Here is a 252,676-nt window from a genome sequence, read left to right as displayed (position 1 = left end):
AATAACAAAGCAAACATCTCCAAACCATGTAACAAATTGAAGATTTGTGCTTTAGAAAGTGTGAAATAGGTGGACAGAAATTTGTACGAATGTGACCATGATGTGGTTTAGGAAAGACAAGTGAAGAGTCAGTTCTGAAGTGTTCATGAATGTTAAAACTGTTTACCCTTCTACAGCTATTCTGCTGTAACAATGTGCTGCAGAGATGACAGCTCTGAAATTCTAGCAGCCCAAAGCTTTGCATGAAGATATGATGGAGAAGAGATGGGGAAAATAGTTGGAACCTGGGGAAATCTCTTTTTCATTCCTTTATATTTCCAAAACAACAGCAAAAACAAAATCCACCAACACTACAAAATAATAGAGATATGGGACAGATACCGTTCTGCAACTGTTCACTTAGGGAAGCTGAAATTCTTTCAATGACCTAATGTCATCGATCAACTTTTCTACTGTTGTTAGTTTCTCTATAGTTGCAATATCCCCTAATTTAAAAAAATTTGGCATCAACTATTTACAGGCTTGCTCTCAAGTACAAACAAAGCATGCAAGTACTGTATAGTATCACATCTGTAATACAAGACCTGGATTGTCATTTTTCTGTTCATTTGGGTTTCTGTTGATATTCCTCTCCGAAACATGAAAAGCTGCCTTGTGCCCAATAGAGTCCAGTAAGATAGCATGGAGTGGGATCGCCCTGCCCTCCTGGCTTCGCAATGCCATGTGCATTACCAAGAGGGACCTCTGGTGAACTTGCCCCTTGCCCTCTCAGTAACCCTGTCTATGCTGCCCTGCTAGCTACTGCTGCTTAGACCTTAGTCTATAGTTCAATGTTGTCTTCAGTGGCTGGCAGGGCGTTCCAGGATTTCATGCCAGTTCTCTCGCAGCCCTACCTGCAAATGCCAGGGAATAACCTTTTGCACTGAGCCACGATTATACAAGTTTAAGAAATTTCAGACTACCTAACCAACATTTCTCAAGTGGCTTCCTTCTCTCTACTGTCCCTCATCTGTGGACACGCTGTTAGGCACAGTGTGGATGGACGCGGGTGGTGCTGTGGTCTAAACCACTGAGCCTCTTGGGTTTGCTGATCGGAAGGTTGGCGGTTCGAATCCCCACAACGGAGTGAGCGCCCGTTGCTCTGTTCCAGCTCCTGCCAACCTAGCAGTTCAAAAGCATGCCAGTGCAAGTAGATAAGTAGGTACCACTGCGGCAGGAAGTTAAACAGTGTTTCCAGGTGCTCTGGTTTCTGTCACAGTGTCCTGTTGTGCCAGAAGTGGTTTAGTCATGCTGGCCACATGACCCGGAAAGCTGTCTGTGGACAAACGCCAGCTCCCTCAGCCTGAAGCAAGAAGAATACTGCAACCCCATAGTCGCCTTTGACCGGACTTAACCATCCAGGAGTCCTTTACCTTTTACCTTTGGTCACAGTGTGCAGGTTGTTATTTTTCATTTCAGTTCCAAACCACTTTATATTTTTAAGGGGTGGGGTCTCAAAGTGGCTTGCAACAACATTAAAACATCAAGTAAAACATTACTGAAGAAAGTCAAGTAGATATTCAAGGCAACATAATTAACAGGAAACTAAAAATATTACCACAGAGATTTCAAAATGAAACATTACTAATGGAAGTCAAATATAAAATGATCATTTTATTCTATGGGGGAAGTAGTCTAGGCATTTGATATATTGCAGGTTAGGAGCAATCTCCTAGATACTGGAAGGTGAGGTATGGAGGATCAGTGGCGTAGCGTGGGTTGTCAGCACCCAGGGCAAGGCAAGTAATTTGCGCCCCCCCCCCTGCACTGTCCCTCCCCCAGATAGTCCCTCGCTCTCTCTCCGCACCGCACCGCACGCCTGGCACCCTCCCCTCCACAGTGGGCGGTGACCCGGCGGCTCGGATCGGATTCGCACAGCCAGCACTGCAGTGAGAGAGAGTGAGTGAGCCAGGTAGGGGCAGAGAGCTGCGAGTGCGAGCGCCCGGTGTGGCCGCCCCCCCTGCACCCCCCACGGTACGCCACTGTGGAGGATCAAGTGGCGTCGCAAGGGGGGCGGAGGTGGCAGTGCGCCCCAGGTGCCATGTCTGGGTGGGTGACAAGAAGGCACCCCATGGGGTGCTCGCCCTGCCGCCCCCAGGCACGGCGGTGCAAGCTGCCATCGCACCGCCACAGCCGCATGTGGAGTATCCTCCACAGCTGCAGCTGCGAGCAGAGGATCCCACTCGGGCAGCACCGGCGGCAAACCACTACATACAATGCATACACAGTGTCTCACGCATGCACTGTATGTAGCGATGCCGCATATGTGCCCTACATAGGTATGCCACGCATGCATCGTACGTAGCAGCGCAACGCATTCGCAGCCAGCGGTTTGCCCCGCCCCAGGTGTCGGTTAGCCTTCGTTCGCCCTGGAAGGACCTCCAATTATTTATTATGGAAGATCTGTACATTTAGGAGAGAATACATTGTGTTGGTTATTTTTTCTACCTCGGAAACACCAGTAGGGGGGAAAAAGATTAAAATGTGAGTGATAGAGTTTTTCCTTGAGTGATGCAATGGAAGAATAGCAGATTCTATGTAGCAGATTCTGGCAGGAAGAGAGTAGGGGGAGTGCTCCCTGCTTTGAGCAAAACATTTGCATTAGAAGAAAGTGGTATTTTTTTGTCAAATGCAGGTGGAGCGGAATTGCATATTCTTTATGCTGTGTCTTTAGAGAACATCTGTTGTCAGTTTGGTTCCAATTCATAGCAAAGCATGTTTGCATTTTATTCCTAGGAGAAAACAAACTGCAGTATATGGTAAATCCAATTTACTACAGCTTGAACAGCTCCAAAGTAGAGGAAATCGCTAAACTAGATGTGATGTGTGTAGGATAAGGTAGCCAGGCATCATCATGAGAACTTCCAAGCAGTTCCCACAGAATAGGAGACCAAAGCCCATCATTAGCACCACAGGAAATTGCATGGGTATTACTACCAGTTCTCACACATAGATATCTCATGAGCTACTCACTTGAAACAAGCCTGAAGGGTATTCCAGACATGCCATCCTAGCTTTCTACTGGCAGCTTCACCATTTCTACAGAAAGGTAATTTATGATCCAATAGAGTAGAAGCAATCAAGCTGGTGTTGGCTAGGTTAGATCTAGGAAAATAGGGACATCCTAAGGAGAATCAGGACATTCCAGGGTCAAAGCGGAAACCAGGGCGGCTTCTGTAAATACGGGACTGTCGCTGGAAAATAGGGACACTTGGAGGGTCTGCTGAGGTTTGATTGGCTTTCGCTTCTTCTTCTTTGGTGATCACACGTAGCCGAGTAAGATTGTCTTCCATGAGCACAGTCTTAACAGTGAATGGCTGTGGAGGCCAATTCTGGATCCACACAGCCTTCCACAGTGTGGACATTGGTTTCCAGGCAGGAGTTGATCATGGTGAGGGTTTGCCAAATGTGCCTTCCTCTTAGCACGTTTCTCCCTTGCGTCCTGAGTTTGAGCATCTTCAAAGCCCATGACACCTTTGGTAAAGGCTGTTCTCCAACTGTACCACTCGCAAGCCAGTGTTTCCCAATTGTCAGTGTTTATACTACTTTTTTTTAGATTTGCCTTGAGAGAGTCTTTAAACCTCTTTTGTTGACCACCAGCATTACGCTTTCCATTTTTAAGTTCAAAATAGAGTAGTTGCTTTGGAAGTCGGTAATCAGGCATCCGCACAACATGACCAGTCCAACCAAGTTGATGTTGAAGAATCATTGCTTTGACACAGGTGATCTTTGCTTCTTCCAGTACACTGGCCTTAGTTCGCCTGTCTTCCCAAGTGATGTGTAACAATTTTTGGGGACACCATTGATGGAATCTTCTGAGGAGTTGTAGATGGCGTTTAGAAGTTTATAAGTATATGCTAAGAACTAAGCTTTCAGCATGGCAGGCTCTGCCTACAAAACTCCCTGGTTGTAGAGGTTTGTCCGGAATCATCCCTGCCTTGCAGATGTCTTTTGCAAACTATACTCTTTAGTTTTTATTTTAACCAACAAGTATTTACTTATTTTTAAAAATGTTTTTCATTATGTTGTATAGATATACACAGGCTGCATTTTATATGCTGTAAGCTGCCTTGAAATAGTTTGTGAAAATGTGGATTATAAAATATTCAAATAAATAAACACTCGTCCTTTCTCTATCCAGTACTCAGGTACCGCTCTGAATCCTCCTAAAGCTGATGTGTGGATAGTGGAGGTTGCCGATCGATCCCATTTTCTGAAACCTCTGAACAGTCTCCTCTAGTCTCCCCCTCTCCTTCTCTTCTCCTTGTATGGGCTATTAATAGGGAGGTTGGCATTGCTGATGAAACAGATGGCAAGACCTAGATTCAGACACACAAACATAGCCTGGCACTTACTGGAAAAGGAGAACTGTTTTTATATTACAGACAATGGCTAGTTGCATCATATTTGAGAACAGTTGCCTACGCTGGTGAAAGAGAGGCAACTATTGGGCAGGGGATGCCAATGAAATGGCTAAATAGCAGAATCATAGAATTGTAGAGTTGGAAGGGATCCCAAGGGTCATCTAGTCCAACCCCCTGCAATGCAAGAATCTCAGCTAATAAACACACAAGACGTAACTGGCTGTACTTTTGAATAAATAAGGTATACTATTCATTGTATCAAATCATAGATTTCAAAAGAAGTCTCATAAAGTTCAATGAAAAAAGCAGAAGACCCAGTGGATCAGTTCATTCTCTAGTCAATTCATGCATAAGGTCCATACATGTTTAAGTGTCTATTCCACCTGTCTGTTCATAAAGTCCAATAATCAATACGAAGGGTTTTTACAGTTCCACAGAATCCTTTCCCAGAGTCTAAGACAAGGATTTCTGGAATGTTAGCCTTGTTTTGCCATCCTAGGCTTCATCAGTAGAACAGGCTCTAGGTAATGCAAATAAATACAATATCGTAATCGCACACATTTTTACAGCAAAATTAATATAAAAAACCATAAACAACTGTACATACCATATACAGGATAGTGGATCTTATAGCATAATAGTGGTTACAGTAAGCAGCAACTGTTACAAAGCAGGATTATATGGACAAGGACAATATTGGTTTGAGTAAAAGGTGTTGGCAATCCACAGATACAAAATTTCTTTCTTAAAGAATCTCAGCTAAAGCATCCATGACAGATGGCCACCCAACCTCTGCTTGAAAACCTCCAATGGAGGAGAGGCCACCATCCTCCAAGAAAGTGTGTTCCACTCTTGAACAGCTCTTACCACCAGAAAGTTATTCTCGATATTTCTAACTAAATTCCTTGTAACTTGAAGCCTTACCTTTGTAAAGCAGGCTACATTCTACAGGCTACATTCTAAGCCCACAAATATTAGTAAAATCCGAAACTTGCATAAATTTGTTTGTAGGTAGTAGTGGCTCCTAACTCCCAGCCGCACTTTCTGGTTGGTTGGGTGGGAAGAAGAACACACTCTGGTTTAGTAAGGCCATCCTCAGTATAGCTTGAACAGGCTTGCTATTGAGGTTTCCATTTTAATGGTGCAATATCTAGCCTGTCTTTTTTTTAAAAAAAAAGTCATCCTGCTAATACACCTAGGCAAACACCTGCCACTCAGACTGTTTTTTCTGGCCTTTAGCAAAGAGAATGAAAACAGTTCCCAGCACTTCCTAAAATCAGGATGGGTTTTCAGCCGCAAAATCCTGCCACCTTTAGCATTTGCATATTTGTACTACCCAAGCATAGTGGCTGTGAGTGAGTGCAGCTAAACAGACCGTTCCAAAATAAACATGAATTGACCACATGAGCGTTTCCTGAAGTTACTACATTCTCGGAAACTTCGCCCAGTCCAAAAAGGAACAGCAGCCAGATGCTGGCTAGCGTTCCATTTTGAAATCATGTTACCTCTGTTTTAAAATAGCAATATTCTTTGCCAGCTCATTCCTGGGCGCTCACCTTAGCATTCAAAACTCTGAGCAACCTAGACCCTAAATATCCAAAAGATGGCGCCTGAAGACCCTTTCAGGTGTGAAGATCAGCTGAAGGAGCCATCCAGGTAGTTCCACCACCCTCAAAAGTTTTGGGAATAGAAGACCAGGAGAGGGCATTCCCTGCAACAATGCCCAAGTTGTGGCATTCCTTCCCCAAAGAGGTACACCTGGCACCTTCCTTGAATAGTTTCTAACGAATGCTGAAGATTCACTTCTCATGTTCTCCAAGTGTCCCTATTCTCCAGGGACACCCAAAGCCATCCCAGCTTCTGATTTGATCCCGGAATGTCCCTGTTTCCCCTGCCAGTGCTGCTTCTGCTGAGCTCCAGGAGGATGAGCCAGCGCCTATCCTGAGCGGCGGCAGCAATAGTGATGGGAAGGAAATATCCTGTTGCCTCTCTGTGGCCTCTCCATGGCCACCACTACAGCCTACTCCCTTAGGCAGCTTGTAGTGGCTGCTGGAGGGCAGGCAAGAAGGAGGAGGAGGAGGAGAACTGCTGCCATGTCAGCTCTGAGGTGGAGGCAGGGGGCAGGGCCACCCTGGGAGGGAAGAAAGAGGGAGTGGAGCAGAGTGCAAGGAGCCTTTATTTATTTTTAAAAATGCTTTGTGTGTCTGCGTCTAATCTTGTCCCTTTCTAAAATGTATTTATTGGTGCACGTTTTCCTTTTCGTAAATCTATCGAAGAATAAAAAGAAATAGGGATTAAGGGTTTTTCTCAGGACTGTGCTGTGTCTCATTGGGTTTCTGGTGGCGGCACGTGCCCTTCTTCTGACAGGAAATGCTCTGCAGGGTGGGGGGACAAAATGGAGGGGAGGTCAAGGAGGGTCACTTGGAGAGGAGTGAGAAATGTCCCTATTTTCAGCTGAGGAATGTTGGAGGGTATGATCTCTTTACCCTGACCTTTGATAGTGTGTGTGTGTCCCATTTTTATTTTATTTTTTTGAAAACTTGCTTTAATACTGGAGTTTTAAATTGCTGTAAGCCCCAGGCACCTTGTGAAGGGAGGGTAAAAATAACCACCATTATTATTATTATTATTATTATTATTATTATTATTATTATTATTATTATTATACCTCGGGTTACAGACTCTGCTAACCCAGAAACAGTACCTCGGGTTAAGAACTTTGCTTCAGGATGAGAACAGAAATCGTGCTCTGGCGGCAGCAGGAGGCCCCATTAGCTAAAGTGGCATTTACAGTGGTACCTCAGGTTACATATGCTTCAGGTTACATACGCTTCAGGTTACAGGCTCCGCTAACCCAGAAATCATGCTTCAGGTTAAGAACTTTGCTTCAGGATGAGAACAGAAATTGCGCGGCGGCAGTGGGAGGCCCCATTAGCTAAAGTGGTACCTCAGGTTAAGAACAGTTTCAGGTTAAGAACGGACCTCTGGAACGAATTCAGTTCTTAACCCGAGGTACCACTGTATTATTATTGTTATTATTATTATTATTCAGATTCTGTTTGTATGAAAGAGAATGCAAGGGTGAAGGAACTGTCAGTGGCGTAGCGTGGGGGGTGCAGGAGGGGCCGGCCGCACCAGGCGCAACATCTGGGGGGGCGCTCGCACTCGCAGCTCTCTGCCCCTACCTGGCTCACTCACTCTCTCTCACTGAAGTGCTGGCTGTGCAAATCCGATCCGAGCCGCCGGGTCGCCGCCCACTGTGGAGGGGAGGGTGCCAGGCGTGCGGTGCGATGTGGAGAGAGAGCGAGGGACTATCTGGGGGAGGGACAGTGCAGCGGGGGGGGGGGCGCAAATTACTTGCCTTGCCCCGGCTGCTGACAACCCACGCTACGCCACTGGGAACTGTGTCTCTCCAAGTGTTGCTGAACTACCACACCCATCATCCCTAGCTGTTGACCATGCACGCCTTAGCAGACGGGCCCTGGAGTCCCTCAGAACATCTGCAGGGTCACAGCTTCCTCATCCCTCAGCTAGATAAGAGATAGCTCAGTGTTTATTGTGTCTACAGCGTTTAGCAATAAAAGAACTTGGTACGAAGAGGAAATTATGTCTGGAGCACCTTTGGCTTGCGGTCTTTCGTCAGGATGTGGGGAAAGGCACCGTACCATTAACTGAAAGTGGCTCCGCAGCACAAATGCCTTCCTGCCCCTATTTTATGGCATCCTAGTTTGGTTGCAGACCAGTAAAAATGCTCATCACTCACTGCTCCATGCACCAAAGGTTTATGAACCATTTGTTTTACATGACTCTCTATAAATTCTTTCCCTCTACAGTAATACTTATTTTCCTGCCAACAACATGATATATCAAGGCTTCCCCCCCCCCACTCCCCACTTCTCCTTTGCTTCAAAAAAGAGAACCTGAGGCCATATAGAAAGACTTTGTGTTACAAAATCAGTTCAAACCTAAAAAGCAAATTAAACAAATGTTTATTACGGTTGAGATATTTGGTGAATGCCGTGGTGTGTGTGTGTTGGGTTTTTTTTAATGAATTGTCAGTAATTCATAGCAAAATCAAAACAGATGCTTTGTTGGCTAATAAACAGTAGCAGCTGTGGCTGCAGGGAAGAGATGTGGGGAATCCACTTCCTTTTTTTCCTCGGCTGCTTCTCCTTCTTTCCTTGCCTTCCCTCCTCCGTTATGTCCTGTGTTGTCCCTGGACTGATATATATCATCAGAGACATTCGTGGGCCTTCGCTGGGAAGGACTGAGTGTGTGTTGCGTGAAACTTTCTTTCAGCTCTCTCCTCACAGAAGGAAGGAGACGCAAGGCGTCTGCAAGGACCCAACATCGTGTGGCACTGGTGTGTCTACCAGTGCCACACAATCAGGACATTTATTTTTATTTTTCAAAAGTTAAGTACCAGGCACAGAAAGGCCAAAGTCACTGGCCCCACAGTACACAGGAAGATTTAAGCCTTCCAGCCAAGGCCTCACTAAAATACCTCCCATTCTCACCATGTGCCAATTAGCATTGGGAAAGCCGTCCCATTGGAATTCACTATTTTCCTAATGCTAATTGAGGCACGAGATGGTTTTTAACTGAGATCGCAGCTGGGGAGAGAAGGCTTAGCCCCCTACCCCGCTGCCAGCATTTAATCTTTGCTAATCACATCATTTGTAATTTGTGTAGTTAAGTTCTTCTACATAACCTTGGAGTAAATTACGGTTCAGCACTCCAGCATTGTGTTCTTTTAAATATGTTAAATTAAAACCCTTCCATGCCAAAACGTATAATCCAGTTGTTGTGTTGATTGTGTTGAATCTCAGTACAGTCATACCTCGGGTTACAGATGCTTCAGGTTGCGTTTTTTCGGGTTACGGACACGCCAGAACCCAGAAGTATGGGTTTTGGAGGTCACGCATGCGCAGAAGCACTAAATCGCCTTTCTGCATGTGCACAAGCACCGAATCACAACCCGCATGTGCGCAGACGAGCATCCACTGTACAGTTGTACCTTAGATCCTGAACGCCTTGCGAGTCTAACATTTTGGCTCCCAAACACTGCAAATTCAGAAGTGAGTGTTCTGGTTTGCGAACGTTCTTTGGAACCCGAACGTCCGACAGGGCTTCCGTGGCTTCCGATTGGCTGCAGGAGCTTCCTGCAGCCAATCAGAAGCTGCACCTTGGTTTCTGAACGTTTTGGAAGTCCAATGGATTCCATTCGACTTCCAAAGTACCACTGTATTTTGGTGAAAACCCAGAGCAAATTTGCCCTGAAATGCGGGGCAAATTGCCTTGCTTATGTATAGCTCCCTCTAATTGCTACCACAGGTGGTGAGTGCCAACAAAATGGAGCAGAAATAGAGTCACCAATACTATGTACACACCATATCTTTATGGCCCTCCCAAGAACCCTGGGATGTAATTTGTTAGGGGTGTTGGGAATTGTAGTTCTCTGGGGAGTCAATTACAGCTCTCAGGGTTATTTGAGGTGTGGATGTGCTTTAAAGGTATGGGGCAGTATTCAACTTGGCCATCTGTTCAAAGATTACTGGTGCAACAAGATTTTATATTATTATTATTATTATTATTATTATTATTATTATTATTTATTTATACCCCATCTGGCTGGGTTTCCCCAGCCACTCTGGGTAGCTTCCAACAAAATATTAAAATACAATAGTCCATCAAACATTAAAAGCTTCCCTAAACAGGGCTGCCTTCAGATGTCTTCTAAAAGTCTGGTAGTTGTTGTTCTCTTTGACATCTGGTGGGAGAGCATTCCACAGGGTGGCACAACTACCGAGAAAGCCCTCTGCCTGGTGCCCTATAATTTGGCTTCTTGCAGCGAGGGAACTGCTAGAAGGCCCTTGGCGCTGGACCTCAGTGTCCAGGCTGAACGATGGGGGTGGAGACGCTCCCTCAGGTCTACTGGGCCGAGGCCATTTAGAGCTTTAAAGGTCAGCACCAACACTTTGAATTGTGCCCAGAAACGTACTAGGAGCCAATGCAGGTCTTTCATGACCAGCGTTGTATGGTCTCTGTGGCCGCTCCCAGTCACCAGTCTGGCTGCTGCATTCTGGATTAGTTGTAGTTTCCGGGCCACCTTCAAAGGTAGCCCCATTTCCAAGCATGCCTTGTCACCCTTCCCACATCTGCTCCAGAGGATTGTGGGAACCCCTAAGACAGATTTAGGGGATGCAACAGGGCGACGGGGGGGGGGGATTCCATTGCTGGGTACAATGGGCATAGCCAGGGGAGCAGCTGCTCCCCCCCCCCAAAAAAAAAAAATCAAGTAAGTAAATACAAATATTTAACTAAAAGTAGAATTAATCAGAGTATTTGAAATTGAAATACTTGCTGAGATCATTCAGACGATGCTGTGAAAAGTTTTCAGCAAATCCAAGAAAACTTGTTTTAGTTTAGATTTTTTAAAATACGAAGTAAAGTGTGTTCTTTATAATTTTGCAAAACATAATCATTAAACACACGGAAGATACTCCCTGATTTTTTTTACTATTATTATTTAACTTTCTAGTTTTCAAATGACTGAAGATTTTGAGATTTTACAGAGCACATGGGGTCCAAAAAAGAATGTGAGAAGGGGAGTACATTGGTGGTCCGAAGAAAGGGGAAAGGGAGATTATAAAACATAAACGAAACCGATTAGTACTGATTTTTGTAAGCTGCTCTAGAGCCTTTTTAGCTAAAGGGTAGGGTATAAATGCCTGCCATTTGAACAACAGCCTCCCACTCCTAATTCGTATATTAATAGCAAACGGGAGGAACTGAAAAAGGAGTTGAGATATGGTGGCGCGGGGAGAGGAAAAAGTAAGAAGGGGAATTCCAGGCAAAAGGAGAGTAATGTCTCAAGTCTGTCTGAGCAGTCTTCATGGCGAGACGCAGCATCAAGTCCCATCTTCATAAGAAATTACTATTGTGTAACTGCGTATCACTGTTTACCTGGGTACAGTCATAGGTAAAGGTAAAGGGACCCCTGACCATTAGGTCCAGTCGTGACTGACTCTGGGGTTGCTGCGCTCATCTCACTTTATTGACCGAGGGAGTCGGCGTACCGCTTCCAGGTCATGTGGCCAGCATGACTGAGCCGCTTCTGGGGAACCAGAGCAGCACATGGAAACGCTGTTTACCTTCCCGCTGTAGATAAACCTATTTATCTACTTGTACTTTGATGTGCTTTCGAACTGCTAGGTTGGCAGGAGCAGGGACCGAGCAATAGGAGCTCACCCCGTCGCGGGGATTCGAACTGCTGACCTTCTGATCGGCAAGTCCTAGGCTCTGTGGTTTAACCCACAGCGCCACCCGCGTCCCTTTTGGGTGCAGTCATAGTAAAGCTAATATTGTCAGGAAATCCTTAGCTAATGTTGTATCACAGAAGGTCCTTGTTAAATGTCCAAATGTTAAAAACAAAATATTGCTGGAAATATAAAATTATGCAGTTTGTTATTGTTGTTTGTTTCTCGCCATCTGGGGTATTCCTAAAAGCACCCACCTCTTTTGGGTGGTTAGGGGATATCAGATCTTCCACCGAAATATTTCCTTCTCTCTTGCATCATGTCTGAGAGTATGTTCCTTGGTGGGGAACTAGATGAATTTTAAAAGAAATGTACAAGGTGGTAGGATAGGAGATTCATGAGACCTTTGGAAGTTTAATTCATAATCAGGAAGTAAATCAAAAATTTCATGCAATTAAGAAGACAACAAAAGTTGTGGGGTACCCATATTCTCAGCTCTCTGATAGCCCAACCATTTGTATATTATTTTGGCAAAAGTGTTTCTCCAAGTCTGAGGGTTTTTCATGCAGAACCATGTTATCAACTTGCAGGACTCATTAAGCATTTGTGTTGGAATCACCAAATGCATTCGCTTTTATTTTTTTTGTTTTAAATCTTCTGACACTGGGTTGTATTAAATGTAAGTACTCCTCTGAGTTATACCCATTGAAATGAATTCCTCCTCTTCTTCGGTGATCACTCATAGCCAAAATAAGATTGTCTTCCACAAACACAGTTTTAACAGTGAGTCCGTAAGTGACTGTGGAGGCCAATTCTGGATCCACACGTCCTTCCACAGTGGGGACATAGACTTCCAGGTGGGAGTTGATCACAGTGAGGGTTTGCCAAACGTGCCTTCCTCTTAGCATGTTTCTCCCTTTCATCCTGAGTTTGAGCATCTTCAAAGTCCATGATACCTTTGCTAAAGGCTGTTCTCCAATTGGAGCGCTCACAGGCCAGTGTTTCCCAGTTGTCAGTGTTTATACTATTTTTTTTTTTTAGATTTGCCTTGAGAGAGTCTTTAAACCGTTTTTGTTGACCACCAGCATTACGCTTTCCATTTTTATGTTGCTTTGGAAGACGGTAATCAGGCATCTGAACAAAATGACCAGTACAACGATGTTGAAGACTAGTGATGACTCACTTAGAACCCTTAATTTCAGTCAGTCTGTTCTGAGTAATTTTTAGTTCAATGCAACCCACTGCTTTTAATAAAGGTAAAGGTAAAGGTACCCCTGCCCGTACGGGCCAGTCTTGACAGACTCTAGGGTTGTGCGCCCATCTCACTCAAAGAGGCCAAGGGCCAGCGCTGTCCAAAGACACTTCCGGGTCACGTGGCCAGCGTGACATCGCTGCTCTGGCGAGCCAGAGCCGCACACGGAAACGCCGTTTACCTTCCCGCTAGTAAGCGGTCCCTATTTATCTACTTGCACCCGGGGGTGCTTTCGAACTGCTAGGTTGGCAGGCGCTGGGACCGAACAGCGGGAGCGCACCCCGCCGCGGGGATTCGAACCGCCGACCTTTCGATCGGCAAGCCCTAGGCACTGAGGCTTTAACCCACAGCGCCACCCGCGTCACTGCTTTTAATAGTGGAAGTATAATTCTCCTCAGCTGCATCTGAGGTAGCGGACAGATCACACTGCAGGTTGCTTGGCCGTGGTGTGGAGGAGGCCTCAGGCCCTTGAGGAGCTGCAGAATTACAGCTCATTAGCACAATTAATGAGGGAGCTTAAGCTGGAAATGGCAACCCTCTGCTTTCCAATGGGGTCAACCAGATTCCTGAGAGGTTCTTTTTACCCTTAGGCACTCTGAAGCACAGCTTGAAATGTGGAAGCTCAGCAAAACATGCTTGGTCCCTCAGCTGTCTTACCACAGAAATCAGCCAATTAGGACTTTAAAGTTTATCTTAAGTACAGCCATATGAAACTGCCTGATGGGAGCCATTGCTCTCTGGCCCATCTCTAGCAAAGATTTTGTTGGTATTTCCACATCCAAGGCCTTATTTGCGGTATAGAATACGTCCTCCAGGGAGATCAGACCAGCTCTTTGTGTTTAGATGGCTGTTGAAACTCATTTTTAAATATTCCAGAAGGTGTTCAGTTCTTGAATTAAAGGTTTCCCCCTGCTTTCACTGGTTTCAATGCTGCAATGTTTTCATATTTGAAAACAAGCCTTGTTTAGAAGCACCTTGCTATGCCTTACAATGTACAATGTTTCTTGTATGTTTGTAGCTGATTTTTATGTGTAATGTTTAATTTAGTAGTACATCTTTTATTTAAGATGTTTTAACCTATGATGTAAACCACATAAATATGTGTTTAAATATATAAGTGGTAAAATCATTAATAAAGTCAAACTGTGTGGGCGTTTTTAACTGTCTATTATTATTATTATTATTATTATTATTATTATTATTATTATTATTATTGAAAATGCTTCTAGAATGGGACCATGACATACAGGAAGGGTTTTCCAATAAAAGACACTTGCAGGAAAATTAGAAGCTGTGGGGAAGGGTGACTTTTGGTAGGAGACAATGTGGCCAGCACTAAGCATGATTTTAGAATAATGTGCTTAGTATAATGTGGAGTTTGAGCCTGAATGTGATTCAAATGCTAATTCTGAGAAAAGAGGAGGAATTCAATGTAGCACTAAGCAGATAATTTGGGCTCCGTGATCACTGCAGATGGTGACAGCAGTCACAAAGTTAAAAGACACCTGCTTCTTGGGAGAAAAGTGATGAAAAACCTAGACAGCATCTTAAAAAGCAGAGACATCACCTTGCCAACAAAGGTCCGTATAATTAAAGCTATGGCTTTCCCAGTAGTGATGTATGGCTGTGAGAGCTGGTCCATAAAGAAGGCTGATCACCGAAGAATTGATGCTTTTGAATTATGGTGCTGGAGGAGACTCTTGAGAGTCCCATGGACTGCAAGAAGATCAAACCTAGCCATTCTGAAGGAAATCAGCCCTGAGTGCTCACTGGAAGGACAGATCCTGAAGCTGAGACTCCAATACTTTGGCCACCTCGTGAGAAGAGAAGACTCCCTGGAAAAGACCCTGATGTTGGGAAAGATTGAAGGCACAAGGAGAAGGGGATGACAGAGGACAAGATGGTTGGACAGTGTTCTTGAAGCTACCAGCATGAGTTTGACCAAATTGCGGGAGGCAGTGGAAGACAGGAGTGCCTGGCGTGCTCTGGTCCATGGGGTCATGAAGAGTCGGACACAACTAAACAACTAAACAACAAAAATGGAACATTCTGCCCTCTTCTGCCTCAGCACAGTGTTCTGGGGAGTCTTCCAATCCCCCTGTACCGATTTGGGGTTGTGCGGGGGGGGGGAGTTCTTTGCACATCTATAGATGCCTCTGCTGGTGGGTTTCAGTAGCTGAATCCCACCCATAATGATAATGTTTAATATTATACCCTGCCCATCTGACTGGGTTGCCCCAGCCACTCTGGGCGCCTTCCAAAATATATAAAAACATAATAAAATATTAAACATTAAAAAAAACCCTTCCCTATACAGGGCTGCCTTCAGATGGCTCGGCGGGAGGGTCAGATAACTCCATACCCTCCAACATTTCTCTGATGAAAATAGGGACATCCTAAGGGACATTCTTCAGAAACATTTGGAAGAGTAATATCTTCTCTCCAACTTCCTCAGGATCTTGGCTGGACTCAAAGAAAGAGTGCAAGTGAAATATTTAATTGTACACATTTTACTGAACAACTGAGCTCTGACAAAGACATGACTTCACCCTCTAACCCGCCGGCATTACAGGTCCAGAGAATCCTGCTGGGTTTGGTGCATTTTGCTCATAGTTCTCATGAGATTCCTTTAATGATTAGGGAAGGTAACTTTAAAAAAAAATATTTAAAAATCTCCATGCAGAATCAAGCATATGGTATATTTATTGGCAAACGCACAGCCCCTCAGGAGAAAGCTCTGTCGTAACAAATGATGAATTATGTGGCTTCATAAGCACACATGTCATCAAATGCACCATTGACCTTTTTACATTTTCAGGGGGGATTTTCTGCTTTGTGCAGTTTCTCTGGCTTGGAAGTGAAGCAGTTTAACAATGTGTCCCGGAGGAAACAGGTAATCAATAATTTCAGTTTTTGTTTCTGTAAAAGGTAAATGAGGCCTTTATATTTCTCAAGCAAGTAAGCAAGCAAGCAAGCCGGTGTTTAGTGAAGCTTTAATAAGAGGCTAATAAAGCCGCAAATACTTCCTCACTACCGCGAGAGGGGGAATAAGAGTCACTCAAACAGATGGTACGGTGCCAAGGAAGAAATTGTTTGTAATTAAAATGTGTGCTTGTCTTGCAAGTATCAAACATTCTGGAAAATGTCAGACTCCCCTGAGCAAATCCCTTGTGACTTGTAATAAAAGACATGCCCGCGACTTGTCTCCAGGAGGTTTGTATCTAGTTTAATAAGCCACTGGGAGGCGATGGGAACCCATATTGAGAGTTCCCTGCAGATTTAAGAGGGTTTCTCAGTGAATCATACGGTCTGACTGGGCTTTCGCTGCAGCGTGGAAGATAATAGTTCATTTTGTGTTGCGCCTAACAAAACATCCAAGTTATAGCACAGATAGCGAAAAGTTATCACAAGGACTGCCTCTCTCCAAATGAACCTAACTGGACCCCGAGATCATCCTCTGAGGCGCTTCTTCATGTGTCTCCTCCACAAGAGGTCCAGAGGTTGGCAACATGAGAATGGGCCTTTTCTACAGTGGCTCCCCATTTGTGGAATGCTCTCCCCAGGGAGGCCCACCTAGTGCCTTCATTATACACCTTTAGGCGCCAGGCCAAAAACTCTTCAACCAGGTCTTCTAGCTGATTGATATCCTGGCGCTGTGGTCTAAGCCATTGAGCCTCTTGGGCTTGCCTATCAGAAAGTTTGAATCCCCACAATGGGGTGAGCTCCCGTTGCTCTGTCCCAGCTCCTGCCAACCTAACAGTTCAAAAGCATGCCAGCGCAAGTAGATAAATAGGTACCGTTGCAGCAGGAAGGTAAACAGCATTTCCATGCGCTCTGGTTCCGTCACGGTGTTCCATTGTGCCAGAAGCGGTTTAGTCATGCTGGGCACATGACCCAGAAAGCTGTCTGTGGACAAACGCCTGCTCCCTCAGCTTGAAAAAGAGATGAGCGCCACGACCCAATAGTTGCCTTTGACTAGACTTAACTGTCCAGGGGTCCATTACCTTTCACCTTATCCAATGCCCTTTTAAATGTGCTGGGGGAGGGCTATTGGTTTGCTTTTCTTATTATTTTTATTAGGTATGTTGTGATTTTTATATTGTAATTTTATGTTGTGAACTGCCCTGAGATCTACAGATGAATGGCAGAATAATAATAATAATAATAATAATAATAATAATAATAATAATGTAGCTCGTTCCTTTGAAATGACGTACTGTCCCCTAGTCTGGATGATCAGGGTGCAACATATCAGCTACAGAGCAAAACTAATATGTAGCTCTGCATTGGCAAGAAAGGGCTACCCGTAACCCTCTCCCTGATCTGCCTCCATCCCATAGAAGCAGCCTTCCAGGGCCAATGCATGGATATGGGCCACTCCATTAGCACAGATGCCAACATCTCACTGCCCACCATAGGTGCCAACTCCCTAGGGCCTTGGGTGCCCGAGCACCCACAAAATTCCCAATGAAGTGGCCGGGCACCCACAAATTTCGGTGCCAGGGCCATGCATGCTGCATGGCAACCACAGCCCTGAGCACCCATGGTTGCAGGACCAAGCTGGCTCTCCTGCTGCCCACTTCTCTAAAGTGCTGCTGCATCAAAGGTCCCATTGGGCCATTAGCCGGATTCCAGACTGCTAGCATCCCTTGCTCGGCATAGTTCATAGCTTCTCTGAGTTCTTCAAGTTCTTCTGAGTTCTTCATTGTTTTGCAATGACAAACCTAGACAGCATTTTAAAAAGTAGAGACATCACCTTGCCAACAAAGGTCCGTATAGTAAAAGCATGGTTTTCCCAGTAGTGATGTATGGAAGTGAGAGCATAGAATCATAGAATCATAGAATCATAGAGTTGGAAGAGACCACAAGGGTCATCGAGTCCAACCCCCTGCCAAGCAGGAAACACCATCAGAGCACTCCTGACATATGGTTGTCAAGCCTCTGCTTAAAGACCTCCAAAGAAGAAGACTCCACCACACTCCTTGGCAGCAAATTCCACTGTCGAACAGCTCTTACTGTCAGGAAGTTCTTCCTAATGTTTAGGTGGAATCTTCTTTCTTGTAGTTTGTATCCATTGCTCCGTGTCCGCTTCTCTGGAGCAGCAGAAAACAACCTTTCTCCCTCCTCTATGTGACATCCTTTTATATATTTGAACATGGCTATCATATCACCCCTTAACCTCCTCTTCTCCAGGCTAAACATGCCCAGCTCCCTTAGCCGATCCTCATAAGGCATTGTTTCCAGGCCTTTGACCATTTTGGTTGCCCTCCTCTGTACACGTTCTAGTTTGTCAGTGTCCTTCTTGAACTGTGGTGCCCAGAACTGGACACAGTACTCCAGGTGAGGTCTGACCAGAGCAGAATACAGTGGCACTATAACTTCCCTTGATCTAGATGCTATACTCCTATTGATGCAGCCCAGAATTGCATTGGCTTTTTTAGCTGCCGCGTCACACTGTTGGCTCATGAGCTGGACCATAAAGAAGGCTGATCGCCGAAGAATTGACGCTTTTGAATTATGGTGCTGGAGGAGACTCTTGAGAGTCCCATGGACTGCAAGAAGATCAGACCTATCCATTCTGAAGGAAATCAGCCCTGAGTGCTCACTGGAAGGACAGATCGTGAAGCTGAGGCTCCAATACTTTGGCCACCTCATGAGAAGAGAAGACTCAGTGGAAAAGACCCTGATGCTGGGAAAGATGGAGGGCACAAGGAGAAGGGGACGACAGAGGATGAGATGGTTAGACAGTGTTCTCGAAGCTACAAACATGAGTTTGACCAAACTGCGGGAGGCAGTGGAAGACAGGAGTGCCTGGCGTGCTCTGGTCCATGGGGTCACGAAGAGTCGGACACAACTAAACGACTAAACAACAACAGCATCCCTTATTTATAAAGGACCGGTCAACACATACAGTGCCTTGTAAAACAAATAGCAAGGGTTTGCATCGTAAGTGAGGATAGGCACGGTTGATCTTCTCCCATAATATGCACATGAATAATGTAATGTGTCATCTAGCATCTAGTAACCAGCAAAATGTTATAATAGACAGGGTGTGTGGCTCTAGTGATTCCAGTCACTGAAGCTCAGGCTGGCTCTTATTTGCTTCTGTTTTCCAGACTATGATTTTAGACTACGATGGAAAATTGGCCACTGCTTCTGTATACAGATAGACAGGTGTCAGATAGACAGATGTTAATAACACCCTGATGGGGTGAGGAAGCATTCCGATTGCTCTTTGCATTAGCAAACACTGGAAGAGAACAGGCTCAGTCTTTTCATGAAACAGGCTAAATATGATTAAACGGCGAGACCAATTCCATCCAATCCATTTAATTTAATCAGAAGGTGGGAATTGCACTAAGCTAAATATCAGGGCAGCAATGACCCTTAAACTGCAATGCTACAGTGGAGAATCTCAGAAAAACTGCCAGATCCAGATCCGGAGAGGATTTCTATAAGAAGATAAAATTTCTTCTGTGAGGGGATGCAGCTTTCCTCATCACAATGTTATAGTGACACCAGAAGATGCATGTGGTGGGATTTTGCTTTTTTGGTATTTTTTACAGATATAAGAAAGAGACTCGCGGCCACTTGAACAAATACGGAATTCAATATGGCACAAGCTTTTGTGGGTTAGTGTAGTTATGGGCAACCCTGTGGCAGTTCTTCTTGATTCTGTAGCTCTCTCAGGCTCTGGATCAGCTCTCCCTAAATATCAACACTACCATAGTCCTCCATACAGCCTGGGCTTAACCCCCAATTTCTCCAGGTAGGGTTGAGAGAAAGATCCTGTCTGGAAGCCTGGAGAGCAGCTATGAGTCAGTAGGGATGATGCTGAGCATATGTGTAATGACTCATAAAGGTGGGCTGAGGTCTATCTGTCTCAGTATTGTCACCACTGGTTGGCAACTACCTTCCAGGGTCTTCCCACAATTTTTCAAAAGTGGGGGAATTAAGGGCATTGTGCATGTTCGTACATGCATGTTGCCGAGTGCATTTATCTGGACTTTCAGTGCCATATGCTGGAACTGGTGAGAAAAAGCTGCTCTTCCCCGCCCCAGCTTTGTCTTTAGAGACTCCAGCAAATCTCTCCATCCCCTTTTACTCAAAACCTGCAGCCATGGATCACCGTTCTTGAACAGGCAGCTCGACAGCTCCTAGCAATAGGGATTAAACAGGGGCAGCCCTATCATTGAGCAGTGTAAGGTGACCGCCTCAGACAGCAGACACTGGGGAGTAAGAGAGAAGTTCCAAGATGTGAGAGGAACATGGGGCTCTGCCTTGTACTGAAGCAGATGAATGGTCCATCTGGCTTCATATTTTCTATTCTACGCTATCAGCAGCTTTCCAGATTTCAGATAGAACTCTCTCTCAGCCCTACTGGGAAATGTCAGGGATTGAATCTGGGACCTTCTGGAGATGTTCTGCTGTTGAGCTATGGAGCTGTGTATGTCATGTCCTCTACCCTGTACCCCCAAATCTAGCCTGCTTCCCTTAAGTATGACAGAGGACACTGCTCCATCACCAGCAATTGCCAGTGCAATTTGTACTCCACCCTTCCTCCTGAAATAAGGCAAGGATAGTCAATACGGTGCTCTCCAGATGTTTTGGACTGCAACTCCCATCAGCCCCAGCCACCATTGTCATTGGCCATGGATCATGGGAGTTGTGGTACATAACATCTGGAAGGCAACATGTCGGCTATCCCTGCCTTAAGGGGTTACAACTGTGTTAGAAGGCGTTGTTTATCACAACGGCAACCCATGTCAAGCCTCCTAGCAGGAGATACCATACTTGAAGGAAGGGGGGAAGCACTTCCATATAAATAGCTGGTTTCCCCTTTCAGAATTGGTGTTATGCGCTCTCCCAAGCACTCACAAACTCATTTGTATATAAAGTCCCTATATATGATGACAAAGAAACAGAGACTGGCTTGCTTAGAGTGCCTTCCTCTGTCTGTCTCTCCCCTTTGCATCTTGGAGTACAGAACTGGCTTCACGCTGTACAATGACAGCGGGGTATATCCACTCTGACCAAACCATCTCACAATCTAGAAAGAAAATCTTATTAATAATACCAATGCCTGGGTGAGGTTGAGAGCCGGCAAGCTGTGTCTGAAAGGCAATCCCTTAATTTCTATTTCTTTCCATTTCCCCCGAGGATGTGATAAATGATTCCACTTGTTTACATCTAAGTTAACTAAAATCAGACCTGTTTTGAGTACTCTCCATTTGGAAGGAGATCTTTTCAGGACTGCAGCTGAGCTTTGAGGCAGTCCACTTGCTTGATGGAGAACACCGAACAAATTACAACTCTGCTCCACAAATGGCATTGTTTCCCCATCTTTCTTCAGAAGCAATCAACGTGTTGGCTCTAATACGTGTTATTTAACACCTGGCTACCTTAGGGACTAGTTTCTTGGTCTCCAACCTCTGACTACAATCAGCTAATTAGCTGGAGCGTTGCAATATGTAATGCCAGAGCAATGAGCAACTCAAAGATTAGCTTAATAACAAGAGAAGACTGTCACATCCTGTTTTCACGGCAAAGGAAATTCAAGAATAATAGTTCTGACTGGAATTTGGCCATTAGATTACTTGGGAACAGTGTAGAAAAAAAGACAAATGTTTCTATACACCAAGTCATTTTATGTTGCTTCATGACATCCAGAATCTGGCAACTCTTGCGGCACAATACATTGCAAGTACTGTGGTAAAAATTGATTTGGAAATAAGAGGCATTCACAAAAATCATTTAGTATGGATTAGTTACTTCTTCCAACAAGCTGAGCCCTTTGTTGTTCTCTTAAGTGGACGCTCTGTTTAGTGCTAAAGAACAATAAAAGGAGGGCTCCATAATTACAATAGTCATGGATTGCTTAATCTAGAATAAAAGGTATTATAATAAATCAGTAGAATACTCCCAGACACAGACATTGCAGAAGATGGATGCTAGCCATGGAAGAATTTCTGGGGATAAAACTGGGAGGAGAAGAAACAAATTACACCACCTTGAGCTCCCTGGAGAGAAGGTGGGGATATAAATGTGATACTGAATGAATGAATATAAAATAACATACCTTCCAACATTTATCTGATGAAAATAGGGACATCTTATTCAATAGTAGTAGTAACAGTAGTAGTAGTAGTAGTTATTATTATTATTATTATTATTATTATTATTATTATTATTAGCCCACTCATCTGACTGGGTAGCCCCAGCCACTCTGGGCGGCTACCAACACGTATAAAAACATGATAAAACATTAAGCATTTTAAAACTTTCCTAAACAGGGCTGACTTCATGTGTCTTCTAAAGGTTGTATAGTTACTTATCTCCTTGGCTTGGGGGCAGGGGGTTCACATAACTCCATAACTTCCAACATTTCTCTGATGAAAATAGGGATGTCCTAAGAATCAGAAACCGGGAGACCTTCTGTAAATCCAGGACTGTTCTTTGAAAATAGGGACACCTGGAGGGTCTGAAATGAGGCATGTTTAAATCGGTTACATTTTGTTATCTATACATAGTGTGGAGGCAAAAGATCAGGAAAAGTGCATCTCTCGCTGTTAAGTTGTGGGTGAACATATCAGACGACACAGCGATTCTTCAAACAGCTCTTCTTTATTCAGAGGCCAGACAGAACTGAACTGAAGGGCTCAGTCAGCCTGCCTATATAGAGCTCCAGTACAACAGTTACTGTAGCAACTTTCTAAAACTATCCAATCACTGAACGTCACTTTCGATCCTTCATTTGCATACAAACTATCCAATCACTGAACGTCACTTTCGTTCCTTCATTTGCATAACTATCTACAGTATTCCCCCTGCTGGCCCAGGGTGAGAACTTCAGTACATAACACTCGCCATGCATTTGAAGCACATCCAATTCACATTTAAATTGTATGACTTTCCTCAAAGAATGATGGGAACTGTAGTTTTCCCCTCACAGAAGAGGGAAGTACAGACCACAGCAGCCATTATTATAATAGTACTGAAATCTTAGCATCCAGGATATCCATCCTATAACATTGTTGAAATGAAGCTTTGGAGACCAAAGCTTCAAAATGGCCGAACATGGGTTCTCAGTGGTCTTTCGTAAAGCGTCCAGCACAACTGCAACTGCAACCCTTTTAAAATAAAACCCACAGCAGAGCTTACTGAGGAGAATGGGAAGTCTGCATTGTACAAATCATCCACACAGTCCCTTCCCACATGAAGCAAAGCACGCCCCATTGACTCATGCAGACAGTTTTGAAAACCAGAATAATGTGAGTGGATAAAAAAGGCTTACAGCTCAGTCTGCCAAGAGCAATTTCTGGACCCTGAGGAGATTTGTAAGCCCCAGACTCTGTTCTCTTCCCTCTATGCAGTCATGACTAATATTTCTAATTGTTAGGAACTGCCAAGGACTGGTTGCCAAAGAGAATATATAATTTATACAGAAAACCTGTTCATATTTATATGCTGGCAAAAATAATGCTCATTGTCCAAAACGGAGGGCTCAGAATGCCAAAAAAGGAAAGCGTTTGGCAAATAAGGGTTTCTGCATTTGATATAACATCAGCATTTCCCATAAATTACAAATAATCATCTTGAATTACTACTGGGATAATTACTAATTTGTACTCATTAAGCAAGAGGGGGCATACAATTCTCTTGACACAAATCCCATTGAAATGGATGGGAATATGCAATCCCTATGGGCATCTGTGCCCCCTTACAATATTTGGGGTGCTTTTCTCCTCCTCCTTCAGCCTTCAAAGCACTAAGGTTATGTTCTGAAGCATGCATATAAAGCAATATACACATGATCTGTCTTCCAATACACATCGGCAAGGAGACTCACAAAGGACCCTTTCTCTCGCTCTCTCTTTCCTTTTCCTGTCAGCACTCAAGTCAGATAAACTAAGGGCTCATCCACACTTTCCCCCGGGAAAACCGGCTCTTTACTGCATACGTCCACCAGGTTTTCTGCAGATGGAAGTTTGCTCCAATTCCATGGTAAAGAGCAGGTTTTCCCAGGGCAAATGGAAAACCGCTCAGAGCTGTGCTTAAGACAAGCGAAGGGTGGACAAGCCCACAGGTGGTGGTGGTAGTTAATTAATTAATTAATTAATTAATTACCCACCCCTCAACTCTAAGCTACCAGAGTGGGTTACAACAATTAAAACACCATGTTCAAAACAGTTTTAAACAACTTACAGTCACAGAAACAGGGTGCTCCTTGAAATATACATCTCAGTTGTCAAAAGCCATAATGGGAGGCCTGCATACACCTCAGACCAGGTGTTGCACAATCTGAAATCCCTACCCTGGCTTCCTGTCTGCTCCCTGATCCTGAACAAGCTTATTTTCCTTACCACCCAAACCCTTGCTGCTCTTTTCTCTCTGATCTTACCCCTGCATTTTTCATTTATTCTGCTGTAGCACCTTTCACTGTATAAAGGTCTTCTGCTGCCTTGAAACAACTCTATCCTTTCCCTCTTGTTGCCACTTAGGCATGGAGCTGCTTCCCAGAATATCTGTGTCTCCTGCTTGCTTTAAATCTCTCCTCAAAGCCCACAATTTCCATGACGCCATTGCAACCTTCATGGCCTACTGCAGGGACAGGGAATCTGTAGCCCTCCAGATGTTGTTGGACTTCAACTACGGAGACCACAGGTTCCCTAACCCTGCTCTAGCATTAGTAAATCTAAACACACAGAATTGCAACAAAAAGATATCCTTCCGTTCTCTATCTGTACCTCTATTTCACACCCTTTCTTCTTTTGGCTCTCTTTAGTCTGTTTTCTATACTGAAGGGCACTTGGGGGCAGATGGCATTCTTTGTAAATTGCCATATACGCTGTTGGTGGTGGTGGTGGTGCTGCTGCTGCTGTTGATAACTGGTCTGAAGGTTCATGGGGCCACCACTAAGCAGGTCATTCCTGGATGAGTAACTGCTTGGGAGCCACATCTACACTACCTTCAGCAGCGCAGTCTTTAGCATATGCACCGCCAGGATGCAAAGATCCGCCCAGCACCCCCAAATTTAGTTTAGCCCCCAAATGAACTTTTATTATGATGTAAGAGTTAATTTCGCGTGCATGGCACCGTTGTGAATGACAAGTGCCGCTGGCGCGGTGTGTCTTTGGTAAATGAGCACACAAAGTCAAAAGTCCTTTTAGTGAAACAGTAGGTATACATTTCGGTAATACCTAGGTATATATGTATTTTGTTTTTCTAGCTTGATCAAAATTGTTTATTATTTCATAACAGGTAGGTAGTTAAGAGCTGAGGCGGCTTCAGCGGTGGGTGCCTGGCGCCCCCCAGAATTTGGCACCCAGGTGCCCCACACCCCTTGCACCCCCAGGTAAAGACAGCCCTGACCTTGAGTTTCCTAATGGAAGAAAGAAGGGTTATAAAAATACGAAAACTAATAACAGTAATTAGTGCTTTTCTTCTAGAAAAAAGGTGCCGGTACTCACCCTTGAAGTTGTTACAGTAAGTTTTAGCCACACTTTTAACCACTGCTTTTCTTCTAGGGGGGGAAAGGTGTCAGTACTGCGTACCCTTGATTACCCACAGAAAAAAAAGCACCGGTAGTAATTTAAATTGCCGTACCTCTCCAAATCCACAAATGCAGGTGACAAATTCCATTTTCTCTCTCTGAACCTGCACATATTAAAGTTTTTATTATTATTATTATTAATTTTACTGAGTACAAATTAGAAAAAAATACAAATATACAAAAAAGGAAAGTACATGTAACCAAGAGAAAATTAGAAAACATTTTACCTCTTCGCATATTTACAATGATTTACACCTCTACAAAACAATATTCACAATAAAGAAAAGAAATGAAAGGTAAAATATAAAAGAAAAGAACAAGAAGATAAAGAAAAGGAAGAAATAAGACACAAGATTATTCTAAACACAACCAGATTTTAGTAGCCGAGCCCTGGTTTTGTAAGTAATCATTTAAACACTCCCATTGCTTCATGACCATAGTTTTAGGTTTTCTCCTTATTAAATCTGTCAATTTTGCTAGCTCCAGGTACTCGCAAAATTTCCCCAGCCAGTCTCTTTTTGTTGGAATGCTATCCTTTTTCCAATAGATAGCAATCAAAACTCTTGCCGCTGTTGTCGCGTATAAGAATATGTTAGTTTTATCCTTTGGGATATCTTTATCAAGAATTCCTAGTAGATATGCCTCTGCCTTTTTATTGTGTGGTGCCCTTATCAATTTTTTTATCATGTCCCAAGAGGTTTTGATCTGCACATATTAAAGTTATGCAATCTAGAATCAGGAGCCTAAAAGGATTCCTAATGCAATTCAAATTGGGTTTACTCCTTTGCAGCCTATGATAATGAACTTCTTGGTTCTCTGATGGAGCTATCATGCACAGTCCTCTTTGCAAACAACACCGAGGCTACAGTCTATGTACTTTCTGATTCTCTACAAATGCATAGAAATGCACAGATTGTTCTGTTGCTGGTCAATGGCAGTTTTGCACTTGTTCCTTCATAACTCTGCTCTTTCCCATTTCTGTATCAATTTGCTATTTAAACAACAACAACTGCCTGAAAATTCACATTGGTTTTGTATACATTTCTTCACAAAACAGACACATTTTAATATACATTTTTGTTCAATCAAGACAAAGTTTGGGGAGAGATTTAATTCAGTCTGCATTTAGAAGTGACAGTGACCTGACCCAATTTCTATTTCCTAAAATAACATGCCAGGCAGAAGGCCTTCTCGGTAGTGGCGCCCGCCCTATGGAATGCCCTCCCATCAGATGCCAAGGAAATAAACAACTATCTGACTTTTAGAAGACATCTGAAGGCAGTCGTGTTTAAGGAAGTTTTTAATGTCTGATGTTTTATTGCATTTTTAATATTTTGTTGGAAGCTGCCCAGAGTGGCTGGGGAAACCCAGCCAGATGGGCAGGGTATAAATAAATCTATTATTATTATCATTACATCCAGATTGGAAGGCAAATTTGGTCTTGATTCTATTTCAGCCCCCTGTTGCATATTCCCTTTTTGCATACAGAACACTACCCCTCTCAGGCACTGAAGTGTCATACCATCCAGACTGTAGCCTAGCTGGAAGTCAACGATCTTCTTCTTCTTTGGCTATCATTTGTAGCTGAGTAAGATTGTCTTCCATGAAAGGTCAACAGTAATGGGACCAACAGAGAAGTTCCATTGTTCTGGGGAGGAAATCCCTTGCAGCAAGACTACAACTAATTCTTTTTGATCCGGGCAGCATAGCATTTTCCTTTAATCAGATCTTGTAGGACTAGCTCACAAAGGCTAAAATGCAGTGTTCATTGGCCTAAATGAACAAGTCTTAAGAAATTAAGTTAATCTGAGCTTTTGTTTACTTATCCATTCAATCACACAGTTCAAGTTTCAAATGAGGGACTCTCTGGCCATCCAAAATGCCTTGGCTTTTTTGCACAATGAAAAACCCTTGTATGAACTTACCCTAGAAAAAGCAGTAGAGGGAGCTGTTGTCATGCACTCAGAAAAGGTTTTGTCTTCTTTTAATTCCCCATCTGAAACGAAATTCGCAAATGCCTCTCTCTTTTTTTGCAATGATAAACTATTCTTAGAAATCCTTTAGGTTCAACACTTGGAATCATCATAATCATCATCACTGCGACAATTTAGATTTCTATTTTTCTATGGCATTAGACATTTCCAGTTGAGAATTACTGTTCTGTATGAGAAATAATCTATAAAAGTCAAACTTGCATATTATTATTACTAATAATAATAATAATGATAATGATAAAACAGAGAACAGAGGAAGAAACATAAACTGTACTATTCAGCTGATTTAAAATATTTCAGCTAGCACAGTTGACCATCATTCATGCCATCATTCACTGGAGGGAAATGTTAACCCATTAAAAAAAATGTAACCCATTAAAAAAAGTGAACCCATTAGAAAATTAATATTCTAAATTGTTTTAGCAAGCTAGTTTTGAAAAAAACACCTTACCCCAAAGACATGAAACGCTACAGTTAGGTTTGTAATAGTAAACATTTGAAGCGGTGATGGGGGTAATCTATGGTCCTCCAGAAATTTTTGGAGACCCATTAGAGGCCAGCAGGGGTGCCAACTTGTCCCCGTGACCGTGGGTGACCATTTTGAGGATAATGTCCATTCTAGCAGGCCATTAGCAGGGATTCCGGACAGGCCATGTGGCAAGAGAGGAAAAAGGCAGAAGGTGGGGAGCTCAGGAGAAAGAGTTCTGGAGCTATGCCACCTGGTATCCGCTGCTGGAAGGAACAGAGGTGGGGTTTCGTTGGGAGGGGAGAGTTAAAAATCTTTCTCCTGGATAGGATTCCCCCTCTTCCAGTTATGAAGGTAGGATAGTATTCAGCTAAACTTTTCTCAGAGTAGATTTATTGAAATTCATATGCCTTAGTCATGGTCATTCATTTCAACATGTTAGCTCTGAGTAAAGTCTAGTTGAACATCAGGCAGGGGAAACTCCTGAGCCAGATCACTGGTCCATCTAACTCAGTATGGGCTACACTGATGGGCAACAACCCTCCAGAATTTCAGACGGGGTTCTCTTCCAGCCCTACCAGGAGAAGCTGGGGACTGAACATGAGATCTTTAACGTGCAAAGCAGTTGCATTGTCACTGAAGAAGAAGAGTTTGGGTTTGATACCCCGCTTTATCACTACCCTAAGGAGTCTCAAAGCAGCCAACAATCTCCTTTGCCTTCCTCCCCCACAACAAACAGTCTGTGGGGTGAGTGAGGCTGAGAGACTTCAGAGACGTGTGACAAGCCCAAGGCCACCCAGCAGCTGCATGTGGAGGAGCGGAGACGCGAACCCGGTTCACCAGATTACGAGACTACCGCTCTTAACCACTACACCACACTGACTCTCAATTGAGGTACGACCCTTCTTAGTCGTTTCAGAACAAATTGTTAGGAGATGTACTGGCCTGTTGTATACTTGAGAGTAACCCCATCAAACATAGTGGAACGTACTTTTGAGTAGGATTTTACTCTGAGGTAGTCGTGATGAAAACTGAAACGAGGCAGTCTTTATTCTGGATTAATTATTCCAGAACTTTATTTTCCCTCACTGGCTCTGCCCATCATCAGTCCTGGCTCTGCTCACTTCTGGTATAGGATCACAGACATATGATCCGCTATGGAATGCAGGCCTTGACAGAAGAAAGGTTGTTAATGTTAGGATATTTCCGTTCCACCTTAAAAGGAAGCAGGATGTTTGTGTCACAGCCTGCGTATTTCCTGTTTCACAGGATGTTTCTGTTGTGTCTTTGTTTTCGTCTCTCTCGGTGCCGGAACACTGAAGCAGGCAGTCATGTTTTTCTTTGTTCTGATCAACGCAGAAATAAACTTGTAAATAATGCTCTCCTGAGTGCATATTTTGCTGTGCATTATCTGCTGATAGAGCGTGCATCAGTTCTGGAATGTGGCAAGCTATTTCTGGAGCTCGTGTCGCTAATTGCTGATACTGCGTGTCTAGGGGAGATCAATGGACGTCCGGAGACGACGTGGAGTCATAATGGACTTTGTCTCCCCGGCAGTATCCCAACAGTTAACCCCTGTTTAAAAGAGCACTGTAATGAGCATTGTGTTCTCAGCAGCCAGGCCCTGAGTGCTGTGAGGATTTTCAGGGACCAGACCCTGGTCATGCTTGCCTTGGGGGAATTAGGTGCAGGCCAGCAGGCGTGGTCAGACGAGGTTGTGCCCCTGGAGGCAAGCTCAGGAGGACTATATAAGGCCTATGTTTCAGCCTTTGGCTTTGCAACAGCAATGTGGTTTCATCCTGTTCCTGCTTTGCTTGCTGTGTTCCAGTTATCCTGTATCCTGGCCTCCACTGGACTGCGGACCCACCAGTTGAACTGCTACCAATACAACTGCCTGTACCCCAGTCCCAGTGTGTCATTTCTGGACTCTTGCCAGTGAGGTAGAATCAACAGGCCTAGCATTTTATATTTGTGAAAGAGTCAAAAGTTAAAAAGAAGCCACTGGTGCGCTGGCATTCCTAGTCAATATAAACCAAAGTCTTCTTTCTAATCCTTTAGTAATCCTTACTTCTCTGTTCTTCAGAAACAAAGATACAAGCACAGGCCCAATGCAGATGTTCCAATTAAGCAGAGTTCTGTCATATCCAAGAGCAAACCTATTCAAAGCACCAGTAATGGTCAAAATATGTTTTGGTTTTCATCTTTCCTTTTCAGTTGTTAAGCAACCGGCCCAAAATATACATCCTTCTACATTGCACAAAGTTCTTCTTTCCCATTTGAAGTTAATTAACGGGTGTTTTGAGATTGCAAAGCTGGTTGACTTTCTCCAGTTTAAATATTTTTATTTTATATTTTGTATCAAACTCCTCAAAGCAGCGGGAATTTCTGGATAGCCCTTCACAGGGTGAGTTTCCTTGGAAAGGAGACGGGAGCAAGGGAGACTTCTTGTGCTTTTGTAATAATCTGCTTATTTACAAATGTACAGAATGAGCAGGTATTTGGGAGACATACGAACCGAGAACACCCGAGTAGGCCGTGTTAGATAACAACAGCACTTCCAAAGCAACAGCAGGGATCCTGACACCCACAAACTCTTTCTCAGCCAGGAATCTTTTACACCTTTCAAGCCTAAACACAAACTGGCCCCACACTGAGACTTGGCAAAATAACCGTCCTGTACTATATAGAGTGGAAGCTGCCCATCCAAATTGCCAGAATGATCTGCTTCACCATTGGATTGAAAGTGGACAATTTTAATAAAATTGTGGGTAGCATTTACTATCTGAACATGCTTCACCTTAGCCTGCGCTGCATCATTCAAAGTTTAGGATACCAAGGCATATTTGAATAGCTGTATTAGAAGGATCAAGGGATGCGGGTGGCGCTGTGGGTTAAACCACAGAGCCTAGGACTTGCCGATCAGAAGGTCAGCGGTTCAAATCCCCGTGACGGGGTGAGCTCCTGTTGCTCGGTCCCTGCTCCTGCCAACCTAGCAGTTCGAAAGCACATCAAAGTGCAAGTAGATAAATAGGTAGCGCTCCGGCGGGAAGGTAAACGGCGTTTACGTGCGCTGCTCTGGTTCACCAAGAAGCAGCTTGGTCATGCTGGCCACATAACCCGGAAGCTGTCTGTGGACCAATAAAGCGAGATGAGCGCCACAACCCCAGAGTCGGTCACGACTGGACCTAATGGTCAGGGGTCCCTTTACCTTTACCTTTATTAGAAGGATCAAGCAAGGAAGTATCTGTGAAGTTATTATTGCTATATTTGTCAGAAACCCAGGCTACTGTGAGTTACAGGACATTTATCTGTGGACCTAAGGTAGAGAAAAGTTAAATGTCTGTTGTTTTCTTAAACTGCTTAAACCTGGGCTAAATAGCAAAAAGCATGTTTAATATAACTAATTTCCAGATGAATGTGGTGCCAAGCACGAATACATTAACAAGGTAAGGCTGTAAGGTCTATAGGTAAGATAATGTATTGCTTTCATTAAAAAGCAATCTGCATGGACCATATCCACTAACAATGGACAGTCTGCAGCTGTCACCTTTATCAGGGGAACAAGAGCAAGCCACTACATTTTAATCACTGGAGTTTGTCAGGAACGAAAAACAGCCAGCTTCCCACAAATCAACAGACATGTATCCTGATAAGGAGAGTGAATTGGAAGAGGACAGCTGAACCCTATGCAGTACACCACCTATTCTGGTGTGATCAAAGCGCAGTAATTGTAGACGATAAATCTATTCAAATAGGCCCCAGGACAAAACCACGTATCTTTCAGAAGATGCTTACAAGAGGCATCTGTCGTGCTGTAATAACCTTGTCTGAAATTTTGGAGTTTCCCAACAGTTTCTTAAAAACACAAGGGAGAAAGGAGGAGGTAGCTGCTGGGGTCAAAGTTCCCTCCTGTCTTCCTGATATTCTTGCCTTGCCTCAGCTTATCAGGATTCTAAGAAGCCCAAGCAGACCTAGAAGATGGAGACATAGTGAGCTCAGTCCGCATCGTACTTACCATTGCATTTTCCTTTGCCATTTCGTTCCTAACAGGTCTGAAATTAATGGGCTCGTGCATTTGATTTTTCGCCTGCCGCATCACAAGTTGAGATCTGTGCGTGCAGCCAAGAATGCTAAATGAAATGACCTTTAAAATATAAAATACTTCACATGAAAACAGCAGCAACATTCAATTGTTTTAAGTCTGGCTGGTGAAGCAAAAAACGTTTGTGGTGCTTCTGGAAGATAAGACACATTTCTCTGGAAAGGAAGCTCCGTAGCTGTGGCAAGACACTGAGCGTATTTGCATGACACACACGTATTCGAGATCACTGTACTGATCACTGATCAGTGTCCTCTGCTTGCATTACAACATCTCTGGCACCTTCTATGAGAGCCAGTGTGGTGTAGTGGTTAAGAGCGGTAGACTCGTAATCTGGTGAACCAGGTTCGCTTCCCCACTCCTCCACATGCAGCTGCTGGGTGACCTTGGGCTAGTCACACTTTGAAGTCTCTCAGCCCCACTCACCTCACAGAGTGTTTGTTGTGGGGGAGAAAGGGAAAGGAGAATGTTAGCCGCTTTGAGACTCCTTCAGGTAGTGATAAAGCGGGATATCAAATCCAAACTCTTCTTCTTCTTCTATGGGCATCTACTTCTCCATGGGAACAGGTAGGTCCCCTGGTCATCATCCATTTCCTAAGCAGGAGCTATGGGGGGGGGGGGGAATGTAGGAAGACATGGGTAGGGAGAATGTAGGTCACTTTTAGGAGCCCCAGCACACAACACTCAGGTGCCCACTACCCTGGTTCCCTGCCCCATTCCAGAGGGCCACTTTTCAGGGAGTCTATGCCAGTGCAACACACAACCTCCTGGAACATGATCAGGGTGGGCACCATTCATCCAGTATGATGGCCTTGTCCAGTGCCTCCTCAAAGGGCATAACTTTGTGGAACAACCAAGGATGCCAACAAGATTTCCTGGGCATGGTATATGGACTGGGCCATTACCAAAAGGTGGCAGAATTCCCAGTAGATCTGTCAGTGGATCTCGCCCGGCCCACAATCTATTGGCAAGAACTGCTGTTTATGTACACATAAAACCTAGCCTACCTCCCAGGGCTGTTGAAAATATTAAAGGGGCGGAGAGGATAACATATACAACTTTATGCTCCTGGGTAGAAGTGCAAGGTACAAATATATTCATTTTTAAAATGAAAGCTAAGAGTCTAGGGCTCCTGCTAGCCTCAGGTACCCCCCAAATCCTACCACTTCTACCTATCTGTCGGCCACCCCAGGAATTATTATAGATGGGTTTCCCCAGCTATTCTGTGCAGCTTCCAACAAATTTGAACATTAAGCACAGTAAAACATCAAATACTAAAACCCCCTACACAGGGCTCCCTATACAACTCCCACACATGCTTGTGGGTGGGTGATCACTCATCCCCATATCTGAGCCCCCTTCCACCCTCCTGGTGTAAGACTTTCACCAGTTTGCTTGTTTGGGCCCTGATCGGGGAAGGGAGAGGCCAGACCCTGGTGATATTCCATTCTCATAAGCCCCCTTGGAAAAGGTAGATGGGCATGGCATATTTATGGGGGAAGGAAGCAATGGGTCACAATGTGAAAAATTGCCCCATGAACACTTAAGGGACACTCCACAGCAATCAAACACATGCTCTGCTCCATCTAATGTGGGAAAAATATTTCAGTTGCCAGTCATCAGACAGATTTGAACAGTCTAAACTCTACAGATGGTTATGTCAAATGTATCAGTCTCACTGTTTACATATTTTCATAGCCTGCCAGAAGAAAATCTTTAAGAAAATAGTTCATTAGTATTCATATTTGCTTTTGAGCTGAACAAATGCTGTGGGAATAAGTAACATAATCATTCTGCTGCATAAATGGAAGAACATGAGCATAAGAGAGCGTAAACCAATTTAACATTATTGTCACCAGGCAGCCATAGGTAGATAACATCTGGGACAGATGATGTTTACATTGATGCTTCCAAAATTGATTAATCAAATAAAAATCATTTTAAAGGTTAGTGAAATAAAAATTTTCACAGCAGCTTAATTTGCTACTAGAATAAGCATGCGACAAAGCATGACTGTGGACAAATTGGGATCTCTCCTGTGTAATTATCTGGGAGCCGCTTTTAGCATCGCAGGAAACTAGGGTTGCCATATTTCAAGTAAAAACCAGGACACCATGAAAGTTGTTGAGCTTTTTTTTTTTACAAAAAACCCAAAAATTTTCAATTGACTTGCCTAAGATCCAGGACAAAGCATTGCCTTTCGGAAACTCCCCCTGGACGTATGAAATCCCGGTAATGTCCAGGAAAATGACTGCCCTAAGCAAACATTCTGATATTATTCAGATGTGGAGGAGGTTGCTACAATATGCCGTATTTTTTGCCCCAAAGGACGCACCGGCCCATAGGACGCACCATGTTTTGGGGGGGGGGGGAAATAAAGAGGGAAAAATTACTTCCCCCCCAGGCACTTGTGGGGCCGGGAGCGGGGAGAAGCGCTCTTCTCCCCATCGCTTGCCTTCAGATCAGATCCAGGGACAGGGGGGAGACGCGCTGCGCCTCCCCACTGTCCCCGGAGCTTGCGGGGCTGGCGGCGGGGTCTCCCCGCCGTCAGCCTCCAAACCACTTCGGGAGACAGCGGGATGGCGGCGTTCCACCTCTCTCTGTCCCCCGACCTTGTGGGGCTGGTGCTGGGGCTCTCCAGGCTTCAGCGAAAGCCTGCATTCACCCCATAGGACGCACACACATTTCCCCTTCATTTTTGGAGGGGGAAAAGTGCGTCCTATAGGGCGAAAAATACAGTATAACAGAAGATAGACTGGTAGATCTCTGGGTGAACTGCAGTAGATCAGCCAGAGTTTGTGACTCCTGATTGCTTAACAATAGCAAACAAGAAAATGACTTCCCCACCCCAGGTAAATTAGCTGAAATAAGGAATGCAAATCAGGAATGGACTTTTGCATGGTACTGAAGTGTGCTCAGAGGTACCATGTGACGTTTGCACCTGGCTCTGGCTGGCAGATACTGGGTTCCAGTAAAAGATACAAATCGAGTACACAAAGTAGTTCACACAAGCCTGATGTTTCCCCACCATCCAGTACCCCAACTTCCCAAACTACTGAGAAACCCCCAAAGTGCATACAGTGGTACCTTGGGTTACAGACGCTTCAGGTTACAGATGCTTCAAGTTACAGACTCCGCTAACCGAGAAATAGTACCTCGGGGTTAAGAACTTTGCTTCAGGATGAGAACAGAAATCACGTGGCGGCAGCAGGAGGCCGCATTAGCTAAAGTGGTACCTCAGGTTAAGAACAGTTTCAGGTTAAAAACGGACCTCCAGAACAAATTAAGTTCTTAATCTGAGATACCACTGTAGTACAGTTCTGGTCCCCTGCTCATACTGGCCTTCCCCAAACTGGTACAATCCTTTTTTGAGAAAGAAGACACCTCTCATGGAGCCTAAGCCTTCTGCTCTGTGGTCTCCATAACTACTCAGTTGACATCAAAATAGGTCTTCAGACTCCTTATGAACAGAACATGATAAGACACCCAAGAAGACATCAGTAGGTGGCAGATAACATGTCTCTGTGAAGGGAGTGTCTCCTAATCTTGGCAGCCTTCTTTGAAATTCCCCAGAACCCAGGAGAGGGCAGCTATTCCTGTAGCCCCCACCCAAGAACACTATATCACAATAAACACAGGCGAAGTGTCTAACAAAAAGCCCTACCTTTTATCCAGATGAGATCCAGTGAGATCCCAACCCTAGCTCCAAACAGAAGACATGCTACAACCAGGCACTTTGGAAAGCTCATCATCCCACAGTGGAAAGAGATTGCCCACTCAAGAAAGGGCCTCTTCATCTTCACAGGCACACCATTCCTTTTTTTTAAATAAATATTTTTTATTATATTTTCCATAAAAAAAACATTTTTACAAAATTATACATCCATTTTTAACTTAAACCCTTTTTTCCAGAACTCCCCTCAGCTTGTCTGATAATTTTCCGTTTATTTTTTATCCTCGTCTCACATTTCCCAATATTATATTGCACTCAAATACTCTTAATCATATCATAATTTTTAAACAATATTTCTAACAGTAATTTCACAGAGCTTCTTGAAAGCCAACGAACGTTATTTGCTCATCACAGAAATTTTTGATATACTCTGTAAACTTCTTCCAGTCCTCGGAGAATCTCTGGTCACCTTGGTTCCTAATTCTCCCCGTCAATCTGTCGCTTTCTGCGTATTCCATCAGTTTCATCCTCCATTCTTCTTTCGTGGGCATCTCTTCCTGTTTCCATTTCTGTGCCAGCAAAATTCTGGCTGCTGTTACTGCATACAAAACTAATTTCACATCTTTTTTACTAATTTCATTATCCAGTATTCCCAACAAGAGAGCTTCTGGTTTTTTAACAAAAGTATATTTCAGCATTTTCTTTAACTCATTATAGATCATCTCCCAGAAGCTTTTTACCTTCTTACATTCCCACCACATATGGTAAAATGTTCCTTCTGTCTCCTTACACTTCCAACATTTATTACACACTTTATGCATTTTACCCAGTTTTACTGGTGTTATATACCATCTATATAACATCTTCATAACATTTTCCTTAATCGTTGTACAAGCTGTAAACTTTAACCCATCCTTCCATAATTTAGTCCATTTCTCATATTCAATATTATATCCGAAATCTCTAGCCACAGGAACACCATTCCTGGCTACCTCCAGGCAGCAGAACAGCACAAGAGGCAAGATAGAGAAAAACGCCCCATTTAAAGTCCTCATTAAAGGATATTTATTCATTTTTAAAATTGGTATACCACCATAGGTCTCAGGGTGGTTCACAACGTAAAATTACAATATAAAAAAAACACAAAATGCACAATTTAAGACAAAGACAACCCAATAATCCCCTCTTCCACAATATGTTGAAAAGGGCATTAGATGTCTATCAGCCAAAGGCCTGGTTATCAAGCAACGTTTTCGCTTGGCACCTACAGGTGTGTAATGAAGGAGCCAGGCAAGGCTCTCCGGGGAGAGCATTGCATAAGCAGAGAGCCACTGCAGAAAAGGCCCATTCTCATATTGCCACCCTCCAGATGTCTCCAGATGTAGTGTTGACTTCATCGGCCTTGCAGGTGGTTTAGACTACAGCTCCCATCAGCCAGCACAACAACTTTCACACAACGAAAGCTGTTTCAAGGCTTTTCTGAGCTCAAATGCAGCATGGTGTGGGGTTGAGTTTTCATTGTGATTGTCTGTGGCATTGGAAAGGTTAGCCCTCAACAATTGCTTCATATTTTTTTTATAATATTTTTATTAAGATTTTCTCATAGAAGAAAAAAAAGAGAAAAATACAAAAATAAAAACAATTCAATTTTCATATTTCTTACATTTGCTTATTTCCCGGACTTCCCCACACCTCCCTCTCTGTATTCCAATTCCATTGTTTAGTCAGCAAATCCCTTCCCTCTTATCTTTATCTTAGTATATTATACCTTTAGTTTTTCATCTTTTAACCATCCATTTTTTCATATTTCTTCACCACATCATTGCTAACCACCCTTTAACCTCAATCCAACGTCATTCTAACATTCATTAATTTTATAGTGTTTTTGTAAATAGTCTTTGAATTTCTTCCAATCTTCCTCCAACAGCTCTTCTCCCTGGTCTCGGATTCTGCCAGTCATTTCCGCCAATTCCATGTAGTCCATCACCTTCATCTGCCATGCCCTCAACGATTGCTTCAATGTGTTACCAACTAAAATCACCTCTATAACTGAATTTCAAAGACCACGACGTGATTGGGAGCAATGCCATTAGTATCATGTGCAGTTATATATATATATTTATATATATTAATACTGCTGTAACTGTTTTATTGATTTTCATATGGTTAAGTTACTGTGTTTATGCTTTGGGTGTGAATTTTTGTAAGCCTCCTTGATAACCAATTTTGGCGAAAGGCAGGATATATACTTCCTGAATAAACAGATATTCTTGAGACCACAGAATAAATGCCATCATCAGGAGTGCAAATGGATTTTGTCTTGGAACAGTACTCAAAATTAAAACAATTTAATATTGGCACGCAATGAACACTCTTACAACTGATTATTTCTTTTCCTGAGCTCTTTCTGTTGCACACCACTAATTTTAATTGTTAATTTTTTGTAGGTTTTTAAATGAACTAGAGGGCAAATAGCTTTCTTTTGTGCAGGAAGGATGCTTGCTGCAGTAGAAAATCAAATGTTAGGACTAACTGATTATTATGTATTGCAGAATCTATATATTTATATCTTCTGTGTTTAAACAGCTATTTTAAGAATATTACAGTATCCTGAATCGGAAAGTACTGAAGGGACATGGAACTTATCCACTTGGCTATCATTCTCCCTTGGAATAAAAATTCATGTAATCCATCTTCCAGAAAACTACTTAAACAAAATCACCAATACTTTGTCAGCGCAGCTAAGAAAGCCCATGCCGTTGTTTGGTTTGTCTCTGTTTTCCAGGAAAGGATCTGAGTATTTCATGTTGATTGCTTGATTGGCTGCAGTGGGACTCTTTAAAAATACTTTAAAAAATCTGGAATCCAGTAGAAATCAAACATAAGCTGCTATCAATCATGCGCTTGGGGTATTTGGTGAGGTTTTTACTCAGGAAGATGTCGTTAAAAGTTGCAGAAATTAATTGGTGCCATTGAACATAATGGCCTTTCCTGACACAGTTCTTCAAATGTAAAGAAAAATTATGGATAAGGCAAATTCCTCATGGGATTTTTATGGATGTCTGCTTTGTTCTGTTATTGTTTATTGTAAATGTTATTACTGTGATCTATTGTCCTATCATGCTTTGTCTATACCGGTGATGCCATTTTGCTCCTTCTAACAACGGAGGGTTTCCGTCACTGGCCAAAATAGCATTTATTTTTAATTTCCTTGTCTCTTATATATATTCCTGGAACAATCTCCAGGCATGAATGCCATGTGTTTAAAATTTCATACCTGAAGACATTTTGCTTTGAAGGAGTGAATTTTATCTCACACATTTCCAAACAATTCGGAACACTAAGCCCTGCTGCAATGGTACAAACTTGAGGTAATTTTAGTGGGGCTTCTACACCAAACCCTACACAAGTCCCAATGAAAGGGGTGGAGGGGGCACACTATCAGCTCAAAGGATTACAACCGTTGTATATTTATCAAGTTTATTTTTTAACTTGGTTATTCTGTGCACTCAGCATGCAGCCCACTAAAACTGCAACCCTATAAAGCCTGCCTGTGAGTACGTTGGAACTTACTTCTGAGTAGACATCTATAAGATTGCACTGTTAGGCTGGAACCTCTATTTCGTTACCTGGAAGGCAGTCTAACTGAATTCACAGGGGTTTATTTCTGAGCAGACAAGTGTAGAATTGTGCTGTTAGGCTGCAGTCCTAAACACACATGCTCAAAAGCAATCCCATTCATATTAGTGAGACTTCCTTCTAAGCCAAAATGCCTAGGTATGTAGTAAAGGTAAAGGGACCCCTGACCATTAGGTCCAGTCGTGACCGACTGTGGGGTTGCGGCGCTCATCTCGCTTTATTGGCCAAGGGAGCCGGCGTACAGCTTCCAGGTCATGTGGCCAGCATTACTAAGCCGCTTCTGGCGAACCAGAGCAGCGCACGGAAACGCCGTTTACCTTCCCACTGGAGCGGTACCTGTTTATCTACTTGCACTTTGACGCGCTTTCGAACTGCTAGGTGGGCAGGAGCAGGGACCGAGCAAGGGGAGCTCACCCCGTCACGGGGATTCTAACCGCCAACCTTCTGATCGGCAAGTCCTAGGCTCTGTGGTTTAACCCACAGTATTTGATCACAAATGCATGTAACAAAGCCCCAGGTGAACTTGTTGCCATTTCTATTTTCAGAAAAATAGTTATAGGAAAGGATACAGAAGCAACAAAGAGAAGGTGCTTAAACTTTTCCCTAGCCTCCATTTCTCTACTTCAAAAATGGTGGCTCTAGCCATTAGCAGGGGCAAGTTTGCCCCACCCCCTTTCACCTGTAAGAGACTTGGATTGGAATCTCCAAAAGGAAGGCAAGGTCACCTGGGAGGAGGTGACAAGTCACGAGGGAGATAACTGCAGGATTAACATATGCGCTTCCTCAATAAATATATATGTGCAATGTGTCAGAGGGGAAGCCACTGGGCGAAATGATTTGGTGGGCTGGGAAAAGGTTAAGCATATCCTTCCCTTCCTGCTTCTCTACCCTAAATCCTGTTTTTTTCCCCTCTTGGAAGTTACTTTTCTTTAAAAATGGAGCAACAGTCCCAGGCTATGTTTTTTGTGCACAAGGTTTAATGAACCCCTTTCTCCCAGGTAAGTAAACATAGAATTGCAGCATCCATGCATCTGTCTCTCCAGCATGGTATATTGCTAAAGAGATGGTTTGTGTAAGTGAGTATTTTCTACTGCACAGCCATTCTCGTTACTTATTATTATGATTTCTTACCTGCCAATTGCCATAAGGTCCCAGGGCAGGAATACAGTACCAATATCAGTCAAAACAAATACTAATAAACTGCATAATGTATACAAATTAAATTACACTTTGAATTAAGCTTTCGGAAATCCATGAATCTTTTTTTCTTCTTTAAATGACAAATGTTCCAAATCACAACAGAAGCAATATACCCTTCTTCAGCCATTATGATGCATAAGAAAATTCTGCCACAATTAGCTTGCCACAGTGTCGAATTAACTTGCCACACCCTTAAAGTTAAAATAAAACTAAAATTAAAGAAAAAAATTGTATAGAAAATGCTGAAGAAAAAGCAAACGGGGGGGGGTGGGTTAATTAAAAAAAGAGCTAGGTATCATCAGATGATCTTTATACAATTCATATATACCAGGGAAATTTCAATAGAATGTAAGAAAAAAGATTTCATTCATTCATTCAACAAGATATAAGACTGGGTAGAATCTTCAATATGTATAAAACAATGTTCTATAATCAGGCTCAGCCTTTTGATAAACTTGTTAGATGCTTCCCGCATCTTTATCTCTTTTGTAGTATGTAAATTGAGTTAAGAAAGCTTTTTCCCAGCTTGTTGTATACCACTAAATCCAGTGATTTAGATGACTTCCAGTTAGTAGCAATGACAAGCCTAGCTGCTGTTAATAAAGCTGATATTAGTTCCAGCTTTTCTTCGTTAATGATTTTGGAAATCTAAGCATCTTTAATCAAAGAAATGTTTTATAATGTGTTTGCTACAATGTGTGGGTGTTACAACTGCGGCAATAATGGAATTACAGAAATTAGGTTTTCTTCTCAAGGATGGTTTGGCTTGAAATTTTTATTAATACAGCCCTGCTAGCCTGGTAATCCTTTTACACTCCTTTGCATCCTCCTTTCTGGGTCATGAGAAATCCATTTAGAGGCTTTGGGGAGCAGAAGTCTTGCTTTGAAAAATGGCAGTGAATTAAACTTTAAAGCATACTTTTCTTCATTAAGCCTCTTCTGGCCAGGATCTGTGCAGTTTATTGAGGTTTTACATTAAACTGCTCAAGATGTTTTCTGTGAGAAGCAATAGGCCGGGGATAGTGTTCTCTTAACAGTGTAAGTAAAAAAAGAAAGGAAAGGAAAATCTATTAGCATAATACAATAACTCTGAGGCTATGTACACATTACTAGCTTGAAACTCAGCTGGGTCTTTCTTCTTCTGAATTTGGATCAGAGCTGTTTTGTGGGCAGATGCACTGAAAAACAGCATTTCACAGGAAATGGCAAGACGGATACAGGAAAGGATATGGATTGTAGCTAATGTTGCATCCACAGTGGTACCTCAGGTTACATACGCTTCAGGTTACATACGCTTCAGGTTACAGACTCCGCTAAACCAGAAATAGTACCTCGGGTTAAGAACTTTGCTTCAGGATGAGAACAGAAATTGTGCTCCGGCGGCACGGCGGCAGCAGCAGGCACCATTAGCTAAAGTGGTGCTTCAGGTTAAGAACAGTTTCCGGTTAAGAACGGACCTCCGGAACGAATTAAGTACTTAACCCGAGGTACCACTGTACATTCCTTCCCAAACCAACATTAGGAGCACACTGGATGCAGAGTGAACAGAAGTGTGTACACAGCCTAAGTCAAGAGTTTGGATGTCTTTTTTTGTTTGGGTTTGTTTTGGGCCTCATGGTTGCCTCATTGTTTCATACAGATGTGGAGGGGGGAAGAATCAAGGCATTTAAACATCTATTTTGTTGTTGTTGTTACAATTTGTGTACTGCCCTGTATCCATAGATCTCAGGGCGGTTCACAACATAAAACTACAATAAAAATAAAATTAAGAACAAAGACAACCCAATAATCCCCCATCTATCTACACTTAATGAGATAAAGCAATGCAATTTAATGCATACTGGTTTTGTTTTAATTTGTTCCCTCTGCCATAAGATGTCTGGTGGATTCAAAGCTGCAGGTTTTCAGTTTCAGTTCGCTAGCATCCAACTGTCTTCACCTGTCTTCAAATTTCTGCGGCTGGCTAATTTGGTTTTATTATTTACATGGAGTTTCCTTGGCAAAAATTGTACAGGTTTCAGATGACTGGAAATAAACACAAAGTTTAGTAGGCTTTTGTGATGTCATGGTCTTTAATGATAGATATTTCACTTCATACTATCCACATGCTTTATAATGAGATATTTTAAAAAATGGCCAGATGTACTCTTTCCCTCCAAACCTGCACCATATTGTAAGAGTTACCATTCACATAGCCTGATCTTGTCCATGTCAGAAGTATGTCCATGGGAGCATAGAAATCTGCCTCATACTGGGTCCATCGAATGGCCAGTGGCCACCAGAGAGAGACTGCTTCGACCCTCCTTGCCCCCCACAGCAGGAAGAGGAGGGAAATGAACCCACCACTGGAGCCACAGCAAGGTCGGGTCCGCGCTTCGCCTCTGTGTGTTCTGGACATGGGGGAAGGGGGCTCAGCCCCTACCCCACAAATAAGGAGGGGGCCAAAAGGGCTCGAAACTGTGGAACTGGTCCCCTGCCTGCATGTATTTCTCCTAGGACTCAGCTACACAGCCGCATGTAACACTGTCGGTCTAATGGAAATATGTGAAAGGTAACCGATATGCTTTTGTGCCTAATTGAACCATTATGATTGTAACCAACGCCTAATCTCGGTGGGGAGGGGTGTTATGTACTGAAATTCTCACCCTGGGCCAGCAGGGGGGATACTGTAGATAGTTTTCACTCAGGTCCACATATGCAAATAAGGGATTGAAAGTGACATTCAGTGATTGGATAGTTACAGAAAGTGGTTACTGTTGCGTTGTAGTGGAGCTCTATATAAGCAGGCTGGCTGAACCCTTCAGTTTAGTTCTGTTCTGGCCTGTGAATAAAAAAGAGCTGTTTGAAGAATTGCTGTGTCGTCTGATACGTCCCACCCACAACTTAACAGAGCGTTAGTCAGGCCCCCATGACTGGCAAAGAACATCCCAAGTGCTGCCATTTTCAGTTTGCAGTGAACCCAGAAAGAGTGCCTTGCTCAAAGCACATCAGAATTGTGGAGCTACATGTTCTAGGCTTAAGCTCTGGCACTGATTATAAGTCATCAGAATGAACCGTGGTGAGTTTTGCATTCAACTTCTAAGACTTCTGAAATCAATGGGGACCATCAGCAGCAATGCAGTTTGTTAAGGGTGCTGAGAATGCATAGCTCTCTAAGGGACAAACTACAGTTCCCATGATTGTGTGAGGGACATCGCATGCTTTAAATGTGTGTTGCGTGTCCTTCAAATGTATGCTGTGGATATGACCCTGGTTCCTTTCCACGTTCTGCTGCTGTCTTTAATTTGTATCATTTTAATCATGTGCAGGATGACCGAAGGAGCATGGTTGCATTCTGAAACCTTTCGAAAAGGTCAGCCACAAAGTCATTCCTTCTGAGAGGTCTTGCGGCCATTGGTTCCTTTTGATGTTTGAGCCATCATGCAGACCTGATAAGTAGATGAATGACCATGATAGATGTGCATAATGAGCAAGTGATAAGAATTCCGGCACCTGGCGTGAGTTATGTGCCTGTCGTTCAGGAGTGGGGATGCTCACACTTTTATCTCCCCTCTCTAATTTCTTAATTACAAAGAAAGCATATTTCCTGCTCTCTGCATATGCATTTGGCAAAGAGCTCCTCTAATTGTCATCCAAGAACTAAACCTATGTTACAATCTTAAAATGACAGTAAGACACTCTTAAGTGTGTGCTTCTTTTTCAAGAAAACGGAAGCAGCCACTGGCTGAAAAAGGTTCATGGAAGGCGAAGGGCAGGAGGAATATAGTACAGTCGTAACTCAAATGCCTTGGCTCCCAAACAAGGTATCTCAAATGCCTTGGCTCCCAAACAAATTGGCTCCTGAATGATCAAAACCCAGAAGTGAGTGTTCCGGTTTTCAAACGATTTTCAGAAGGTGAATGTCTGGCATGGCTTCCATGGCTTACAATTGGCTGCAGGACGCTGGATCTGGATTTTGAATTTGTCTTTTGTTGTATGTTTACGCTTTTAAAAATAAAATAAAAAAATTATACAATATAATATAATATAATATAATATATTATTGTAACCCATTTTATTTGGGACTCCAAACTCTTCTTCTTCTTCTCCCCATTGACGCAGGTGGTGCTGTGGTCTAAACCACAGAGCCTAGGGCTTGCCGATCGGAAGGTTGCGGTTCGAATCCCCGCGACGGGGTGAGCTCTTGTTGCTCGGTCCCAGCTCCTGCCAACCTAGCAGTTCAAAAGCACGTCAAAGTTCAAGTAGAGAAATAGGTACCACTCTGGCGGGAAGGCAAACGGCGTTTCTGTGTGCTGCTCTGGTTTCGCCAGAAGCGGCTTAGTCATGCTGGCCATATGACCCGGAAAAACTGTCTGCGACCCAACGTCGGCTCCCTTGGCCAGTAAAGCTAGATGAGCGCTGCAACCCCAGAGTCATTCATGACTGGACTTAACTGTCAGGGGTCCTTTAATCTCCACTGAATTCAATAGAACTTATTTGCAATTACACATAGGGTTGAATCCAGTGCTGCTGTTTTGCTATTCTGCTCACACAGCAGACTTCTACTTTTGTAGTGGAACCTGACTTTTCCTCTCCTCCCCCCTGCAGCCCTCAGACCCACACCTTCTGGATGAGATTTTGAGGGTGCTAGGGAAGGAGCAGTCCCGTTGTGTGAGTGAACTTCTGCACATGTAGCCCATGAATACAACCCCTGTTTAGGATTCACTGTTAATCTATAGTATTTAGCTGTTCTTAACCAGAATGAATACGGTGCTCTCATTTTGCAAGTGATATAACGTGGCATGCTACTCTCCTGGAATATCAAATTGTTGTATCATTACAGCAAGAAAATTTAGTGCAAAATTCACTTTTTTAAAAAAAAAAGTGTCCCGCAATAGAGGGCAAAACGTTTTGTATCTTTTCCCCTCCCTTCATTTAGATTTTCTCGGTCCTTTTCAAGCTACGATTTGTTTACTAGAGGCATTACAATTTAGTGAGACAAATTAGGCTAAACTTTTTATCTCTGGTGGTTTGCACATGCACTGATTGAACTAGTATTTCTTCTAAAGATTGCCTAGGAAGATAAATGAACAGGAGGAGCAATTAGAGTAAGGAAAAACTAAAGATTGGCTGACATGATTTAAGTTTACTGCAAAGGCAGTTTGTCATTTTGTCTCTATAATCTCTATCAGAATTGACTAAAACCGTAAACATAAATCATTATACTAATTTATTTCTCCACACTATGGACTGGGAGACAAAGATTTCATTTTTTCCCCCTTCCCTAAAGGCATTGGAGATTAAAGCATTCACTTTGAATTTTTTTTTAATACATAAAAACACAAAACGCAATGAGCCATTGATTGGTATTTCAGCCCCCTCAGATAAGACTTTTGCTAGTAAGCCTACAAATATTCCCCGTTCTCTTTCTCATTTAGATGTTGTATACAAAAGATAGAATGCATAAATTTCATTCATTTTTTTAAAAAAGAAATGACAGTGTGTGGTGCTATCACAATAACTAAATTAAGATCCCATAGGTTAGTTCTTCATGCAGAACCATTTAGCAAAGAATCCCTCATAAGGAAAACCTCTGGGACTGGGGAGATGTTATGCTGAAAAACCCAGTGGAATGCGTAAGAACATTTCAAGCATAAGTATCCAAATAGACCCTCGGAAGCATTGGTGTTTTGTGCACAAGCTATAGGAACTGGACAACATTAGTAAAAAAAGCATCTGCAGAATCTGCAGTTGGGAAATGATTACAAAAAACCCAAAACTCTCTTTTGCAATTAAAACATTCCTGGCATTTACTCCCTCCTGATCTGTGTTCAATGCATACAGTAGTTCAGCTCCATTATAGGTGATCATTCTTATATTTACTGAGGTATGTTGGGGGATGAAATAAATGCTGCAATTTGTGATTTTCCATGAAGCTTAGCAGAGCATTCAGTGAAGGGCAAATTAAAATGTGTGCTTCATTCCCAGGGCTTCCTCTTAGGTAAGTGGGTATAGGATTACAGTACAACACTGCAATCCAACCTACACTTTGTGCAAGCCTGGAGGGGAGCTTGGGTTGGATGGAGATATGTCACTGCCAACTTTTGCCTATGGAGTGAATCTGCTGGCATGGAGCTCCCTATTCTGCCCATAAAACCTCCAGGTGGAAGACATTCTGGGGGACACGGAAGTCCTCAGTTAGCTCAGAATTTACTGCATTAGAAGCCAACCCCGCTGCCTTCACATGATGGGATAGGGCCGAATCTGGGCCTGACGACCACTGTGGTAGCTCTAGGCTGGGACAGCATGTCGTTGTCCCCATCTTCTGCCCCAGCTAACATAAATGGCAGGACTGCAGATACCATACCCCTCCAATATTTGTGTGGGCAGGTGGAGTCCCCCCAACCCCAGACGACCCCTGGGTGGCATAATGACTCAAGACAACGTGCTATGGAATTAAAATTGGCCACTTCCCAAGTCAGCGCTGCCTTCAGTTGTCTTCTAACGGTTGTATAGTTGCTTATCCCCTTGGCTCGGGGGTTGCATAACTCCCTACCCTACAATGTTTCTCCACTGAAAATAGGGACGTTCTACCATACCCTCCAACATTTCTCTGATGAAAATAGGGGCGTCCTAAGGAAAAGTGGGACATTCCGGGATCAAATCAGAAACTGGGACGGCTTCTGTAAATACAGGACTGTCCCTGGAAAACAGGGACACTTGGAAGGTCTGAGATACAGCAATGGTCCCACCACTCCACAAAGACCTAGCTAGGATTTGAACTACACGCTACACAAAGTAACAAATGCAGCGGGACTTTTTTACCCTTGGGCAGAGTAACAATTCAAAGATTCCCTGTTTTAGTATAGGAAGAAACTTATAGCCCTCCGGTTCCATGATCATAGATTTAGAAGGCTCTTATGGACCAGAAAACCATCCAGCCTGACCCCTTCTCTTAATATTACCTTTCACTTAGTAGCATCCTCTCTTGACTAACTTACTGATCACAGTCGACACAAGCAAGGCTGGACTGAGAAGAAGGAGCGCTACTCAATTTACTTTGGCTGAATTTGCACATAATGCCAACCTGTGGTTTTATTAACTTGTGGATAATAAACTACAGTTTAGCAAACCGGGAACATGCATCTTTCGCCATTGTCTCCTCCATTCACATGCCAGCTTCTGTGCACCAATCCTGGTAAACTTATACTGCAGTTTCCTGTTGTATATGAAAACATGGGACTGTGGTTTAATGGTGGTTCATTTACCAGAACTTTAAGATATAGTCTGAATGTGATTTAAGATTCTGGTCAATAAACTGATTTAACAAGCCAGCTATGGGTTTGCTAGACAGTAATACTATATCTGAACTACCTAATAATTATGAGTTAGCCTTTGTCCATATTTGCAAATATTCTTTTATAGACAGTTTGCTTTACAGGTATATGGCCTGTTTATTTAGCCAACAGCATTCCATGCTTTACATTGTATTGAGAGTTTAGAGCTACTATTTTTGAGGCAGAATGTCTCTGCAAATGCTTAAATCCCAAATAAACAGTAAATCTCTCAGCTCTGGGAGCCTTATACCCATTTGTTGTATCTACAGTCTGTGTCTAAGCATTTGAATCAATTTACTCTTTGATTGGACTTTGCCAGCAGCACAGAAGGATCATTGCTGGTGGATTGTGATTTTTACCAATTAGGACGCTGCCATAAGTTTGATTTTCCCCTCTTCATATTTCCATCATATTGACATATTGTGTTTTGACTGTCCTGTGACATTTTTATGCTGTTATATTTTGTATCGGTGTGCTACATAGAATAAAAGGTATTGGATTTAATGGTCTTGTTACATAGTCATTTTTCTGGTTTTCCAGTTGAGGTGATTCTTTAATGTCACAGCTATTTGTCTATCTCATAACATTGTTGAACAAGTAAAAATAAATAAATGGTTCTACTTTAGGACCAGTCTATACTTAAGACAAAATGAAGTTTAACTGGATCTCAGACATTTCCTGGGATTAAGCAGCTGGTTGAAATGAAGAAGTTACACTCCCAGATTAAAGAAGGACAGCAAAGAACTAGGATCAAATGCAAGTTACTTGCTTCACTTCAGCCTAATTCCCAACTCTGACACCTTATTTCTGCACATTGCTATTGTTTTTTAAAAATTCATTTTTTATGAAGATTTTCTTGTGTTACGAAATGAACAAATAAACAAGGATCTCCAATTTCTTTTTTAAAAATATTTTTATTTTCCAATATATTTCTTTAAATAACAACACTTTTACATTCAATTATACACCAAATGCACCTTGTTTGACTTCCTCCCCCTCGCCCTGGCTTCCAAATTCAATCATTCAACATCTTGCATATCATTATTTTTCCTCTGTAATTTTCAAATCTTAATTATAAATACGTTGCCCATATTGAACACATCATAAATGTTACAACAACCCTGCTAATGAAGGATCTCCACTTTCAGTTCATAGCGTCCTTTTCAGTTTGTGAAATGTCCCGGACAACTTGCAGTTGGAGGGAAAGAAAGGGGAAAGAAAGAGGGGCAGGTGGGGGGTATTGCATAGTGTTAGTGTGAGCCAGTGTGGTGGAGTGGTTAAGAGCAGTAGACTTGTAATCTGGTGAACCGGGTTCGCTTCCCCGCTCCTCCACATGCAGCTGCTGGGTGACCTTGGGCTAGTCACACTTCTCTGAAGTCTCTCAGCCCCACTCACCTCACAGAGTGTTTGTTGTGGGGGAGGAAGGGAAAGGAGAATGTTAGCCGATTTGAGACTCCTTCGGATAGTGATAAAGCGGGATATCAAATCCAAACTCTTCTTCTTCTTCTTCTTAGTTTGGGGGTGGGTTCTTTATATATTTATCTTTATTAGCATTGCAAGGGATTAGAGGTTCCAGAGCTTGGTTGGTTGTGCTCAGTTGGTTGCAGTGTGTGTGTGTGTGTGTGTGTGTGTGCCAAAGTTCAATCCTTTTGGATATCAAGCTGGAACGTGTGCAAAGGAGGGCAACCAAGACGATCAGGGGTCTAGAAACCGAGCCTTATAAGGATTGGTTGAGGGAGCTGGGTATGTTTAGCCTAGAAAAGAGGAGACTGAGAGGAGATATGGTAGCTGTCTTCAAATATCTCAAAGGCTGTTACATGGAAGATGGTTTATAGATGAATCCAGGTTGGCCTTCCTCTTGCCATGATGTTCTCCCTGGGAGATGCAGCTTCTTCTTGGTCTTTGCCCTCTGGTAAGAATGTCCGCCTATTAAACATAGAAAGTTTCTCATTGCTTCTAACTGATCTGAAGCAATTGATTTTGAAGCACACATGTTGTGATTCTAGTAGAGCGAGCTAGTTTTCTCCTGCTCTGGAGGGCAGGACTTCGAACCAATGGCTTCATGTTACAAAGAAGGAGATTCCGACTAAACATCAAGAAAAACCTTCTAACAGTAAGAGCTGTTCGACAGAGGAACGGTCTCCCTCGGGAGGTTGTGGGCTCTCCTTTCTTGGAGGTTTTTAAGCAGAGGTTGGATGGCCATCTGTCATGGTTGCTTTAGCTGAGATTCCTGCTTTGCAGGAGGTTGGACTAGATTGCCCTTGAGGTTCCTTCCAGCCCTATGATTCTATTATTCTATGACATGCATCTCTTGCTCCATAGCACCTGAATCTGGAGTGACTGTACAATCTACGGTCAAGGCTACATTGACATATCAAAGCCCTGCACAACTTGGGCCTGCCAGAGTCCATATATTCCAGCCCAATTGCTGTAATCCCATGTTACATGAGGCCTGAGCAGCCCCCACTAAAAGTTGGGCATTTATTGTTGCTGGTCACATGACGTAGAGCATTCTTCCAGCAGAGCAGAGAGGTATCCTCGCTGCTAATTTTCAGGCATCTGTTATAGACTTTTTTTATTCCAACAGACCTATTCAGCTACTTAAACATTTTTAGATGCGCCAGTCATTTTTATGATTATTCTGTACTGCTTTAATGATGTTTTATGCTTTCTGTGTTTGTGGAGCATATGGTATACCACCCTGGCATTTGGTAGGAAGAGCAGTCTATAAATCTTTATAAAAAATAAATAGAGGAAGCCCTGTAATATGCATTTGTATTAGCCCATCCCATTTGGAGTGCATTCTGTCATCAAAAATAAATGACCACTTGTGCCTTTTCCTAAATAATAAAAGACCATCATTTATTCCATGGCTTGTGCTATTTCCTAAATCAGAGAAGACAGTCATTATCCTCATGCAAATTAAATTCGTCTGTTTTATATTGCTGGAGTGTTTTTCTGGTGTGTTTGCTTACGCATTCCACTCATGTATTCTGCTTTATTTCACCTTGTTCTGTTGTGATGTTTTTAACTTGACATGTGTTCCCCCCCCCCCCCGGCTTTCGCTTTATGTTAAATGCATGCCTCCATAGTCTTTATTTCTTTCTCTTTTTTTTCATTTACTCGCTAATGCCTACTGCAGAAATATTTTGTACCTGCAGTTCCTCACTCGAATTGGAAGAACAATTAATAGAAGAATGTGGGAATGAGAAAGCACTGATGCCCATAAGTGCTAATGACTTCTCGGAGTATTTGAAATAGTCCTAAGGTCAAGATAAGCATTAGCAGAGTAATGGACTGAGATTAGCTCCATTTCTGGCTCAGTCCCAGTGCAGAAATTGCTGTGTTAGACTTAAAGGACTCCAGTGTTTGTTCTATAGAGGGCTAAAGAAGGGCAATCTATGTTGAAGGGGGGGGGGGAATCCCTGCTCATTTATAGGATCAAAGTAGGTGGAGAAAGGGTTGGAAGAGCGCCAAGAGTTCTGGTTTTCTCTGCGAGCAGAAAAGTACGCTGAAATTCAGAGGAAGGAAATGAGCTTCGCTTTTGAATAAGCATGCTTGTTTCGGGACTCTAGGGGGCAGTAGCCCACAACAGGACAAAGGGCCCAAAAGGTTTTATGAAAAATGATCTACTGCTTCTTTCCACTGGTGTTTTAAGATGCATGTGCACACATTAAGAGGGACTTTGGAATCCCAGCACATCAATGTGGCAGATGGGTAAGAAGTGTGTTCTTCAAATGATTTAAATAGAGTGTGGGTTTGTACAAAGAAGATCAGATGTAGGCCAAAGTGAAATCACGAATGCAGCTGGATTGGTTTAGTTATTGAAGGTAATTATTAATTGTTAAAGTTATTTTCCAATTGAAAGGAGAGGTAATGCAGTCAAGAATTAAAGGTCTTAAAGCCCAGGAAAGGAGGGGAAGGATTGAAGGGGGGGGCAGATCAAGTAAATAAAATGTTTTAAGAACAAGGAAGAATAGAGTGAACAGAAAACAGGTGAAGAAAAAAAGGAAGGGGGGAGAAATTTGATGCAGGTCACTTTTTAATGGAACCCTACTTAATTTGCAATTTCTGAGAAACCATCAGCCAAGACACAGGTTTCTTGTGAAATTCACACTTCTCTGAATTTTGCAATGCAGTTCCTTCCAATCAATAAATCTATACAAAAATGTTTATATTAGGTGAAAGTGTGCATGAAAATTTATTGGTTAGTGAAAATAACTTACAAAAATGTATTGGATAACATTCTTTGCATATATATATATATATATATATATATATATATATATATATATATTCTGACAAATTTTCAGGGATTCTTCTTACAAAATTGTAAACTGATTCAGAAATGTGGTGAACTGAATCTTTTTTTTGGAGGGGGATGGGGAATAGAAACTGAAAGTAGCCAAAATCGAAAGATCTGGCCATCTCTCATAATGGTTGAACTATGTGAGATGGTGAAATTGTACTTCACTGAACTTTTTGTCATTGCATCCAGTTATGTATATCACTTGTACTGCCGAACCATGAAGTGTAAACAGAGTTCTTGTAAACTCTTGTTATCATATTGTTGATCAGATGAGTCTTTTCATCAATGTGATAAGAGTTGTAAATATTGCACTATGTGAACCACCCTGAGCTCCATGGGTAAAGGGTGGCATACAAATTCACATGATGATGATGATGATGATGAAATTAATATTCACCTGTAGACTTTCCCTCCTGTCCCACCAACCGCCACCACTTGGAATTCAGTAGTTATTTATTCAATCCCCAGCATATCCAGGTAGGGCTGGAGCAAAACACTCCTACCTGCAACCCTGGAGAGCCATTGTCCATCAGTATAGACAGTGGTGAGCAAGATGAGCCAATGATCTGACTCCACATAAGGAATCTTCCTATGATCGGTCTTTTATTTGGCCTCAACAAAGAGGAGAAAAGCACCCATCAGAAAACACTCTGGCTGCCACATTGTGCACCAGTTTGCTGCTCAAGGGCAGCCACACAGAGAGTGCACCGCAGTAGTCTATATGATAAGGCATGGCTCATAGTGGTCAGGTCTGCCTTCTCCAGGAAGTGGTATGGCAGGTAGAATAGTCCAAGCTGGGCAAAAGCATTCCTGGCCACACTTGGCCCTCCAGGACCAATGCTGGGTCCAAAAGCAGTGCCAGGCTATTAGTCTGGTTCCTCTCCAGAACAGGCTATACTCTCAATCCGGTTTAGTTTGTCTGATGACCATCCCACTGTTTGTCTTGTCTGAATCAAGCACCAGCTCATTAGGCTGCATCTGGTCTTTCATTCCACCCAGGCAAAAGTTCAGGACTTCCACAATTTTATTTAGCATATGCAATGCATGGGCCGATGGCACTGATAACAGAGTTTAGGCTAAATCTCGATGCAAATATCCACGCGCAAACACACAAACAAACACTGCTCCAGCCCAGTGCCATTAAAATCATGTGCTCCAAAGACAGCACAAGCCTGCAGTAATTCACATTTGTTTTTTATTTATCCGCTTTCTGCCTGAAGGCTTCTGTAGGACCCAATGATGTATAACTATGAGCTGCATGAGTATATTTTATTCAGATCCATCGTTCAACAAGAGGAGAAAAGGCGTGACAGACCAAAAAAATGTAGCGCTGTTAACAAGAGCTTCTTCTAACTTTCAAAACACGCCATGGCAGGCATCCCTTCACTTTCTGGGCAAATAGCACATGGTACCGTGAGACATTAGGTTTTTAAAAGTGAAGTTAAACTGATAAATTAGACCTCATTTATTGAACAGCAGTTACAGCCAATTGCCCAGGGAGTCGTTTGACACCTCTGAAGACCCTGCTAACTTAATTGGTGATAGTTTGGGGGCTGAAGGAAGCATTTAAGCCCATAGCAGCAGGACACCGTGCAGCATGAAAATGGAGAAGACAAGCATTTGCGCTGACAAGGGGAGTCATATATAGATTTTTGTGTCCATTGTTTTCGCTTATTTGTGTGTGTGCTTTACTCAGTCAATCAAATATAATTGACACCACTGGGTTCTGTTGTTTTGTGGATGACAGGAGCTAATGCAAGGCGAAAAAGCTGGAACTAAACTTCCCCCTGAAAGGCTGCGGAAAGGTTTTTCCGCCGGGCCTGTGACATTTTTTGCTCAATTGTATTAATTGATGTAGTGACAAGGCAGTTGGAAAGATGATGGATACTGATCACTACACCCTTTTTTTTTAATATAAAAAATATAAGGCTGGGGGATGATAGCTCAGGATTAACATAAACTCTGGTTATGTGCAAGTACGGGAAATGTATTCAGGGAGAACTGAGGCCAAGGAAGAATGAAGACATACTTTTGAAACACATATCTAAGGAAGTAAGGCCCACAGAGTTGCATAGAGCTTTTACTCCCCTGTAAGTGACCGCAGGATTGCAATGTAAAACAGCACTCCCAAACACACGGGAGTCCCGCTGAATTCAAAGGTTGGAATCAGAGCTTGCTCATGCTCAGAGGAGCATCCCTTGTCACGGACTGCGCTGAGGAGGGCTGCACTGAGGAAGAATGGTGGGAGCCACCCCCACCCCCTGATCCTGAATCTTCCCAGGAGCGGGAGGACAGTATAGATTTGGAACAGTGGTTTGCAGAGGGGCATAGTTCAGAAGGCAGAAGCTGGGAAATACTGGGTGGGGAACAGCTGTGCAAGCCTTTGGGGGGCAGAGACGCAAGAGGGCATCGGAAGAGGGAGGGAAGGAAAGAGGGACAGAGGGCAATGTTGCCCATGGCACCCCTAACCATCATTCAAGGTGCCCCAGGGTGCTACAGCACACTGGTTGAAAGCCACTGCTCTACAGGATCCAGCTTATGAATAGTAACTCATGAATAAACAGGTTTAAGACTGTACTACACACTACTGAAGGTAGACTCTAGAAAATGTATTAGTGGTGATCTTGACCTCTGATCTTCCTCTTTCAACTCTTCCACTAACATTATCCACCCATTGCTTCCCTGGCATATTTCAATGAACGCTTAGTTGGTGGCTGAATTATATCCAACGAGATATCTCTGCCTCATTTATAGAAGACTGAAGGACCATAAAACTTGGAGGGCCTTCTATTGGGGCACTGGATGAGGGTGAGCAAATGAGGAAGGGGTATAGAGAGTGCAAGCACAACTCTGGTCAGGAAGAAGAAGAGCTTATGGTAGTCCCAAGTGTCCTAATATGAAGGATGGACTGAATTAAGTGAGGTCTTGCTACTTTGGGGGCTATCCTGTGAATCAGCCTTCAGGTGAATCAGGCAATTTTGGTCACTCACAGACTTCTACTGAACTGATGATGTCAAGCAAAAAAGATAGTAAAAGACATCCCTTGGACTTGTTCAAAGGAAGGAAGGAAATTGGTGTCCTGTGATAAAAGAATTCCCAGAACAATCGTGCAATGCAAGGATGAAGAAGCTTGGCCTTCCAGATGTTGCTGCATTTCCTGTTTTGTTTTCATTTTGTGTGTTCACAAGAGCATTTCCAAATCGCTTTTGGGTCCTTAAAAAGGGCTCCAGAACGTTTTACAATGCTCAGAACCAGGTGGGTAGCCTGTGACCCTTCCAGATGTTCCCAGACTGCCAGTCACATCATCCCTCATAACTGCCAATGTTGACTTGGACTGATGGGAGCTGGAGTCCAAGAACATCTGGAAGGCCAGAGGGCCTCCATCCCTATTCTAATGTGTTAACTTAGCAAGAATAGCAGAGAAAAATATGGCACATATGTGCCCCACAGTTGTGGAACTCTGTGCCTCTGGGGACCCTGCAGGACTCATCCATTCTCATCCATTGTGATGTGTATGAGAACTTTGAAGATCAAGCATTCCTTTTTAACCAGGCCTCTGGTTGATTTGATAGACATCCTATGCCCTTTTAAACTGTAGTGGGGGTATTGGGGGGTATTGGGTTGTTACTTTTATTTTGATTATATATTCTGTGGTTTTACATTTTGATTTTGTTCTGTGAACTGCCCTGAGACCTCCGGGTATAGTGCGGTATATAAATTCAATAAATAATAACAATCTCTTTCCTGTAGCTTTTAGTGGGTAGTGAGTGCATAGTGAGGATTTTACGCTGTGGGTCCTTGGATTTGAAAAGCTGCCCTGCTCTTTTATTCATTAGATTAATTTACAGAATGTGTTGCTTTTTCTTATTTTATATATTGCAATGTTTGTAAAGCAATGGATGCCTCTCTGTGAACAATATTTCTCAAAAAGCAGGGTATAAATTAATAAATACTAATAAATTTTAAAACATTAGTTAAGTTGTGCTGTTACATTTTTAATGGTCGTTTCCATGATATTGGCAAGTGATTAACTGCCCATTCATGGCGATCCTTCATCTCACCTGACTACAGCTACATTGAACCAAATTTTATGATCCCTTAACCAGTGAAACCACTAAAAATGAGGTAAAATAATATTACCATCCTTACAAACATTACAGGTTCTGATCCCTTGAAAATCGGAAGAGCCCTCCCCTTTTCCTTACATTTCATTTTCTAACTAAACATTAACTTCGTTTTAGAATGAACATTTGTTATGATTTCTTTTATATCGGTAATGGAGAATGTAATGTGGGGGAAAATGTGTTTTAATGGCTGGTTAGGTTTATATTAAGAATTAGATTGGTACCTCTGATATCTTATGGAGCTTTTATTATATTAGTCAAGTTATCCCAGAGTGTATATTCAAAAGTAGTAACTTGAAAATATCCCACAAGGGTATTAATACAAATAATCTGGTGTCACACTCGCCCCATACGTGGAATGTGTTATCTCATTTGTGATTGATTATCTACTATTAACACAATACTGTCTGCAGACTTAGCTCCACTGGAACCCTCTGAGAGTAATTCACAAACTTGATACTTGCCTAACAAAATCTTATTAGGTACAATGCTGGAGTCCTAATCATGAGTCATCTTATGCTATAATAAACGCAAAGCCTGTAAAACACTTTGTACTGTGTAAAGTATTATAAAAACAAGAACAACCTAGAAGTAGCTTACAATACCTTATACTGAATCCATCTTCATCGTCCAGTTACAGGCAAAAGACTTTCCCAGTAGCTGCACTCACCTTCTGTAACGCCCTCTCTCTGGATGTCAAAGAAATAAACAATTACAATATGACTTTTTTATAGACATGTGACAGGAGCCCTGTTTTGGCAAGCATTTGACGTTTTGTTGTTCTCCCTTATATTTTGTTGGAAGCTTCCCAGAGCTGCCCAGGTTGTAAACTTCCCTAACCACCCCACAGCTGGGCTGCTTCTTTTTGTCACTGTTGCAAAAATTCATCTGTTCGAGGGGGGTAGTAAAATATGCTTTGAGGGGCAGGCTGGTGGGCTAGCCTCCCCTAGCTTACTGCATTCAACACTTTAGAGCATTCTATGGGAGGAAATTGCTTTAATTTTTATCTTGCTTGCCTCCCTTCAACACGTTCAAGGCAGATAACAAGGCTTCTGGCAATGATTGGTCCAGCTGCCCTAGAATTAAGCATGTGAAAATATTCGTTGGAGGAGATAGCGTGTGAGTGCAGGGTTCTTTCATGTCGTCAGAGGAAAATGGCATCCCATTACATCTTAGCTGCCTCTACAAAGAACCCAAAGGACCTGTCTCACTCGGCAGGGATCCCAGACTTGGGGGAAGCACTTTGTTGGAAGCATTCATCTCTTGACAGGCCAGGTGAGGGTAACCAGTAGCAACCTGCAGGCAACGTTGGGCCCATCAAAAGTTGGCGAAGCTTTTTCTACCGTTCTCTTTGCATGTGTCTAGTAGAAAAGCTTTGTTGGGAAGTTCCTACTGGTTTTATATTAGAGATCTTGAAGCTAGCACAACCTTCCTCAGTCCAGATATTTTAGACCAGGGATCAGCAACCTTTTTCAGCCATGGGCCGGTCCACCGTCCCTCAGACCATGTGGTGGGCCAGACTATATTTTGGGAAAAAATATGAACAAATTCCTATGCCCCACAAATAACCCAGAGATGCATTTTAAATAAAAGCACACATTCTACTCATGTAAAAACACACTGATTCCTTGACCGTCCGCGGGTCGGATTTAGAAGGTGATTGGGCTACATCCGGCCCATGGGCCTTAGGTTGCCTACCCCTGTTTTAGATCATTCCCCACCAGCATCACCAATGTTCAGTGACGATGGGAGTTGTAGCCCAAAATATCTCTAGGCTACCAGGCTGGGGAAGCTCAGCTAGCCTAAAGTCCTCTAATACAGGCATAGGTAAACTCGGCCCTCCAGACTACAACTCCCATCATCCCTAGCTAACAGGACCAGTGGTCAGGGATGATGGGAACTGTAGTCTCAGAACATCTGGAGGGCTGAATTTGCCTATGCCTGCTCTAATATAACATCAGTAGGAACTCACCCAACAAAGCCTTTCTACTAGACACATAGTTTTTTAAGGGTGCCGATCACATTACTATCTTAGAGGGCAGTGAAGTTGTTTCCTCCCCATTGTGTTTCACAGCTCTCCCTCCCAGCTGTTCACATCAGCACGGCTTCCATTATTTGTGTGTACACTCAGAGCCATTGACAGGGAGGAATGTCTTTGCCAAGGTGCTCATGTTGGCTGAAGACAAACTAGGAATGGCTCCAAGACTCTGATTGTTGTGAAGCTGGTTTGAGAAACGAAGCATAATAAAGTACCGGGTGCATATGCATTTTGGATTGTGTCGTGCAAATTTGGATTAGAGACCAGCCCAGGAAAAATGTGGCGAATGCACAATAAATGGGAATGTGAACACAGCTCAAGGAAGGGAAATGTATCTGTTTTCCTTCAAATACTCATATTTGTGCACATGATGACACCATTTCCTTCTGCACACAGACGATCTTTGTATAGAAGAAATATCATAAGAGCCTTCATTCCCATACATCCCCATTGGTGAATGAAAAGGAGCACAACTTGCAGAACAATGCACCCTTTGAGGTCATTTAATGCACAGCTCAGCTGGCTTCATAAATATTACGGGCACGCCCGTGTTCACGTGATCCCCTGCAACAGCTCTTGACACTTTGCCTTCTCAGATCAAGCTTGATTGTGATTACATGTTTGTGTGAGACTGACAGCACACTCCCAGGTTCTCTTGGGGCCAGTGGTTTTACTTTGCATAGTAATAGACGGACAAAACGAACTCTGAACACAGTCCGATGCTGTGGTTATCTAGACTTAGGAAGGGATATAGCCATACAATTGCTACTTTAACCACTCTATTGAACTGAAGTGGGTGTTTTGTGGCTAGGTTTTGGTCACTGTCCGAAGGGACTCAAATAAACAACCTTAGCCAAGGGATTGGGAGTGGGGGTGCGGGAAGCCCTGCAGATGAGAAGCTTGTCCGGGCCTCTAGTGGATTCGTTCTTACACCAGAGCATCATTTATGTCTATGTTCTTCCATCTACCTTGTTTGCAGTAAATAGCTGCCCATTATGTCAGGTCAGGCAAGCAACTGTGGCGTCACAGCTCAGCAACCGTGATCAGCTTGCCAAGCATGGAGGTGAGGGCCTCTGGGGAGCAGCCGTGTGTCAAGCTCTTGTCTGTCAAGGTTCTAAGCGACAGTTTATCTTGAGGGTTTAAAACATCCCTTGCAAACCTTTCCCTCCTCCCCTCTCCTTGTTGACAATCCACTTGAAACAAGACAGATGTTGGGCCAGTTTTCTTTACGGTTGCTCTAATTCCACAAGGTGCAATACACAAAATACAATTCTGCCCTTCTTTAAAGGTTGAAATCAAGTCGGAGACAACTCTGTCTCTCTCTCTCCCCCCACACCACCTCACCCCAAACTCTGATGCTGTCAATTTACTATCCTTATGTACAAGTCTTAAAGGAAAGCCTGACTGGGATGGTTTTTTTTAGCGAAGTGATAATGAAATAAGGCTTGCCTCCAATTGTGTGCTGCTTTTGTACCGTCTGATAATTCACAACCCACTTTTGCTCATCCGAGACTGATAGGAAGGGGCAGAATATATTGCACAGAGGGCTATGTCTTTTCTCTTAGAAATTTTACATCACCTTCCATTGACTCTCACAAAGCAATCTACGCCACAGTCCTTTTAAAAAAAAGAATCGTGATTGAACTAATGTCTTTCATGTACAGTCATACCTTGGTTGCCGAAGGCCTTTGAACTCATACATTTAGGCTCCTGGACAATTGAAAACCGGAATTGAGTGTTCCAGTTTTCAAATGATTTTCAGAAGCTGAATGTCCGGCGCAGCTTCCACAGCTTCCGATTGACTGCAGGATGCTCCTGCAGCACTTAGGAAGCTGCAACTTGGTTTCCGAACAGTTCCGGAAGTCGAACGGACTCCCAGAATGCATTCTGTTCAAGAACCAAGGTACAACTGTATTTGCTATGGCACATCTGATGTCAGACGGTGAGAGGAGGCCCAATGGGGCCCGTTGCACGCTCTGAAAGGCCTGCCAGGGGCCCAGTGGGGCCCTCCCAGCTGTGGAATATTGAGGGGGCCTGGTCCCCTCAGTGAAAAATTGGGGGGGCTTGGCCTCCACAGCCCTGCATAGGCGGTGCACCTGTTGATCATTGTAAGATTACTTTCAGTTACAGTTGTACTTCGGTTAACAAACACCTCGGGTTACAAACACCTCGTGTTACAGACTTTGGGTTAAGTAGTACCTCGGGTTAAGAACTTTACCTCAGGATGAGAACAGAAACCGTGCGGTGGCAGCGGGAGGCCCCATTAGCTAAAGTGGTACCTCAGGTTAAGAACAGAATGGACCTCTGGAACGAATTAAGTACGTAACCAGAGGTGCAACCGTACTTCAAGTCTGGTGTTGCAGCAAGTGTGCAGAGACTTATTGAAGTTTAGGGCCTGGAACAAGTGGTAGGTGGGACCAAAGATAAAAGTGAGGGGAGCACTCCTCTTTCTTATCCCCCCCCCCCCGCACACACTCACACACATCCACCCAGACACAGGCGCACCGTTTGCACACATCAATTCATTCTGCTATCCTGCAGCCCACAAATTTTAGAATTCACAGGTTTGCGGCACAAAGATGATTACCTTTGGTACTTTGCCGCCGATGTCCTAGTTGTTACATGCTAGTCTGTGTACTTATTAGCCCTTCCTTTAGGATTCCAAGCCCTTATCCATTTTGGAGACAGAGTTATAGCAAGGGAGCACTTCAGTCCATAAAAAACAGCAGTAAGAAAGAAAAAGGAAATTTATCACAATGAAATCCTTTCATTACCTTTCGAAGGTACCATAAAAGATGGATGCGGATATATGACAGAACCGGCTCATAGCCATTTAAAGAAATTTCCATCCAGTAATTAGGAAATGCCATTATATCTAAACCGATTGACTAAAAATAATCATATATTTTTTTTAAAAATCATTCTTTGCTCTGGTAAAATGCGTTGACCTAATGGATATTCCTCAAAGGTAAGTCAAAGTGTTATGTGATGTTCTTTTATTGATTGTTGATTCTAGGTTTGCCTCTGGGAACAAGAACAGCAAAGAAATGTTCTGAAAGGAAAAAAAGAGTGACCTTTTCCGCAGAGGCATTTTAAACCTGTGTGATGCTCATGTAACCAACCAAGAATATAATAAAGAGAAAAAAGATAGTGTAACTGTAAGTAAACCAGGGAGAGATGGGTATTTGTGAAGTAATTTTTTATAGGAAGAATGTAGAAATTGTATGCTACTTGGTAGCAATAATGAAGAAACAGTTTCCTCATGCAAAGCAATAGTCTTTCATTTTCAGTTAACTTTATGCACATTTTCATTTTTTTTACAGCCACTGGTAGCAGGTGCATTAATCTGTGGAAAATGTCTTGTAATGGCAGGAACATAAAAACATTATCCACTCTTTAATGGTGGTGATCAGACTTATCCCCAACTCCCCTTTGTTTTGCTTCGAAGTATAAATTTCAATCAAAAATTATTATGGCTTTCCCACTAATGTGCTTTGCACAAAACTCTATCTCCTCATTCCCTGAAACAAAGAGATATTTATACCCTACTTTTCTTCTGTCATGCCCAAGGCACTGTACGTGTGGTGCCCAAATTGTCTAATTGACTTCTAGTCTACAAGCACTTTTATAATGTGCTGGGAATATGTTCTGTTCTATTTTCCAACAGGTTTCTAAATTATCTTTTATATCATTTCAAATATATTTATTGCCCTGAAATTGGAAATGTTGAATAAAACACCTTAAAAAGGCATCTTGGTTAATAAAAGGAGAAAGGGGAAAGAAAAGGTATCAATTTTATGCAATAATAGTAATTATTCCATAATTTTAGGAAGTGTACAAATGAAACATGTGGACCTAGCTCACCTAGCTGCTTCTTGTAAATTTATTTGCTCCTTTCCCTAAGCCATCACATATTGAGCAGGCAGGATTTATTTGTAACTTTAAAGAGACTCAAACAACACATCTTTAATATGGTATATTAAAACCACCCTTATATTCTATAGAGAATGCCCTTATATTGCAAAGAGAATGCAGTGCATGCAGCTGACATTTTCTTAAACGTTGCAGCCTTACATAGACATTAATAATTATTATTCTTATTTAAATTTTAATAATAATCATCGTATGTAACATGGCAAAATTTAAGAACATGTCAATCACGTGCACTGCATTCTCTTTGGAACGGACCTGCAATTAAATCCTAGGACTTGACATAACCGCAAGAGCGTAAGCAGATGCAACCAAGACAAAGGCGCAAATAAATGACCAAAGCAAGTTCTTGCTCATCTTTTAATTGTGGCCTCTAGCTTGTTCATCACTAAGGCCAGGGTTGAGAAAACCATGGTCTTTCCAGAGGTTGTTGGCCTACAACTGCCAAGATCATTGACCTTGCTTGGCAGAGCTGAAATCCAACAATATATTTATGGCCATACCTTTCTTAGGCTAACAGGGCTGTCATATTATACTGCTATAGCAGCTGCTGCCCTTCCCTTTTATTTCAGTGGTAGTTGTGCCCTCCAGCTTGAAAAGCCTGTTGTTTAAACTAGATGTACAATATGTTTCTGATTCTCTAAGAACGACCCTACTGTTATAACAGGTAGAGCTCAGCTCTATAACAAAAACAGCGGGACTGGTAAGGACAATGAAACATGCACTCTACCTCTTGAAAGATAAGCACAGTTTAGTGCTGCTTATGGCTTAAAAAAAGAAAGGAAAGGAAAGAGCCATGTAAGTAATGTTTGTGTCCATCTCCTGCCTGATAACATCTCTGCTATGTGGGCTTCTGATTGAACAAGATCAGAGCATTTTTCAGAGTCACATTTTACTTTGCCTTACAACAAAATGCTGATAAAATCGAGTCTGGTTAGATTACAAGAGATCACAATTTTTAAAAGTCGAGGTACATATTAATACAATAAATCTAGTACCTGCAATATCAAATAACAGGCTGGATAAAATCTTATTCCCTTTTTATTTGGTTGCAAAAATTGCAGGACAATTTTCAGAAGTTTGTTCATCTCTATTGTTGTAGATACAGCTACTGAACGTGTGTGGAATTAAATTAACAGAAAAGAAATGTTCCTTTCTAGAAACATTTCTGTCATGATGGAGGGTCTTAAATGCAATATGAGTCACTTTGACTTACGATGAACCTGAAATTGTCCTGAAATTTTCAGGTAGCTCAAGTGGATATATACATTTAGGAACAAATGATATCTTTGGGGCACAAAAAATATCTTTGGCTCATAGCTAAAATTAAGTGCTTACACATGGGGGGAATCACTTTTTGTATACAGGTACAGATCTAATATATATTTGATGGTGATCTGTTTGTACCACATCACTTTCAAAGCAATGTGCTTTTAGATGAAAATCAAAGTGCCTTTTCTATTGAAAGTGATATACTCATCACATATAACTTGGGCCAGTTCTGGGGTGGACAGAGAACATGCACCTAGAAGACTAAATCCTCCACCTGCCCTGAGTTGACAATCAACTTTTTATTTTGTTCTGTGTATATTGCAATGTTCTTTTGTTGCTATGGCTGATGCAAATAAAGATTCCTTCATTCATTTCCTGCTCCAACTGAAAATATTGTCTGCTGTCACCATCTTGTCTAGCAGGCCTGTGGAACATGCAAGCAAGTGGTTCTAAGAGGAAGCCAAGCCCAGGAACTCAGGGTAATTTTACACAGGCACATCAGAAGGTACTTTATACAATTTCATCCTCTTTGTTGTTGTTGTTTAGTCGTTTAGTCGTGTCCGACTCTTTGTGACCCCATGGACCAGAGCACGCCAGGCATCCTCTTTAACGTGCTTAATATATTCTGCTATTTTCTTACACTTCAAATCCCCTCTGTGGTCTTCACATATGGGAAATAACTTATAAAATACAGTGGTGCCTCGCAAGACGAAATTAATTCGTTCCGCAAGTTTTTTCGTTGTGCGAGTTTTTTCGTCTTGCGAAGCACCACTGCATTTAAACACTAACAACGGCGGGGGGGGGGAAGCAGGACAGCTGCCGCAGCCGGTACCTCAGACTCACCCGCGCGTTGTGGCCACCGCGCGACACGACTGCTGAAGGGCGGCGGGGGTCAGGAGCGCGACTCTGGCTGCAACGCTGGCTGCTGGCGGCAATGGCTCTCTGAGGGGAGCACGCGAGGGGGGTGGGCAGCGGCGCAAGGCAGCTGGAAGGTCGGAGGGAGCCGGAGGAGCCGTCAGCCGGAAGGTGAGAGGGAGCCGGAGGAGCGGGGAAGCGAGCGTGCGTGCGTGCAGTGACCGTCGCCATGACACTAGAGGCAGGGCCGTTTCGTCTAGCGAAGCAAGCCCTTAGGAAAATCCGTCTTGCGAAGCACCTCAGAAAACGAAAAACCCTTTCGTCTAGTGAGTTTTTGGTCTTCCGAGGCATTCGTCTTGCGGGGTACCACTGTAGTCTAGAAAGGGTTTCCAGGCTTCTTTAAAGAATTCTAAATTTGTGCCTTTTATCAGCGCCGTCAGTTTTGCCACCTCTGCAAATAAGTTCTACTGTGAAGAGTACATAGCATAACTTGTACTAAAAAGATGTGGTTATCAGCTGGTTCATATGCTGCAAAATCCTTAGTGGAGCAGCCCTGTGGACGCACAAAGGAAACGACATATGAACTGGCATTGCATCAGAGGTGGTGATAACCACTTTCTTAATTTAGGTATTACCCACCACACAGTGGTGGCTGGTGCCCATTGAAACAGGCAGAGTGGAAGGCAGATAGAGCAACGGGAATTGGAGCCAGAGCCAACGATGGGCAGAGCCAACTAATTTCAGTTTCGTCCCCATCCTCCTCCCTGCTGAGTTCTGCATCAGTGAGACTAAGGAGGAGGAAACTGACACCCAGGTGCAGCCCCTTTGTTGTTGTTCTTTAGTCGTTTGGTCGTGTCCGACTCTTCGTGACCCCACGGACCAGAGCACGCCAGGCACTCCTGTCTTCCACTGCCTCCCGCAGTTTGGTAAAACTCATGCTGGTAGCTTCAAGAACACTGTCCAACCATCTCGTCCTCTGTCATCCCCTTCTCCTTGTGCCCTCCATCTTTCTCAACATCAGGGTCTTTTCCAAGGAGTCTTCTCTTCTCATGAGGTGGCCAAAGTATTGCAGTTTCAGCTTCAGGATTTGTCCTTCCAGTGAGCACTCAGGGCTGATTTCCTTCAGAATGGATAGGTCTGATCTTCTTGCAGTCCATGGGACTCTCAAGAGTCTCCTCCAGCACCATAATTCAAAAGCATCAATTCTTCAGCAATCAGCCTTCTTTATGGTCCAGCTCTCACTTCCATACATCACTACTGGGAAAACCATAGCTTTAACTATACGGATCTTTGTCGGCAAGGTGATGTCTCTGCTTTTTAAGATGCTGTCTAGGTTTCTCCCAAGAAACAGACGCCATGACAAGGCAGTGATCCATGAAGGAGGTGCACCCCCTAGGGTGGTTGTAATAGGCAAGAAGGGCAAGCTGACTCAGAGCAGAAAAAGTTTGGTGGGGCAGTGCGCCATCTGTCCTAATCCACTATTAACTCCACTGCCACCCAAAATGCATCAAGCTGGTGTAGTACAGGCCCCTTTGATAGGAAACAGGCTGGCATTGGATACAGAAGACCCAATGCTCATACTGCTGTGCCCCCAGAATGCCTCTTTTTCTGACTTTACAGTCGCCAACATTGGCAGGATTCTGGTCAGTTGTAGCCTGACAGAAGCTCACACCTTGGGTGGTGGTGTAATGATCTCAGGCAGGCAAGCAAGCCTCAGTAAGAATTAATGACTCTCTAGCAGTTTTATGGTATGTTTATTTACAGATTACATCCAGCACACAGTTTCCAGCCTGCCGCTCTTGAAAACGAGTTGGTCAGTCTGAGTCTCCATCCCAGTCACAGCAGGAAGGACACCAAAGCCCCGCCTTTCCCCTCTTGCCCTTCTGTTGTATTCTGAGCACTCCGAGAATGGGGGCTAGGAGGGTGGAAATTATCCCCATTCTCAAAGGAAGAACTCTCTGGTGGTTGCCTAGCAACCCTCTCACTGTTGTCTATCTCTCCCCCTTCTTGTAAGCTGTCTGTTCTAGCTAAGTCAGGGAACTCTTTGTGAAGGAGGGTCAAGCCCAATTCCTCCTGCTCTGTCTGCGATCTTTCGTCTCCAGAGCCAGACTTTGTCTGTCTCTCTCTGTCTATCTTCTGAGTCCGACTCTTCCCCTGTGGTCGATTCAGCCACATCCCTGACAGGTGGAGCCCTCTCTGTTGGTGGATAGAAACTTCTGCCAAATCCTAACCTCCAGCAGAGGCATGGGTCAGGGGTTAGAATTGTTCTGTCCAATGGTTTTAAAACAAGATTGGACAAATTCATGGCTATATGAAATCTCCACTGAATACCAGCCACTGAAGAGCAATGGCATGATGGCCTCCTTGTGGACTTGTCTGAGGCACCACTGTTGGATGCTGGACTTGGTAGAACGTTGACCTTATCCAGCAAGACTCTCCTTATGTTCACATGACTGTGATGCCAACATCACAGCTGCCCCTCTCATGCAGAGCACCACCAAGAAGCCAAGAAGCAGCGCCTGTCACCAGCTCATATGCTTGCACCATTATCTTCATGGCTGCATCCAGGGGACCGATATTTTTAGACCATATAGAATCATAGAATCATAGAGTTGGAAGAGACCACAAGGGCCATCGAGTCCAACCCCCTGCCAAGCAGGAAACACCATCAGAGCACTCCTGACATATGGTTGTCAAGCCTCTGCTTAAAGATCTCCAAAGAAGGAGACTCCACCACACTCCTTGGCAGCAAATTCCACTGTCGAACAGCTCTTACTGTCAGGAAGTTCTTCCTAATGTTTAGGTGGAATCTTCTTTCTTGTAGTTTGGATCCATTGCTCCGTGTCCGCTTCTCTGGAGCAGCAGAAAACAACCTTTCTCCCTCCTCTATGTGACATCCTTTTATATATTTGAACATGGCTATCATATCACCCCTTAACCTCCTCTTCTCCAGGCTAAACATGCCCAGCTCCCTTAGCCGTTCCTCATAAGGCATCATTTCTAGGCCTTTGAGCCAGCCGTGTGTGCAGCCCGTTTGCAATATGAGAATCTCTTCAGGACTCTGTGAAATTTAGGAGATAGGTAGGAATGAATGCAGTGAATGATGCAAATAGTTGTGTATCTCTAAAGATCACATGAGCGGAAAATCCCATTCGCACATATTCTGCAAATAACTACTGAAGAAATAACTCCTGCCCCATAACATATAATGAGAAGTAACTATTGTATATATTGTAGTTTGTGACTGTTCTCGAGGTACGCTTAATGCAAACCAAGCTGTGTTCATTTACTTTGCAAATGTTCCTGTTGAGGTTCATATTTTAAAATTACATTTTATTACAGATATTAACAACGATACCACAAAGAATAAACATTCTGCTATTGCATCCTGATTGCCAAGAGAAAGAAAGTAGAGCAATTTCATTCCTCCTGAGCCGGTGTATACTGATTGATTCAAATAAAGGGGCCTTTGGGGAAAACAAGAACATTCTCAAGTAATTACACAGTTTTGCATATTTTGTTAATTTGTGAAATTCAGGATACTCCCTACTGGCTTATATTGTTTTGACAAACCAAATATTATGCTGATGAGCAAACTGTTGCAGAAGACAAAGTAAACATACCTATTAAAAACGTCTGGTGTTACAAATATAAAGATATGTTATCTGGAAATTGTAGAGCTAAACGATTCAAAATTTACTAATAACCTAGATTCCAGTGTAATAGCACTGCACTTGTCAAGTCCGGATGTTAAAGTATTTCTGTTCTCGAGTAGCTTAAATCCCATCCATGCCTATATTTCTGTACTTCATTTGTATGTAAAATTCAGTGGGATTTGATATGCAAAGCCCAGTTCCCTTTCTTGACTCAAATGCTGCCTATTATTGGTACAGAACAAAGTCAATGGAAAGTTAACTAGCTACATAAGGAATCCATGACTCCCCTGAAGATGAAAGTGACAAGCACAGTGTAAATCTATTTCCTGTTCATAATAGCAATCATTCACTTCACTTCCTATAACATATACAATTAATAACACAAAGCCCTTAGAAAATCAGGCTTAGAGTGGGGGAAATTCAGAACTAATGCAAACGTTCTAATGGTCATTTCAAAACTTCCCATAGCCAACGAGAGTCGCTATCTGTTGTCATCAGAACATGGCAGCTGTTTATTAAGGCCTCATTCTGTGATCCTAGCTAGTGTGCATGAAAATCTAGAATAGTTTCTGGATTTGGGCACGCAGGGAAATAACCAGCACCATTACTTTTCCTGGTGAGTCGTAAGATTAAATTGAACTTTATGTTTTAATATGTAAAGCAGTGCTGCTGGCAGGGCCTGATGGGAGTTGTAGTTCAAAACATCTAGAGGACACCGGGTGGGTGAGGGCTGATGTAAAGACGTAAAGATCACACCCTTGAATTTCTACTGAAAGCAACGGGACTTATTTTGTACCTCTTCATGTTAATCCTTCATTCATCCCACACATTACAGTGCATTCAGTGCATTTCCCTGTTACATTGCTAACAGCAAAAAGTCCATGTGTGTGTTTTTAAATAGTGGATTTAGCATGCCAGGGCTACTGTGATTTACTTTGATCTACTTTCACTTCCAGCATGTGCTGGAAATTCTGCTTGTAAAATATGGACAATCTTTTCGAATCATGATAGGGGTCTCTAATTTCCAAGATTCTCCGCATATCGCTAGAGAAGGCAGATGCACCCCCATCCCCATGTTTAAATGTAGATAAATAGCCAACCTAAAAGTTAATGTGATGTTAGCATTTCTGAAGTACAGTGGTACCTCGGGTTACATACGCTTCAGGTTACAGACTCCGCTAACCCAGAAATAGTACCTCGTGTTAAGAACTTTGCTTCAGGATGAGAACAGAAATCATGCTCCAGCGGCGTGGCAGCAGCAGGAGGCCCCATTAGCTAAAATGTTGCTTCAGGTTAAGAACGGACCTCCGGAACGAATTAAGTATCAGGTACCACTGTATCTTGAAATGATTTCGAAAAGCAGAGGCTGGAAAGCAGAGGCAAACTCTTGTCCTCATGCATTTTCTTCCTCTAATGCGAATGCTCGTACTTCTCCATAAGCTACCTGACTTCTGTATAATGCACCTAATTAATGATATTGACAACGGTGAATTTTGAAACCAAAATGAATGATTAGCAAGCCTTCCCTGGTTTGTCTCTCAGAAAGATAGAACTTTCTCCAGGTCCGAAGGAAAACGATAACTCTTGCCGTGTCGCTCTTTTCGGGAATGTAATTCATGATCTGCTTGGAAAGATTAACACACCGCATGGATGAAACAGCTTTTTCTTTTTGTCTTGATTCCTGATCTGAGGCTGTTTTAAGTTAACTATCAATGCAGTTAATAAGTACAGTGGCAGCCGCTGAGCAGAGGACGTGAGCAGCCTAGCAGTCAGAGGAGGATGCTTTGACAGAAAATGGACAGGTACAGATCATGTTTTGCAAAGCATTCTATATGGAGCCTCTGCCATGGCATGGACTCGGTGGCCATCAGTCTCTGTAATAGGTTGCATCCAACTAAGTTACCTTCAGAATAGACCCATTTAAATTAATGGACCTAACTTAGTCATGTCCATTAATTTCACTGAGTCTGCTCCAAGTATGGCTAACATTAGTGCAACCCATCACCTGCAACTTCACATTGTCTGTTCATTACATTGGTAATGCCAGGATTGGCAGAGTAGATATAATTAATCAGCATGAATGAATAAGGTGGTCCTTGCTGAATTATATGTTTTAGCCCCATTCTCAGCAATCTCATTACAGTCAACTCGCGATGGGGCATTAGGGTAGTGCTACTGCATTCCTGCTCGGGTCTCCATGTGTTTGCCTTACTCTGTATCTGTGTAGACAAGGTGTCAGCAAGGCTTACTCACTGCCACGGAGTCCCCTCTGTGGGCTGGATTGCGGGCACGCGTGACTGCGTGCGCCCGCGATTTCCGGCGTAGGCGTCTGTGCAGAAACGTTTTCTGGCATCTGCGTCTGTGCAGACACATTTTCCGGCCCCACGGAAGCAAGTCCCTGCACCGCGCTGTGCTGGTTTAAGGCAGTGCATGGGGACTAGCCAAGCGGGCGGCTCAGTTTGGGGGCAGTAAAACGACCCCCGTGGGCCAGTTGTGGCCCATGGGCCTTAGGCTGCTGACCCGTGGTGTAGACACTGTGCATGTGAAACGCCTCCCCCTATGACAGGGACTGGCAGGGCTCCGAAGAGTGTGTGGAGGAAGCAGGGGACCAGGGGAGTGACCCAGAAGAGGGGGCCAGTGATTTATGGGGTGTCACACCACCCCCGAGGCAGGAGCCAGGGAGGTAGGTAACAAAAAAAAAGGTAAAGGACCCCTGGACAGTTAAGTCCAGTCAAAGTCGACTATGGGGTTGCAGCACTCATCTCGCTTCAGGCCGAGAGAGCAGACAGCTTTCACAGACAGCTTTCTGGGTCATGTGGCCAGCAGGACTAAGCCCGCTTCTGGCGCAACGGGACACTGTGATGGAAGCCAGAGTGCATGGAAATGCCATTTACCTTCCTATTTGTCTACTCGCACTGGTATGCTTTCGAACTGCTAAGTTGGCAGGAGTTGGGACAGAGCCAAGGGAGCTCACCCCATCTCATGGATTTGAACTGCCGACCTTCCGATCGGCAAGCCCAAGAGGCTCAGTGGTTTAGACCAAAGCACCACTCGCTGCACGACAGGAGGGAGAGTCAGGGCAGTCCAAGGCGGAGGAAGGCGGGCAGAATATGGTGGAAGGTGAAGGGACGGGTCAGGTAAGGGACAGGTCAGTGGATTCCATACCTTCCTCCAGACTACTGTCTCCTAGAACCAGGAAGGGCTATGGAAGCTGCTGTGTTTCTCTTGCCATAATGTGTTAATTATCAGACATGTGCCTTCCTTATCTGGGATGGGCCACAACACCCTGCTTTTTATGAGTAAAGATCATACTTTTGATCTTTGACGTGTAGAGGTTACAGCAAACATTCGGAAATCAGAGCAGGATGGGCACAGAATGGGCAAATGTGGTCCTGTTCTTCACTTACTGTACCCAGTTGGTATGTTCACATGTAATAATCTCACTGCATCTCTGCTCCTTTGGGACTGGAATGGGGTTTTGGGCAAAAGCATATGGGAATGTTCAAAAGAGGACTGGCATCGAACATACATAGTGCTGGCAACACCAACATGCATAACACTGCTGCTTAATCATGTCTCAGTTACTGCCAGCAAACCACAATAAGCCATGGTTTGTGGTTGACTTATGAACGTTGATTTGTTTCAGCTATGACCTGGTGCTTTGGGCTAACCTAGCATCCTTCCCTAACCATGGTTTGTTTGGCCACATTCACCCCAGATCCGTGTTAAGCTACAAAGGTGCACGGTAAGAACAGCTGCACAGATCCAGCTCAATACATTTTGCTGCCTTGGTCAATGGGCAAGATGGCGCCCTCCCTTAAGGCACACACAGAAGCCAAATGGATTGGTGGTTGAATCTTGCTCCAGTACTGGTGAAAGCATTGTCTCTTCCACTGCCTTTGAAGGTAGCGGGCTAGGGTAGCGGGGTACAGAGTAGGTCACATGGCACTTGTAGCTCTGGCCATTCCTCACAACATCAGCAATTGCTGCCTGAGGCAGCTGCCTCCCTCTGCCTCATCATAAGGCTGGTCCTGTAGCTGGAAAACAAGCAAAGCTTTCTCAAAATAAGGTACAAGCTGTGCATTATATGCACATAATGCGGGCCAGTACACTGTCTTTGAAAATGTTAGGAATACGGAAAGCAAGAACTGTGTCTTGCAAAGAGTGGCCTTAGGCAGATTGGAACTAGCAATGGTCCCTAGGAACCAGCCTGCTCTGTCAGTGTCCCGGGTCTCACAATATTCTCTCTTTCAAAGCTTCAGTCCTGTGAACTGTCAGCGAGAGGATTCTGAGCTCAATGCACCGTCGCTTCTGTGTTCTTATTAATCTCAGCGCAGTAATGAAAAACATCCGAGGCTCATTCTCATTCATGGTGGGCAGCTGTACAACAATTTGTTTCACAACCAAAAGTTGACAGAACAAATCCAAAACAACTCTGTGTACATGTTTACATGAGAGGCTATTGGCATCGACAGAGCATTTGAAGGTGTGCTGGAAGTCCCTTATGCTTTTTGTAACATTTTCAAATTCATTGCTGTCTTCAGGATGACAGGAAATTCAGGTCTGCCTCCCTCCTGGGAGATCTTTATTCACAGACAAGTCAAAAACCCTTGACAAAAGGCAACCAAGGGAACTTGTTGACCTTTTAGCTGCCTGTCTAACATCAGTGCAAGTATTGCTCTCTGATAAAATGAGAAATTCAATTTAAGGGGAAATTTAGCAGGCATTTGAGTAGGCTCTCATATTATTTTGCTTCTCTGCCTGTCTTTCAAAACAGAAAATAAATGTAAATAAATAGGACTATGTGTCATCCATTCTCAGCCCTGGAGAGCAAAACAAGCAGAGCTACACTGAGTGGTAATTCCTTTGCTACAACTTCACACACCTATTTATCTTCTATTCCATCCCACTCCTGGCTACCATTTTGTTTAAAGAAGTTGCACGTTCTTTTCTCACCAACATTACTTCTTTAATTTGTGTTAATGGCTTACAGCGGATTACAAAAACCACAAATTTAACCTGCAGAACACATTGTGGTGAAGGTATGTTTATTGCAGACTACAGTGGTGCCCCGCAAGACGAATGCCTCGCAAGATGAAAAACCCGCAAGACGAATGGGTTTTCCGTTTGCAGAGGTGCTTCGCAAGACGAATTTCCCTATGGGGTTGCTTCGCAAGACGAAAATTGACGAAAAATTTTGATTTTTTTTTTTTCCACTCCAAAACCCCTTTTTCTGAAGCGCTAAGCTGCTAAAAGCATTTTAGCAGCAAAACTGCTAATCCCTTAAGCCTTAAAAAGCCGTTTTTAGCCCTTAAATTGTCAATAGCGCTAATCTGACAATGGGCTTGCTTCGCAAGACGAAAAAACCGCAAGACGAAAAGACTCGCGGAACGGATTCTTTTCGTCTTGCGAGGCACCACTGTATTTTCTCATGCATTCATAGTGAGTTACACACCTTGAATGCATTCTAGCCCATTTGTTTTCAGGCTCTCTAGCTTGAGAGAACCTTTTCCAAATCATCTGTCAAAGAAGTCCTGCATGACTGCAAATAAGAAACCTATGCATTGCAGAAGTTTCTAGAGAATGTTCAAGCTGGGTGTTGTTCTCCTCACAAACTGGGAGTCACATGTAGGTCACATACAGGACAGGCCCAAAATATTTTGCTGCCTGAGGCAGAGAGAAATGTCACCATCTCATGCCCTCTCGAGATGCATAATATAGAAGGCCACCCTTTTTATAGGCCACTCTTTTTAAGTCTGAGAAAGAAAATCCCACAAATGCCTCTCTCCCTGCATGTAATGAAACTACAAATGAATAAATACAAATTTGCTTATCTTTCATGACACCCCAAATCAGCTGCCTCACTGTGCCCAGCTGACTACATCCAACACTTCCCTCATTAGGGGTAGGCAAGTTATCAGAGAAACTTGTCCGCCACTACTTTTCATTTCACTGAAGAAACCCATGATCAATTTCCATGAAATCCCAGTGTTCACCAGGCCAACGTCTGAAACCCACATTGGATTGTCACCACCATCATTTCCAGCTGGGTTAGAGATATCAGAGAAGTTCATTCCAGTCCCGTTTTTGCTAAGAACCCCCATTTGCCTCATTGAAGCAGTCCTTGGAACAAACCATCAATCTGCCATTTAGCCTGCAGAGCTACAAAACTTTTCAAGGGCTGGTTCATTCATTGTATTTACAAAGTATCCTGAGCACCCCATAACTAAGGAAGGCACATGGCTGATAGTAATTCTATTATTATTATTATTATTATTATTATTATTATTTATTAATTTTCCATCGTTATTATCCACTTTACTTCTTTGGCTCTTCAGAGCCTGTTGACTTCCTTCCCTCCCACCTCTTGGCTTTTAAAAGTAACCTTTATATTACAGTATTTTATATATTTTCCAATTCTACTATAACTTATTACAAAATACCTCAAAATGTAATAAATGTAGAAAAGTAAAAAATTTCTCATTACAAGTCTTCAGATAACCCTGCTAGTGTTGTTAATTGCTTACAATGGCCTTTCAAATATTGGATAAATTTACTCCAGTCTTTCTGGAATACTTGATCGTGCTGGTTTCAGATTTTTCTCGTCGGCTTCGCCAGTTCCGCAAAGTCCATCATCTTCATCTGCCACTTTTCTTTCGTTGGTACTTCTTGTTGTTTCCATTTTGGGGCTAAAAGGATTATTGCCACTGTTGTTGCATACATGAACAATCTTTTATCTTTTTTTGGAATCTCTTTGCCTACTATACCCAGTAAAAAGGCTTCTGGGTTTTGTTTTTTTTAATAAAAGTATTTTAAAACATTTTCTTTAACTCATTATATGTCATTTCCTGGGAAGCCTTTATCTCTTTACAATGCCCCCTGCCTCAGCTTATGTGCCCTCATCTGATGGGGTACTTCTGGTTCTAAGAGAAAGTAGAGCAGGGATTTGACTGGTCTGTCCCTTGCCAGAACAGCCTTTTCTTCTGCATCCGACACATCCTGTGCCCTCACTTCAGCCTCTGGCTGCTCTAACTCATCCTCTTACCCCATCCCTTGCTCTTGCCTCATGGGTGGCACCAAACCCCATAAATTGCTGGTCAGTCCCCAGCCTCCATGCCTCAGACACACACTCATCAGAGTCCTGTCAGTCCCTGGCACAAAGTGAACTGAAGGTTCGTTTTCTCTGCTTGCTTTCTTTATTTTTTTGTTTTAACAGTATCTCTACCATGCAGGGTATAAACACTTTTAAAATGGCTCGAGACCACACACTGCGTTCTGTTTGGTTTTATGGACAAATGGCCATTGAATGTACAACAAAATGGCTGCCTCTTACAATATCATAATCTTCACAAAACATGCATCTGTGTGAGGTGATCAATTTACAGTGTAATGGTGCAGTAAATGCCTATAGATGGTGCTCATAAATGCCTATAGGGTGAACACACAATATTGCCAAGTTTAAATTCTAGCGTCTTACGCCAAATGACATCAGTTACTTACAATCTCCTCCTTCGCTCTCCTTGTGAAGGGTTTGGCTTATCTGCTTATGATAGCTTCCCTGGCAAACTTGAAAGAAATCTATCTATTTGGATTAAAAGGGAAAGTTCCTGAGGTAAATGTAAATGATTGCTGCTATCAGTGTTATATTTATTGATTTCTCTGGAACTTATAACGAAGAGAGACAGCTCTCGTCAAAACAGGTGCATCTTATGATATTTCTCTGGCTTTGGAATGATTCATTGGGTGAATGAGATACCAAAAGGAAAATCAACACAAATAATTCTACATGGAAGAGAAAAATAGCAAATAGGGTGGGGCGCAGAAAGATACCCTGGGCTGAAGCCTTATCAGCAAGTAAATTCCTTTCACTGCCTTGTACAAAGGTAAGTTTTGTTGGGGGGGTTCCCCACTCATTGACATCATACTGAAACATGAGGGAGGGGGTAAAAATAATGATTTAGCTTTTTCTTCCCAACTGCATTGTAGTATCTTTATTTCAGAAACCCAAAGAGATTGGCAATGGGATATAATGTGATTATAAATATTCTCAGTGCCGTTCTCTGTTAGAATATTCTGCCAACTAGAGCCATCAATAAATACAAATTTGCTTATCTTTCATGACACCCCAAATCAGCTGCCTCACTGTGCCCAGCTGACTACATCCAACACTTCCCTCATTAGGGGTAGGCAAGTTATCAGAGAAACTTGTCCGCCATTACTTTTCATTTCACTGAAGAAACCCATGATCAATTTCCATGAAATCCCAGTGTTCACCAGCCCAACGTCTGAAACCCACATTGGATTGTCACCACCATCATTTCCAGCTGGGTTAGAGATATCAGAGAAGTTCATTCCAGTCCCGTTTTTGCTAAGAACCCTGATTTGCCTCATTGAAGTAGTCCTTGGAACAAACCATCAATCTGCCATTTAGCCTGGAGCAGATCAGTGGCAATCATTCTATTCTATAAATCCTACACTGTTTAGCAGTGAAATCTATATAAGTGCTTCAACTGATAGTGGGGGGGGGGTGGAATTCTGTGCACAAACCACATGGAACTAATGCACTTTGCATTACTATATAGTTGCCTTAAATTCTGTGAAAGAAAAATCAAAATTATACAGCCAAGATCTAATATTTGTTATAGGAGTATTAGGCAAATAATAATAATAATCTTAATTTATGCAGTCATGGTTGTCGATATTTCATTATTGGAAGGAGTACGTTGGTGGAGTATAGTTTATCGTTTCCTTTAGCTGCCATACACACAAAATCAAACTCCATTCATGTTCTCCATTTTATGCTTTAAGCTACAGCTTTATAATCTATAATCTACTACAGTAGGCAATCATTCTGAAAGGTGAGACATAGCTTAATCCTCCCTACAGCTCATCCTTTCACTCTTTATACGGTTCAGTAATTTTAGATGTTACAGCTAATGTCCAAAATCTGGTGAATATTGACCATCTTCCCAGCTGAATTTCACAAGGACCCGAGAGCTCAGCAATACACTAGTGAATGTTGACAGTCATCCAAATGGGATTGTCAGCATTCATTGGTGTAAGACACCCCAACCAAGAAATGTATGTATTTGGACATCCTTGAAATTCATCTGTTTTTATTGTGAATGCAGGTTTATAGGTTAGTAGTAAGCCACATGTTTTGCATGGGGGAAACTATCTCCCTGCCCCCATATCACCCCAAAATCTCGTTAGCTCCTGCCAGTCAGTGTAGCCTAGGGCTCAGCAATATATCAATGTATTGTCCAAAACCAGTTTGAAGTCTATATCGTGATATTGGTTTCATAGTTTTTGACCTGGCAATGTATCGCGAATCATGTTAGGGCTGGGAGATATATTGTCCCAAACTGGCTTCAAGTCCATATCATTATATTGGTTTCATCATTTCTGACCTGGCAATATATTGTGAATCATAAAATGTGTGTGCGCTATGCAAAAATCACAATGTGGGAAAAACCATGAAGCCAGTCAATGCCTCTACATAATTCCATCCTTATTTTAGACACTGTGATATATCAGTATATTGTGATGTTTAGCTGGTGATATATTGCGATGTTGAAAACCAGATATTGCCCAGCCCTAGTGTAGACCAGGGATCTTTTTCCTCCAATTGAGGATCACATTCCAGACCATGTGTTGAGAACAGCATGCTGGGTGCTGAGCAAGCTGGCTCCGGCAGCAGCAGATGCCGCCTTTTCTTTCTCTGATTTCCTTTATGTCACCCCCTTTTCATTATGTCTCTTTCTGACACCTCCTTCTCTCTCCCTACCCAGCAGGGACAGATTGTATGGATCTCTGGGAAGAGCAATGACTTCCAGAACACCTTTGAGATTCTTCAGTCGCTCACCCCAGTGTCTGCAACACTGGGCTAGATGTACCAATGGCCTGGTTAGGTATAAGGCAGATTCCAGTGTTCTTAAATATGCGCACATTCCACTTGAAATATTTAATTAACTGTGACTTCAATGTACTAAATATGTGGCTTGGAGGAAGATTGCTTGGTTTTAGTGAACTGCAGAGAGCTGTGTCTAGGAATACACACACACACACATTGCAACACACAAACATTCTTTTGCTCTTTCTCCTTTACATGAAAACCTCTCTCTTTGAGATGAAATCATTGGAAAGTTCCCTGAGCTGAAGTGAGCATCCTCAGGAGACCATGCAAGAGACCTAGACTTGCAGCGCGCTATTGATCAGAGAGATGAACAAGCTCCAGTAACAAATCCTACGGAAAGCTCACCACTTTTTCTGAAGACCTTTTCAAACCCCACTCTAATCACTGGGTAGAAAGCAGTAAATTAAAGCAGCAGGTTCAAGCTTTGGAAAGCTTTAACAGGCAGGGTGCAGCAGGAAAACACACAGGAGGTTGAGTTATTGTATTTTGTAACCTTCCACGTTTCCCTGCAAGCCATAAATTATGGAGGTGAACGTAAATAAGAATTAAATATCAGAAGTGTCTTTCTTCTTCTGTCCTTTTGATTATACCACTATTTTATTTATGGCTCCCATAAGAAAACCAAACTTCCATTATGTGCTATTTCTTCTGTAAATTGTTAAAAGAATCACAAAAATGAAATACTTCACAGCAGGTTTTTCCTCTATTGCTGTTTTGCCCGCAATACTGCTTCTCCCTCCCCTTTTTGGAAGCTTGTAATTTTTCCCCTCTGATGATAGAGAGGACAATATCTTATTATAGTTTACCTTGCTGTCAAAAAGCATGCTGCTGTCCTCTTAAAAATCAAAAGTCAAAGCTGCAATCTCTAGGCTGAGGCATTTGACTACGACTGGAACATAACAAAATGTTCTTGTTCCTCCAGGAACTCAAAGAAACAGTTTCAGAGCCTCAGTACATAGAACATTACCTTTTTTAAGAGGTTTTTTTTGGGAAGGGTAACACTGGCTGCTGTTGGTTGACCAGAGGAAGAACAATAAAGTCTACCATCATACGTATAATGCTTACACGCCTGAATTTATTCTGATGAAATTGCTATAAGGATCCATCCAGATTTCAGTCATTTTGGAAAAGGAAACAAGGATTCTGGCTTCCCATTCTGATTTTACTGCGAAGTGGAAAGCCTCAATGAAGGCTGGCAAGGGATTTGATCGGCTGCCTGGGGAGGCTGAATAGGCAGCGGCAGTGGCGGGAAAGCAGCCTGAGCAGGAGGGTGAGTTTTGTTTCCTAGAACCAGGCGTCACCATCACAGATGGAAGATGACCCACCCTCCCCAACAGAGCGTGTGTTTGCAATCTTGATATTCTCACAAGGGGAGAGAATCTCTTGAGTAAACACGGTGATGCATTGTCTTTAAAAACACAGCCAGAGGGTGGGAGAACTTGTTGGGACATGTTCGTGACTTCAGTGGCGTAGCGTGGGTTGTCAGCACCCGGGGCAAGGCAAGTAATTTGCGCCCCCCCCCCTGTCCCTCCCCCAGATAGTCCCTCGCTCTCTCTCCGCACCGCACTGCACTGTACACCTGGCACCCTCCCCTCCACAGTGGGCGGCGACCCGGCGGCTCGGATCAGATTCGCACAGCCAGCACTGCAGTGAGAGAGAGAGAGTGAGTGAGCCAGGTAGGGGCAGAGAGCTGCAAGTGCGAGCGTGCCCCCCCCCCCCGATGTTGCGCCCAGTGCGGCTGGGCCCCCCTGTACCCCCCACACTACGCCACAGCGTGACTTCTGTCCAGTTCTGAACCTCATGCCCTGCTCCTGAATCATGACCCCCCGAGCACTGTGTTTGCTGCTGAGCCTGTACTATTACTTGTCTGAATGAAGATCTTTCTTGCTTCCAAGCAAGAACCTCTATCTGTGTGTGTTGGGTGGAAGACTATACAGTCATACCTTGGTTGTTGAACACCTTGCAACTCGAACGTTTTGGCTCCCAAATGCTGCAAACCTGGAAGTCAGTGTTCCAGTTTACAAACGTTCTTTGAAACTCGAATGTCCGACACTGCTTCTGCGGCTTCCGATTGAGTGCAGGAAGCTTCCGCAGCCAATCAGAAGCCGTGTCTTGGTTTTCAAACATTTTCAGAAGACGAACGGACTTCCGGAACAGATTCTGTTCAAGAACCAAGGTACAGCTGTAATTGATGGGTACTGCCGCACTAAAGGATCGCTTTCTTACAAGTTCAGAAAGAACATTAAGCAGCACTTGTAAATGATTATTTATTTCACTTGTGAATTGCTTCCTATGAAGCATCTCAAAGATAATATAGTACCAAAAAATTAAGCACAATTCTCAACAATCTCTCTTTCCTCTTCTGATATTATCAGATAACTGTGTCTGCCCTTGAAGCATATAGACTGTGCCTTTCTACTTTTTGCAGTTGTTCCGGGCTTCTCTTTCTAATTACCAGATCCCTGCCTCCACCTGATTCCCAACACAGTGGCTAGGATCGTTGACCCTCATCCACCCCAGTTTTTAAGAACCATCAGTGCTAAGCCACATCCTGTAACTTGCAGATAACTTTTACAGACATCAACAGCTATCATGCGGTATGGGGGGGGGGTTATATTTCTGCCCATTAAAAAATGCCAAGGAGAAGACCATTTCTGACATAAGCACATTTTGTTTTTTAAAAATTCAGTTTTTATTGATGCTCCTTTTATTGGGGGGGGGGGAATCTGCAAAGCCTTTCAGCATTTGTTGAAATTTTGTAATAAGCTGTCGTTAGTTGCTTTTCTGCTGGAAAGTGATTTGTACTTTCATTATTACAAAATTTCAATAAACGCTGATATACTTTGCAGATTTTTTTTAAAAAAAGCATCCATGAAAACTGTGTGTATTTTTTTTAACAAAATGTGCTTATGTCAGAAATGCTCTTTTCATTGGCTTTTTTATTGGGCAGAAATATATCAGGTTTCCCCCCATTGTACTGCATGATAGCTGTTGATGTGTGTGGAAGTTATCTGCTTTTGTTATTAAATCTGTATGTGCAATATATTTGGGGGCAGCCGGTCAGAATGGAAAGGGGAAAGCAAAATTTCTGTTCCCTGGTCAAAAATTTCAAATAATATTATCTCCTGGCATCTAAGTCAAGCGTGGCAAGTCAACATACTTTTTTTCCAAGAGTGAACTGCGATCAGAAATTGAGTGTTAAGTCATGCCCGTGTTTTCATTTTTGCCATCACTTTGAGTTTGGTATTAAATATTACTTGTTCAGATGTCACATATTGATACAGAGTATATATGTCAGCATTTGGGCAGGAACTAATTGGATTCATATCTCTGATATGTTTTCAAATTGCTGGGTCACATCTGGGTCTCCTGCTATAAATTCTTCACCACTGGTCTAAGTAAAAGGAATGTGACAGATTTAAAACCTGGAATAAGTTATTAACTGCAAGAATGCATAAAACAGCATACTGTTGAAAACGGAGAAGTCTGTGTTGCCTCATTTTTAATTATAGGAAGAATTTCGTTGAGGATATTAGTGCTTGGATCAAGCGATGGTGGATTGAAAGCCAAGTAAAGAATGGTGAATTATATGAACTCACAACATTTTGTTTTGGGTTATACTTTTACCATTTAAGCACAACACTAAGGTGGAAGGTACTCGCACAATGTTCAAAGGAGAATAAAAATCAGGAACAATCTACTTAAATATTCCATTAGGCAAAGGGAAGAAATATCTATTGGAGGTTTAAACATTCCAGAAACATTTGAACTTCACATGAGCACTGGTATCCACAACAGAATGAAATCACGCTTAAATCCCATTTAATTCTGGGTTTTCCTGCGTTCTGTATAGATTTTGCATTGTCTGTATTCATAGCCTTGCTTTCTTTTCTGGTGAAATTTATGGGGGTGCTTCTCATCTATAAAGCACTCAATGTCTCAGGTGCCAGAGGTGCAATTTAAGGATGCCCTCCCTGCAATTTGAATCACGTACGATTGTTCTTCAGGGGAACCTCAATTTCTGGCCAGTTCATTATTTGTATGCACTGAACAACTATTGTTTAAAAATGCTTCAAGCTGAAATCCAAAGTGCACACTTATCAGGGAAGAGGTCCACTTGTCCAAAAACTGAAAGTGATTTTTAAAAAAAGTATTTTAAAAATATTTTAAACAATTCCAATACAGATGCAGACTGGGAAAGATTTCAACTTAAAAGTCTTGTTGAATGAAAATGATGTACCCTTGGTATTTAACCCCTAGTAGGTTACCAAAAATGTATAAGACGGGTACAAATATCTGTTGGAAATGTAAAGAAAAAGAAGGCACCTTTTATCATATGTGGTGGACATGTAAGGTAATAAAAGCATTCTGGGAAATGATACATAATGAACTGGGAGAAAAGGTTTAAAATAACTTTTACAAAAAAAACAGAGGCTTTTCTATTAGGAATTGTAGTTGCTGATATTCCAAGGGAGCAGAAAAGACTTTTTATGTATGCGACGACAGCTGTACAGGTGTCGTTAGCCCAGAGATGGAAAGAAGACAAAGTCCCTACCAGAGAAGAACGGCAAATTAAGTTGATGGACCATGCCGAAATGGCAAAATGGACCGGAAAGATCAAGAACTAGGAAGGCCAAAACTTTAATAAGGAATGGGGGAAATTTATAATTTAGCTTGAAGACCACTGTAAGCAGTTGAAAACGTTAGCAGGATTGCAATAACACTTGTAATGTAATGAGAACTATGGATACAATGGAGTTATAAAAACTTGAATTAATAAAAAAAAGATGCAGTAGAAAAGGTTTAACAACAGAACCCTCAGAGGGGAAGGTGGGAAGTCCAGAGATTCATGGGAATCTTATAACTTTGGATGTATTGTGGTATGATTATAAATTCAAATATGCAAAACCAAATAATTTTTAAAAATAAAATTAAAAGACTTGTTGAAAGAGGAAGGTCTTCAGCCAGCGCTGAACTATATAATGCCATCTATACAAGAAGCTAATTTGGCTGCAGCTTAGAGCAGAGCATATGTTGTTGTGGTGGTGGTGGTGGTGGTTGTGATCCTATGGCACCATTTCGTAGTTAAGCACTATCTAAATCCAATGTCGCTAACCACATTCATGAGCCACGGCACAAGATCAGTTGGTGTGATCATATCAGTTGGCATGAACATATCCATAAAATGCAGGTGATTAAGGCTTCTCGTTCCCCCCTTTTAAAATAATAAAAACAAATCACTTTTGGGCTGAGAGCTTTTAACTTTGGGGATTTCTACTTGACTGTGGTGATTAGCTATTTTTATAGCTGATAAACGTGTGGTGCTTTTCAGCAGTGATGTTCTCTCTGACACTTAGCAGAAACAACTGTTAAGCCAAAGATAAAAAGGTCAGGACAAGAGCACAATAATTATATTTCCAATGAAAACAGTTATTTGCAGTTATAGACCCAAAGCAGCCCAATTTTGTGGGCTAACAGATCTCAACTTCTTTTTTTAAAAAAAGAAGTTGAGATCTGTTAGCCCACAAAATGCATATTATTAATAAACAGGTAAGTGTTCCTATTAGAGAAGTTTTAGAGCAGCTTTGAAATGTACCCAAAATGATGATACAGAATGTGTGAGTAAGGCATATGTTCCCTTGCTTTGCTTCTCGCAAGGAAAGGCAAACAATTTCAAACAAAAATTCTTATTTTTGCCCTACAATGGAAGAATGCATAGATGTCACCTGACTTCCTGCTTCACATGAAACCAGAAGAGGTACATTTAATGGTGAAATTCTCTGTCACCATTAAATGGAAACACACCAGAGTTGCCCCAAATAATTAAGACCCAGCTTCCTCAAAAAAGATCGATGTTAGGCTATAAAAGGGTTGGTTAAACACTTAATGTTGTCTAGACTACCATCTTTGGTTTGCGTTTGGGAGGTTGACTTTGAAAGGTTGTGTTTTTCAAAACTGTAGGGAATAAAGTATTACTAGCAAACAAAAAGCAGAGTAGAAAATGTGCACTAAGCTCACTAGCTATGAATGGAAAGCCTAAATTTTAATCTTTAAAATAGCATAGCTTTGAGGCAGATTGGGTTTCTTTTCATATCCGTTTGATGTATTGGAGGTGATTTTCATGATGTCATTCTGAAAGCTAAATAAACTGTGCAGAAAGTTAACAAGCTGTGGTGGCAAGCAGTCTGTGTGGGATTATAGGCGAGCTAATTTGATCAATTACTTTTCTTACCAGAAGTCTGTGGATGAGACAGAAGCCAGGGTATCCACTTTGGCAGATGAAGAATCAGCAGAGTCAACACATACCAAGAAGGTAATGAACGGTCTTTCAAACTTCATTTTTCACCCAGGGAGGAGAAAACAAGTCATCCGAGTTATGGTTGCTCAGAACAGCCGGAAAGATAACTATAAATAAATAAATAGACGAGTGCTAATCGTTTAAAAACCAAGAGAAATCATCACGTTTATCTCCATTCTCCTCTCTTCATACTGTTTTGAAATTTCATTATGGTGTCAGACTCGCTCAAAATTTAAAAATCCTAAACGACTTCTTCCTTTGTAATTTAAACAGAGAAAATGCCATTTTAATTGCCACCAATGCCTCCTCTACAGCAGCCTCTTGGCCAGGCATCCCCAAACTTGGCCCTCCAGGTGTTTTTGGGACTACAATTCCCATCATCCCTGACCACTGGTCCTGTTAGCTAGGGATGATGGGAGTTGTAGTCCCAAAACATCTGGAGGGCCGAGTTTGGGGATGCCTGCTCTTGGCAAATAAGAGGCATTGCTGGTCTCCCCCACCACACCCTTGTTTCCTATGTAGATCACAAATCCCTTCTTCCCTGGCCAGGGGTGTCACCATTTTATAGTTCGACTCCAGGACCAAAATGTCCTGATCCCAGAGACTGACATTCAGAGGCAAGCTGCCTCTGATCCTGAGAGTAGCATACAGTACAGTCATCCTGACTCATGGCCATTCCTTTGAATTTGGGCTAGTTAGGATGCTCTCTAAAAGGTAAAGGTAAAGCGACCCCTGACCATTAGATCCAGTCATCGTCAACTCTGGGGTTGTGGCGCTCATCTCGCTTTATTGGCCGAGGGAGCTGGCGACAGCTTCCGGGTCATGTAGCCAGCATGATTAAGCTGCTTCTGGCGAACCAGAGCAGTACACGGAAACACCGTTTATCTTCCCGCTGGAGCGGTACCTATTTATCTACTTGCACTTTGACGTGTTTTCGAACTGCTAGGTTGGCAGGAGCAGGGACCGAGCAACAGGAGCTCACCCAGTCGCGGGGATTCGAACCACCAACCTTCCGATCGGCAAGTCCTAGGCTCTGTGGTTTAACCCACAGCGTCACCTGCGTCCTTCTAGGATGCTTTCTAGGCTGGGTCAAATAGTGGGATAGGGTGAATTTTGGTACCTGGATCTAGCAAAATGTTAGCTTGGCCTGGCCCAAAGTCCTTTCAGGGCTGGCATATGATATGTCATAGAATCACAGAGTTGGAAGGAACCCTGAGCATCATCTAGTTCAACCTCCTGGAATGCAGGAATAATGCAGCTGTCCCTTATAGGGATTGAACCTGCAACCTTGGCATCATCATCACCACACTCTAACCAATTGACCTATCAACATACGTTCAAAGCAGAGAGATTCTTAAATGAGCCAACCATTCTAACATTCAAAGTTCGGGCCAGTCTCGTACCCAAATTCTTTAGCCAGAGATTTGGCGGGCAGTTCTTGAATTAAGATCACGCCCAGGTGGTGTCCTAGAAGAATTTTAACTTCGACAAATGCAGGCCTCAGTTGCATCATGCAGGTTTCATAGGGTTTTGCCCCTGGTTGCCATCATATCGTGCCATTTCTGAAGGGAGTTTTGTTCTGTACGGCAAATCCTTCAGTTCAGCAACCACATTGATTGGTGTTGCAAAGGTTTTAATCTGCATTTGAGAAATAAAGGTGGTCTTGTTAGACACCCTATTATTCTTCCTTTCTTCGTTCACATCACCTGCTGTTGCTTTGGCAAGGCGAAATGTAACTCAAATAAGTGGCTTTTCATCCCTTCAGCCTTCAGCGAGAAGGCTGCCACACGGCGTTCCTCACCATAGGTGGCCATCAGGTATGCAGCAGAGCTTATTAAGATACTGCTGAGTTTATCCCCTGTTGTCAGAACAAGGAACAGCTCAGCATCAGAATCAGCCCCTCAGTAATGAGCCATTTCTGGGTTGTCACAGACTTTGAAGCATTGAATTCTAACTTGAAGCTTTTCACCACAGGCAGGCAGGCAGAAGCTTTCTGCCAGGACTCTCATATCACCCATCGTGTGGATTCTTTCATAAAGGGTTTTAATTGTATTAGCACCATCTACCTGCATGGAAAAGGGGTGATAATGGTGTCAGCTTCTCCTTGACAGGGAAGAGAAAATTCAATAAATACAGATACCATTTTCAGAATTCACCAGATGGTGCTACTGTGGATAGCCTTTTTGGTGAGGAGGGGGTTTCCTCCTGAATTTAATAACTGAAGAAATGCTAATAGTCAGCTGTAGCTGAGGATGAGGCTTATTATTATTATTTAAAAGGATAAGTATCAGAGTGGTGAAGTTCCTACTATTGCATGCTGTGCCGTGCCCTTAGTAGAATCCCACTAAGTGGAATCTCCTCAAACAATTGTCACGGAATTGGATCATTCTTCCCTGCGCCTTCCATGTGAGGGCTCCAGGAGTGTGCAGGACTTGCACTTTAAGGTATACTTAGACTCACATTTGTGTCAATTAACGCCTACTTGAGTAGCGTAGGGATAGCCGTCATGTGACCCTAGTGACTAAAATAGTATTAGTGCTGCAATCCTGAGCTGCTTTCCAAGGAAGTAATTCAGTTAACGCAAGTATTTCTGGCTGTGCAGAAGAATGTCCCCTCGCTCTCCTCTCCCCACACTGCCTCTCCCCTCAATTCTTTTCTAGATTTTCTCTCAACCCTCTGGAACAGTGGGGTGGGCACATGGGGAGAGTAGAGGAAGTTCTGTTGCACAAACGGAAATCCTTGGACTGATGTAACCTGGGGCACACACTCTGTGGGGCTGGCCACCCCCCAAATATGTGGGAACAGAGCTAAGCCCCCTCAGTCTTGAGGGCCTGGGCTTCCCTGCGGTGGCCAAGGGTGTTGTCGGGCCTACCTATGATGGTTAGTCTACATATAGAGTTAGTCTACCTTTAGAGGTGTCTACCTATGATGGTGGCAGGCCTGCTCCTGATGTGCGTGACATCATGCATTTTGCATTTGTGAAGTCACGCTCACACGATGAGATGAGACAAGCCTCCACAATATGGCAGAATCTAGCCATATAACTAGCCCTGGTCTGAAGAGTTCTATTGCTTGGATTTGCTTCACTTAAACTCACTTTGTGATGGCCTGGGATTCCGATTCGGAGGATGAAACAGAGGAATCCCGGCCTGCACAGGAGTCCCCGCCTCCAGGGCCGGCTGAACTGGGGCAAGGCCTAGATGCTGAAGAGCCTGCACCTGTGGCAGTGCATCAGGAGCTGGCCCCAGGTGAAGCCCTTCTGGCCCCAGAGAGGCTTGACGACTCAGTGGCCACAGGTGAGCCTCCTCCAGGGCCCAGTAACCCTTCGGCCTCTCCTGATCTGCAGAGGTTTAGAGCAGAGAGGCGAAGGGAACTGGTTGCCCCCAGGAGGAGTGCTCGCCTTAAGGCCAGAGGAGGCGGGGCTCCTGGGGGCCGGGACCGCCCCTGGCCTTAGAAGAGGATAAAAGCCCAGTCAGCCCGGCCCCAGGTTGCGGGAGCAACGTCGTTGTTGGCTTCGGACCTTCCTGCGTTCCTGTTCCCTGCTCGGCCTCCTGTTCCTGACTATCCGGTACTCCTGTTCCCTGCTCGGCCTCCTGTCCCCGACCATCCGGTGTTCCTGTTCCCTGCACAGCCTCCTGTTCCAGCGTTCCTGTTCACCGCCCGGCACTCTGCCTCGGACCTTGCCCCTCTTCGTGTGGACTCTGCTACACCCAAGGTACCTTACCCCCGGGACCAGCATAGTTTGCTCCCGCCACCTCCCGCACTCCCCCTTCGTAGGGGTGCGTTCGGGAAGAGCCAGAGGCCATGGCTGAACAGGCGGCTGCACTGGTGGCTTTGGCCCAGGAGAACCAGGCCTTGTCTCACACCGTGCAGCAGCTCAGTGACGCGGTTGAGGCACTTCAGCAACGCTTGGAAGCCCTACCGGCTCCTGGGGCCGACGCCCCGGCTCCGGGCAAGTACCCAGTGGCTTTGCCTGAGAAATTTGATGGAGCCCCGGCCAGCTTTCCCATGTTCCTGGCCCAGGCCAAACTGTATATTCAGGGGCGAGCCCGGAACTTTCCTGACGACCGTACCAAGGTGCACTTTTTGATTAGCTTGTTAAAGGACCAGGCGGCCAAGTGGGCGTTGCCGCTACTCAGGCAAGACTCCCCCTTGCTGGCAGACTATACGGGGTTTTGCAATCGTTTGGAGGCCGCGTTCGGCAACCCCCAGAAAGAGAGTCAAGCCAACCGGGCGATTCGGCATTTGAAACAGGGCAAGTCCACGGTGGCCACATATACCACGGAGTTTCGGCTGTTGGCACAGGACTTGACCTGGAATGACTCGGCACTGCGGGACCAGTATCTCGAAGGGCTTTCGGACGAGGTACTGGACCAGTTGGCCACAATGGAACGCCCCACCACGCTGGACACTCTCATTCAACGGAGTCTACAAATAGACGACCGGTTGGAGGATCGTCGTCAGGCCCGGGGTCGCCGACACTTCCAGTTCACGGCACCAGCTTTTTCCGGCAGCCCCACGGTCACAACTGATTTAACGGAGGAGCCTATGCAGCTCGGGGCAGTGCGGCCACGCCTTTCCCCCGCAGAGAAGGCGCGGCGTCGGGATGGAAATCTCTGTCTTTACTGTGGCGGAAGTGGACACTTCGCTCGGTCCTGCCCTGAGAAACGCCAGCCGCAGGGAAACCGCCAACCCCAGTAGCTGATGGCCCTAGCTACCGGGGGTCCCAAACCGTACAGAATGGGCCCGCACCAATGGACTTGCAACATCTTATGGTTTCGGTACGTTTATACCCTCCAGGTGGGCCCTGGATCCTCACCCATGCTTTGGTAGATTCAGGGGCAACCCGCTCCTATATGGACGCTGCTTTTGCCGCCCATCATCAGGTGCCACTTCGGAACAAGCCAGTACCGGTCCAGGTGGAAGCGATTGACGGACGACTTCTGCGGTCAGGTGCCGTTACTCAGGAGACCCAGCCTCTGGTCCTGTGTCTCCAGCAGCACCGGGAGTTGCGAACTTTGGACATTGCCTCTATGCCCCGCTTCCCCCTGGTGCTCGGGATGGACTGGCTGGAAGCCCACAACGTTCAGATTGACTGGGTCAAACGGACCGTGCACTTCCCAGTCCCAGGTTCCCATGCTCAATCCGGAACGCTGGCGTCCGCGCCCTCAGAGGAGGCAGCACCCACGCTCCCAGCCGTGTACCAGGACTACCAGGACGTGTTCGAGGAACGGGGGGCAGACCAGCTGCCGCCGCATCGGCCTTTTGACTGCGGCATAGACCTCCAACCCGGAGCGCCTTTACCAGTGAGTCGCTTATATTCCCTAACAGAGCCAGAGCGCGAGGCTTTGCAGGACTTCTTGCGCAAGAACCTGGAGCGTGGGTTCATTAGGCCTTCCACCTCGCCCACCGCGGCACCGGTGCTTTTTGTTAAGAAGAAATGTGGGGAACTCCGCCCTTGCCATGATTACCGAGCCCTGAACAAAATTACCGTCCCAGACCGGTACCCCTTGCCCCTTATCTCGGAGCTGCTGGAGCGGGTGCAAGGGGCACAGGTGTTCACCAAGCTGGACCTCCGGGGGGCCTACAACTTGATTCGGATCCGAGCCGGGGATGAGTGGAAGACAGCGTTTGGGACCCGGTACGGGCAGTTCGAATATTTGGTTATGCCTTTCGGTTTGTGCAACGCGCCTGCTGTGTTTCAACGCTACATCAACCACGTGTTTCAGGACTTGTTAGACAAGTACGTGGTGGTGTATTTGGATGACATACTGATTTACTCCCGTGACCCGGCCCGCCATGAGGGACATGTCCGGACCGTGCTGCAGCGCTTGCGTGAGCACCGTTTGTACGCAAAGCTCAGCAAGGGCGAGTTCCATCAGCGGACTGTGGACTTCCTTGGTCACCGGCTCTCTCCAGATGGGGTGCAAATGGACCCGGGGAAGGTGACAGCGGTTCAAGAATGGGCGGCACCCCGGAACCGCAAGGACCTACAGCGTTTCCTGGGGTTCGCCAATTACTACCGGACCTTCATCGCTGATTATGCTCATCGCACCACCCCGTTGACCCGGCTACTGCGCCCAAAGACGCCGTTTTCCTGGGACAAGGAGGCAGAGGAGGCGTTTCAGGGGTTGAAGGCCTGTTTCCAGAGGGCACCAATCTTACAACATCCTGACCCCTCTCGACCCTTTGTGGTGGAGACCGACGCTTCCAGTACGGCTCTCGGTGCCGTCTTGTCTCAACAGATTGGTCCTGAAGCGCCACTCTTACCCTGTGCCTTCTATTCCCGCCAGCTCCTACCAGCGGAGCGTAACTATACTGTGTGGGAGCGGGAACTACTGGCCATCAAGGTAGCCTTTGAGGTCTGGCGCCACCATCTTGAGGGGGCACGACATCCGGTGGAGGTGAGAACCGACCACCGGAACCTGGAGTACCTCCAGACCACCCGCAAGCTGAACCAAAGACAGATCCGGTGGGCGTTGTTCTTTTCCCGGTTCCAGTTCCGGATCCGCTACATCCCTAGCTCTCAGAATCAGAAGGCGGATGCCCTGTCCCGGAAACCTGAAGACAACGCAGACACGGTACAGCAAGCAGAACCCACCACGATCCTACCTCCGGCTGCATTCCTGGCCACCCAGGAGGCGCAGCCACTGCAGGTTCGGGTGCGGGAACAGCAGCGGGTCGACGCTTGGGCCCAGGAACGACTCCGGGAGCTGGCTGAAGGGTCCAGCCCACAGTATCCGGGGCTGGTCCTGCATCAGGGCCTTCTGCTGCACCACGGTCGTCTGTACATCCCGCCAGGGCCACTACGGCTGGAGGTTCTCCGGATGGCCCATGATGCCCCAGCAGCGGGGCACTTTGGACGGTATCGGACCACCCATCTGGTCAGTCGAGAGTTTTGGTGGCCCCGCCTGAAGGCTGACGTGGCTCGCTACGTTGCTGGTTGTGATGTCTGCCGGCGCGCTAAGGGACCTACCGGGCGACCCCCCGGCCTACTTCAGCCATTGCCAGTTCCACCGCACCCTTGGCACACGGTTTCGTTGGACTTTGTAGTGGACTTACCCTCGTCTCGTGGCTGTACCTGCCTTCTGGTTTTCTCCGACCATTTCACCAAGATGGTGCACTGCGCTCCCTGTCCATCTGTACCCACAGCCAAGGAAACTGCTCAGCTGTACCTTCAGCATGTCTTCCGCCTGCATGGCCTACCTGAGCGCGTGGTGTCCGACCGGGGCGTTCAGTTCACATCCCGGTTCTGGCAAGCACTACACCAGACCCTCGGGACGGAGGTCTGCCTCTCGTCAGCCTATCACCCACAGACCGATGGCCAGACGGAACGGGCGAACGCGGTGCTGGAGCAGTACCTCCGGTGTTACTGCAGCTACCAGCAGGATGACTGGGTCGACCACCTGGCATTGGCGGAGTTCGCCTACAATAACGCGGTGAATGCGTCCACCCAGCAGACCCCGTTCCAGGCCAGTTATGGTTATCATCCACGGCTGTTTCCAGAGGTGCTGCCGACATCCGCAGTCCCGGCGGTGACGGAGTGGCTTCAAGAGCTCCAGTCCCAGCAACAGCTTTTGGTGGAGCAACTGCACCAGGCCAAGGAAGCGTACAAGGCCCAGGCCGACCGCCACCGCCAGGTGGGGCCGGAACTTCGCGTCGGTGACCTGGTTTGGCTCTCCACTCGCCACCTCCACCCCTCTCGACCTTCGCGGAAGTTGGACGCCCGCTTCACCGGCCCGTTCCCTATCGTAGACCAAGTCTCTCCTGTGGCATTTCGTCTCCGGTTACCCGCAACCCTGAAGGTTCACCCGGTCTTCCACAGGTCCCTTTTGAGTCCGGTGGCCCCACCCGACGAGTTCCACCCGAACCGTCCCCGACCGCAGCCAGTGTTGGTTCGGGGAGAGCCTGAGTACGAGGTGGAACGCATCCTGGACTCCCGATACCGCAGGGGAAAGCTGCAGTATCTCATTGACTGGAAGGGGTACGGACCGGAGGACCGTTCCTGGGAACCTGCGGCCAACGTCCACGCACCTGCCTGCCTCCGAGAGTTCCATGCGACGTACCCCGGCAAGCCGGGTCCGGACCCTCGGTTGAGGGGGGGGCCTGGGAGGGGGGATGGTGTGATGGCCTGGGATTCCGATTCGGAGGATGAAACAGAGGAATCCCGGCCTGCACAGGAGTCCCCGCCTCCAGGGCCGGCTGAACTGGGGCAAGGCCTAGATGCTGAAGAGCCTGCACCTGTGGCAGTGCATCAGGAGCTGGCCCCAGGTGAAGCCCTTCTGGCCCCAGAGAGGCTTGACGACTCAGTGGCCACAGGTGAGCCTCCTCCAGGGCCCAGTAACCCTTCGGCCTCTCCTGATCTGCAGAGGTTTAGAGCAGAGAGGCGAAGGGAACTGGTTGCCCCCAGGAGGAGTGCTCGCCTTAAGGCCAGAGGAGGCGGGGCTCCTGGGGGCCGGGACCGCCCCTGGCCTTAGAAGAGGATAAAAGCCCAGTCAGCCCGGCCCCAGGTTGCGGGAGCAACGTCGTTGTTGGCTTCGGACCTTCCTGCGTTCCTGTTCCCTGCTCGGCCTCCTGTTCCTGACTATCCGGTACTCCTGTTCCCTGCTCGGCCTCCTGTCCCCGACCATCCGGTGTTCCTGTTCCCTGCACAGCCTCCTGTTCCAGCGTTCCTGTTCACCGCCCGGCACTCTGCCTCGGACCTTGCCCCTCTTCGTGTGGACTCTGCTACACCCAAGGTACCTTACCCCCGGGACCAGCACACACTTGCTCAGTGAATCAATCAGCCATTACCTAAGAGCGGCACTAGTTAGGTTCTAGTTCAACCACAGTCCTATACTCACTTCCCAGGAATAAGCCCCCTGGTCCCTTCCACCTCTACAACTGATTCTATGATTCTTTGAACTTAGTGAGGTTTATAGCCACACCAAACACTTAAAGAACGATTATACCACTTTAACAACTGTGGTTTATTAACTACAGTTCCCGGGATTCTTTGGGGGAAGTTATGCCTGTTAAAGAGGCATAAGAGTGCTTTAAATGTATTGTGTGGGTCTGATTTAAGTAGATATGTATAAGATGTCACCACTAATATCAAAATTAAGACCAGACAGTGACTGCCTCCTTATAACCAGCAATGAGATAAGCACATGGATTTATTATGTGGATGCCAGCAAGCATCTCGATGACCCTTGTGGTCTCTTCCAACTCTATGATTCTATCTAGAAATAAACTTAAATAAACACCTGTGGATATCCTCCCCATCTTCCCTCAGTGTAAGGAACCCCTCTTTCTTTTATGTTGCATTGCTACAAAATTTGGGGTGTTGTTATTTGTTCAGGGTAGTCCAGCAGTAAGCCAGGATAAGTCCTTTCTCGTGAGAGAAGTTCAGTAACAGGTGAGAAAATATAACATTGGTCTTCCATTTGTTCCAGCCATAAAAGAAAATTTTAGAAGTCATGATACGGTTTCTAAGGAGGCAAGAGGTAACTGAAAAGGGTAACTTTGGATAATAATGAGGAGTTCCACTGAGTTCCACTCCCATCTCCAGCTGCCTCCTCACCTCTCCAAAGCATCTATAGAAAGGGCATTGTGGGGAGAAACTGGGATAAACCATCTCCTCTGCTTCTAGTGGAACATCATGGAACTTCCCATGAACAAATAAGGAACCAACCCACGGTCATCACCCCGTTGTAAAATCAGAAGCAAATAAAGGATGTGAATAGATTGTTGGTGCCCAATATCCATTTATTTTATTTTATATTCTTTGTTGAAAAATAAAAGGTACAAAATTACAAGTGCACAGAGTAAGATAACAAGAAATAGTACCCATGTAGGACAACAACAACAAAAGATATTGTGTACGTCACAAAAAAGGGGTTGTTATTGTAGTTAACCAGACCTTAACCTAATATGGTATTTTAAAAATTGAATTTGAAATATCATTAAATATGTCCATGACAAGTCTATGTAGTCTCCCATGTTTTCAGTGGAACGTGGGATCTCATGCAAGCCCTCTTGAAGAAAATGGAGGTTGCCCAGGAGCAATGCTTGCCAGTCGGCATTCAGCGTTCTCGTGCCTGCTTTTTCTGTCCAGAAAAGATGGCAACATGAGGTCCTCGTGCAAATTAAATGGTGCAACTAGCTGCTGACAGCAGCCACGAAATTAAGAGACGCCTGCTTCTTGGGAGGAAAGCAATGACAAACCTAGACAGCATTTTAAAAAGTAGAGACATCACCTTGCCAACAAAGGTCCGTATAGTAAAAGCTATGGTTTTCCCAGTAGTGATGTATGGAAGTGAGAGCTGGACCATAAAGAAGGCTGATCGCCAAAGAATTGACGCTTTTGAATTATGGTGCTGGAGGAGACTCTTGAGAGTCCCATGGACTGCAAGAAGATCAAACGCATCCGTTCTTAAGGAAATCAGCCCTGAGTGCTCACTGGAAGGACAGATCGTGAAGCTGAGGCTCCAATACTTTGGCCACCTCATGAGAAGAGAAGACTCACTGGAAAAGACCCTGATGCTGGGAAAGATGGAGGGCACAAGGAGAAGGGGACGACAGAGGACGAGATGGTTAGACAGTGTTCTCGAAGCTACAAACATGAGTCTGACCAAACTGCGGGTGGCAATGGAAGACAGGAGTGCCTGGCGTGCTCTGGTCCATGGGGTCACGAAGAGTCGGACACGACTGAACAACTAAACAACAACAACAGCTGCTGGTACCTCTCATGTAATTACTGTGCTGTGACAAGATACATTCCAGACATGGCTACTTTCAACCAGGCTTATTCTGTTCCCAGTGCATAGAAAACGAGAGAATGCCTTACCTGGCTCAAAGCCATTGCACTCATGTTCAGAAGAGAAAGGGATGTGTGGGCAGGGGAAGAAACCCTGCTTGCCAACACCAACTCCCGAATTTCTAACTGCTTTACTATAATCACATCATTTATTGCATATGAAGGCAGACCGAAAGAGACAGGAGGCAACGACCTGGCAATTTATTTCACTCTGCCGTGACTCCAGGTACTTTAGGTCAGAAAGCTCAAGTTCTTATCTGCTTTCAGACTAGCATAGACTTATTTCTATGGATTTTATAAAGACTAATTAGGGGGAATTCCTAAAACTGAATAAGAGGTCTATGTACTGCATAAGGGATTGTAATGGTACCATTTAGAGGCTGTAGTCTGAATCTGGAGTGGACCCCAGAAAGATTTATTTATCTGTTTCATTATCTTCTTCTTTGTCAATCACTTGTAGCCAAGTAAGACTGTTTTCCATAAACACGGTCTTAACAGTGAGTCCATAAGTGACTGTGGAGGCCAATTCTGGATCCACACTTCCTTCCACAGTGGGGACATAAGATTCTGGGTGGGAGTTATCATGGTACGGGTTTGCCAAGCGTGCCTTCCTCTCAGTACGTTTCTCCCTTTCGTCTTGAGTTTGAGTGTCTTCAAAGCCCATGACACCTTTGGTAAAGGCTGTTCTCCAATTGGAGCGCTCGCAGGCTAGTGTTTCCCAGTTGTCAGTGTTTATACTACTTTTTTTTAGATTTTAGTCATGGTGTTGGCACTCCTATAAACTAACCTCTCATAAAAATATTCCCTATTGGAATTTGTTGAAAGCCCACAATAATGTGTGAAAAGATTCCTGCTTACTTCTGTCTGATGTAAAATACATTCTGGTGGCCACTGTCGGCCAGATCTTGAAGCAGAAAATGTCTCTTGGAGGTTGTCCAGCGTTTCCCTATTTCAGCTTTCCCCAACCTGGTGCCCCTGGGATGTAACTCCCATCAGCCCAAGTCAGCTCTGCTGGCGTGAACTTCTGGGATCTGTAATCTGAAACATCTGGGATGTGCCAAGTTGCTGGTGCCTGCTCTTCTTGTTCTTTAAAGGTCGTTGAGAGATGCAACCAGAAATATTTAGCCACAATACGATGAAATATTTTGACTTTTTCAATTCCCAAAGGGTGAGGTGTTAAATCCTGCAAGTTCCTGAGCATCATTAAAAACAAAAATAAAAAAGGAGTTGTAACGATGCAGTTGTCCTCCCTCAGATAGGCAAGCTGAAAAATAACTCCATCCCCACTAATTGCTAACATGTAATCAAATACGTGAAGGGTGCTGTTGAGAGCATGGAAGGGAGTAAAGCGAAGCGGCTGCTTCTAATAATCCCTCCTAGCTTTGTCTGTAAGATGTAGATGAACACTCCTAAGGAGCCTTGCTGATTAAGAATGATGAAGGTCCATCTGCTTTAGGGCATAACCAGATAGGAAATATAAGCACAGGAGAACACAGATATGCAAGTGACACATACTCCCATCCACCCCTGCACAATATTTGTGCAGATCCTTTCCACGAAAAAGGTCCCCGACCCATTTTCCCTTGAATGTTGGGGTGCATGGTCATTGTCAAACTACTGAATACTACAACACTGAGACTCAGGGGGGAGCTGACAGCCAATGCACTGGGCTGGGTGTAAGTACAGTGGTACCTCAGGCTAAGAACTTAATTCTTTCTTATCCTGAAACTGTTCTTAACCTGAGGTACCACTTTAGCTAATGGGGCCTTCCGCTGCCGCCGTGCGATTTCTGTTCTCATCCTGAAGCAAAGTTCTTAACCTGAGGTACTATTTCTAGGTTAACAGAGTCTGTGATAAATTTGCACTGGTGAATTTTCATGATGACTTTAAAAAAAAACAGTGAACTGATGTGAAAATGTGGGGAAGTGAATTTAAGATTGAAATAATGATGTTATGGGTTTTTTTCTGGGGTTTTTATATTTGAATTTTAAAAGGAGAGTGAAATGGAGGGATATTTATTCTACACAGAGAATGTGCTACCATGTCTACTGAGTGACATCCATAATTATGAGTTCGCCGTAAGAGCACTCTTACACATATGGTCCATTCCCCTAGGCTGTGTACACATTTTTTATGCTATAATCAATGAAGACTGAATATTTGCTTTTCCCTATGTAGTCTACACACAATCTAGATCAGGGGTCTGCAAGCTTTTTCAGCAGGGAAAAATGTCCACTGTCCCTCAGACCTTGTGGGGGGGCGGACTATATGTTTTTTTGGGGGGGGAGAACGAATTCCTATGCCCCACAAATAACCCAAAGATGCATTTTAAACAAAAGCACACATTCTACTCATGTAAAAACACCAGGCAGGCCCCACTAATAACCCAGAGATGCATTTTAAATTAAAGGGCACATACTACTCATCTAAAAACACTCTGATTCCCGGACCGTCCGTGGGCTGGATTTAGAAGGCGATTGGGCCAGATCCGGCCCCTGGGCCTTAGTTTGCCTACCCATCATCCATCCAGATCTACCACATTTTTTTGGCCCTGAAAAGTGCTTCTTGAAAAACTGGTTTCCTTCCAAAAAAAGAAAAGCTCATTACAGACTGATTACATTTGAAAGCAGATTAAAACAGATGCAGGAAGTCCTGGTAAAGAGGGTGTGTATTCTAATGGCATTGTGGGTGTGCATTTACCAAGATCCCAATTACCACTTCCTTCTTCATTCATGTGTGCAGGGATATGTGTGCAGGGAGGAAAATGGGTAGATAATTTAATCACAGGGAGGGGTTTCCAAATAGTATCAAGTAGCCACACCCATCTTTTTAGGTGGCAGGATCTAGAATAAATCTAATTTGAAAGCAGCATGTTGTGGGTGAACATGAATGATTCCAGGTTGAGGAAAAACTACATTTTTTTGCTCCATTGGGTTAGTGTGTACACAGCCCTAAACAGAACTTAGAGGAAAACCTGCTCTGTTTTTAGCAGAAAATAGATTTAATTGGCTACTACTACTGGAAACTGGCTTGTGTACTGATTGAAAGACACTTGAGTGGAAACGACACACAAATTTAAAAAATGTGCCGAAAGTGCTTTTTTTAAAAAAAAATTGAAAAAATGCCTTGAATTTTCCATAAGGCTCACCATTGCCATCTAGTGTCACATTGTAGAGAGTGGTACCTCGGGTTAAGTACTTAATTTGTTCCAGAGGTCCGTACTTAACCTGAAACTGTTCTTAACCTGAAGCACCACTTTAGCTAATGGGGCCTCCCGCTGCTGCTGCGCAGCCGGAGCACGATTTCTGTTCTCATCCTGAAGCAAAGTTCTTAACCTGAAGCAATATTTCTGGGTTAGCAGAGTCTGTAACCTGAAGCGTATGTAACCTGAAGCGTATGTAACCCAAGGTACCACTGTATTGCACTTAAAAAGGTAAAGGTCCAGTCACGGATGACTCTGGGGTTGCACGCTCATCTCGCTTTATTGGCCAAGGGAGCCGGCGTACAGCTTCTAGGTCATGTGGCCAGCATGACTAAGCTGCTTCTGACGAACCAGAGCAGCACACGGAAATGCCGTTTATCTTCCCACCGGAGTGGACCTATTTATCTACTTGCACTTTGACATGCTTTCGAACTGCTAGGTTGGCAGGAGCTGGAACCGAGCAACGGGAGTTCACCCCGTCGCAGGGATTCGAACTGCCGACCTAGGCTCTGTGGTTTAGACCACAGCGCCACCCACGTCCTTAGCACTTAAAACACACTAAAAACGTTTTATTTGCAGCTGTATAGCTAAGACTATGTATCACTCTAGAAGCCACCTCCCCTCCACACAACCTTTTTGGAAGAAAGTGGCTGTTAAAGTGTGAAACAAGGTGTACAATTCCTAAAAGCGCAAAGCAGACATTTTAGCAGGGAGGAAACATGCGGGGTTCTTGGGGAAGAAAATACTGAAGAAGGAAGCCTGACTGAATGATGGTATGAGAGGAGTGGAAAGGGAAAGGAGAGTATTGGAATAACAGGCTGGAACAAAGGAAGCAGAGGTGTCTGAAATGGCTCTTTTTGTTATCGTTATCTAAAGTCAAATAAACCTATTACATTCAAAGCATCCGACAGAACAGGGACCAAACTTACAACTGCAGGGAGTTTACAAAGTTGAAGCAAATATTTTATTCGCATTAACAAAAGCTGCTGTGAAAGCTTGACATGGATATTATTGCTATTAGAATACAGCAAATGTTGATAAAATTTGGATTTTAGAGCTCTTTTATAGAGTTGATGCCAACAGTCTCAGGTTGCGCAATAAATCTTCTTTCCTGTTTTTCACATTGGTTATTCTGGTTCTTTTGTTATGTAAAGAAAAAAATTGGATCAATAAATACAATTTTTTTTTAAAAATAACATTTTTGGCTGCACTTGCTTATTGATATTTTGATGTTATTCCAAGATAGAAATTGATCCTACTAGCAGAAGATTCCTGTAGCTGGAACATCTAGATGAAGTACCAGCCCACAGGGCATTGTGCTACCCAAAACAAAGCACAATTTGTACCTCCTCTCATGCATCCAGGACTTTATGAAAATGTATTTTATTTTTCTTTGGGTTTTTCCCTTACTTGCTTTAAAGACTTTTTTCACCATTTGGACATTGATCCATCGCTTCCCCGCCTACGATGATATCTGAAGTGAGCCACTTCACCTGCTTCCTGAAAGGGCTAGCCTTGACTTGGAAGGCACTTGTTTACATTTTTTAAAAAAACTAATGTATTGGGTTAGAGCAGCATCCAATTAGTAATGTGGTAACAAATTTTAGAGGTACTGGAAAGAGACCAGTTTTGAAGGTATGGTAATGGAAAGAGAATTCCTCCTGCGTATTTCTCTTCTTCAATCCATGAGTGGAACCATATTTTTGTGAAGGGCTAATTCAAAGGGAAGTGGGATGCGGGTGGCGCTGTGGGTAAAACCTCAGCGCCTAGGACTTGCCGATCGCATGGTCGGCGGTTCGAATCCCCGCGGTGGGGTGCGCTCCCGTCGTTCGGTCCCAGCGCCTGCCAACCTAGCAGTTCAAAAGCACCTCCGGGTGCAAGTAGATAAATAGGAACCGCTTACCAGCGGGAAGGTAAACGGCGTTCCGTGTGCTGCGCTGGCTCGCCAGATGCAGCTTGTCACGCTGGCCACGTGACCCGGAAGTGTCTCCGGACAGCGCTGGCTCCCGGCCTATAGAGTGAGATGAGCGCACAACCCTAGAGTCTGGCAAGACTGGCCCGTACGGGCAGGGGTACCTTTACCTTTAATTCAAAGGAAAACCAAATTGGGGACAACAGAAATTGGTGGGTAGTGCTGGAGCGATAGATGGAACCAGTGCTTTTTTTTTTCTTAAAAAAAAAATGTTTAGGAATACTCTCATTTTGAGTCAAGAAAAATCACCATTTAATAGTTCAAATCAGGGAAAATAAATACAGTAAATGGACAAAAGTACAAAAAACATGCATTAATCATACAGTGGTACCTTGGGCTAAGAACTTAATTCGTTCTGGAGGGCCGTTCTTAACCTGAAACTGTTCTTAACCTGAGGTACCACTTTAGCTAATGGGGCATCCCGCTGCCGCTGTGCCACCGGACGATTTCTGTTCTCATCCTGAAGCAAAGTTCTTAACCCGAGGTACTATTTCTGGGTTAGTGGAGTCTGTAACCTGAAGCGTCTGTAACCCGAGGTACCACTGTATTGAAATACTGCCCCTCAATGAGGCCAAACTTTCATCAGTAAAACACCACACATCCACATTCCACACTGCTTCACACATTAAACGCTCGCTTCCATCTGAGACTCAGGAAACACCGGGGAAAGGAAATGAGGCCATCATTGGTGGTAGCAACTGAATTGACGATTCATCATGCTATTCAATGGAACTGATTATTCACCGTGCTAGAGAAGAAATTAAAATTGTTCGTTTCTTCTCCTGTTAGATTCACAAAATGTTTAGGGGTATGTGTACCCCTGGGTACCCCCAGAAAAAACCACTGGATGGAACCACCTCTTTTCTCACTCATCTACCTGTGCAACCCCTTCTTTTCCCACCTGCTTTCCTCCCTCCTCCCCTCACCTCTCAAAGCTGGTGCCTGGGTGGCATGGAAACATTTGCTCTTAGCCAAGTTTTTTAAGATGGGAGGATTATCTCCAATTGTTACCACTCTTCCCTCTTCAGGCACGAAGTCCTAATTCTGGTTGGGTGACTTCTTGCAAATAAACCTTCCCTGACGGGGCAGTGGAACGAAGATGCTGCCATCTTCTCCCCCTGAAACTTCCAAAACCGCCACACAGCCCCCTTTTTGTGAGCAAGTCCAGATTTCCTTTCATTGTATCACAATGCAGCAAAAAACTTGGCTGTTTGATTTCCGGCTGATGCAAGTTGTTAAAGGAGCAGATCCTGTTCCATTAAAAAACAGTCAAGGACACACATATATTCCAATTTCAGCCTGAGCCAAGCTGCAGTGGTTTCAAGATATAAAAAAGACATAGCAATACTATGAGATACACTATCCCTCACTTTCAGATGAGATACACTATCCCTCACTGACATCTTTCCGCAGGGCCTGTAAGACAGAGCTGTTCCACCAGACCTTTGGTCAGGGTGCAGCCTGACTCCCTCCTCTGGCAATCTGAACAGAATCTTGCTTAATGGTTGCCATCAATTTGATTTTAATTAATTTTTATAATGAAAGGTTTTTAGAATGTTGGATTATTTTGATTGTTGTTCTCCGCCCTGAGCCCAGCTTCGGCTGGGGAGGGCGGGGTATAAATAAAATTTATTATTATTATTATTATTCTGAGGTTTTACCCCCTAAATATTTTCCACGAAAAGGATTGGCCTTAGTGGCTAATAAATGACATTTTTATTAATTGGACTGAAGCACACATGGTGCTAGTGAATAACCCTGCCTTCTGCCAATCAGTGGAGGCCAATGTTTTCTAAACTTGGATCTCCAGCTGTTTTTGAACTACAGTACCCATCATCATCATTATTTATTGAATTAGTAGTACAGTTATCCCAAGTATTACTATTATTGTTATTGTTGTTGTTATGGTTGTTTATATACTACCTTATAACTGCAGGTCTCAGGGTGGTTCACAGAATAAAGTCAGAATATAAAACCATAAAATACGTAATCAAAATAAAAACAACAGAATAACCCCCCCCCAAAAAAAAAATCCACCACAGTTTAAAAGGGCATAGGAGGTCAATCAAATGAACCAAAGGCCTGGATAAAAAGGAACGTTTTTGCCTGGTGCCTAAAAGTGTATAATGAAGGCGCCAGGCAAACTTTCCTGGGGAGAGCATTCCACAGATGAGGAGCCACTGCAGAGAAGGCCCCGTTCTCATGTTGCCACATTCAGACCTATTGAGGAGGAGGCACACGAAGGAGGGTCTCAGAAGATGATCTAAGGGTCCGGGTAGGTTCATATAACAAAAGGGGGGACGGACGCTATGTAAAAATCGCTTAGAACATTTATTTGCTCTATCGCGCCATCTGGTGCTGCATGTTTATAACAAATTCAAAACGTTGTTTTTTGACTAACATAGCTGAGCCCAGAGTCTTATCTGCCTTCGCATCCTAGCAGGAAGCATAACCTCAGAATCGGTTTCCTTTCTGGTCCTGCCTCACTGCTCCCAATTTTTCCTGGACTTCTAATCACAGTCAAGGGAAGAGGTCATGGCTCAGGGTTTTGTGGGCAATGGTCCGAATACTGCAGACAGGAGAGTGGTGCCCTTGGATTAGAAGCCGATCAAATTGCAGATAAACAGGTCCAGGGATGTTTGTGCTGGGCACCTTTAAAGCTGCTTTGAGGGTGGGAAGAACTAAAAGGGGTTTGGGTTTTTTACTGTCTGGATTACCAACTGGACTGCCCTTCCTGTCTTCACAGTAAATGGCTTTGCCATCCCTTCAGTTGAAAGAAATGAGCTATATAGAATCTGCTGTGAAATGTTAAAATGCAAGAAACTGTGACGGCACAAATTTTGAGACCACCGCAGAACTTTTAAATCTTTACCTAGACAGACCATTTTTACGATCTGCAGTAATTTAATTCAGCATTTTAACAAGCAAGAAAGTAGCGAAAACAAATGTGTGATTCATTGACGTACTGTCAAAAAAAAAAATCTTCTAACAACTCACCCCTCTCTCATAAAGCATGTGCTATAATTGATTAAGAAATTACTATAGCCCTTTGCACTTCCACTGGGACCAGTCTGAGGCCTGGTATACTTCCCAGAAATGAGCAAGATCGGAAAGATGAGATTTTAGAAAGAAAAGAAACACTTCGCCAGACCAGAAAGTGTCACACGTGTCCTGCACTAAAGTTTGTTAATTAGCACCCTGCTGTCTATCAGAATCCTGTGCATTGTTTAGCCTTGGCCCTCAATAGCAGTTTCTGAAAATATAGAACTCTCCTGTTTTGTCAGAATGGTGTTGCAGGAAACATGGGTGAAATCTTTGGTTCTTTCTTGTGGGAGATTTTGGGGAGACCTGGGAATTTGCTTGGGTTCTGTTCAAAAGCCAGGGTGAACTCCTCGCAAGAGCTAGGAAGCTGAGAAACATGGACTGGGGTAGTGTATTGGAACGAGAAGTACAATATCATTAGCGCTGCATTGATGATTTTATTGTATCTTTGTGTTTTTAGTTTGCTGTACACTGCTTGGGTTGGGATGCAGGTGGCGCTGTGGGTAAAACCTCAGCGCTTAGGACTTGCCGATCGTCAGGTCGGCGGTTCGAATCCCCGCGGCGGGGTGCGCTCCCGTCGTTCGGTCCCAGCACCTGCCAACCTAGCAGTTCGAAAGCACTCCCGGGTGCAAGTAGATAAATAGGGACTGCTTTATAGCGGGAAGGTAAACAGTGTTTCTGTGTGCTGCGCTGGCTCGCCAGATGCAGCTTGTCACGCTGGCCACGTGACCCGGAAGTGTCTTCAGACAGCGCTGGCCCCCGGCCTCTTAAGTGAGATGGGCGCACAACCCCAGAGTCGGACACGACTGGCCCGTACGGGCAGGGGTACCTTTACCTTTACACTGCTTGGAGATATTTTATATACAAAGCAGTACAGTGGTACCTCGGGTTAAGTACTTAGTTCGTTCCGGAGGTCCGTACTTAACCTGAAACTGTTCCTAACCTGAAGCACCACTTTAGCTAATGGGGCCTCCTGCTGCCGCTGCGCAGCTGGAGCACGATTTCTGTTCTCATCCTGAAGCAAAGTTCTTAACCTGAAGCACTATTTCTGGGTTAGCGGAGTGTGTAACATGAAGCGTATGTAACCTGAAGTGTATGTAACCTGAGGTACCACTGTATGGGTATGGTCATAAATAAATAAAAATATGCACTTAACCTCGTTAGATGGCCATGGTTTTCCTGCTATATATATATATAATAAAATTAAATTAACAAAAGTCTCTCCACAGCTTCCTGCTGGCAACACTTCCCAGTGAATAATGACGATTACCTCCTGAAAATTTCAGAGATGTTCATCTCCCTCTATCCATAAAGCAGCAGAAAATCACACACAGCCTTTTTTTTTTTTTTTTTTTTTTTTTTGCAAAGGAAAAATATTTCAGGGAAATGGAGTATTTGTCACAGAACCTCCCAACTCCTGTTATAACAGTTCACAATGGTTCTCATTGCCTTTCAGAGAGACATTGGAGGGAGGGAGTGACAACACATAACTATGTGTAAGACTTATCACATTGCCATCCCAAACAGACTTATCCCCACTCCTATTATTTATTATTTCATAATAAGCATACACCATTGTAATTTTAAAAAGAAATTAAGAACCTCAACGCGGTTTACAAAGAGATTGAAGCAATAAAAATAACAATAACAGCAACTATTTGAAACATTCAAAAAAATCAGCAATAAAGTAAAAACAGATCAACACGTACATCAACGTTTTACTTATCTGGAAAGACTTGACAAAACAAAAATGTTTTTAGAAGGCATTAAAAAAAGGCGACTGCCTGATGTCAATAGGAAGGAAGCTCCGATGTGTAGGTGCTGCCACTCTGATTTCTTACAAATGGAAAGCAGGCATGATGTGGACCCTGTAATAGTGCCGGTTCTGCAGATCAAAGTGGTTGAGTGGGCACATACGGGATGAAGCAATTTCTCAGGCAAACTGGTCCCAACTTGTCAAGGGCTTTATATTACCATGGGTTGAACTAAATGACCCTTTGGGACCCTTTACAAGGTAAAAGTAAAAGACCCCTGGTTGGTTAAGTCCAGTCAAAGGTGACTATGGGGTTGTGGCGCTCATCTCGCTTTCAGGCCGAGGGAGCCGGCATTTGTCCACAGACAGCTTTCCAGGTCATGTGGCCAGCATGACTAAACTGCTTCTGGCACACAATGTGACGCAAGCAGGAGCACGGGAAATGCCATTTACCTTCCCGCTGCAGAAGTACCTATTTATCTACTTGCACTGGTGTGCTTTCAAACTGGGACAGAGCAACGGGAGCTCACCTGTAGTCTATATACTACTGGTAACAGCTTCAATACGGCCCAGTAGCAAATTGAAAATCATTGCATCTCTATGCACAGGGGTTACGTGCTGACAAGTCTCGTCCCTGCACTAAATACAGCTTCCCAATTGAGTGAAAGGGAAGCCCCCATAGAGTGTGTGGCAATAATCTTTAAGCAATTCTAGGGGTTTACACTGTTCTGAAATAAGAGAGGCCGGGTGGAACAGAGGCAGGCTTCCTCAAACTTGTTTTAACCTACAACTCCCATGATCCCTAGCTAGCAGGACCAGTGGTCAGGGATGATGGGAATTGTGGTCTCAAAACATCTGGAGGGCCGAGGTTGAGGAAGCCTGGAATAAGGTCCCTGCACAAGTGTTAAGATACACTTAATTGATTAGAATTTCAGCAGCTTCTACACAGCAGAAAGCAAAGGAAGGGGGCTTCCTTCCTGGGATGAGTAATCAACAGGATGCCATCGAGCCCCGGTCTCTTCTTCCCTTTCCTCATTGCTTGCAAAAAAGGTGGGGGAAAGCAGGAGAAAGGGATGCTTCCATCAGCTCCCCCCTCTCCTCTCCCTCCCCCTCCCCCTCTCCTTTCCCTTCTCCTCTCTCTCCTCTCTTCCCCTCCCTCCCCCCTCTCCCCCTCCTTCCCCCCTCTCCCTCTCCCCCTCCTCCTCTCCCTCCCTCCCTTCCCCTCCCCTCCCCCCTCTCCTTTCCCTTTCCCTTCTCCTCACCCTCCTCTCTTCCCCTCCCTCCCTCTCCCCCTCCCGTCCTCCCTTCTCCTCTCCCTCCCTCCCCCTCTCTGCCTCTCTCCCCGCCCACCACCCCTGACTCCGCCCACGGGGGAGGAGAGACGGACTGAAGGACCGCCTGGTTTCTTTGCCGTCACGTGACGCCGGGCGGGGTGACTGAGGGAAGGGAGGCCAGAATAAAGGGGCGGGGAAGGCCGTCACGTGACCGTCGGCAGCTGCCGGAAATCTCGCGCCTCTGCTCGCACGGGGCGGCGGGGACAGGGGGGTGGGCAAAGATGGCGGCGGAAAGGGAGCCCCCTCCTCTCGGGGACGGCCGGCAGACGGAGTTCGAGGAGCTGGAGGACGGCGAGGACCTCTTCACCAGCACCGTCTCCACCCTGGAGGTAAGGCGCGCCCTTCGGAGGGAGCTGGCGGCCGGGGAGGCATTGCCGTTGCTGCCCAGCCCCTCTGCGCCTTCCTCGCCCTCCCGCTCCGTCCCCTCAGCACAGGGGCAGCGGCCCCAAAGGCCACCTTGACCCGGCTCCCTGGCCAGCGAGGCGCTTCCGCCCACCTGCCTCCCCGGCGCCAGGATGCTTCCTTCCACCTGCGCTTGACGTTGCGCGGGCCGCTTCCCTTCCCCATCTGGCCCTGCGTTTCTGCCCCTCCAGAGTCACCCGCGCCTTCCTCTTTCCCTGCCCAGTGAAGTCTTGTCACGTCAGCTCTGAAGGCTGCGTTTCCACCCCTGCATTTTCTGCTCTACAAGGCAAGCTCCTGGACCGGGTTTTTCCCAAAACTTGGGTTTCCAACTGCTTTTTGGGCTGCGACTCCCATCATTCCTCAGCTTTGCAAGACGCCCAGGGGTCAGGGATGGTGGGAATAATAGTCCCCCAAACAAACCCAAGTTTTGGAAACCCTTCTAGACTGAAACCACTCTTCCCCCCAAGACTTTAAATATGGCCGTAACTCTTCCTCCCAGAAGCTTTCGTTTCACTGGTTTCAGTAGTGTTGTTGGGTGGTATATATAGGCAGGGCTTTTTTCCACCAGCCAGAACTCCAACTTCTGGCACCTCTCAGGTGGGCGCCATTGCCATTCTAAGAGAATGAGGGAGGTGTTCGAGGTGAGTTCTAGCACCTCTTTTTCTAGAAAAATAACACTGTGAATGGACCTTGCAAAGTCTGAATGCCTGAGGCTGCAATCCTGCCCACACTTAACTGGGGTTCCACTGACTTCAATGGCGCTTACCTCTGAGTAGACATTTATAAGACTATACTGAAAGACCATGTTGGTGAGCTAGTAGATGGTGAGTACCATATATGCTTATAAGCATGTAGCCTTATTTTATTTAACTTGCATCCTGCCTCTTTTACTCTTGTCTCCTGTATAAATATGTGTAGCACACGACCTCTGTCTTCAAAGCACCTTTATTTTGATAACTAGCCAATGAAGTCTGTAGCTAATACTCCTCAGGAGTTGAAACCTCTGAATAGGTACAGTTTAGCTTGTTAATGTTTGTAAAGCAACGTGCTTCCTTTGATTTGTCAGCAGTAAGGGATTTCTCTTTCCAGTCCTGGCCTTGTTTCCACTGTGCACTTGGTGAAAAACATACAGGGAACAATCTCACAAAATGAAGCGTTGCTGTTTTGTTGGACAATGCTTCCTGTCCCTGAACTTTAAACTAAGAAGGCCAGGGAAAGTAAGTTTGTTTCCAGCTTATTGCGCTGTGTCAGTGATATACAGTACCGTGAGGTTTTTTTTAAAATAGAGAGGCTGCTTTTGGAGTAGTATGAAAGAAATAGTTTATCAAAACGAATTTATTATTTGTGAACCGTTTTCATCTGTGCCTCAGTTAGCGCTTCTCACAGCAGTTAAAAAGAGTACTCTGTAGTATAAAACCCAACCATAAACTACAGCAGTTCAGGCACTGGTAACTTCAATATTGGATTACTCTGGTGAACTCTCAGTGGAACTTCTCTTGCTCTTGACCTGGAAATGGCAGATAGAGTTGCTGCAGCATGGCTGCTGACACGAGTAAGTCCCTTTCAACATATAACACCTTCAGAGATCTGCACCGGTTTCCAATTTGTTACCAGGCCAAGTTTCATTAGTATGGGTATACAAAGCTTGGGACTAGTTTACTTGCTGGATCACTTTACCCCACATGTGCCCACTTGACCCCTTTTATCTGCAGAACTGGCACTGTTACAGGTGTCACATAATACTCATTCTGCAGTTGTAAAAAATTGATATTTTAGTATGGCGGCACCTTGCCTGTACTGTTTTGCTTAAAACATTTTTCTTTAGGCAAGCCTATCCAGACATGCAGAACGCGGGTGGCGCTGTGGGTTAAACCACAGAACCTAGGGCTTGCCGATCAGAAGGTTGGCGGTTCGAATCCCCGTGACGGGGTGAGCTCCCGTTGTTCGGTCCCTGCTCCTGCCAACCTAGAAGTTTGAAAGCATGTCAAAGTGCAAGTAGATAAATAGGTACTGCTCCGGTGGGAAGGTAAACGGCGTTTCCGTGTGCTGCTCTGGTTCGCCAGAAGCAGCTTAGTCCTGCTGGCCACATGACCTGGAAGCTGTACGCCGGCTCCCTCGGCCAGTAAAACGAGATGAGCGCCACAACCCCAGAGTCGGCCACGACTGGACCTAACGGTCAGGGGTCCCTTTACCTTTACGTATCCAGACATGCAGTTGTGTTTTAATCTTTTTCTGTTGATTTGAATGATTTTTAAAAAGGTTTTGAATTGTTCTTATTGCTAATTTTAATATTTCTTGTAAACCGCTTGGAAATTTTACTAAAACTAAGTGGCATATACATTTTGTGAAATAAACACTGAAATATGAAAGGCAGTGAAACCAGAAACCATTTTGATAGTTGTCTAGAAGAGGAAATGTGCATATTTCCACATGTGCGGAAGTTCTTCCTTTGGAACCTACTCTCTTGTTCTAGATTAATCTTGGTAGCTACGGTAGCTTTTTATTGGAGCAACACTACAAACTGAGAGTGAAACAACAGCAGGAATTGAGGCTAATGTTGATCTCTGCAATGGAATAAAATCAATGCACTCCTGGTGCTGATAAAAGGCTCTGACTTGGAGGGCATTAAGATGAAAGTACTATTAATATGTGGTCGATTTCATATCTGGCAGTCTTGATTTTGGAACTAACTTGTGCCCTGATGCTTATTGCTGGGAGAGGTGAGGTGGTTGTTGCTAAGATATGTAGCTGAGAGGGGCCCAGGTCACCTCTACAGTTACTGCCACCATCTCACATACTAGGCCTTGAGATTCTGCTGTGCCAAAGACTAAATAGCACTGTGTAGTGTAGACTTGGTCAGACAGATGCTTCCTTAAGATTACTGAAATAATGGAAATAAAAAAAATTGAATGATAAATGACAGCTTCTCTGTTGCTTTGTATAAAAAGTTGGCACTTTGTTATGTGAGACTAGATCCCTGACAATGTTTCTGTGAGGAATTCATCAGGAGTAGCTATGCTCTGCATGTTTACATGTTTGTGTGCACAAAGGCATGGATTGTGAAGTTGCATGGAGTTCTGTCTTTCCCGTCTACAGAGCCACCTTACGATTTCTTTCAAAGTAACTTACTGCTACTGACCAATTTCTTCATGAACAGTTTACAGACACAACACTGCCTACTCCAGTGACTAAGCACTGTGCAAACATTTTCTACAAAAAAAAAAAACCCTCTCAGGAACAGTTCATTCATCATGCTGGTGGTGTGATTTTTCTTCCTGGGAGGCTGAATTGTGTGGGCACCAAGATTCACACTTAACTACTTCTATGAAGTGCCTTTTACATGACTTGGGTCAACAGTAGCTACTCCAGAGAAATGGCACAGTGATGTGTTGCTTGCGTTACTTGTTTACAGTTGTCTTAAGTCCTGTGGTAGTCTTTTAATGAAAATATCTAATTGTGAATCTGGTACCCACATGGCTTGCCTTCCTGAATAAATTATACACTTCTACTTAACTCATCTTTTGTCTTGCACACTTAACTTACTAACTGCTCCACATGTGTGTTGCCTCTTCTGGGTGCTCTAGGGCCTGCTATTTAAGAGTTAGCAGTGAAACATTTTTGGTTCTTGTGCAGCTTACCTGGAGGTGAATGATGGGGACTCTCTTTAGCTTCGCAAGTGTGCAAAATGTCCTACACGTTAGCTAGAAGAACGTGCTGCTTCCTGCTTCACCCCATGCATTCTGTCTTGTTCATTCTGTGCTGGCCTCTTGAAATCTGATGTACGCTCTCGTGGTCCCTTCCAACTCTGTGATTCTATTGAGTACATGTAGCATCTCTCAACATGGCCAGAAATATTCCATCTCAGTGCTAGAACTTGGGGTAACCCAATAAAACTGATGGACAGATTGGAATACTACTTCAGGCAATGCATACTGATAGGGTTTGTTTCCACAATAGATTATTATGATCGCTGGTTTTAATAGCTTGAAAATGGGATTAGTCATTGATAGGCAAATTCATTGCAGATGGGTCTATTGGATGGGTGTAGCCAAGGGGGGCAGGGGGGGCAGCTCCGCCTCCTAACTAAATAACAGTCAATACAAATCTGAGGTTCTGGTCCCCCTAACAAAAGCCTCCCCCCCCCAACAAAAATCCTGGCTACACACATTGTCTATTGCCACCAACCTGTCTGACTAGCCTGTTCCTCCTTAGTCTCTAGCAACAGCCAACCACTCCAAATGCGAATGAATAAGGAGAAGTCCATCCACTTCTCTGTTTTGACCTGTTTCTGCTCCATATTAATTTGTTAGCAGTTTTGAAAAATTGGACTATAAATGATAGATATATGGAACCTCTGCTTTCAGGTGTATCATGACAAGTTTTGGGAGAATGGGTCAGATGTAACATGTCAGGTGTTGTGCACTGCTTTTGTAGGTACGGTCATACCTCGGGTTACAGACGTTTCAGGTTGCGTTTTTTTGGGTTGCAGACTGCTGAAACCCGGAAGTACCAGAACGGTTTACTTCTGGGTTTCAGCAGTCGTGCATGAGCCGAATCGCAACCCGTGCGTGCGCAGACGTGCTGCTGTGGGTTGCGGATGCTGCGGGTTGCGAATGTGCATCCCGCACGGATCACGTTTGCAACCTGAGCGTCCACTGTATCAGCTTGCCACTGTTGGAAATAGGATGCTGAACTTAATGGACCCTGGGTCTTGATCCATTTGAGACAACTTAGAATGTTAGACTACAAAGTAGTAGTAGTAGTAGTGGCATCTGTAAATGAGTTATTAGTCATACAGTAGGGTCCTCACATTTGTAAAGTGGTTTGAAAGCTTGAAGGGTCACTTTGAACCTTGCTTTGGAATATTTTGAAGCTTGCAAGCTTTTTGTAATTAGCAGTAGCTTAATAGATGGACGGGGCGTGGGTGGCGCTGTGGGTAAAAGCTTCAGCACCTAGGGCTTGCCGATCAAAAGGTCGGCGGTTCGAATCCCCGCGGCGGGGTGCGCTTCCGCTGTTCGGTCCTAGCGCCTGCCAACCTAGCAGGTCGAAAGCACTCTCGGGTGCAAGTAAGATAAATAGGGACCGCTTACTGGTGGGAAGGTAAACGGCGTTTTCGTGTGCGGCTCCGTGTGCCAGAGCAGCGATGTCACGCTGGCCACATGACCCGGAAGTGTCTTCGGACAGCGCTGGCCCTTGGCCTCTTTGAGTGAGATGGGCGCACAACCCTAGAGTCTGTCAAGACTGGCCCGTACGGGCAGGGGTACCTTTACCTTTACCTTTAATAGATGGACAGTTTGCAGCCAGATATGTGCTGATAGGTTGTACTCTTTCGATGATGCTTTCTCCAAATAAGTCTTCATATAATTACAGCCTTGAAAGACTTTATGTTGGGAAGTGCTAGTTCTAAAGTTGGGGTATTTTGCCCCTTGGGTATTGGGCCCAAGGAGGAGCTTTCAGAAAACATAGTCATTTTAGAAATATTAGTAAACTTAAGTTATATTCAGAACAGTGAGTAAATATTTATGTTCCAATCGTATTTAACATGCGTTATCGTGAAGAGGAAACTGTTGTTAAGATAGCCCCTGAAAGGTTAATGTTTCCTTAGTACATTGTTATCCTGTAACTGCTAGGAAATAGAAATTGCTGACATGGTTGCTTCTACATGCTGTTTTTTTCATGTTATGTGCTTGCAAATGATGGCATTTGCTGTGATTGTTTCATAAGTACTGATGCTGTTCTTCTCAACTGTTTGCTCCTTTCAACAGTCGAGCCCTTCATCTCCAGAGCCAGCCAGTCTTCCTGCAGAAGACATCAGTACAAATTCTAATGGCCCAAAGCCTGCAGAAATCATACTAGATGATGACAGGGAAGACCTTTTTGCTGGTAATGTTCTCCCTCACATTTTTTTTTAATTTAAAAAGGATATTTCAGATAGCTTTTAATGAAAAACATAATTTGGGAAGTCATTACAATGTACAGTTTCTAGAGAACTGGGAGTTGGAGCTTTGTCATAGGAAGAGAAAGTAATTGAATTACATTTTTAGAACTGCTTTGAATCAAAGACTCAGGCTTGTGAACAGCTGCATACTTGCCTTCGAGCAAAAGAAGGGATTGAAACACTTGCAATCAGTTTGATCTCAATATATATTCTAACATGATGAACATCAGCTAACAAGCAGATAACATTCAGGAGAGAGTTGTATAGCCTTGAAGGGTAGCAGTAGACTTTGGCGGGCTTGGTTCATACACAACAACAAATCATGGGCCTTTGCTACAAGATTGAGCCTACTTGAGCCTCAGGCTTGTTTGCTTTAAGGAGTCCTTTATGTGTACAAAGTGGATGTTGAAAGCATTTGCTTACCTCTTTGAACTACCCACTGTTTCGTCCAAACCTTGGGAACCACAGTTGGATCTTGGTTTATTAGTTCAGACACACTTTCAGAAGTGAAAATTGAAGCTTCTGATATCTTGTCATTACTGAGGAAGTGGTGAGAGGATGTGCATGAGCATAGTTCTCCTCATGCAAACTGTCCTTCGAAATGGCAAACCATGGTTTATTGTGTCTAGCTCATAGTTTTACTCTATAAATATTTCAGTTTGAAATGTCCTGTGCTGGCCTACCTGAAACTGTAGGTTAATTAAACTGAGTCAGTCAGTTAAATGAGCTTTACTTGTACATAGTCAATAATACAAATTATGTTTTATGGGATGATCACGTGCTTTAGACACGCCTTTCACACCACTTAAAGCTTGAATACATTGAGAGAGCAAGCAGACCTGCTTCTTCAACAGCTGTGTTGCTAGTTTTCATTTTTCTCTGTGCTAAACTAATAGAGGGAGAAAATGCAGCCAAATGCCCAAGAGCATTGCCCTATGAGTGCTCCAGCAACAGCTATAGCCAAGAACAAATGCTCTGCTATGTGCCTGCCTCTCTAGATTTACTTCTGCCTTAAAGTCTGGAGCCCTTAAAGCAAAGATGCAGCCCATCATAATAGACGTGCTTGGCCAATGACAAATACATATTGAGTAATTTCCTCTTCAGTTGCTTGCTGGGGGAGTTTGTCATTCATCTTGGTCAAGGCAAAACACAAGAATGCACACTCCTTAATACGTGTGTGTATTAGCTAAACTTTGTTTCTAGAACAAACTTAAGTAAAACTTTAAAAGCTCAGGTACTCAGATGCATGAAAAAGTTATGTTTGTTTTGAATAACTTTTGTTTTAAGGATTTGAAGTAGTTTCTTGCTATGCCTCCTTACTTGATCGTTATGCTTTTCTGCATAACTCTCTGTCATTTTTGTGTTAGAAAGCTTTTGGGTAAGTGGTTATTTGACTGAATTGCCAGTAATCCAGCTTGGTAGAACTAGTCTTTCAGATACTCTATAACACGAGAAAACTGTTGTTATTCCTAAATGAGTTAAAATTCAGAATTACTTTTTAATTGGGAAGAAGTTTGTGGCCTTTTCCCACAATCCCCATGAAACATAATGTTCAGTACTTAGCTTAACAGCTGGAAGAGGGTGCATGGTACGTAAAAGTACTTGGTACGTTTGCCCGCTACAGTTTGATAGTGCATCACATTAAGAAGTGAACTAACCCTTGCTTTGATGGCTGTTATCTCCTTGATGTTAGTGGTATCCAGAGTACAGGTTGTAACTGGCCAGAATTAGCACTAGTGGAAAACTTGTAACTTTCTTTTAACTAATGGGAACATTTAATAGAGTTCCTAATCAAGCATTTGCCTGAATATGTGTTTTCTAAAAGGAGGGAGGGGGCAGAGCTGTGCAGCCACTGCAGTCAGGCTAGGATTGGTGTTATATTCTCAAACCATCTTGCCCCGGTGAGCAACCCAACCACTTCACCAGTTGACATTTCCAGACCATCTTCAGAGACAGCCCCACACATAATGCATTGCAGTAATCTGCCCTAGAGATTTCAGAGCATAGACAACAGAAGTTAGGTCACACCTGTCCAGATAGGAATGCAGCCTGGCCACCAGCCGAAGCTGATGGAAGGCACTCTGTGCCACTGAGACCACCTGAGCCCAAGCAACAGCAGTCAATCCAGAAGCCCCCGCTTGGTCTTATCCTGGTTGAGCTTTGGTTTGTTGGCTGTCATCCAGTCCGTTACTTAGGCAACACAACGGTCCAGCACATCCGCTGCCTCACCTGCAGATGTAAAGGAGAAGTGGAGCTGCGTGTCATCAACGTACTCCAAAACTACTTAGAATTCCTCTTCAACATCCAAAGGCCTAAAGCAGAGCCGGCAGGTGTAGGGGCATTCCTGTGCGCTACTTCTATCCCAAACACATTCAGGCAAATTCCTAAAGGGACTTCAACACTACTACAACCCTGACGTTCTCTGGAAAATATATATTTTGCCTAATACTACATTGAGATCAGGTGTTACACAACATAGCATAAATGAGAGAGATGGTGCAATCAATAAATAAAGGGGATTGTGAATCTCTTGCTGACGACAAGAGTCTCGAAACTCTCTGGGGTTTGTGCTCCTGATATAGATGAACTTTTCTCATTCTTTTTTTATCTAGAAGCCACGGAGGAAGTTTCTCTGGACAGCCCGGAAAGAGAACCGATACTTTCATCCGATTCTACTCCAGCTGTTACACCTGTTACACCAACCACACTAATAACACCCAGAATGGAGTCAAAAATAGTGGTGGCTCCTGTCGACTTCGACAGATCCAGGGAAGAGGTATTGAATAACCTGGTGAAACACTTCTATTAAACTGATTAACATTCTGTGTCCTTTAAAACGTGGGGTGGGGGAAGGGGGTTATTGCTTTGATTTTGTTCCTGTTTTATATTGTATTTTCAGTTTTTATTATGTATTTTTATGTTGCAAACCACCCTGAGATCTTTGGGTGAAGGGCAGTACACACCTTTATATATCCTATGTGTTTATTATATAAAATATAATTTGTAACTGGCTTAACTGATATTGGTAACTACTGTTACAAGTAGAAATAGTTCGTGCCAATTAAGGCAGCTCCAGCAGCTGTCAAAATGATTCTTGCATTTAACAAGCCTTGTGCTCATGCGCTCTATTCTTACACCATTCCTTCTCTCTGCCTTCACATTGTGTGCACTGCAGTTACGTTAACTGAAACTCGGTTTCTTCTGAAGACCATCCGCTAACTATGGTCTGCCAATGAGACAAAGGATGGTGGCTTATTAAATCATGTGCATCCAAACCCAGGCCTCAAGGGAAAATGAACAGCCACATCAGGGTCACAGGACAAGTCTGGGACGGAGAAGCATTTATACGTTGGAAAGGATTGCATTGCTGTGTAGTTCAATCAGAATAATTCAGTCCAAATTGTTTGCAATCTTAGGAATATTTGTTTGCTTGAGCAATGAAAGCAGACACCCCTTAAACTCTCACAATAGTGCTTCAGTATAGCATGGGTTGCTGCAATGTTTATATGAAAGTCAAAGTCACCTCAACTCCCCGCTGAAGTGTTTTTTGAACTGAGTGACCTAATTACAACAGTTGCTTAGGTTCATATGAGCAATAACTGTGTTGAGCAATTATAACTGTTCAGATGAATCTTCCAAATCTGCTGATTTCTTCCTTTTTGCTTCTTTTTTTGTTGGAATATGTGGCAATACGCTTAATTTCATTCTATAGTATTGACTGTTCCAATAACTTTCTTACAGCAAACTAACTAGCTATGGCTACAGTAACTAGCTAGCATTGGGTTATTGGCTCAACCATAAATTTGAAAATTAGCATTTAGGCTTCCAGAGTTTGTGACTAGACAGTAGTTTGAACAATACCGTGTTTTTCTTTCTTTCTAGATTGAAGAAGAAGCTAATGGTGACTTGTTTGATATTGAAATCAATGTGTCAGATCCAGAGAAAGTTGGTGAGTGAAAACAGTACATTGCAGAAAAACCGAATCAACTTTTTCTGGGTCCTCTTTTTATATAGCCCATCATAGAATAAATGTTCATCGCATAAAGAGTGAAATGCTGAAAGAGATACTGAAGGGCTGATTTGTGTGTTTGTTTTACAGGCGATGGTATGAATGCATATATGGCATACAGAGTAACAACAAAGGTAACTTGTTGTAAAGGCAACAGTACAGAATTTTGGCTGTCATGGAATATATAAATGCTGAATGTTTTCACCTCTTCTGTGTTTTTAGACCTCTCTGTCCATGTTTCACAAAAACGAATTCGCTGTTAAAAGAAGATTCAGTGACTTTCTTGGCTTACATGCCAAATTAACATCCAAATATCTGCATGTTGGGTATATTGTGCCTCCAGCTCCAGAAAAAAGTATTGTAGGTAAGTACAGGGGTGGTTATTTTGCGGACGGCACAGGGAATGTGTTGCTTATACTTGAATGAGTTGGGGGGGGGGTATATACCGATCTTGTGTCTGATAGTTGAATTAGATTTTGAGCTTGCAGAAAACCTACCCATTTTTTTGTGCACAGGAAGTGTTCTACAAACAGCCCCTGCCATTTAAACTTGATGAATAAAATAAATCAAGGGCATTGTTCCATCTAATAGTGAACTTAGTGCTTCTGAGTCAACAGCAGTGGTTTGCAAACAGAATCGTAGAATTGAAAAGGACCACAAGGGTCATCGACTCCAAACCCCTGCAATGCAGGAATCTTTTGCCCAACGTCAGGCTTGAACCTGTGACCCTGAGATTGAGTCTCATGCACTACTGAGCCAAGGCTTTTTCAGCTGCGGCTCCAACCTGGTGGAACGCTCTGTCACAAGAGACTAGGGCCCTGCAAGACTTGACATCTTTCCGCAGGGCCTGCAAGACAGAGCTGTTCCACCAGGCCTTTGGTCAGGGTGCAGCCTGACTCCCTCCTTTGGCAATCTTTACAAAACTTTAGTTGTGGTTGCCATCAATTTTCAATTTGATCTTAATTAATTTTTTATAATGTTTTATAATGTTGCACTATTTTAGTGTTGTTAGCCGCCCTGAGCCCGGCTTTGGCTGGGGAGGGTGGGATATAAATAAAATTTATTACTATTATTATTATTATTATTATTATTAGCTCTGAACAAGGCCACTAAGAAGCAAAAGATAGATACTAGGAGTACTCGGGGGAATCTCAAGATTGTGTTTGTATCCGGTATAAATTGGTGTGCATCCTTTTGGCTACATTTCTAAATTTCTTGAAGATGTCCTTCCAGTCCCTAAGAGGTCTTCTTAAGCACCTCTTGTTGTCAGCGTAGTCTTTTCTTTATGTAGGAATCTAATTTGGTGTTTTTATTTATTTATTTAGTATATTATGTTCTCTCTTTTTTTGTATGTTTCTGTTGTGAACCACTCTGTAATCTTTGGGTGAAGGGGGTGGTATACAAATTTAATAAATAATAAAGTAATAAGGAATTTGAAAGCATTAACCCTTCCCAACACAGCCCAATGACTGAGCATGTTCACTCTTCACCAAGAGTTACTGGTGTCAGTTGGAAAAGAACGATGGAGGGGAGAGTAGATTGGCTTGTTTGAGCCTCTTAACAGCTTAAGGTATCCAAGAGGAGAGGAAAGGCTAGAACTCTTAACAGGAGTGCTCCTGCTAAAGTGTTAGATCTATCACAGCATTTTGTTTCAGGACCTCCTCCTTGTCTACAATAGAGAAGCACCTTTTAGAAAAGCACCCCTCCATTTTTTTTAATGCAATCAAGATTAATCTGGAAGGTGATTTGAAGAAGAACTGCCCGAGTGAAGTCTATATGCCACATTCTTTAGGAAATGTAAAACCGCATATATTTGCTAATGCAGGGTGGCATCCAATACTTGCTGTCTGTCAGCCGAATGGACTTGGGAAAACTGAAGGTTTTAACATGAGATAGATAAATGGTAAACCATGGATTGTGTTTTAGTGATGTGATGGCTAACTCACAGCAGCTTTTAAAATGTTTTTGTTTTGTTTTTTTGAAACTTTTAATGGTTTCATTTACCTTTTGTGACTGAGAAATAAGTTATGAGGTTCAGTTAATGAGCTACATCAAAGTGTAAAATCTTTTGTCTTTCTTCAAAGGCATGACTAAGGTAAAAGTAGGCAAGGAAGATTCGTCTTCTACAGAATTCGTAGAAAAAAGAAGAGCGGCGCTAGAAAGGTACTTTATACTTTCAGCTAATAAACAAATACATCCTAAAGTGGGATCCTTGTCCTGTGTTGCCTTAAGCTTAGGTGTTTCAAGTCTCCATAGACCCAATTGTATCAAATACATTAGGTGTAACAGAAGCTACAAAAGTTTATTTTTCATACAACAGTTTATGAAACTGTACTGTTTGTGTAACAAATAGGGGCAAAATTAAGTGGGAATCTATGGGTATGTAATATGTAAATTTTAAGAGACACATGCTAAAATTAAAGCTTCCAAATGCTGCTGTGAACATTTAGAAATGTGATATTCTTCAGGTGATAGACACTGTAGCCAGAAAAATTTAGATTTAGATTTAATTGGATAGACTTCAAGTTCACTAACTACTTTTCACAGGAGTGCTCCAAGTGTAGGCCATGGGTACATAACTTTTTTAAAAGCCTGGTACATCATTCCCTCATGCTAGTAGACCATTTTTTCACTGCAGTGAATGAAAAATTGCAATGTGTAAACATTTTCTTGTGTATCAATTGTTTAATGGTGGCTTCTTGCCTTCCAAGGCTTACCTAGCATTCTGGGACTGTCCTTTTTATGTATGGGGAGTTCACTAATGTAACTGTTTTACTCCTAAGGAAGACGTGTCCATTCAGCTTTTCAGTCGTTTCAAGTCTAATCCTCCATAGCAGGCAATTCTGTTGGGATTCTCAATTAAAAGTTACTGTTTAATGTTACTGTGATGATGCATCTTATGGAATTTTGGAGTCCATAAAATCATAAAGTTTGGCATTTTCCTGCAAAGGAAGAAGCGGTTTAGCACTCTTCTGTATCTGAAGAAATCTCACATACCTGGTCCTGTTGTAAAGGTAAAGGGATCCCCTGACCATTAGGTCCAGTCGTGGCCGACTCTGGGGTTGCGGCGCTCATCTCGCTTTATTGGCCGAAGGAGCCGGTGTACAATTCCGGGTCATGTGGCCAGCATGACTAAGCTGCTTCTGGCGAACCAGAGCAGCGCACGGAAATGCCGTTTACCTTCCTGCCGGAGCAGTACCTATTTATCTACTTCCACTTTGACGTGCTTTTGAACTGCTAGGTTGGCAGGAGCAGGGACCGAGCAACAGGAGCTCACCCCGTCGCAGGGATCCGAACCGCCGACCTTCTGATCGGCAAGTCCTAGGTTCTGTGGTTTAACTCACAGCGCCACCCACATCCTGTTGTAGACGAAAGCTATTAATGTTCAGAGGCACTGTACCTCCATCCCTGTCCTCCCCCCCCCCAAAAAAAACCAACCCAAGGTGCAATTTTCGTACTATTTGGGAAACCAGGCTATCTCTGTTGGGCTCCTTTTTGGACACTTGCCATAACTATTTTAAACCTATCACTCATTTTGAAGTTAATACACCTGTAACACAATGGCTGGAGTCTTCCTGCATATGTGTTTTGCTATGTGAGGAGCTGCAGTGTTTATCCATTGATAAAAATTTGCCCTTTTTGCTTTCTGTAAATGGGTTTTTAATATCACTGTTCTCATTATTCTCACAAGCAAACTGCACTTCTAAGCTGGAGTATGTAAATTAACCATGTCATGTCATGTATGTATTATTATTTTTATATATTTATTTATATCCTACCCTTTCCCTTAGAGGACTCATGTGGCTTACATATAAAAATAAGACCCATGTTCTGATGGCAGAAATTTGATTTTTTATATATATATGTTATATTTTATGGTCCCCTGAGTTGCCATTGAGGAATCAACTCATAGTTGGGATGGTAATCTGAATAATTTTCAGCACCTTCCACTCCTACAGTGCTGTAATCATAGAAATCTACTTGACTGGACTGTTCTGCCGCAGGAAGTATATTTTATGTCCTAAACAGTCATTTAGAAGGATGGTGAAATATAACTTGTCCATGGGGCGGGATTGAACAAATGTTGCATTTCCCTGTTTTAATGATATAAAATTCCCCTGTGTCCTGTTCAGAATCTTGATCATCTTAGTAGGAAAAGTATGCAGAGCTGCTGTGGAAGCTATTAAAGCCAAACAGGCTACTAGATATCAAAGCACCAATGGCAAAGACTCTTGTGTATAAATAATATGCAGCTGGGCCTGCCCTATCATAAAAAGGGTGTAATAGCCTGGTTTGCACGACACAGTAAGCCAATGTGTGGGCTTCTGGAGAGGACCCCACAGCTCATTTGATCCCCCCTAGTCATTTTGTCCCATGCTAAGCCAAGGTTTGGTGTGGCATGGTGGCTGTGCCCAGGCTTGACATTTAAGCTCTCTCCTTGATAGCCACGAGCTGCAGCCAAAGATTGGTTAATGCATTCTTGGAAATGAAAATACAGTTTAGTGGATGCGACAAGCATAGATTCACTAAGGGAGATGAGGAGCCAAACTCCTGCGTCTTGTTCTTGTTGAGGACCTTGAGGGAGGAGGTGGGCTTAAGTGTAGCAGGAGACAGTATAGGCTTCCTGGACAGAACAGACTAGACTGACTGTCCTTGGCTTTCATGCGAGCAGAGAAGGTGGCTTTGGTTTGTGCTAGTGAGAAGAGTTTTAATTCAATTGGCAAGAATGTGTGACCCTTCATTCCCCAAACCAGGCTTCCTCAACCTCGGCCCTCCAGATGTTTTGAGACTACAATTCCCATCATCCCTAACCACTGGTCCTGCTAGCTAGGGTTCATGGGAGTTGTAGGCCAAAAGCATCTGGAGGGCCAAGGTCGAGGAAGCCTGCACCAAACCAACCTAAATTGTCCCCAAGCTCTTGAGAGTCCTGAGCAGTACAATGTACAAATCAGGTTAGTGCTGGAGAGCGGAACACCCTCTCATAGAACTCGCTGAAAGTCTACAGCCCATTTTGGTGTTTGCCTTTGAAGTTATCTGCCTTGTGTTGGTTAAATGAAATGGGGTCAGAACTAATGCCCTCACTTTTGGGGTATCCACTGATTTGAGCGACTGGGGATCTATATTTTTCGCCAAAAAATATAGACGCTCTTTCCTAAGAAAGCCTTTTTTCTGACTACCCACTCTTACTATTCATAAAAGCATTTTACATTGCTGCTTCATATTCCTACAAATGAAGCAGAAGAATGGCAAATAGATGCACCAAGAATAATCTACCCTAACATTTAGGTTGTGCTGTATTAAGAATGGCATGGAGAGGGTCTTCTGAAGCTTCTGAAACTGACTACTGTGGATGCCTAGCTGAATCACTTTTAACTCTGAAAAGGCAGAATTTTTCCTGTTGCAGCTCCTTTCATGTCATTTCCAGGAACACTGGATGACTTAAGAGTTGATATTCAAAGAAAATGTTACTTAGAGGAAGAAAGCTATTTTGCATGCTCCTGTTGTGCATTTTGTGTTGCACAAACCTGGCTTACAGTGTTAGTTTTCAAGTCATACAGATACACAATACTATGGACATGACATTGCTTAAATCATCCTTCTCTTTCCTGTTCAGTGCTCTGACCTTTTGTTGGGGGGGCAGATGGGTGGGAAGCAGGCAGGCTATTTGCATCTATTAATTGCTTGCTGGCAAACTTGATATTTTAGGCAAATGCTCATCCTTAGTTGGTAGTCTCCGCAGAGAGGCAAAGGATTGAAGGGGCATTGAAACTGAACTATCCTCTAAAGTTTAGAGGTAACCATCTTAATGCACACTTAAAGCACATTGTCTGCCTGCTGAAGAATGGCACTGCTGCCGGCATGCTTTCTGTGCATGGCAAACATTTTTCAGTATTGTCAGGAACATTAAATGTTATCTAATTTTTAAAACCATAGGTATCTACAACGAACAGTAAAACACCCAACCTTGTTACAGGATCCTGATTTAAGGCAGTTCTTGGAAAGTTCTGAGGTATTTAAATTATCCTATTTTTCTTTCAACCTACAATGATGCTTTGCACAAAAGAAACATTCTCATCATATATGGAAATCTGGTCCTCCAGTTCATAAATTTCAGTTGTGCCCTCAAAATAGGAATTGAATGACTTCAAGCTACAAAAAAATTAAGTCGCCAGACATTTGATCTAGTGCAAGGCAAGCGAGAGCATCAATTTGCTCTGGCTTCTGAGATTTAACTTGATTGATCTCTCTGTAAAATAGGGGCATTATCTCAAAACTCACTAGTTTGGGACATGGAAGCTAAATAGACCTGATCCTTCTACCACAACCATATAAAAGTTTTGCGGTCTGCTATGTAGTAATTAGTTCATGGATAGAGGACTTCAGTCACCAGTGCTGTCAATCTGGCACCTTTCATGTGCAAGTGGAAATCTCTCTTAAAATCCACCCAACTCTATGAGAATGTTATACTGTACCAGATACTTCAGTAACCTTTTTTTGCATACCAGTTTGTTTATATTGGTAAAAAAATAGAATTTTGCAAATACTTTTAAAAACTACAGTTTGAGCATATCCTGGGGGAGAAACCATGCATTAGGGCTTACAAGTTGAAATTTGACCTATTTAAAAAGCTGCAGCTTTCACTTCCTACAGGTAGGACCATGTTAATTCCTGTGTCCCTGGTAGCTTTCCAAAACTTACCAACCGACCACCGCATCTGCAACAAACAGATAATTGGCAGAAGAGCATAGCTAAACCCTTAAATCTCAATATGTGGCAAAGGTTTTTGTAAGGTTGCCAGAAGTAGGCATAAGTCCTTTAATTGGTACTCACTTGATAAGGCAGCTATAGGCAGAGGATTTTTGTAGTCCTGTAGCGACCTTTGCGGGGTGGGATTTGAAAGTGCTTCGCCATACTTCTGGGCTACAACGGCTAGTGCAAAGAATGCTATGGCTAATATTTGTGTGTGTTTTCAGGAAAGTATAGATAGCACTCCGTTATCTTTGAGGAACTTTTATATTTGTATGGCAAGATAGACGCAGTGTTTTCTATGAAGCATTTTGACACAGATTGTTGCTGCACCTGTAACTTGGAAACAGCAGCAGAGCAGCCTTAAAAGCTGCTGCTGCGGTTGATATACAGGTGACCAGTTAAGGCACTTGGCGGCATTGTAACAACTTTTGACAAATGGTCTCTGTGTTCCATCTAAATGTAAAGGTGCAGGAGAAAAGCAAATTGAAAGTCTATTTTTTTAAGTTTTCCTCTGAGAATGTAAAAGTAGTAAATTTAAGAAATTAGGTTCCACTATATTGAAATGTACGAGGGGGAAGAAAACACTACATCCTTTTCAGTCCCTTTGGTGCCCAGTTAAACCTCCAGCCTTTTAACCGGTTTGTTTGCCCTTATTTGTCATTCAATTCCAGCTGCCGAGAGCAGTTAACACTCAGGCTCTGAGTGGAGCAGGAATATTGAGGATGGTGAACAAGGCTGCCGACGCTGTCAACAAAATGACGATCAAGATGAATGAATCGGATGCAGTAAGAGCTGATTTTTCGACTTGAATAATAAGATGAATTAATGAGCCTCAACAGTTGCATTTTAAGACCGTAGGAGTAGAAAATGGGATATTAATTTACTTATTGGCTTGGGTTCTCAACTGAATCAGTTGGCTACCATGTTTGGACCCAGTTAATTTGTTTCCTGCTGGGGGGGTGGGGTTGTGGTTTTTTTTTGGGGGGGGGTGTTGTATTTTGCAATAGTAACGTAATTTGTAATGGCTGAATTTCACTTCTTGCCAGTGGTTTGAAGAAAAACAGCAACAATTTGAAAATTTGGATCAGCAGCTCCGGAAACTTCACGGTAGCGTAGAAGCCTTGGTCTGTCATAGAAAAGGTAGCTGTTTTATTCAGGTTTTCACAAAGTGAGCCCTTGCTCAATCAGTTTCTTGTCAAACATTTCCTGATTAATAATAAATATTTTCAGCACCAGAAGCTAAATACAGAGTCACACAAAGTGTACAATACCTCTCATACAAAAGATAATAGGGTCTTTCAGCAATAATCCTAACAGCGCATATATTTTTTTAAAACAGGAGGGAACTTAGCAGGTTCTTACACCCACAGCCAATGATTTAAGCAGAAAGATGTAAATTGGGGAGTGGACAACATGGCAGTTGTACCCTTTGCATCACATCAGATGTTCCAAGTTTTCTTTCTTCAGACTAGAGTACTGTTTTGTATCTGCATGTACTGTAGTATGAATTCATTATAACACATACATTATTTTCTTCCTCCCCAAGTATAGTAAGTATCTCATCCAACTCATGTATGTTTTGCACAGTAACACAAGACTTTTCAATGAAATTTGCTACCAGATTAGTATACCTAGATGCATAGTCAATGAGGCACACCTGCACGATATCTGGTTACAGCTGTTCTGCCTGAGATTTTAGGAACACCTAACCCTTCTTAGTGCACTGAAGCAGGAACCTATACAAAATACTTCTTTAACACATGTGGAACCATGCTCAGTTTACCTTTCAAAAAAAATGTCGCTCTAGAATTTAGGGGAGCTTACACACAATAATTTAGGGGAATTAGGGAAGCTTACAAAATAACTTACTTGTGTCATCAATTTCTGCTTTTTTCATTTCATAATTCACATTTCCTGAACAATGCATGCTCATTTATGGGCGATACGTTAGTCACAATCAGAGTAGATGCATTGAATCAAAGTCCATACATTTCAGTGGCTCAAATCTGAGTTTAACTTGGTTGGATATAAACCCTATAGGTTTATAAAACACAAACATACCAGTTTGCAACTAAATGGATTTCTATCAGAGTTAAGCACTGGGCTAACTTAAAGTCAGTAGACTTAATTGCGTAGCACAAGTTGGATTGTGCATAAATGTGCATGGTGTCTGGCAGGTATAAGTTGTCTTTACATGCTGCAATATAAATGACACAATAGGACACCTCTCAAGTGTTTGATTTCTAGCAAGATATCTCTCCCCACTTTCTTCTTGCAATGAGAAATAGGTTAACCTGTTTTTTTAAGGCAAAATGTTAACTTTAAATTTTTGTATTAGTCAGATATCCTTTTAAGCATGCTTATTCTTAAAGACTATGACATTTTACACAATGCCAATTATATGAGGTCACAGACTTGCAGAAAGAGGCAGGTGTTTTCTAAATGGATTTCTTTAACAACTATTGGCAACAGAAATCCTTTCTTTTAGCAAAACTATCTTCTAGTACACAGCAAAGTTTATGAATGTTAATTTCTATTAAGCTGAATTACTTTGAAGCAAGCTTTCTCTTTGCTCTGTTGAGCTTTCCCCCTCAAGCCAATTGTTCTATCTCTGTACACGAAAATGCCATTGTATGCAAAGTAGCATTTAAAGGACTTGCATTTTGTGACTCACATTGTGACAGCTGACACCAACTTTAGACGGATTCTTGTTTCAGAACTTTCAGCCAACACAGCTGCCTTTGCTAAAAGTGCTGCCATGCTAGGGAACTCAGAAGACCACACTGCTTTATCAAGAGCTTTGTCTCAGCTTGCTGAAGTTGAAGAAAAAATTGATCAGCTGCATCAAGAACAAGCTTTTGCTGACTTCTATGTGTTCTCTGAGTTGCTCAGTGACTATGTTCGCCTTATTGGTGCAGTAAAAGTAAGCCCGGTTTAAAAACTACTTAATGACCTTGCAAGACAATATTTACATTGAAGGTTATAGTGTTTGCACAGTACAGTGGTACCTCGGGTTAAGTACTTAATTCGTTCCGGAGGTCTGTTCTTAACCTGAAACTGTTCTTAACCTGAAGCACCACTTTAGCTAATGGGGCCTGCTGCACCGCTGCCACACAATTTCTATTCTCATCCTGAAGCAAAGTTCTTAACCCGAGCTACTATTTCTGGGTTAGCGGAGTCTGTAACCTGAAGCGTATGTAACCTGAAGCATATGTAACCCGAGGTACCACTGTATAAACGTGTGCAAGATGGCATTCTGTAACAGAAAGTAATGTCTGTAGCTGGAATGGGTAACCTGTGGCCCTCTAGATCAGGCTCCCTTAACCTCAGCCCTCCAGATGTTTTTGGCCTACAACTCCCATGATCCCTAGCTAGCATGACCAGTGGTCAGGGATGATGGGACTTGTAGTCTCTAAACATCTGGAGGGGACGAGGTTGAGGAAGCCTGCTCTAGATGATGCAGGACTGCAACTCTATCATCCCTTATCGTTGGGCACACTGGCTGAGACTGATGAGAACTATGGTTCAGCAACATCTGGAAGGTCAAAAGTTTCCCATCCGTAGTTAGAAATGTTCTGTGGATTTGACTAGTCAGTGTTTCCCAAACTTGGGTCTCCAGCTGTTTCTGGACTACAGTTCCAATCATTTCTGACCACTGGTCTTGCTAGCTTAGGGATGATGGGACCCAAGCTGGAGACCCAGGTTTGGGAAACAGTGTTCTAGGTTCTTCAGGGACAGTTTCCCCTCAACATCCATCTTGTTATATTAATTGTAAAACGCTTCCAAGTGCTGGGTTTAAGAGAGCAATCCTATCAAGAAACTAGAGCAGCAGATCCTCTACTGCATCTGAAGCCCTGCCAGTTCCACCAGCCAGACGAGAAGTTGGGTTTCTCTTTTTTTTTTCCTTCTCAAGATGGATGTAGCCGAGGTTGCCCCCATGATTGGCTCCATGGGACTTGGGCTGCAGTGGATTTGAAGCCTCCAGCATCCTATCTCCACACTTCCTGTTTCAGGGCCTTTCATCATGGCTGTTTCTGGTAGAACCCTGCCAGTGGCACTCTGCTCTGCTGATAGAGAGAAGATACTAAATGCCACACCACACCCAGCTGTTGACATAGGGGATTAATTCACATCTTCTGAGGCTATAATCCTAAAGCCCCTATTTGTCATTATATTGGAACAGCACTTACAGCTTTTTACACAGTCCTTTGAATGCAAGATGAACAAAATTTTAACATTTGTAGACATCAAAACCAATGGGTCAAAGTTCAAATTATAATAATAATAATAATAGGTAAAGGTAATAATAACTTTATTGTTTGTACCCTGCCCACCTGACTGAGTTGCCCCAGCCCCCCTGTGCGGCTTCCAACAAAATATAAAAGCAAAGTCAAACATCAAACATTCAAAACTTTCTTATACAGGGCTGTCATCAGATGTCTTCTGAATGTCATATAGCTGTTTATCTCCTTGACATCTGTTGGGAGGGTATTCCATTGGGCGGGTGCCACTACCAAGAAGGTCCTCTGCCTGGTTTTTTAGACTGGATTTTTATCGAATGGTCTCATACTGTTTAAAAACTAATGTGGCATGTGGTCAGAATCAAACTTTTACCTGTTGAGATTCTTGAGATTTTTGCTATTTTGATGGCTTTAATATGAGAGGTAGATGATGGCCAAAGCACAGTTTAATATTGACAGGATGTTTACCTGTTTAAGTCTAAGATTTTGTAAAGACTCATCACTTTTTAATTGTCAACACTATTGCTTACAGGGAGTGTTTGATCATCGAATGAAATGCTGGCAGAAATGGCAGGATGCTCAGGTCATGTTACAGAAAAAACGAGAGGCTGAAGCTAAACTTCAGCTCGCCAACAAGCCTGACAAGTTGCAGCAAGCGAAAGATGAAATCAAAGAGGTAAATTTTGGAATGCAGTGCTTTTCCTATGTAAGGCTGCGGTTTCCCCCTCCATTCATTGGCTTTAAGTGCATTATTTTTTAATTAATTTTAATCATTGCTTGTGTGTTCCATTATCAGAGCAGCAAATGGTTCAATAGTTTCATGCTTAAGTTTAGATTCTGAAACATGCCTTCATTCTGATGTTTTACAAAGTGAGTGGGAGACTTCCATTTATTTGAAATAAATATATATATTGAGACAAAGGTCAGTTGCTTCTCTGCTAATGCAGTCAAGTACGTACTTCCAAAACACATAATCCTGCAAAATCATGGTGAATAGTCAATGTTTTTACTTTACTGGTGGAACACTTCCTTCCATATATATATATATACCTTTTATATATGTATGGTATAACTTCAGTAAAACTGTCAAAACATTTTGAAGTTATCATAATCTCTGCACTTTTTCTGTTATGCTTCACTAAGGAAATCGAAGAGGTAGGATAACTTATTTCCATGCTTCTTTTTCCTGTTCTGGCTGCTTCATAAGTTGCATAAGGAATGCAGCTAATCACAGTATAAGAATATGCAAGTTCTCCATTTATGAAACAGCAAAATAGTTCATTCTCTTCACCTGAGAGTCCTGTGGGTCAGAATGGTAGCTTTTCCAACTATGCAGTAGTGCTGTATAGACAAGGATAGTTACAGCATTCCCGATTGTTTACCTATGGCTACATAATTGAGAATGGGCTCTTTGATCATGCCTGCTTTCTGCTATCTTAATAGCAAATAAGTATAACGTTGATACAGAGTTTGGCAGTTAACACTTGTCAGGTTTTCCCACTGAAGGGAGAGTTTGAAACAGTTTGCAAATTATGGTTATTCAGGGGCAATGGTTTAACAGGGTTTGATGTTAATACTAATATATATTTAAAAGTATGTGTTTCTATAGTACCTTTCATTTGAAATATCAAGGTGATAAACAATAAGGAAAATAGAAATAAATATAAAATATGCAGTACAAGATAAAACAGCAGCTAGTAGATCAGAACACTCTTACAAGCAATGAAAACCACACACCGGGACTCTTGCCTTAGACCAGAAGGGAGGCATTTCCATAGAAAGAAGCCACAACTGAAAAGGTTGCCATGAGACAAATATCTCCAGGTTGTGGCATTTCCAGGAGGGACTCATCAGACATTCCTACTTATTGGTCAGGGTAGTGTGGTTGGTGCGCCTGTGAGTAGCTGGGCTCAAGTTATTTAGGGCTTTGACTTAAACCTTAAACCTGGTCAGGTAACCAGGGCAGCTCTTTTTAAGAGTGGTGTAATGTTTGTGTAATAGTGTGCCCCAGTTAGCATCATAGCAGCTGATATATTCTTCACTATCTGCAGCTTTCTGACCAGCCTTAAGGTCAGCCCCACATAAATAACATTACAGCAGCCCATTCTTGAGGTTAGGAGTGCATAAGTTGCAGTGGCAAAGCTATCTAGGTCAAGGAAAGGTTGTAGCTGATACATAAGCAGAAGCTGGCACAAAGCAGTCCAAGCCACTGGGGTTACTGGGGCCTCCAGTGACAAAGGGGAGGTAAAGACCATTTCTAGACTATGTCCTTGCTTCTTTCAATATAGTGCAACTCAGTGTAGAATAGCCAAAGTTTCCAGTTCTAGGAAACACCCAAAGGACTTCTGCCTTACATGGATTCAAGCACAACTTATTGGCCCCAGAGGTGGTTTTATGGGAGTGTGACCGGTTTGGCTGCCCTGGGTGCAGTGCTGCAGGGGGTGCCATAAAAATGATCTAGAATGCAGTGCAAGAGGTATTGGGGTGTGGGGGGGCCACAAATTTTAGCATTGCATAGAGCACCACTGAAATTTGAGATCCCAAAGTCTGCCACTTCCAGTAGCTGTATTTAAGCTAGGGATGAAGAAGGGAGCACAAACTCCTGATTGTTTAGTAGGGCGAATGCCCACAAAATCCCCTTACATAGATTTAGATTCGGTTCCCATAAAAGGAGATTTGGGATATAAGCACCCTTTAGCCACATGGGGTGAAAATCAAATATGAGCATGGTGCAGCTTTGAACTCTTGTTAAGCACTCTTATACTGGCTGCTGTTTGCGCTAGCAGTTTGTTGCATGCCGTTGCAATCCTCCATAACATATTCTGTACATGACTGCTTCTTAGAGCACTAGAAGCTTAAACCTGAAGTGAACTTGACTTGCTAATGACTTGTGAATTGGTGCCTAATCCCCTTTTTAATGCTAAAGATTATTTCTAAGTGTGCAGAATCAGAATGCTAAGTCTGATCGCAGTTAAGTTCTCTTCTAAAGGTCTTGGTGGTAAAAGTTGCATTCATGTTGTGAGTTCCTTGTATAAAGTTGCTATCACACTGCTGTTGCCTGCATGTGTTTGGAAAGCCTTCCATTGTGGCTTTTGTGATGGAAGCTTTGGATGGCCAGTTTGACATGCTCATTGCAATATCCACCTAGCTCAGTCCATCTTTATTCTTCTGGTGGAATTCTCTCTGTTGGAAATGACTCTTTGTAGGGTGGACGATGACCTCTTCTGCATGTGACACTAAACAATGCCATGTCTTAATGCACATGAACTAAGAATCAGTTTAGTGGGAATGTGTAGGCTCCCAGAGAGGAATTCATGGCTGCTTTGCTCCTCAAGTTGTTCTGCTTTGCTTAGCTATGGTTTGGCTTAGTGTGCCATCTGAACCAAGGCTTATGGTTTAGCTCTGAAAACCATGGTTCCAGCTTTAAGTTTGCTTCTGTCTAGAGAACTAAACTATGGACCCAAGTTTGGACAGCATGGAAGTAGAACCATGGGTTAGTGCAGTGCAGCAGCCAGTGTTAGAAACTGAGATATGAAAGCTAGGGGCTAAATGTCATCGTAAACCTAGGTTATGGGCGCAACAACAGAATGTCTAGGCATGCTTTTTTGTAACAAGAAGACAGAGCTGAAAATGAATGAACTGCAGCTAAAATATTATGTTCACTTTTCACATGGTCTAGTAGTCCTTCCCCTGCCCACCCCCCTAATATTATTAAGAAGGTCTCTTCTGCAGTCTTCAGAGAGGAGCTGGAAGTGGGGAGGCAGGAAAAGGTCCTCCTACTCTGCAGTTCTAATCAGAAATCTTAGGTGCAGTACTGTGCCCAGAGCTCAGAAGCTGCTCGTGCTAATGAAATTTCCTGTCGCAAAATATGCCTAGAACAATGGAAGTTTTGGACACTGGCAGCAGCAAAATGTCAGGAGAAGCAAAGCAGCCACAGTCTTTTCTCCAGTAGCCCACACGCTTGCCGGTGTGCACTAAACCATAGTTTGCCTTACCGTTACATGCAAAGTGGCCCACTGCCAAATATATTTGTGTGCAAACTGAAAAAATGAAGTATTAAATATGGATGTTTAATATTAAAAGGCAGCTTCACGGAACCGCTAATACACCATAAACCTTAAGCTAGCTGTGTGCAGTCTGAGCTGCAATTCAAAAAATCGGAAGCGTACCAGGTTGTGGGAGACCTATGTCTTAGGACAGTGTCCTTCAACCTGGTGCCTTTTCGCAGTTCTGAATGGCATTTCACAATGCCATTTCAGACTCAGCCAGTATGGCCAATGCTCAGAGTATACGAGCTGTAGGCACCAGGTTGAGGATTGCAGGTTCCAGGACAGGGTTTCCCAAACTTGGGTCTTTTGGACCACAATTCCCATTACCCCTAGCTAGGAGGACCAGGGGTCAGGGATGATGGGAATTGTAGTCCAGAAGCAACTGGAGACAGGGGTGCCAACTTGAATGGGGGGGCAGGTAAGCCCTGTGTCGCATAATTGATCACATGGAGCGGTGCATGAACACCATTTTAATGGCCATGCTCATCAACTTGGGGGGGGGGGCAATCCCCTCAAATATTTTATTGTGGGGGAGATCCCTTGGCCCATAGGAGTTGGTTTCTATGGCTGGAGACCCAAGTTTGGGAAACCCTGGCCTAGGGTGTCTGCCACCAGATTAATTCTATTTCTGTGACTCTACACATTTATGCTTGGTGTAACTTTGATCTGACAGGGGTAAAGAGTTGTGAAAGTTAAATCTTCTTACATTTTGGGGTTAACTGTGTATGCCCAAGTTACTATTGGTTGCTTCACAATTAAACCCTTTTAATTTTTCGTTAGTAATTTACAGCTCAGCATATTTTGTGCTGTAACCTTATTTCTGCTCATTGGTGCCTTTTCTAGGGACCTTTGAAGAAAGGCAGAGTTTTCCTTTGCTCCTCACACCGTAATAGATATTTCTGAACTTCTGCTGTGTACTCTTGGCTTGTTTTCATAGGGAAGCAATTGGATCTGACAGCTGATTCCTGGGCTTCAGTTAGTGTCTTAAAATAAAACCTGTTACAGTTTACTTTTAAGTGTTCTTAAAACCCAAAGCCTCTAACAATAGCCAAGAGCATTATGAGAGGAGCATTATAAAGGCAGCCAACTTTCTCCAGCCTATAGACACTACAGTTCAGTACATACACATGTCTCCTTCAATTAGTATTGTCATTTTTACAGCTTATCCTGAACTTCAAGCATTGGGACCAACTGGTACTATTAGTCTTGAGCTAGAATACATGGTGAATAAGCAGTAACAATGCATTGCCTGTTATAGTCTACAGACTCAACTGAACTGTAGTGAATTTATCATTAGAGGGCATATCTGTTGGCAATCCTCACAGTAGACTCTTGTGGCATTTATTAAATGTTTAATGGTGAACAAAAGTGCTTCATGTGTAATTATTAGTAATCCTTAAACAACCATGTAAAACATGGGTAGGCAAACTAAGGCCCGGGGCCCGGATCCGGCCCAATCACCTTCTAAATCCAGCCTACGGACGGTCTGGGAATCAGCATGTTTTTACAAGAGTAGAATGTGTCCTTTTATTTAAAATGCATCTCTGGGTTATTTGTGAGGCCTGACTGGTGTTTTTACATGAGTAGAAAGTATGCTTTTATTTAAAATGCATCTTTGGGTTATTTGTGGGGCATAGGAATTCGTTCATTTCCCCCCCAAAAAAATATAGTCCGGCCCCCCACAAGGTCTGAGGGACAGCCCCCTGCTAAAAAAGTTTGCTGACCCCTGCTGAAAGGCTGGGTGGCTAACACACAGCCTGCATCTGACCTGCCAAACCACAGGCCTGCCAGTCCTTAAGAGATGATGTTGTCGTTGTTGTTGTTTGTTGTTAATGTTGTTGTTAATCTCCTGGTTGGTTCTACCATCTCCTTAGAGAGCCTCTGATCCTTTATCCTGATCTTAGTGCTAAGAACCACAGGGCCATAATAAAGCCCTCTTGCCTGCTTTTTAGAGTAAAAGACTGCATTTTCACCCACCCCACCCCAACATTGGAGTGGTGGTGGGGAGAAATGCTACCACTTGCTTTGCACAGAACGCAGTGGATCTTGAGCACAAAGGAAAACGCAGCATTTCCAAATGCATGCAGGGGAGGTGGAAATATTGTGAGTGTGAGAGAGAGTCTGCTGTGTGTGTATTATGCATATATTAGGCACACCCATTGATGGCATTTGACCCTTGGGCAGAAGAAAGTTAGCCACCCCTGCTGTAAAAGGCTGGGCCAATGTTATCAAGCAGGGAGGACTGAATGCTTCGTATTTAAGCTTTGTTTGTGCCTGTTCTCTTTCAGTGGGAAACAAAAGTTCTACAAGGAGAAAGGGATTTTGAACAAATCTCCAAGACAATACGCAAAGAAGTAGGAAGATTTGAGGCACGTATACATTATCAATAAACAATGTAAACATTCAGAAAATCATGACGGAGCAAAAATGTTGGCTAACTTCTTCTATATGTAATTATATTTTGTGTTCTAACAGAAAGAACGCGTGAGAGACTTCAAAACTGTTATAATCAAGTATTTGGAATCATTAGTGCAAACACAACAACAGGTAAACTTGATATCAGTGTTTGTAATTCATTTGGTGCGGTTTTCATTCCTAACTCTGGATGAATAAATTAAAAGAACCACACACACACACACACACACACACACACACCCTGCTGCTCAGGAGCTTCTCTTTAAGTCTGTCTCTTCTAGTCTTTCTTACTTGGTTGATTAAACATTACTAATTCAGCAGGGAGCTGGCAGAGAAATTCAGTGTGTTCTGTGTAACTTATTTGTAGAGGCAAATATCACATTGCACTTTTGTTTCTTTAATAAGTTTACATAATGTAAATATTCTACAACTCTGAACAATAAAGCTGGTCATAGCATTTCTATTTTAGAGAGAAAGACATATTTCCTAATGTCAGTGGAGCACAGCACAGTTGGATAAAAAGTAGGCTTGGGTCATATGAGTAATGCATATATTGGGTATCTCTTAAAATCAAAGCTGGTGTGTACATTTTACAAGCAAACTTGGTTTCATATTTGTTTGTACCATAACCCTTAAGAACTCATTTTTCTTTAGGGGAAGAAGGGAGCAGCCTAGTTCAGACTTTTATTTACATAATAGTTGCATGAATAGAAAAGAGTCTAAGCTTCCAAAAGTGATACTATAGTATTGAAGGACTTTCTTGCCATTTGAGATGCAGAAAAGCAACTGGTGATGATTTTGTAAGTAATTGAAATGTTTACTCCTTTCTCCTCTTTTCCCAAGCTGATAAAATACTGGGAGGCATTCCTACCTGAAGCCAAAGCCATTGCCTAAGAAGAAGAAGACTCTTCCAAAATATGAAGACTCTTTGGATGTTTGTCCCAACTGAGCTAAATTCCATAGTGAAAATCACTTTAAAATTATCCAAATAAACCACTATATATTTTGAATTTAACATGTGGCTTTTTATATACTACAGCATTTTATTAACAGCTGCATGTCCTGACCCTCTTTGAAGTGGACTGTGGCATGACATTCTGCAATACTTGCTGAATTGAACACTATTGTGTCTTAATACTTGCACTAAAATGTGCGATGCAAGGCCAGAAAGTTATTTTTGTTCTTTACTCTATGTTCTGTCTACCTGATCTTTATGAAACAAATTGCATTTATTAATGTTCACATAACACATTCCTGTACATAATCAAGATTTTGTGATTTCAGTAATAAAAGGGATGTACCCTGTGAAACATTAATCCTTAACTTTGTTCTTCATTTCCTAGCTCGTTTAAGTGTGTTTGGCACTCAGTAGTTGTAGCAGCTATGCAGATTTTGGCTGAGAAGAATTTGGGTTAGTTTTCCTAACAAGGAACACTTTTTTACATGGTCTAGCTTGGATTTCTTAAACAACTACACTTGAATAGAAGCTTTTTTTCCCCCACAGCTTCCGCGCATGTGCATGACGTCATTTTGACCGTCTTCGCATGCACAAGCAGTGAAACCCAGAAGTAACACGCTCCGTTACTCCCGGGTCGCCGCGGAGCACAGCCCAAAAATACTTATCCTGAAGCATATTTATCCCGAGGTATGACTGTACTAAATCTAGACTTTGACTTAAATGTAACAAATGTTTCACTCTAAAATAGAACCTGCAAACCAACATCTAGTAACAGAGTTTCAGTTCTGGAGGAATTGTGAGCTTGCAAAAGAACCCAAGAGCATAGTTACACTAACAAATTGTTGATAAAGTAACATTTGTGGATGTTAAGATTTCACTACTCAGCAGGAAATGGTGTTTCCTGTTTTGGAAAAAAAATGCTGGGTTTTATCCAGCTGAGTTATTGTTGGAGTAGATCTACTGGAATCCATACACCTAACTTTAAGTAATGCCCATTAATTTAATTGATCTTTTGTGGGGTATGGTCAGCTTTGCATACAACCCCTTGTATGTTCTTTCCAGTCTGCAGAGATCATAATTGTCTATATCCTAACAACACCAGGGGGAAAAATACATTTCAATTGGGCTTAGTTTATTAACAAAACCAGGAACTTAATAATTTACAATTATTTTATTAAAATACCAAAAGTATTCATAGCATTATATTGGGGGGGTGTTAATGCTAAATTTCTGCAGCTCTTTTAAACTGCTTGTTTAAAAATGGGATAATTTCAAATCTTCCCCACCCTACCCTGCACACCTCTCTCATGAAGCTATGTCTATAATATGCGTTTGATACCCATCTACTTGATTTTGGACACTGAACGTGCAATGCAACATCTGAAACAGATTCCTGAACTAATTTAGTTTTGAGCTGAATCTTTTTGAAGAGCAGCAACTTCCAAACTTCCATGCACCCAGTACTGCTCAGTACTTACTACTATAATTTCCCCTGTGATTTTGCCCTCCACTTCTGATTTTCCACTGTACTGTAAATGTTTGCTTTTTGGAAGGACTTTGTGGGGGGTTTTATGGCTTTCTTTTGCTACTGCAGGATACAAAATAGTAAGCTCTGCTCATTCCTATCCTTCAGTATACTGAGAGCATATAGCAAGACGTGCGTCTGGTTTCCAAGAACAAAGCACTGTCTACGATGGTTCCTTGGAGTCCAAGCAGGGGGAAAGTAACAGGAACACACACATACCTTCTTAACAGCATCACAATTATGTGATTATGAACAAGAGCAACTTGTACTATCAGGTGGTGGTCAATTACAGCACCTCTGTCTGAGCTGTCCATTAATGAGACTTTCCCCATACAGATCCAAGTACAGTAGAATGAGGAAGATGAATGGTGGAGAAATTAATCCGCAAGTTGTGAGCCCACACATCATAGCTATCGGTGGAAATGTTGACCTATGAGGGCGGGTGGAATCCGCAGTAACGCAATTATTTTTAGTTTGCAGTTTGAAAGGTATGTTACCTAGAATTGCCCTTCAAGGTGGATGTTAACCCAAGTGGAGAGGGGAAAGGGAGAAAAGCAGGACACATTGCAAAAAGCCAAGCAGTTTGAAAGTCTTAAGGAGGAGTGCAAATTAAAACGTGTTTACATCTAGCATTCCACTTGGCATGCTGCTGCCACCACCTACCTTGTATCTTATCTGCAAACTGCTCGGCTTTACTATCTCCCCAGCTTCCCCTGACTCCCTGCTTCTCTCCTTTAGCTGCCCCCTTTCTCATTTCGCTTAAAATTCACCCTGAAGAAGAGTTGAGGACAATTCAAAACCACTGCTTGTGGGACATCAATAGGCAGCACGAATAAAGAAGGCTCGTTCCACTTGTAACTTCAGGCTTATACAAGAATGAACCCTAGCCACTAAATGCCACTAGCACAGTACTCTTTATTGGTAAGGTCACTAAAATTACTAAAAGTGCTTTCTGGTTGGTCTGAAGACAGGCTTCATAGAATCGCAAGGGTTCGAAGGGACCACAAAGGTCATCTTGCCCAGAACCCTGCAGTAAAGCAATCTTTTCCCCAACGTGGGGCTTGAACCCACGGTTGCCATGAGTCTGCCTCTTAACCCAAAGCCCTTCTTAAATGGGATGACTGGGAAGCCAGTGATGGTGAAGCTGAAGTGGGGAATGGAATACAAAGGCTACCTCGTCTGTCAATGGCTATATGAATATGCAGCTTGCAAATACAAATATATTGATGGACACCTGGGTGTTCTGATAAGGTGCAATAATGTCCTTTATATAAGTGGTATAGAAGAAGATGGAGAAATGAGAGGATAACTTTTTAAAAGTTTTTTTTTTTTTTTTTAAACAAACCTTAAATTTAGTTGTCAGGTTTTGTTCGGTTTTTTGGTCAAGTACAGCCCTTCCAAGTGTCCCTGTGTTCCAGGGGCGGTCCTGGATTTACAGAAGCTGTCCCAGTTTCTGATTTGATCCCATAATATCCTGTTTTTCCTCAGGGTGTCCCTATTTTCATCAGATAAACACTGGAGGGTATGGTAGGGCATCCCTCTTCTAATCGTAGAGTATGGAATCATGAGACCCTTGAGCCAAGGAGATAAGTAACTATACAACCTTTAAGACAGCCAAGTGTAGGGAAGTTTTTAAATGTTTAACTAAGTGTGTGTGTGTTGAATGCCGCCCTGAGTGGCTGAGGCAACCCAAACAGATTGCTGGGGAATAAAAATAATAATAATAATAGAATAGGATGTCCCTATTTTCATTGGAGAAATGTTGGAGGGTATGCAAGTAACCAGTCTTACAGCCACAAGTAAATACTGTCATTGAAGAAAGCTTACCACTATGGAAGAAAAATAAAGATACCATTTCTGACAGAGTCTCGTGCTCTGCTGACTGAGCTATCCCAGATCTTTGTGCATCACCACCTTTTCTTAGGTTTGCCTTGTGGGCTAAGTGCTTTTGAGCTCTGAGGCGGCACTAACTGCAATCCTGCTAATTTACCATTTTCCCTCAAGTTGTTCCCCCTGGAGCCACCACCAGCGCCAGAACACTGGCCAGACGGAAAGAGGGGAGATCATCGTCCTTTAAAAATATATATAAAAAAATAAATTTACAAACATTCATCAAGCAAACAAAAATCAGTTTGTTTTGCCATCTCTGCATAGTCCATCAGTTTAATCTGCCTTTCTTCTCTGGTAGGGACTGTGCCTTTTTTCCATATCTGGGCTACAATAGCATCCACACAGCAGTAGTTGCATCCACTTGGACTTTTGGCACCTACAATTACTAAAATAAAAGCTTCTGGTTCTTACGATTTTCAGTTTTATACATTTCAATAATTTTACAATCATTTTAACATTTCAAAATTTGGCATCCTTCCCCCTCATTCTGTGGTTCCTTAGATTTATTTTTTATATTTCCTGCATATTCCAAATTAACTACTCATTTATTCATCTACTTTAAATATATACTCTTATCAAACTGCAGGTTGTTACAATAATCCTGCCAATCTGTTTACAGTTTACTTGTAAATATTCAATAAACCATTTCTATTATTTTATAAAAAGTTTATCTTGATTTCTTATTTTTCCGCTAAGTTTCGCCATTTCTGCATAGTCCATAAGTTTTTGTATCCATTGTTCTTTCGATGGGACGACTTCTTTCCATTTTAGGACAAGTAACCTTCTTGCCGCTGAATAAATTTCTATGCAGTTTGGATAGCTTTGTCCCTATACTTCCCAAAAGGAAAGCTTCTAGGTTTGTTTGTTTGTTTTAGAAAAGGTTATTTAAAACATTTTTCAATTCATTGTATACCATTGTATCTTCTTTGGTGATCACTCGTAGTCGAGTAAAATTGTCTTCCATAAACATGGTCTTAACAGTGAGTCCGTGACTGTGGAGGCCAATTCTGGATCCGCACATCCTTCCACAGTGGGGACATAGGTTTCCGGTTGGGAGTTGATCATGGTGAGGGTTTGCCAAGCATGCCTTCCTCTTAGCATGTTTCTCCATTTTGTCCTGAGTTTGAGTGAATTCAAAGCCCATGACACCTTTGGTAAAGGCTGTTCTCCAACTGGAGCGCTCGCAGGCCAGTGTTTCCCAGTTGTCTGTGTTAATACTACATTTTTTTAGGTTTGCCTTGAGAGTCTTTAAACCTCTTTTGTTGACCACCAGCAATACGCTTTCCATTTTTAAGTTTGGAATAGAGTACAGTCATACCTCGGGTTGAATGCGCTTCGGGTTGAGCGCGTTCAAGTTGCGCTCTGCGGCAACCCAGAAGTAACGGAGCGCATTACTTCCGGGTTTCACCACTTGCGCAGGCGCAGACGCTCAAAGCGACGTCACACACATGCGCAGAAGCGGCAAAAAAGCGACGTGTGCATGCGCAGACGTGCCATTGCTAGTTATGTTTGCTTCTAGATGCGAACAGAGCTCCAGAACGAATCCCGTTTGTATCCAGAGGTACCACTGTAGTTCCTTTGGAAGGCACAACATGACCAGTCAAACGAAGCTGATGTTGAATAATAAATCTCTGCATATGATGTTTATTGACCTAAGGCCTTTGACACTGTAAATCCTAATGCCAGTGGCCTGTGCTCCTGAAAATTGGCTGCCCAGATAAATCTGTGAACATCATTCGGCTCCTCCATGATAATACGACCGCAACAACCTCAAAGTGAATCATTCACAGTGGGATCAGTTGTGTTATGCCCCAACTCTAGTCATTATTTTCGTTCCCACGGTCCTACACTTTGTTGAAGGGAAACTCCCCTCGTGCGTAGAAATCACCATTGTACATCACCCTCCTGATGCGGCCGCTGCCTCTTTCTCCCCGTGGCCCCCCTCCCCTTTCCCGGGCCATCTTGCACCAGGAATCACGTGAGGAGCATCGGCGGTTCCCATAGAAATAGGAAAAGGCTGTCCCTGCCAGTCACATGATTGGCGCTGGCCGACGGCGCCTTCCGCCAGGCTTTGCGCTCCTCGGGGCCGTGGAGGGTCTCCTGCTCCCCCCGCTCCGCCCCTTTCCCGCGGCCGCGCGCTCTCCCGCGCACGCCCCGCCCCTTTTCCCATTCCTCCGCCCCCGTCCCCGTCCCGGAGGCGCTTCCATAACCGGAGCCTGCGCTCTTGCGCACCAGCGACCGCACCATGGAGGTTTTCATCCCGTCGTTCCGCTATGAGGAGAGCGAGTTGGAGAGGGGCTATACGGTGAGTGGTGGGCGGGAAAAGGTTAAACTCTCTCCCCTCTTCCTTTGCCCTCCGTGTCCCCCCCCCCTTTTAAGGAGCGGGTTGGTACAGCTCGGGCCGCGGTGAGGCTTTCATGGCGCGTTCCATTCGCCCTGGGGGGGTGGTGCGGGACAAGCTGTGAGACGCACGTCTAAGCACCAGCCAAATTCCCTCAGTTTTGCGTCCTGCGCTACAGGGCAGTACAAAGCCCCGCAATAGTAAGGCGAGAGCTCTTCGTGATGAGGTTCCCCCTATGCCGTTTGGTAAGAGAGAAAAACAAGTCAGGTGCGTTGGCTACTGTTTAATGCAGGGTTTCCCAAACTTGGGTCTCTGGCTGTTTTGGAACTACAATTCCCATCATCCCTGACCACTGCTCCTGCTAGCTGGGGGATGATGGGAGCTGTAGTCCAAAACAACAACTGGAGACCCAAGTTTGGGAAAACCTGATTTAATGGAGTTTGCTCGCAGGGAACTAGACATTCAATGGACAGGCCATTTCTGCTGTTGTTGTTTAGTCGTGTCCGACTCTTTGTGACCCCATGGACCAGAGCACGCCAGGCACTCCTGTCTTCCACTGCCTCCCGCAGTTTGGTCAAACTCATGCTGGTAGCTTCGAAAACACTGTCCAACCATCTCGTCCTCTGTCGTCCCCTTCTCCTTGTGCCCTCCATCTTTCCCAACATCAGGGTCTTTTCCAGGGAGTCTTCTCTTCTCATGAGGTGGCCAAAGTATTGGAGCCTCATCTTCAGGATCTGTCCTTCCAGTGAGCACTCAGGGCTGATTTCCTTAAGGATGGATAGGTTTGATCTTCTTGCAGTCCATGGGACTCTCCAGAGTCTCCTCCAGCACCATAATTCAAAAGCATCAATTCTTCGGCGATCAGCCTTCTTGTAGACTGGTAGAATTGGCATCAGCCAGGTCAGAAGCAAAGTACCTGGGGTCGTTTCCTAGGCTTGGTTGCATTGCCACTTTTTCTTTGCAAAACTCTGGCCCCTGAGAAATGATAATGTCCCCTTGAGGATACGCAGAGGGGCTTATGTGAAGTTGAGGGCTTCTGCCCAGGTATGCTAAACTAAAGTGCTTATTGGCCCCGTTGGCAGTGGCTCCATGCTTGGGAAGAATACATCTCTGTGACTTGGGATGGGTTTACAACTCATGTTTAACTTCTTTTAAGTAAGGCAAGATAAAAACTCGCTGCGATACAACAGCTTCTGAGTACCAGGTTCTCAGCTTGCAAAAAGTGTCGGAGCTCTCCCAACAGCTTTCACGTTTGGAGTTTTCAAAGAAGGATGGCATCAACTAAGTTGCACAGAGATCCTTGTAAATTGTAGGCGAAGCTGCTGGGGTGGGGCAGCAACTGCATGCTGATTTTTTTTAAAAGCTGTTTTGATTGTCTCACCACCTGCTATTCTATCTCAAGAAAATAAGCCTGATATAATTCGTTTATTGGTTTAGCTGGAACAATATTCTAAAATGATATTGGCTACTGCAGCGAGCAAGAAAGAAACTGTCTTAAGGAAGAGCTAGCATATTTCCCAAAAGTGCTGCCTAAGATATAGCAGAGAAACCAAAACCACATCTGACACTTGTAAAGCCAGGGTAAGCATTTTTCATAGTCAGTTCCTTGAGTTTCCAATGACCGTTGACCTTATTACAAGTGTCATGCTCAAGTCCCATTTCACACATTATAGCAGGAAGCAAGAGTTTCTTGTGCTTCTGTATTCCATATTGCTTCATATAATTTGTAATCTCACACTGGGGTCTAGTTGCCACTAGGTGTAAACCAATGGTTCTTGCCCAGAGGGCGTAGGGCTGCTATCTACAAATCGGGGGGGGGGGGATCCAGAGCTTTAGGGGAGGCAAAGGTGAGCATTAGGGGATTTTTTGACAGCTCCTTCACTGCTCTAGAAATGCCACCTGAAATTCAACAGAAGAAAGTTTTGATCTACTACTCAACCCCTGCCCTGAGGATAAAATCCCAGACACCTCTCTATCCCCCATATACCGTATTTTTCGCTCTATAACACGCACCTGACCATAACACGCACATAGTTTTTAGAGGAGGAAAATCCGTAGGCATGCCACCCGTAGGCATTTCCTCCATAACACACACAGACATTTTCCCTTACTTTCTAGGAGGAAAAAAGTGAGTGTTATGGTGCAAAAAATACGGTACATAAAGTAGCACATGACAATGGTATTTAAATGCTAAATACTCACCTCAAGCAAAGTTGCATGCGCAGAATCTGCTTCTGCCATTCCTCTCATTATATTTAGTCAAATGTGCCTTCAGCACAGTCATGGAATCATAGGACTGTAGAGTTGGAAGAGTCCTTGAGGATCATCTAGTCCAGTGTTTCCCAAAGTTGGGTCCCCAGCTATGTTTGGACTACAGTTCCCATCATCCCTGACCACCGTTCCTGCCAGCTAGGGATGATGGGAGTTGTAGTCCAAAACCAGCTGGAGACCCACATTTGGCAAACAGTGATCAAGTCTAACCGCCTGCAATGCAGGAATATGCAGCTGTCCTATATGGGGATCGAACCTGCAAACCTTGGCATTATAAGCACCACATTATAACCAGCTGAGCTATCCACTCATCTGCTTGGCAAGAAATGGCTCCTGAATAGTGCTGGTCGTTGAGAGCTGTCTACTAATACCAAACTTAATATCGGCCACAAGGGTCTTGGGCATAGCTGTCAACGTTTCCCTTTTTTTAAGGGAAATTCCCTTATTCCGAATAGGATTCCTCACAAGAAAAGGGAAAAGTTGACAGCTATGGTCTTGACTCAGCGGACATTTGATGCTAATGTTGTATACTTGGTGGGCAGTAGTGGATTAAATGTTAAGAACCATTGGGTTAGAACTGCTCTCCAGTGGGGATTCACATGAGTGAATGTTTCTCCATAAGGAAAGAAAAATCCCTCCAAATGCAAAACTGGCATGTTGGGGAGAAGGTAAAATTTAGGGCTGTAGCTCAGTTGGCAGACTTGTATGCAAATAGTGCTAGGTCCAATTTCCAGTGTCTCCATGTAGGGCCAGAAAAGACTGCTGCTGAAATTCTGGAAGAGCTTCAGCCTGTCATTGTGGTACTTAGTTAAATGGACCAATGGCAGCTTCCCATGTTCCTAAGCCGGACCTCTCCTCCTTGGTGCCCAGTTAGACAGCACCAATTTTGACCTTCTCTCCTTGGCTATGTTGGGAGCCAGCAACATGACTTCCAAAGCTTACCATTTGACAGTGAGATCGCCTTGTACGTTTTTCCTTTTAAGCAAGTCAAATTGACACTGTGCTTGACAAGATGCTGGTGATATTTGTTTTCCTCAGTTAATACCAGTCAACCGCTAAACTTTTTTATTGCCACTTTAAATTGATGAGTGGGTCTCCAAACTATTGAACCTCTACTTAAAAATGCAACAGTTGTTCATAATTTGGCAGTGAATGACCTTTAAATGTAGACGTTTTGTAAAGATATCCTTGGGGAACAATTTAACTTCAAAATGACACCCATGAGCACTTGTTATCATTTAAATATGCCTCCTTTGTCAATAACAGAATAGCAAGTACTAGTTAGATTTCTAATGTTGATTCAGATACTTGGACACTGGCCGAATAAATTAGTGTGTACTTGATTTATATTGACCAAAAATGTTGCATTGGTGTGTTACAGGTCAAGGTGACATGTGTTTAAGTGGACTGAGGTGCAAAGGGCACACTTGACTGACATGCTTGCAGTGTTTTTAATTAACTTTTTTAATGCTATCCCTTAATTGCTTTTTGAGGTAGTTGAATTATGGAGCTGGGATATGATGTCAGATATTTTCGTTTTTAAGTTATTAATCTCTCTCTTGTCTATACAATCATTAAAGATTTATTCTTTATATTATTTTATATAGTTTCCCACTTCCTTTTAAATCTGCTCTAGCCATGGATTGTGCACCATAGCAGTGAAAGTCTCCTATTGCGAGTCAGGAGGAAACACTGTAACTTCCTGGTGCTAATATTCCAAATCTGTTGATCCCGTGATAAGCAGATGACGTCAAGCTAGCTAGTTCTCCCCAACTTTACAAGAAAATGACTTTAAATACAGTACAAGTACAGAGCTACGTCAGTTTTGCTTATGGGCTTTACCTTACCCTTATGCTTCGTTTTCCTGTGCAGCAATGTCCTAAGGTAGAAAGCAGTGTAGCCCTGAAAACATGATTTGTGTCCTTCCTCCATTTCTAAGGCTTCTCAGTCCAAGTCCTTTAATGCTGCTCTGTCAATTCAATTCAGCAGTATGTAGGTCTATGGTTTAAAATAGTCTGACAGTTGGATGGGAAGTTGAACAGTAGGGAAGGTAAAAGGTAAAGGTAACCCTGACCGTTAGGTCCAGTTGCGGACGACTCTGGGATTGCGTGCTCATCTCACTCTATAGGCTGAGGGAGCCGGCGTTTGTCCGCAGACAGCTTCCGGGTCATGTGGCTAAGCCGCTTCTGGCGAACGAGAACTGCGCATGGAAGCGCCATTTACCTTCCTGCCGGAGTGGTACCTATTTATCTTACTTGCACTTTGACGTGCTTTCGAACTGCTAGGTTGGCAGGAGCAGGGACCAAGCAAAGGGAGCTCACCCCGTCGCGGGGATTCGAACCACTGACCTTCTGATTGACAAGCCCTAGGCTCTGTGGTTTAGACTACAGCGCCACCCGTGTCCCTTAAGGAGAAGGTAATTCTTTACAAATTGGAATACCGGTCATGTCTCACTTTCTTGAATGGAAACTTGCTCTTGAAGTCTTGGAAAGTTTCAGTCATTAAAAAGACTGCTAATAATCCCTTTTTCATTTTTTAAGCACCTCAGTAATGGATACTTTAGTGATACGTTATCCTACTCCTGGCTTTTGTAGCCAGACTTTTTTCAATCCTTGTCCTGCTGGGCATCAAACTTTGGTAATACTTAGGTTCCAAAACCTAGATCCTTGGTATAATGTGGACCTCTGTCCTTTTCAACTGCTTGGTCCACTTTAAACAACTATGTGGTGAAATTTTGTTCATGTGCCTTAACGGACATCCCTTTTCTTTTAAAAAATCCTCACTTGGCCCTCTCAACTCAACAGTGTTGGCTCCTCTTTGCTGTCTATGCTGTTTCCTGTCAGCGACGGGATCAGAATGTTTCACATCAACAGGGCAAGTTCTGATAGTTCTGTGAAAGCTATAACTTTTAAAGAATTTCTGCAGCATGTTGATAATGGAACTTTAATACAGTTCTATTAAAACATATTTAGGATGGAAATATGTGATTGTGTACTAAGTCCAGTGTCAGGCTGGAATTCTACAATGAATGCACATGCTGTAAGGATGTTTTTAAAAAGTTACGCATTCCCAGCGTAGAGTTGAGATAGATAATATATTGAAATATGCAGCTGTTGCATATATGTCTTGGTCTCCTCGCCTTCAGTTAGACCACACTAAATATTCTTGTTAAAGTCCTGTTTCACTTATTGTTAGTGCCATATACGCAGACGTGTCTATCATGCTTTGAACTGGGGTAGGTGAGAATGGTGAAATGTTGTAGTACCAAATTGCATGACACTTGAATCTTGGAAGCTCGTCCCTTAATGTGCCATGAAAATTCTGACATAAAAATTTAATGAAACACATTTCATTTTTGTTTGAAATAAGTTTAGTTTTTTAAACTGAAGCAAATCATACGCTGCAGTGTCTTCATAGAAGAGAATAATGGAACCCAACATCACCTCATAATCCCTTACATAAACACAAATTAAGAATCTTGATTGTGTGGTGAAACAATCGATAGGGTAGCAGCGAGTATGTATTGATTAGGAAAATTGCTTTTATAAAAAGTAATCAGATTCATTTCAGCTGACTTGCCTTCTCTCATGGCCCGATCCTATGAACTGCAGTACTGAGATGACAGTTCATATGATCTAGAATAGCACACATAATAGAATGCGCTAAGATCAATTGAATTTGCTTTTAACAATGACTAGCACCAGATGTGTAACACTACAGCTTTGCACAGTGCTCAAGCATCTTACATATGGCATTCTTAGCTGTGGCACCATCTTTGTGTCTGCACTCTGTATCATATAAGGATACCTCAAAGGACAGTCGTTCATTTATTTATGTTCCACTCTATGCAATGCACACAGAATGGTTTGCAGAATTATTCTGTCTCCACTCTTAAGACGCATTTCACATATCTTTGTGAGACAATTAACACTGCTTTAAGAGTGTGTTTGTGTGTGTTCTCTTTCTCCTCCCCTGCCCAAAAAAAATGTATGGATAGAAATTGTAACATACTTTGTTGCCCTTTCCAGAGGACTCATAACTTAACTTACTCATACAGCATTAACTACAGGTGAGTAACTTTAAGTATGAATGGCCAGAGTGCTGATTGAAAAACAATTCTTCTTCCTTGTAAAATGCTGTACTACCATTTATAGGTTATTTGTAAATGTCTGCACTGTCCTTTAATATAAATATTCTTAGTTACACAATAAACATAGGAAGTAGATATGACATCGTATGCTTGCAGACAAATCCCAAAGGGCAGGGGGATATTTCATTACTTTTTTTATTAACGAAACCCAACTTCTACTCCATTGGTTTTCCCTAACCTGTACCACTGTCAACATTTGATGTCACTTGAACAAGTTAGCACACTTAATTTACCAATAACCCAGGTAACTGGGATATTCCACATTCCAAACTGCTTTTCCCTACTACTACTCAACTCTGTAGCCAGGTTTTCCTAAGCCAAGTGGTTTGACTACCCCATCAAGTACTTGGCCACCAAACTACTCTGGCTTCTTTTCAACTCTCCTTCCTTCCTGCTTCCTGGTCCTCTTCCTTTACTGTCATCTTCTTCTGGCTGCCCATGACCGCCAAGCACCAGCCAATACTCCAAGCAACAGCTCACAACTAACTAATTACTGCTTCTCAGGGTTTAATTGAAAAGCAATGCCAAGTCCCTATTACTGCCTCCTACCGGCAAAAGTGTGATCACATTTCTGTGTATACACATCAAAATTTTAAATTACATTTTGTTTAAAATATGTGGCCAACTGTTGCAATTCTGTAGTTAATACAGGTTCCAAACCTGCATTTTATCCAGATGAAAATGTGTGCTTGTGCCTTGCAAATGAGGGCCAGTGTGGTGTAGTGGTTAAGAGCGGTGGACTCATAATCTGGTGAACCAGGTTCACGTCTCCGCTCCTCCACATGCAGCTGCTGGGTGACCTTGGGCCAGTCACACTTCTTTGAAGTCTCTCAGCCCCACTCACCTCACAGAGTGTTTGTTGTGGGGGAGGAAGGGAAAGGAGAATGTTAGCTGCTTTGAGACTCCTTAAAGGGAGTGAAAGGCGGGACATCAAATCCAAACTCTTCTTCTTCTTCCTTGCAAATGTGGGTCAGGGTCCAGACAGCAACCCCTTTATAAGCATGGATCTCCATTTCACATGACAAATGGCTTAGGAACTCATCCATTTTGGAAGTGGTTTGCTATGGTAGCTGCTGCTTGAGATATGGCTATGCAAAGTCGTTTTAACTCAGCACAGACCACTAGTCCTGATTCATTTTGTAATCTAAAACACTTCTGTTCAAAATGACACAGTGGAAAGAATATATTGTTTGTTCTAGGTTCATTCAAATACAGTGGTACCTCGGGTTACAAACATGTCAGGGTACAAACTCCGCTAACCCGGAATTAGTACCTTGGGTTGAGAACTTTGCCCTAGGATGAGAATGGAAATCGCACACCAGCGTCAGTGGGAGGCCCCATTAGCGAAAGTGCACCTCAGGTTAAGAACGGTTTTGGGTTAAGAATGGACCTCCGGAATGAATTAAGTTCATAACCCAAGGTACCACTGTAGATACTTATTGATCTAATACTTAAATCAGTTCCATTCATACAGAAAATGAAACTAAAGCATCCCATAATGATATATGTGCACCAATCTTTAAAGAGAGTTATGTGCATTAGTATTTTATCAATGTGTGTAGTCTTACATATTAGTTGATAACATTTTCCTATATTTGTTTTGAGTAAAGACTTGGATTTAATAATATACACCAGTCTTTAAAAATATTGATTTTGGTTTAAAAGAGTACAAAAATAATCCTCTTCCTGCGGAGCCAACAAATTTTAAATAAATATGTCACATGAAGGATAAGTCAGAATACATTGTGTGGATCCAAAATAAGCAATGCTTCAAAAACAATTACCAGGAAACAGAACGTGATAGGGTGAGGAAATATTTTATAAAAGATTTCCCATGAAATGAGAGGCTGATTTCATATTCATGTACAATGGGTTGTATCCAACTCTGCCGTTCCAGTTCCACAGAAGACTTGCACTTATGCAGCAGGATTTTCCCCTCCTCTTCTCAGCAGCCTCTTGTGCACCCTTAAAATCTGCTCCAGAGGGTTGGGAGACCCTTTGAAGCAGATTTTGGGAACATGTGGGGAGTGGAAAGGAAGGGAAAGAAAGTTCTCTTACTTGAGTGAGATACTATTCCTACAGTGGTTGGTACAAAAATCCAACAATGTAGGAATATATGTATTCCTATACACCCACCTGGGACGCAGGTGGTGCTGTGGGTTAAAGCACAGAGCCTAGGATTTGCCGATCAGAAGGTCGGCGGTTCGAATCCCTGTGATGGGGTGCGCTCCCATTGCTCGGTCCCTGCTCCTGCCCACCTAGCAGTTCGAAAGCATGTCAAAGTGCAAGTAGATAAATAGGTACCGCTCCGGCGGGAAGGTAAACGGCGTTTCCGTGCACTGCTCTGGTTCGCCAGAAGCGGCTTAGTAGTGCTGGTCACATGACCCAGAAGCTGTACGCCAGCTCCCTCGGCCAATAAAGCGAGATGAGCGCCGCAACCCCAGAGTTGGCCACAACTGAACCTAATGGTCAGGGGTCCCTTTACCTTTATACACCCACACCCACCCACACTGCTGTGTGTGTGTGTGTGTACACTGTAGGATAATGGAGAAAAAGAGCAGTTTAGGTAGGTTAATGTTGTGAGAGAATACAGGAGCAATGAGATTCTCATCACACTTGTTTAAGCCTTTCCTATCAGTCGGAGCTGGAGCAAAAATCTAAATTTTATTTTAGCACCTGCTGTGTTATTAATTTCAGTGTGGTGTATGCAAACTGAGCTGGGGTTTTTACCACAATTGTTTATTTGGATTTTTCCTTGTATAGAATTGAGGGAAGACAAGAGACGAAACAATAAAGCCATTGATTCAAAACCACAGATTCATCTTCCTGTTAACAGGCTCTTTGTTCATTTTCTTTCTTTTCCTTTTGAAATGAGCCAATTGTATATAATAGGATTACATGTTCATGACACACTTTCTCTATGAATTATGAGAAATTTAAGTTTCACAATGCCCAGTGGACATATTCCTTATTTCTTGAGAGAAACTAGCAAGAAGAAGAGGCTTCAACCTTTTTTCTTTCTTTCTGCTAGTTGTAGACTAAATTGTCAAAACTCTCTCATTTGAAAGGAGAGAGGGCTCTTCTAAAATAATCCACAAATAACTTTATCTGTCAGGGTCTACGAACTTAATGCCCTGTTTCTAAAATCACTCTTCTTCTCAGTTAACTAGATAACTACATAACCCTCTTAAGAGAAGAGCTCATGAACCTGCTTCTGTTGTTATTTCTAACCCAACTCTTCTAACGAGCTCAACAGGAAAGTTGTTTTTGCTTATAAAAGTAGAAAATAGATTTGATAAAATGGTTAGTCCCTTGGTCCTTGTTTTATTTATCATATCAGAAAAGAACAATGTTTTGCTGTGTTGTGGTCAAAATAAGAGGCGACCTTGCTTGTTCACAAGTGTTCAAAGTCTAGAGATAAGAGGGGCAAAATAATAGAGTACAATGGAAAGAGTGCGGTGTAATTATTTGTGACTTGTCAAGTGACGCCCTTTCAGGCCCCTAGTGATTCAAATCTGGGAACTCTGCACAATTCTCTAAGCTAAGCATGGCCAGCATCAGAGAAATCTCGCCCAGCTTCTCCGACAGTGCTGAAATTGCATCAGTTTGTCATGCACTGAGCATGCCAGCTCTACACAATATCATTTGCTTGCAAATGGGCCTGGCCCCAAAGCCCTGATACACATTCCTTGGTATCTGACTCTTGGCCTGTGATTTGTCATGTCTCTGGTGCTATCAGTTTAAGGTAATTTTAATAGATTCTGATGGTTTGCTTGTGGGAGCAAAGAATGCACTGTAGCCTGTGTCATTTCGTGGTTCTTTCTGTAGCGTGTAACATGGGAGGCAACCTCATGCTGGTGATACCCAGTCAGAAGGACTACAGAGGAAACGAGGCTGTCTTGTGCGGTTTTTGCTAAAAGCTTGCATTGACAAATCTTCAAAGGAAGTTTCAAAATTTGCTTAATCATTATCCCCGCTTTTTAAAGCACAGGGTTTCTTTTCTTACAAATCGTGTTGTCATCTTCAGTTAAAATGCAGGTATGAATGTGCAAGGTTTCTTAGACTTCCCCAACAGTGAATCTAACACTATACTTCATACATTAAAAAAAAAGACTGAAGTTGTGTACGTTGATGCTTAATAAATACCTTTAAATCCTCTAACACTTTCCTGAGTTTAGGTCCCACTGAACACAATGGAGTTCTAAGTAAAGAAGTATAGGGTTGCGTCAATAGTATTATTAACTGAGAGGGAAAATACCAAACATTTTGGGCTAAAGTACATACCCTTAATAACTGAGTTTTAATATGTGAGTTCCTCTTATTAGTGTAACAGACATATATCATTGTCATTTTTTTCATCTTCTGATCTGTGCTGCATGGAGCAGGTGCTTCTAACTTTCTGAACTAATGAGAAGATAAAATCAATAATTTAATAGTTTGAAAATTAGGACATTGGGAAATTGTTCAGGAAAGTGAGTGTTTAGTTGTCTGAGAGAATTCAGGAGTGTTATGAAACAAATGGCATATTTTATTCTGATTTTGACACTACTGGATGAGATTATTTTACTATTGACAACTCTGATCTTTACATCATTTTTTTAACTGACTCTTTTAATTGATCACTTCTGTGATATCAGAGCCTGCAGCATAGCTCTCTAGATGTCTGTTGACACTCATCGATTACCGTAAAGGTGTTAATGTTGGTGATTTCATCCAAGAAACGTTCAAAACTCTGTAGCTTGTTTTGAGCTTCTGTTGAATAACATGGACTTGTCTAGAGAAGCATGAGTTGAGTTCTTGAAAAATAGCTAGTTGTAATTTTGTATTAAGTGTGGAATACAAACACATTAATGTTTAGATTTCAGTGTTTTTAAAAAGTATCTATTAACATTCATTATTTTCTCTCCATGGAATTCACGCAAGATGTGTTCAGACACAGACCATTTCTTTTGACTTTTCCTTAGGGAATGTCTGACAGCAGAGTAACTTGGAGCATCCCTGAAGCTAGTCTGAGCTCTTGTCAGTTTCTTTTCCCTACACACACATGCACACATTGGTTTAGCTTTTTTTCTTTTTTTATGCAGAGAAGAATTTTTCAGCCATTATTTGCAGCATTTACAATCTCTGTGAGTCTGTGAGAATATACTGATTAACTTAGCTGAGAGGGCAGTTCAGCATCCTATTTCATTCTCTCCCCACCCACTCCTGAACATGTTTCTCTGTGGACAGGAGTTGGGGCTGGAGCTTAGTGGTAGAGCAACAAGCCAAAGGTCCCAACTCAAATCCTCAGTATCTCCAGGTCAGGTTGGAGAAAGACTCCTGAAACCCTGGAGACAGTGGAGATGTTGTGGACTACAGCTGCAGTCGGTTTATAATTTTGAAGGAACATTCACGTGTGCAGATATCAATTTGTACAGTTTAGATCTCCAAGGTGCCTTCCCATCTATGTCCTCTTTACAAATATTTCAATCCTTTCCCCTTGTCCTGATTAATGGTATAGAATCATAGAATTGTAGAGATGAAAAGGAACCTGAATGTCATCTGGTTCAACCAGCTGATACAAGGCCTCTACTTCTATGTTCTTGATTTTGGACAGTTCATTAGAAATTGGTTAGAAGTCCAGTAAAGTCGTACCTTGGAAGTCGAATGGAATCCATTCCGGAAGTCCATTTTACTTCCAAAACGTTCGGAAACCAAACGCGGCTTCTGATTGGCTGCAGGAAGCTCCTGCAGCCAATAGGAAGCTGTGGAAGCCCCATCGGACGTTCAGGTTCCAAAGAACGTTCGCAAACCGGAACACTCACTTCTGGGTTTGCGGCGTTTGGGAGCCAAAACATCTGAGTACCAAGGTGTTTGGGATCCAAGGTACGACTGTCGTATGTGTTGGCCAACTTTGATCTGTCAGGAAATGTTTAAATTGATGAACCTGTAGCCAGTTAAATCCAGGGTCTCTCACCTTCCAAGGTAAGTTGTTCTATAGATATAGGATTATGATTCACGTAGAAATATCAAAATCTGAAGATATTTGTCTTAATTGTGCTTCATAAGGCTTTTGTAGCATTGCTCTACAAGGCTGAGCATAAATATTTCGAAACATAGCATAGATATTTTTTTAAAAAATACTTTTTAAGGATGACCCAAGTGCATTATTTTGTCACCTGTTTCTGTAAATGATGTGCTGCCATGTTTTCCTGTTACTGTCGGTGTAACGGAGGCTAATTTATTCTTCAAAGCAGGTACTAGCATCCCAAACAGTTAGTCATTTAGGCCCATGGGGGGGGGTCCAAACAGATTAATATCTTTATTAGGACCTGTGAAAGCATAGTGAGCAAGCTTTCACCAGAACTGTTCTTTAAGCTGGATGTTAAGCAGAAAAAGAAAAGGGGAAGGTAGCGGTGGAAGAATGTTGCAAGAAATAATCAAAAGCCTAAGCCAGATGCTTGCCCATCTTAAGATGGAATGGAGGAAGTATTAAGTAGAGCTGATTGGGTTAGATTTTTCCTGTGTGCACAGATTTCCAGTTGGCAGCAAAGTAAGCAGAGCTTGAAGAAGTAGTGGTTGTTTTCTCTCTCTCTCTCTTTAAAATGCTGTTAGGTTCAGATAACCAGCAACATCTCTCTGCCTCATCCCACCAAGAGTTCTTTCTCACTAGTTTAGCAGCACCAACAACCAAATCGCAAAGGTATTATGCTACGTAAGCTATTTAGTTTATTCTTGCCCTTCCACCAAAATTTATCCAGGAATGTCAAGTCAGTGGAGTATAATAAATCTTTGGCTGACCCTGAACTTCCTGTCACATTAAGATGCTGAACGTACACCCTGCTCACCTTAAGTCATGTTGGCCTATCTGATCTCTGGGAGAATTTAGCAACAGCTGTTAAGGGTATGGGAAAAATTATTAGATGAAAGCAGTGAGCATATACTTGCCCACACGGGAACTTTTCTTCTGGATGTGTGTTCATGGACAGTTACTTTATTTCATTATTGTTTTTACTGTTATGGTTGCTTACATGAATAATCTCTTTTTTTAATAAATATTTTTATTAAGCAATTTCAACATAACAAATTATCAAACCGTATAATCACATACATTATTTCCCCCGCTTTTTTCCCACTCCCCCTTCCATCCCTCCCTCCCCCCTTCCACCAGGGACTTCACTCAGCTCCTCTCTCTGATTTCTCTTCACATATTATTCTCTGCATGTTATAAAGTTATACCTTATCTATCTATCATGTTATCAACCAATAAATTTGTGTATGTTTATTCAAAACCTGCCAAGGAGTCCAGTTCATTTTGTTGTCTTTTTAGATAATTTGTAAAAAGCTCCCATTCTTCCTTAAAGTCACAGTTGTTCTTGTCCCACAGTTTGTATGTCAATTTAGCTTACATGAATAAGCTCTAAGCAATTTACTGAATTTTTTTTAAGAAAAGGATATGTCCTTTTTAAAAAAAATAATTAGAAACTTGTATAAGCTGCTTAATCAGTATTTTCAGTATTTATTATTATTGATTTCATAAACTTTATATACCACTTGATTGTTTGTTTTTGTTTTTTTAAATCCACCCTCAAGGTAGTTCACCTGTTCCTTAGCATTGATAATATACTTCTTACTTTCATGTTTCAACCCTGGGCATATTGTATGAGTGGATTGTAGAACATGAGGGAAACTATCATGAAACATGTGTCCTGGTTCCTTCTCAACACCAACACACACACACACACACACACACACACACACGACTCTTACTTGGAAGTAAGCAAGAAATCTTTAGTCAGGCAAAGAACAGGACATATCGGCAGCAGACACCGTGCTCAGGAATCACCGTTTGGGAGCAAAGCAAGAAGTTCAGAACTGAAGATTATGTCTCCCAACAAATTTCCCCCGACAAGCTTTCAAAGATGAGGTATGGCGCATCCGCAAGCCGCTCTTGCCTTGTAGGAAAGTTGGGTTTGCAAGCGCAATGGCCATCGAGTGAGTGGGTCTACTCCCATCTGTGAAGCTGGCACCTGTTTCTGAGAAGACTGCACCCTGCTTTTCAGGCTCCTGTTCAGCCACTACCGCCTTGTGTCCAGCCTCTCCCCTCAGCTGTGCAAAGCACTCCATAGCCTTCACAGAGGTGTCCCACTCTACAGGAAGGTTGGAGAGGAAAGCCAACATCCCTGCTCCCTCTTCCAAAGAGAAAGAATTTGGTGTGGAAATGGGAGATTCCCTCCATCCCCAACCCAAGTTCCCACACAGCTGCCCCTTGCCCCATTTCTTCCCCTTCTCTGTCAGACCCTGCCAACTCAACCCCAATCCCAACAGTGTTGTGGAGCTCATGACAGCATGTGTCAACCATCTCTTTTGGCAACATGCCCATAAGAATTAAGACCCATCTAGCCAAGCATCCTGTTCTCATATGGCTAGCCATATGCCTATAGGAAGCACATAAACTGAGCAATCCATGGGTGCTTTTTCCACACATTGGGCATGCCTCTTTGAAAGGCTATCTTTGTTCCTCTGCTTGTCATCACTACATCCTAAAACTTTCAGTTTCTAGGGGGGGGGGAGTTCACTCTCTATATGTTCTTGAGTAAATTAGCTACTACTGGAAATTGCAGGCCACTCCAGTGTGTTGCAAATAGAAGAGAGATCTTTGGTTTTTGGATTTGTTTGTGGTCAAGTTGCTTTCTGTTTTGTTTATAATAAATATTTAAATTCTGCCTTTCTATGACCCATGCCTAAGATGGCTAACAAAAGTAGTTCTGATCCATTGGAGACTCATTCTAGAAGAGATCGGGGGGGGGGCATTTTTATTCTTCCTTCCTCCCTACCCCCTTTGCAAGTCCAGTGTCACTTGCCACACTTATGGAGAGTTATTTCCACAGTGTACAGGAGCAGTTCTGGAAAAAGGTGTACAGGGGAATTATAAAGAATTGCCTTTCCTCTCCTTTAACCAGAGGCAGCCTCTGTAAGTTCAGACTGTCGCAGGAAACCCTGCCCCCCAATCATTCAGTTTCTACAAACTTCACACACACACACACACACACACACACACACACACTCACACACTACATACGCTACGCTTCTGTTATAAATTCATAGAAAATCAACCATACATCGGATCTGCACTGTTCCACTTTTATTTTACTCCATGAAGGAAGGACTACAAAATGGGGAAGGTTTGATACAGGGTAGCCATGATCCCTTGAGCATACCAGCACATACACAGGAGCCCTGCCCAGTTGCTATGCCACCCTGATGGTCCTAGACAGAAGGACCATCAAGATCACAAAGAACTTGCATGTGGGAGTGGATTCAGCATGACTGGAACAAAGGACAATGATCAGCTCTTCCCTCTGGGGGCAGGAAACTGCAAGCTCCCCTTTGTCACCTGGAAAGTACTCATGGGGAGGGGGAAAGGAGGAACCAGCCAGGTGACAGGACACTCAGGTTACCACCACAACTCCTCCCTCAACCCCTCCTTTTTGTGATGTAGTCTTAGGGGTGTAGTTTGGGGGATTAGTAACTAATTAAAGTTGGGGGTCTTCTTTTGTTCTGGGCTTCCATTTTGCTTCATCTTGTTGCGGGTGGGAGTCCTGTCGTGACAGTATTCAATAAAGGCCAAGCCTACAGGCTGCTGTTTTGCTCCAAGTTATCCTGGTTGGTGTCTTTGTTTTTGTCCAAGGGAGCCCTCGGATTTTTCTGTTAACAAGACCCAACCAAAAACACAAGAATAATAAGAAAATTAAATAATTTGAAACAGCAAAATATCAAATTCAAAAGTTATTTGTCTAGAACTCTTATTTTCTAGGGTCCGTGCATCTACCTTTCCCATGCAGTAACAAAGTGCATTCTAAAAAGTGGTGTATTGATGCTTTTGTATCTTGTACAGATATCAGAGTGGAGATCTTGAAATGAAGTTTTAGAATTGAAATGAGCAAACTGTTACAGTTTTGTATAATAACATATAGCTAAAGGTTTATCTTCAACACTGGCAAAAACATTACATAGTCGAAGAGCTGAGTAATTACTGATCTGTTCTATGGACTAGAAATAAGGATGATACGTGGACTGTATCATCAGTTCACACTAACGGAAAGACAATTAGTTATATTTTAACAGAGACTTAAGAAACATTGTTGGGAAATGACTGTACCCATAAGCTTTGCACGACAATGAATCATTTAACAGGTTGGGCTGTCATTGCTTTTCCTTGGATATCCAACTTGAGTAACAGTAGGGGTCACTGTGTACATTGAATTTGACATGACATCTGAAAATTATCTTAAAAGACTTGCATGCTCAAGCAAAGTTTAAGAGAGGAGACACATAAACTTGCCCCCTAACAACCCTCTCTTTTGAAAAGAAGAAAATTAGATGTGCACACGCTGTTCCTTTCAGGAATAAAAGTTGTTTTAAGTGTGTTTCTCATGTGACCTTGTTAACATTTGAGCCCTATGTCTGATTCCATGAATAATGAGTGACTTCCTAAAACGAGAATTTCTAATGACAATGTGGATTTCCATTGAATATGTTAAGTATGCAGAGATATCAGTCTGAGGATACATCGAATGAATGAAAAAGGCCAACATTCTACAATACAGGAAGCTGTATTTTCGCACCCCCTTAACTAAATGCTAAAGATATGACAAAGCAGTCAGTGCTTCATGCAATGCTGGCAGTGTCTTTTAGCTCTGGAAATATTTTGATGTGCACTTGGTAATATTTGTTTTCAGTGTGGTGATTGCTCTCTTCATGCTTTGCTTCCTAATTTTGTTTTCCTTCAAATGGCAAGTGGTAATTTTTTGACAGGAACACAATTGTAACTCTGACATGTCGAACCAGATGTTCTCATTTTACAAATGATCTTGACATTAGTTAACAAGTATCTTAAAGTGTCGTACTAGTATCTCCTGATGCTCTGCGTGGTGTCTGCATCTATTGTGGATTCTCAGTAGTTTAGCTGAATCATAGTTTTTCCACTTTCTTTTTTCCTCAGGGTCTTCTGGCTTCTTTTGTTACTGTCTGTTGAAAAATTTAAATCTTCCCTTTTCTTGACACTGTTGCATTAATCTCCTTGACAGCCTACTTCAAAATGAAAAAAGTGCTCATATCTTTTATCATGATGCTTGTAAGTGCAAGTCTTTGTAAATGCCACAATACATGCAGCAGTAAGTATTAGGGTAGATACTATATTTAATGTCTGCTTATTGGTAAACTAATACCTCTCACTAGCAGAACTAAATAGCATGTTTCCTGCCTGTCTCTTTTTTCCGTTGTTGTTGTGGTTTGTTTGTTTGTTTTGCTGGCTTGGGCCATTTGTATGATGTAATCTTATCATGAAATATCAAGAGAGGATACAACAAAAGGAGACAAGGAGAGCCCTTCCAGATCAAACCATCTGGTCTTGCATCCTATTTCTCACCAGGCGCTTATTTGAATAATCTATCTCTCTGAATAAACCTAGCATGCCTCACTTCTCAGGAACAGATAATTCTAATTCCAGAAATAGTGTGGCGGGCAGGGGAGCCTGGAAAATCCAAAATGAGTGGAACTCATGAATCAAGCATTGCTTTCTAAGGGATTGGAAACATGCTATGCAAGCTTGAAAACTTCTTCCATGAAGCATTATCTGAACAGGGTTGCAGTGGCTTTCTTAGACTCAGTGATGGGTAACTCTGGCTATGGAATGGTTATGAAACTGTTCAATAGCCTGCCTGAAGCATAGTGGGAGTGGCAAAATCGGTACAGTGGTACCTCGGGTTACATACGCTTCAGGTTACAGACTCTGCTAACCCAGAAATAGTACCTTAAGTTAAGAACTTTGCTTCAGTATGAGAACAGAAATCATGCAGCAGCGGCGCAGCGGCAGCAGGAGGCCCCATTAGCTAAAGTGGTGCTTCAGGTTAAGAACAGTTTCAGGTTAAGAACGGACCTCCGGAACAACTTAAGTACTTAACCTGAGGTACCACTGTACAGTGTACACCTGCCCTTTAAATAGTGAAACCAGCCTTACACCAAAGCTAGATAATTTTCTGTGAGCTCTATTTTCATAATGTGTGTGTTGGCTTCTGATTTTTTGGGAGTGGGGTTGGGAATTGGTCTCTGTTTTGCTTCTAGAAGAGGCAATAAAGCAATGCAGTGCCACTGAAAAATGCAAAGATGCAAATCAGACCTGATCATACCACCAGCTAGTCAATGGGTTGAATACGGAGCTGCTGTTCGTATGAATGGAAGAGCTCCATCTCTTTGTGGAACTGAAATCCTCTGCAGAAACTTCTTCCAGCCAGCTCTTAAGTTCTTAGGGTGCACCATTTAGAAACAAAACAATTAAAAAACAGATCATCACACTGTTTAGGACAGGGGTCTGCAACCTTTAAGACAAAAAGAGCCACTTGGACCCGTTTCCGAAGAAAAAAAAACTGGGAGCCGCAAAACTCGTCATTATAAAAATAACTTTTTTGTCACTTTTTTTATTTCTTTGTTTGACCCCTCAGAATTACTCCTCCTCATAGAAATAAATGTTAAATTAACAAGTTACCTTTTTGTGTGTGTGTGTTCTTCACTCCCCTTCAAAACAGTGACCAGCGTACATGCCCCCTATCAATGCAGTGACCAGCGTACATGCCCCTTACAATGTAGCAGGTGGGTGGGCAGGAAGGTGACGCCGGGACGGTGCGTGACTAACACACGCACCTCCCCCATGTGACATCACAGCCAGTACAGCGCCCGCCACAGTGGGGAGTGTCGGGGCGCACAATGGGCCTCCTCCCCTCGCTAGTATCCGGCCCGGAGATGCGGCAAAGGTGTAAAAGAGCCACATGTGGCTCCGGAGCCGCGGGTTGCAGACCCCTGGTTTAGGAAGTGCTCGTTTCCAGACAGTACATTTTTTTAAAGTGTTGTTCGCTTTAAGGAAATATTGTTTTGATTCCTTTGAGTTTAACTGAAAAAAACAGTAAAAGTCATTGCTCCAGTTACGGTGCTTTTTTTGAAAATAAGTAGTGATACTGCTGCAGGCATGCTTAGAGCAGTGGCTCAGGTATTTACCCAGTCCACATATCCCTGTCACAAAGAGTCAGTTTCTGCCCTTTTGAAGTCTTAGACAGTGCTGTGAGCATCTTGCAAACCGCTGTAGAATTTCCCCCCACCAACAAAATGAATATTGTTTATTAGTGCTATAAAACTAGTCAGGGGTGGCACTAAATGCCGGCAACTCACTTGGGTCACCTTTCAATGATGTTTATTTCGGTAGAATTACAAATTCATTGAAGAGAACAGAATGAGGCACCTAAGCATGCAGCAGCAAATCTTTCTTTTCTGTTGCAGAAAGGCGTTGGGGTAAAGGCACGATTTTAAAGTGCCTGGAAATTAAAGGCATTGTTTTTCAGTTTGCGGCAGGTCCTAGTTGTGCATAGTTTAGTACCTTACACTTTGGATGCATAGTTTTACTATCGAGGAACAAATAATTCATTTTCTGGCTTCTTTCCCTTTTTTACTGAACAAGGCCATATGAGAACCCTTCATCACCCTTATCTGTTTTCATTATGAGTGTCAAAGTTGCTAAGTTATAAACATATAGAACGGCTAAGAATTCTTGTTTTCTCTATAAATACTGAGTACAGGGGGAAACGGCTTAATATTTTTCCATTAAGTCAAATGTCATTTATAAAGCAAACAAGCTGGTGAAAGGTTTGGTTGCGAAATGTTTCTAGATATCTATTTATATTTTCCTAGAAGAAGATTTTCAATAGAGGTTGAAAAAGCCCTTCACTCCTCATCATGTGGACTGAGGTGCTTTTGTAGTCACATAAATTCCCAGTGGGTGTACAGGAGGGTCGTTCTCTGTCTCTGTCTGTCTGTTTATCTCTCTCTGACTCTCTCACATACGTCCCATGTTTATTTCACATTTGGGGTAATTGGGACTACAGTAGAAGCTCAGTTTTCGAGCGTCTCGGAAGCCGAACATTTCGGTTTTCAAACACCGAAAACCCAGAAGTGAATGCTTCTGTTTTCGAACGCGCCTCAGAAATTCAATAGCTTCTGAGACACGTTTCTCCGTTTTCTCAACGGAATTTGCCAACCACCCATTACACCCCGGTTGTCGAACATTTTGGGAGTCGAGCGGTCTTCTGGAATGGATTACATTCGACAGCCAAGGTACCACTGTATATAAAGAGTTCCGGGTATCATTCCCACATAATGTGCTGCTTAGAGTAGTTGGGAAAAGACCAGTGGCTGTAGAGACTTGTATCAATAATTTGATAAATAATAGTACTTCACAGGTGAGGCTCTGGCAGAAGTCACATCTGGTCATTTAAAATTTCGCATATGTTAGTTATGGGAATGGAAGCTTATGTACAGGAAAGACCGTAAAATATTTCCCTAGTTTGTGGAGCATTTCTATGAAATGTTCTCCAGAGGGCATGGGAAGGAGAAATCAACTGGGCAGTATTCAATGTTAGTCATACTCTGAGTAGACACATACAATTCAATGGACTTAAATACACTGATTTTAGTGGGTCTAATCTAACTAACCTTGGCTGTTACCCAACATGACATTAGAAAGAACATTTGGAAATCAAAGGTTTTTTTCCTGACAGTTTACCTTTTCAAGTGTGCATTTTTTACCATGTCTTTTTTACCATGTGTATTTATTTTACACATTTTTTGCCTCATTGTTAGTTTCTCCATTGGACAGTTCCACCATTTCCCAGCTGTAACCTGGTCTAAGCTTTTCATCCATTTGTGCTTGGGAAAGCTGCAAGAGCTAAACACGTTTTTCCATTTCTCATCTCTGCAATCGCTTCCAGCTCTGTGTATTGTAAAATAAGTCTGTGTAAACACACATTCCAAACTTTTTTTAAAATGGCTGCCATTAAAATGTTGACACTGGCAAATATGTATATCCATTATATCTCAAGATACAACTGCTATTATTAAGAACTGTTATTTCCTGTTATTTTTAATTGCTTATAGCTTTGCCAGCTTTCATCTTTTGGGAATTTCAATACCAGGTCTTTGCCTCAGGCTGATTCCCAACCCCCCCCCCAAAAAAAAAATCCGTCAAGGTTTCAGTAAAAACAATTTCTCGATTTGTTTTTTAAAAATAAGGTCAGGCAAAAATATGTGCATTTGACAATACTGTAGGCATTTCAAGCAAGGGATCTGGATTTTAGTGATGGAAGGCAGTGTTGCAAATTTAGCAGTGTTAATAAAAGTATGGGGGGAAATAGTGATTTCAGAATTTGTTAAAAGCATGTTTAAACTGACTTTCGTTATAAATTGCCTTTCAGTATAAAAATCTCAGGATGGTGTACAGGATATTTCAAAACAACAAATTGAAACCCAAAATTATTTGCCTTTTTTTTTTTTTTAAAGTAGATCATTACTTCCTTTTTTATTGTGTTGTGGCTTTTATATTGTAGAGTGTTGCTTTGAATTGTTAACCACCTGGCTGAACCCAGCAGTAGTAATTAAATGCCTGTATCCTATGAACAAATTCTACTTTCAGAACAGGATATGGGCCGTTATATAAAAATATGAAAAAAAAACACCTTAATCTGACTGTATTCACTAGACAGAGGAGGGTCCCTTATGCTTAAATGTTCACATTGTATCACAGTTCACCAACTAATGATATATTAATATAATTAGCACACTTACGTGAAGTGCTTACCGTAACTTTATTTTCACCTACGATTGGTTAGATTAATCAAGTATAGGGATGTTTCTAACAATGGGACTGTGATTCCTATTAATTATTTCCTAGTATCTAACATGTTTGTTATATGCACTCCCTGGTATGCTTTTCAACAAATACCAATATGATTTAAAGCAGTATTTTTATTTATTTATTTCCTGTACCGTCCTTCATCCAAGGATCACAGGGTGGTTTAACGTATAAAAACACAAAAAAAATACATAATATAGTAATGAACAAAAAATTTTTTTTCTGAGCTTCACTGTTTAAACTTTTGGCTACATACTTGCATGTATGGTAGCATGTATAAAGGTGAAGGGACCCCTGACCATTAGGTCCAGTCGTGACCGACTCTGGGGTTGCGGCGCTCATCTCGCTTTACTGGCCGAGGGAGCCGGCGTACAGCTTCCAGGTCATGTGGCCAGCAGGACTAAGCCGCTTCTGGCGAACCAGAGCAGCGCACAGAAACACCATTTACCTTCCCGCCAGAGCAGTACCTATTTATCTACTTGCACTTTGACGTGCTTTCGAACTGCTAGGTGGGCAGGAGCAGGGACCAAGCAATGTGAGCTCACCCCGTCACGGGGATTCAAACCGCCGACCTTCTGATTGGCAAGCCCTAGGCTCTGTGGTTTAACCCACAGCGCCACCCATGTCCTAGTAGCATGTATACATACACTTTAATTTGTATGCTTCAGTAAGTGAATGAAGTTGCGCCTTTTCTAGTTTCAGTCCAGCATCGGATGCATTGCCTAGTGGTGCTAATTCTGTGCAGTAGCCGTCAGGAGGAAAAGATGGGATATTGATGATGGAGTTGGCTTTCATCTTGGTGCCAAAGCAGGACTGTGCAACTCAGCTTTGGGGAAATGGTTTCCATCTTCTAAGACATGGGTAGGCAAACAAAGGCCTGGGGGCCGGATCCGGCCCAATCACCTTCTAAATCCGGCCCGCAGACAGTCCGGGAATCAGTGTGTTTTTACATGAGTAGAATGTGTGCTTTTGTTTAAAATGCATCTCTGGGTTATTTGTGGGGCACAGGAATTCGTTCTTCTTCTTTTTCCAAAATATAGTCCGGCCCCCTAACAAGGTCTGAGGGACAGTGGACCGTCCCCCTGCTGAAAACGTTTGCTGACCCCTGTTCTAAGAGCTGAATTTCAAATAACGGAAGGCTTTGGGCACAGCATGAAAGGATGACAATCTGATCTTCCATATCCTTCCTGTAATCACCTCTTCTCTTTACCTTTAATGATGTCTCTTTCCACTTCCCTGGTCTCCACCTCTACCTTCCCATCTGGGTTCTATGGGACTTTTTAGATCTTAGTCACCGGCAAAGACACCCGTTCCAAACATTTAAAAAGCCATGTAAGCATGTACACTGAGAGGTGTGAAAGTTTTAAAAGTGTTGAAACCCGAGCCATTGTTCCCACTGGGTTAAAAAACAAAAAAAGGTTAGCTCAATTAGGATTTTGCAAGATTGCGACTTCAGTGCCTGTCTGGTATATTCATCTTGGCAAGTTGGCTGATAGTTTGCAAGTGTTTATGAGCACATACCAGTGCAAATAGATTGTCTTCATCACTACGTACACAAAAGCAGTCATGAAATCTGTGCAATGTTTTAAGCGCTAGTGGCATGATATAATGAAGTTGTATTCCATTAAGCACTTGTATACAGGGGAACAAAATGTCATCACCTGAGTGTAGCCGCAATTCAGTAATACAACCTCATCTGTTCCATCAACTAGTTTTGCTCTGATCAATAAGCAGTTTTCTGTGGCCTTTCACTACTGTCAAGTATCATTGAGTGATGTAAATACACATCAGAAACTAGAAACTTGACAGCTCACCCAGACTAAGGAGGGAAGGAAGGAGGGAGGGCAGACTAGTGGAATTGACAAAGATGACAGCTGACATCTGCTGTGTATAAATTATTTGGTATCGCTACACACACAACTTCTTTTCTATTGTCTGTGAACATACCACTAAATTACCATTAATTGACGGATTTTAGGTCCAAATTTTAGGTCCAGTTTTGCAGAATACACAGTCATATTAAAAAAAAAACTTTGAAAATGTACATCCCTGAATATGATAAATCTTGGTAACTACTTCAAAGAAACAAAACCATTCATATTTTCAAGTATCTAGTTTTAAAAAATTGGGTTGTATCCAGCAAAATTCTACTCAGAACAGACCAAGTAAAATTTATGTAACTAAGTTTTGTAATGTCCATTAATTTCATTGGGTGTACTCTGAATATGACTACTGTTGGATACAATCTATTGATTTTAATACACAGATAATTATTCAGGATTTAAACATATAGCGCAGGATTTACCTAACAAGCCCTGCAATGGAACTTTCCCCTTTACCTGCACCCCCGAAAAAATTGGCTCAGGGGGGTCAAGAAAATTCCTGGGAAAAGGAGAGGGGGGATCATTTTACCTGGCAAGCTGAAATGCTTTGCAGATATGGAACTTTTAAATAATGCTACAGTTTCCCTGTTAAATCAAAGATTATGCAGTAGTTGGTGCATTTAGCCTAGTATAAAAAATAAGAAATGGAAAGCTCTCAGAACATCGCTCATAAAGTTGTTGTTTTCTTTTTTAAAAAGTTGCAATATGTTATATTTCCATAGCAATAAGGCTTCATGCAGGTATTGCTTAATCATGGTTCCTTTCCCTTTTTCTCCTCATTTTCTCCTCATTTCCGTCTTCAGCATTCACCATGTTTTGACTGTGACCTGGTTTGCACAATCAAATCTTGCCTTAATAAGCCAGGTTATGCGTAAGAGCTTGCAAACAAATAAACCAGGATTCATAAGCCAGCTTTAGACTTCCACTTTGTATCCTGGCTTCTGGTCAAACCATTAGCCATAGTTTCATCTTTGAGTGTAACAGGAAACTGTGGTTAACTCTGACTTTCTGACTTGTTTCCCCATTCCCGTTCAGAGAGGAGTGATAGAGCTATGTGCTAAGGCAGGATTTAATTAATCCCAAGGCAGCCATAATATCAGCTTGTATCTAATACTGCCCATAGTAAGCTTTAAACCAGAGTTTGAAAATGTGCTTTGAAGCTATGCCATGTTTAACAATGTGCTCCTGAAGGTTACTCCCAGTTGCTTAATGGTTAAGAAATTTGAAAGCGTCGTATCTCCACTAAGCCAAGGACATGCATATATAGAAAACAAGAGCATCTGTTTAATTGGAAGTACTTGTATAATTATTGTTCTTCTAAGACTGCACCTCACTTACTTATTTTTAACTTTATAAACCACGTAGCTAGAGTTGAGGAATGCTGTTTGCTTCCCGATATTTAGAAAAGTAGGATGAATACTTAAAACTATTTTCTGCGCAGTTAACCATATGGATCAATACACTGTGCCTCTAGGCCATTCTGTCATGCTTTTACAAAGCACTGCAGAACTCTTCTATTAAATAATTAACCTTGTTATAAAATGAATGAGTGGAGTTTTTAAACCTTTTAAACGGCATTTTTACATCAGGTTTATGTCATCAACCTCCCATATGGTAGAGGAGGTGAAAATCTCTGCTTGCTTAAGCTTGAATGTAACAGTTCTCTCGCTAAAGATGAGCATGGAATGATGTTTGATCTTTCAAGGTGTTCCCAGCTTTGATCTACCACTGGTATTGCCAGTACTGTATTCTCATTCTCAGCCATTCCATTGTGGAAGGAGCTATCCTGGCTGTTTAACCGAGCTATTCAGTTTTCTTTAATTTATTATTTGGTTTCAAAATCAGTACTGCTGCTTTCAAATAAGATCCAGAAGTCCACCCAAATTATGAACCTGCTGCTTTGAAACAAGTATAAAGCTGCCCAGAACAGTTTGTATACCTATTTCTGGTTCACTGGAATCTTTCACTGACAGGTACATCTGTCTTGTCTAGAGTTTAGCTTCTCATCCCAACCCAAATATGGCTTTAAGGAGAAGTCATTATATTTAAATTCTGGCTTTTGAAGATGGATGCATTGGTTTATTTGCTGTAATGACCGTCTTTGTTTCTGATGTTTAATTTGTTTCATAGCTCTCATTTTATTGGTATATTCCAGTTTCATACCCCTCAACTGTTCCGCTTTCAGCAGCATATTCCAGTATTATAGAAGTCACCCTGGCTTCTGATTGGATCCCTTGCACACTGCACATACTACTTCCGGTTCAAGATTTCTCTGTCAACTTTCAGGTGATTTCCCCTCATGTACAGCACAAACATCAGAAGGGAGGGTACAGATTTCCAAATTATCTGGAACTCTGAGTGATGCCAGGGAAAGGAGGTACTCAGCACACCTGACTTCCCATTTGCATGTACAACTCAACCATTGCAATGTCCAAACAGCACTAGATTAAAGCCCCAATCCAAAGGACTGGATGGCAGGGCTCCCACACACAAACCTTTCCCTTGAAGTAGCAAACCCTGCTGTCCAACAAGACCGCTCCTGAAAAAGGAGGGAGTTTCAGAAGCAGACTGTTAAGCCCCACACAACAAGCAGCTATAGCTGGGTGATGGTAAGGTGAAACAGACCTGAATTAGATCACAGCCCTAAGCCTTTACTTGATGTCGTTCTGTGAAGTGTCATGTCATCTCCACAATCACTTACATTATTATTTTTATTATTAATTATTTTTAACCATTCCTGGCATTTCCACTTCACGCTGCTTATTAAGACTTCAGAGATACAAACCAGTAGCTCAGTAATTGCTTTCTTGAATCTGCCTTTAATAATTACATTTAGTAAAGCTGTATTGAAAATTAGAAAGGCAGAGACTAATGGAAAACTAGATTTTTCACTGAATTAGAAAGCAAGACAATCCATATATTGACAACATTTCAAGTTGAAACAGATCAGGAAAACTGTTTTGGACTGTCTGTTCAAAGAGCCAAACAGAGGCCTGATGTGCAGTGGCATCTACATTTTATACCGACAGAGAAACTATAAGAGATTTCATGTAAATAGCTGTCTTGAGAGGATAATGCAATTCCAATTTGAATGCAAGTCTTTTGAATTTGGGGTGGAGGGGCACTGAATTTTCTCTTTTGGCGTGTAACGAAACAAGGAAACTGAGCTGTTCTGCTAATGGAGTGAAACCATCTTTAAATTAGAAAGGAAAAATGTTTCATTGAAAAATGTAGCAAATATCAATAGTACAAAGAAGTTTATCCGAATACTTGGCTCATAGGTGACATACAATTTGAAGTTTTAAAAAAGCTATCCTCACTGGCCTCTCCTTTTCTACTCGACTAGCTGTGCTAGCTATTACTTGGTACTAACTAAGCAAAAGTACTTTGTAAACCAGTAGTATTATGCAAACAGCAGAAATGTTACCAAATGGGCCATGGGTGCAGTCCTAATACCTGCTTACCTGGGAGAAAGCCCCAGTGAACTAAATGGGATTTACTTTTCAGGAGACATTTCTAGGCTTGTGGTATTAATGCAAGATCTAGAGTGGTGCTGTGGTCTAAACCACAGAGCCTAGGGCTTGCCAATCAGAAGGTCGGCGGTTCGAATCTCCACGACGGGGCGAGCTCCCATTGCTCGATCCCTGCTCCTGCCAACCTAGCAGTTCGAAAGCACGTCAAAGTACAAGTAGATAAATAGGTACCGCTCCGACGTGAAGGTAAATGGCGTTTCCATGCGCTGCTCTGATTCACCAGTAGCGGCTTAGTCATGCTGGCCACATGACCTGGAAGCTGCACGCCAGCTCCCTTGGCCAATAAAAGCGAGATGAGCGCCACAACCCCAGAGTCATCCATGACTGGACCTAACGGTCAGGGGTCCCTCTATCTTTACCTAGAGTGCCTTCTAAAGTATACATCACCATGCTGAGTTGTGTAATTCCTGAATACATACTCAATGTTTTGTCCAAAATGGCAACTATGTCTGAGGACTGTGGGAGACTTGTAAACACCCCTCTTTCCCCTCCTCCCCAATTTTGGGGGTGGTGTATTCTCAGGCAGAAAACTGGATGCAACATGTAGAGTTTCAAAAGACGAAGTGAGAAGATTACATTGGGTATTTTACATTTTTTGTAGAGCTAGGTCTAGGCATCGGGTAGCACCAGTATTGGAGCTGTATACAGTGGTACTTTGGTTCCCGAATGGCTTAGTTGTCAGATAAATCGGCTCCCAAACACCGCAAACCTGGAAGTGACTGTCCTGGTTTGTGAACTTTATTCGGAAGCCGAACATCCGACGTGGCTTCCGCTTGAGTGCAGAAAGTTCCTGTGGCCAATTGGAAGCTGTGCCTTGGTTTTCCAACAGTTTTGGAAGTAAAACATACTCCCGGAATAAATTAAGTTCAAGAACCAAGGTACCACTGTAGTTGGGAACTCATTTGTCTGCTTCTGTACAGGGGCCAGGTCCCTTGGAGATAGTTCAAAATAAATTTCAATTATCATTACTGTTGCTTCCCTACCCCCCATCTGTACCTTCTGGTTTATGCAGAGCTGAACTGGCTATACAGTGGTACCTCAGGTTAAGTACTTAATTCGTTCCGGAGGTTCGTACTTAACCTGAAACGGTTCTTAACCTGAAGCACCACTTTAGCTAATGGGGCCTCCTGCTGCCGCCACGCCGCCGGAGCACAATTTCTGTTCTCATCCTGAAGCAAAGTTCTTAACCTGAAGCACTACCGGTATTTCTGGGTTAGCGGAGTCTGTGACGTGAAGCGTATGTAACCTGAGGTACCACTGTATAGCAATACTAACAGTGGTATACAAAATTATGTTTAACCTTTGGCTAAAATTTACCCCTTTTTTGTCCTCTTATGGCAGCCTTTGAGGAAATGAACAATCACTCTTGCAAGGGGGGTCATTTCATCCCTGTAGCGAATTTGGGGTTTTTCTTTAACTATATTCAAAGAGTTTGGGTGTGGAGTTCGTTAAAAAGCTTTTGAAGCAGGGATTGACTGATGTGACCTTTCAGATGGACAGAGCAACTGTATCTGTTTCTAAAATAGCACGACTGCATAAGAATTTCCCTTGCATTCCTCATGTATTACCTTCTTCTTTTGAGAATTTGCAGAGACTGAGAGATAGGAGGGTCTTTACTGAAGCCCAGTTAAATCTGATGCCCTCAGATGATTTAAAAGCAAGTTTCCAAAACATGCCATATTCTGAACGTACCTGTCGTTGTAACTTAAACTGTGCTGTGAGGACCTTGTGCATATTATTATATGTTGTCTTTTGTATAATGCATTGGGAAAACAACACTTGGGACAAATTTTAGGGAGAAATGAAGAGAGGTCTGACCTCGAGTCTGTAATTTATCTGCTAGGCAGACAAGATAAATATACAACTGTGAAGACTGCACGTTTTCTATCTGCAGTAGCTGATGAGAGGGGAGAATTCTTGAGAGAGACTCCTGTGTCTTGTCAGGGAGATTCAGAATTTGCAAAGTTGGTTTTATCCTTTTAATCGCTTGCTTGCTTTTATTCATAGTCGTGTAAACTCATTTCATTTTAGTATTTATTGAAAGAGGCACCATTTTATTTTATTTATAAGGGCACATGATCTGCCAGGGAGATCCGGCATTTTAAGCTTTTTGCGTTTTATTTGGGTCTGATGAATAGAATAGATTAGCTCAGATCAAATTCATTTATGTCTAAACACCTTTCCTCTCCCTGTGGCCTCTTCCACCTGGAATCAGAAGCTGTGTGAAACAGCAGCAGCCGCCCAAATGAGGAAGCCTTGCTCTGTGAGGGACTAAAAATTAATTAACTAATGTGGCCACTTAAAATAGAAGTGAAAACTTTCTATTTTATCTTTGCATCCGCACTGAAGGAGAGAGGAGGGGAGAACACACAAACCTGAGGTTTCTCTAATACAGTGTTTCCCAAACTTGGGTCTCCAGCTATGTTTGGACTACAGTTCCCATCATCCCTGACCACTGGTTCTGCTAGCTAGGGATGATGGGAGTTGTAGGTCAAAAACAGCTGGATACCCAAGTTTGGGAAACACTGCCCTAATACTAATCCGGTGGTGGGGAACCATCAGTCTGCCAGACCTTCCACAAGGCCATTTTCACAAAGTCATGCCCACTTGTCTTACACCTGAATTCATCTATGACATCATGCGTGGTACAGGGAAAGTTGTGGCTGGGGAGAATGGGAATTTGTGAGTGCTTGCAAAGTCACGAGCTTTGCAAGCTCCACTTATCAGCTAATCACCAGTGCTTGCAAAGTATTGTGCCTTTGCTCTTACAGCCTGATTTCAAACCATGTAGGCCTGTTGTCCTTGCGATGTCAGGCAATTGACAGGTGGGTGACCCCACCCACCTGCCAAACTAGGCCCAGGGATGGGTAGTGGGATATAAGGATCCAGTCGAATTAGATTCCCATCCCTGCACTAAACCAATCTGCCGGCCAATGGTACACTTTTAAGAGTCTATATGTATGCTTTTAACGTGCATTTAACTATAATTTTAACCTGGCTATTTTAAAAGAAACATAAGCAGCACTCTAACATTTGAAATATTTGATTAAGAAGTTGAATTTTTATTCTGCCCAGGGCCCAACCACCTTCCTTCTCAAAGTGGACTATTGATAAATTCCCATCTGCAATTGTTTCACTTTCACAGTATTTCTCCTTCCTGGTTATTCTGGCAAAGGGAATGGAAGGAGAAGTATAGGAATTATGGGTACAGAAGATGAAGCAGATTCGTTCTCCATTGCTCCAAATGGCAGAAGGTATCATGTTGTTGGTGTAAACATGTTATATTTACAGTACTGAAATGTTGGTTATTCTGTATGTTGTTACATTTGTTATTACATTGCTGCTTTATTATGTTACTATGAAATTGTTCTTGCAAGGGTTGATTTTGAGATGTACAGTGGTACCTCAGGTTAAGTACTTAATTCGTTCTGGAGGTCTGTTTTTAACCTGAAACTGTTCTTAACCTGAAGCACCACTTTAGCTAATGGGGCCTCCCACTGCTGCCATGTTGCCGGAGCACAATTTCTGTTCTCATCCTGAAGCAAAGTTCTTATCCCGAGGTACAATTTCTGGGTTAGCGGAGTCTGTAACCTGAAGCGTATGTAACCTGACGCATATGTAACCCGAGGTACCACTGTATTTCAGTTTTTGTTGTTGCTGATGTTCAAACATGATTCTTGGTCTACTGAGACTGTCAGGGATACTGCAGTTATGTCCTGCAGAAAGCTGGACAAGATAAGAATTAAGTTCTCTTTAAATTCTGTGAATGTCTTTCAGAGCTTGAAGGGTGGTATGAGCTGGCCTATTCATATCCCACTATGGTTTTGCTGTTTTTGTTGTACTTCCTTAAGTTCTTGGGTCTTTCTTTGAACTTCTTTAAAAATACGAAACCTGTTAAATTGTTTTGTTAGAGTTCCTTTGGTACCAAATTATTGATGAATCAGAAAATATTCTTTTAGAGATTTGTCAGCTAAGACAATGCTCAGTTACAAGTTTTCCTTTCCCATTCCTCCATGCCCTTTGAACTTTCCTCATTTGTATTATAATGGATTCAATAATACATTGAGTTCTGCATATCCTGGAATATTCTTGCTTTTTATAATTTCCATTAAAATATAACTTGACCGTACAGTGTGCATCCTTTCTGTTTTTGTATTGCTGGATCCATTTGATGCTTTAAGAGTTCCAGTAATCACATATTAGAATAACAAAATAACCAATAAGATTTCCCCTCTTGGTTGCATCTGGTTCTTTATGGTCAGAACAGCTATTTCTTTTTGTTCTTGTAAAGCTATGTTCAACATACTTAGAAGGGATAGCTTGCTTTTAGTCAGTGAACTATACTCAGATTTGTTTCATCTGTTTTGTAAAATTGATTCTGAAATGGGTTGTTATCTCTTGAATGCTCTCTAGGTTGCCTATGAGAAATCTTGACCTGAGTGGAATTAGTTGTGATGATGTTCAAGGGTTACAGGTGGCCAATAAAAATGCAGATGAGGTTCATCAGCATTCAACCAGGATTTGTAATGTTGACTAATGCTAGTTCGCAAGCAGCTGACCTCTTATGTTTTTATTTCCTTATGTTGTTTTTAGTTAGGCTGTGTTTGTGTTTAATCAGATTATGCATTAAGTGGTATATTCGTGGACCTATAATAAATATGCATTTCATTCATTGCGTCATATTATTATTATAATGCTAGTGCTACAGAAGATGCACTCTGTATTTGCTGTCACTAGTGATTCCGGAAATGATTGAAAAGATGGTTTCAAAAAGAGGTAAGGAAAGTTCATATTAAACGGAGTGAGGATGAGCTGATTGACACATGTCAGAAAACAGTTGTCATTCCTTGAATTATCTATATAGATTTTCCCTCTCAGGATTCACTTCCTGACACTTAGGCATTCCTGAAATTCTTTGTAAGATCATGCCTCCATCACAGGCACCCATCCTGACCTAGCAGCTTTTATTTTTTTAATTCCCAGGAAAGCTTCCTACATCCAGTAGGTAGAACTAGAGGAGCTTAAAGAGTCAGTATCCAGATTTCAGTATGTTCTTCTTCTAGTTAGAATTACTTTAAAATCATTACATCATTGCTATTTCGTTAAAATGTATATCTGATATATTTTTATAGAGAATTGTTCTAAAAGCCAAAGCATTCTTTTGAATGGTTTGTTGACTCATCCGAAGTCATTTTTTAGGAACTAGAAGTGAATTATATTACTGTGCATAAGCTCTTACTACAATTCTTGAGTATATGAGTCATTAACAGAAAGCAATTATTTTCTTTTTTAAAAAAGAAACTTTTTACATGCTGAAGCAGACCATTCCTGGGTCACATTCAAATGCTTGCTGAAAGGTAAACAGATGAGAGAGAAGTGATTAGGGTATTTAAAAGAGGAAGCACAATTTTAAACTTTAACCAATGTAAGAGAAAAATAACAAACGCAATTGTTGGCATTTGGAATGAGACAAACTCAACTTAGACATCAGACCTTATTTTCACGAACATTTCATTTTCTTTGTAAAAACCTTTCCTCTGAAGGATGGACTGGTCAAATTTTGGACCTCTTCCCTGTTCTGACAGAATCAGCCATCTGTAGAGTGTTTTCTGTTCTTCATGAGGAACCTCCACAAGCTTCCAGAGAATCCTAGGGGTCTTGGGAACAGAGTTTGAAAACCAGAGCTATAGTGGATTGAATGTTCAGTTGGAAACCGACAAAGTTACCATTAAATGCAGGGTCTAAAATCACTTAAGGAAATCAGCCCTGAGTGCTCACTGGAAGGACAGATCCTGAAGATGAGGCTCCAATACTTTGGCCACCTCATGAGAAGAGAAGACTCCCTGGAAAAGACCCTGATGTTGGGAAAGATGGAGGGCACAAGGAGAAGGGGACGACAGAGGACGAGATGGCTGGACAGTGTTCTCGAAGCTACCAGCATGAGTTGGACCAAACTGCAGGAGGCAGTGGAAGACAGGAGTGCCTGGCGTGCTCTGGTCCATGGGGTCACGAAGAGTCGGACACGACTAAACGACTAAACAACAACAACAAAATCACCTGGCTCCACCACTGTCTGCAGCTCACTGTTGTATATGCACTGCCAGCCAATAGCTTTGCAGGGTTTGGGGCAGGAATCTTTTTGAACCCTACCTGAAGCTGCCCTGGATTGAACCTTGGACTTTCTGCATCCAAAGCATTGTTCGAAGTTCCCCAGATGCCAGGAATCTTTGCAACTGGCACGGGTCCAATTGCGACCACATGGAGATCTGTGGATGCCAGGTTGGCGTCTGACATCTCCATCTGGCAGGGCCCTCCAGTTTTCTTAAGCAGGTAAGCAAAAGAGCTTATATACTGCATTTGTCTCCCACCTTTTTCTCCAAAGAGTACAGTGGTATCTCGGTTTTCGAACATAATCCAATCCAGAAGACTGTTCGAGTTCCGAAACGTTTGAAAACCTAGGCACAAAGAGCAGTCTGCAAATTCAATAGAGAAAATTGGGGGGAAACTCAGCGGAAGCCGTTCAACTTCTGAGGCGCGTTCGAAAACTGAAGCATTTACTTCTGGGTTTTCTGCATTCGAAAACTGAAACATTCGACTTCTGGAACGTTTGAAATTTGAACCCAGATCGCCCAGCTCCTAGTCCAGCGCGTTAACCACTACACCACACTTGCTTCCTAGAGTACTGCTGCTATGGGGCAACTATTTAAATAAAGTAGGTAAATAAATATAGGGAAAGGAAAACGTCACTTAGAGAAGAATCTGAAACATTTCCCTTGTAGCTTGCATTTGTTTTATTTGATGTTTTAATGTGCTGTAAAGCACTTTGAGATTTTTCTTTTAAAATATAAAGTGGTATTGAAATGAAATAATGATGATGATAATTTCATTTTTAAATCAATTGGTGCCTAGACATTCTGTTGTGGCAACCATAATCTAGGTTTAGGGTGTCATTTGGCGATTCGCTCATATATCGATGAGTTTTTGACCCTGATCCAAAGCATATATTCTACACTGAGCTATAGCCCTTCCCATTATGTCACTGTCTCTCAGTCACAAGGCTTAAAACTGGAATGCAGTCAGAAAAGGAATATGGTTCTGGTTCTGGAAATTGGGATGGATATGCTTTTTTGCTATAGTAAGATGGAAGATAGTCTCCCCAACTTACGACTGTCTTTCATATTTTTATTATAACTGGTAATCAGATGATGACTTACTGGTCTATGTTAAAAAATAATTTTAAATAAAGACAGCTGTTATGCAGATTGATCCAAGAACCTTGAAAGACTTTGTTATGGCTTCCTAAAAAGAATTCTTAAAACAGGACTTTGATTTAATAGGCCCCAGTTCTTCCTCTCCAGCTTTTTGATGGTTATAAAATAAAATGTCATCCACTTGGCATGATGGTCAGAAGAAAAAAATATGAGTTTCCACACGTACTTCAAACCAAAAGCTATTCTTCCTATTAATATGAGTTAAATTCTGGCAGACATTTTAAATGTCTAATTGTTATCCCTATTAGGTATTGGCTCCATGCAGGAAAAAAAATACTTTGCTACGGATTGAGCATGGATTTTATTATGGTAATGGTGAGAAATTAAGATTATTTGGCTGACAAATCATTGTAGATTTTATCTGTTCTATTTAATGCGCTTGCTGATTATGCAGTTAAAAGACAATGTATAGCACTGTATGTTTGCCGGTTGCTAAACGGATCAAACCAGATAAATGAATAATACACATTTAACCTATTAACGAGTTTTCTGTTTACTTAAGAAGTTACAGCCAACCGAAAGAGGGATTTGTTCACAACTGAGGCCATGGCTTGCAGGAAGTGTTCTTAACTCTGAATCCTGTGTCCTAGTGAAAATTGTCCCTCTACTTGCTCCCCCAAAGTCTGTCATTTTCCTTGAAAGGGAAACTGCCATTTCTCCCAATGGCTGCTTCTGTCCTAGGGCAGGGATGGGTGAAGGATCAAATGTTACTTCAACAGTAGCAGGGAAGGCAATGGTTAACCTCTTCCCAGAATGGGATATTAATATTTTTGGATGGTTAGACATTGAGGAGGCAGGAGGCTGTCAGGGATTCCCAGTCCTTATGGGAAGTCCCATTACTCTCTCAACTTTAAGATAAGAATGTGGTATGGTAAATGCATGAATATTTCATATGGGGATTGTTCGTGTCGTGTAAACACAATTGTTAGGGTTAAATTGCTAGAAACTCATTACTTGATGCTTGGTAAGATCTTTTATAGGTGACCTTTACTGCTTATTATGAAAATTTCTACATGCATGTCCATATTTAATAAAACCTCAAAATGTTTAGCTGTTAGGAAAGTTTCCCTTTCTTTTATGCACAAATCTGTATTGCTTCAGAATACACCTATGTTCCACATTAGGCTGACCATAGTACTCATGCTGAGATTCTAAATAGTGATCAGATAATCACAGTAGGACTAACTGAAATTAAATTAATAATATGGATGATAAATACACTATTTTGAGGGATGCAAAATGCCCTTCCTAATACTGACATGTGAATGCATAACCAAAAGAATAGCAGTCTTCAGATATTTTCTGAATGTGGAAGGAGCAGAGACAGAGTTTTCTACTACTGGCTTCCCCATTCACTTTCAGCATAATGTCCGAAAGAGCCTGTGCGAGCTATGTGTGAGTATAAGCTCTTTCCGACATTACAATTTTCATTGGCTGCTAGTCCTGTGAATCACTGCAACCCTGGCTCGATGGAGCATTGTTGTCGTTTGTGTCAGAGCATTTAATTTGAAGAATTAGTACTCACAGTCATTGGCACCAATGGCTTAAGCTTCCAGAATACGGTTTAAAAAGGGAGAGAAAAGATGAAGGTGACCAAAAGTGTGCTGTGTGCACAGCTTCCATGCAGATTCCAGTACCTGATCTGAAATGCTGACTCTTCTAACTATCTCCCCTCTCCGTGTAATGTGAACAGATTCCATTAGAGTGATAAAAGTATGCTCATGACAATGTAGAGAACAGGTTCAGGGGTCTTCAGGCATACTGGCCATGTTAACATGTAATGCTAAGCTAAACCATGGCTTGTCGCAAACATGCTGGTTCAGGTTGAAGGCCTTCTTTGGTTCAGTATCTTGTCCTCACAGTGACCAGCCAGAAATCTGAATGTGACAGCACTCTCCCAACTTTCGATGTCCAGCAACCCGGCAAATTTGCTCCTCCTCTGCCTTTTTAGTTTAGCACAGCACAGCAGCTAAGCCAAGGTTCCCTATCCAAAATCCTTTCTCAAGTTAATTTTAAAAATTCAGTAGTTTCTGGTCTAGAATTGGGTTCTAATATTGGTGCCCTGACTTTATCTAATCCAAGGATCTCCTAATAGGACAAATCCTGGCAGTAGGCACATTTGGTTACAGTAGCGATGGCCTCTCATTATTATGCTTTTCTGCTGGCCTTGGTTTTGCTAGGTTATGTTTTCATGAGCATTTTGAGATACTTCTTGTCACCTGCCCTGAGATCTGACCCAGTGACCTGAAAATCAAGAAAATGTCATGTTAGTGGCTACTAATTAGTGGAACTAGAGAGCATCTTCAGCTGGCCTTTCAACCTTCCACAGGAGGAAGCAAAAGCTGTCATACACATCATGCAAAGAAAATGAGCCCAAACCCTTTTTTTTAATGGTGTAAACACTAGAGCAAGCCCAGCTGAGACTAGAGATGAATATGTAGGTTAGGTGGAAATTAACCTGCAGTATAGTCTTTGCATTTATATTTTATGTGTTCCACAAGACATGCTACCACTATCACTGAATTGTATGTGTGTACGGTTGTTGATGTACTATATAGCACATCGCTGAAAGACCCAGATATTCTTGAGTTGTTTTAATTATATATATATATATATATATATATATATATATATATATATGCGCTTCTACTAGGTTGATTGTATAGTGGAAGTTTTTTAAGCTTCACAAATCTTCATTGTCCTTGGATGTATTTGTGGAGCCCACTGGTTAGCAGGGGATTTAACCAGCACACTCATTAATCAGTGGCTACACCTCAGTATCTCCTGAGTGTCTTGTGTTTGGGGGGAAGGAACAAATCAGCTTCAGTAATTCTTTCCTTTAAACACATCACAAAGCAAACAGGGTTTTGAACAGGTAAAGTAATCTCTTGAATTGGTTTTTACAGGTCTTTAAGATAGAGGTACTAATGAATGGAAGAAAGCACTTTGTTGAAAAGCGGTATAGTGAATTTCATGCTCTTCATAAAAAGGTAAATATTGTACGTACGTAAGTTGTTAAAGTGATTCTGCTTGAACCTTCCTTCCACTTGTTCCAAAGTGATTTCTCTGGTTTCTGAATCTTTTGTGTTTCATTTCTTTCGTCTTTCTAGCCCTGTGAGGAAAGGATACAATATTTAGGGCTCTTTAGGGGGAAAGGCAAGTAAAGATAGAGGGGCATAAAATTGCACATTGTGTGGTGGAGAAAGTTAGAGATGTTTTTATTCCTTTTGCATAATACTAGAATCCCAGGGTTATCCAGAGAAGCTGAATTTTGGAAGATTTGAGACAAGCAAAAGATAGAATTCACTCTAACAACATGTAGTAATTTCCACCAGCTTGAATGGCTTAAAAACAGGATTAGAAGAATGGCGGATAATGGCTACAGGTCATGATGGCTTTGTCCTATGTCCTCTGCTTTATCCTACCTCCTCTGTTTGAAGCAGATGGGAGGATGGGCTGTTTTAAAGCCCTTTGTACACATTCACAGAGCAGGGCTGGGATGTTTACAAAGGGTTTACGTACCCCTCTATCCTCCCAGTTTCTCTTTTAAACCTCAGCAGTTTGAAGGAGAAGTGGGAAAGGGGATGTGCTCTGATCTGCCCATCAGAGAATGATGGAGAATGGGAGTATGCCTTTGAAGGCCCTACCTTCAAGAGGACTGAAGGTGCACTGTGCTCCATCCATCAGCTGATGGAGGATAGGCAGAGAGTAGCATGCTTTGCTGGATCCATCGAACAACTGGGGAGCTTTAAGCTCCCAGCTGCTCCATTGAAATTCTCCTTTCACCCATGTGGCTTGCTGAAAATGGCCTGCCTGGCCAAATGAGGAGACCTAGAGGGCTACATTTAGTCTGGAGGCTCCTCACCCCTGCAGTAATGTTTCTGTGATGCAACCATACTTTTTTTAATAAAGTGTGCTCAATTTACATAGCATTTTACCAGGAAGTGGGGATGTGTTGTAAGAGGAAGAAGGTGTGTGCCTTAATTCTTCCAAACTAGAAATACTACACATACAAAAAAAATCACTTATGAGAGGTCAGTGGAATTTCAGTAGAATTTTTGGGTTTTCCCTTTCTGCCTTACTGGTTTTCTTATTAAAGACCTCTTCTAGAACAATTGTGTGGGTGTATGAGCCATTGTGTTTTATAGTCTTCCTTGAGCAATGGTTTTGGATGTTCAAACTTTTTATCAGCAGAGACTTTTGTTGACACAGCTTTCAATAGGGTGACATCTCCTCAGGCTCAAAGATGAAATGTAAATTTCTCAACTCCTGTGGGTGTGCACGTCAAAGTCAATTTTGAGTTTCTGTCTTTGCAGTTCCGCACACACATCCATCACATTCATTTAGAGGTGAGAGAATACCTATGTCGCCTTGTATCAAATATAGGAAATCCACTCTAAGTGCTTTTCTTTTTCTCTTTTGAATCGTAGAGGGGCTTCTGCTTGGAACCTTGTTAATCATTCATTCAGCTTTACAAATATTTCTCTGGCTCATCTTTATAGCAGTCCTGAGTTGTGGTTGTTACTACACACGAGAGAGACCTAAGGACAAGAGAGGATGACTTGATAAAGGCCGCACAGATGTCTCCCAGTAGTTAGTTGTTTAAGACATATGTATCCTGGCCTTCCATCATAAAATAATCCAAAGGGTGGCTAGCAACATAAAGAAAATCCATATGCATATCATAAAAGCAACACAATGGAAGATAAGCACAACAAATTAAACAGGGTGACTATCCACCAGACGAGATATGGAGCTCTCCCATCCTTGACAATCCATTTTGGTAAATCTCCTGATGTCACAGAACCTCAGGTGATTCGATTTCAGATGAAGAACTGGGAGCACGCTGAAGAGTGCAGTCCTGATTCTTCCTTTCTTCCTATACAGTTGTGGCTTGTGCCATTCCTACAAAGGAAGACTTCCAATCCATTGCATGGAATCCAGTGTAGTGCTAATACCATTGTTCCATCGGCACGAGGATTTCTGTTGGTTCAACAGAACATTCTCCCCCACCTTTGTGGGCTCCCTAAATATGGCCTAGGAGTTTTCCCAACCATCTGGAGCAGGTTTGGGGAGGGCATGGGGAGCGGGGAGGAAAAGTATTGATGTGCAAGCAAAAATCCTTGCACTGATGGAATGTGTTAGTAGAAGACGGTTAATGCACATTGAAATAACAGTGCAAGCCCGTGTTTTGTGCATCCTTGTCAAGCAACTTTACCTACCCAATCACTTCTTAAAGTCCTCCAAATTTAAAAGGTGGTTTGGAGGCTGGAAGGAAGACAGAATAAAAAACCAGCTATATATGCAATCCTATAAATTTAGCTACCACAAGGGAAGTACTGTTACACTTATTCTATTGGAACCATTTTCCACTGCCTGGAATAGGTCGCTAATATAGCACAATATACATCCGAGTTAAGATTTACTGAACTTCATTTTTCTGTTGTGTTTTTCATTGTGATTTCAGTTGAATTCCCTTGGTTCCTTGCTTTCTGTTTCTTCAAATATCTGTGAAATATGGGTGGTTCAGTATTGCACAGCTTATTTGTTGTTTTCTAAATGCCTAATCCTGGAAAAGGGACTAAAGTCAATTGTATTTTGAACAAGTGATACTGTTTTTAAGGTTTGTTTATACACGTAATACACAAGAGTGCAGCTAAAATCTGTGTTAAACTAAATTCTTTAGATTTTATTAGGTGTGTAGATTGGCCACTTCACATAGTAATATTTAGCTGACATAACAGAATGCTTAGTTCTTGCTTAAAAAATTGCACAGCATGTTGCCTGTTAATAGTATTTATTTCAAATTCACTTCACCATCTTGTATACAATAACATTTGTAATGGAATAAAGTCAGTTTATTTGTAGACTGCTAAGGTTTTTGATAACAAAATTCATTTCGCTGTCTTTCTGTCTCCTCAACCCTCCTTGCTGTTTCTTTCTAGTTTTGTATTCCCTGTTTTCACCTCCCTTTGAATGCTTTCCTTTTCATTTCTAAAGGGACTTTATTTGGGAGAAATGTATTTCTGTTCATATTTGTAGCTTAAGAAATGCATAAGAACACCAGAAATCCCTTCGAAGCATGTAAGGAACTGGGTGCCCAAAGTTCTGGAACAGCGTCGGCAAGGCTTGGAAGCTTATTTACAGGTGAGCTGCTTATAGCAATGCCTATTTCCTTGAACTATGGGTTGGATGCAGACGTAGTCATGGTTTGACCAGACCCACTGAAATCCGTCAATGCTCATCCATTGTTTCAGAATATTGACACAGTGAAGAATCATGATAATAAGGTATAAAGGTAAAGGACCCCTGGACGGTTAAGTCCAGTCATGGGGTTGCAGCGTTCATCTTGTTTTCAGGCCGAGGGAGCTGGTGTTTGTCTGCAGACAGCTTTCCGGGTCATGTGGCCAGCATAACTTAACCACTTCTGGCATGACGGAACACCATGACAGAAACCAGAGTGCACGGAAACACCATTTACCTTCCCGCCACAGTGGTACCTCTTTTATCTACTTGCACTGGCGTGCTTTCGAACTGCTAGGTTGGCGGGAGCTGGGACAGAGCAATAGGAGCTCACCCCGTCGTGGGGATTCGAACTGCCAACCTTCTGATCGGCAAGCCCAAGAGGCTCAATAGTTTAGACCACAGCGCCTATTATTATTATTATTATTATTATTATTATTTGCCCATCAGGCTGGATTTCCCCAGCCACAGTGAACAACTTGCTGTTTCAAACTTGTGTATTCAAGCAACCATTTTATCTCTTCTGTATATATTTGTTTAAGACATTTATAAACTACCCTTTTAATTTAGTAGCTAACTGCTTCTGTACTATTTGGGATGTAGTTGTAATGCTGTTGTACTATATTTGAGCTTGGTAAAGCTCCGCGATGCAAATTAAATTGATTCAAAGATGGGCGGTCAAGAACCATCATAGTGTAATGAGTAGAGTGCAAGACTGGGACTGAGGAGACTCTGGCTCAATCTTTGCTTGGTCGTGAAGCTCACTGGGTAACCTGGTTCCAGGCACAATCTTTCACCCTAAACTAGCTTACTGGTGAGAAGATAAAATATATGTATGGGAGAGCCTTGAGCTCCTTGGAAGAAAAGGTAAAGGTAAAGGGACCCCTGACCATTAGGTCCAGTCGAGGCCGACTCTGGGGTTGCAGCACTCATCTCGCTGTATAGGCCGAGGGAGCCGGCGTACAGCTTCCGGGTCATGTGGCCAGCATGACTAAGCTGCTTCTGGCGAACCAGAGCAGCACACAGAAACGCCGTTTACCTTCCCGCCGGAGCGGTACCTATTTATCTACTTGCACTTTGGTGTGCTTTTGAACTGCTAGGTTGGCAGGAGCAGGGACCGAGCAACGGGAGTTCACCTCGTCGCGGGGATTCGAACCGCCGACCTTCTGATAGTCAACTCCTAGGCTCTGTGGTTTAACCCACAGCGCCACCCACGTCCCTCTCCTTGGAAGAAAAGTGAGGTATAACTACAATAAACAGTAATAATAGGTGTTGTAAGAATATGTGGAATGGAAGAACATACCAGTATATACTATCCTCACCATTTTGCTCAGGAAAACATTTACATATTGGCTCAGCTCTCATGTAATGCTGAGCCAAATCATGGCTAGGCAAGAACACATGAATGTGCGGGTACCTCTAGTAAAAACCACAGTTAACTTCACCACTACCCTGATTGTGGTGTCCAAGCTAAGCTATGGATTTGCTTAGCATTATGCCCCAGCCTGGGTTTGTGGTTTGTGTCCCCCAGGTAAATCACGGCAAGCCAAACCTTGGCTACAGCTTGTGGTTTGTTGGTTCCAGACATACCATGAGCACGAGTTCATATGTAATGCTAAGCTAAACCATGGTTTAGATCCCAGCAGCATGGCAGCAGGACAACCGGGGAGCAGTGAATCAACCACCATTTCCCCTTTGAGTACCGCCACACTCAAACATTCTCGGTTAGCCATGGTTTTAGTGTTAAATGTGAGTCAGTTTACTGGTTTCGACTGAATTAATTTCGGCCAATTGTGTCATCTCTTTTACTAGTTACCGTATTTTTCGCTCTATAAGACACACCAGACCACAAGACGCACCTAGTTTTGGGAGGAGGAAAACAAGAAAAAAAATATTCTGCATCTCAGAAGCCAGAGCAGCAAGAGGGATCGCTGCGCAGCGAAAGCAGCAATCCCTCTTGCTGTTCTGGCTTCTGGGATAGCTGTGCAGCCTGCATTCGCTCCATAAGACGCACACACATTTCCCCTTACTTTTTAGGAGGGAAAAAGTGAGTCTTATAGAGCAAAAAATACAGTAATAAAAATTTTACTCTTCTTTTACTTTTCTGCATCAGTAGCCTGTTCATTTTTATAACACTGCACCAAGATCAGCAAATTATCACTCTTGCAGCGAAGACAAACAATTAAAAAAAACTTCCCTGCAGCTGTTCACCAGGCTGATAAATACTATGTATATGAAAAATCTTAAAGCAGAAGAATAACATTTAACTCCAGTGTTCCTCCCTGGATTATAGTTTTGGATTTAGGGATGGGGTTGTTGATCATTATTGCTATTTAAAGTGTATCATATTTTTATATGTTGTAACACTGCTCCCCTCAGCCCCTGTAGATCTACTACTGAAGTGCAGGTAAGAACTATAATAATCTCACAGTATTTCTGAAGATTGTCACTTGCATTTGACACAAAAAATAAACCATTCGTTACGTTAAGTCAGAGATAGAACCTTTTCACAAGGTTCTGCTTTACTCTGAACACACAAAATACATGTCAAATATTCATCAAATTACGTATCTCTTAGAACAGGCATGTCCAAAGTCCGTTTTGGGGGCCTAATCTGGCCCGCTGGTCGATTTAATCCAGCCCCCCATGGCAGTATATGTGCTGGGTAAAATCCTAAAAAAAGCTCAGCAACTTTGGTCCCCCCCCTCACCCATGTTCACTTCATCAAATCTGGCCCTCTTTGAAAAAAAGTTTGGGCACCCCTGTCTTAGAATAAAGTATGCAAATGCATTTATGGCACTAAAAACTGGCCTCATTTTGTTGGTATCCAACAGTATACCCATATAATGAAAGAAAATGAGTCTAATACCAATTATTTGACTAACGTTTGTGGTAATGAAGTGAGACTATATTGTAACTTATTTGTTATTTCATTATGAATCTTTAACAATTAGTATAGTTCACATTCACATCTGTCTTGTAGCCCTAGTGTAAAGCATGTTGTGATATTCTGAGCAGTAAAAAAAAACCCATTGACCTAAAGCAATACTATGCTGATACAAAAATTTATATATTCAGCCCTAAGTATACAGTGTCTTGAACATGAAATATTTAGCTCTGTAGCAGCTATAGGATAGCAATGCAATATAAATTACAAAGCAGTTGTGTCATATATAAATGACTTGTATATTGGAACTTTTTTAATGTATGAAATTCTTTCATCATGTTGCCAGCCTTCTAGGAATTTGGGTTCTATGAGATGCAGTAGTTCTATAGTGAAGTGAACATGTTGTTGTTTTGTTTCATTGAATGCTTGTTGTATAGTCTGTTGATATTCTGAGTACTGGCATAATAGATCATATCTCAGTTCTTTCAGCAGAAGAATCTCATTGCTAATGGTTTCTGTCTTGGTTAAGATAAGGTGTAGCTATCAGAGGCTGTGATAAAACAGTACTAGCTTAGAATAAAAAGTGTCTGCTGTAGGAGTAAACAGTTTGCCTCTGCTAAGCTTCTAGATATTAATTGGCATAATGAGCACACACTTAGGATTTCTGTGGTCTATGCAGAAGGAATGTTATTGGTGAAAGCTGTTGTCTTTGGATTTGAAGAAAATATGACTGCTTCCAATATCTTCTCAGCCATCTTCCTCATACAGAATTAAAAAAAAAAATAAAGTGTGCATGTTAGTATGTATTGTAACAATAACTTTGTATGACTTGATTGACCTACTTAACTTAGGCAAGAAAGAATTAAATGTCAAAAATATAGCTGCACCCAGGGAAATAATTCATTGGTGCAGTTAATGCTGTGGAAGCTGAGTTTAAAGCTCTTTAATCTAAACAGATTTTTAAGTTTTAAGCAGTAAACAAAGAGATGCAGATTATAAATTTCTCCTACTTCTATGTTTTGAAGTATTATTTATACTTACTTATATTAATGGTCTGCTTGCTACTTGTATGGGTCTTAGATCCACAGTCTCTCAAAGAAGCACCTGAAAACTTGTCACGGTTAAGATTAAACATGTTTTAATCACGTTTCACCTACACTGGTGACCAACAATCTTAATTTTCAAGTCTAACAATATTAGAAGAAAAAATAATTGGTGTTAATACCGTTCATTGTAGAGTTACATAGGCAAATCCCTGATCTCAAGTAGCTTCTAACAATCTAAAATAAACAGTGGGAATTCAAGTTCAATAAATTGTTTGTAGCTGGTGGCCATCACAATACAGTATGAGCATAAATCACACAGCTACTAAACAAAAGACATTGAATTGTTGGAGTTTGTTATAGGAAGAGGAGAATACGAGTAAATGTCCTTATATGTACTTAAAGTTTGATTACCATAATTATTAAGAAATGTCAAATATCTGTTATTTTACATATAAAAATAACCTAGATATAGAGATTGCCAATGAAATGTATTGGAAGCATTGAAAAAGCTGCTAGTGAAAGAACTTACCTTAGCTTGCCATCCACATTCCCATTCAATCCAAGAATAACAGTTAGCAAATAGGCATCCCTGAGCCAAACGCCCAAGGCCCAAGGCCCAAGGCTGTGTCTCATCGTTCCTTCCAGTATCCTTGAGAAGATTTGCAGCAGCTTTTTGCATTAGCCAAAGCGTCCAAGTTAGTATCAAGGGCAGCCCCACAGAATGTGTTTATAGTAAAAAAGGTAAAGGTACCCCTGCCCATATGGGCCAGTCTTGCCAGACTCTAGGGTTGTGCGCTCATCTCACTCTATAGGCCGGGAGCCAGCGCTGTCCGCAGACACTTCCAGGTCACGTGGCCAGCGTGACAAGCTGCATCTGGCGAGCCAGTGCAGCACACGGAACGCCGTTTACCTTCCCGCTGGTAAGCGGTCCCTATTTATCTACTTGCACCCAAGGGTGCTTTCGAACTGCTAAGTTGGCAGGCGCTGGGACCGAACGACGGGAGCGCACCCCGCCGCGGGGATTCGAACCACCGACCATGCAATCAGCAAGTCCTAGGCGCTGAGGTTTTACCCACAGTGCCACCCGCGTCCCTCCGCATTTATGGTAGACAAGCGTAAAGGTTGCAAAATAGTATATCAGTGTATATGTAGATCTCCACTCTCAGAAAAATGGCACAGAAAAATGCAACAAAAAGAATTGATAAAAAAGAATTCCTAGTTATTACAGCCACTTGTTTATCAAAAAGTAAGGATATGTGATACAGTCCTTCCAGTTTCCATATCTGTACAGATGGGGGGAAATGTTACCCCATCAGTCACTGTCAAAGCTTAGGAGATCCAACATGTATTTCCTCTTATTTGTCTAGCTATTGTTCATCCACTTTAGTAGAAGGAACTGTTTTTAAGTTCTAACAAGTGTAAGAGAAGTAGTTGTAATCAACTGTTGGGGCAGCCCTTTCCTTCAGTTGCCATCAACCAACTTCTCATGATTTTTTGTGTTTTTTTAACATGTATAATCAGGTCAGCGGTTTGAATCCCCTCAACGGGGTGTGCACCCGTTGCTCGGTCCCAGCTCCTGCCAACCTAACAGTTCGAAAGCATACCAGTGTGAGTAGAAAAATAGGTACCGCTCCAGCGGGAAGGTAAATGGTGTTTCCATGCACTGCTCTGGCTTCGGTGTTCTGTTGCACCAAAAGTGGCTTAGTCATGCTGGCCACATGACTCAGAAAAACTGTCTGTGGAGCGGACAAACACCAGCTCCCTCGGCCTGTAAAGTGAGATGAGTGCTGCAACCACAGAGTCGTTCGCAACTGGACTTAACTGTCAGGCGTCCTTTACCTTTACCTTTTTAAACAAATAGCAATAGCACTTGCTATACATGGTATGTCACCACACCCAGGATCTAGGAATATCTGTTCAAAATCATAATTTTGTATTTATTAATTCATTTTTTGTTAAGACTTGCTACTTCTTTCTGTTTGCATTTCTGATTTTGTTTCTGGTAGAATTGCCTTGTTTTTACAGTCCATATGTGGTAGTAAAAAGCATTTAAATTCATGGTTTCATCACCTTAGTAGGTATATGTGCCTGAACTGTGAAGCTCGGTTTCTTGAGGGGTACAAATGAATGGACATTCATCCTGGGAAGAATGAATGCAAATTTTATTTAACTTCATTTTTATCTATTTTAAAAGCAAACCACTGAAAACATCTATTAATCAAACAGAAAACCTACAAGAAATTATTCAGTATCCTTCGTCCTTTGAAACCCCGATTAGTTTTGAATAATCACTGTTGTGCTGTGTTTATAAGGATCTCTAGAAAGGGCAGTATGATAAGTGTAAAGAGACAAAATGTTCTTTATCCTCATTAAAGATTGTGAACAGTGTGTTAAATAATATTAATGGCTAGGATTGTCAGTGTTTAACAGTACTTTCCTAGTACAAGTGATTTTATTGATCAATGCAGACTCAATGTAACGGGGCAGATTATGCTACTGATTTTATCGAAACCTTAACTAAGTTTGTTAGTGCACCACATATCTTTAAATAGATCTAGATGATGATGTAGATTAAGAAAAGCAGAACACCATCCATCTTTTTTTGATCTGTTAATAACTTAAATCCATCATGGTTGCTACCAGTTGTTTTTAGATTCTGCAGAGAGAGCGCACATTTCTTTGGTATTTGATATAGAATGCATCAATAAAAGTTTTTACCAGTGTTTATTCCCCCGTCCCAGTGCATTTGGTATATTTAACTGTATCTCTTCTAGAGATGGGAGACTCTCTTGTACTAATTATAGAAAACACCAATAATTATTATTTGTCTCACAGCACAGACATTTTAAGAGTCTGGTGCAAGCCTTTGCTTGCAGTTTTTTTAAAAAAAATACTCCATAGTTTACTGGTTATTGGATTGCAGATATTTCCATGCATTGTCCATTTTGTAGCCCATATTGCTATATACTTTTTAGAAACTATTGTAACATTTTAATGCAATATTTCTAAAGCCTTCTGATATATCCAGGTTCAAAGCTAGGTGCAGACTTGTCCTTCTGGAAGTGGAAGGGCCTATTCTCCAGTGGAAAGGACCAAAACCTAATAGAAGCTCCCTGCTAGAAGAAGCGGAAAAGCGGATTTCCCACCAATTCTCCTTCTGCAGCCCTTATGTTACCTCCCATTCTCTTTCAGAGGACCCCGCCCCTCTCCAAAACATCTGGAGTAGCTTTCTGGGGAATGTGTGTTTCCTGAGCTTGTGGGAACAAAATAGAATAGATACCTGCACCAAGGAGGCAGTTAAATGCCCCTTGGGATCTGCAGTACTGCATGGCTATTTAGAAAAAAAGTTAATAAATAAGACTTAGAAAAAGCAGGAGACATTCTCTTTGTTGTTGTTGTTTTGAGAGTTGGGTTACAGCTACATTTGGATTTTCCAATTGATTTCTATGGACAGCTCTCACGTCAGTCCCTGGAGACATTTAAAAATAGATTCTATGTATGAAACAGGAAATGTCCTATCTGACAATGAGAGGGCTTCTCTGTACTTTTTATGTGTGTCTCTTCTTGTATCGCTTTTTACTCAATGTCTCTCTTTCTGCGGCATCCACTGGGTGAAGGAAGGGAAAGGAAGGATTGGAAAAGGACAATGTAGGAAGAGATGCACAGAGATGACAGCTCAGCTTCCACATGCCTGCTTGTCTTCTCTCTCAGCTGGCTTCTCCTTTCTGCCTGCCAGCTGTCTCCCCTTCAGTTTCCCATACATCACCAAGCCTAGCGAAGTCCGGGTAAAGAAGTTCATGGTAGTGAGAAGTGAGGAAATGAAGAAAGAATTCCAAACAGTGGGGAAGTGAGGGAGAAAAGTATTGGTTTTGCCAGTTGGCTTCTTAACTTCTTGCAATCAGCCTCTCCAGCCAAGTAGTCATCCCCTGCGTAGGATACTCTGTTTTAGACCCCATCCCCCAGTTTGCTTTTTTGACTGCTCCCCAAAGGTCTGTGACTACTGAGCATGCTCAGCCCTCATTGGGTTGTTTTAGGTTCACTTCCTACCACCCCTTAAGATTTACCTGAACATGCACTTACGTCCTAGTATGCTCAAACTGAGTTCAGCATTTGAAGGTGTGATATTACCAAAGTGTCAAGGTTATCTTTGTCCAGGAAGGGGGCCCTAGCTATAGCCCTTGCTGAAACTGGTGCTATGCCAAAGCACTGGATCTGAACAACATCTCCAAGCTATGAACTTGCTCTTTAAGAGTGAGATTGTTTCGAGTGAGATTGTTCAGTTTGTCACTTCCATTGCTACATCTGGTTCTTACATAAAGGGAACAGTTCTGGTACCATTGTGATAGCATCACTCGTTCAAATCCATGACATGCCAGCAGTTTCATGTAGATGTTAAGTAGCACTAGAAACAAAACAGAAGCTCTTCAATACTGTAGAACAAGTTTCACAGTGTGAAACAACACTTTCCCATCACCATCTCCAACCTACCAGCCCAGTGGAAATGAAACCACTGCAGAATGATGCCCCCATCCCCAAATTCACCTTCACCGATGAAATCAAAAGCTGCTCAGATTGTTAGGATGTGTAGGACCCCGGTAGAGACACATGCCCAACTGGCATGTTCTTTCCCTCCTGGTCAGTCGTTCGGAAACTTCAAAAGCTTTATCCAGCCCGAACATCACAGCAACTGATGCCAGTAGTCATTAGCACACTTAAGAACAGCAGAGTATTAGCCGTTCGCGTAACAGACTCAGTAGCTCAGCATTTTGGCTAATCTACTTTATTTACATATAATACACTCGGCACATTCTGACTTAGCTCCTTCCTCTTTCTCATCAGACAGCAAAGAGAAAGAAACAAAGGACAATTAATCCAACATCACGGTACACAGTAACACAAAACATCCCGTCTCCATCACTTCCAACACTGTGGAATGAAAACATACACCGTCATGTGATAGAAAACAATCCCAGGACTGCAAACACAGAGCAGGAATCCTAACATAGATATCCAGGAAAAGCATCAGTTAAATTCCTTTGGTGTTTTTCCTAGCAGAAGTTATCTACTCAGGCTTCCCAAGCGGTTTCTGTACCAAACCAGTTTGGAAACAGATCCAGATAATCAATTTTATTCAGTTAGCACTTAGGGCTGGATAATGATGAGCTTTACACTTTAGTCGTGTAAAACAGCTACTTGATGGGAAATAAGCCCTAAGATTTCAAAAGCAGAAGCAGTGTCGTTCTAATTTAAAATAAAATTATTCCCTTGATAGGTCTTATGTGACATGGGTTTTCTCATTCTTGACTGATCAGCATCTGCTGAAAGTTTCTGTGAATGATCTAGATAGACCATAGACCATAGATTTGTTAATTCACTGTATGAATCCGCAGTCCCAAGCTGTGACTAACCCACAAACCCTTTCACATTAGTTAAAATTATGTTCTGGGTATTGATGCACCCAGGTCCTATTCTTGACAGGAGTACAGCAACAGGAAAAAGAGCACTACCCTTTTTTTTCTCTTTTACATGCCCAATCCCCAATGCCTCTTTTGCCTTGCACCTGATTCTTGATCCTACAGGTGAAACTCTTAAAGTTTGCATAAACTAAAACAAGCATGAAGTAGACTCGGTGCTTTAATTTCATTAAACACCTTGTAACTGTTGAAGATTAATGTATATATCTCTTGCTAATTCTTTCCAATTACTTAGTTCATATAAATTCCCAGGCCTTGTTAATTATGCTGAAGTCAAGAGGTAATTTTTAACAGTATTTCCACAGCAGGGGAATTTTCCCAGCATAACCTTGCCCTCTAGTAGAAACTCTCAACAGATTAGGCTCTCTGACTAGAGTCCATTCATTTTCAGCTCAAGCCTAATTGCTGCCGACTGGCTGCCCACAGGTACCTGGCTATTGTACACATAAAGAATGCAGGTCCTTCCGAGAACAAATAAGGAAAGATTAATTGTTCCTTTTGTTTCATCCCAGGAGAAATGTGGGCCCTTAATCAAGAAAAATAATTTCTCCTGTTGATTTGGCTTATTTGGAGGGACACATAATTGTGGAAAAGAACGGGGTAGACATGCATTTTGCAAGGAATGTAGCCCTTGCGTTGCACAGGAGGCAAAGATAAAATGAAATAAATGTAAGACAATGCTGGAATTGATGGGGATGGCTCACATTTCTCATAGTAAGTAATTTGGCTGTTGGGCTTTTATTTGAACCAATATTGCTAGGTAGTATTGTCATTTGTTTTGTCTGCTGCTTTGGAAATCTAATCAAGGAGACAATAGTAGTGGGGGGCGGGGAACACTTCTCCAAATTGTCCTTAATTGCTAGAACACAAAGTGAGCTAAACACTCTGGTGTTTCCAATTAAAGAATCTGTTTCAAGCAAGCACCATTAAATCTATCTTTCCCTGTCTGATAAATAAGCTATCAAAGACTGGAACAGATTAATTGAGAGCAATTAATTCAAGGCTTAGTAGAAAAGTCAGACAAAGCCAATGCTGTCAATGCCTACAAATTTGACATAAAATAAATTATTTCTTGGATTAGAAGCATTTTAGCCCTTGCCATCTCATTACCCTAGTCAGCAAAACACTCGAGAGACCTGGGTTCAATTTTCTGCTTCTCCAGTGTGTGCTTTGCATGAGCTTTGGGCAAACCACTTTGTTGACCATCCTCAGCCCACTTAGTAACAGTCTTCAGTGGCAGTATTACAGCAGAGGTAGTTTAAGGATTTCAACCTTTATCTTCTTGATATGTTAATATAGGACAGCCTTCCCCCACCTCCAGGTGTTTGGAACTACAGTTCTTATCATCCCTGACCATTGGCCATTGGCTGGCTGCGCTGGGTGGGAATTGTAGTTCAAAACCTCTGAAGGGCATCAGTTTAGGGGAGGTTGTCCTCCTTACCATACACATCACAGGAGTTATTTAGATATGCTGACAGAAAATTGAAAAGAATGTCTTGGACAAGAAATCACTAAAGGTTTTCTCACCCCTTTTCTTTTTCAATATGCATAGGGAGCCACGCTGATTTTAGTATATTATATGTCAGAGGTATATGGATAACCCCGGCCTCTTAAGCGAGATGGGCGCGCAACCCCAGAGTCGGACACGACTGGCCCGTACGGGCAGGGGTACCTTTACCTTTACCTTTATGTCAGAGGTGGGGAACTCATTGCACTCCAGATGTCTTTGTACTACAAACAGGGGTACCAACTTGTATAAAAAAAATTTGGGAGGAGGTAAGCTCCACCCTAAGGGATGCAGGTGGCGCTGTAGGTTAAACCACAGAGCCTAGGACTTGCCGATCAGAAGGTTGGTGGTTCGAATCCTCGCGACAGGGTGAGCTCCCATTGCTCAGTCCCTGCTCCTGCCAACCTAGCAGTTCGAAAGCATGTCAGAGTGCAAGTAGATAAATAGGTACCGCTCCAGCAGGAACGTAAACAGCGTTTCCGTGCGCTGCTCTGGCCACATGACCCGGAAGCTGTACACCAGCTCCCTCGGCCAATAAAGCGAGATGAGCGCCGCAACCCCAGAGTCGGTCATGACTGGTCCCTCTTTACTTAAGCTCCACCCTACATAATCGATCACAAGATGCAGCACGCACACACCATTTAAATGGCAATGCTCATCAACTTTGGGTGCAGCCACCTCAAATATTTTATTGGGGGACCAAAGCCCCTAGGAGTTGGCTCCTATGACTGCAAATCCTATCATTCTTATTCACTGACTATGTTGGCAAGGGCTGATGGGCAGTTGTAGTCCAACAACATCTGGAGGAAGAATCTGAAGAAGTGTGCATGCACACAAAAGCTCATACCAATAACAAACTTAAAGGTAAGGGTAAAGGTACCCCTGCCCGTACGGGCCAGTCTTGCCAGACTCTAGGGTTGTGCGCTCATCTCACTCTATAGGCCGGGAGCCAGCGCTGTCCGCAGACACTTCCGGGTCACTTGGCCAGCGTGACAAGCTGCATCTGGCGAGCCAGCGCAGCACACGGAACGCCGTTTACCTTCCCGCTGGTAAGCGGTCCCTATTTATCTACTTGCACCCGGAGGTGCTTTCGAACTGCTAGGTTGGCAGGTGCTGGGACCGAACGACGGGAGCACACCCCGCCGCGGGGATTCGAACCGCCGACCATGCGATCGGCAAGTCCTAGGCGCTGAGGTTTTACCCACAGCGCCACCCGCGTCCCACTATAACAAACTTAGTTGGGCCTTAAGTCTCTAAGGTGCTACTGGAAGGAATTTTTATTTGTTTGTTTGTTTGTTTGTTTGTTTGTTTGTTTGTTTGTTTCAACATCTGGAGGGCTACAGGTTCTCCATCTCTGTTATATGTGGTCATTCAATGTAGCTCTAACATTTATTTTGGGTACCATGTATATTATAGTGTGTTTTTACGTTTGTGCTTAATTGGATGAAATTATAGAGTATAGGTCCATGAATAAGTATTGGCCATAATAGCTAAATAAAGTATCCACGCTCATGATATCTACATAGTGTAAGCTGGGGGCAAGTAACTGAGGGAGGTTGTCTCTTTTACAGGGAAGTTTTTAATATTTAACGCTGTACTGTTTTTAACACTTGATTGGGAGCCGCCCAGAGTGGCTGGGGAAACTCAGCCAGATTGGCAGGGTATAAATAATAAATAATAATAATTATTATTATTATTCTGCTTGCGAGTGCCCAGCCAGCAACATCTGACTGACAATTGCTGAAATCATATTGCTAGACTAAAAGAGCCCTTTGTGCAATTGATAAAGGTGAACTAACTTGGGTACAGCAAGGCAGAAAAAAATACTAGATTATTTCACCTCCTGTCCTGACTTTGAGATCAAATTCCATGCACATGATGCAGCAGATAAATACCAACTGAAAGCATCTAACTAATCTGAGAATGAAGTCCAGAGCCATAAATCACAAATCAGTGGTCTCACATTACTTTTCTAGTGTGAGTTGAGTAGCAGTGGCTTCACAGCTTTCTAAATAAGTGAAAAGCTTATTAAAATCTCAATATTGACACATTATGCTTCTACAGGCGGCTTTTTATTATGCCTGGGGTTAAACTGTTGGAATCTAGTGGTTACTCCTCATCCTATTTCAGCTCAAAGGCACAATGTGAAAACACCAACTGACTTTCCAACAAAGTTCTGTTCTGAAGCAATGAACTTGGACTCAGCCTGTGGGAAGCTGGACCAGGTCTGAGGTAATCAACACTGGTTAGAATGATGGAGTGTTACCCATAGTCATGTGCTATGGACAAATTGCCCAATGATATAACATGGCATTTGTAGCAAATAAATTAACAGAATACTTAACTTACATATTTCCAAAGTAACAAGTGAACTTTGAGCTGCAATTTGGAGGAAAAAACGTGTTTACAAGATTTTCTGGTAGCAAATGACAACATAGTACAGTGAAGTACTACAAAGAAAAAGTATATTATTGCCTATTTTACATGCACATTTCTTTGTGTTTTTAGAAGCATACATCACACAAAGTGAAGCATTCTGTTCAAGAAGTTCAACTCATAGACATAAAAATCCTTAAAATTAGACAACTCCAAAAACTAGTAGCTGGGTTTTTAAAAAAACTGATTTTCTCCCCCACCCGTTTGCCTTTATAAAACAGTAAGGCTCAGCTTACTTAAAAGTCTTTGCTTTGAACTGTATTTGTCCTGCTTTTCAACAAAATTTGTTGTGTTTCTGCTTACAACAGTAATAGTTGTAATAGTTATTGTAGTGGTAATAGTTATTATCAACTGTGATATTCTATTGATTTTCAAGTATTCCCTTATTGTGATAAGAATATGTCCAGTTCAATTTATGCCATGATTCAGTAGCTCAGCTCAAATCATTGCAAGCCATGGTGAAGGAAGCTTAAATAAGATTTTTCATTCTGTCTGAATTAACAAACCATGGTTTTCAATTAGCTAGTTAACCAGAAACCATGGTTTGAACTGGCAGTCCATGGTTGATGCTAACTATGGTTTGGCATAAGATGAGTTGAGACCATCCACTATGCCTCCAGAATCTGCTACACCAGAGTGAACTTATGAAGCTGAGTGCTAAGATAATGCAAAAAGGAATCAGACAAGCAGTTCTAAACCATGGTTTGTTGTTTCATGTTTGAAAACTCAAAACTGTGGTTTGGCAGAGGGAGAGAGAACGTGGTGCCCTTCAGGTGCTGTTGGACTGAGCTCATTATCCCTGAATACTGCTCATGCTAGCAACCCGATGAATGCTACATTGAAGAACAATAAATCATAATTACTGAACAAAACCAGTATTGGCCTTCCAATTTCAACTCCAGTGAAATAGGAAGAGAAAGTGTCCAAATCATATGTATGCTTAGCATATACCAACCACAGAGCAAAAGCAAACGACTGTATAATCTGTCTAGTTTTCAAATTTTAAACTGCTTTTTATCTGTGGGCAGAAAATATTCAGTATGCGAAACTAGTTTTAATGTGAGAGGTTGACTCAATTAATCGTTAATTCCTCAATCAATTTTATGAAGCATATAAATACACAGTTTCCTTTCATTTATTTTGTTGAGCGCACACAGTAGCTATATAATGAAGACTGGAATGATGTCAGAATAAAGCTGCAAGTCTCTGTAATACGCAGTTGTCAGGCTTCTACCATTTGTCATCAGTGCAGAAAGGGTTAGTAAGTGTTGAATGTCTGCCTTGTGTTGGCCTTTTAAATTGCCAATTTCATTTTCCCTGCCTTTATTAAGAAATCCCACACACGTGAATTAGGGAGGGACAAGTGTCAGGGAACAGGCACTACAATGAAGTACCTTTGATTGAGCAAGGATTACATTGCTCAGTTCCTTCTATAAAAACGTGTCATGTTTGCCACCCAAATAAATGCCTAGAGCGCATAAAACATGGAGCCAAGTGACCCCTAGGAGAAAAATCAATTGCAATTCATATTTCATATGCCTATAATTGCTAGTGAAGGCAGAGCAGCAATTCTTTATGGCGAAGGCTTCTCCATTGTTAGATGTTTCCTGTTTGATGACCGGGGTGGGGGTGGCTGTCGGGGAGTTTTCTGTGTCTGGTGTTTGAAGTGTTCATTCCTTTCACATGGACTGAATTACTCCAATCTGTAACAACAGAAGTCAAGCTTTCTTATGATTGCTCACTGTTCAGTGTTTGAGCTGGAACACTGAACTGTAGACAAAAATACTTCATGCACAGCTATTCTGCTGGAAATGCCTGGAGCTTTCACAAGCAAGCCAACAAAAAAAAAAGAGACACCCAGGTTCTATAATCTGTGAAGTTATCAATTTGCTAGCATTTAAACCCTCAAACTGAGTCTTGTTTCTGAGTTTCTTTTCCTCAAGCAGGCAAAGAATCCTGTTCCTTTAAAAGCAGAATTTTGAAAGTGTCCTCCTTATTTCTTTTTTCCTCCCTCCTTCCTTATTTCAGTCTGATTTTCTTTTTACAAGGCTGCTGTAGGATTCCTATCCCACTGTGGACTGAGATGTCATATGGATAGAGAAAATGCCGCTCACTTTATGGATTACTGTTAGGTCAACAAAACTTTGGCAGCATTGATTAACTTGACAGTGAGTACAGCAGTACATTTATCACTTATGGCTGTGCTGTAGAAAATCTAATAAGAGGCAAACAATTCCCTTTAGAGTAGTAACAGGTTCACTGTGGCTAACGGTGCATGCACTGGAAATTTCTGCCTTTAAATTATACTCTTGCTGCTAGTTGGATCATTGACTCAAAGCTACTACTGCACTTGTCCATGACCATGTTCTATATTATTCATTTGATCAAAATCGTATGGTTAAACTGAAGCTTGCGCTTGAGTCTATTTAAAACGAGGTGGCCTGTAGTTAAAAAGCATTAGATTAAGGTTCATGCTTTATGCGATCAAATGAAAGCAGGCTGCTGCAATTTGTAAGGGATGAGTAGTTCCCAAATGACTACATTCCTGTGGAAGTGTTGCAACTGATTATTAACCAACGTTTCCTATAAATACAGTAAAGATTTCAAGAAGTCTGTTTTCTAGTAAGTAGATTTCATTGGAAGACGAAGTGCACAAGCAGCACATTTATGGGTATAAATATTATATATTATTTTGGATTGAACTGGATTTTCAAGACCAAGTGCTCAAAAGCCTCGTTGAAGGCTTGTTTTGAGGAGTTTAAAAAGTAGGGCAGTGTGTGCTGAGCCATAAAGAAAAAACAGTATGGTTAACTCTGTTCACCTTGATTTTATACAAGTTGATTTACCCTCCTAAGTGTGGTTTGTATTACTATCATAGAATCCAATCCCCTCCCCCCAAAAAGAACCTACACAACTGCCATTAACTGCAGTAGGTTTTGTCTCTGAACATCACTTGGACCTTTTATTGTTCTGCCTCATGTTACACATTCTCCTTTGTGAAGTTTTCTGTGACTAGAGTTGGACAATCTCTTTACACGCGATGAACACAAATGCAAATGCTGATCAGTGTTAGCACTGCAAAAGCCCTAGTCCGACAAGCTATTTATGTTTATTCATGTTAATTAGCCATTTTAGATTGATACATAATTACTGGTAAAAGCACGAGGAGATTTTTATTTATTGTACTACCTACTTGAATTGGTAACATTTCCCAGTAGGCATTTGTATATATTGAAATATATGCTGCAAGTCCAAAGGAATATTGGAAATCTAGGAGCATCCGTTATAAATTTATCATATATCTTCTAGTAGATGGTTGAACGTTTTTTGTTTCGTAATATAATCATGAATATAATTTGTTTCATGAGATAAACTCACTTTACTGTAATTGAATGCCATTGAACTCAATGGGAACTTCTCCCAAAAAAAGGCTTATTTAGGTTTCAGGTGCTCATGCTTAACTGAGTTTAGTTTAGCATAAGAACATAATGCTAGCTGGGTTGGAGTATGACAGGGAAAAAGGTTGCTTTGAAAACAAGTTCTAGCAACCCTAGCTTTACTTGAAGAAGCAGTTTTATTCCAAGACCTCTATCAAGTAGTGTAGTTTTCATTGTTGGACAAGAATAATTTTACTTGAATCAATTGCCAGGAGGCCTAATGCAATCAGGCAGCTTGTGGTCTGACTGGAAGAGCACATTGTAAAGGAAAATCCCATCACAGCTTGATTTTTAGTAGAAAAACTGTATCTACCTGAAACTTTCTTGTATTCAGGGAACTGTGCAGTTAGAACAGTGAGTCCTCATTATTAATCCCTCTGTTTAGCATAAATAAAAGCTTTGGTTTTCTAAGCGAGCTTGTTTTTAGAAACAGCAAGAGGCACTTCCTTAAATTTGTGGATTTGTATAAAGCCAAATGCTCCCCTCCACTCGCCTTCTTAAGAGTGGAGACCTGAATATTGATTAGCTATCACACTGGCATCAGAACTACTCTTAGGATTCAATTTTTTTGTTGTTTTGCATATTTTATTGATCAAAAGTGGTAAATGAGCATCAAGCGTGCAAGAAGACGATGAATTGTTTACTTGCATAAAATAACCTTTCAATAAGGGAAGATGCATTGCTCACACTTTTGGTGCTGTTCTGCTGCCCGAAGCAGATGGCATTCAGCTGCTATTGATTTGCTCCTATAGTTACAGAGCAGCACGTAACTAGGCATGCTCATTGCTGGTGGGTTTTGGTGTGGTGTTTGATTCCCACCCGCCACCCCCCTTCTTTGCATGTGTGCAAAAGGGAAGAAAACTGCACTCATTTTACAAAAGGAAATAATACATTGCAGCCTAATATACTGATGGGAGCAGGGGGAAATGGAGTAAATATACAACAACAACAAGAAGAAGAGTTTGGATTTGATATCCCGCCTTTCACTCCCTTTAAGGAGTCTCAAAGCGGCTAACATTCTCCTTTCCCTTCCTCCCCCACAACAAACACTCTGTGAGGTGAGTGGGGCTGAGAGACTTCAAGGAAGTGTGACTGGCCCAAGGTCACCCAGCAGCTGCATGTGGAGGAGCGGAGACGCGAACCCGGTTCACCAGATTACGAGACTACCGCTCTTAACCACTACACCACACTGGCTCTCAAGAGAGGAATGTCAAATCCCATGCCTTAAGCTTCTTGTTTCACTTAGCTTCATGATGGGGCTGGCTCTGGTGGCGATACCCCAAAACCATTTCCGGGGCTAGTAATTACACCCTACACGAATGAGAGGGAAAAGGTATTTCTTGAGAATAGTGTTCAGAATTCCAGACTGTCCAATCTGACTTACTTTGTTGGGACTTACCTTCTCCAAACTCTCCTAGAAAGGGCTAGTGCAGTTCAACATACAGTGGTACCTCGGGTTAAGGACTTAATTTGTTCTGGAGGTCCGTTCTTAACCTGAAACTGTTCTTAACCTGAGGTACCACTTTAGCTAATGAGGCCTCCTGCTACCGCCGCGCCGCCACACAATTTCTGTTCTCACCCTGAAGCAAAGTTCTTAACCCGAGGTACTGTTTCTGGGTTAGCAGAGTCTGTAACCTGAAGCGTCTATAACCTGAAGCGTCTGTAACCCGAGGTACCAATGTACATGCTAAAACTTACTGCCTGACAGAGATCCCCTTCCTGCATCTTAAAATTATTATTAATAATAATAATAATAATAATAATAATAATAATAATAATAAAGTTATACCTCGCCCATCTGACTAGATTTCCCCAGCCACTCTGGGCGGCTCCCAACTGAATTTTAAAAACACAATATTGTACAGCATTAAACATTAAAAACTTCCCTAAACAGGGCTGCCTTCAGGTGTCTTCTAAAAGTAACATAGTTGTTTATTTCCTTGACATCTGATGGGAAGGCATTCCACAGGGTAGGCGCCACCACCGAGAAGGCCCTCTGTCTGGTTCCCTGCAACCTCACTTCTCGCAGTGAGGGAACCACAAGAAGGCCCTCAGCACTGGACCTCAGTGTCCGGGCTGAATGATGGGGGTGGAGACCCTCCTTCAGGTAAACAGGACCGAGGCCGTTTAGAGCCAATCCCAAATCAGAATCAGACTATTTCATATGGTCGGCACCATAAAAAGAATTCTACTGTGCTCAACTGGAATTCTGCACATCAGTTTTGAAACTGTGAACTATCTTGTCATTGAAGACAAAGTAAAGGACTATAGTGGTTTTATCAGTAATGAAATGACATTCCATGCATTTAAGACAGAGGGAACTCCATTGAGGGTAGGTTGGAATATCCTAAATTTTGATGAATCAGCTTTTCCAACAGCAAATCACATATCACCTGCAAGTCAACCCTGCGATTGCTAGAGGTTATTGCAGAAACAATGAAAAGATCTTGTCAAATAGCTGTGGAGGGCTGGCAAAACTACATCAATGTGACATTAATTTGACCCTTGCAAAATGTGCAATATAAGCAGATGGAAGTTCTATGTTAGACAAACATCAGAATGCTTGGTGTATTTCACTTCTCGACGTAATACAAGACATTGGGAAAGTTTGTTGAGGACTCTGGAGGCAGAAGTGGGGGTGCTTGCAAAGGATGGCTGAAGAGCTTCATAGCACGTAACCACTACAGGAGATGTTAAAGGGTACACATTCTCCTAGCTGAAGCTGTGATAATTTTACACTTCAAAAAATTCTGAGCCAGTTGTGACATCCCTTCTAAAATAGTCGAGGAGCTTCATTTTCTCTGTGACATGCCCTTGACCTTCAGCAGTGAAGATTTGACCTATGAAATGAGAAGTTAGTGCATATGTGGAATTTTCAGGGGAAATTGAATCAGGTGAGAGCATGGGGGAATGGCACAATACAGGTATTCCTGCCAAACGCACAATGGCAACCACAAGTTGTTTGCTTTGGTTGGATGTCCAGGTTTCTTCAGTCAGCAGAATTATGCATATCCAACTGCAAGACAACATGCCGAAAAAGGAGGGGACTCATCCTGAAATTTAATATGACTTCAGACAAGAGGTTCTGTACATAGGTGGAACATGAAAGCTATCTGACAACTATCTGACTTTTAGAAGACATCTGAAGGCAGCCCTGTTTGGGGAAGTTTTTAATGTTTGATGTTTTATTGTATTTTTAATATTTTGTTGGAAGCCACCCAGAGTGGCTGGGGAAACCCAGCCAGATGGGCAAGGTTTAAATAAATTGTTATTGTTGATGCTGCTGTTGTTGTTTTACAAGATCTGCCTTTTGACACTTAACATAAATAAATATTTATGGAATTTCTAACCCACCCTTGTGCAAGTGGTCCCAACGTGGGAAAAAGTGCATAAAACAACATATATCAATTAAAATCTCATAAAAGATCCTATGTGGGTTGCTACAGTTCTTGCTCCCTTGGCATAAGTGAAAAGGAGTATCTTCACAAACCAAAGAAAATTAATTTGGAAGCAGAACACTTGAAAGCAGACTTATAGTCAGGAACCATCTAACATAGACTGAACATTGGTTGATTGAATATTCCTTCTCCATACTCTAGGTGAGTTTTTGTGTGTTTGTGTGCGTGCGTGCGTGTGTGTGTAAAAATCCTTATGTATCCTGTTACGTGAATCAGTGTCATGGAGCTGACAGGCATAGTAGGTTATTCCCAGGTCCGGGAAAGAGAGAGGTGCAAGGCTAACTTGCAGTTGGTTTCTTTATTAAGGAAAGAAAAAAATACAAGGAGGCGCATAAAGGCAAACTCCTCTAATGAAGCAGTTGTTTGAACTGGCGTGCAGCCCCTCATGCGCTCTCTAGCCTTCTGAGTCAGGGCTCCTCCCTCTGTCATCGTCTGCTATGGTGAGCCCCAGGGGCCTCCCTCCGTGCCTGCCTGGCTTGGTGATCAGCATCATGTAACATTTGTCATGTTCTAGAAGTAAATGGGACCAGAGAGCCGTCTGCAGAGAAGCTGTCAGAGTGAATCTGTGGGAGGGCTGTGGGGTCTGGCTCCCCTCTGTCATCTCTGTCAGCGCCTGCATCCAAACTGGTAACCTCATCACCCTGCCCTGTGCTGGGCCACCTGCCTGCTTCTGCCTCTTTGTGATCCCTCAAGCTCCCTGCTTCTAGTACCTCTCAGCTTGTCCCCTCCTATGAGGTCTGGCTGGTGTCCCACTACCAGGCTTCAGGATCTAAGTCGTCATCTTCTCTGCCTTCCCAGGGAGCCTCTTGGGTGGGTTGCTTCCACCACTCTTTCTCATCCAGCCAGCCCCTAACAATCATTTGATATGGTTTTATTGCACTTGTGTGTGTAAACAGCTTCAGGATCTTTGGATAGTAAAGTGGTCTATAAATGGAAATAATGAATAAAGTCTCGTTGCAGTTTCTTTGCACAACCATTGGATGCAACCCATTGTGTTAGGAGCTGGACTCATGCTAACTTCTGTAAGATGTGAAATATGATTTGTGTATTGGCTGGTCATAGCAGAAATGCAGCACATGACCTTTCTCTTACAAGCTTTCTCCTATCCAAGTCACTGAACGGGTTCAAGAGAAGAAAACACAGAGAAACATGCACATCCTAATTCAACTTTTCAGCTTCACTCCGCATGGTTTCCCATGTGCCGTTCAATTTGACCATTGGCATTTAAATGTAGTAGTTTTATATCAGTTATATTCATTTTTTGGCTGGAGAGCATTTCATTAACCTATGGGCATTCTGGCTCACTTCCTAAATTGTGACCTATGCAGGTATGAATGTGACTACTGTTGACTCCTAACAGCATCCTTTAATGCTGTTTTTTGAACACATACTTTGCATTACTGTGACAATGTTGTAGAGGGGAAATAAGATACAAATTAGGAAGACAGGTTTTCTATTCCTTTTTTTAAAAAAGACAACCAAAACATTGGAACCTACTTGGGAACCTTCCCCCCGTCCCCCACCAGTATATAATGTTCTTTTGCCAACTTTTTATCATTGTTAGTGCTCTTTAAGCGACTGTTGGAGACAAGGCAAACAGAGGAATATATACTACAAAGTGTTCTATAAAGACCGTGGGTTTAAGTCCCAGTGGAGGCAGACACTCCAGTCTACTTACTGTAGCTAGGATTTATTGATTTTTATTTTTTTTCCTTCCCCCATTTTTAGCTGCACCACTGAATTGGATATTGCAAAGCATCTCTCCCTGTGAAGAGAGGAAAAACTGTCATGAACTTTTTCACCCTAACAATAGGGCATTTCAGACTGAAATCTCGCACAAAGGATTTAAACCTACAGGAACACAGCCTACCACATACCATGCTGAGTCTTCTGGCCAGAAGATAGTTGTGGTCTTGAAGAACTAGGTTGGATGATTGGTGGCTTGCGGGGTGGGGAGTGTCCTGAATTTTTAGAGCTGTTTTGTGTGTTAAAAGGGGGGGAAATCAATCTTTGAAAACAATGCAGTCCTCCAGTGCGCTCTCGGAAGGTTAGCGAAACGGTCTTGTCCAAGTTTCTAGCAAGCTGTTCAGTTACTGTTATAATTGGCTGATGAGTAGGTCTGGACCTAACTAGAATGCCAGGGTTCGATTTCAAAGTGTCCTCTGTGAAGATGTGTCACCATTTATGCTGGCTTTAGTGACAATTTTTTAAAAAGGAAACTCATGGGAAATCATTATGCTGTTTATATGTCTCCCATCCTGGAAAGCATTATCCTGTGATATTTTAGCACTGTTTTCTACTGCGTGATGGCATCTACCTAAGGTTAAGGCAGAACAAGTCCCTGTGCAATTTTGTGACTATATTTTACTTACCAGAGGAGAAAAGGTAACTGACAATTAAGAATTGGGGATGTCACTGAGAGAACATGAGCAACTAGCCAATAACATCCTCTGGGATAATGCTTTTTTTACGAGGCTGAGAAGGTAGAAGAACAGGGGTTTTAGGGGTTTTGTTACATAATATACCAAAAAAACAAAAACAAAACACTTTTGGTAAACATTTCTAGAAGAGAACTTCTTAAATAGCCTTCAAAATGGTTAGTGAAAAGTGGCAATGATTAATACACTCTTGATTAAATTTTCAGCTCAACTACAATTTGATCTCCTAGGATCACTTTATACCTGTACCCACAGGTAATGTAAGAAGTGTTTCTATGTCACGAAACTTTATCTGGATTATTTTACCCCTTTACTCCAGCTACAGAAAGTGGAATTTAGATGTTATTTTGGAGATATAATTTCAGACACTGCATACGGCAGGAAAAGCAGTTCGGAACTGCTTCAGGGCTCGTTGCAGTAGTTTCCACACTAGTGTGCCAAAAATAAGCCATCATGTTGGATAAATCTGCCGCACTAAGCTTATCAGAGTGGGGAAGCCCATGCATGGACTTCCCCTCCCCTCTCTTCAACTAAACAGACACATCATTCTTTGGAATGGAATAAGAATGCACCAGATTTCCTTGCCAAACCCTGGCAGAAAGCACAGTCCATATTTGGGTCCATACTGGGCAGAGGGCAGGGTGAAAATGCAAGAAGTCTCTTTCTAAAGCATCCTAAATTATTATTTGTCCCTGGTTTAAGATTCTGGTTAACCAAATGACATTATGTCAGATTTCTCCATTTGGAATTTATGGGGAAATCTCATTCAAACAAATGAGATTGCAGGATGGGGAGGAGGGCAAGGAATACGTGGGCTCAGCACCCATTCCTGGCTTGCTAAAGCATAGCTGTGCAAGCCAGGACTGTTATGTATGGGTCAGCTCAATGTATTCCACAGTCGCAAGGAGGTTTTAAGCAAAGCAACTGTGTCCCAAGTATCAACAGCTTGGGAAAAACTAGGTCTCCCATGTTACAGGTGGCATACAGATTGTGAGTGAAATATCCGTAGAATGAGTTAACCAATTTCTCTTGCTCATAATCCCTCTAGGTCATGCCATGCCAATTGCATTAAACTGCCATGAATAGACATAATTTAATTCCATACCAAACTGTGAGTTGTACACATATAACTTAAAGGTAAAGGTACCCCTGCCCGTACGGGCCAGTCTTGACAGACTCTAGGGTTGTGCGCCCATCTCACTTAAGAGGCCGGGGGCCAGCGCTGTCTGTAGACACTTCCGGGTCACGTGGCCAGCGTGACAAAGCCGCATCTGGCGAGCCAGCGCAGCACACGGAAACACCGTTTACCTTCCCGCCAGTAAGCGGAGGTGCTTTGCACCCGGAGGTGCTTTCGAACTGCTAGGTTGGCAGGCGCTGGGACCGAACAACGGGAGCGCACCCCGCCGCGGGGATTCGAACCGCTGACCTTTCGATCGGCAAGCCCTAGGCGCTGAGGCTTTTACCCACAGCGCCACCCGCGTCCCTTACACATATAACTTAGATAGACCTTTAATGAAAAATCTTGGGTGCAAATGTGCAAAAGTATGTTCTTTGAAACTTGGAGCAGCAACTAACGTTTTTAGACAGTTGGCATGTTCCTGCTTGAGCCACCATCTGATATGGGGTGGGAGGGGGGATTTGACTGCTTGCTGTCATGTGACTAAAACTGGCTGTGAGCTGATGGTATATGGATGGAACACCCTGAAACATTCCCAGCCTTCTCAGACTCTCTCAGGAAATGACAGAGACATTTACATTTGATTTATCTTCATAGAGAGCTAATGGCTGTGTTCAGACATAACACAAAACTATGGATTAACCTTACATAAGCAAGCACTGTGTTTGTGAGCTCACTCCCCTCCTTTTTCAGCAGAGCTGTAAGAAAATCAACGATGTTTGTTTCCCTTTCCACTGGACTGGCCCTATCATGAGCCCTGTGGTTCAGGTGGCAGGTAGGGAGGGGTGATAGATTGTACTCCATCTTTCCATTTGCCACCTGCAGTGGCACTGCTGCCATTCCTTCCTGCTTGACCACTGCCGCTACTTCTTCCTTCAGGGCTGCCTTCAGATGTCTTCTAAAAGTCAGATAGTTGTTTATTTCCTGGACATCTGATGGGAGGGCATTCCACAGGGCAGGTGCCACTACCGAGAAGGCCCTCTGCCTGGTTCCTTGTAACTTCACTTCTCGCAGCGAGGGAACCGCCAGAAGGCCCTCAGAGCTGGACCTCAGTGTCCGGGCTGAATGATGGGGGTGGAGATGCTCTTTCAGGTATAAACTATTCCCTTACAACTAGTGGTGGGAGAGGGAGGAGGAAGAGGGTAGGAAGAGAGGCTGAGCTCATCTCAAGTTTTGCAACATCTTGCACCAGCCATGGTTTTCAACTACAATGGTACCTTGGGTTACATACGCTTCAGGTTACAGACTCTGCTAACCCAGAAATAGTACCTCGGGTTAAGAACTTTGCTTCAGGATGAGAACAGAAATCATGCTCCAGAGGCGCGGCGGCAGCGGGAGGCCCCATTAGCTAAAGTGGTGCTTCAGGTTAAGAACAGTTTCAGGTTAAGAATGGACCTCCGGAACAAATTAAGTACTTAACCCGTGGTACCACTGTAATCTCTGATTTCAGCTAATTAACCTCTGGCTTCAGACTGGCTCCCCATCCTAAACCATAGTTAAGATGAACTTTTGTCCAAAGTCTATAGAAAGCAAAGGGATCAACTTTGTATCCCACATGGGTTCCAGCAGACTTAAACAGCATACAGCAGTTTTCCCAACCTGGTGCCTTGTGAATGTTTTGAGCTACAACTCCCATCATCCCTGGCCACACTGACAGTCTAAAACATCTGCAGCACAACTGGCTTGAAATGCTGCTGTACACCATTAAAGTATACTGTAGGCTGAGTCTAAACTAGACTAAGCTTTATTTGCCTGCATTAAAAATTGGATTTTGTTGCCTGCAAAGCTTTCTCGATACTTTCTCTCGGTATCTAGATCAGTGACTATTAGCAGTTTCTTTTCTTTGTGATAACGTGTATTGTTATGCAGTTCACATACCCTTTGACTTGCATCTCCCTTCACCTCTCCTCCCATGCTGAGCAAGATGAATTTTGTAGCAGCAGAGTGCTGATTTTACAAAATGCAAATGAAAGACACATTTAATGCAGAATTCTCATTTAAAGATGAACTGGAAGGCTTTTCACCTGCCAGAATTCCAAGGTTTATGTCTTATTTGTAAAAAATCCTGATGTAACCATGGAAATCTACTTTAGTGTTGTCTGCCTCCTTCACAGTGGTTGGCTGCTGACAGACTTCCATGTGGCTAAAAGCCCCAGATTGTCCCCATAGTGGCGGTTCGATTTTATGACATGTGTCTTAATAATTATTATTATTATTATTATTATTATTATTTGTACCCCGCCCATCTGGCTGGGTTTCCCCAGCCACTCTGGGCAGCTTCCACAAATACCAAAAATACACTAATATGTCATACATTAAAAACTTCCCTGAACAGGGCTGCCTTAAGATGTCTTCTGAATGTCAGATAGTTGTTTATCTCTTTGACATCTGATGGGAGGGCGTTCCACAGGGCGGGCGCCACTACCGAGAAGACCCTCTGCCTGGTTCCCTGCAGCTTTGCTTCTCGCAATGAGGGAACCGCCAGAAGGCCCTCGGTGCTGGACCTCAGCGTCTGGGCAGAACGATGGGGGTGGAGACGCTCCTTCAGGTATACTGAGCCGAAGCCATTTAGGGCTTTAAAGGTCAACACCAACACTTTGAATTGCACTCGGAAACGTACTGGGAGCCAATGTAGGTCTTTCATGACCGGTGTTATGTGGTCTCAGCGGCTGCCTCCAGTCACCAGTCTAGCTGCCGCATTCTGGATTAGTTGTAGTTTCCGGGTCACCTTCAAAGGTAGCCCCACGTAGAGCGCGTTGTAGTAGTCCAAGTGGGACTACTTTAATGACCAGTTGGCAGTCAAGTGGTAAACCATTGTAGAGTTCTTGAAGAATGCTCATCTATAGCTTCCATCTCCTTCGCTTCCCGCCATCTTGATGTAATAAATGCTCAGATGCTCGATATTATCTGTTCCTTCTGGAATAGTAGAAATATCCTGGGTTTAAAGGAGATTGCTGAGGTCATAAATCAAACTACAGTAGTGTGGATTTTAGCTTGGATATACCTTTCTCCTCTTCCTTTGCGGCACACTGTGAACTAAATAATGCCAGGAGAAATTAGCAAACGTTAGAGGCTCATTTGCTGTGGGATTGGAACAAATGATCTTATGGCCCTTCTGCGTTCTTATTATGCACTATTCTGTGAGCAGTCGCATTAAGTATATTAGACAATACTGGCTTCTGCCTTTGTCAGCCAAGATCAATGTGAGGCATTTTTTAATATGAAAACTTTTTAAAAAAATCTGGTTTCCTTTTCATTACCTTGGATAAATGGGATTAACTGGGGTTTTTTATTTATTTAAGGTTTCAAGGATCGGGTCTTTTCTCCTGTGGAAATATGCTTTTCATTATGTAGGCATTTGTGTGTAATCTTATCTAGAAAACACAAGAAACTCATCCTCTAGGGTGATGGATGTTTTAAAGCATTTATGGTGGTGGTGGCAGTAGGAGTATTATACTCTCTTTCTTCCAACAAGCTATTGGAGGTTTTCCATTTTATCTCCATAACCCTAAAAGGGATCATTGTGTGCTTCTTCACCAAGCAGGATTTGAACTCAGGTCTATCTGATCAAAATCTAGCCCTCAATCCACTACAATTTATTTCTTCCTTCTCTTAGCTTGTCAGGAGCCATCTTCTAAGATAAATAAAATAAAATATTTGAGCGGGCCAGCCCCCTTCTCCTAAATTTATGGGCATTGGCATTCAAATGGTGTGCATGGACCACATCATATGATCGATTAGACGGGGCTTACCTGCCCCCCCCCATATTTTATTTAAATTGGCACCCCGTGGTTTATTTCACGTTGGAAGAGTAACTTCTGATTACATCATTAGGATTCCTGACTCTGAATTATGTATTGTTTTCATAGTAGGACTCTGATAAAAGCTTCCTATTTTGTATTAAATCTATTGAAAATTTAGTTTTCTAATAAATGATAGATCCCCCCTTGAATGGTTGTTTGTGGTAAAAGATAAGCATTTTTCCTCCAGTACTTTTGAGTGTCACACACTCAGTGTCCCTCCGTTACAAAACTTTTGCCAGATCACGATCATTCTACCGATGAACCAGTACATTGTAAGCTGATCTGTCAAGCCAAACACTTGCCTTAGCTTGTTAACATGCTCTAAATCTTTCATTAATGAAATCAGCTAGACCTCCAGACACTCAGAAGACTTCCTCGGCTCTGCTACCATGATGGATGAGATGCTAGAAATTGAGTGGCTGCAGCTCTTGGAGGTGTCATTTCAAAGGAGGAAGAAAACAATATTTATTTCTATGAAAGGAATAGAAAGATTCTATTTAACGTATGCATGATCTTGATCGGAATTTTCTTTGTTACAGAGTATTATTTTAGAAAATGAAGAGCTTCCCAAATTTTTCCTCGACTTCCTCAGCATCCGTCATTTTCCTTCTCTCCCCAAAGCAGAAAGCTGTGGGTAAGGCTTTTTCTTAGAAATCTCAAAATACAGCATACAAGTCCACACTGTAGAACTAGTTCTACACTCTGGTACAACTCCGCTGTCTGAAAATAGTCGCTGCTATTTTACAAAATGAGTTTCATGTTATGGTTGCACTTGTGTTTGATTTAAAAAAACAATTCAGCACTTGAGTGGCTGTTTCACAGATGAAGCGTGGAAACAAGTGAAACTTGCATTTGTTGATTGTCTTGCCTGCAGCAGAGCATTTGACTTAATAGAAGAGAATAAGAAACTCTTAACATCAGAGTTTGGATTACCCCAAATTGCATTTTGGGGGTCTTCCCGAGTTCCTAATTATATGCTGTTTAAAATGGGACAACTGCACAAGCCACAGTGCATGATCTCTGCAGCAGGATGCAATGAAATAAAGAAAGAATTTTGGACAACCGGCTGCCAGGGAGCCTTTTTGTTTAGGTAGCATAAAAGACCATTAACATTATAATGGCACTGCTTTGTATCCTCAAAGAAGTTTCATTGAAATGAATGGATTTGACCAACTTAGGTCCATTAATTTAAATGGTTCTATTCTGGGTATAACTTAGTTGCATGCAACCCACTGACTAGGGGAAAGAAATTACCTTGTCATTACTGTTGCTTTTGTTTAATGAGGATCTTTTCTTAAGAATGTATCGCTTGGGGGTTTCAGGTATGTCCAGTGTAACCTATTTTGTATGTATTATAATATTTCAGCTCTTTTGAAGAAATAGAATCTGAAGAATCAAGGTAAGCTGTTGCCACTTCAGTTTCCAATTGAGAAATATATTCTTCATATTTTAAAATGTGAGATCAATAGAATAATTGAGCATGTTTTTAAAACCATATTTTAACACCCATTAAAAAGCTTTCTGTGGGTACGTGTTATCTGCTGTTTCTTGCATTAATAAAACTTTTAACTGGTCCAATGTGATTAAAAGTAAAATTATGCAATCTTAAACTGACCGAATACTCAAAGGCAGTCTAGCACGTAAAACAAATTAATGCTGAAGTGTTAAAAATAAAAAGTCATTGTGAGTTGTTGACATCTACAGTATTCAACTCCTCACTTTAGAATTGGATCATTCCAGCATGTGTGTTTTTTAGGACAGGATTACTAGGTTTGATTGCTGGGGAGTAAGTCCCATTGAACTCTGTTTGATTTGCTTCTGAATAAATATGCTTAGTATTGAGTAAAATGTGACCTAATCTATAATGAGCTTTATTCCTTGAAGATGGTTTTTTGTTTCTTTTACAATAAAATTGGTTTATATAAGCAAACATTCTACCTAACCAGCTACATCAGCTCACTTTATCAAAGCTAGTTTGTAGTGCATCCAGTTTACTGTCCCTTGATGCTGACATTCCTGTTCTTGACCTTTCTAGCAAACTGTCCCACCAGCCTGTGCTGCTGTTCCTAAGGGATCCATATGTCTTGCCTGCAGCCAATGGTAATCAAAGCTGTCATCTGTTAACAGCTCTTTACTGATCTGACCCTACACCACACAAACCACGTTGTTATTAATACATGCTGAGCCCCAGTTCTAATAAATTTGCAATATATCAGGAGTTTTAAAGCTATTTAAAATCATAGCTGGGAACCAAGGCTTTTGTGAAAAGAGAAACAACACCCTTAGCAACTGAAAAGGAGAGGGTTTAATTTTTAAAATGCTAACATCTTAATCCTAGGTTATATCTATCCTGCATCAGTTTTGAAGTATAATGTGGTGTTGTTTGTTGTTTAGTCGTGTCCGACTCTTCGTGACCCCATGGACCAGAGCACGCCAGGCACTCCTGTGTTCTAATGTGTTAGGCAATGTTTAATACATGATAATATTTCAGTAGGTATCATGCCAAGAATTAGCATTCCCCAACCTGATACCTTCCAAATATTTCAGAATACAAGACCTTTGTAGTCCAAAACATCAGAAGGGAAGCCTTACTTAGTTCAAAGGATTCAAAGTGTAGCTGGACTGACAATTAAGTGTAGAGTCAAACTACGCATGATAGAAGAAGAAGAAAAGAAGAAGAAATACATGCCACCCGTCTGACTGGGTTGCCCCAACCACTCTGGGCGGCTTCCAACAAATTAAAACACAGTAAGACATCAAACATTAAAAACTTTCTTCTGCAGGGCTGCTTTCAGATGTCTTCTAAAAGTCAGATTGTTGTTTATTTCCTTGACATCTGATGAGAGGACGTTCCACAGGGCGGGTGCCACTACTGAGAAGGCCTTCTGCCTCGTTCCCCATAACCTCACTTCTCACAGTGAGAGAACCGTCAGAAGGCCCTTGGAGCTGGACCTCAGTGTCCGGGCAGAACGATGGGGGTGGAGACACTCCTTCAGATATGCAGGGCCAAAGCCGTTCAGGGCTTTAAAGGTCAGCGCCAACACTTTGAATTGTGCTTGAAATTGATGCAAGAGTTCTGTGACTGGAAATTCTGAAGTCTTTGAATTTAAAAAAATTAAAAAACTGCATGCAGCGGAACCTGATCTGGATCACAGTATGATCAGGAAGAAGGGGATGTTTATTCTATAAGGATGTGAATTCTATTGCCGCCCAGATATTATTGGACTACAGCTCCCATCATTCCTGGCCACTGACCTTGTGGGGGTTGAAGGGTGTTGGGTGTCAACATATGGAGGACCGTAGGTTCTCCACCTCTGCTTTAGGCTCACACTGATCCCTAGTCACTTCACTTCCAAAAGCTATTATTTGTGGAGGATTAAGCCCCTTGCAGTTCCTTCTCTGTGGCTAATAGCAGCTTTGGAGAACAGGGAATTGCAGACAGCTTGGGAATGGGCTGCAGCATGGGAATAAAGGTCTACCATGGGAGAGAGGGGAAGTCCAAGTCAGTCTCTCTTGCTTTTTGTAAAATAAAAAGATACCAACAGTTCCACTGTCTGAACTCCTGCATCTGATATCCTTATATCCTGACTGCCTAGAATCAGCACAAACAACCCAAGAGCAATGAATATATGAGGCAAAAAATATATAATTGCAATAGTTCTTCATTGGAAAATATTAGTGAGGCAGCATGTTGGTTGGATTATATCCTCTGACATTCATAGCAACTTCTCGTCAGTATCGCATTGTGATGAAGCTAATTTGTGAGATTGTATGAAGTAGAACATAATTTTCCTTGGGAGAAATCAAGTACATCTATCCTGTGTTGGAAAAGGTCAGTGTCACCGTATGTCTAATTCTTCACAGAAGCAGCCTTTTGTAACTAATTGCTTCCAGTTTTGCTTCTCTATTTATACCCAGCCCAAATGTTTTGCTAGCTCTTAAAATGGTTCAATCTATGTTACACTTCAACTGTGATGGACAACTCTTGTGTTTTTGTTGCTAAGCCCAAGGGTGGTCCAATGGTCAATGCTGCTAACATGGTCATGCAAATTACCTACCAGCTTGGTTAGCTGGGAGTCTGAATCCTCACCCACACACCCCAATCCCCATAGTTAATGAAAGCTGGGGTGTTCCTATATTCTTACTCCACAGCTCTTCAAATTAGCAATGTAGGTGTGCAGAGCACTGCTGCTGGATGCAGCCTCAGTACTCGTAAGCTTAAGCAGTTTTCTTTCTGTTTGATAAATATGTAAGAATGTTGGCACATAGCCCCCACTAGATGGTTTGCAGTACCGTATCAAAATCCTGGATTTGTAAAAAGTGAGGGTAGAGTAGAGGAGCAAAAGTGAAGGCACAACAGCAGTGCCCCTGACATGGGACTGAGAAGGGAAAGACACTGAGAGAGGGAAAGTGGTGGTTTAAAAAACGCCAATGTTTGAGTAAAGCAGAGATGGAGGAAACTGAGAACATGACATTTATAGACTATGGCGGAGGTTTGAGAGAGGTGGGGGGAAGCCAGCGTTTAAAACAAGCTGTGAGTGCAGCGGGAATGGAGTTTGGAGGGCAGTTGTGTTAGCTTTTTGATGTTAGTTTCTGTTTTGTACCCATCTCTGCTGTTTCGCCTTAAAATTGGTGTGCTTTGTTTTAAGTGTTCCACCATACCACCTTTACTCAGATTTCTGCTCTTGTTTAGAACCACCACTTTCCTCTCAGTGTCTCTCCACCCCTGCTTTACTCAAACTTCCGTCATTTAAAACAGCCACTTTTTCCCTTTCAGCATTCCTCCCTTCTTGCTGTACTCAAGTTTCTATCTCTCCCATTCCTCAGCTGCTTCATGTGAGAGAGATAAAGGATTTGGAGCCCTCAAATATTCCAGAGTACCTTCACACAATGTATTTCACTCCTGGAACTATGTGTTGTCTGAAGTTCCAGATTCAATGTAGTAATTTAGAACAGATATTTTTTTAACAAGCAAACACCCATCTATATATGAACTTTACCTTCTCTAACTGAACAAGCTAACTGACAGTCTTGCTCTTAAGATTGTCGTCATCTTAAAGATACAATAACATATATCATTATGGGATGGATGTGTGCCCAAAGGGGGCTGCAGAATTAGGCAAGAGGGGGAAGGAATGGAAATGGGGGTGATCTGTGTGCTAAGGTTGAGAAAAGTAAGGAGGGGTATAGGAAAATGTGTGAAAGTGTAAAGGGGGGGGGGTCCCAAAAGGGAAGGCATAGGAGGCATGGAAATGGGAGTGAAGATGGAAGCAAGGACATGAAAGGTATAGGAGAGGATGGTGACTTCAAAACTGGGCGGAATGTGAAAAAAGGTGCTTAGTAGCTGCAGTGTGTGGGAGAAGGAAAATGCAGGAAGTTACCCAGAAAATGGTTTATGTGCAGCAGGAGGTTTGCACAAGAGAAGGAAGTATGGACATGGCAGTGAAGGTGAAAATGAATGTAAAGCAGGGCTGTTAAGTAGAAGAAAAGGCTTCAGAAAGGGTTTCAAAAGTGATCTTAGCAGTTTCATGGTGTGGGAATAAATTCTAAGGGGTTAATGTAGGGAGGAATGGCAGGGGAGCTGGCAAGCAGGGGGCAGCCCCTAGTTTTTCAGGTCAGACAAGCGTTTGTGAAATTCCAAGAGCTGATTTTAAAAACTGCTGAATAGTATTGTAATTTTATGTTGTGAACTGCCCTGAGATCTATAGATGAAGGGTAGTACAACAACAACAACAACAACAACAACAACAACACCACCACCACCACCACAAAAGTTTGGCTTATGTTGAACATTTACAGCAGTCAAAATTCCTGAACAGTAATAATGGATCAGCATTTGTTAAATAAATTACTTAAGTCTTACTATATTTAGTTTCTTCACAATGCTTTGTCTTGTCTGTTTATAGAGTTAATGCGAAACTGGAGAAAATGCTATGGACTTGTAGAATAAATGTGCTTTAATCACATTTATGCATTTCTTCTCTTCTCTGCAAGTCTCCTCACATTAGCTTATCTTATTATGATGATTAGCATCCTTTGTTTTTAGGAATACTGTTCCTTTGGAACTTATTGCAAGAATCTGTCCCTTTACGTTGACTAGATGCTTTAAGGATGCTTATGTGATGGCATCAGGCTCTTCCAGTCAACTTGGACTAAACAGTGCTGTAAACTACAATGGAAAAACTGCTGTGAAGTATTCCCAGTAGAAATCTTGGAATTCCTTCAAGTGTATTGAGATTTTGTTAGAAATTGAATTGCCAGTGTAATCCATCTTCCTTGTGAGAAAAGATTCAGATAAAGAGCTGGAGCCTAGCAGCATTAAGTATTAGAACATCCCTTTAAATCAATAAGCTACAAATCTGGCAGTGCATTCAGGCAATGCCCAGTGCTACACTAAAGTGGGTTTAGTGCTGAAACAGCATTACTAATAGCACAATCCTGAGCATGGATAAACATGGTGGTGATGCAATATCCTAAATTACACTGGGCCTTGCCTTGTTACGTTCTACAAAAACATTTATATTGTATTGACATATGTAAGAAAGCACTTTTTCTTCTTTCCTTTTTTTTCCAGATGACTTTCCAAACGTAGTTATTGAAGGTGTTCTCCGCGGATTGTTTTATCCTCATCTACAACCCAGGTAGAAAACGGGTTTGGATGGATAGTAACTGAAATAAACTCATCCTCTTCCTGGAACTGCACATTTTTAGCAAAACTCCTAAGACAACAGAATGTGGTCACAGTGGAGGTGATATTTAATGATGGAACATTTCCCCTTTTAAAATTAATTTAGTGTATCACTAATATTGCTGCTTTTAAAATTATGAATGGAGAAAACGCTACTGTTGAATCTGTCTACCCAACTCCAAATGTTTAAAAAGCTGACATTCATAAGCTGAATTACACTAACAACTTTCATCATGTATTGATTTTTTAAAATAATAAATTACTACACTAAGCCTTTTGTCTCAGTGTCGTATCCACTGCTGGCAGTGGATACAAAGGGCAACTTACTACACAGGCAAGACCGGAAAAAAATGTTAAGAGAATTATTGCCCAAACTTGAAATGTAATCTAAGCTTATTATTAGTATTTCTGATGTGATTATATCATATCTATATTATCTTAAGTGTGACTTAAATTTACTTCAGGACCCTGGCAACAAACCTTGCGCTTTTAGCCAATACACTCTGTTTGGTGAGCATAACTTTCCCATGTTAATTAACTTGTACCATTATGTAGCAGGAAGCAGACAGAACATGATGGGTAAAAATAATCAGCTAATAAATATTCAGAGGTCAATAGTCTAAGTGAACCATATGCTTATGTTTCACAAGATGTCAGAACCCAAAATAAAATATTGGCATTACATTGCATACGTTAGCGTTTGACGTGCATCTATTTCCGGTCTAATTCTAGTGTTTGTGAATGGCAACCTACTCAGTTGAATTCTTTTGTCAATGCTTGCTGCTCTATTAGTCCGGTGGTTGTGTTAAGAGTTATGAAGGAATCACAGCTTGTGGTCAGTTTCTAAACAGGACAGTCTCAAGCCATGGATTATGCCCCAGAGTGTACAGTGGAACCTCGGGTTGTGAACCTAATCTGTGACGGAGGCACGTCCGCAACCCGCAGCGTTCACATCCTGAAGTGCCACGTCTGCGCCGGCGCTGGCGTGATTTGGCGCTTCTGCGCATGCGCGAGTGGCGAAACCTGGAAGTAACCTGTTCCGGTACTTCCAGGTTTCCCACGATCCGCAACCCAAAAACACATAACCTAAAGTGTCCGTAACATGAGGTATGACTGTATACCAAACCAGGATTTAAACTATTAAATCTGATTCATAACTAATACTAAGCCACATGTCTTTGAAAGTGAAAGTAACCTTGCATCAGAAGTCCCAATGCTCTGCAGAGCAAGGGGAGCACCACACAAGCCCAGCATTTTTCTCAAGACCCCTTCTACTTCATCCCCAAAGTAGCTAATCAAGGTTTAGCATTACATGCAAATGCACCGAATGAAAATACTTTTACATCTTTATACTGTTGCGTGGCAAACAGGGCAACATGTTCAAAAAACAAGAATAGCTTTTTAGCAGAAGTTTAATGTATGTATAAAATATCAATACACAACAGTGGGTATAGACTTATTTGCAACAGTAATACGCTCACATTCTGCATATATTGAATTCGAACAAATTTAAATTCATCATACATGCCATAGGACCTGCACATGTGTCCATCATTGATGCAGGAAACCCGTTATAAAAAGGAATGGAAAGAAGAGTCTCAAATATTCTTTATATGTGTCAGGTGTTTGAAACAGAGAACATGTTTTAGAGGAGCAGTGTGGTTTCCATTCACCACAAAATACTAAATGCTTCAGTGTTTCCAGGATGAGATATTTTATAAAACCCTATAAGCAGATCTATCCATAAGGTGGAAGACTTGCATGACCAAAGAATGAGGGCGAGCTGTTAATAAAAGTAGCATATGAATAATCAAAGAGCAGGAAAATTATTGCCTTCAACCACTTAAGTCAATACATTTCTAATGTTCCCCCCCCCCCATAAAACTACTTCCTGGAAAGGCAATCAAGTAGTCCTCTGGTTTTAGCACATAGATATTTCAATGCTACCTGTGAGGTTCCCACTTTCTCTTGCAAAAGAATCTTCAGATACCCTTGCCTGCTTTTAGCCAGAGGAGAAGCCATTGCAGTTCCTTTGCTCACGTTGCCGTCAACTTCTCCAGTCATCTACTTCAACCACAAATGGTTCTTTTACATCTATTTTTCCACTGTTAACAATCACACAGTCTTGAAGAGGGCGGTCGTCGTCATCTACCGGCTGAAGTTCTATGGCGTGCACCACTAACTGAAAGAAGAAGAAAAACTGACCTCTGGTGTCAAACACAACATAGATGTGATATGTACTGCTGAGTTTACATTTTGTGGGATTTCCCTTAACTCCTGCTTATATATTTTTTTGCTCTGTATCTCCCCACTAAGGTCACAATCAGTCTGCTTCTGTGCTTCTGATAGAAAATAGTAGGCTGCTCTGAAACCTAATTGTGGCATGGGGGTGCTTTTGAAATGGGAAGTCACAGCTGGAGATAGTTGTAGACACCACCCCACAAAGTGCCCCACACACCACAATTAGGCTTGAAAAAAGCCTACAGTAGAAAGCCATCTTTCAGGCTTTATTTCAGCCAAGGCAGGAAACAGAACCCTTGTTGGCGCTGGGGGAGACCTCTGTGGGCACCATGAGCCTGCAAGGCACTGCATTTGTGCCCCATCCCCTAGAAACTGTTTTAAGCATTATGTCCCACATGTCAACGCTTTCAGTTTTATATTAAAAAAAATTAAAATACAATAATAAGCCATAGCAGCATCTAAAAGAAATACTTAAAAGTTTAAAAGCTAGAAACACCTTCACCTGGTGCTAAAAAGATAATGTGGGCTTCCAGACAAGTCTCTCTGGAGAGGGAGTTCCACTACCTAGGCCACCACTCTTTACCACAGAGGGGGCATCAAAAATTCCATCAACACACAGGCAAACTGAAAAGGGGGCAAGTGTTCATTTTGCTATGCAAGCCCTGTGCTGCCTAGGGCTTTAAAGGGAAGCACCAGCACTTTAAATTGCGCCAGATCACAGCCAGCGAAACGCCAGCAAGATGTTTACAGCAACTGACTGCGGCCAATAACCCGGCAACTTTGTTTTGAACCAGTCTCAGTCCTTCACAAGGCAGCTCCACATAGAGCAAATTACAGCAGTCTGTCCTGAAGATTACCAAAACATGAATACCAGTAGCCAGCTGCCTGATGTGCATTAATATTTTAATTTTGTTTTAAATGTATTTGCTGTTTTTAATCTGTTTTTAATTGTTCTTGCTATGCACCACCTGGAGACAGTTGTGTACAAGGTGATTAATAAATCCAGTGCTTTTGGGGGGGGGGGGACACAGGGGTATGCATACCCCTAAACATTTTGTGAATCTTTGTACTTTTTCCCATTTACTGTATTTCTTTTACCAGATTTGGTGATTTTCTTGAGTCAAAATGAGAGTACCCTTAAACTTTTTTTAGAAAAAAAGCACTGAATAAATCAATGATGATGATAATGCCGTTCCCCACTTTAGTGATGTGTACACATATATCATAATTAAGAATAGTTAGATTGCTAAGGGCCTATAAAGCAGAGGGTACACCAGAACTCATGTAGACAATTCTAGATAAGCTTTTAAAACAAACAGTAACCCATACCCCACAGATGGCTAACCAGCCAGGGGTCACGTAGACCCATGCTCAAATCTCTGGAGGACACATGTCAAACTGAGCTTGGCCATTAAAAAAAAATTAAAGGACACATTTTTGGGGAACTTCACAAAAATGCTGTGACATCACAGTCACTACAGGGTACCCATGGGAGTGGTCAATCGAAAACATTTCAAATGAACTGGTTTTACGAGTCCTTGCAGGGCCACAAAAAAATCCTTTTGGCATCTCAGTGGGGGACCTATGGGAGCAATCATTTTTTAAAAAATATTTATTTTAAAAATAATAATTATAAATGGGGGCACAAAAAACCTACTGTGGGGGAGGATGTGTCCCTCAGGCCACAGGTTAGCCACTCTCTGCTATACCCACTGCTTCCAACTAATAAACAAAGCTAGTATAGTTATTTTTCACCTACCATTCCATCAATGACTTTCCCAAACACTACATGCTTTCCATCTAACCATCCAGGCCTTGTCACAGAAATGAAGAACTGGGAACCATTGGTATCTGGGCCAGAATTAGCCATACTGACCCATCCAATACCATAATGCTTCAGTTTAAAGTTTTCATCAGGAAACGTCTCTCCGTAGATGCTCTTTCCTGGGAAACAAGACATCAGGTTCAGAAGAAACAATATTTTGTTTAAGACTTTTTTTTCTAAAAGGGTTTAAGATATAGGCCAACACCTGAATCTCCAGAACACATTCAACTGCCTCAACCTCACCAGTGTACCTAAATGGAACTTCCTAGATAGTCTGCTGAATCAGCTACCAGGAATCATGCTAACTGCAACAGTAAGAGCAATCCCAGCATGCAATGTAATTAGGCACTGGCTGTGTTAATGCACCCCTGCTTCCTCAGCACCAACAAATTAGGAAGGTTCACTGAATCTGCAATTTGTGTACTATAGCAATAGGAGAAATCAGCTTGCATCTGTTTCTAGACATTTCCATAAAAATTGTTTTCAGAGGGCGGGGGCCGGGGTGCTGTTCCCTAAGGTGATATAATACCACCCTGGCCAAGATCAAGAGTATGCATCTGCAAGCTGATGCATGTATAAGATGGGAAAGAGCGGGAATGAATTCACCATACTTGCCAAACAGGTAACTGGCAGTGGTAAAGCCGACAGAAGCAAGGCCTGGCCCTAACATTAGGTAGAGGAAGGCAGCTGCTCTAGGAAGTAGCAGCTGGGGGTGGGAAGTAAACATTGTCTAGCTTGCACCCCCTAAGCTAGGCTGCTGTCCATAGATGCATCATAGGACTCACAAATATTGAAGTACCGTAAGGGTCAACTAGCAGTTTGCTTTGCTTTTGTACATGCAAAGGCACCATTTTTCCTTTGCCTTGAGTGGCAAAATGACTTGGGCCAGCATTACCAGAACTTCTCCTGCGCTACATACATCCACTTGAGTACTGGGTTCAGAAAAGTGCTGGAAACCAGTGCAACAGGCAACTGCAGGCGGTTTTACAGCAGATATCTGAACTCCTAAAATTCCCCAGACACTTCAGACTAGAAAAGGGGGGCAGGAGCCAAATAAAGCATGCTTTGCCCCTTGCTTATACTCACATCCCATATCAGTGGCAGTTTCTCCACAGTAGTTAGTTTAGACAACTAACTATCTACTATGCAGCGATGATTCATTTATGGATCTGTATTAGTTAAATAATTAGCAGGCACAAAAAAACTGAGTATTTTAAGGGTATTTACTGTTTAAAGCTTTACCTTAAATAGTAGTGAAGAGAAGATTCCAGCCCCCCAAAAAAGTGTGGCTTTAGGTTTGGACAGTGTAAAGTAGTTTATTCTATCCCTATATTTTCTGTACAAGCTGTCCTGACATTGCTAGTCATGCAAGTGCTTAATAAACATATACGTGTAATGTGCCTAATTTCTCGTTCCACCCAACAGCACACAAAAAAATCCCTTGCCCAACTTGACACTCATTTCAAGAGCTGAACAGGAGATGTCTATGCAGATGTCTGTTTCTACATTTAAGTCACCTCTGCAAGAATAGGACAGATGAAATTAATTCTTGCTTCTTGTACTAAATTAGACTTTAAATGTGTTCTGAAAGCTTTATTTGCTGAATCAGAATATGACAATTCTCGGCCTCACTTTGTATTTTTACATTCAAATTCAACACCATTAAGGCAATGATTGTGGATCTGCAGTAAGTAGCAGTAAGACCTAGTCAATTGGATTTATTCCCACTCAAGTGTGGTGAGAATTGAACACAGTGGGACCTAATTCCAACTACCGATGCTGAACTTATCTATATACAGGGGAAATGGTTTTGGGAAGGAAAAAGAGAACTGCTTCTTTGAAGCTGCATCAAGATAGAAATATTTTTCTCATATTAAATCCAAGATTGTGTTTTCTTCTGTAAATTAACCTTAACCATGCTTATATCACAATAAAATTATCTATTTACATATGCCACAGGAAGGTTGTTTATTGATCAGTCAGTGACATAGAGCCCACTAAGTAAATAGCAGTTAGTCTGGCCAAAGATGTACCAATTTTGGTTTTTCTAGATTTGAGAAAATTATAATTATTTTATATTCTAGATTTGTTTGATTGTTGTACATCGTTCCTGGACTTTGTCACTGGCATCAGTTGGACTACATAGTTCTATATCTTTTATATTTATGTATTAAATTCCTTTAAAAAGAAAGCAACTTTACCCCCAGTGCCGTCTCCAGCTGTGAAGTCACCTCCTTGAATCATGAAATCTTTGATTACACGATGAAATTTGCTTCCTTTATAGCCAAAACCTTTCTACGAGACAAAATTCAGAATGGCATGATTTCAGTTCGGCAAAATACTATACACTATAATGAAATAAACAACTGATTAAAGAAAGATTAACAACAAGATGCCTGCCACCCTGAACTTTTGAGATAAAAGAGATGGCGGATGGGGTTGTGTCAATTAATTATTATTATTTTATTACTTATTAAATTTCTACACCACCCTTCATCCAAGGGTCACAGGGTTGTTTACAATAGAAAATCACAAAAATACACACCATAGTAACAAACCAAAACAATAACCCACTGCCCTACAGTATAAATAATAAATAATTCATTAAATTTATTATTTATTATATTGAGGATGTGTCACACAACATAAAGGTAAAGGACATGGGTGGCGCTGTGGTCTAAACCATTGAGCATCTTGGGCTTGCTGATCAGAAGGTTGGCGGTTCGAATCTCTGCGACAGGGTGAGCTCCCATTGCTCTGTCCCAGCTTCTGCTAACCTAGCAGTTTGAAAGCACACCAGTGCAAGTAGATAAATAGGTACTGCTGTGGCAGGAAGGTAAATGGCGTTTCTGTGTGCTCTGGCTTCTGTGATGGTGTCCCATTGCACCAGAAGCAGTTTAGTCATGCTGGCCACATGACCCGGAAAGCTATCTGTGGACAAACGCTGGCTTCCTCAGCCTGAAAGACAAGCGCCACAACCCCATAGTCACCTTTGACTGGACTTAACCGTCCATTGGTCCTTTAACTTTACATTACCTTTACCCAACAAAAAGTAGAGAAACCACTAGAACAGGGTTCAACAGATTTTGGCTGGTCATTGTCACCAAGCCAACACTTCCAGTCTTCAGGACTCTACCCTTCCCTTAATCCAACTTTGTATAAGGTTACAGATAGGCATTAACTCTCCCCCCATAGAGCTAGAGAAATGGGCTAGTGATTATCCCCACAGCTGTTTTGGATATCTGAGCTCAGCACAAATGCTGGGATTTGCTTCCACAAGATATAGTGATGGCCACCAACTTTAAAAGAGGATTGGACAAATTCCTGGAAGACAGGGCTATCAAGGGCTAATAACCATGATGCCATGCCCTGTTGTTGGAGGCAGTATGCCTCTGTATGGCAGCTGTTGGAAATCAAGAGCCTTCCTCCACACAGGTTCTGCTTACAGCTTCCCATAAGCACCTGGTTGACCACTGTGAGACCAAGAATGCTGACCTCTGGTCTGATTCAGCAGAGCTCTTCTTATGTTCCTATGAGCACTTCCGACATGAAGTGCAAAGCAACCTCTGACTTTATCTCCATAAAGTTGAAGCTGTTTTAGGTTGAGCAAAAAAGCTACTCCAAATGCCTATCATCACTCAGAGCCAAAGCACCCAAGCATAGGCAGTGCAGACATTCACAGTTTAACTGTGCTTCTGGTTGCAGCAGAACTCGGGAGGCCAATTCCTGCCCCAGCTCCAAACTGAAGAGGAGGGTCGAACCTACTGATTTCAACCTCACTAGAACGTGATGGAGTATTTGCCATGCTGCACCACATGAATATGTGTGCGCGCACACACAAAGAAAACTGCATTTATCTTTTCACTAAAATGCATGTACAAAACATTTTTTTAAAGTTCTTACTTCTCCAGTTGCTAGTTTAACGAAGTTTTCCACCGTCTTTGGTACTACTTTTCCAAACAATCCAATTACAATTCTGCCAGCATCTTTGCCGCCTATCTGTATATCAAAGAATACCTACAAATTTCCAAAAACATAAAAGCAATAATTGAAAACCACAGAATATCATTAATGCAAGAAATAAGTCTGGTAGGACCCAAAGGTGCCCTTCCATTCATGCGAGTTCTGCTGTGCACACAAGGACCTGTGGTGCAGTGGAGGCTCTCAGCCATGGAAGTGGGGAGGGGGCTTTTTGCCAATTCCACCTTGCCCCCATAGCCCTCTGGGTCTCCTCCCATGCTGATCCCCTAACTCTCTGGAGCAAATTTGGGGTTGGGGAAAGCATCAGCAAAGTATCACCTTCCCCATTCTGATTACGTGAGCGCTGCTGGATCGAAGGACTTGGTATTACTTTTTTTTCCCTTTCAAATTATATAATAATCAATCAAACAATGTACACAGCATTTTTATAAAAAGGATTTCTGCATATTAATTCTTCACTTTCACTATTTTCAATATTGCATTTAAAAAGCTACAATATTATCAGACAGGCAATTCCTGGGAGTTTTATCTCCCTCTAAAAGTTCAACAAATAGAATGCAACCTGTTACACTGGTGGCACTAATTCGGACAAATAGGAAGTGAAGGTCCAATTTATACATGCAAGCCAGATGCTTGCTTCCATATAATTCTTTCAACCTTCTCAATACAGAAGAAACATCAGCTAAGATATGAAATGTCAAGCCATATCCAGAAAACTTATTTTATTCATCTAGTTATGGAGCTATTCAAATCTCTCATAGGAGGTAAGTGAAAGCAAATGTCAGATGGAATTGAGAATTCAGAAATACAAGTGTACAAGTAGGACCTTATACAAAGGGTTGCAGTATATCCCTATTCGGGTTTCCAGCTTCGTGATAAGCTATAAGGAGTTCAATTAGACTATTCCTCCCTCCATGGTTTTATCATTTTATTATCCAGTATTCAACATTTTGTGGCTTTGGAGCATGGTCAATCCTTTTTGAGCTCTTCCCAGTGTTCCAGTGTTGATTCAACACTCAACCATCTCAGTTTGCGATTAGAGGGGGTGATTGTGATAATATTAGGTCAGGTGGACGTGATTTTTCACGACGTACAGAATGCATAAAGTGTCATATTTCAGAAAGGGATAAAAGCTTAAGAAAACACATAATACCAATGAGATTTTAAAAATAAATAAATCCGGGTATTCTTTTGTGTTATCAATAGGCTGTAGAAGCTCTCCAAGTTACTGAATTTTGCACTGCTTTTAGCAATGGTGGAAAAATTTAAGACACAATAGCAAGTGATGCATTTAGCATCATATCTAGTTTAGCCCTAAAGCCCTTTCAACCAACCCAACACAGGTAAAAAGAAGAAGATATAAGTGCCTGTTCAAAAGGGATTGTTTTACTGTATTCATTTTATTGTGTTCAGTTGTCTTCATATTGCCTTCTCTTTCCTGTTTATCTGACCCCCACTGTGTTATTGATCCTATTATTAAAGAAATTTTAATGAGACAGCCATTCATTATGAAAGGGGAGGGGAAGCAACCAATTTCAAGAGTATTGTGAGTGTCCCATGAGATCTATTGAACTCGTTCTCAAATTCTTCCTTTTGCCTCATCCAGGGATGGAAACGTGATTCTCCAGATACTGCTGGACTCCAGTTCCCATCAGCTCATTGTCAGTACAGTCAATGGTCAGAAAGAAGTAATGGGAGTTGTATGCCAACATCTGGAAGGCTACAAGTGCTCTACCCACTGACCAAATCCATTTTATCCATTTCTAAGAATGTTTTATTATTACTTATAAAATGATGCACAGATCTGGATTCAAGCTTCAATGACTATTGCCTTGGAAGCAAAACACAGAGGAATATTAAATTGAGATGAATTATCTGTGTTAATTGATACCAGAATGTCAATCTTTTACAGCTTTTACGGCACAATTTATACTAGGCTGATGTCATAGTACCTGTTCTCTAATGCACTTCTTCAAGAAGAGAACATGTCAGGAAAACAGAACACAAGGGAGAGGTGGCAAAGCAGTGAGATGATCCAGCTTTCAGGAGAAAAACATCTTTCAAAAATGGGGGTCAGAGGTAGGGGCCCCTGAGCTCACTACCACAGATGGTTAAATAATGCCAAATTGATTGCATATGCTGCTGAAGAGGCATACACATTAAGTTATATTAGAAGGAAGCATAAAAAATACCCATTAATCTTTCCTTGCTTTCGTCTTAAATGACCATTTAAAAGCAAAAATCTGGGTTTCTCATCAATTGGTGCTGATCGGGATATCTGCTGAAACTCGCCATATCTTGTAATGACTAATACTATGAAGGAATTAAAGCCCTCACCAAGGTCTGTAGATTGTCAAATGCTAGAATGCACTTGGCTTTTGCTCTCTTTTGCTCACTAACTGAGGAGCAGCTGCAGACCAGGATTTTTCTACAAAATCCAGTGTATATTCCAGTTGCCTAAAGTACACATCCCTACCTTACAAGAGATGTACAGTGGTACCTCAGGTTAAGTACTTAATTCATTCCGGAGGTCCATCCTTACCTGAAACTGTTCTTAACCTGAAGCACCACTTTAGCTAATGGGGTCTCCAGCTGCAGCTGGGTGATTTCTGTTCTCATCCTGAAACAAAGTTCTTAACCCGAGCTACTATTTCTGGGTTAGTGGAGTCTGTAACCTGAAGCGTATGTAACCTGAAGCGTATGTAACCCAAGGTACCACTGTACATCTACAGAATTTTCTTTTTTAAAAAACAAAAAAAACCTCACCATGACCCCCCACCATTTCCGTCCTCTGCAAGCTGTTCTGGGGACGCTCCCAATATCACCACCCCAAGATAATTGTGGAAATTCAAAGGGTATGGAGGGGATTGGGAGAACCCCCACTGCACAAGTTTAAGTCCTCACACCAACAATACACAGTTGCTCTGTGCATTTCACCACCTCACCTCACTGGGTATCAGTAGTAGCCATGGGGAAATCACAGAGTAGTTGCATCCAATAGAAGAGGGATGAGGAACCTGCGGCCATTCAGATGTGGTTGGTCTCCAACTCCCTTCAGCCCTAGCCAGCAAGGCCAATAGGGTGCATCAGAGCTGTCATCCAGCAACATCTGGAGGGCCACAAAGTCCCCATCCCAACTCAGTATTAGAATGCCGCAACAGCTGCCCGTTTCTTTTTGATGCCTAGCTCTACCTCAAGAGTTGTACCAGCAAAAGTCTACTGAATAAGAATATATCGGCCACACCGTGGATTAAGCAACATAAAGTGTAGGGAACAATATACGTGCAAACAATACATTCACCTTGGAAAGCAGTCTACTGTGGGTGGGTGATTAACTAAATTACATGGGCCTGAATGCCGAATGTGCACAAGTTAAACGTGCATAAGATGCAAGTTTACTGAACGGTCATAGGCTCGTGTCCAGCCAGTGGCTCTCATACAATATGCAGGAACTATTACTACGCATGTAAAATATAAATTTCACCCAACATGGGAGCATCTGATTTTATCCTTTGAACTGCCCTGAGACCTGCGGGTATATAAATTCAATTAATAATAACAATAACAACAACAACGATGATGATGATGATGATGATGTCCTCACTCGCCTCCAGCCCCGCTCCACCCCCCAAAAAGCTTGGTTATTCATCAAGCACACACCTGGAAAATAGAGAGGAAAAGCAATTTTCTGGCATTACAAGCACATCTGCATGCCTACGTGGTGGCCAGCATTTTTCCTTGCGCCACAACAACCCTTTGGCTCTCCAGCTGTGTGGGTTTTTTCCGGACTACAACTCCCATCATTCCTAGTTAAAAAGACCAGCGGTCAGGGACGACGGGAGTTGTATTAAAAAAATAAAATCCAGCTGTCGAGCCAAGTTTGGGAAACTCTGAGGAGGCCGGCGTGGAAAGACGTTCACCCTCAAGCCAAGGAAAGAGGGGGGGGAGAGGGGCAGGGAACGATACCCAGCCATAGTCACCTTGGCGGTCACGGCGGGTCCTCTCTTCTTGAAGCCCTCGGCCCCCCAGACGAACGCCAGTAGGAGGAGGCACGCGGCCGCGAGCAGCCAGGGCGAAAGGGCGGCGAGGCGGCCCATCTCCTCTTCCCCTCCGTGGCCGCGACTGGAGACCGCGGTCGGCCTTGAGAGGGAGGCGCGCGCCCCCGGCCTCCCGGCGCCTGCGCGTCTCGGCTCTGTAGGCCCCGCAGCCCCCCCCAATAACGGACACCGTGGCAGGAGGCGGAGCGAGCCGGAGACGCGTCGCTTCAGGGCTGAGGAAGCGGAGCGGAGCTGAAGGGTTTCGGACTCGGAAACGGCCCGAGCTCGCCGGGCTTTCTGTCAGGGAGAGAAGCTGCCTCAACAAGGGCAGGCGGCCTCCGCTCCGCGCTGCTTTCTGCCTCAGAAGCCCTGAAGGCCCGTTGGTTGTTTGTTTGGGTCTGAGGTAACTTTAGGCCTTTTTCTGCGCCTCTTTAAGCCCCAGATGATTTGAATCACGAATGGTTAAAAAAAAAATTCCCCAGAGCGCTACAAAAAACAAAACAAAACAAAAAAAAGGGTTTGGTCACACTGCCGCTTGGTTCTTCAAATCGCTGTTCCTGGGCAGTGGCGGATTTACCTATAAGCTAAACAAGCTCTAGCTTAGGGCCCCACGCTCTTGGGGGGCCCAAAAAAAATTAAAGGGGGAAAGAAGATGTACATTTCCAAAATATAAGATAAAAAACAAATAAAATAAAACCTATATACAGCAACTGTTTTGTGTTCTGTAGGCTCCTGTGATGTAATGGGCGGTGCCTGCTAGCTTACTCCCTAAAATATCACTGGTTTGCTCATTTCTATATATAGGGTGCCTACATTCTGCATGTGCAAATGGCTTTAGATACCACTTAGGTCCATAAATTACCATATATAGCATATATTCAACACAGTAAACAGCAACAATTTGTTGTTGACAAAGGACAGCTGGACATATAAAGGGCCCCATTACCTTCAGTAGCTTTGGGCCTCATCAGACCTAAATCCAGCCCTGCTCCTGGGGCATGCTGCCACCCCCACCCCAATAAATAAAAATAAATAAAAAGGCATAGTAAACGGATTCTGCTCTGCCCCGTCCCCTAACAAAAGGCATGCAGCCTCTAACACAAATCCTGGCTGCGCCCATGTCCTGTGGGGTGGTTGGAAAAAGTCTGGTCTCTCCAAACTATTCCGCCGCTAAAAGCAGGATTAGGGTCTCCAGTTGTTGGTTTTTTTGGACTACAACTCCCATCATCCCTAGCTAGCAGGGCCTGGGGTCGGGGAATTTTAGTCCCCAAACAACAGCTGGAGACCCAAGTTTTAGGAAACCCTGCACAAGCCAAAGGTGCGCATGTGGGATAGATAGTGTTCAGTCTCTGTAGTTCAGCCTTCACCAACCTGGTGCCTTCCAGGGGTTTGGTGCTGCAGGTTGGGGCTGTTGGGAGTTGTGGTCCGAAACGTCTGGAAGGTGGCAGGTCGACAAAGGCTTTTCTGGCATCTTGAGATGGAGCAGCTTTGGAGTGACAGCGTATTCTAGGGTAGTTCAGCGGAAGGAGGAGCACAGTGCTAGCCACGTCCAAAGCACTGAGCCTCTGGGGCTTGCCAATCGGAAGGTCGGCAGTTCAAATCCCCATGACAGGGTGAGCTCCCATTGCTCTGTCCTGGCTTTTGCCAACCTAGCAGTTTGAAAGCACACCAGTGCAAGTAGATAAATAGGTACCGCAGCAGTGGGAAGGTAAATGGCGTTTCCGTGCGCTCTGGCTTCCGTGACGGTGTCCCGTTGCTCCAGAAGCGGTTCAGTCATGCTGGCCACATGACCCAGAAACCTGTCTGTGGACAAATGCCAGCTCCCTTGGCCTGAAAAGTGAGATGAGTGGTGCAACCCTTTAGTCGCCTTTTTATTTTAAAATATAATATGGTAGAATCTGTTTTAAATTTACTTTGGCAGTGTGTAAGCACTGATAGTTAAAGTATCTTTGGAATAAGATTAATTTATAAGTCATATAAAAGGGGGGCTGTAAAGATGGCAAAACCCATTTGATGTCACTAACTCCACACATGCACTGAAAGGGGGGGGGGGATTTATTGCAAGATTACGTTTATGTTATGAAGAGGCAATGTTGCCAGAAATTTTAGATCATCACAATCAAATTGGTGCATGGGGGTAAAGGAGTTTATGGTAAGTAAGTTCTTTGAAGGCAAAAGCAAGCTTTAAATATGTTGTAATGGACAAATTGACCAAGTTTCACTTAGTCATTCTTTTTAAAAGGTTCAAAAGATGGATTCAAAAGCGGGACATACAACAAAATGTTATTGTTCCAGTTTAGCATTCCAGCTAGATATGCCCTATTTCATTCCCCTTCTACCACTATCTAGCCACACCAGTACTCTATATTGTGCGACCACTGATCAGGCTCACTCTTCATTGGGCTGCTTCGTTTCCAAAAGGAGTCCGTTTTTATACACCCAGTTGTTTCAAACTGCACAGTATTAATATCTGCAATATGTTGCGCACAGAAGTCTTTGCACTAACTGGTCAACTTCATTGGATAGAACCCACAAAGTATATCAGGTAGTAAATTTCTCAAAATCACTGGTTAGTAGAATAACCACAAAATAAATGTGCCACAAATACCTGTGCTTCCCATTGCCCTGAATCTGAGCACGAAAACCTGGCTCCCTGCTCTAAAGATTACATATGTTTGACACACCATTCAAATAACCTTTAATGTCCAAACACTGTGGTTTGTCTATATTTACTGTACGGCATTCCTTCCAACATTGTAAATGTTTACTCTTTATGCACTGTTACAGGCCATGTTTTATACTACTGTTACTTGTTCCTGTGTTGCTTTAAAATGAAGCACTAAAATACAGTAAGAAACACAATATTTACAACTGGCTTACATCTTCTGTGCAATGAAGAACTCAAGGAGGTACAGTAGATGATGTAGTTTCCCTTTTGCTTTACTCTTTCACGTAGATATAAAGATACATTTAATACAGCTTGAAGGAAATGAAGTTTCAGTCCATAAACAACTTACTTTGTAATTATGTGCATTAGCTTCATTACGATTGCTAGAGAGGAAGGGATTTGTAGACTGCAGCTACTTGAGTTCTAGCATAATTTACTAGATACCTTGATGAAAAATAGTTCCAGAGAATGGAAGACAAAATATCTTTAAAAGCATGCTAGACTTCATGTGGTTGTAATTCTCAAGTCTCTTCCTCTCAGTCAAGGAATTATATCAAAATATAGCAATGAATTATAACAAATTAAAGGTTTTGCAGACATGTTTTAATGTTAGGAAATCATACCTACATTATCAAATCTGCTTAGATGTATTAATGTCAATGTTCTGTTATGTCTTAGATGTCTTCTTTCCCCTTCAAAACTTATAGCTTTGGGGATTCAAACACAGGTTTTAAAACGTCTATCTGATGATGATTTACTCCAAAGTCCATTTTTGCATATGTCTGAATACGTCCCTGGTTTCTAGCAGCAACAATAGCAGCCTGGAAGCAGTGCAGATGTTTCTTTGATTGTATCTAGGGACATGTCAATGGTATTCTTAGAAGCAGAAAGATTTTGGCTTGGCAAGACAACTGGTGGCATTTTTCTCCTCATTAAAACATCAGCTTGATAAAGTCCATATTCCACTGCGTTCCAAAATGTTCAAGCTTTTTTAAACATTAGCATTCTAATCATTACATCGGACCCATTACATGCACAGGCTTCTAGCAAATTAGCTTTTTAGAGAGCTCTTCTTTTAAGGTCTTTCCTTCCATCAAGTTGACAAGTGAGAAAAAAGTCATTCTTAAGATTGCCAGTCCTGGATGCTTGTCGAGACAAGGAGGTTATAGTGAACAGTTAAATAAACTCGCCAATAACTCCCTTCCCCCAGGCCCAAGTCTTGTCTCACTCTGAGTTGGAAGAAAATTCAGTGCCTTCTAAGTCTTAGCAATGTTCTTTGTCAACATCCACTAACTTCAGACAGCATGAGCTGCCCAATGACAGTTTTATATGTGTCTCTTGGTAGGAGAGCTTAGTACTATTGTAAATCCCATCTATATTCACAACTGTTGTGAGAAGAGAGAGCCATAAAATAAGACTGAAGCAAGAGATGAAGTGCAAACTACTTCATTTCATACTTTTCATCCGATCTGAATCTGTAGATTCAGGCTGGTAAACCTTTTTTAATTCAAAGTTCTAATTGGCAGTTATTTTATAAACATCCTGGCAATGTGTTTATGTCTTAAGCAACCAGTGTTCCCAGGGAAGGTAAACATTGTCATTTTCTTCAAAAGTGTTGTCTTTTAATAACATGAGGAATAAATTATACTGTCATTAATTAGGAAATGAGACTCAAAACAATGGTGAGAACAGAACGGGGGGCAGGGGGGATGCTTCACCTTTGCCAGCTCCTTATAAGACCATTTCATTGAAAAATATTTGCAGTAGTGTTGCTGATGGATGTGGCCCATTGTAGACTGCACACCATATAGCATTTTGTGTTTTCAAAACTGATGTGGCCATGGGGTGTGGATGGGGATATAGGGGGCTAGGCTATTCCTTGATTTACTTTTATTTATTTCAGCCATTTAAAAACAACAAGTAGGTTTCTGGACCTTTTACAGTGGTACCTCGGGTTAAGAACTTAATTTGTTCTGGAGGTCTGTTCTTAACCTGAAACTGTTCTTAACCTGAAGCAACACTTTAGCTAATGGGGCCTCCTGCTGCCTCTGTGCCACCACTGCACAATTTCTGTTCTCATCCTGAAGCAAAGTTCTTAACCCGAGGTAATATTTCTGGGTTAGCGGAGTCTGTAACCTGAAGCGTATGTAACCCGAGATACCACTGTACTTGAAAGGAGAGTTCTACCAGCACTATTCTACACAATTGTTCAGTAAGAAGAAGTAAATCTCCTGGTTTTCAGTTTTCTGTACAAGGTACCTTGCATAAATGAAACCTACTTGACGCTCCTCCCCCCCAGGACATCCCATTTACCCTAAAACCTAAGCATCATATACTTACTGTTAAATCACCTTGAGATGTTTCATAAGGAGCAATTCATACATGAAAAGAAGAAAACAAACAAATTGATTTTGTATCTTTGTTGGTAAGTTAGCTTCGATTAGTAGGTTGCTTGGCACAGCCAATGGATTGGGTTGCATGTAGGCAGGAGTTCACAGTTCACACCTTTTTGGAGCTAGAAGATGGCGTAATCGTGTTACAAAAAAGGATGTCCAGCTTTTTCCTGATGGGCATGAAGATCCCTCAACAGAAGGCTCAGATTGTGACCTGTGAAGTAGTGTGAATCACATGGCTTGCACACTTAGAAGTAATGGAGGTGTCTGATGGCATTATGGTGCCCACAGGGGTCACATTGGAGACTCATAGAATCATAAAACTGTAAAGTTGCAAGGGATCCCAAGGGTCATCTGGTCCAATCCCCTGCAATGCAGGGATCTCAGCTAAAGCATCCATGACAGATGACCATCCAACTTCTGCTTATAAACTTTCAAGGAAGGAGAGTCAACAACCTCCTGAGGGAGACCAGAAAGTTTTTTCCTGATGCTTAGACAGAATCTCCTTTCTTGTAATTTGAAGACATTGGTTCAAGTCCCAACCTCCAGAGGAGGCAAAAACAAGCTTGTTCCCTCTTCCATGTGACAGTCCTTGAGATACTTGAAGAGAGATATCATATCTCCTCTCTCCTCTTTTCCAGGCTAAACATACCCAGCTCTTTCAACCATTCTTCAGAAGGCTTGGTTCCCAGACCCTTGATCATCTTGGTTGCCCTCCTCTGCACACGTTGCAGCTTGTCAATATCCTTCTGAAATTGTGTTGCCCAGATATGGACACAGTACTTAAGGTGTGGTCTGACCAAGGCAGAATAAAGCAGTACTGTTGTTTCCCTTGATCTGGACACTACACTTCTGTTGACTCAAGGCATAGACAATAGTAAGCCAGATGGAGCAATGACCTGAATTGGTCTAAGGCAGAATCCTGTGCTTCTTCCCCTCAGTGGGCCCAGTATTCCCTGCCACTCCACCCAAAGAGAGGATGATGCATTCCCCTGGAAGAATGAGCATTTTGCCCATTTCTCCTTCCCACTGCAGCTCCCTGTGCTCCATTAAAAGATAGGTGGGGAGGCCTTCCAAAACAGTATGGGATCTGCAGCTAGGTCAGCTTCTGCTCTTCCTCTAGCCTCTGCTGGATCTCAGTTCCTTCTGCAAATGGAAGGAGTCAATTTGTGGAAGGTACACGCAAGATCCAACTCATCTTCTCTTACATGGTTTGCACAACAACAATGCCTTTTAGTCCAAGCTAAAATATGTGAACAGTGACCTTCAACTTGAAGAAGAATTCAGTAAGGAAAACTCTTGCTTAAATGTAGGTCTTAATGACTAGTAAGAAATGAGGACTTTGCAAAACCAGTGAAATAAGTAAGATGGGACAGTTTCATAAGCTGAGCTACATTCAACATATTCCTCACAGTGAGGGATACTTGGGACCTCTGGACCTACATTGCCTGAGGAAATAGAGCACATGTTTCATAGCCAGTTATGGAACATATACTTTGGATACCTCTAGTATCTTAAAATGATTTTGGGCAGCTGATGGGGGGAAACCTTTGACCTGGGACCTTGGAGCACTGCCAGCTAGAGTAGGCAATATGGCTATAGTACCCTCAGTAAAAGGCAGTTTCGTTGTTTGCAGTTGTGGAAATGTAAATGAAATTGAGCTGTCGCTGTTAGGCTCCAGTATTTCAGTCTTAATCATCTAGTTGAAACGCTAATTTTTGTATCACTTTAAAATATTGCTTCATGAAAGAATAATTAGTACCTCAATAAAGAAGAATATCCTTTAGGGCACACATGTTTCTAACCAGGGAACTGACCATGGTACTGTATGCACAGGCAGTTTCTCTGATGTGACAACAGAAGTGAGGAAAGAGCCCCTGATTATCCAGGAACTCTTTTCATCTACTTCAAGCTCTGGCAGGGGGGGGTGAAGAGCAGGCGGGGGCGTGGCATGCTGCCCGCAGGGCTGTAGCACGCATCCTGGGGGTGTGGTGCAACGCCTGCAGGGGCATGGTGCACAGCGCTGGGGGGAGGGGAAGCCATGATGGCACCCCACCAGGATTGTGCCACTGGGGACGGTGCGCTCCCCCCATGCCCCTATTCCTCTGCCAGTGTCTAGATTTGGTCATATGGGCCTTAGAATTGAAAGAAGAGTTCTTTCAAAATAAACAATCTTGTAAACTTATTCTAAAGGATCCAGAAGTTGTAATCATTGTATAAATCTTTCCACAGGAAAGAAAATGTAACCACTTTGTTTAATAATAATAACAACAACAGCAGCAATAACTCAAAGTAGAAATGCATATTTAAATAAATAAATCCCCAGGCTTCTGGTTGAAAAACTATTAGCTGGAAATAGAAAGTTGTAACATGACACTGTATGTTTGATAGCAACCACTTGAAAGAAATCTAATTGAATATTTATATCAACTGAATATATTATATCATCAAACTAAAGCCTCATTGAGAAACAAATGAATGGGAAAATAAAGTAGTATTATAGGACCAAGCCACTTACATGAGTAATCCCCCTTGAAGCCAATGGGGTTGTTATGAGTAATGTCTGTAAAATGAGCTCAATTTCAGTCAATCTCCTTTGCTATTTTGTGATATCAATAGATATTGGTGAACATGTTTAACTAGTTATTTGTATTGTTCTCTGCTGTATTGGTCCCTACAGCCACAGCAGGTGCTGTAATTTTCCAACCGTTTGACTTCAACCCCAAATCCAAATCCAACCCAAACTCCTCCATTGTCTCCCAAGACAGACGGATGCCAACAAAAATGTTTTGTTCTTTTACAAGCCAGTCCTAAACCTGGAAGATATGATTTTCATATTGGATGACAGTAGGGTATTACAATCTGGTGTAAACTCTCTATATATTTGATGTTCTGCTATACTTACTCCAGGATGTCAAAGGAGATATTTATACAGATGTTTTTTGTTCACTTGGCCTTGTACACCTGGCTTCTGCAAAGCCTATGAGCTCCATAAACTAGTAAGTTTCAGCCATAAGTATCTTCTGTTAGCTTTGAGGTGATTCAGAAGAAGGAACAGGTAGGACTCACAGAAAAGAAGACATATTAAACAATGAGTCTTAACTAGGTTTCCCAACTGTCAGAAATCCCTTTGACATGGACATGAAACATATTGGGATGTAAATCTCAGAGGTTGTGGAAGCTGTTCTAGTTCTCATGCAAAATCTTGGCAATAGAACAGAAAACTTGGAGATACTGTGTATTTGGCTTCTAAAATGAAATATAGAAACCCAGGAGATTAAAATGGGAAATTCATCTGCTGAAACAAAGAGAAGGTGAGCCAAAGCCAATGGCATGAAGTGCAGATAGATACCAAGAGCCCCTCAACTGATGTCTTCTGGCACCAAGGGAAACATTTCTCATTGGTATTAGTGAATCTGGGGGCATGATGAGAGATGGAGGACAGATTTAAAAAAACAACAACCAAAATCACTACGTTTCATAGGGGGCAATTCAAAAGAAAGTAAACATTTGCTGTGCAGCAATGGCAGCAAAGAAAGAGTCACGTAAAATATTTCTTCTGAGTTGAAGGTTCAAGCATATAATCACAGTGAAAATGAACATCTAGAATCAGTTGCTATCAGATTTAGGGCATAGTCAAAGGAAATTGATTCATTTCTGGACTAGATTAACTTTCTACAGTATAAAATGGAGAAAAATCCGAATAGCCCAATTATGTGCCTGTTCACTAAGGAGTGAAAAACTAAATTTTAACTCCTGTTTCTCATCTCTGAATGCCATACTATATATCACTACTTTACTGTTTCAGACATAGGGAGGGTATAAGAGACTGAACAGGTTGGATAGTGTATGGTTCTGAGAGAGAAAGGTTGTGGAGTTGATAATCTCGTCTCCATTCAAACATAGACCTACCATTCTTTGCTTTCCTTCCAACTCACACTAGCCTGCAATTATTCTGGGTACTCTGGAATTCTGCGGTCCTGGATTGGGCCTGTTATGAAGCAACCTGTAAGCTGAATGCAAAGCTTCTTTGGAACATGACCTCAGCTGGTGAAAGGATAGTGATCAGTCCCCATTATGCAAACATAGTTGGACTTTTCACTACTAATCAAAGTTCACCCATTACTCCACTTATTGGCAGTTACTCCTGTATTCTAATCTTGATATATGGAGAACATTAAATAAGGCTATACACCATAAGTTAAATGTGCTTTGAGGGCTTCTTGACTTCGTGTACATTTAGAGGTTTGAGACATATAAATGTGTGCAGGCACGTTTGAAACAAGCCAGATCTGCTTACTTTTCCAACTTAATTGCAGAACGGGCAGACTGCCCTGCTCTCCTGCAACTTTTTAATGTAGGGAAACTGTCAGACCTGGCTCTTCCTCTTTCAGCAGAAATGTGTGAGCTGCTCCCATCCACTTTTAGGACAAAATTAAGATTACTGGTGCATTTAAAAAAAAAAAAATCTGGTACACAATGATTATATAAACATCTGCAATTTTAAAAATGTGGGCACATCATGAGATGCTTCTTTTAGGACACCCTTGAAAAACCAAAGATGCTCTTCTGTTCATGAAAGGGTTTCTTCTGACCATGCAGAAGAGCGCTGGGTGGAAAAGTGACCCTGAATCCAAGTAAGTTGTTCCATTTGCACAATACCCTGCATAACACGTTGCACAAGCCTTTTCTGAAGACCTTTTTATGACTGACTGGACTTTATATGTTGCAGCCTGTATCATTTCACAGGCCCAAAGCCTTCCTATTCTTCTTACACTCCCTGCAAAAAAAAGAAGGGAAATATGCTACTGTCATGGATGCTTTAGGTGAGATTCCTCCATTACAGAGGGTTGGACTAATTGACCCTTGGAAGTTGCTTCCAATTTTACGATTGTATGATTCTATGATTGCTCAGCCCAGATAAGTAATTGGTTCACCTAATAATAATAATAATAATAATAATAATAATAATACACTAGTTTTCTTCAATAGGACAAAATGAGCATAAAGCTCTACTGGTGTCTAAATTTGCTTGTTTTCTTTTTCTCTCCTAATCCCTTTCTCCTTCTGTGTCATGTCTTTTAGATTGTTAGCCTGATGGTAGGGACTGTCTACTTTGAAAACCACTCCAGGCCTCTTTTTGTCAGAGGTGAAAAAAATGCTTTTAAGTAAATAAATTGTTTGTGAGTATACTTGAAGTGAGGCATGAAATGTTGCATTTCCACCCACAGGTATGTGAAATATTTGGAGAGCGAAGTGAACAAAATGTAAAGATACAATAAATCAGATGTTACAGGGTTGCTTTTAGAACCCAAATGTTTTAAGATTGATAATCCTGTTTAGCTCTCCAAATCCCATTGGTTCATTTACCATGCTATTAATAGACCAAGTGATTGCCATCATTAATATCTCCCACTTATTTTATCCATCAATATCCAGACCCATTTAAAGAAGTTTATAGCCTCAGGAGCAGAAATTAAAAGCATAGGTTCAGAAAAATTTATAAGGTTCAGAAATAATATATATATAAAATTCAGAAAAATATAGGAAGGAACACCTGTTGAGAGGACGAATAAGTTCAATCAATCAGTATAAGTTTATTGTTCTAGCCAAAGGCCATGACAGACCTACAGCAACAGTACCAATAAAACAATACAGATCATATAACAAATATGTCTAAAACTGTGTATGGATTAAAAGCATGGACAAAAAATACGTTGAAATATGGCGTTGAATAATAATGTGCAAAGTGGGTTGGCAAGAAGGGTAACAATAAAATAACTGCATAGGATTTGAAAGGGATGAGGGCCGAGGCAAAGTGGGAAGAAGAATTATCAAGTCATATAAGGAATATTCTAAGAAGTGGTTAATTCAATATATAATTGAAGAGAAATGAGAAAAAATAAATCAGCAAGAACTACATAAAGCCAAATGAATAAGTCAAAATGGCATGCAAAAGATAAAGAGAAGGGTGTAGAGTTGTTGGCAACCACCAAGCTGTGGATTTTTAAATTCATATATTTTATAGTAGATATCCATGCAGCTAAACAAAGTACAAATAGGTGCATATATTAGAACAAGAAGCAAAATCACATTGTCACCTTTCTGAAGCCTGTAAAAATGAACTATTAATTTCAGTGGAGTTGAGACTATACTTCATACTGATTCTCACAGCCATGTTGAACTAAAGGTAATTCATTTTCTTCCCCAATGATTTTGTTTGACTCCCAAATCCAGGGATTCATCCCACTGAAAAGTAACATTTTGAGATACATAAAAATGGTCATATTTGGAGGTCTCCAATTTCAGCTGTGCTGATATCATATTGAGCTTTAACATACCTGCGTTCTGCTTTTCGATTTCACAGATGTGCAAAACTAATTGACCCAGTCTGGCACACCCATTCAATATATGCCCAAATATTGCCCCCAAATTCTCCCTTCCACTTAGGGAACCTCCACTGAATAAAACTATATGTGCAATAAGAAAAGAGGCATTTTGGATTCTCCTTGTTAAGCATCCAACAGTGCAGTCCTGCACATATTTACTCAGGTGTGAGTTTCACAGTATTCATTGGGGCTTACTCTGTAGTAAATGTGTTTAGAAGTTCTTCAACCTTGTTTTCAAGTTCCTTACTGCCAGGTCATCTCATGCTGAAGTTCTGAAGGAGTCCATCTCTCTACCCATGAATTCTTTCTCTTGGTGTATTCCATTCACCTTCACTAGATGCCCTTCACTAGATGTCTTGGGCATCAATTTTGCATTAGGGTTAGGGTTAGGTCTTTATTATCTTCTCACAACTGCATGTTACTGTGTGTTTCATTGTACATGAGTTTCCATTCCTATCCACAGAGGCAGCAAATCTGACTGCAGATGGATCAGATGCCTAAGTTGAAATAAATGTGAAGAACCATTTTATGGCCTGGGGGAAGTTATGCATACACCAGAGTTCTTGCACCGGTAGGAAATGTGCAAAAATCCAGGTCTGTCTCATACATTGCAATCCTATACATAAATGGAGAAGTAAGTTCAGTGGGACATTCTCCAGCAAGTGTGTTTAGGATTGGAGCCATTAAAAGCTAATTTCCTTATTTGCATTCTTCCTAGATGATTTTGGGTTGACCCTGAAAAGAGAGTGCATTTTTTTGGGGGGGGGGGGGAATCATTGTGCTACAGACATTGAGAAGGTAAGAGATTTAGATTTTCTCTTCCCCCAACCCTAAACTTTTGGAATTAGTTTGTACTGTGTGTGTTTTTTAAAGAGCTGCCAAAATGCTGATTCATTCCACTTTGTAGATTAGATTATTTTAAATGTCTTATAGAGTCAAGCCCTCTTTATGTCTTCCTCAATTTGCCACAATATTTTGAAATTGTCCGGGACATTCCCATAAGTGATCTGAGTTTCATCAAGCTGAAAATGAAGTCACCAAAGCAAAGCCATTTCAGTGTTCTTCGGGGTTTTAGGTTTTGCCTTTCTTTTCCTTTTTTTAATCAAATCACAGCTCCAGCCAGGTTGTTTCATTCTTTCCCATACATACCACAAAGGATACACAAAGTTAATCAAGTGTGGCCAGATGAAAAGCTGCTTATGTTGTGTGTAGGAACTGACATCAAGCATTATTTCAGTGACATCATGAGAGATTTTTAGAATTGGCAATTAAATGGGGGGAAAGTGTTTCTAAATAATTCTGGAAAAATGACATGTGATGTCATATATATATATATATATATATATATATATATATATATATATATATATAAAGTTGGTGTTTCTAGGTCAAATTTGCCAGATCTGAAATTACACAGGCAATTTCATTGCACCCCCTTTTCACCGCAGACAATCCCAAACTTGAAATTTGAAAGCTAAACTCTGCCTTCATTGGGCACTGAGCAAAATCCAAAGAAAGCTAAATCAGATTAAGGGTGCTTCTAAGTGGAAAACTGCTTGGGTAGGTATACTGACTTAGCAAACCTGATACATGCAAGTCATCCATGCAGATTTCTTTCTGCATCATTGCTCGTGCCAAAGGCAGACCGAAGAATTAGCAGCAGGACTGCACCAGCGGCACTGCACTGGATGGGGAAAATTGTGTGTAAAGTCCAGTGTAATAACTGGTAGGGTAGCATTTTTCCTTGTACTTTCAAAGAGGTAATAAAACATGGAGCTGGTGGTCCTGAAGAATGGTATCTAGCTGCATTTTAAATGCCCATGAAGCCAATGGCTTCAATCCTAAATTGCTCCCTTTCATGTAAGGAGAGCACCTATTCCACAAACACCCACTCCATCTGCATCCCCTGCCCCGCAACATAACCCAAGCATTTGGAGGGGAAGAGGGAGCTGGTGAGTGTGGTGCAGAAAGCTATATCCTGAAAAAATGAACCCAGTAATAGTCATGGGAAAAGTTAAGATCAAAGCCACTTAATTTCCTCATTCAAACTTACCTTTACCTTTATTGTATCCACCCTCCATAAAATGTAAGAAATGTTTAGTAACATCAACTTAGTTTCAAAATGCGTTCTTTGTGCTCATACTTGGAGGATACATCCTGTTTGTTCTTCCTTGTGTCCATGAAAATGTTTGCAGATATTCCTTTGGGCCAATTGAAGAAGTTTGAAATGATTTGCTAGGAAGACTGCCTTGTAGACAGACACTCTCAAGCAGAATATATATCTTCATTTTGTGATATAATCAAGTTGACAATGACTTTTAGGCGACTGATCATGGTCACTGGTAAATCTCTTGACTTTTCAGAGAGTTACATTTGTTTGGGATTTTCAGCATATGAATGTTATATACCAAAAATTGGACATTCACTGCAGTTTGTGTGTGTGTGTCTATCTGTGTATGCACACACACATATTCAGAACTTTCTAGTATATGTAGTATATTCACACAACATTTACATGGAACTGTGAACATTTGCATGTGAATAATCAAATTTGGACATTCACTGTATGTATGTGTGTGTGTGTGCGCGCACACATCTGTAGCTGCCAACTGATGCAAGAATGGGTTATATTTACATGACTCCATTAGTTTAACTATAAACAGCTGCTTTAATTCATACCATATTCTCTTCAATTCAGAATTACATTAGTTTTAAGGAGATTAAATGGTCGCAATCCAAAGAATCAGCTCTTCGCAGAGAAACAGGTGTCTGCCAATGAGTTCAAGAGATGTAAGAAGGGAAATCTGCAGTGCTTCAGACACCCAATAATGTTTGTGGTGTTCAAGTTGTGCCTCTTTATAAGTACAGTACATATTGTCCAAATATTTTCTCCTTTTAGGCTACAAAATCATTTATTCTGGAGCAGTACCAGTCCACTAATAACCCAGTCCTTGTGACACCACTTCAGAAGTACTTAGGTATATTATTAATAAGTTTATGATAGATGCACAATTTCCCAAAGATGACATTATGCTGGCATTATCTGCATCAAGGCAGATAAATTTAACTGCAGTGCCATATTTTCCAGTCTGAATTTAATGCGACTGCCCTTTAAAACGTTATTGAGCTAATTGACATGATTCTGTGGTTTTAGAAAAAAAGAAGAAGCAAAGCAGATGTGTATTATTAATCCTAATCTAAAACATTGGTTTTTGAATGTTTTCTTACTTGTAAGCACCAAAATATCTTGGAACATATAATAAAAAAACAAGAAAACAGAAATCTGAGATGGGAAAACGGAGTTGCTGGAAACGGACCTTTTAGCAGAGCAATTTTCCTATACATTAACCACATTTTAGTGATAGATAATGTTAAACAGGCACAATTGTGGAGGAAAAATACAAAACAATAGATCCCCTCCCACAAGCAAACTGATAGGTGAGTTAATTTAAACTCCTGCTGCTCATAGAATTTCTATAGTAGTTCTGGCTACATTTCTCTGACCAATGACCATCTGGAAAGGCTTCCCAGATTATCAGGGTGAGTTCAGTAAGGGCATGATCTATACATGTCCCTCATGCATGGGCCACTTCCTGACTATCTAGTTCTCACAAGTGAGCCATGGCAACACCCAGACATACCTGAACTCCAGGCGAATGCTCTCTTTCTACAAAAGTGGCTATAACTAGTAGAAAAAAACCATGATAGCCTCTGACTGGATACTGGGAATCTGAATAGATAAATGCTTCACAGGCTGCTTCTATATTGTAACATACTGGCACAGCCTTCCCCAATCTGGTGATTTGATGTTTTGGATTACAGCTGCCATCAGCTGATAGGGTGTATTTTTCGCTCTATAGGACACACTTTTCCCCCTTCAAAAATGAAGGGGAAATGTGTGTGCGTCCTATGGAGTGAAGACGCCATAGCCCCACGTCCCTCCCGGCTGGAGAGGTGACACGCGGCTATGGCAGGAGCCTCTTTAGCTGTGCACCACCTCTCCAGCCGGGAGAGCGCGCGCGGAGCTAAAGAAGCCCCCCGCGACCCTCTCCCGGCTGGAGAGGTGACGCACGACTATGGCAGCAGCCTCTCCGCTGCGCCTTTCCGCTGCTCCCTGACCTGCTCTTTGGGGCTGGTGGTGGGCTTCCCCCCGCCAGCCCCAAAGAGCAGGTTGAAAGGTACCTGAAGCCTGGAGAGCGAGAGGGTCGGTGCGCACCGACCCCTCTCGCTCTCCAGACTTCCAAGGTAGCCGCCTGAACGCACCTTAAACGGAACCTTGTTTTACAGCGGGAAAACAAGAGGGGGGAAATGCTCCAGCATGGTTACTCTCACAAACTGCAGTGATACACCACTGTTTTGTGGGATATTAAACTAATAATTCATGTTTTGCCAGACAGCTGCATGAAAGGACTGAGGCTCACAGAGCTTTCCTGGTGGTGCCTCCAAAAGTGGGAGACTCCTTTGACCCCCTCCGCAGCAGCAGGAGGAGCAGGAGCTGGCCACTGAAGCTGTGCCGCACTTGGGTCCACGTTTGGCCTCTTCCTCCTCCCCCTGGTCTTTTGGGACATGGGGGGCCCGACCTCTCAAAAAATATTAGGGGAAACCAAAAGGGCTCAGCCCCCAGGAGTTGGCTGCCCTGCTTGAGGCACAGGTAGTCTCGGTGGCTAGTAGTCCCTTTTACCAGCTTCAGTTGGAAAGACGACTACAGCCATTCCTGGACCAAAAGAGCTCAGCCACTATATTTTTGATGTGGATAACCTCAAGATTGGATTACTGCAAAGTGCTCTATTTATGGCTTCCTTTGGGCTTAATCTGGAAGGGGCAACTGGTGCAGAATGCAGCAGTGAGATTGTTGACTGGGGTAGCCCATCACACCATATAACCCCCCTGCTGAAGGAACTGAACTGGCTACCAATGGCACAGTTCAAGGCCCTGCTTTTAGCATTTGAAGCCTTAAATGACTTGGAACCAGGATATCTAAGGGGCCACCTTGTACACTATATCCCTGCCCGGCAACTGCTCTTCTCGGATTGAGCACGGCTGAGAGTACCATATGCCCCAGAGGTGCACTTAGCCTGCACTAGAAACCGGACTTTTAGTGTTGCAGCTCCAGTTATCTGCAATAAATCACGAGCTGAAATCGGACAAGTGCCTAGCGCAATGATGTTCAGGTGCCTACTGAAGACATTTTTGTTTAGGAAGGCTTTCCTTGAGGTGCAACCCAGTCATTTATGGAAGATCAATTTTATATCTGATGAAATGGTTTTGCTGTTTTTAGAGTCTGTATGGATGGTTTTATTGTTTTATAGTTTGCTGAATTGATGTTCTTGTTCTTTGAAGCACTTGTGCTTCAGTATTTGATTCTCCTTTTTTCTTTTTCTTGTTACTGTGTCCACTGCTTCACACAAGCAAATGTGTGCAGGATTGGGGGCAGCAACTGCTTTGACAGCAGAACATCACAATCTGTGGCTTTACCAAGCAAAGATAAACCTGTATTTGGCAACAGTGCATAGCTGACAGCCCTTATTTCAATATAGTATTGAAGTATCAGGATTGCCATGAGAGTACAGAAATGGGAAGAGGGGAGAAGCCTATAAGGTAAAAGGTAAACTGTCTGATACGTGCTTTTCAAGTCTACAGTTCTCTTGTGATTCCCAGTTAACGACAAAAAGAGAGGAAAATATATGCTTCATTAACCTATTAAGAAGGCAGGGTTTTTATTTATTTTTTTATTGTCTTCATGAATACTGGGCAGGATCAGCAATATGTTGCTTTGGCAGTCGTTGGACAGGATCAAAACCAGGCATCAATATATGTGCTGTTAGTCAAGAGAGAACTATAATAAAGTGCATCGTGCAGGAAAAAGGAGAGACAATTACACAGCAATTGGCTCTTGGAGTGACAGTGGGGGCGTGCAGTGCTAACTGAACAAAGATATTGGAACATTCTTTGCCAGCCTAGATGCTGTGGACAACAACTCCAAGACTGATGAGCGTTATGGTCAAAAAAAATCTGGAGGGCACTAGGTTGGTGAAGGCAAAGGTTGCCGGTTCCCAATCCCATACTAGCATTTTCCCCCCTTTTTCTTCCAGGTACCCACCTGTTCCACCCTAAAATAATCCAGTTGTAAACCCTAGGGGTGGGCATAAGGAATAATTTTGGGTATGGAGAAAAATTGAAATGATAGATGGGCAGAAGTGTGTTTAAGAAAAAGTGCAAGGTTCTCTGTTCTTCCTTTTCAGATGCTGCACTGCGGTTAATGCCTAATGTGTCATGTTTAATGACATCACCAGAGCCCACCCATGACATTGCTGGGGCCTGTTCCTAGGTCTTAGGTTTGCACCTTGAAATATCAGGATCTGGGATGTTCCTGACCAGGAGGGCTGTGAATCGCAACACAGCCAGGTCAAAGCAGGTGAGGGCCCCTTCCAAGCCACTAGGGCACAAGTTACACCTTCTTGTCAGTTAGATAGATTTTCTAGTAATCCAGATAGGTCTGGAAAGAGAGAAGGAATGAATCTACTTTTTCCAGATACAGCACTGAATATTCCTCCCACAAAGTTCTGTTACTTTTCCTTCCTGACATCAGCTTCCTCTGATACCTCTCCTTTCCAGACCAGCAAGTGGTTTCAGAAGGGGGGAAAATACAATTATGAATGTGGAACAACATATAAAAGATTAGTTCTATTATTTTATCGTTGAAGGAGATGCCCTAGTTACAGCAGTCATCAATTTCCTGTTACTGGCTGCTCTCTTATCACATAAAACCAGCCATTTCAGAATTAAAACAATATTTGATGCACTGTCACAGAATCAAGAACTATAACATGACAGAATCCAGTCTCCACAAAGAATATTAATAGATAAACACCCCAAAAACTGCTCTTCTCGTTTGGACTCAGTCAACCTTATTTTTGGAAAAGTAACCTTTTCCAAATTCTTCAAGATGTACTTAACAGAGGGACACCAGATACCTCCTGCTGCTGTCAGTAAAATTCCTTTTGCATGGCTTTTTGAATATTCTCTGGCCTTCATTTTAAAGGTGGTCTCTCTGAGCATGTTCAGATGCTCTCCCTCTCTAGTGCTTAAAGAGATGCTAGCAATCCTTTTGACATGCACACACAGAATATCCGGTACAGGGTTAAAATGTTTGCCGGACATTATACTGTGCCAGAACCGTCCATGGTATTCCTGGATATTTTGCAGCCCAGAGTCTCTCCAGAAAGAAATGTTGCATCCGTGTTACTTGCCCTGTCTAATTTAAGTGCAATATTTTGAAATGCAATCCCCTGAGGGAAGCCTGGAACAGAATCTTTCTCCCTTTTTCGCTACTGTTGGGGTTGTTTTCACATGAAGATTTGTGAGGAGATTCTGGAAGACAGACTCCGTGAGAAAATTCAGACAAGGAGAACTGATTATTAGGGAAGGAAGAAGAGCCACTGGAAGAGATTGCAACAGCAGTAGCCTTCTGCCCTCGCAGAGCATTCGTCCTGCAACAGCTCCACAGCCAGAGAGTGACAGAAGCCCAAAGGTGCATTCCTGTCCCACACTGTGTCACAGCAGACAGCTAATTGGTCACTTGCAAACCCGCCCCCCGCACAAAAACCCTATTTGATTATTTCCACTTCTAATTTTGTTGCATTTAAAAAACTTTTCTTAAAGGCCACATTTATCTGAAATGCTCCTCTTGCTTCTTCCTTTCCTTGTTAAATAAATTCCTCGTCATTTTCCCACTTTATCAAGTTGCATACTGACCTTCCTTTCAGGAAACATGGAGGCTGATTGGTTGGAGGCACCACACACCATTTGGGAGACAATATTACCCCCTGTCTCCTAAGATCTCTCAAGTTTCTATAAGTGTTCAGCTTCCTGACACTTGATTGCCCACACCCAGCTATGAAACGGAAACAGCTAAGCAAATGGCAGTCAGAAGAAAGATGCCTCTTCTGTCTACACAGATCATACTGTGTGATATGCAGGGCATATCAGCCACCCCAGTAGATGACAACCACGTGTTATTTATTATGTAACTAATAGAACATGGTGATATTTACCAAAAGATACAAGGTTTGCCATTATGTTTGATTTGCACAGCACTTAAAGCTCGCTTTTGCTCTCGCTCTCAGAGATGACTTTCAGTGCATCCCTGTTTATGCCAATAAATCATCTTTAAATGATAGTTTGAAGTGAGTAACTTTACTTTGGGGGAAAGAATACTGGAGAAAGCTGGAATGAAATATTGAAAGTCGGTGCTTCAAATCCGAAATAATTTTGATTGCCAAAAACTCATTGGATTAAGTTCCTGTGTTTTTAAAAAAACAAAAACCCTCAAATGCATTGTTTTAAGCATTGCAGGGGTTATCAGATTAGATGGCTTAACATTTAATTGTATTCATCACTTAGATATAAGATGATAGTTTTCCTTCTTGGGATCCATGAGTCAGATTATTAAATTTATTGTAATGATAAACACCAATATTTGAATCTGGTAAGTGGTGGCCAAGGGACTTGGTAATAAGATACATGACCTTTCACCCCTTGGGTCACTGGATCACATCCGTATTAGGTCAATAGTGGCAGAAAGTCATTACTTGACTGGCATCTGTTTGGTGGCCTTTGTGGAATCAGTTGACAGATTCAGACCAGTACCAAGTGAACAGGTGCTCTTCACATAGAGGCTGTACAAGGCATCCTGCAACTCTTTGCAAAACTTCAGAGTCCTTGCTTTGCTAACCCCTTGTTACAAGGAGTGACACATTTATGCTGAGAAGATACACAACACAATCATTTCGTGATTGTTTGTATGAGATTGGATTGCCTCTTCATTACTATAAAGCAGCTAAACTACTGTTGCCTGGTTCTCACAAACAGTATTGTACTTGATAAGCCTGTTACTTGACTATACCACAGTGAGAATTACACTAAGACATGAGAAAGATAAATCCTGTGGTCTGATGTGGAATCTTTCCTTTTGGTATGAGTTGGGATGAGGAACCCTGGAGTTAGATGCACACCCAACAGATCTTGTTTGGCTTCCAAATGTGAATTCTGCAAAATCTGATATCTGTGCAGATTTCTTAAGAAATGTTGTGTGCTCTCTAATGTTTAATTCCAAGGACTATGCATCAGTCATGTAAAGAGTTGGGCAGCTGTACCTCTATTAGCAGATAATCTAGGCGGAGCTCATTATCTGGTCACGCATCATTAGAAAGGATATGGAAGAAAAATGAAAGACTGCTTCCAAAACTGGAACCAAATACCCAATATTAAAAAGACAAGCTCCATGAGGCTAGCTTGTGCCATTATTGTAAGGAACAAAATTCAAATATGTGAAAATAAATCCTACTGCATGCTTTCTCCTCCCAATTCAGTTGTTGCTATGTACCTGACCTAGAGACAGAATGCTGGATCCATAAATGTGTCTGGAAATGCATTTTCCAGATCATTTAACACACTTCTCAGCTAGCAAACAGTAACCAGATTTTCATTAGAGCAGAATGATTAAAGTGTGCTTTAAAAGAGGCAAGTTTACCTCTCCTTGCAAAGTGCCTTGCATGGTACTTTGAAGTCTCGACAACCACGTGATTGCATCACCTGATGCAATTGGACATCAGGTGATCAGCAGGTGGATGGATCTGCCCACCTGTCAAATCTGGCCCAGCAACGGTGAACTTTGGGCTTTCAGATTTCAGTGGTGCCCTGTACAATGCCCAAAGTTGGTGCCCTCTCGCCTCTCACCTTACATTTTAAATCACTGCGGCACCCCTGCAATGCTCTCTTGGGCAAACTAGTCATGCTCCCCTAAATCTTGAGGATCATCTAGTCCAACCCTCTGCATTGCAGGAATATGCATTGCAGGAATATGGGGATCAAACCTGCAATCTAATCTGTGCTAGTGATCATGAGGACAGCACCAAAAATTACCAGTATGTACTGTGACCGTGCATATATCCCCTGAACTGCTGTATTCTAGCACAACCCTAAGCATGTTTACTCAGAAATAAGTACCAGTGTTTTCAAAGAACTTGCTTCCAAGTAAAAATGTACAGCACCACAGACTAGCAGTGCAGCCCTCTACATGTCTACTCAGAAACAAGTCCCACTGAGTTCAGTGGGATTTACTTTCAGGTGTGTACAGAATCCTTTGTTCGTTTATTTGTAGACCTCGTTAGGTAAAAAGGTAAAGGTAAAGGACCCTTGATGGTTAAGTCCAGTCAAAGGTGACTATGGGGTTTGGCGCTCATCTCGCTTTTCAGTCCGAGAGAGCTGGCGTTTGTCCGCAGACAGCTTTATCATGGCTAAACTGCTTCTGGCACAATGGGACACTGTGACAAGTACCAGAGCGCACGGAAATGCTGTTTATCTTCCTGTCACAGCAGTACCTATTTATCTACTTGCACTGGTATACTTTCAAACTGCTAGGTTGGCAGACCTTGTTAACCTTATGAGGAAAGGACTTGTTAAAAGTTGCTTTTTCACATGGCATTAAATGGGATTTTTAACACAAATGTAAGACACTCTGCTTAGAGACAGTCAAACACCATTTAAAGATTATTGTAAGTAATTGGTATATAAATTATCCAAATAAATAAATAATATAGATATGGTAGAATTGAAAGATAGGTTTTAAAAGTCTTCATTCCACATAATAATACAGATGATGTCATGAGAAAAGCTTATAAGAACTTAGCATAATGTCTGAAAAAATTAATTGTAATGTCGCTTTTAAAGGTTTTTTTTCTTGCTCTTTGGGCCATATGTGTATTTGAAAAGTGTTAAATATCCAAGGTAACCAAATCAAACCTTGTTATTAAGTATAATATACAACTTATTCAGAACAAGGCATTCAAACTGTATTTTCTCATTTGTTCCAAGCCAATGTTGTCGTGATTGTTGCTGCTTAGCTGATGATACTGTCAACTGCGATAGGAGCAGTCCATGCAAAATACTCTCTGGGTAAGAAGTCTTATGTGTAACAATTTCTGTGTTCTGTAAAGCATCTAAATTGATGCCTGATATGTCGTTGTTGTAAGGGACGCGGGTGGCGCTGTGGGTTAAAGCCTCAGCGCCTAGGATTTGCCAATCGCATGGTCAGCAGTTCGAATCCCCGTGGCGGGGTGCGCTCCCGTTGCTCGGTCCCAGCACCTGCCAACCTAGCAGTTCAAAAGCACCTCCGGGTGCAAGTAGATAAATAGGGACCGCTTACCAGCGGGAAGGTAAACAGCGTTCCGTGTGCTGCGCTGGCTCGCCAGATGCAGCTTTGTCACGCTGGCCATGTGACCCAGAAGTGTCTGCGGACAGCGCACTGGCTCCTGGCCTATAGAGTAAGATGAGCGCACAACCCTAGAGTCTGGCAAGACTGGCCCGAACGGGCAGGGGTACCTTTACCTTTACCTATGTCGTTGTTGTAGCAGCAAAAGAAAAAGAAAAACCAGCAGTTGTGAGAACAGTAATGAAAACAGTAGTAAAGCGGTGATAAGTTGTCCTTAACTTCTGGTCATGACAAACACTTTGGAATCAGGGATGCCATCTATCTAAAATTCACATGCCCCCCCCCCCAGCCTCTCATGCTCCACTCACGTGTGTGTTTTGCGCCCCCTGCAGCACAGTGCCCAGTGTAACCCCACTGGTCACACTACCCTAAATCAGCCTCTGTTGTTGGTATTACCAGCCTGCTGCTACCACATGAGAAACTTTATTCGGTTACCCTGTGCCCTTAAGTCTGCAAGACAACCCGGCTGTTGCTATAATTGTTGTTAACCCTGAGAATAACAAACTGAATTTGTCCAAGCCTCACTGCATAAGCAGCAATGTACTGTATTTGAAAGCAGACAAGTTGGTGGGACAGCGCCCCTGTAGCTTTAAAGGACTAGTCTCCACTGCGTTGAGGCTCACAGATAATCAAGATGGTGAGGGCCAGGCTCACGCTGCTTGCTCATCCCTTGATGACAACATCAAGTGATAACTGGACTGTCACAGATATAGCTCCAGAAGCTGCATTTGTTTCACCACTGATGGAAGTTTCATATGAGGTGACATCAATACCTCAAATGCAGAGCTGTTTAACAGAGTAGGCTGCCACATTCAGCTGTCAGTCATCACGTGTCCAATAATCAAGCAATGCATATTTATATGCATGTGTGAACCAGTCAGTGTTAGAAACTGAGATATGAAAGCTAGGAGCTAGATGGCTCCTTAAACCGAGGTTATGGGTGCAACAATGGAATGTCCAGGTGCGTTTTTTTATAACAAGAATACAAAGCTGAAAATGAATAAACTGCAGCTAAAATGTTATGTTCATTTTTCACATGGTCAAGTCCTTCCCCTGCCCACCCCCTAATATTCTTAAGAGGGTCTCTTCTCCAGTTTTGAGAGAGTAGCTGGAAGTGGGGAGGCAGAAAAACGTCCTCCTTTCCTTCCACTCTGCAATTTTAATCCGAAATCTTAGGTGCAGTACTGCACCCAGAGCTCAGAAACTTATCACGCTGTTTAAATTCCCTGTCGCAAAATGCGCCTAGAATAGTGGGAGTTTCGAACTCTGGAACCAGGCTACAGGTTGACCTTTGAATTAGATTCCACAAAGGAATGGAGCAGATTGGCAGTCTGGTTTGGACCAAGGAGGACATTCCCATAATCCTAATTTACAATACAAGATACACCCTTGTAAGGTTCCCATTCCTTTTTAAAAGAGTGAGAACAGAACGGAAAGGGGAAGAGTGTTCCTGAATAGCTGTGTCAAATAGGAGATTTTTGGAGTGTGCAGTTAGATGAACATGTAGCAGCAGAATTTCCCTCTTTTCCTTAACTCCATTTTTGGGTTACCCTCCTTTTCTCTGTGTAATCTTTTCCTGTTG

The 252,676-nt window shown here is 42.4% G+C and overlaps 3 protein-coding genes, 4 long non-coding RNA genes and 1 pseudogene across 24 annotated transcripts; 5 read left to right on the top strand and 3 right to left on the bottom strand.

Moving 5' to 3' along the window:
• Positions 1–4,552: 4,552 nt before the first annotated feature.
• Positions 4,553–29,003, bottom strand: LOC310660196. 3 transcript variants are annotated; one of them, XR_014503295.1, is made up of 3 exons: positions 27,393–27,440; positions 25,521–25,571; positions 4,553–4,923 (listed from the first exon to the last, which is right to left on the bottom strand). It is a non-coding gene; the product is annotated as an uncharacterized lncRNA (long non-coding RNA). The 3 variants fall into 3 exon arrangements; XR_014503294.1 differs by lacking the exons at positions 4,553–4,923; positions 27,393–27,440 and adding exons at positions 25,385–25,437; positions 28,919–29,003; XR_014503296.1 differs by lacking the exon at positions 4,553–4,923 and adding an exon at positions 25,385–25,437.
• Positions 29,004–49,629: 20,626 nt separating this feature from the next.
• On the bottom strand, positions 49,630–87,219 carry LOC310660091. Of its 7 annotated transcripts, XR_014503168.1 has the most exons (5): positions 86,713–87,101; positions 85,656–85,890; positions 84,187–84,359; positions 56,893–56,976; positions 49,630–49,780 (listed from the first exon to the last, which is right to left on the bottom strand). It is a non-coding gene; the product is annotated as an uncharacterized lncRNA (long non-coding RNA). The 7 variants fall into 7 exon arrangements; XR_014503169.1 differs by lacking the exons at positions 49,630–49,780; positions 56,893–56,976 and adding an exon at positions 69,419–69,659; XR_014503170.1 differs by lacking the exons at positions 49,630–49,780; positions 56,893–56,976 and adding an exon at positions 73,483–73,705.
• On the top strand, positions 59,459–67,867 carry LOC310660087. 5 transcript variants are annotated; one of them, XR_014503157.1, is made up of 4 exons: positions 59,459–59,575; positions 61,342–61,483; positions 63,947–64,032; positions 67,725–67,867. It is a non-coding gene; the product is annotated as an uncharacterized lncRNA (long non-coding RNA). The 5 variants fall into 5 exon arrangements; XR_014503158.1 differs by having other exon boundaries at positions 59,460–59,575; positions 63,950–64,032; XR_014503159.1 differs by lacking the exon at positions 59,459–59,575 and adding an exon at positions 60,053–60,228 and having other exon boundaries at positions 63,950–64,032.
• Positions 87,220–106,376: 19,157 nt separating the features above from the next.
• On the top strand, positions 106,377–135,473 carry SNX2 (sorting nexin 2). Of its 2 annotated transcripts, XM_083404090.1 has the most exons (15): positions 106,377–106,682; positions 112,521–112,638; positions 115,306–115,469; positions 116,576–116,642; positions 116,793–116,836; positions 116,925–117,066; positions 118,787–118,865; positions 122,637–122,712; positions 124,124–124,237; positions 124,499–124,592; positions 126,170–126,375; positions 128,226–128,369; positions 134,031–134,111; positions 134,218–134,289; positions 135,001–135,473. In XM_083404090.1, the coding sequence occupies exons 1-15, from the start codon at positions 106,575–106,577 to the stop codon at positions 135,049–135,051; spliced, it is 1,560 nt and encodes a 519-aa protein (XP_083260216.1). In that variant the 5' UTR covers positions 106,377–106,574; the 3' UTR covers positions 135,052–135,473. The 2 variants fall into 2 exon arrangements, with proteins under 2 accessions (XP_083260216.1, XP_083260215.1); XM_083404089.1 differs by lacking the exon at positions 135,001–135,473 and having other exon boundaries at positions 134,218–134,642.
• A 215-nt stretch (positions 135,474–135,688) lies between these two features.
• LOC310660275 (small nuclear ribonucleoprotein F-like) lies at positions 135,689–138,675 on the top strand (annotated as a pseudogene). The gene has a single exon. The product of its transcript is annotated as a small nuclear ribonucleoprotein F-like (transcript).
• Positions 138,676–140,603: 1,928 nt separating this feature from the next.
• On the top strand, positions 140,604–216,977 carry SNX24 (sorting nexin 24). 3 transcript variants are annotated; one of them, XM_083404446.1, is made up of 8 exons: positions 140,734–140,835; positions 171,569–171,677; positions 178,601–178,684; positions 181,737–181,841; positions 210,140–210,234; positions 210,967–210,999; positions 211,636–211,700; positions 216,175–216,977. In XM_083404446.1, exons 3-8 carry the CDS (start codon positions 178,622–178,624, stop codon positions 216,243–216,245), a joined length of 432 nt encoding a protein of 143 aa, XP_083260572.1. In that variant the 5' UTR covers positions 140,734–140,835; positions 171,569–171,677; positions 178,601–178,621; the 3' UTR covers positions 216,246–216,977. The 3 variants fall into 3 exon arrangements, with proteins under 3 accessions (XP_083260573.1, XP_083260571.1, XP_083260572.1); XM_083404445.1 differs by lacking the exon at positions 171,569–171,677 and having other exon boundaries at positions 140,666–140,835; XM_083404447.1 differs by lacking the exons at positions 171,569–171,677; positions 181,737–181,841 and having other exon boundaries at positions 140,604–140,835.
• A 705-nt stretch (positions 216,978–217,682) lies between these two features.
• PPIC (peptidylprolyl isomerase C) lies at positions 217,683–228,792 on the bottom strand. Its single transcript, XM_083404400.1, has 5 exons — positions 228,316–228,792; positions 224,258–224,371; positions 222,556–222,649; positions 220,289–220,473; positions 217,683–218,470 (listed from the first exon to the last, which is right to left on the bottom strand). The coding sequence occupies exons 1-5, from the start codon at positions 228,430–228,432 to the stop codon at positions 218,336–218,338; spliced, it is 645 nt and encodes a 214-aa protein (XP_083260526.1). The 5' UTR covers positions 228,433–228,792; the 3' UTR covers positions 217,683–218,335.
• On the top strand, positions 228,680–249,127 carry LOC310660082. 2 transcript variants are annotated; one of them, XR_014503144.1, is made up of 4 exons: positions 228,680–228,768; positions 238,519–240,620; positions 246,065–246,237; positions 248,939–249,127. It is a non-coding gene; the product is annotated as an uncharacterized lncRNA (long non-coding RNA). The 2 variants fall into 2 exon arrangements; XR_014503145.1 differs by lacking the exon at positions 248,939–249,127 and having other exon boundaries at positions 246,065–248,001.
• The last annotated feature ends 3,549 nt before the right edge of the window (positions 249,128–252,676 follow it).

The sequence above is a fragment of the Podarcis tiliguerta genome, assembly GCF_965153285.1.
Source record: "Podarcis tiliguerta genome assembly, chromosome: 11".
In the NCBI taxonomy this organism is placed as follows: domain Eukaryota; kingdom Metazoa; phylum Chordata; class Lepidosauria; order Squamata; family Lacertidae; genus Podarcis; species Podarcis tiliguerta.
Note: the sequence above shows the minus strand (reverse complement) of the source record. Positions and strands in the feature narration are given on the sequence as shown.

Coding starts and splice junctions, on each gene's coding strand:
- SNX2 (XM_083404089.1), top strand. CDS start 106,575: ATGGCGGCGGAAAGGGAGCCCCCTCCTCTCGGGGACGGCCGGCAGACG. Junction 116,643..116,792: donor GTCAGATCCAGAGAAAGTTG/GTGAGTGAAAAC, acceptor TTTGTTTTACAG/GCGATGGTATGAATGCATAT. Junction 122,713..124,123: donor AGTTCTTGGAAAGTTCTGAG/GTATTTAAATTA, acceptor ATTCAATTCCAG/CTGCCGAGAGCAGTTAACAC.
- SNX24 (XM_083404445.1), top strand. CDS start 140,776: ATGGAGGTTTTCATCCCGTCGTTCCGCTATGAGGAGAGCGAGTTGGAG. Junction 210,235..210,966: donor CCCAAAGCAGAAAGCTGTGG/GTAAGGCTTTTT, acceptor ATAATATTTCAG/CTCTTTTGAAGAAATAGAAT. Junction 211,701..216,174: donor TGTCTTGCCTGCAGCCAATG/GTAATCAAAGCT, acceptor TTTTTTTTCCAG/ATGACTTTCCAAACGTAGTT.
- PPIC (XM_083404400.1), bottom strand. CDS start 228,432: ATGGGCCGCCTCGCCGCCCTTTCGCCCTGGCTGCTCGCGGCCGCGTGC. Junction 220,474..222,555: donor AGCTGGAGACGGCACTGGGG/GTAAAGTTGCTT, acceptor CTTGTTTCCCAG/GAAAGAGCATCTACGGAGAG. Junction 218,471..220,288: donor GGAAAGTCATTGATGGAATG/GTAGGTGAAAAA, acceptor TTCTTCTTTCAG/TTAGTGGTGCACGCCATAGA.